This window comes from Nerophis lumbriciformis, linkage group LG12 (genome assembly GCF_033978685.3).
Source record: "Nerophis lumbriciformis linkage group LG12, RoL_Nlum_v2.1, whole genome shotgun sequence".
Lineage (NCBI taxonomy): Eukaryota > Metazoa > Chordata > Actinopteri > Syngnathiformes > Syngnathidae > Nerophis > Nerophis lumbriciformis.
In genome coordinates, this window is record NC_084559.2 from 41154302 (window position 1) to 41442659 (window position 288358).

At 40.7% G+C, this 288358-nt stretch overlaps 4 protein-coding genes and 1 non-coding gene across 14 annotated transcripts; 3 read left to right on the forward strand and 2 right to left on the reverse strand.

Moving 5' to 3' along the window:
- Window positions 1–9151: 9151 nt before the first annotated feature.
- fxn (frataxin) lies at window positions 9152–23596 on the reverse strand. 2 transcript variants are annotated; one of them, XM_061986588.1, is made up of 7 exons: window positions 23532–23596; window positions 19958–20026; window positions 19771–19854; window positions 16308–16396; window positions 16127–16247; window positions 11891–11988; window positions 9152–9459 (listed from the first exon to the last, which is right to left on the reverse strand). In XM_061986588.1, the coding sequence occupies exons 2-7, from the start codon at window positions 19994–19996 to the stop codon at window positions 9309–9311; spliced, it is 582 nt and encodes a 193-aa protein (XP_061842572.1). In that variant the 5' UTR covers window positions 19997–20026; window positions 23532–23596; the 3' UTR covers window positions 9152–9308. The 2 variants fall into 2 exon arrangements, with proteins under 2 accessions (XP_061842572.1, XP_061842571.1); XM_061986587.1 differs by lacking the exon at window positions 23532–23596 and having other exon boundaries at window positions 19958–20125.
- A 4386-nt stretch (window positions 23597–27982) lies between these two features.
- On the reverse strand, window positions 27983–67656 carry hmgcra (3-hydroxy-3-methylglutaryl-CoA reductase a). The gene is made up of 20 exons (XM_061986589.1): window positions 67490–67656; window positions 58696–58872; window positions 56211–56322; window positions 56050–56137; window positions 55889–55973; window positions 53295–53400; window positions 52292–52398; window positions 52104–52223; window positions 49749–49909; window positions 47336–47586; window positions 46749–46906; window positions 45206–45400; window positions 44966–45124; window positions 43303–43460; window positions 43113–43218; window positions 42863–43033; window positions 35925–36065; window positions 35698–35856; window positions 35360–35514; window positions 27983–29704 (listed from the first exon to the last, which is right to left on the reverse strand). Exons 2-20 carry the CDS (start codon window positions 58858–58860, stop codon window positions 29650–29652), a joined length of 2652 nt encoding a protein of 883 aa, XP_061842573.1. The 5' UTR covers window positions 58861–58872; window positions 67490–67656; the 3' UTR covers window positions 27983–29649.
- gcnt4a (glucosaminyl (N-acetyl) transferase 4a) lies at window positions 59530–132951 on the forward strand. 6 transcript variants are annotated; one of them, XM_061986590.1, is made up of 12 exons: window positions 59530–59622; window positions 95360–95423; window positions 97343–97563; window positions 97671–98031; window positions 102393–102540; window positions 102626–102783; window positions 107902–107983; window positions 108125–108221; window positions 110216–110744; window positions 113146–113286; window positions 121441–121555; window positions 129816–132951. In XM_061986590.1, the coding sequence occupies exons 7-12, from the start codon at window positions 107914–107916 to the stop codon at window positions 131006–131008; spliced, it is 2145 nt and encodes a 714-aa protein (XP_061842574.1). In that variant the 5' UTR covers window positions 59530–59622; window positions 95360–95423; window positions 97343–97563; window positions 97671–98031; window positions 102393–102540; window positions 102626–102783; window positions 107902–107913; the 3' UTR covers window positions 131009–132951. The 6 variants fall into 6 exon arrangements, with proteins under 6 accessions (XP_061842574.1, XP_072770456.1, XP_061842576.1 ...); XM_072914355.1 differs by lacking the exon at window positions 59530–59622 and adding an exon at window positions 79406–79660; XM_061986592.1 differs by lacking the exons at window positions 59530–59622; window positions 95360–95423; window positions 97343–97563; ... (3 more) ...; window positions 107902–107983; window positions 110216–110744 and adding an exon at window positions 123455–123498 and having other exon boundaries at window positions 108134–108221; window positions 129739–132951.
- Window positions 132952–168446: 35495 nt separating this feature from the next.
- On the forward strand, window positions 168447–227685 carry skic3 (SKI3 subunit of superkiller complex). Of its 4 annotated transcripts, none has more exons than XM_061986601.2 (41): window positions 168447–168511; window positions 178779–178878; window positions 180637–180780; window positions 184401–184492; window positions 184565–184640; window positions 184711–184857; window positions 185022–185120; window positions 188077–188185; window positions 188273–188413; window positions 189470–189568; window positions 189640–189764; window positions 189878–189964; window positions 192267–192370; window positions 192433–192559; window positions 192632–192811; window positions 193384–193508; window positions 193758–194008; window positions 194101–194203; window positions 202646–202828; window positions 202902–203040; window positions 203112–203190; window positions 204210–204271; window positions 204345–204401; window positions 204496–204564; window positions 207552–207626; window positions 207753–207894; window positions 207977–208070; window positions 211277–211354; window positions 211427–211551; window positions 211614–211737; window positions 211932–212156; window positions 212258–212330; window positions 213942–213995; window positions 214217–214328; window positions 214507–214635; window positions 215507–215628; window positions 215745–215909; window positions 220024–220176; window positions 220292–220425; window positions 227268–227397; window positions 227493–227685. In XM_061986601.2, the coding sequence occupies exons 2-41, from the start codon at window positions 178789–178791 to the stop codon at window positions 227568–227570; spliced, it is 4701 nt and encodes a 1566-aa protein (XP_061842585.1). In that variant the 5' UTR covers window positions 168447–168511; window positions 178779–178788; the 3' UTR covers window positions 227571–227685. The 4 variants fall into 4 exon arrangements, with proteins under 4 accessions (XP_061842585.1, XP_061842587.1, XP_061842584.1 ...); XM_061986603.1 differs by lacking the exon at window positions 168447–168511 and adding an exon at window positions 172117–172135; XM_061986600.1 differs by lacking the exon at window positions 168447–168511 and adding an exon at window positions 178355–178436.
- A 2359-nt stretch (window positions 227686–230044) lies between these two features.
- Window positions 230045–230118, forward strand: trnai-aau (transfer RNA isoleucine (anticodon AAU)). Its single transcript has one exon. It is a non-coding gene; the product is annotated as a tRNA-Ile (tRNA).
- The last annotated feature ends 58240 nt before the right edge of the window (window positions 230119–288358 follow it).

Sequence of the window (288358 nt, forward strand, 5' to 3'; positions counted from 1 at the left end):
TTAGAGCAGTGTTTCTTAACTACTGTTGGGCCGCAAGCGCCTCCTGGAGGGCTGACAAAAAATATGTTTCCCAGCTGTGGGCGTATTGGCCGCAGTGGTACTCAGTAGTAATACACTTTTCCACCACTTGTGGCAGTAATGACACTCTCAAACAAACAGAGGGAGCTAAAGTCATAGAGAAGTTTCTTAAGTGCAAAAATTATGACTTAAGTGATGAAACTGTGTATTTATTGACAGTTTAGTTATAAAACATTCCTAATTAATAGAGTTTATTTATTTAACTATTTATTATAATATTTTATATTATTATTATTATCCAGCCATCTATTTTCTACCGTTTGTCCCTTTTCAGGGTTGCGGGCGGTATTATTATACTTTTTATTAATATTTTTATTATTCATTTATTTTATATTATTGGCCCATCAACATCCAGGGCCAGGAGGTGGCAGTAGTGGGGCAGTACAAGTACCTGGGAGTCCACCTGAACAGCAGACTGGACTGGAAGGACAACAGAAAAGGTGTATACAAAAAGGGCATGAGCAGACTCTTTTACGTGAGAAAGCTTAGGTCCTTTAATGTGTGAAGCAAACTGTTGGAGATCTTTTTTCAGTCTGTTGTGGCCAGTGTCCTGTACTTTGCAGTGGTCTGTTGGGGGAGCAGCACCAGCAAAAGGGACTTAAACCGGATTTTACAAACTGATCTGGAAAGCCAGCCAAACTGTTGGCACACAGTTGGAGGCATTTGTGTCAGTGAGGGACAGGAGGACACTGGACAAACTGCTCGCCATCATGGACAATCCTGCCCACTCACTCCACCAGACAATTGAGGGACAGCAGAGCTCATATTCCAACAGGTTCCTTCAGCTTTGTTCCCACAGTGTTCCATTCAAGAACTCTTTCATTCCACACTCCATCCAGCTGTATAATCACTCGCCATACAGCAATAGATGATATTTGTCTATTACCTGACACCTTCTATGTTAGCTAATTCTCTTTGTTTATAATGTATATTTTCTGCTGGATCTACTCTTTATTTTATGCTGCCCTTTTTTTGCTGCAGCTGTTACATATACTGTAATATTGTACATGGTAATTGGGATTTGTTATATATTGTATAGATTGCATACAAATATAATATACTATAATAATATATCAGTATATATTACATACTGTATATATAATATGTAAATATTACATATGTTATATTTTATATTGCTACTGTGGTACATTTTTAGTCTACTTTATACATTTTGTTTCCGCCCTCTTTTTTGTGCCCTTGTGTGCATTATCCTTTCCATCCTTTGTAACCGAGCTACTGTGTGGAACAATTGCCCTTGTGGATCAATAAAGTTTGTCTAAGTCTAAGTCTATTTATTATAACAATTGTACAAAACCCAAAACCAGTGAAGTTGGCACGTTGTGTAAATGGTAAATAAAAAGAGAGTAAAATGATTTGCAAATCCTTTTCAACCTATATTCAATTGCATTGAATTGAATATACCAATTTTTGAAGCTTTTCAGGTGGAATTATTTCCCATTCTTGCTTGATGTACAGCTTAAGTTGTTCAACAATCCGGGGTCTCCGTTGTGGTACTTCATGCTTCATATTGCGCCACAAATTTTCAATGGGAGGCAGGCCAGTCTAGTCTTTTACTACGAAGCTATGCTGTTATAATGTCCAGAATGTGGCTTGGCATTGTCTTGCTGAAATAAGCAGGGGCGTCCATTAAAAAGACGTTGCTTGGAGGGAAACATACAGTATGTTGCTCCAAAACCTGTATGTACCTTTCAGCATCAATGGTGCCTTCACAGATGTGTAAGTTACCCATACCTTGGGCACTAATACACTCCCATACCATCACAGATACTGGCTTTTGAACTTTGTGCCTAGAACAGTCCAGATGGTTCTTTTCCTCTTTGGTCCACAGAGTCCAAATATGATTTGAAATGTGGACTCATCAGACCACAGAACACTTTTCCACTTTGCATCAGTCCGTCTTAGATGAGCTCAGGCCCAGTGAAGCCGACGGCGTTTCTGGGTGTTGTTGATATATGGCTTTTGCTTTGAATAGTAGAGTTTTAACTTGCACTTACGGATGTAGCGACCAACTGTAGTTACTGAAAGTGGTTTTCTGAAATGTTCCTGAGCCCATGTGGTGATATCCTTTACACACTGGTGTCGCTTTTTGATGCAGTACCGCCTGAGGGATCCAAGGTCACGGGCATTCAATGTTGGTTTTCGGCTTTGCTGCTTAGGTGCAGTAATTTCTCCAGATTCTCTGAACATGTTGATGATATTACGGACCGTAGATGGTGAAATCCTTAAATTCCTTGCTGGTTGAGAAATGTTGTTCTTGAACAATTTGCCCAGGTATTTGTTCACAAAGTGGTGACCCTCACCCCATCCTTGTTTGTGAATGACTGAGCATTTCATGGAAGCTGCTTTTATACCTAATCATGGCACCCACCTGTTCCCAATTAGCCTGTTCACCTGTGGAATGTTCCCAATAAGTGTTTGATGAGCATTCCTCAACTTTCTCAGTCTTTTTGCCTCTTGTGCCAGCTTTTTTTGAAACATGTAGCAGGCATCAAATTCCAAATGAGCTAATATTGGCAAAAAATAACAAAGTTTTCCAGTTCCAACATTAAGTATCTTGTCTTTGCAGTCTATTCAATTGAATATAGGTTGAAAAGGATTTGCAAATCATTGTATTCTGTTTTATTTACCATTTACACAATGTGCCAACTTCACTGGTTTTGGGTTTTGTATGTAAATGTATTTTTCATCAGTTATTTATGACTGCCTTCTTATGCAGTATATCTGGTCAGTACTTTTTTTTCTGATCAGTCCGACCTGTTTGTGTTAAATCAATAATCTTAGTGAATAACAGTTTCATATCATTTGACAAGGTTCTAAACTGTAAGTAGGTTACATATAATGATTTAATACCCCTAAAATAGTAATATTACTAATTCAATGCTAATATTTGAGTGGGACCAAAAGGTTAAGAACACCTGATATACGGTATAGATCAATAATGATAATAATTGACTGGATTGACAACATTACAGACATAAATAATTACACATTTAAGCAGTAATTTTAAAAGAAAAATAGCACTAGTCAAGTCTTTTAAAAGATAAACTACAAATGATGACACAATATGTAGTCTATGTTACACAATCCAACCCACAAAAAGGGTTTGTGTATTATTTGTTATATTCATTGAGAATTACACAGGTGAAAGTAAAAAAAATTGAATATGGTGCGAATGTTTGTTTATACCAGCCATTAGATTTGCAAGGTTAAACTAATATATGACAACATGCTACTCAAAATATTGCAAGACTTTGATATCATTTAAACCTCAAGTTGAACATTTCAGAAAGCTTTTGGTTGTTAAATACTATAAACCATCCATCCATCAATTTTCTACCGTTTGTCCCTTTCTGATCATTGAATTTATAACAAATAAAAGCTTGACATATTTCACTTTGCATGTAATGAGTTTATATCACAGTAGTTTCACATTTGAAGTTGAATTGCTGACATGATACTATAGAAATATACATGAACACATTTCAATAAATACTAATACTCTACGCAATAATGGTGTTGAATTGTTTGTCTCTGTGCGATATAGAAAATGACTATATCGTGATATTGGAGTATACGTTCTCACGCAGTTGCTTTTAGCTGCGGGCATTACACTACAGGCGTTTCTCATTCTATCTTGTCTCTCCTTCTCACAGAGACGTAAAACAAGCACACTTTGTTACATACGTCACATACTGTCACGCGTGTAACGTCATATGCTCTCGCGGAGCAGAGAGGTAGAGACATGGCTAACGTTAGCTATAGCAGGTGGTGCTAGCGGAGTGGTGCGAGTGGTAATACGATAGAAAAAGGTGCGAATCTGGTAACAAATGAAGGAAGAATTAATTCCCAAGAAAAACAGCCGGGGTCCATCGTCTGGCGGTGGTTTGGCTTCAAGCGGGAAGATGTTGAACAGACAACCGTAATATGTCAAGTATGCGGCAAAAGTGTTGCTACAAAAAGTAGCAGCACTCCTAATTTGTAGCATCATTTGAAAAGTCACCCGCTAGAGAATGAAGAGTGCTTGAAACTCTGCATGTCAACATCTCCGGCCGGTGCCACACCCGCAAAATGCCGAAGCAACCAGCACTGACCCAATTGAGTCTGGCGTCTTCCACTTCCAGATCAACACCGTATGAAAAAAATAGTCAACAACAGAAGTGTCAAGACGTGGACTGTGGGGTGTTTGTTTTCCCGAGATGCAAGTAAGTTGGAGCGGGCAAGGCGTGAAGGTAAGGACATATTTATTTAAACACTAACAAAAGGAACAAACGAAAAGTGCGCACAAGGGCGGAAGTACAAACTTGGCTAATGAAAACAAAAGATTAGCACAAAAGGCAAAAACTATGAACATGAAATATACAACACTTACTGTGGCATGTAAAACGTACATGGAACAATGGCTTGGAATAAAAGGTAGCATGGGTAGTAGAGGGTAATCTTGGCATGAAGTGAGCAGAGGTAATGTCGCCAGACAGACTGCCTGGCAACTGAAAGCTTAAATAATACCGACAGGTGTGTGAGTGCAGACGTGGAACAGGTGAAACTAATGGGTAACCATGGAAACAAAACAAGGGAGTGAAAAAGCAGGAACTAACTGACCAAAACCAAACAGGACATGACTAAAACAAAACATGATCACAGACATGACAAGAAGTAGATAACGTCCGCAGGAACCTACCACATAGCGAAAGACATACACTATTTGATTTCCTATTATGCAGCTCATTTTTATTTGACACTTATTGAAATATCTTGTGTGACATCATGCACAAAAGTGCACATTATTTGTTTTAAACTATTGTAGTGGCGTTCTGTACAAAAAGTGCACTTTAATTTAGTGTTTTGATATCAGTGACATCATGCACAAAAGTGCACTAATAGCTTGTTTTAAAATGTCTCTGACAATCTTGCACTTTCTGTTTTGAAATGACATGAATGTTTGTGCCACTGCTTAATAACTGTTTAATAAATACAGTTTTGGTAAATTGACTTTGTTGTGATTTCCCTCTCTGCATGAAAGTTTAAAATGAGCATATATTAATGCAGTATGAACAAGAATGTTTTAATGTAGACACATAGAATCATCATACTGCTGTGATTATATGCATCAAGTGTTCATTCAAGGCTAAGGCAAAATATCGAGAGATATATCGTGGCCTAAAAATATCGAGATATTAATAAAAGGCCTTATCACCCAGCCCTAATTATATATATATATATATATATATATATATATATATATATATATATATATATATATATATATATATATATATATATATATATATATATATATATATATATACACATACATATGATATGAAAATGATGATATGACCCTCAAAATAAAATAAAATAAATAAGGCACCCTTAATAGACACTTTTTCACCACAGGATCTTTTTCATTTAACCTGGTAAATAAAAATATACTCTTGATTCCACCAAACATTTATTTTTTAAAAGGTTCACAGTGCCGACAATTGCTGATTGGTTGAACACAGTTCTACTGGTCTCATACAACAGCCACCATGACAGTATGCAAGGACAACTTGTTGATTTCTTACATCCTCTTTGTTTCGATTACAAACTTCTTGAAAATGGAGAGAAAGAAGAGTGATTCTGTGGCGAATCCTGAAGAACCCCAAAAAGCGCAACACTCGTATGGGTGTCCTGGTACCACTTTTTCACTTCCAATACCATACCAATATTGGAGCGTTGAGTATTGGCGAATACCTATATTATATCAGCAGGAATCCTACACACTTTGTAATGTTTTGTAGTGTGGAATGTTACAAAAAGGTTTGATCAAGTGGAATTATTCCAACAGAGAACAATTGTAGGCATGATGAACACTGACCTATTCATTATTAACTGTCCTGAATGGACTTATGCTGTCTTTAAATTGAAATGGAGTGGTAATTCATTTTTTTGGCGACACCTAGTGGTCACAATATTTAATTACATTTAGCTCATGACAGTACGTTGAATAATGCAAACACGTTTGTTACTGTAACTATACTATATGTAACTTATCATTTGATAATTGTTTATATTGACAAATGTGTTTTTTTAGACCGCAATACTGTTCAATTATTATTGCGTATTTCTAGCGAGTGTGCTATTGTGTGCTTAGCTGTTGTGTGGCTGCTAGCGCCTAGTAGCCTATAGCCTAGCATGTGTACTTTTTGTAAATTACTTGACTAAAATAGAAGAAAAGAGCAACCATGTGTGTTTATTGGAGGACATTTAGATGTTACCTGGCTGCTTGTATCGGACATTTATATCGGAAACTTTGATATTGGACCGATGTCAATACCAAAATCGGGACACCGCAAATGTTTTTACTGAGACCAAGTGTTAACGCAGTGTGCAGCTGCAAACCTGTTTATTATTTTTTGCAAGGTCCATTTAGAGCAGGGCTGTTCAGATTGTTTCCAGCTAGGGCGGCATTCAGTAAAATTAAAGGATGCAGGGGCAGCTTTGATACATTTTTACAATAAAGATGCTAAAAGCAAACCAGTGTACGTCAATATATGCTAAGCTGGCTGAACAAAACTTCCACGTTAGCTTTGTGTCATAGGGGACACAGGAAATAAGTCAAACTCGGGCTGTTAAAAATAACTACCATATTTTCCGCACCATAAGCCGCCCTGGGTTATAAGCCGCGCCTTCAATGAACGGCATATTTCAAAACTTTGTCCACCTATAAGCCGCCCCGTGTTATAAGCCGCATCTAACTGCGCTAAAGGAATGTCAAAAAAACAGTCAGATAGGTCAGTCAAACTTTAATAATATATTAAAAACCAGCGTGATGTGGGCGCACATGGAGTCGTATATCAACATGGACGGAGCTGCGTGAAAAAAGCCACCCGGCCTCTTCGCGTAAACTTACCTTAACCACTCGCTCATCTTTTCTTCATCCATCCATCCCTTCGAGTTAGCTTTTATGATGACGCCGGCTGGAAAGGTCTCTTTTGGCAAGGTCTTCCTTTTGAATATCACCATGGGTGGAAGTTTCTGGCCATTAGCATGGCAAGCTAGAACCACAGTGAAGGATGACTTCTCATTCCCTGTGGTGCGAATATTCACCGTACGTGCTCCCGTTGTATCCACAGTGCGGTTCACAGGAATATCAAAAGTCAGTGGAACCTCGTCCATGTTGATAATGTTCTCTGGCCGGATCTTTTTTTCAGCTATCTTGTTTTTACAATATGCACGGAAAGTAGCCAGCTTTTCTTGAAAGTCTTTAGGCAGTTGCTGTGAAATAGTAGTCCGTGTGCGGATGGAGAGATTGCGTCTTTTCATGAACCGGAAACCTGTCGCTTAGTAGGAGCCATTTTGTGGTCTTTACAGATGTAAACACACAAAGGAAATGAAACGTAATATCCGCGCGCTTCTTCTTCTTCTTCTACGCGGGCGGGTGGTTGCTTACAGTAGAAGAAGAAGCTCTTCCTGTTCTAAGGGGGCGGGTGCTTACCTTGGCGGTTGCTTGCATAGAAGAAGAAGCACTTCCTCTTCTACGGGAAAAAAAGATGGCGGCTGTTTACCGTAGTTGCGAGACCGAAACTTTATGAAAATGAATCTTAATATTAATCCATATATAAAGCGCACCGGGTTATAAGCCGCACTGTCAGCTTTTGAGTAAATTTGTGGTTTTTAGGTGCGGCTAATAGTGCGGAAAATACGGTAGTTAACTCATGCGGTTAATCACTAACAAATATTGCATTAATCATGGATATATGCAGATTAACCACACAATTTAATTTGCTCCTTTACCTTCTATCTTTTCTAACAACAAAATTGCATTTGTGTCTAAATACTGGGATCTTTTTTAAAATCAATCAGTTACTTAAAATTATGTGAGCAAGTAGTACTTGTGATCAATCGTGATTAGTCCAAATTCAAAAGTGTGATTAATCTGATAAAAAAAAATATTGTTTGACAGCACTACTTATACCATACCTCAACAATAATTAATTTATATTTTACAAAATGTTAAAAGATAATAAAAAAAAAACGAGCTGCGGGCCGAAATTGGCCTCGTGCACGTGTTAGATGCAGGAAGCTACAATAAGTGGTCAGCCTCTTTTGGACATTTTTATTGAGGAAAATACTTTGAAGCAGCAAACTCAAAAAGCAAATCTGCCGACAAACCGGTAGATTCAAATACAAATCGGTGAAAGGCTGAAGAAACTTCATACGAAGAACAAAAGGAGCGTGTAAAACCCCAAACAAGCCAGATGAACAACTCTGCTCACTAAAGCTACAGAAGGAACGAGTGGAACGAAGGTAAATCACATCATATATTTCATATTTACTTGGCTACATTATGTAACAGTAGACACTGACATGAAATTCCTATAATTAGCCGAAAGCCAACTGAATCGAATGCTAATGCTACCAGGCCAATGCTAGATTGTGTGATTGTGCTAAATGTGAGCTAAACTCTGACATTGATATTTTTAATCTTTTGTATTATCTACGCCTGAAATGGACAATAAAAACTAATCTTTTAATGAGGACAACTTTCACAATGTAAATTTACAGGCTTGGGGGGTTAAAGGCTTGATTTGTAGTGTATAACACAGGTTTTTAAATAATTGTTTTATATTTACTTACCGGTATAATAATCTAATGTGTGTTTATTTACATGGCGTCAATGTAAAAATAAACGTAATCAGACTGAGTTATACAAACTTTGTCCTGGAAATCAAAGTTACTGAACTTTTGGTGGAAAACCAGTTTAAAGGGAGAAAATGCATTATAATTAAGTTTTGTCTTGAAGTATATATTATTGTCTTAATTTTTATCATTTTGCTTTTAGGCACCACCTATTGATTTTCTACAACGCTTCTTCTTCTTATTGTCGCGGATGTGCTGGAGCCTTCACACAAATTAGTCGCCAATTATACAAATGAGTTTTGGGGATGTGGGGTGAAGCGGGTCCTCACATGGAAACTACACACACAGAAAACCATCAATTCTATGCTGAATTCCCTAAATTGTCAGGTGTTTAAAAATATTTGGATCACGTTGAATACCATACAAACACTTGTCCATTTTGCAACGTTTAATAGGATCATAAATTAAATATAGTTAAAATAACAATCAAGAAGCCCCACCCTTATAAATACTCTCCACTCTAATTGTTTACCATAGTTGATGTTACATGACCTTCTTTGGCGCCTGTAGAACTCACGGGGCAGAGCTCAACCCGAGGGGTCAGGAATACGCAGGCCAGAGAGATCCATGCTCATCTTGAAGATGGCAGAAAACTCCCGAGACAGAAGCTGGTGCAGGCTGATGCCATCATGACTGTAAACCCAACCGTCACCCGTCCAATCGTAGCGCTTTGGACCACTGAAAACACAAGAGGAGCACGTTTGGTTTCCAGGTCACACCTTTGAATTGGGTTCAGTGACCTCCTTCCCTATGTGGCAGGCGTAACTATGGCAATGTGTTAAGTTTGTAACGTATTACTGGTCATTGTGGCAGTAATCACGTTACAATGTAAAGAAACATCTTATGCAGAATGGGTACCGTTCACATTTGAACTCATCTGTACCAATTTTCCGTACTTTAGAGTGTGATGAACCATTAATTGTTGTTGATAGTAAAATTATATTACAACAATTAAAAATGTGCTGATTATGATAACTACTGTCCAGCTGTTATAACTTGTTTTAGTATCTCATTTCTGAGTCTCATTTGCAGACATGACATTAAGGTGCCAGTCCGAGACGTTAGATGGCAACATTGTATGGTTTATGGGTTTTTGTTGCACCCTAAAAAGTGTTAACACTGTAAGTATTGTACTTATTATTACGCACCAGCAGTTTGATTGTAATGTGCAGCTTAGTTGTAGTTTTCATTAACAGATTTGGATGTGTTGAAATTGCCATGTAAAATTGCTAATGCTAATTAGTAGCATGTCATTATCGAAGCCAATTAGCATACAGTTACTGCATTTTGGGAAATGGAGATCCTTAATTTACTTAGGTTGGAGCGTTTTTTAAGTCAATTTCTTTGTTGACATTGAAAATTGCAACATTACATAGAGATAGTTTGGTTCAGTCCAATCTCAGTGCTGCTGGAGTGATCGCGAAGAGCTGGCTGAGTCGGCAACTGGGTGTGACGCAATCCAGGTACCAAAACAAGGCACCGTTGGGTTTTACGTGAATTGGTGCCTGCGGAGACTGGCGGGATTCGCTCGGTGCCAAAAAAATTACCTCATTCGGTGCCCATCCCTGGAAGTTGTGCTTCTTTGATGACTAACTCAACTTTTTATTTGACCTTTTAAAAATGCTGTTTGCATTTGCGTAGGACAAGAGATGCTGTCGAAAAGCAGCAGCAGTATAGGATTTCATTCAAACGTGTGCAGCACTTGTACTCGGGAGGAAAAGATAAAGGAAGTGCTGTAATTTGCTGAGAGCTTGTCACTGCACCTACATGCACATTTCCCTGGCTGAAAGTGTGACATACACAAAAGAAGACACAACGTGTGCAAGCATATACAAAAGGTAAAAATGTGGACTTTGTATTTGCAAACCTTATAACAACACTAAAAAAAAGTACTAAAAGTACTAAAAATGCGTACATATTAGCAGGTCTGAATTTTGTGGAACAGTTCTTAAGTAAGTGGATTCTTCCTTTAATCAACAAGACAACTTAAATGCTCATCAAACTCAAGTAAAAAATGCAAACTTGTGCTGCACAATGTAAAGGTCGGTCATCTGTAGGGTTGGGCATTCTTTCAATTTGGACCATTCCAGTAACCACTTCCTTGTCTCGAGCTCGTTTAGCGTTTAGCTCGCCTGCTCCCGCTTGCTGTTACTCTCTATGTATGGAACATGTTTAGCCTCATCCTCCTGAGATAATAATACATGTAAGAAATGTAGTTTACAGTATATTTTCACATCCGGTATTTAAGCCTAACCCACCAAATTTTTGAAGAAATACATATTTTCTCATATATTAGTTGCACTGGACTATAAACCGCAGATGTATCCGTTGTGAAATAAGATATTTGTAAATGTTCATATACATACCTTAATTGTTTCCAAACGGTGCCTGTAACATGGCAGTAAAACAGCCGATCAAACAAAACAAAGGTCATTGTCATGGACCCACTAGCTGTAGAAGCTTGTTCACACATCAGATAAACAGACTTAATAACTCCACGGTGACGTTTTGGTGAATTTTCAAAACTGAAACAATACAAAAAGAATGCCATTATAAGTTAATAATACTAACACAGACCCATACTCGCTAATGCTACTGACGCTAGCTTGATTACATTACGATAGCACGGACAAACATGCATGGAAACACTCCTACAGACATCACACATAAGATGGTTTAGTAAGTATGAATTGTTGGAGTTATATTGTAAAACTTACAAACGTTGCTTGGGGTGATGAATCTTTTTGAGCAGAAAGGAAGGTTACACTTCGGTTCACGACACAAAACAAAAAGTAAATTTTCACGCAGCAGCACCCGTTTTATAAGCAGCAAGCATTGAAAAAAGTAGCGGTTTAAGCCGCAATGGAGCGGCTCCGCATGATGTACTGTATGGAGATAAAGCGAGCTTCTTAGCCACCTCTGCGGCAGCCATTTTCTTCCGGCCGGCAGACTGAGCATCAAAAACAGTAATCAACATTTAAAAACGTGGCGGTTCGATAAAATTTAATTGTAAGACGCGGTTCTTATCAATGCTTGACGCCCCACTAGTCTCGGTGTCCAAGTCTTAGTGTATACTGTATGTAAGATACTTCACGGCTTCTGGTCTCACCTGGTTGGAGATGAGAGCCAAATCTGTTTGTTTGGTGTCTGCTTGTTGATCACATATGTTCCTTTGTCCCCACCTACACTGACTGTCAGCACACCACTCTGCGGGAAAAGAAACAACACGCTTTATGAAGACAATCTTCAAAGAAAGCAGCCCTTTTTTGGCACATAATTAACAACCCTTATGTGAGACAACAACACACTCTTTTTTTATGTGTTGCAGATAGTGAACAACTCTTTGTAGCAGGTGGCTAACAATGCAGGTGATAAAAGATTTGCCTTTTCCACCACCTACTGACACATTGTAGAAATGAAATAAAGCTAAAAAAAGCTACATTAAAAAAAAAAAAAAAGAACAAAAAGGCATAAGGTAATGAGAAAAGGCTAACATATTGATACCAATAACTAATAAACACAAAGATATGAATTTAAATATAAGTTTTGACTTTTTATTGGTCTAGTTAATTACAAATGGCATGATGTCACACTACCACCATTTTGAAAGTAGAGAAGGGTAACGAATTTGGTACTTTTATAAGCGCTGACCGAATTCAGACGGTACCACGAGGTATCGATTAATGTCAAAATAAATGGTGCCATATTTTGATACGTCTGTTGTATGTGACGTCCCGTCCGGTTGCAGGCTAAACACCGGCTAACGTAAGCAATCACCCAAGCAGCACTCAGTCAAACTGTTGCAATTGTCAACACTAACAAAGCAAGTGTGCTTGGTAAAAAAAAACGTGAGTAAGGCTTTACTCTTTCAAAATGCGCAAGCTTGATGCTAAGTTCATTCAATTTGCAATAGACAGGCTAATATTAGCATTAACTATTTTACATGGCGATTCCACACACACACTTTTTATAAAAAATACAACTAAGATACATTTTATAATCAAACAGCTGGTGTGTAATAAGCACAATACTTACAGTACAAACACTTTGTTGGGTGCAACATAACACAAAAAAAGCTACTTCCTAGTTACACAACATACCATTGATGGTGTTTAAACCCTAGTTACTCAGTGGTGCACGCTTCGAACGCACTTCCTGACCTGATTAGCCTGTTTAAAGGGTTCATCTCGCCACCATGAGGACAAGACTTTAATTCTACGTTTACACTGCAGGCCAAAGTGACCCAAATTGTATTTTTTTTTTAATCAGATTTTTTCCATCAAACTTTTTACACTGCAAGTAAAATTTTATCTTTTTTCAGACTCCAGAGTAAACGCGGATGTGGCTCCAATGTGGCCTCGACGTCACTTGCATGGGCACCTCAATAAAGTAAAACAAAGGAAGTTGACCGGGAGGAAGTTGCTACTACTACAAAATAAAATAAAAGTCGCAACACCTGAAAATTAGTGTTTTTTAGGTGAAAGTAAATTTAAGTAATATAATGTATGAATGGATGTATATAGTGTAAAATATTTGGGAGGGTTGTAATATTTTTATGGCTGTTAAGTAGAAGAGACACAGACATCAGTGTGGATCTACGTGAGCTTTATTTTTCAACTCACATGTAAGCAAATACGCTACATCGTTAATGCCGGTCCTTCAACAATCGCTATTTCTTTGTAATAAAATATATATTTATATATTACATAATGCCTATTATTTGCGCACTACTGACAAGTGCCATCCATCCATTTTCTACCGCTTGTCCCTCTCGGGACTAAAAAGCATAGCTGTGTCACTTGAGGGCAAAAAAAAATCTGATTTGGTATGCAGAGTAAACGTGGCCAAAGTCAGGGGCGAGGGAGACTCACCCAGATGTTCACGGCCAACTTTGTAAAGACGGCACCACTACATTCTGTCCAAGCGCAAACAAAGTAAACAATTCAGTATCGCGCAATGAGCCAAACCCTCTAATTCCCGGAAGTTGTGCGCGTCCTCGTCGTGGCAGGCGTGGAGTCAGACGACGAGTCAGGCATGGAAGCGGCAGCAGACGAGTCTGGCGTGGGTTCGGCAGGCGGCGAAGCTTGGCGTGCGTCCTGGCTTGGTGCTTGGCGTGGGTCCTGGCTTGGTGCTTGGCTGGGTGGTGCTTGGCGTGGCGGGTCTTGGCGTGGCGGGTCTTGGCGTGGCGGGTCTTGGCATGGCTGGTCTTGACATGGCGGGTCTTGGCGTGACTCCTGGCTTGAGTCCTGGCTGCGTGGAGCTGCTACGGGCGGCGCTTGGCGGCGTGGAGCTGCTGCGGGCGGCACTTGGCGGTGTGGAGCAACTACGGGCGGCGCTTGGCGGCGTGGAGCAGCTACGGGAACCTGCCGTGGTGCAGGTACAGGAATTTGTCGTGGTGCAGCGACAAGTGCTAGCCGTGGTGCAGCGACAGGTGCTAGCCGTGGTGCTGCGACAGGTGCTAGCCTTGGTGCAGCGACAGGTGCTAGCCTTGATGCTGGTGCTAGCCTTGGTGCTGGTGCTAGCCTTGGCGCTGGTGCTAGCCCTGGAGCAGCTAGCCGTGGTGCTAGCCGTGGAGCAGCTAGCTGTGGTGCTAGCCGTGATGATAGCCGTGGTGCAGCTACTGGTGCTAGCCGTGGCTTTGGCTTCGGCGGAGGTGGCTTAGTTGGGGGTTGCTGCTTGGTAGGCCAAAAGACCGGTGGCGGCGGCCGGGCTGGAGGCTGTGGCTTGGCAGGCCGGAGAACTGGTGGTGGCGGACGGGCTGGAGGCTGTGGCTTGGCATGCCGAAGAACTGGTGGTGGCGGCCGGGCTGGAGGCTGTGGCTTGGCATGGTGCAGCTGAGCCACCCCACTAGAACAGTTACCGGCCCTAGCCCCCCCCTCAAGGAGCGGATACCAGACGCGCTCCCCGTGGTCTGGAACCGTTTTTAGGGGTGGGTGGAGGGAGGTCAGGAGGAGGGCAGAATCCTCCCCTTTAAATTGTCCAAATTGTCTTTCTGTTTTACCAACCTGGGTTTTATTGGGTGAAAAAAAAGAAAAATCTTGGGGCGTGGCATGAAAACTCGGACATGGCTTGGTTTGACAAGACAAAGAATTTGGAAAAAAAATCTCCAGGTCTGTGGCGTCCTCCTTGAGCTGCCAGGCTGGCTGTTGTCCATTTCCGCCCGGAGGGGGAAGAGCCCGCGGGAGTGGCGCATCCTGTCCACCCGCGGAAGTCTTTCCTCGTCCTTGGCGACGTTTCCGGGACGGGAGCGACGCGCCGATCGGCACCAGCTTGCCTCCAGACCCCCACATCATCCCCCTGCGCTCCCTGGGGGAAAACGCCTCCATAGCGCGCAGGACTTCCCACGCTCCCTCGTCCAACTTTTTTGCGGAAAAACTTTTCTGTGCTGGCAACATTCTGTCAAGACGTGGACTATGGAATGTTTGTTTTCCCAAGATGCAAGTAAAGTTGGAGTGGACATGGCGTGAAGGTAAAGACATGATTTAATATTACTATAAAAAAGGAACAAAAAGCGCGCACATGCGGAAGTACAAACTTGGCTATGAAAACAACAAACTAGCACAAAGGCAAACTATGAACATAAAACAATCAACACTTACTGTGGCATGAGCGGAGCATGAAATTTACATCAGCATGAAAACTATGAACAAGCATGAATAATGATAATGTCGCCAGGCTGACTTCCTGGCAACTACGGGCTTAAATAATACAGACATGATTGACAACAGGTGCGCGAGTGCAAAACGTGAAATAGGTGAAACCAATGGTCGTCACAAGACAAGGCAAGGGAGTGAAAACAGGAACTAAAAAGAGTCCAAAAACCAAGCAGACCATAACTAAACAAAACATGATCACAGACATGACAACAGTATTGTTTGTTTCAATATAACTGAAGGCTCCACGCCACTCCACTGTGTCAATTAGGTTTTCATTGAGGGCAACTTCGATGTCATGGCTGCCTTGTATTATATAATCACCTCATGATATTATTACACAATTCCCTATGAATTTGATTATTAAATTTTTCTGTACAAATTAATGATGTCTTGCTTTTGAAATCCATATCTTAATGTGACGACAGCAAATACTGAAAATATTGTATTTCAACAAAAATATTTGGAGTCTATGAACATATTATGGGTTTTGCATGATGTTAAGTTTTAAATACATGCAATTTAACTTGTCAACATTGAAAGAGGGAACATGATGTGCTTTACATTTCTTCCAGTTTGACATGTGTTTTAAGAATGTCAAATAGTTGTTGTTTATGAGCATATAATATATACATAAGCACGGTACTGTTAGTGTTGATGTACTGGGAGGTTATAGAACACTGCAGACTTACAGAAAACACCACATCATAGTCTGCTCCAGTGAAAGGTTCATCCATTAAGTCTTCAAAGTAATCAGCCAGGGATTCCAGCGTCTCTTCAGCTAGCTTCTCATAGGCTGCCTCAGACAGCTCACTGGGAAACACATTTCAAATCATGGTGAACCTTGTCAAATTATCGTCTGTTATTGTATACCTTGTGTGCAAAGCATGAGGTTCTCGTCGTTCAGCGGTCAGGTGGATGTTTCTACTCCACCTTTCAGGGCCATCGGTAAATCCATACCACTATGACAAACAAAGACAATGTTTTTTTATATCATAATTCATGACAGTATTAGCAGCACTGTCTAATGCTTATTTGAAAAAAATGGAATTTGATCAAGTATGGAAAATGGATGACTGATTGGAGGATGATTGACTTACTGGGGGCTGAGTATTTTTAGACAGCACACAAATGTATTCGTAAAAGACAATTTAAATCAGTGTTTCTTAACCATAGCAAAAATATCTGTTTCTCAGCTATGGGCCGCAGCAGCACCCAGTTGCAATACACTTTTCCACCACTTGTGGCAGCAATGACAATATCAAACAAACAAAAGAAGTCTGGAGCTAAAGTCATAGAGAAGTTTATTAAAGCGCAAAAATTATGAATAAAGTGGTGAGGCTGTATTTTAATTCTATTAACAGTTTAGTTAAGAAACATATTCATTATTAATTTAGTTTATTTATTTTAACACAGCATTGTAATAATTGTATGTAAATGTATTTCTCGTCAGTAGTCCCTTCTCATGCAGAATGTTTGGTAAGTACTTTTTTTTTTAATCAGCCTGACCTAAGATGTATGTATTAAATAAATAGTAAGGTTGTAAACTGTAAGTAGGTGAGATATAATTATTGAATACAAATAAAATCAAGAGTGTCAATATTTGAGTGGGGCCCCTGCAGTGGAAAAGTTGGCCTCCAAGGTCAAAAAGGTGGAGAAACCCTGATTTAAATCATACTGTATATAATTTCTCTTACATACTAATTAAATAACATCCTAATTGATTAAATTAGAGATCAACCGATAAGTTTTTTTCAGGGCCGATACCGATTGTTAGTAGTCAAGGGGGCTGATAACCGATTTTGGAGCCTTTATTCATTTGCAGTAAAAGTGAGCTAAACATGAATAGTATACGTTTAAGGCTTCACATTGTTGTTTTGTAGGAAACGTAAGACCAGTAACAAAATGTTTTATGCGGCGCTAATGTTGTGGTTCATTTTGCAGCAAAAAACATCAGGGATTTTCACAAACACCTTTTTTAAGTGTGTCAAAGAGGAGCATCAATATTTGCATTTCAAAGTATGGGAAATCTTCTGGGAAATAGGTAATTATTTGGCACTACATCACAACAACTCACTATCTACTCAAATGTATAGCAGTTTATGGATTTAATACATTGTGAGGTTTTCTGATGAGGAACATTTAAATAAAAAACACTCTGGGCTCCTTCACGTTGATTATAGTTGAGACATTTTTCAAGCTGACTGACATTTCTTTCTGGATGTTACGGAAACTATGAGAATGTGTGAGCTGCTGCCCACTCTAATTTACTTACCGTATTTTCCGCACTATAAGGCGCACCGGATTATTAGCCGCACCTTCTATGAATTACATATTTCATAATTTTGTCCACCAATAAGCCGCCCCGGACTATAAGCCGCGCCTACGCTGCGCTAAAGTGAATGTCAAAAAAACGCTGCGCTAAAGTGAATGTCAAAAAAACAGTCAGATAGTTCAGTCAAACTTTAATAATATATTGAAAACCAGCGTTCTAACAACTCTGTCCCAAAATGTACGCAAATGTGCAATCACAAACATAGTAAAATTCAAAATGGTGTAGAGCAATAGTAACATAATGTTGCTCGAACGTTAATGTCACAACACACAAAATAAACATAGCGCTCACCTTCTGAAGTTATTCTTCATTCGTAAATCCTTCGAATTCTTCGTCTTCGGTGTCCGAATTGAAAAGTTGCGCAAGCGTGGTATCCAAAATGGCCGGTTCCGTCTCGTAGAAGTCATCGGGAGTCAGTGTCGCTGTTGTTCTGTGAATCCTGCCTTCCGGAAAGCTCGGACCACAGTTGTGACCGAAATATCTGCCCAAGCATTTACGATCCACTGGCAAATGTTGGCGTATGTCGTCCGAGGCTGTCTGCCCGTCTTAGTGAAGGTGTGTTCGCCTTCGGAGCTGTGTGAAAAAAGCCACCCGGCCTCTTCGCGTAAACTTCCCTTAACCACTCGCTCATCTTTTCTTCATCCATCCATCCCTTCGAGTTAGCTTTTATGATGACGCCGGCTGGAAAGGTCTCTTTTGGCAAGGTCTTCCTTTTGAATATCACCATGAGTGGAAGTTAGCATGGCAAGCTAGAACCACAGTGAAGGATGACTTCATTCCCTGTGGAGCGAATATTCACCGTACGTGCTCCCGTTCCACAGTGCGGTTCAGTTGCTGTGAAATACGGTAGTAATCCGTGTGCGGATGGAGAGATTGCGTCTTTTTATGAACCGGATCGTTTAGTAGGAGCCATTTTGTGGTCTTTACAGATGTAAACAGGAAATGAAACGTACGGTGATATCCGCGCGTTTTTTCTTCTTCTTCCGGGGGCGGGTGAAGCGCTTCCTGTTCTATGGGGGCGGGTGAAGCGCTTCCTGTTCTATGGGGGCGGGTGCTTTCCTTGGCGGTTGCTTGCGTAGAAGAAGAAGCGCTTCCTGTTCTACCGGGAAAAAAGATGGCGGCTGTTTACCGAAGTTGCGAGATCGAAACTTTATGAAAATTAATCGTAATAAAGCGCACCGGGTTATAAGGCGCACTGTTAGCTTTTGAGAAAATTTGTGGTTTTTAGGTGCGCCTTATAGTGCGGAAAATACGGTATATAGTAAGTCTTCTAGTTGTCAACATATTTAAACAAAGTTTGGATTTTTGGCAGAGTTATCTTGTCTGTTGTCTTCATGTCCACCCATCTCTGTCGCGTTACTTGATTGAGTTAATGTGCCCACGCTTTGAGTGTTGCGGACGGCAACTCCATCGCTGCAGGAACGAAAACAAACAAAACTGGACCAGGAATATACCGGGAAAGAAGGACAAAAACTGGATATCCTGGCAAAAAATTGGGGAGTTTGGACTACTACGCTACTGTATTTCAATGTTGGTCTTTATGGTGATACCTGGAAAGCAAAGTTTTTTTTCTGGGGTGGTTTTTCTGAGAACCACTGGTGTACACATTTTAACACTGTTTCCTTACATTACTCCTTTTTCCTATTAACAAATGATTTTATAAATATATATTAAAGCCAATAAAAATTGAGCTGAAAGTGCACTTTAGACGCCCCTGACGTGCCCATTATTATAAGAGTAGCTATTAATACATTAACTCTCAGAACCTAAAAACGAAACTAAAACTGAAAGTAGCGCGATGACGCATCAATGTTATGAAATGCCTTTATATAACCTTGTGGTTTAACTTAAATATAATTTCAAAGCAATGCTAGATAGTAAGAATGATAGGAAAAACATTTTATATTAAATGTAAACGCTTCTGCGTGGTGCTTGTTGGGTTGAATTAAACACGTTTACAAAGCGATAAGGCTCATGAGTCTAGAAGCAAAGACGACTTACCATATTTGTGGCATGTTTGATGCCTGTGGGCTGCGTGTGTTTGTTTGAAGGAGAGCCCAAAGTGACAAGACACAATCCGCGGAGCTGAAACGAAAGCAAACTGATATTCGTGAGCGGTCGCTTCCAGACAAAAGTTTGCAAACGTTGTGTAATAATATAAAAACAGGCAGCGTCATAAATCAAATACCTGTTTGGTGATAGTTGAGAGCCTCAACAAAGACGCCATGTTCCGTTGTGTGCATGTAATGTTACATATCTGGGAATAAATACATGATGTTTTACTGAGGATTAGCATGTTCAACTCTGCTTTTTCCGGTCTCAAAACTCTTCTTCGTCGCACCACTCACGCAAACCCAAAAAGATGGTACACACTGCCATCTAGTGTATCGGAATATGTTAGCATTTTTTTTTTTAACTTCGTTTCAACAGTTGCAGAGAATAGTACATAATAATAGCCCACATATAAAACAAACATTATATATAAATATTACAGTCTTACAGAACAGTAGAATTTCTTAAAATGTATATAATAATATAATGATGATAATAATACATATAATAATATGGTGAATGTGTCGTACTTGTATAGCGCTTTTCTACCTTTTTAAGGTACTCAAAGCGCTTTGACACTATTTTCCACATTCACCCATTCACACACACACATTCACACATTCACACACTGATGGCGGGAGCTGCCATGCACGGTGCTAACCAGGCCCATCAGGAGCAAGGGTGAAGTGTCTTGCTCAAGGACACAACGGACGTGACTAGGATGGTAGAAGGTGGGGATTGAACCAGTAACCCTCAGATTGCTGGCACAGCCACTCTCCCAACTTCGCCACGCCGTATATAATAATATTAAATCCATCCGTCCATTTTCTACCGTAAATATAAATGTTATGAGAGTAGCGTATGTGTGTGTGTGGCCCTTTAACAGGTGACAGCATGTTAGGTGAGTGACGTCGGTGAGTGTGTGGGTGAGAGAGGAGAGGGAGCAGTAGCGTGAGTGCGGGCGGGGACTTGTTGTTGTGGTGGATTGGCTGTGAGCAGACATGAATAAAGTTACAGTTGCAACTAATCGCCGGACTCATCATTCACCCTGGAGTCCGGAGCTGCGGAGACCCACTGCCGGGTAGAGTGAAGGGTGTTGCCCCCGAGATACATCGGCCCTGGAGGAGTGTCTCCCCTGTGCCCCTCGACTACGGTCTGGGGAGCCGGAAGCAGGAAAGGTGCAACATAAATAAGAAAATATAATATATAAATACATAACAATAATATACATACATAATTAATATATATATAATATATATATATATATATATATTTATATATTATATATATATATATATATATTTATTTATATATATATATATATATATATATACACACACATATATATATATATATATATATATATATATATATATATATATATATATATATATATATATATATATATATATATATATATATATATATATATATATATATGTATATATATGTATATATATATATATATATATATACATATATATTATTGTCTTATATTTAATTATGTATATATATTATGATGTATTTATATATTCTGTTCTGTCAGGCTGCAAAATGGCGCTGACACAGGGTCGGCTCAGATGGCGGCACAACCAAGTGCTCAGCAAGCTGGCAGAGGTGCTGGAGAAAATACATAACAATAATATACATACATAATTAATATATATATAATATATATATATATATATATATTTATATATATACATATATATATACATATATATATATATATATATATATATATATATATATATATATATATATATATATATATATATATATATATATATATATATATATTTATATATATACATATATATATATATATATATATATATATATATATGTATATATATGTATATATATATATATATATATATATATACATATATATTATTGTCTTATATTTAATTATGTATATATATTATGATGTATTTATATATTATGTTCTGTCAGGCTGCAAAATGGCGCTGACACAGGGTCGGCTCAGATGGCGGCACAACCAAGTGCTCAGCAAGCTGGCAGAGGTGCTGGAGAAAATACATAACAATAATATACATACATAATTAATATATATATAATATATATATATATATATATATTTATATATATACATATATATATACATATATATATATATATATATATATATATATATATATATATATATATATATATATATATATATATATATATATATATATATATATATATTTATATATATACATATATATATATATATATATATATATATATATATATGTATATATATGTATATATATATATATATATATATATATACATATATATTATTGTCTTATATTTAATTATGTATATATATTATGATGTATTTATATATTATGTTCTGTCAGGCTGCAAAATGGCGCTGACACAGGGTCGGCTCAGATGGCGGCACAACCAAGTGCTCAGCAAGCTGGCAGAGGTGCTGGAGAAAAGTCGGCAGGAGGCAAACAAACAGAGTCTAGCAGAAAGCCAATGCAGGATCCACTTCCTAAGGCAGGGGGAACCTGCGACACATTCCAGCAAGAGAACACCCGCCAAGCTATTTACACCAGGGGCGGCGTGGAAGATGGAAGTGGACCTGGGTAGGCAGCTCCAGTTCCCACAGGAGATATGCAGCACCACCTTAAGACCAGATGTGGTGCTGTGGTCTGCAGCTCTGAAATCAGTAGTACTGATTGAGCTGACAGTACCATGGGAGGAGGGACTGGAGGCTGCCTACGAGAGAAAGAAGGCAAAGTATGCAGACCTGGTCGCGGACTGCAGAGAAAGTGGATGGAGGGTGAGACTGTATCCGGTGGAGGTGGGAGCCAGAGGCTTTGTGGGCAGATCAACATCACGTCTGCTCAAGGACCTGGGACTACGTGGAGCCACCCTGAGCAGATCCACCAAGGAGCTCTCAGAAGTAGCAGAAAAAGCTAGCCACTGGCTCTGGATCAAACGACGCGACAAGGCTTGGGGAGCAGTATCCAAGTAGGTTTTGCTGCAGGGGGTGTCAGGGAGACGTCCCTGTTCACTGCCCCGCCACCGGGAGATGTTCTGGGCTAAGGGGCGAAACATCAATGAGAGGTGGTCCCCAGCTGAAGACCCTGCAGCAAAACCTTTTCTGGTATGCGGTCAGGTTTAGGCCTGCCTCAGGGAAGAGGACGTCCCTGCCATGCACAGTCCACCACAGGCACCGGTGGAGGTGCAACAGGCCTAAGGCCCAGCGGCAAGACCACCTTGCTGTAATTAAAATATAAATGTATTATATATATACATTATTTTGTATACATATATACATACATACACAGCAGTGACGTGCGGTGAGGTTGATGGCTGGTGAGGCACTGACTTCATCACAGTCAGATTTACAAACATATGAACCCTAAAGAGTATCTTATTCACCCTTTGATTGGCAGCAGTTAACGGGTTATGTTTAAAAGCTCATACCAGCATTCTTCCCTGCTTGGCACTCAGCATCAATGCTTGGAATTGGGGGTTAATAAATGACCAAAAATTATTCCCAGGCGCGGCGCCGCTGCTGCCCACTGCTCCCCTCACCTCCCAGGGGGTGATCAAGGGGATGGGTCAAATGCAGAGGACACATTTCATTACACCTAGTGTGTGTGTGTGTGACAATCATTGGTACTTTAACTTTACACATACAAACTGTAGCACACAAAAAAAAAACGTTATTATGGCCTTACCTTTACTTATAAAATAAATCCATGAGCCGCTACTGTACTGGATTAATGCAATCCCTGACGAGAGTCTCATTAGCGCCTTCAAAATAAGAGCTCAAGGCATATACTGTATAACAGCGCATAACAGGAACTTAGCATCACAAAGAGGAAAGCCCATGAAAATAGGTTACAAAAGTTATTTAATAAGAAGCCAAAAAGTGCAAAAACAATAATGTTCGTGTTGGAGGAGTTGTGAATTAGATACACCTGCAGTCTGCAGGACCTGCAGACTGCAGGTGTATCTAATTCACAACTGAGTGATTCCCTTGTCCTACTGGGGGACTTCAACGCTCATGTTGGCAACGACAGTGAAACTTGGAGAGGCGTGATTGGGAAGAATGGCCGCCCGGATCTGAACCCGAGTGGTGTTTTGTTATTGGACTTTTGTGCTCGTCACAGATTGTCCTTAATAAACACCATGTTCAAGCATAAGGGTGTCCATATGTGCACTTGGCACCAGGACACACTAGGCCGCAGTTCCATGATCGACTTTGTAGTTGTGTCATCGGATTTGCGGCCTCATGTTTTGGACACTCGAGTGAAGAGAGGGGCTATGCTTTCTACCGATCACCAACTGGTGGTGAGTTGGCTGCGATGGTGGGGGAGGATGCCGGACAGATCTGGCAGGCCCAAACGCATTGTGAGGGTCTGCTGGGAACCTTTGGTAGAGTCTCCTGTCAGAGAGACTTTCAATTCCCACCTCCGGAAGAACTTTGAACATGTCACGAGGGAGGTGCTGGACATTGAGTCCGAGTGGACCATGTTCCGCGCCTCTATTGTCGAGGCGGCTGACTGGAGCTGTGAATGCAAGGTAGTTGGTGCCTGTCGTGGCGGTAATCCATCATGGAAAGAAAAAAAATGTAAAAAGAAAAAAATATATATTAAATTGTTATATGTATCCAGTGATTATACTATAAAGTTATTTTCCATTTAACTTCACCAGTTTTAGATTATTTTTATTCAAAATCGCTGAATTTTCACATTTGCCGTTCAAATACTGAGAAGAGACGGTGCGGTGAACAGCAGCCAGTCGAGGCACGTCACTCAGTGCCTCAACATGGATTGCGAGCTCGGCTAACTGCTGGTCTGCTGTGCAGTGAGACCGTATTGCTATATGAACTATATTATACATTTCCATAGTTTAGTTAGCTGAGGTATATAATGTACAGTGTATTTTGTCAACAACTGTATGTGTGTAAAGTATTTCTTGTGCTGAGCGATCATAAAACGGCTGCAAAAGACGCACTGGCTGAGGCTCGCCTCCTGCACCCCCGCCGTAGAATGCACGGCAACCGACGGGAGTGTTATATCAACTAAAGCCCACACTTAAACTTTCCACGTGCAAGATTGAATCTATTTAAAAAAGTTATTTCATAAGAAGCCAAAAAGTGCAAAAACAATAATGTTCGTGTTGGAGGAGTTGTGAATGACTGCAGGGCCACAACATTAGGTACGCAGGTGTACCTAATTCACAACTCCTCCAACACGAACATTATTGTTTTTGCACTTTTTGGCTTCTTATTAAATAACTTTTGTAACCTATTTTTATGGGCTTTCCTCTTTGTGATGTTAAGTTCCTGTTATGCGCTGTTATACAGTATATGCCTTGAGCTCTTATTTTGAAGGCGCTAAGAGCGGAATTTTGACACGTTGGAGTGGAGCGGAAGTTTTTGAAAGAAGGTAAATAAAGTGGTCCTCGTGTAAACTGGAGCCTCCGTGTTTGTTATTTTGTAGTTTCATACAGTATAGGCGACATTTATAAACCCTCGGTTACACTTTTTTAAATAGATTCAATCTTGCACGTGGAAAGTTGAAGTGAGGGCTTTAGTTGATATAACACTCCCATCAGGGGGTTCATTAATCCAGCACAACAGCGGCGCATTTATAAGTAAAGGTAAGACCATAACGTTTTTTTTATTAAATGTGCTTTTTTGTGTGCTACAGTTTGTATGTGTAAAGTTAAAGTTAAGTTAAAGTACCAATGATTGTCACACACACACTAGGTGTGGTGAAATTTGTCCTCTGCATTTGACCCATCCCCTTGTTCACCCCCTGGGAGGTGAGGGGAGCAGTGGGCAGTAGCGGCGCCGCGCCCGGGAATCATTTTTGGTGATGTAACCCCCAATTCCAACCCTTGATGCTGAGTGCCAAGCAGGGAAGAATGCTGGTATGAGCTTTTAAACATAACCCGTTAACTGCTGCCAATCAAATGGTGAATAAGATACTCTTTAGAGTTCATATGTTTGTAAATCTGACTGTGATGAAGTCAGTGCCTCACCAGCCATGAACCTCACCGCACGTCACTGGTATATATATGTATATATATACACATGCATATATATATATACATATATATATATATATATATATATATATATATATACATATATATATATATATATATATATATATATATATATATATATATATATATATATATATACGTGTGTGTATATATACATATATATATATATACGTATATATACATATATATATGTGTATATATATATATATATATATATATATATGTATATATATATATATATATATATATATATATACATATATGTATAAATTGTTTAAATAAAGTACCATATAATCCAGACAGACAAAAATAAAACTTGAAACATTCAAATACATAATTATAAAAACATTATACTTAATAAAAATAAAACACACGCTTAGCTTAAACTAATTATGACTCCAATCACATCACAATAAAAATGATCTTAATATTTAATACAGGAGCAGTGCTACCGTATATAGCTTCTCCCAATAGCTCCACACTCTCGGCTGAAGACTTTATGCAATTCTTTACTAAAAAATGTTTTGCTCATTAGAAAGTAGAATTCTGTCACTAATCGACAGAATTTTACTTTAAAATGTACGATGTGTGTTTTTTTTTTTACAACATATTACTGCAATTCTAAAAACTGTACCACTGCTTTCTTTTTATTCTGGCAAAATGCCAATTTTCCATTTACAGTAATACATCGTAAAAACAACAGTCGTAGATTTTACTGTAAAAAAAAAAACAACTGGCAGTGGACAGAATTTTACTGTAAAAAACAATGGTAGAGTTTTTTTTAGTTTACAGTAATATGCTGTAAAAAAACGTTTCACTGCAAAATCTATTGTGAATTATACAGTGTACAATTTGATGGATAACTTGCTTTTAAATCATAAGTGAATTACTTATTTAAGTATTGGTTATTATTTTGAAAACAAAATTGTTTGGAAAGTATGATAAAATATTTGTTGCAATATTGGACACCATAACAGTTTAAAAGGTATGCAATTTCATGCAGTACATATATTTGTATCCCTCAAAATGGAAAAACTAATTCATTTATTAAGAACATATCAAATACTTTGACGTACATCATCTCCAGGCGTTGGCGGGCCTTATAAAATGATGTGGTGGGCCAGTATCAGCTTTTAGTGGCAATATCTAGGCCCCTTGCGTACTCTGTTTGCTGCACCGTCGTCATGTTTGTTTGGTGGCCCATCACTTGGTTTACTTCCGTTCAAAAGTCATGTGACCGAAAACAACCTGTACACAACCACACTCATACAAATACACACCCACATCGCATAAAACACGGCACATTGCGAATGCTTAACCTATTTACCATAACAATGTATAAGGTTAATATAGTCCGTGCCTCCTTCTTTCTCTCGGAATCCAATTATTCATATCATATACAGTATTGTGCATTTGAAGCAATCGTGTTGTTAACAGGGGTCATTATTATTTTTCATTCATTAATATTATTGTTTCAATAGCGCAATAATGTTCATTGTCAGTACTGTGTTATACTAAGTTATGTATTAGTGTTTGTTGTTCTCTTTGTCTTGTACCCTTCTAGTCCGCACAGTCTTCTTTACCCCCTCTTGCTCTGGTACAGTTGCGCCAAACACTAAATATATACAAAAATCAGTATAAAAAACAACAAATACATTAAAAAAAAACATTCCTTCAGTGACAGGGTTTTTGGCTTTAGATATTTATGTCTGTTTTTAGCTCTTTTAGTACAAAATGAAAATGCAAAAATATAATGGCTGACTAGATCAAATTTGGACACCCCTGACTTGAGTTGTACCTCGTGCTTAAGGACAATTGTGTTCTATGTGGGCAACTATGAACAAATTCAGTTTTTTTGCAATCACTGCCTTCTTCTCTGCATCCGAGGTCAAATCAAAAACCCAAAAGTCACACCTTTATATCAGTTCACTTCAAAAAGTACTTTCCCAGCTGGATACTGATTCACCGTGTACTGGAACCATCGACAATCAACGGATTTACTTGAGTTACGTGTAATTTATCAAGCAGATCATTTGTTCCAGATCAAAAAAAAATTGGAGAGGTTTGGGTCGGCTATAACAGCAGCAAAACATAAATGACCATCACATGCTTTACTTAAAAGTACATTTTATTACAAAGTATTATTTGGAACAAGACAATTCTTGCATTCATTCTATGGTCAGTTGAGTAACATCCACATGACGCTGCTGAGGACAGCATGAAGGTTTCCAGTCCACTTGCACTGTAAACAATGTGATTTAGTGCTGAGCAGTCATTACTTTGACAGATTTTTTGTGGCTATTTTGCAGAATAGTCTTTAACGATGGGAAGTGATCACCAAGGATAACTCGAGTCCTCTGCGATCGATGTTTAATCCAAACTCTTATTCTGGGAGTTTGACATTGAAAGTGGAGAACAGTATCTTGGCACAACATGAGGCAGGTAAAAAGGTTGGATGATTAAAAAACAACATTGATAATAGTAAAAATGACTAGAAGTGGTGTCTAAAGTCTGGCCTGCGGGTTCCGTTTGTCGCTCGCAGCTCATGTTTTATTGGTTTATGACATATTTTGAGAGAAAAAAAACCATGGCACATAATCACATAAAACATTTACTATTAAAGTTGAATGTGTCAGCCTTGCCTTTTGTTGAGTCCTCCAAAGTGTTTGTACTGTAAGTATTGTACTTATTGAGGACCACTGGTATAGGCCATCAATGGTATGTTGTCCAACAAAGAAGTAGCTTTTTCCAGGAAGCCGAGTGTGTTGTGTTGCGCCCTAAAAAGTGTTTATACCCATGTATAAAGCCTGCTGTTTGATTGCAATGTGCACCTTAGTCACAGTTTTCATTAACAAATTTGGAGGTGTCGAAATCGCCATGTGAAATTGCTAATGCTAATCAGTAGCATGTGTATGGTATATCGAGTGCAAATTAGCCGAGGGCTAGTGCATTTTAATAAAAACGGAGCCTTACTTTTGAGCGCTTTCTGTCAGACAGGCTTGCTTTGTTGGCATGGAAAATTGTAACATTACTTAGAGGCAGTCCACTACAAATACACCCGTTTGCCCATTATTTGATTCAAAATAGATTCATAATTTTCTAAAATGTATATAAAAAAATAAAGATTAAAAAAAAGGATCAGTTTTATAAAATACATTTTTAGGCCATCTCAATGCAACCAGAAAGAGCTTTTCTAAACTTCTTTTTTTTTTTTTTTAAAGTTTCATTATAACTATTATACCAAATAATACATTGCGAGAATCTGTTTGAATCGACAATCAGATTCTGAATCAAATATTCACCCCAGGCATCGGAATCGGATGAAAGGGTTAGGTGCTTGAGCCAATGCTGAGTTTGCAAGCGAACATAACGTCACATGTAACAGACGTATGGAAATATGCCTCCGTTTGGTTTGACGTGACTTGGTACCAAGTAGTATCACAGGAAATTGGTTGGTACCTATTAAAGTAGCAAATTCTGTACTCACCCCTGGTGATGATTACCACTGCAAAATGATTTAATCTAAAATAGAAAAACATGTTTTTTATGAGAGGTTTGAGTTGAAAGTGCATCAAATGGATCACAATTCTGTCCGTGTGATCCAAGCAGACCATTTATTCCGCAGATGTCATTTAACAACAACTGACTGATGAGTGAACTTTCTAAAATAACTTTTGTAGTTGCATCCAGTCCCTTTATTTTGGCCATCTTGTCCTAAGTTAGCTGATTCAGCCAATAGCGATGCTGACAGAAGGAAGTCAGGCTGCAGTCGTTCTCTCAGGAGGCGCTTTTGGTGCATGTTCCTCCAGTCTCTTGAAGGTTCACCTTGGATCTGAAAACAGGATGGGTAAAGATGATTAAAACGCATCTTTGAGATACACTTATGGTTTACTGTAGGTTATGTGGTTGATGTATGAATCCGGTTTGGTTGGTAAATACTTGCTCCTGAAGGAAATTATATTTCTGTTAATATGGTATGTTGAATTATGTCAAACAAATAAAACATGTCCAATCAGATTTCAGCTTATATGTGTTGCCATGTCAGTGAAATCTGCCTGGACTGTACTGTATGTTTAAACGGCGGACACGTAACCTAAGACACCAGGTCGATGCCAACATGCAAAAAATACATGGTTAACTGCTTTGTTCCGTATCGTCAGTACCGAATACTGAACAACTCTTTTTCCTCAACGAGCTTCATCAACGAGCACTGAGTCAGCAGCAAAGGAGAAGGTGTTTCCATACGTTTCATTATTAGTGGAAGTCTGTCACTAATTTGGTGTTTCTGGTTGGCCATAGCTCACAAACAAATGATAATGGCGTGTCGGTGTAGCATAACCTACAGTTTTGTTACCTCATAGGCGTAGACCTGAGCTGATATTCGATAAGTCAATTAACCGACGATAAATAAAAATTAAAGTCGGTAAGTTTTCCAAGGTCTATAAATCGCCATGTGCATGCTTCAAGAGCATTCACGCTTTTAGCGGCTACGCGCGTTTGTACCGTAGCGGAATGAAAAGAAGGAGGCACAGTTCAACTAGTTAGCATGTAACAGCTAACATGGACACAATGAACATAAAACCAACTGCCATCGCACCAATGTGGTAATATTTCAGTTGAAACCTATGGAACAAGATGGTTCAACACTGAGAAGCCAGTTTGCCGAATGTGCGCAACTACAACAAACCTGCACGCCCACTTGAAACACAACCACTCCACAGTCCACACTCTCTCTGCGTATGGTGAACAAGCCAGGTTAGTGTAAACAAAACCGTGCAAAATGCAAAGTGTGGTTAAATACATTGCCATAGACATGCTGCCTTTTAATACTGTTATAAAACTAGCATTTAAAAAACAAAGTGCTGTCATGTCATGCTGGTGTTCCTCACCCGGAATCTGCCAAACTTCATTTTGTTTTGCATATGACTGTTAAAATATCTGTTTAAAGTGCAGTGTTGATAATGTTACTTTGCACTTTTGTTTACGAAGGTCCTAACTTGATTGTCACTTAAGTCATGTACAACTCCACCTCTGCCTACATGTTCAATATAGAAGAGCAACTTTGATTGTCAATACTTAATTTAGCTATTGTATTTATTGTTATTGTTGTGTATATTTGAGACCCCCCCACCCCCTCCTAAATATATGTTATTGCTTTTGGTGGTAATTTGTATTCAAGTGCAAAATGTTGCTAACAGACAAAGTATATTTTATTATTATGTTTGTTTTATTCAACTCGGAGATTTCAATGTTTTCATTTCAATTACAATGTTAAAATACATGAGAAATACAAGTCTATTGCATTTGAAAGGATATACATCATTATTATACATCAATGGTTAATTTGGTCTAATGAAAATATTGGCAATATCTTTTATAATTGGTAGGTCAATATATCGTCAAGTAAAACTTGTAACGGCCCAGGCCTATATATATGCGCCTGCTTTGCCAGAGAATGAGACGTATCAGAAATGATCCACTTTGTTGCTATATTTAGCAAGTAGAGCTACATATTAAAAGTAAAAGAAGTGTATCTTGTGTCATTCATTTATTTAATAATCAAACACCAGCGGTCTTGAAAGTATTTTCCGCGCAAGTGAGAGTGGAGATCCGCCACCACAAGCCCAGGGATTGTGCAGAAAAGCTCCAAAAGCGTGCCAACTAAGGCCATGTCTACACTAAGGCGAATATTTATTTAGCCTAAGCCCCGTTTCAGCCACACTAAACCATCGTTTAAGGTCCCCCTCCTCAGAATTTTTTTTACACAAGTAAGTAAGCCTTGTATTTCTTGAATCTCCGGCTCTTAGCCTTGTATGGACTCATTGATTGTTTACAAAGTGAGTTCGGAGAGGAATTGATGCCAGAAAGAACACGCCCACACAGGAAGTGACGTCAGAAAGAACACACCACAGCCAGCTTCATAACAAAGCGGTTTTGTAGCTCGGAGCTAACCGCTGGAAATATGAAGGCGGATCATACAGACATGCCCGTGTTTCTCCTTCTTCTACATGTACAGGCGCTTGTGGAAATCACACATGAATACCTTAAGAGAAAGCGATTGCAGCTATTTCGGATACAACACTTCTCAGACGGCAAGAGAAGTTTCGAATGCACGACAAATTTTGTTCATTTGTCAAAGGAGAGTCAACGAGAATGCGGACTCCCGTGGATGTGATAAAAAAGGTAGCGTTTGCTTTGTATTACCTGGCTGTCGAGGGAAAACTAACTACGGAAAACAGCGAATGCATTTAGACGGGCAAAGCAGACTGTATCAGTTATTGTCCGCAATGTATGTCGTAGACTCAACGTCTAGGTCCAGAGTATATAAAGTTACCAAAAATGAATGGACAATGAAGGTGAAGGCAAAAGAGTTAGGAGAGTCCTGACCACATACTGTATCTAGATCCCTAGATTGATTGTTGTTAAATGTTCTTTGTCACATTGTTTACGTGTCTAATAAAGATTTGATTCATTTATGATGGCTCAGGTGTGATTCACTACAATAGGGCCCCAGAGCACACTGGATTCCAGTTAATTGAAATACCACAACACTGGATATTGTTCAGATAAGTTAAATTTAAGAAATTGCACACAAAGCAACACTAGATTTGACTATGACGTGCACATTTTCCGCGCATGCGTACTAGGTCGCGTTGCGCCGGCGGACGGAGGGGGGCGGGGGTCTTAAACGGTGGTATTGTTATGTGTGGACACGGATAAGGTTAGGTGTGATTTACCCTTATATTATTTGTGTAAACGGGGCCTAAACCTTTATCACTTCCATGAGTGCTAAGAAAAGACCATTTAGATATACTCTTCTGTTGCCTGGCAACACTTTGAACACCACTGCTTTACTTATGTCACCAGGAAAGCAAAGTGTGGCCTGGGGGCCATTTGCTGAACACACCTCTTTTTTATGACACAATAGGGAAAAATTAAACAAACAACAAAAAAACTGTACAAATGTAAAAATATAGCAAAAAGGCATAGTATGAAAAAAGGCTGAAATGTTGATAGTAATATTGAATTTGAAAAAATTGTCTTTAAATAGGTTAATAAAAAGAACAAAAACATATTTCATCCAAAATGAGATGTATAATTAAATACGTGTTTGTTTTTTTACACTTGAAGGCTCCACAACAGTGCTGTTGTCTTTAGAATGTCAAATACTTTTTATTTGTGATCATATTTATCAGCACAGCATTGTTTGTTTTGATGTACTGGGAAGTTCTAAAACACTGCCGTTCTTTTTTCAATGTATAGTTCAGAGATCGATTGATATGTTTTTTTCAGAGCCGATACCGATTATTAGTAGTCAAGGAGGCCAATAACCGATATTTGGAGCCAATATTCATTTGCATTAGAAGTTATTTAAAAATGAAAAGTATACGTCAGTAAACAGCTGGACAAGGCTTTAAGTCGTTTTTTAAACAATTTTTTTTAGGAAAAGTCAGACCAGTAGCGACAATGTTTAATGCAGCGCAAATGTTGTGGTTAATTTAGCAGCAAAAAATGAGAATGTGCGAGCTCCTGCCTGCTCCAATTTACCGGTCTCCTATTTGTCAAGATTTTTTTACAAAGTGTGGGTTTTTGGCAGAGATTTCTTCTCTGTTGTCTCTTATGTCCTTCCATCCCTGTCGCGTTATTTGATTGAATCCCGGAACATAAAAATGGCCGCACTCCTTTAATGAGCCTACGCTGCGAGTGTTGCGGACGGAGGGAGGCTTGGCGAGAGACTCCATCGAGCAATAAACAACCAAAAGTGGACCAGGAAGACGCTGGGAAAGAAGGACAAAAACAGGATTTCCGAGCAAAAAAAATGGGAGATTTTATAGGTAAGCAGAAGAAACCTACTGTACAAGCAACCAGCAGGGAGAGAAAGGTTATTACTATATACTTGAGTAAATATTTATTTTATATACCGTATTTTCCGCACCATTAGACGCACCTAAAAACCACAAATTTACTCAAAAGCTGACAGTGCGGCTTTTAACCCGGTGCGCTTTATATATGGATTAATATTAAGATTCATTTTCATAAAGTTTCGATCTCGCAACTTAGGTAAACAGCCGCCATCTTTTTCCCCGGTAGAACAGGAAGCGCTTCTTCTTCTACGCAAGCAACCGCCAAGGTAAGCACCCGCCCCCATAGAACAGGAAGCGCTTCTTCTTCTACTGTAAGCAACCACCCGCCCCCGGAAGAAGAAGAAGCGCGCGGATTTTCGTTTCATTTCCTTTGTGTGTTTACATCTGTAAAGACCAGACTACAAAATGGCTCCTACTAAGCGACACGCGTATAACGCAGAATTTAAACTTAAGGCAATAAGTCATGCAGAAGAACACGGAAATAGAGCAGCAGCAAGAGAATATAACATAAATGAATCAATGGTGCGTAGGTGGAGGAAGCAAGAAGATGACCTGCGCCAGGTAAAGAAGACAAAACAGAGTTTCCGAGGGAACAAAGCAAGATGGCAACTGTTGGAGGACAAACTCGAACAGTGGGTTGTTGAGCAGAGAGCAGCAAGCAGAAGTGTCAGCACCATCACTATTCGAATGAAGGCAACAACGCTAGCAAGCGAACTTCACCTGGATGATTTTAAAGGTGGTGCTTCTTGGTGTTTCCGGTTCATGAAAAGACGCTTATAGACTACGGTGTCGTCACAGACTACAAAGGCGGACTCGCACAATTTTTCAGGATTTATAGAGATCCCAAATACAGATCAGCAGGTACCAGAAGGTAAGAAAAGTTGTGTTTGCATAATATTGCGAAACAAAGTGCCAGATAATATGTCTTACCTTATACACACACTTTTCAATTCGGACACCGAAGACGAAGAATTCGAAGGATTTACGAATGAAGAATAACTTCAGAAAGTGAGTGCTATGTTTATTTTGTGTGTTATGTCATTAACGTTCGAGCAACATTATGTTGCTATTGCTCTGCACTATTTTGAATTTTACTATGTTTGTGATTGCACATTTGCGTACATTTTGGGACAGAGTTGTTAGAACGCTGGTTTTTAATATATTATTAAAATTTGACTGACCTATCTGACTGTTTTTTTGACATTCCCTTTAGCGCAGCGTAGGCGCGGCTTATAGTCCGGGGCGGCTTATTGGTGGACAAAGTTATGAAATATGCCATTCATTGAAGGTGCGGCTAATAATCCGGTGCGCCTTATAGTGCGGAAAATACGGTACTAAATACTGGTATATATTGTATCTGCTTATGATACAATGCTTACAATGCTTATGCTATCTGTTGTAGTTGTACAAAAAAATTAAATTAAGATAAAAAGAGACCAATACAATACCAATACAGTATCCTGATATCGGTCGAGCTCTACCTTTTGGCAGGTGTTATTGATATTTAAATTCTGTTGATGCTCGCTGATTTTAAATACTTGACACTTTCAAACACTTTCCAATAAAGTAGTCCAATTAAAAGAGTAGCTTGTTATCCTTATTAAGCATAAAAAAACAGTTACCTGTTGTGTGTCAGGTGACTCTTGACCAGGTGTCCAGCTGTCAGGGCAGCCATCAGTGAGAGTTCTCCAGCCAGCACAGTGGCACACACGATCTTCGCCAGTTGTCTGGCGTTGGCCCCCGGACAGTCCTCACTGGCGCCTTGCACACCCAACATCTGCACACATAAAGATAATCCACTTACAATAACTTGAACATGAGCTAACCCACTAAAATGGTTCATTGTTGGAGCCCATCCTTGCTAATTTTAGGTGAGAGGAGAGGTATTGAACTATAGGACATGAAATGTGGAGCGACTTTGCTCTGATAAATATTCTGTGGCGTGCATGGTGGAGCCTACCTGAAGACAAGCTTGCTGGGGAGGGAGATTGGTTCCCCCGCCGACTGTGCCCAGTTCGATGGAGGGCATGGTGCAGCTGATGTACAGGTCTTCTCCTGTAGGCCCTGACGCCTCCATCAGGGTGATGCAGTTACTGCTGCTGACTGACTGTGCAGGATCCTGCAGTACACACGTTTTGTGAAGCCAGGGATGAAACTGTGCTTAGGGAGAATTGTTGGGAAAATCACCTGTCCACATGCGATGTAGATAGCTGCCACCATGTTAGCCGCATGCGCGTTAAATCCACCGATGCTGCCTGCCATGGCAGAGCCCACAAGGTTTTTGTTGATGTTCACTTCCACCAGAGCTACTGTTGTGGTCTTCAAAACCTACAATGCATTTTAACAACATAAGACACTCAAGTTAAAGTTGTCCATCTTAAAGTGAAAACAAACAAAAAAACAAAAACAAAAACAAAAATATATATATATATACACATTTATCGATATTCCTTATTGATACCGGTATTCATCAGTACTCTTATGGGTACCATGTGTAATTGGTAGAAATAAAGATGTGAAAAAAAATAATTTTTGTTGACTATTTTATTTAGCACAAGAGGTTGTACACCACCAACATCATGTAATATGTCACAGCAAGGAAGTCCTTTATCAACAGCTGCTTTTTAATGCAGTCGTTATGTCATCATCTTGTAAAGACCGCACAGATCATCACAGTGTTTCTTTTCATTAAAATGACACTCAGCAGGAAATAATATTTATGTACGGCATTCATGTGCAGTGCAGACCTTTTACATGATATATCAAATACTGTGAAAAGCAATACAATCAATTAGCATTTTGGGTGGGTGTGCACTTAAAGGGGAACTGCACTTTTTTGGGGAATTTTGCCGATCGTTCACAATCATTGTGCAGTCTAACTTGTAAAAATCGACTCATTCTTGGTAGCTAGCAATGCAGCTAATGGCAGCAATCAATTGTACCTCTAAATCCATTTAAAAATACCCTCAAAAACCGTCAACAATACTTAATTTACCTTCAGTAACCTGTATAATAACCAAGCTGTAGGGACATTGTTATTGTAAGAGCAAACACTCTTTTTCTATTGTAGTAACACATCGGCGTGCTACGGTATTAGCCGTAAAAGCGAACTACGGCAAGAGATAAGCTAGCTTCTACATCAACACAAAACACGATTGAGTTTGTAATGCACAACACTGTGATACAAAACCAATTTGAACTGATTGAAAAACATGACCATTATATTACAGTATCTGTAAAGTATTGTTTCATGTTTTGTTTGTACACAGCTAGCCAGACAGCAATAAAGTGTGACTCACTCGATGGACAGTTGTGCATTTGGTCCAGCTGGCCAGGGACGCTTTTTACAGTTTATTTTGGTAAGCACTCCATTTATGTTGAAATAGCATGGCTTCAAATTCCACATTTTGCAGCTTCGAGTCGCTTTAACTTCACTCTGCGCCAATGTCTCACTCTTCCTTCGTGCTGGCTTCTATAACCAGTAGTTTATCTTCAGTATATTTAGTTTAAAAATAAGGTTGTGAATCCTCATTTGTCAAAAAATAGTCGTCTTTGTTGTTCTTTATGAAGGTGTCTGTTACTACATTATATACACACTTGAAGTGTGTATATTGTACATATTACAGACAGACAGACAGACACTTGCAGTGTGTATAAAAAACATTGATGGAGGGTTTTGAAGATGTTTTAGAGTCTTTGAACGCTACCATGGTGACTCCTATTAGCCGCATCTTTCAAGCGTTTATCATTCTTAAAATTAAAAAAAAATATGTGTGTTCTTGTCTCTCATAATGATTGTGAAGATTAGGCAAAATCCCAAATAAAAGGTGCAGTTCCCCTTCACGCAGTGTGTGTGTGGAGGTTTGGCATGGTCGGCGCGCCTGCTGCGGAATGGGGTGTGTAAGGACTGGCCTTGAAGCACAGCTGGCAGGTGATTGGATTACCCAGCTGGGATTGATCATCCAATCACCTGTCATGCTTATCAGTAGCGGCCGGGGCCGAGACACACGAATGGGAGTTGGAGTTGGAGCGAGACGACACACGCATGCAAGACCACGCCGAGACGAGAGAGAGAGAGAGAAAGCCAAAAGAGACTGGAAAGTCGCCGAGCAGAGGGCTGTGCTGGTGTGCTCACACAGCAGAGTCGGACTGAAAAGTTGCAGAGCAGAGTGCTTTCCTGGCGCGTGCGCAAAATAAGATATTATTCAAACCAGACTCCCGGGCTCCCGTGAAGGTCTATTGCAGGGGTCACCAACCTTTTTGAAACCAAGAGCTACTTCTTGGGTAATGATTAATGCGAAGGGCTACCAGTTTGATACACACTTAAAGGGGAGCATTATCACCAGACCTATGACGTCACATCGGGAAGCAATCCGCCATTTTCTCAAACACATTACAAACACAGAGTCAATCAGCTCTGTTATTTTCCGTTTTTTCGACTGTTTTCCGTACCTTGGAGACATCATGCCTCGTCGGTGTGTTGTCGGAGGGTGTAACAACACGAACAGGGACGGATTCAAGTTGCACCAGTGGCCCAAAGATGCGAAAGTGGCAAGAAATTGGACGTTTGTTCCGCACACTTTACCGACGAAAGCTATGCTACGACAGAGATGGCATAGAAGAATATTGACCCTAGCTTCCCTGGACTGCTGACATCAACTCCAAAACTGGACAGATCAGCTTTCAGGAAAAGAGAGCAGATGAGGGTATGTCTACAGAATATATTAATTGATGAAAACTGGGCTGTCTGCACTCTCAAAGTGCATGTTGTTGCCAAATGTATTTCAAATGCTGTAAACCTAGTTCATAGTTGTTAGTTTCCTTTAATGCCAAACAAACACATACCAATCGTTGGTTAGAAGGCGATCGCCGAATTCGTCCTAGCTTTCTCCCGTGTCGCTGGCTGTCGTGTCGTTTGTTGGTTTCGCTTGCATACGGTTCAAACCGATATGGCTCAATAGCTTCAGTTTCTTCTTCAATTTCGTTTTCGCTACCTGCCTCCACACTACAACCATCCGTTTCAATACATGCGTAATCTGTTGAATCGCTTAAGCCACTGAAATCCGAGTCTGAATCCGAGCTAATGTCGCTATACCTTGCTGTTCTTTCCGCCATGTTTGTTTGTATTGGCATCACTGTGTGACGTTACAGGAAAATGGACGGGTGTATATAACGATGGTTAAAATCAGGCACTTTGAAGCTTTTTTTAGGGATATTGCGTGATGGGTAAAATTTTGAAAAAAACTTCGAAAAATAAAATAAGCCACTGGGAACTGATTTTTAATGGTTTTAACCCTTCTGAAATTGTGATAATGTTCCCCTTTAAATAAATTGCCAGAAATAGCAAATTTGCTCAATTTACCTTTAACTCTGTTATTATTAATAATTTATATATATATTATATTTATCTTTGTGGAAACATTGATCATCTTAATTATTTCTCACAATAAATATATATAGAAACAGATAAATATCAATATGCAACACTTTATTTTTATATTTTCTCTAAGTGCACATTTTTCAAATTGAACATTTTCAAATGATCACTTCTAAGACAGTCTTGTGAAATCACAATATCCCATTTTAACTAGCTAGCCACTAACATTTTTTTTAACAAATCATGAATTACTTTGCACCATTTTGTACAAATAATAACTCATGTAAAATACAAAAGTCAACTCTCAAATGTTTTAATAAATCATGTCACACTTTGAACTGGACACCAAATCTGTTATCTGTTTCTTTGTCAGTTAGTGAAGACCAAGATCAGCTTGCTAGTAAATAAATACAATTTAAAAAATAGAGGCAGCTCACTGGTAAGTGCTGCTATTTGAGGTATTTTTAGAACAGGCCAGCGGGCTACTCATCTGGTCCTTACGGGCTACCTGGTGCCCGCGGGCACCGCGTTGGTGACCCCTGGTCTATTGTGATCAGGAGAACCCACAAGAGGGAAACCACCACAGTGTGTTTTAAAGGAAACGCCTACACACTCAAACCGTTTGCAGACATATGCAGAAAGCGGGTTATAAATGGGACTTTGGAGCAAAATTTACACTAAAACATAATACAGATCATCTCAACCAGAGGTTCTTAACTTTTCCACCTGGGGCCCACTCAAATATCAACAGTGAATTAGTAATCTTACTCTTGATTTTAAATCATATTCAATAATTATATCTAAACTACTTACAGTTTACAACCTTGTCAAATTATATGAAAACAAATGTTAATCACAAACAGGCTTAGGTCAGGCTGATTATAAGAACAAGTATTAACCAAATATACTGCATATGAAAGGTACTAGGGTTGTACGGTAAACCGGTATTAGTATAAGAACGCGATACTAATGAATCATATTCGGTACTATACCGCCTCTGAAAAGTACCGGTCCGCCAAATTTAAATTGATATTATGTTTATAAACTCAGGAAATATGTCCCTGGACACATGAGGACTTTGAATATGACCAATGTATGATCCTGTAACTACTAGCAAAAGGCTTTCGATACCATTGATCACCAGATTTTGGTAAACAAACTGGAAAACTATGGCATAAGGGGAGTGGCAGGGAAATGGCTGAAGAGCTACTTGAATGAGAGACAGCAGATTGTTCAGATCGACCAACATCAATCTACACTCATGAACATATCCTGTGGAGTCCCCCAGGGGTCGATACTGGGACCCACACTATTTATAATGTATATCAATGAAATATGTAAAGTATCAACACTGCTGAAGTTCATCCTCTTTGCTGACGACACAACCATTACATGTGCAGGTGACGACGTTAAGCAACTTCTGGCCTCTGTAACTGAGGAGATGATCAAGTTAAAAACTTGGTTTAATACCAACAAATTGTCTCTCAATTTAAAGAAGACCAAAATCATGCTCTTTAGCAATCGCAAAAGTGAAATACCCATCAGGATTGTTATTGATGATACACCAATAGAATATGTTCAACAAAATTCATTCTTAGGAGTGGTAATACCGGTAGATGAAAATATATCATGGAAGCCTCATATAAATTACCTGAGGACAAAAGTTGCTAAATGTGTTGGAATGATGAGGAGATCATGTCATTTATTGAACACCAATGCTCTGCTTTTATTGTATCATTCATTTATTATGTCATATCTAAACTATTGTGTTGAAGTCTGGGGAAATTGTTATAAATCCCATCTACAGCCTTTAGTCACTCTGCAGAAAAAGGCCATTAGGATTGTGTCCAATGTTCACTACTTACATCATTCAAATCCACTATTCATGGAGTTAAAGCAACTTAAACTGCACGATGTGATCAATTTTAAAACTGCTCAAATTATGTTTAGGGCATCCCAAAACTCTCTACCATCCAATATACAAAACCTATTCCAGGATAGAGATGCTCATCATAGTTACAGTCTAAGAGGAAACAACAAATTATATTTGCCTAAATTTAGAACAACTTTAAAATCAATGTGCATTTCAGTGTGTGGAGTCAGTCTGTGGAACAACTTAGGGGACGAGTTAAAAACCTGTTCTAACATGATTACATTTAAAAGACTGTTTAAAAAAGAAGTACTGAAGAAGTACGAGGAGGAAAGAGAGTGATGCCCTCAGCACAGAGCCATGGGAGAGAGGTGTATGGTCAGAGAGTGTTTGGGCCTGTGTGTGTGTGTATGTGTGTATGTGTGTGTGTGTGTGTGTGTTTTGTCTCGTCTCGTCTTGTTTTATAGTAACAGTGGTACTATTGTATTGTTAGTGTACAGGAGCTTTTCTTGTTTTTGTTTGTATAGTATTGTTCTTGTATTATATTGTTTATGTTAAATGTGGAATGAGTGAGAGGGGTTGGGATATTATAAGCATTTGCTTCATCCAACCCCTTTTCAAGCCTTGCATAAATGTCCCTGCCAAAATGTTTTAAAAAAAAAAGTGTGTGTTGTACTGTGCAGGTTTGAAATAAATAATTCAATCAATCAATCACTTGGTATTGGATTGATACCCAAATGTGTGGTATCATCCAAAACTAATGTAAAGTATCAAACAACAGAAGAATAAGTGATTACATTTTAACAGAAGTGTAGATAGAACATGTTAAATTATAAATTATAAATGATAAATGGGTTATACTTGTATAGCGCTTTTCTACCTTCAAGGTACTCAAAGCGCTTTGACAGTATTTCCACATTCACCCATTCACACACACATTCACACACTGATGGCGGGAGCTGCCATGCAAGGCGCTAACCAGCAGCCATCAGGAGCAAGGGGTGAAGTGTCTTGCCCAAGGACACAACAGACGTGACTAGGATGGTAGAAGGTGGGGATTGAACCCCAGTAACCAGCAACCCTCCGATTGCTGGCACGGCCACTCTACCAACTTCGCCACGCCCAAAAGAGAAAGTAAGCAGATATTAATAATTAATAATTAATTTTCTACCACTTGTCTTTAATAATTTTGACAAAATAATAGAATGATAAATGACACAATATGTTACTGCATATGTCATCAGCTAAATTAGGAGCCTTTGTTTGCTTACTTACTAAGAAAAGACAAGTTGTCTTGTATGTTCACTATTTTATTCAAGGACAATAAGAAACATATGTTTAATGTACCGTAAGATTTTTTGTTAAAATAAAGCCAATAATGCAATTTTTTTTTATTTAGAAAAGTACCGAAAAGTATCGAAATAATTTTGGTACCGGTACCAAAATATTGGTATCAGGACAACACTAGAAGGGACATTTAAACTGATGAAAAATACCTTCACTGTACATACAATTATATTGTGCAAAAATAAATTACATTAATAATGAATATGATTCTTAACTCAACTGTCAATAAAATGAACAATAGGCTCTGGCCGTATGGTTAAGAAACACATATATAGTGTTAAATGTAGATTAAAGTCATCACAGGTCCAGACGTGTTTTATGTGTTCAGAATCTCTGAAGAAATTTGAACAGGTTAGCAAAACAGCCTTAGAGGAAAAAAATATAATTCAAGCTAAATTTGAATCTAATATTACATTTATGTCTTTGCGTTAGAGAATTTGCCATCATGGATAATGGATGTGTGTGTCGGACACTAAAACCTTCGAGAGCTAATGAAGTCGACACAATGTCAAGGAAAACAGTGACTTTCACCTCTTTGACGACATGAGCAGGGATGGTGGCTTCACACACTGCAGATTTTCCCCGGCCTTCAATCCAGTTAATGGCAGCTGGTTTCTTGTCGGTACAGTAGTTCCCACTGACAGCCAGTACTTGCAACTCTGGAAAGTGCTGCTGAAGTCTGCCGAGTGCCTGCTCTGTACCCTGCAGCAAGACAAGGTTTCAGTAGGTTTTTTTCTTGACCTTTCAACTCTATTCAAAATGTCTTCACACGCACACTGACCTTTGAGATCATATTCATCCCCATGGCATCACCTGTCTTAGAATGAAAACGAATGTAGAGGTTTCTTCCAGCCTGACCAACCAGCAACTTCTGCAACCGAGCAAACCTGCCAACATGAACCGCAGGTGTGACTAAACAAGGAGCAGGCGATGCATGACATCGTGATCCAACCTGGCGGCTGTCCGTTTACCTGCTGGTGCTGTCAAATGCTTCTTTGATGACCTGGAAACCATCTGTGCTCTCCAACCAGGCTGAAACCTCAGCAGCCTGGCAGGCAGAGGGCAGCCTCACCACAGGTCCTCGGGTCATTCTGTCAGCTAGGATACGACTGCTGGCTCCGCCTGCCAGCTGCAGCATGCAGGGGACCCAAGCCAGTTACACACGATATAATGGCAGGATACAGTCGTACCTCGGTACACCGCCCTTCAAACACTGCCGCTTCACAGAAAAACTATTCTAAAGCATATTTAATAAGGGTGCTGAAAAAAATCGAAATCCTGATTTTTATTTATACCTTTTATAAATCAATTCCTAATTTCAGAATCGATAAACACAAAATCATAAAATTATAAAAATGTTTTATAATAAATTCTTGGAAATTATAGAGTAATAAAAAAAACTATTACAATTTAAAAAAATAAATTAAATCCTCAAATTATGAATCGATATACTGTAGAAAATGAACAAATAAAAATCATGTTTTAAATATATTAAATATGCTTTGGATTTTATTTTTATTTTAATCAACAATGCAGTGAAGTTGCAGTGTATGAAGCGCAGTGTGGTGAGGCTAAAAATATATATTTGATATTAAAAAAAACAAAAAAACACTATAAATTGTACGTCTGCAGCCAACAGGAGCTTTTATGACCTGTAAGCTGGTTTGAAAAGGTTTTATCATCATGTATATACTAGGTAATATATTTTGTGAATCAAGAATTGATACTGAATCAAATCATCATCCCAAAATTTTGAATTGAATTGAATTGTGAGGTGCCAAAGAGTCCCACCTGTAATATTTGCTATATTTGTAGGCCTAATTAAGTCTTATGAATAATACAGTGCAATATTTGTCTTATTTTCTATGATTATGTTGTGGTGTTCGATAAAGACATTTACCAAACTTCTGTTTCCAGGCTAAGGGTGAACATGTTCCGACATTGATGCAACCAAATTTTAGCAGAACTACTTTTTGACTAAGTCCAAATTGGTGGATCTTTGGCGTGAACGATGTGGAATGACAACGTGGGACACGCAATGCTAAAACCAGACAATATGGGTGCTATTTCATCTTTGCGGGAATCTAATTATGATAAACTTATTTAGAAGGACGTAAACAGTTTTATCATGTTCTAAATATATATTTATTATCATTTACCATGGTCAGGGACACCTGTACAGCAGGGAAGGGATTCATATGGCCCCATTCTTGGGTGGCTCTCACGTGAAGAAGAGGTGGGGGGTTGATCATTTTGCAATGCAGTCTGCTGAAAATGATGGAAAGGGCCACTCTCCATAGCAACTGACATTGTGGCCAAAGTTTGAATTGCCACAAAACACATTTTAAGAGATATTCAACACTCTACTGCCATCTAGCAGCTAAAGTGGATAGTGCATCCTCCCAATTCGTTATGTTTCATGTGTCAGGTAAACCGCAATGAATGGGGCCATATGAGGCCATATGAATCCCCTTCCTACTGCGACAGCTATTTTGTCCAAAAACATTTCGTTTTCTGTTGTTTGATTTGTTCAATTGAGTATATTTGTATGATTCACATTATTGTTTCATGATCAGTTCTGTATTTTTGTAAATATTTAAGAAAGAAAAATGTGCAAAGTCAAATGAAGCTTACAGCAATTGCTCGGCAGCCCCGATTAGTGCTCGCCACTAAACAGCCCTCAGTCGTTGCCATAGGAACTTGGAACTGCTTCCCATCTAGATGTAACGGCCCGGCCACGCCCACTGGCACAGGCATATATCCAATGACGTTCTCACAGCAGGTACCCATCACCTGGAAGTGAAGTGGACAGCTTTGTACAATACGAAGCAAAGATGTGTATTCATTGTGTTGCTTGTATGAGCGGCACCTCACCTTGGAGTAGTCGTAGTCCGTGAACGGCAAAGACGAGAGTGCGGTGGGAGAGGGAAGTTTTGCTGATATCATCTGTCTCCGTATGGCCACGCCCCTTTCAGGTATCTCCATCATGGCCTCAAGCTTGTAAGCAGGAATGTGTTTGGAGTTGATCAGCAGGATCACCTCAGCATCACTTAGGAAACGAGAGCCTTGCTGCAGAAAACATGGTCTCCCAGTTAGGTACGGTCGCCTTGGTCTACAAAGGCTTTGCTATTTTCTTTTTTACATACTTTGATTAAAGTGTTCAATAAATTCATTTGTGTGTATACACAGGTGAATATGGTGCCAACTAATTTGCTTTGCTTCTTTATTTGGACTCTAAAGACCAGAAACTAGGCCTCAAGGAACCTTGGGCCTTTGCTGCAATGTGACCCAAGACCTTCTTTGACGACCAATTTGCGCTCACTTAGATCAAGGTCTTTTCACGATGTGTTTTTGTCCCAGGTGGGGGTGATCACTCTAAGGATCCCAGGTTACCTTCACCTACTTCCTTTATTGCAGATGTGGAATCATTGCCACTGTCTTTCATGAGGTCAATGACAACTCCTTCACTCAGGTGTGGAACCACCTCTGATAATCTCTCTTTAAAGTTGTTATTATTTAAGTAGGACTGGTATCCGGTCAGTCTTTTTGACCTTTTTTCAGAGTGATTCACTGGTCTCTCTGCCAGAATTCTGCCAGGTCTTCCCTGCAGTGTCCATCGAGGACTCCCTCCACCCATCCACAAATTCTGACTTGAAATAATTATCTAGAATTTTTTAGTTCAGGCAACGATCCCAGCCACCCCCTGACAAAAAAAGTCTCAAGGAAGCTCATCTGCATGTTCTACTCAGGGTTTCGACCTAACCGACTTGAGTAGGCAAATGCTGACATTTAGCGACGTCTGGTTCTTTGAAAAATTATGTTCTCTATACAAACCAATTACAGTTTCCATTGTGGAGATGGCGTGTATGCGGTTTGGTGATGTCAACGTTGTTAATCGAGTGGACCATGGTGGCAGAGGGGTTAGGGTATGGGCAGGCGTTAGTTATGGACACGGGTGCATTTGATTGGTAGAATTCTAAAAGCATAGCAATTTTGTAACAAGGTCCTGAGGCCCATTGTGCCTTTCACCCACACCCACCACTTCAGGTTGCAGCATGATCATGTATATGAGAATTTTAAAAAGTATATCAATATCGTAACAAGGTCCTGAGGCCCATTGTGCCTTTCACCCACGGCCATCACTTCAGGTTGCAGCATGATCATGTACATGTTGGTAGTTCCTGCGAATATCCAGCAACTTCACACACCCATTGAAGAGGACCAAAATTCCAAAACCAGTTTGTGTTCTAGGTGACAGTATAATCGTAATAACACATCTTATTGCTAACAAATAAATTTTGCTATGAAAACATCAAAAGGAACGACTAAAAAAATAGCTGCGGGTCGAAAATAAACCCTGGGTCACACTTTAGCCAGTGAAAGAGCCAGGAAGTATGGGTTTGCATTTGTGTCTCACCTCAGGGTTTTTCAGGATAGTCACACATTCCTCCAGGCCTCTCGGTTCCAAGGGGCGGTACGTGTCTGTGATTTCAGGCTTGACCTCTTCCCGGTCTTCCAGGACAAAGACACTCTTTGGATCAGGGACAGGAATAAGTAGGGGTCGGATTACCTCATCTAAAAATGCAAAGTGATTAAAGGTGAAATTAATATGACGAACTAACTAACTTTGATTGAAATGTTACAACTTTATTTGGCTCCATGGCTGGTTATTTAAGTACATAAAAGTAGTGTTTAATACGACTAAAACCGAGATGGGGTATGAAAAACACCTAGTTTTGGTGAAAATCTTAGCCTAAAACCGAATCATACTAACATATAAAATGTATGTAGGTTGAGTTTTATGTTTGTATTTTAATGTGTGCTGAATTTCCTCCACACGGACACACACACAGACACACGCACAAGAGAACATTGTGCAGCCCTCAACAAAAATAGTCTGGACGCCGCAGTCTTAAAGTGTATTTGATTATGCTGTAAACATGATCACTACAGATAATGTTTATCGTCCATGTAAAGTGATCCAGCCAGGAAAAACTACAGTACCTCTATCTTCTCTGCTGGCTGCGGTGCTAAGAGGACGACTGAGGGGTGGAACGTGGTGTTGGAGGGGAGACTCCTTCCTGCAGCAGGCCTCTGTCGCTCTTTGTGACACCAGTGATGAGGTGGACATGGTGATGGGATTCTTTATTGAGAAGGTAGACTCCATCTCCACTTGCTCAAAGAAGATGTACTTGATGGCCAGCAGCAGGGCTAAGGCCAGGCAGATGAACTGCTCCACGTCCATGGTTACCATTCTGCAGGAAAACTGTTATTGTTACAGTTCAGACATGTTTAATAAAATGTACAACATGCAAACACAATTACTTGACACAACCATTAATGGCAAAGTTTTAAATGATGCTGTAAAGTTTCAGGAACACAACTTTTCATTAAAAGCTGATCCGTACAGAATACAGGTTAGATGTATGGATGCGCCTATCGACCAGCCACGAATCAGTATGTGATTGCTATTACCGAATAATAGGAATGGGTATCATTCACATTTGAACCGATTCGGTACCAATTCAGAGTACCTTGTAATCGGTACCGGTACTCAACGGTACACATTTTTGGTTGTTGTTTTCGTGCGTGTAATTAAATGTTACATTTTTGATACTAAAATGTTTTTTTTATTTTGACACTCAAAAAGGATCTGATTATGATAACTGTGCTGTCCAGGTGTTACATATTGTTTTATTATAGCATTTGCGTCTCATTAGCAATGCAGTTGCACTGCAAAGAGATTAGATGGCAGTACTGTACTATGGTATGTTGTCAAAAAAGGTAATTTTTCCCCATGAAGCTGAATGGGTTATGTTGTGCCCTACAAAATGTTTATGCCCTGAGTAGTGTGCTTATTACACACCAGCTGTTCGATTGTAACATTCATCTTAGTTGTAGTTTTTATTACCAAATTTGGAGGTGTTGAAAGTGCCGTGTAAAATCGCTAATGCTAATAGTAGCCTGTCTATGGACAATCCAATGTAAACTAGCATCAAGCTACACATTTTGGAAGAGTGGAGCCCTACTTTACGCTTCAGTGTTTTGTACCAAGCATACTTGCTTTGTTGGTGTTGAAAATTGCAACATTACTTAGAGGGAGTTGCTCGAGCAATCGTTTCCTTGAGCAACTGCACCAGGACATGATGTCACATGCAACAAAAGGTATCGAACTATGGCACGTTTGATTTTACAGGAATGGATCCTCTGAAGTAGATTTGGTCGGTGCCTATAAAAGTACCAAATTCCGTACCGGTCTCTACTGGATACTGACTTTCAATGTCGATGATTCTATTACATTTTCTTGTCATACATGGGATTTTAAGAAGAAAAAAATAAGATTTGTTCATACAAACACACACAAAAAAAATTAAAGTGTTCTTTCAGTGTCAAAGAGCAATAACTAATTCTAAAAAAAGTTAGATTCCTATTATTTTAGATATAAAAATAAATGTAAACACCTGTCAGCAGAAGTGAAAAAACTGACCAAAAACAGAGGTTTTTTGTTTTATGAGATATAAAAAATCAATATAAAAACCATATTTAAACAATATTCTTCTTCAATCACATACAATATTTGATCAAAACAAATTAGCCAATAGTACACAAAACTACTACCTACATTTAAATCCTTTGCTTTTTGCCCTCAAAGTCCTCCTGTTAATGTATTCCCTGAGTTTGTAACATTGACAAAACAACGACAAATAAGATTCTAAAAATGTTTTAAATACAATCAAATAGCTTTGGCGTTCTGATACTACCCTTGGTAGTACCACTCCTGGCTGCTACACACCAACAGTTGGTATGAAGTGAAGTGAAGTGAATTATATTTATATAGCGCTTTTCTCTAATGACTCAAAGCGCTTTACATAGTGAAACCCAATATCTAAGTTACATTTTTAAACCAGCGTCTTGCCCAAGGACAACGGCAGTGACTAGGTTGGCAGAAGCGGGGATCGAACCTGGAACCCTCAAGTTGCTGGCACGGCCACTCTACCAACCGAGCTATTCCGCCCCGTTATCCTCTCTCTTACTCTTATTAATCGACTTGTTCATTTCTTGTAAATATCTGTTTCAATCTACACTTTAAAAACATTTTTAAGCACTTGTTTCTTCTGTTGTTTCAAGCGAGCTTGGAAGCTAGCTTAGCAATTAGCAGGGCTGTTTCAGGCTTGCTCTTCTGTGTGTGTAACATGTTTAGCTTTGTCCTTCAGTGATAAAATTACATGTGGGGATCAGCTTTTGTGATTGTAATTTTCAGAATCGGCCGATACTGATCGGTGGCCTATCAATCGGCGCAGCCCTAGTTGTAAGTGCAATCGTATATAATTAATATATATTTTGGATCAAAATACATCTTGAAATCCCGACAATGTAAGTACTTCCTATTTTTGAGTTGGTGACTCTCCTTCCGTACCTGGTGAGGTAATAGTGCCACAATGGGATCACTGGCTCTATCCTCCTGGGGGAGAGGTGCTCTTTGTCCACGCCAAAATGTGGGACTCCACCTGTCGTGTTGAAGGACAGGGGCTCAGCGATCCACCGGCTGTGGGCGTGAACCATAACCAGGCCTAGGGACTGCAGACACAAGGTGAAGTTGAGAAAACAGAATCAACATACAGTACAGTATAATTCGATTTTGGACTACATTTTCACCCAAATTTCTTATGCAGCAATTCCATCTTTGAGCTGAAAAATGGTTTAAGGGCTAATCTGGAGACGGACGACATCAAAAAGAATGGCGTTCTTTTTTTTTTTTTTTTACATTATAAAAACTCCTTGCAACATGCATTTTCTTAGTTGGGAATCATTCCAGTATACCACCTTAGTTATTGTCCCTGTTGTGGCAAAAGCAAAAAAGCGTAACTTCATTGTTCATAGGTTCTGTTGTTGAGATTGGCTAGACCCGTGATTCTCAAACTCTGGTACATGTACCACCATACTTGCCAACCTTGAGACCTCCGATTTCGGGAGGTGGGGGGTGGGGTTAAGAGGGGAGGAGTATATTTACAGCTAGAATTCACCAAGTCAAGTATTTCATACATACATATATATATACATACATATATATATACATACATATATATATATATATACATACATATATATATATATATACATACACACATATATATATATATATATATATATATATATATATATATATATATATAACATACATACATACATACATACATACATACATATATATATATATATATATATATATATATGCCCACTTGATATTTGGATCAAAGATCAGGCCCTAAACCTCTGGGATTTAAAAAAAATTATGTACAGCTGCAAAATAAACCATTTTAAGTGCATGTGTATTGATTAAAAAAAAGGTGAGAAACCTTATTGAGTTTAGGGCTGCCATACTGTCCAGGTGACTTTTCAATTGTTATCCACTATTTCTTCAGTTTTACTTTCTCTTCTCACTCCATGCAGAGAATCACCCACCAGACAACAAGATGGCACCACCAAACATAATACTTAATATTGTTACCTGATTGGCTTTTAGCGTGTCACAGATCAGTGATCACTTTTTGTGTTGCTGGTTTACTAGATAGCGAGTGCCTTTGTTCCTGCAACCAACTTTGCTTTGCAACTTTCGCTTTCTTCCACCGAAGAAAAAAAGTTTTATCGAACACATTTTTTAATTATATCTATTACGTGACTATCCCAATATATTTTTATATTGTTTTATTCCCCAGCCCTAATTACACTTAAGGAAGACTTGGAGCAAAGTACCTTCTATGCTCATCATCGTCTTTGCCAACAAGAAGCTTCGATTAAAAAGTCAAATTGATGTTAAATGTTTACTTATATATTTTGCATTATCTGCATATAAAACTAAGTATTCTCTACAAAATGTGTTTATTTTAAAGGTGTCTGCAACAGATTAGTTGGGTTTACGTGATTTCTTAAGGGAACATTTGATTCAATTACTAACAAAAAGCGAAGTAGCACTGTTCTGTAGAAGAAAAGTTGGGGAAATAACTACAAAAGTACATTTCATTCACTAACAGTGTTACAAAAAAGATCAGTTAGAATAATACATAATGTTGGATATAGAGAACATATAAACCCTTTATTTATTGAATCAAAAATACTGAAATTCCACGACATAGTGAATTTGCAAACAGCTAAAATTATACATAAAGCAAACTATAAACTTCTACTCAAGAAAATACAACAATTCTTCTAAAAAAAAAAGAGAAATATCTTAGAGACAAATTTAATTTAAAACATTTGTATGCATGTACAACACTTAAGACCTTCAGTATATCTGTATGTGGAATTAAATTATGGAATGGATTAAGCAAAGCAATCAAACAATGTACTAATATAATCCACTTCAAGAAACTCTTAAAACTTAAAGTGTTTACAAAGTACAAAGAAGAAGAACTATGATAAACATTCTGAATTTATTTCATCCATCCATCCGTTCATTTTTTCAAAATAATCTTACTCATCTCACCATATGAAATGTAATTTACTTCACCGAGTATTATTTATTTATTTTTATTGTGATTACTTGTGGAGTATATTGTGAATAAATTGAGAACAGGAAGTGAACAAAAGTTTTAGCAACTGTTATGTAAAAGAAAAGGGGTAGGATTAAATAAGCTCTGCTTCGTCCTACTCCTTTTCGAAGATGTTGAAAAGAGAAACTGGAAATTGTGATGTATCATGTTGTATGCATGCATGTTCAAAATAAAGTCAAACTAAAAAAAAAAGGAAAACAATCACCAATGAGAGGTCCTACCATGATCATCTTGACTCTCTGGGTGACAGGATTGGGTTTATTGTCTTCCTCTTCCTCGAGCACTCTGGAGAAATGGCTCAGCTGCCAAATTGGGTGTCCTTCTTGACTCTCACGAGACAACTGTTGGACGGCATCACTGAGTCAACGAAACTGAAAACACTGAAAGGCGCGAGCAATTAAACTCTTACCTCCAGCACCAGAGAGACACATGCAGGGAAGAATGTCATGAAGACAAAATAGTTGGCCAAAACAGACATGCAGCCAAAGTAGCACATTACTTCCAACTGTCGAACTCCTGCAAAATTGAAAGATTCAAAAGGCCATCAATGACATTTAAAAAAACAAATCACACTTGTATAATAACTTTGTTTCTTTTACTGATGTCAACCAAAGAAGGGTTATGGCAGGGTTGTTAGTTTTGTTGGCCCATAGAAGAGTTTAAATAAAAATGTTTTAAAAAGTAACAATGCAAGAAAAAAGACAAAAAATACATATTGTTGTGAGAAAATAATTAAATTGTGATACTAATGACCAGGGGTGTCCAGATATATTATTTTGCTTGTATCGAATCACTATTCGTTAAAAGCAAAATAAGTATCAGATTAGTGCAAACTAGATATACATAAAACGTGTTCTTAATTGACAACAGCTACGCAAACAATAGCACACAAGCTATCTTAATTGAACAATATTGCAGTCTAAAACATGACATTTGTCATTAGAATCAAATATTAAATACAGATACAAAGTCTGCAAGGTAGTAGCCAGTAACAAACAATTCCGCATCACTCCACTTACTATGTCATGAGCTTAATGAATTATTGTGGTCACCAAGTGTTGCCAAAAAAGCAATTACCACTACACTTGAACTTAAAACACCATAAGTCCATTCCAGACGCTAACTAATAGATAGATTAGTGTTTTTCATTCCTACCTACCATTATTCTCTGTTTGACTCATTTCATTTGATCAAACCTATTCTAACATTCCACACTACAAAATAATACAAGTATGTATAATTATTGCTGATATCGTATTGGTCTGGGTTAATATTCCCGTATCGGCATTGTATCAGAATAACAATGGCACCTAGCTGACCCAAAGTTCTATCTTATCAGTTTTTGGCATTTTTTGACAAGGTTTGGACAGCACTGGGTTACAGCAACACATGACAAAAACAACAGACGTTACCTGACATGGTTCCCACCCCGATCACTAAGCACTCCACCAGGGCATCCAAGGTGAACGTAGGTCCCAACACAGCCATACCTCGAGCAATGTTTTCCCGAACTTCATCCTGAAAAAACATATACAGTATATATAATTAACGTATACATAGAATACAATGTTTAAATATATATCAATATATCATGAGCCTAAAATAATGCATTAGAGGGAGTGTGAGTCTTTTGTCCAGTGGGGTAGTAATAAAGGGTATCCTGATCCGATATTAATATTAGCAAAAAAACAAACAAGTATCGGGTTGTATCAAACTGCATGTAAAATGTCTGATATCAACAGCGTGTTTACTTATGCAAAGATGGATAGCCAGTTAACATCTAAATGTCCTCCAAAAGCACAGAAGGTTGTTCTTTTCTTTTCTTTCAGTCAAGTCATTTACAAAAATGGGCTACTGGGAGCTTGCAGCTACACAGCAGCTAAGCACACAAGTTAGACATACGTAATAAGTGTCCTTCAATGAACAATGTTGCAGTTTAAAACAGCACATTTGTCAATGTAATCAAGTATTAAATAATTATAGTAACATATTACTGCATGCCACTACAAGCACAGTCTCCAAGGCAGAAGTGTATTAGTAAGTATCCAGTAACAAACGTGTCTGCATCATTCAATTTACTGTCATGAATTTAAAGGGGAACTGCACTGTTTTTGGAATTTTGCCTATCGTTCCCAATCATTATGAGAGTCAAGAACGGTAGAAAATGGATGGATGGATGGATTTTAAAGATGATAAACACTTGAAAGATGCGGCTAATGGGAGTCACCGTTGTAGCCTTCAAAGTCATCTAAAACAACTTCAAAACCCTCTATCAATGTCACACACAAACAAACACACACACACACACACACACCCCCACACACACCCACACAGCCCCCCCCAAAGAGAGCGAGAGAGAATGTAGTAACAGACGCGTTCCTAACAATATATAATATATTCAATATTTACCAACACTGACTTAATTCCACGCATAGATTTCTGTTACTACTTACAGAAATCTTGAGCAAAGATCTGTTTTGAGAATTGCCACAACAAAACTGATACTAGACTTCTATGCACTGTCAAAAAATGTGATGAACAACACTGCTCCCACTAAAAGAGAATGTAAGTGTTTACCTTTTAATACCATGTTTATGTTTCTTTGATGTTCTGATATGATATTGTTGAATATGATTAAATAAGCCCATGTTTGAAAAGCCCACTCTTAGTTCCAACAGATACAATATGATTTAATGCATCATGTGCTCGCCTGTCAAATTTCAAAAGCCAATGTGGCCCCTGAGCCAAAATGTTTGCCCACCCGTTATATGCTTATCATTAATATTCAGATATTACAATAAGTGTAATAACAATAATATACAATATAATAATTATTTACAATCATCTCTTTTTGAGAACTTTTCGATTTATGAATCTTCTGATCGACCGTATACGTCTCTGTGTATGAACGCTTCATTCATTCATTTTGTGTCCCGCTGGCGAACATTTTGTGTTTGCTCTATCGAAAAGACTGAGGAAGCAACAAGTTTTAATTGTGATAAGAATGAACTTTTCAGTAAAAATATGCCAAAGCGAACTTATTTTACAGCGGAGGGGAACTACCACGCGTACAGTGAGTGGCGCCTCTTCCAAAGCAAACACACGCACACACAGCCCTTTCTCTCCCTCTGTCTGCTTGTTTCTCTTTGGCAATTATGTACTGTATCGTAAGTGGATTTTACTTTTTAAAATGTTTATTTTTGTAGCAATTTGGTTGTTAAAATTAAGGATTTTCGTGATTTCTGATCGTTTGTGAGAGCACTATAGGGCTATAGACTTCTGTGTGTGTTGGCAGAGCAGCGCATACAGAACAGTTCAGCTTGTTGTTGTTGTGGCTTGTTAATAAAGAGATAGTTGATTCATCACCTTGTTATGTTTGTATGATATTCAGTACTGTATAGCACTTTATATTGTCTTCAAAGGGGCGGTATAGCTCGGTTGGTAGAGTGGCCGTGCCATCAACCTGAGGGTTGCAGGTTCGATCCCCGCTCCCGCCATCCTAGTCACTGCCGTTGTGTCCTTGGGCAAGACACTTTACCCACCTGCTCCCAGTGCCACCCACACTGGTTTAGATGTAACTTAGATATTGGGTTTTCACTATGTAAAGCGCTTTGAGTCACTAGAGAAAAGCGCTATATAAATATAATTCACTTCACTTCACAAAGTGTACAAACCTTTAATAAATTATGGTCGAGGCTGGAACCCATTATTCATATTTACATTGTTTATTATGGCAAAATTTGCTTCACTATACAAACTTTTAGATTTCTGAACCCTGTTCAAAAACCAACTGAGTTTGTAAATGGAGGTTCCAATGTACAATCACACCATAGCCCCTGAATCACTAGGTAGATGTTAAACCCAAGAAGTAAAGAAACTATCAGTGACTGCTGAGACGTGGAAAAGGGGTAGGACTAAATAAGCTCTCCTTCCGACTCCTTTTCGGAATGTTGACTGGTGCAAGCGTAAACAAAATCAACTAAAGCTACAATATGGTCATCGTTACCTGAGAACTGGAGCTGAGGGCAAACTTGGCAAGAGCAGATGCTTTAGAGAGGTCGATGAGGAGCAGGAAGAATGGCAGTGCCTCACTGGAAGACACAGCAGCACAATAAGCATTGGAGTTTCTAATAAACATAAGAGTACAGGAAGTAAATACAAACTTACTTGAGACCAGTTAACTCTTTATCAAGGAAGTGAATGACGACTGTGCTAAATACAAAGCTGGAAAATATGGTGAAGAGACCCGCAATGCCTGCAATGGAAGAAAATGAGTTCTAGTTGGTTTGGCCATCTTCCAACCTGTGGAATATTAACAACATTTATACCTAAAATATACTTTGATCCCAACTGTCTCAAGTTCTGGAACTGGAAGTAAATGTAGACAATGGCAATGCAACGTGTGATGGTTAAGATGATGATGTCACTGCTGAGAATTTGCTGTCAAAAGGAAGTATAAAACAGGGTTTTAAAGTTACAGTGCCTGAAAAAAACATTCTCAAAATGTTTTCAATTTATTCACCTCCCACCATATTTTGCTTTACCATAGATAGCAGTGACGTGCAGTCACTAGAGGCAGGTGAGGCGGGGCCTCACCTGCCATCATGGAAAGAAAAAAAATGTAAAAAGAAAAAATAATAATTAAATTGTTATATGTATCCAGTGATTATACTATAAAGTTATTTTCCATTTAATTTCACCAGTTTTAGATTATTTTTATTCAAAATCGCTGAATTTTCACATTTGCCGTTCAAATACTGAGAAGAGACGGTGCGGTGAACAGCAGCCAGTTGAGGCACGTCACTCAGTGTCTCAACATGGATTCCGGACTCGGCTAACTGCTGGCCTGCTGTGCAGTGAGACTGTATTGCTATATGAATTATATTATACATTTCCATAGTTTAGTTAGCTGAGGTATATAATGTACAGTGTATTTTGTCAACAACTGTATGTGTGTAACGTATTTCTTGTGCTGAGCGATCATAAAACGGCTGCAAAAGAGCACTGGCTGAGGCTCCAGTAATCCCGCCTCCTGCACCCCCGCCGTAGAATTGTTATATCAACTAAAGCCCACACTTAAACTTTCCACGTGCAAGATTGAATCTATTTAAAAAAGTTATTTCATAAGAAGCCAAAAAGTGCAAAAACAATAATGTTCGTGTTGGAGGAGTTGTGAATGACTGCAGGGCCACAACATTAGGTACACCTGCAGACTGCAGGTGTATCTAATTCACAACTCCTCCAACACGAACATTATTGTTTTTGCACTTTTTGGCTTCTTATTAAATAACTTTTTAACCTATTTTCATGGGCTTTCCTCTTTGTGATGTTAAGTTCCTGTTATGCGCTGTTATACAGTATATGCCTTGAGCTCTTATTTTGAAGGCGCTAAGAGCGGAAGTGATGACACGTTGCGGAGGTTTTTGAAAGAAGGTAAATAAAGTGGTCCCCGTGTAAACTGGAGCCTCCGTGTTTGTTATTTTGTAGTTTCATACAGTATAGGCGACATTTATAAACCCTCGGTTACACTTTTTTAAATAAATTCAATCTTGCACGTGGAAAGTTTAAGTGAGGGCTTTAGTTGCGGCGCATGGACTTAATTTATAAGTAAAGGCAAGACCATAATAACGTTTTTTTTATTAAATGTGCTTTTTTGTGTGCTACAGTTTGTATGTGTAAAGTTAAGTTAAAGTACCAATGATTGTCACACACACACTAGGTGTAATGAAATTTGTCGTCTGCATTTGCCCCATCCCTTTGTTCACCGCCTGGGAGGTGAGGGGAGCAGTGGGCAGCAGCGGCGCCAGGCCCGGGAATCATTTTTGGTGATTTAACCCCCAATTCCAACCCTTGATGCTGAGTGCCAAGCACGGAAGAATGCTGGTATGAGCTTTTAAACATAACCCGTTAACTGCTGCCAATCAAATGGTGAATAAGATACTCTTTAGGGTTCATATGTTTGTAAATCTGACAGTGATGAAGTCAGTGCCTCACCAGCCATGAACCTCACCGCACGTCACTGATAGATAGATAGAGATATATAGATAGATACATACATATAACTATATAGGCGATTTTTGTATAATTATAAAAGAATAAATTATATATATATATATATATATATATATATATATATATATATATATCATTTTTAAAATTAAAATAACATAATATAATGTAAAATAAATACAAATAAATAAAAATTAATAAAAATAGCAATTTGTATGTGAATCTTTTTTTGAGCTCCAGTAATAGAAAGCTTTGTTTTTTATTTTTATTGAAGCTCAAAAACATTTGATAAATAGTTTTTATTAGGACTTTCCCTCTCACTGATTTTAATTAAGAAAATATGTAATGTTTTATTTTTTGTAAAAAAAAAAAAAGAAAAAGTTGTATTTTTGTGGCAGCGCTGTGAGCAGCACAGTTACGGTATGAATAAATATTTGAGAATTAAGTGGTCATCTTTATTGTCAGCACATTTTCAGTGAATATTAAATCTGCTGCTATAGTGCAACGTATATTCAAGTTCAGTAGCAGGGTTGGGATTTAATTTCATTTACTTCTGTATTATACTGTACCTGCCGTATGTCGTTTAAACCTTTTTTAATAAACATAGAAAATACCCTATTTGTCTATCTCCTTATATACTGCCCTGCTCTATGTCCCCTGTGAGTGTCAGAACTATGTCATTGTGACACAATCTATTCTATCTTTAACGCTCTCACACTGAATGGGCTTCAAGGCAAGTGTGCAGCGCTTGAGTAACAGTTGTTTTTTTTGTGTGTGTCGATGTAGATTGCTTATCACACTCACCTCATCTGTTTTGGGGCAGTCATAGTTCCAGCCACAGATCTGATCATTTCCAGTGAACATGTTCATGGACATCATACAGACCGTGAGGGTGACTGTGCCCACAATGACCTCCCAAGGATGCGAGGCCACCAGAAGGCCATGCATACGGAACAGACGAGTCAGCATTGTGGAAAGGACCTGTTGCAGAACAAGTACAATCTGAGAAGGGCCTTCAGTACAATTCAACATGTGCTTTTGCCAGAAAAATGGGCTTGTTTTCCTGCAATGTTAATTTGTTATTTTTCCTAGGAAAAAGGTGACAAATCTTTGAATACATCTGTTCATTTTAATAGTTCTTTTCTTTTACAGGGTTTGTAAATGGACTCTGTGCATGAAATACTGAAACATGAATTTTCCCCAACATGTCTTGGTCAACTAAGGCAAATACTGCACATGTGTATTTCTCCAACAAATTACACTGTAGTGCAGTGTAACAATGTAACAATATAAAACATTTTACATCATGATCCTTGTGCTAAAAGTTATCAGGGTTATCTATATCAACACTGTGCTGTTGCAGTGTTGGCGTTAACGCACTTTTTGTGTCGTTTTACGCATTGAAATCAGAAAGGACGCAAATTTCCGGAAGTCTGCGCGTTCCCCGGACGCGGATTTTTTTTTTTTTTTTTACAGACCGTTTTTTTTAAATTTTATTTATCGATTATCGCATTCCGCCGGTGTTTTGTTTTGTTTATATTTGCCGGGTCAAATTATTATTAAATTATTATGAATTATTGGTCGACTTCAAAGTAATGCACTTTCCGGTACAATTTCTTAAATTTTGATTCGCCGAAAGTTTTATCAATCACAAATACTGCTTCAGTTTGCACTCGGACAACTTTACCGCGAGGGGCCGTCAAAAAGAAAGACTTCATGGTAAACACTAAGGTGAGTGTAAAGTCAACCTTTAATCCTGTGCCATGTCTCCAGTAAATGAGTTGTTTTAGTCTTTGTGAGTCCATGGAAACTTCACTTTTATCTCCTGCTGGATCAACATCGTTCGAGGATGGAGACAGGCTAGCTGTTAGCTTCAAGCTAACCAGCACCAGAGCAGACTCCTCCACCCCAAAATCATACTTTGCAGGTCAACAAACAGGGCAAATACGGTATGTGCCTTTTGAAGTATTACTGTGCGAGGAGTGTTCAAAAGGAGTCTCTTGGAGAAGTGGCTGACAAGTTAGCAAGTGTCGCTCGCATCGCTGACAGTGACGTCATCACCGTCATTGTTTACTGAAGCAGAGATGCTAACTGTGCGTTATGATAAACGCGGAAGCATCGCCAAGCTCTGCTTTTTATCGATAGACTTATCAGATTTAGATTTAATTTTTCATTATCTATAGCAGGGGTGTCAATAGTGTGGCCCAGAGGCCGTTTGCGGCCCGCAGCTAATGTTTTAAAAGGCCCACGGCACATTTTAGGAATACTACCGGTAATAAAATAAACAAAAACATAAAAAAAGTGGAATAAAAAAAGCTTACAGGTGAAATGTAATTTAGAAAAAGTTGCAATGATGACTAATAAAACAAAGCTGTGTTTTATTTAAAACTGTCATTGCTCAAAAGATAATATTGAATCAAAATCAATGTTTTTATGAGTTATTTACCGTATTTTCCGCACCATTAGCCGCACCTAAAAACCACAAATTTACTCAAAAGCTGACAGTGCGGCTTTTAACCCGGTGCGCTTTATATATGGATAAATATTAAGATTCATTTTCATAAAGTTTCGATCTCGCAACTTAGGTAAACAGCCGCCATCTTTTTTCCCGGTAGAACAGGAAGCGCTTCTTCTTCTACGCAAGCAACCGCCAAGGTAAGCACCCGCCCCCATAGAACAGGAAGCGCTTCTTCTTCTACTGTAAGCAACCACCCGCCCCCGGAAGAAGAAGAAAAAACGCGCGGATATCACCGTACGTTTCATTTCCTGTTTACATCTGTAAAGACCACAAAATGGCTCCTACTAAGCGACAAGGATCCGGTTCATGAAAAGACGCAATCTCTCCATCCGCACACGGATTACTACCGTATTTCACAGCAACTGATATTCCTGTGAACCGCACTGTGGAACGGGAGCACGTACGGTGAATATTCGCACCACAGGGAATGAGAAGTCATCCTTCACTGTGGTTCTAGCTTGCCATGCTAACTTCCACCCATGGTGATATTCAAAAGGAAGACCTTGCCAAAAGAGACCTTTCCAGCCGGCGTCATCATAAAAGCTAACTCGAAGGGATGGATGAAGAAAAGATGAGCGAGTGGTTAAGGTAAGTTTAAGTTTACGCGAAGAGGCCGGGTGGATTTTTTCACGCAGCTCTGTCCATGTTGATATACGTATGTTTGTGATTGCACATTTGCGTACATTTTGGGAGTGAACAGAGTTGTTAGAACGCTGGTTTTTAATATATTATTAAAGTTTGACTGACCTATCTGACTGTTTTTTTGACATTCCTTTAGCGCAGTTAGATGCGGCTTACAACACGGGGCGGCTTATTGGTGGACAAAGTTTTGAAATATGCCGTTCATTGAAGGCGCGGCTTTTAACCCAGGGCGCCTTATGGTGCGGAAAATACGGTACCTATCCAAGACTCCTATTACTTCACATAAAATATTCCACTTTGAAAAATATTTTTGTGGAAGATTTTGCATATTTTGTGTTTTTGCCATAAAAAAAACATAGTTTTCTTTGACAAAAAGAGCAGAAAACAAACAAACAAAAAAACAACAACTTAGTTGTTTGGGTTTTTTTTGGTTTTTTTAAACAACAACTTAGTTCTCCTCTCTGAGCTGCCACCTTAATGTGGTAGAGGAGTTTGCGTGTCCCAATGATCCTAGGAGCTATGTTGTCCGGGGGCTTCTATTCCCCCTGGTAGGGTCTCCCAAGGCAAACTGGTCTTAGGTGAGGGATCAGACAAAGAGCAGCTCGAAGACCTCTATGAAGAACACAAACAAAGGACCCAGATTTCCCTCGCCCGGACGCGGGTCACTGGGGCCCCTCTCTGGAGCCAGGCCCGGAGGTGGGGCACGATGGCGAGCGCCTGGTGGCCGGGCCTGTCCCCATGGGGCCCGGCCGGGCACAGCCCGAAGAGGCAACGTGGGTCCCCCCTCCAATGGGCTCACCACCCATAGCAGGGGCCATAGAGGTCGGGTGCAGTGTGAGCTGGGCGGGAGCCGAAGGAAGGGCACTTGGCGGTCCGATCCTCGGCTACATAAGCTGGTTCTTGGGACGTGGAACGTCACCTCGCTGGGGGGGAAGGAGCCTGAGGTGGAGAAGTTCCGGCTAGATATAGTCGGACTCACTTCGACGCACAGCAAGGGCTCTGGAACCAGTTCTCTTGAGAGGGGCTGGACTCTCTTCCACTCTGGCGTTGCCGGCAGTGAGAGGCGACGGGCTGGGGTGGAAATTCTTGTTGCCCCCCGGCTCAAAGCTTGCACGTTGGAGTTCAACCCGGTGGAGGAGAGGGGAGCTTCCCTCCGCCTTCGGGTGGGGGGGACGGGTCCTAACTGTTGTTTGCGCTTACGCGCCAAACGGCAGCTCAGAGTACCCACCCTTTTTGGATTCACTCGAGGGACTACTGGAGAGTGCTCCCCCGGGTGATTCCCTCGTTCTACTGGGGGACTTCAACGCTCATGTTGGCAGAGACAGTGAAACCTGGAGAGGTGTGATTGGGAAGAATGGCCACCCGGATCTGAACCCGAGTGGTGTTTTGTTGTTGGAGTTTTGTGCTCGTCACAGATTGTCGATAACAAACACCATGTTCAAACATAAAGGTGTCCATATGTGCACTTGGCACCAGGACACCCTAGGCCGAAAAGTTCCATGATCGACTTTGTAGTTGTGTCATCGGATTTGCGGTCTCATGTTTTGGACACTCATGTTTTGGACACTCTGGTGAAGAGAGGGGCGGAGCTTTCTACCGATCACCACCTGGTGTTGAGTTGGCTGCGATGGTGGGGGAGGATGCCGGACAGACCTGGCAGGCCCAAACGCATTGTGAGGGTTTGCTGGGAACGCCTGGCAGAGTCTCCTGTCAGAGAGAGTTTTAATTCCCACCTCCGGAAGAACTTTGAACATGTCACGAGGGAGGCACTGGACATTGAGTCCGAGTGGACGATGTTCCGTACCTCTGTTGTCGAGGCGGCCGATTGGAGCTGTGGCCGCAAGGTAGTTGATGCCTGTCATGGCGGTAATCGTCAAGCTGAAGAAAGAGTCCTATTGAGCTCTTTTGGCTCATAGGACTTTGGAGGCAGCAGACAGGTACTGACAGGCCAAGCGGTGTGCGGCTTCAGCGGTCGCGGAGGCAAAAACTCGGACATAGGAGGAGTTCGGGGAGGCCATGGAAAAAGACGGCTTTGAAGCAATTCTGGACCACCATCCGCCGCCTCAGGAAGGGGAAGCAGTGCAGTGTCAACACCGTGTATGGTGGGGATGGTGCTCTGCTGACCTCGACTGCGGATGTTGTGGATTGGTGGAGAGAATACTTCGAAGACCTCCTCAATCCTACCAGCACGTCTTCCTATGAGGAAGCAGGGCCTGGGGAATCAGTGTTGGGCTCTCCTATTTCTGGGGCTGAGGTTGCCGAGGTAGTTAAAAAGCTCCTTGGTGGCAAGGCCCCGGGGGTGGATGAGATCCGCCCGGAGTTCCTTAAGGCTCTGGATGTTGTGGGGCTGTCTTGGTTGACAAGACTCAGCAACATCGCATGGACATCTGGGGCGGTACCTCTGGATTGGCAGACCGGGGTGGTGGTTCCTCTCTTTAAGAAGGGGAACCGGAGGGTGTGTTCCAACTATCGTGGGATCACACTCCTCAGCCTTCCCGGTAAGGTCTATTCAGGTGTACTGGAGAGGAGGCTACGCCGGATAGTCGAACCTCGGATTCAGGATAAACAGTGTGGTTTTCGTCCTGGTCGTGGAACTGTGGACCAGCTCTATACTCTCGGCAGGGTCCTTGAGGGTGCATGGGAGTGTGCCCAACCAGTCTACATGTGCTTAGTGGACTTGGAGAAGGCATTCGACCGTGTACCCCGGGAAGTCCTGTGGGGAGTGCTCAGAGAGTATGGGGTAACGGACTGTCTTATTGTGGCAGTTCGCTCCCTGTATAATCAGTGTCAGAGCTTGGTCTGCATTGCCGGCAGTAAGTCGGACCTGTTTCCAGTGAGGGTTGGAAACCGCCAAGGCTGCCCTTTGTCACCGATTCTGTTCATAACCTTTATGGACAGAATTTCTAGGCGCAGTCAGGGCGTTGAGGGTATCTGGTTTGGTGGCTGCAGGATTAGGTCTCTGCTTTTTGCAGATGATGTGGTCCTGATGGCTTCATCTGGCCAGGATCTTCAGCTCTCACTGGATTGGTTCGCAGCCGAGTGTGAAGCGACTGGGATGAGAATCAGCAACTCCAAGTCCGAGTCCATGGTTCTCGCCCGGAAAAGGGTGGAATGCCATCTCCGGGTTGGGGTGGAGACCCTGCCCCAAGTGGAGGAGTTCATGTACCTAGGAGTCTTGTTCACGAGTGGGGGAAGAGTGGATCATGAGATCGATAGGCGGATCGGTGCGGCGTCTTCAGTAATGCGGGCACTGTATCGATCTGCTGTATTGAAGAAGGAGCTGAGCCGGAAGGCAAAACTCTCGATTTACCGGTCGATCTACGTTCCCATTATCACCTATGGTCATGAGCTTTGGGTCATGACCGAAAGGACAAGATCACGGGTACAAGCGACCGAAATGAGTTTCCTCCGCCGGGTGGCGGGGCTCTCCCTTAGAGATAGGGTGAGAAGCTCTGTCATCCGGGGGGAGCTCAAAGTAAAGCCGCTGCTCCTCCACATCGAGAGGAGCCAGGTGAGGTGGTTCGGGCATCTGGTCAGGATGCCACCCGAACGCCTCCCTAGGAAGGTGTTTCGGGCACGTCCGACCGGTAGGAGGCCAAGGGGAAGACCCAGGACACGCTGGGAAGACTATCTCTCCCGGCTGGCCTGGGAACGCCTCGGGATCCCCCGGGAGGAGCTGGACGAAGTGGCTGGGGAGAGGGAAGTCTAGGCTTCCCTGCTTAAACTGCTGCCCCCGCGACCCGACCTCGGATAAGCGGAAGAAGATGGATGGATGGACGAACAACTTAGTTAGATCTGAAGTTGATGTAGACTCTAGAGATTTAAGCGTTTAATAAATAACGTATGTATGCCCTGGCACCCCATTATCATAATTTCAAGACCGAAGCAAATAACTTTTTACACTTTTATACTGAAATAAATACACCTACAACTTATTAAATACAAATATAGAAAAAACTACCGGCAGCGGTAAAATTTAGATTCATGAAGAAAATAAAGTGAATGAATAAATGTACATATGCATAAACATTTTCTTTCTTTTGTATTTTTTTTTTTATGAATTAAGTAACGTTTATGACAACCTTTTTCCAAAACACAGTATAGAATGTGAAATATAACAGGTTAATGTATACATTTATCATTTGCTTTCAAAACGCTTACAAAAATGTGGGACCCCAAAAATTTAATGTGGGACCCTATTTTTATGACTTGATGGGGCCTCTGGGACCCCATTTTTATGACTTGATGGGGTCCCTGGGACCCTCTTAGCGCCAACACTGTGTTGAATGTGCTCAAAAAAGTACTTCAACACACACTAAAATGTTTTAACCAAGTTTAATTTTAAAATAAAAAAATCAACACTAGGCCTGCAGCTATCGATTACTTTAGTAATGGACTAATCTACGATTATTATGTTCAATTAATCGAGCAGTCGGATAAAACACACAAGTGTATTTTAGGAAAAATAGTTGAAATACGCAACAATTTTTCTGCTTGCTAAGCCATCGTTCTTTTTTTCTTTTCTATAAATGCACATCATCAACATAGTACCATAATTGCACTTTTTCGTGTGCATGAATAAAAATAAATAAAATAAAAACTCTGCAGTTAACCACCAGACAGTACCACAACACACACATCACCGCTCTCATGTCTATCCTATTGCACCATGCAGTCCAGATGTGATATATTTTAATCGTTACACTATTGTAAAGATTAATCGAAGCAACAGAAGATAAATCAAAGGTTAGTTTTAATTAAATTATAAAAGTTTAGATAGGGGTATGATTAGAAATAAGCACCAAATCCGGTACTTTTTTTGACACCGAATGAATTTCTCTGGTCCAACCGGGCACCGGTTCACATTAAGTCCAACGGTGCCGTGCTACGGTACCTGGCTTGCGCGTGATGTCACGTCCTGTGGCAAACACTATCTCTAACTAGGGATGTAGCGATACACAATATTAATAACCACGGTAAAAGTCCAGACGGTTGGATTACTGTTTTACATTAACATTATTGAAAAAACCTGATTAATAACTGCACTTTAATAAACTCACAGACTAGCTAGTTAGCTTAAATGCTAACATGAAAACAAGAGACGTTAACGTCTTTCCCTATTAAGACCTACCTACCTACCTACTCACTCCAATTTCGCTCAAAAATGAATATTTTTATATGTATACTTTCACCGGAAAATATATCGAGATATCCATCGAATATCGAGTTTGAGTAAAAATATATCGAGATATACTTTTTCGTCCATATCACCCAGCCCTAGCTAATATAGACACTTACGGTACACCCTGTGTTGCCTTCATTATAACACTTATATAAGGCTTTTATTTTTTTGCGGCTCCAGACAGATTTTTTGTTTGTATTTTTGGTCCAATATGGCTTTCAACATTTTGGGTTGCCGACCCCTGGGTTACACTCATTAAATGATTAATTGAGGCGAGATAATAAATATATTTTTTTTTATTGATTTGATAAATGAATTCAGGGTCTCCGCAGGTTTCAACAAGCCAAATTTAAGACTTTTAAGACCATAATGAATACAATTTAAGACCCGTTACACATCGATACAGGCAAAAATGTACAAAAGACTTGAAGGACAATTGAAGGCATTATTTAAATATTGTATATTCATATATTAAAGTATGTGAATTTATCCACAGCGCTTTCACACTGGAAGACAAAACGCTTAACCTAACTAAAAAAATAACAGAAAGCTTTTTGTTGTGAACCAAGACTTGTTTGGAAGACAGAATTTAAAAAATTCCAAACGTTGTAGCAATATTTCAAAGCGAGACTGAAGTTTATGCATGTTATAAATAAAAGTAACGTCAACAGATTATTAAAACCTTTCAAAATCGTATTTAAGACCTCTTATGAGATTTTACAATAATTTTAGATATTTTAAGGCCTTAAATTCAAATTATTGGATTTAACACTTTTTTTTAGACTTTTTAAAACTCTGCGGATACCCTGTGAATTGTTGCAGCCCTAACAATTACTTTGTCACCTATAACACAAAGCTGACACAAAGTTGTGTCTTTAAATATGTGTCTGTTTTGAAATAAATAAATAAAATATGTGCTTGTTTTTAATAAATAAGTTTGGACACCTGTGCCCTAAAGTACTCTTACCTGAGTACAATTTAAGATACCCACCTGTGCAAAAATTAACCAAAATATAATATACACACACATTTGCAAAATTTGTTGACAATTTGTCAACATTTTGTAGTTTTAATTGTATTAAGCACAAGGTAAAAACCTGTGTACCTTTTAATTTGCAAATCAGATGAATTACCACAAAGCACTTAACAAGGAGAAAGATGACAATACTGTACGTAGTAGCACATTCCCTTCAAAGACGTTTACATTGTGTGTGATAGCGTCAGCTATGCTAGAAAGGCCCGTGAGAGTGACTTACCTGTGAGGATGAAGTGGGTGAAATGTGAGGGAGGTTTGATGATAAAGGCTGCTGGCGTCATGCGGGGAGCCAGTGGGTTGGCTTGAACCTTCCCAACGTCACTGGCGTCCACACAAGTTGAGCGGATTCTACAATTAAGCGAGCCCACATGGAACCATGGCACGCTACTACATCATACGAGGCTTCGGCCAATCACAGTGCTCGACCAGCGTCGGTGACGATTGTGCCACGCCCCGTTTCCTAGGAATCGGCTGTAGGGGGCGTGGCCAGTGTGTGGCCGCCTAGTCACACCACTCAGTGCAAGCTGGACGGTTTTTCCTCGGCTGCTTTGAATGAGCCCACTCTATCAGCTCCTCACGTTTCTGTTGCTGAAATTGATATATTACCAACTTGTGTTTATTCCTAATGTAATAATTAGGAACGTCCCAATCCGATATTATTCAACAACTAGAAGAGGCAATTCCAGAAGGAATTTTGTGTGAATGCTCCATTTCTGAAGTTGAAGTGAAATACTGACAGGATGTAGTATGAATGTAAGAATATTATGAATGTTGGAATGGTTTGAATGTTGAAGAGTTTGAATTTCCAGGAAAACCGGAATCTGGTTTGGAACTTGTTAGTTTGAATGTCCAGGATGAGTGGAATGTGTTAATGTTGGAATGGTTTGAATAGGTTGAAAAATGTGGGAATTGTGCAGCTTGGAAAAATGTCCCATTCATTTCAATGGGAACTTCCTGTAAATTTGGGAATTTGGGGTAAAGCGGGATTTTTGGAAAATGAGTAGGAGCATGAATGTCCTGAATGAGCTGAATTGGTTGATGTTAAAATTGTTTAAAAGAAGTAGTACATTTCGGGAAAATCTGGAATTTTTTTTAACCTGGAAAAAAAGGGTAGTTTGAATTTCCATAATGGTGGAACGTGTTAAAGGCGGAATGGGTTTAATGGGTTGAAGAATGTGGGAATTGTGGAAGTTTGAAAAATGGCCAATTCATTTTGAATGGGGAAAATGCAAAAAAAAAAGGAATCATGGGAAATCCGGCAATTTTTTTTTTAGAATTGTTGAAGTACAGCACACAATTCCTCAACAGGCTGATTTTTTTGAAGTTGAAACGGTTTGAATCAGATTAGAAATGTGGAAGTTGTGGAACTTTGAAGAATGTCCCATTGCTTTCAATGGGTATTTCAGAAAAAATTGGGAATTTCGGGAAAAGCGGGACTTTTTTTGAAAATGGTAAAGAACTGGAATGATCTGAAAATGTTTGGTGTTGACATTTTTCAAATCCTTTGAGAAATGTTAAAGTAGTAACATGTTGAATTGAGAAATGGAATGACGGAATTCCTGGAATTTTGGGAAAAGTGGGAATTTTTCCAGTCCAAAAAACAAATTAGTTTTTTGTCCTGATTAAGAGGAATGTTTTGACGGTGGAACGGTTGAAATGCGTTGCAAAATGTGGAAGGAGTAGTCGCCAGAAAAAAGGGTGGAAATAAGGCTTTGGAAAACCAGGAATTTTGGAAAATTCAGGAATTTTTTGGGACTTGGAAAAAAAAGTTGTTTAAATTTCCAGGATGAGTGTAATGGTATGAATAGGTTGAAAAATGTGGAAATGGTGAAAGTTTGAAAAATGGCCAATTCATTTTGAATGGGAAAAATGTCCCAGAAAAACCTGTAATTCTGGGAAATCTGGGGATTTTTGGAATTTGTCAAGGGAAAGCCCGCGGTTTGAATCAGGTGAAAAATGTGGAAGGTAAAGTGCGCCAAAATCTGGAGAATAAGAAGAATAAAAACCATATAAGTGAATGCTTTGGAGCATTCACACAATAAATTGAAGAATAAATATATGCATTTTGGTGTAGAAAACCATATCTGTGAATGCTTTGGAGCATTCACACAATAAAAAAAAGTATCAAATGATATGAGCTTGTATGTAAAATGTCCGATATAAGCAGTCCTGTAGGGTGTACAGTTAACAACGAAACATCCACCAATAAGCACACAAGTTTGGTATTTTCTTCTATTTTAGTCGAGTCATTTACCAGGGGTGTGAGTCTTTGGGCACCACACGATTTGATTCCATTCTTGGGGGTAACGATTCGATTCAGAATCGAATCTCGATTTTAAATACAGTATATACTATTTTAATAACATTGGGTACCACTTATATGATTAACTACATTCCTCTCTCTATAAGATAGACAAACAGCTCTGATAAATTGTTATATTACTTAAAAAACAGCTTTTTAATACAATTATACCCAAACATTTAATAAAATCAAATACAAATAAGGCAACAAGTGTAAAATCCAACACTTCTCTTTTCTAAAGTAAATCTATACATCAGATATGGGAATCTACATCAACTACATGATGAGTGGTTGGACAGGACAGATTAAAAAATACATATATATTAGATTTTTTTTAAATTATTGATTAAGAATCGTTCCAAATAAGAATTGCAGATAATTCGAATCTATTTTTTTTTTTGACACCCCAAGAGGTAAACATGGTAGACTGCTCTAGGAGCTACAGCCTCTACACAACAGCAGCACACACAATAGCACACAAACATACGTAATAATAATATAACAATATTGCAGTCTAAAGAAGCACATTTGTTGATATAAACAAGTATAAAATAATTATATTTGCATATTACTTAAACATACAAAGTCCCGTATTAGAAAGAATCCACGAACAACCGTGTCTGCATCATCTACATCATGTCATATTGTGACCACTCGGTGTCACCAAACAAATAAATTACCCAGAGTCGTGTATAAAGAGAGTAGGCCAACTAAAATGTCTTAAACATTAATAATAAATCAGGTATTCGCACATACACTTCTTTTTGTGGACTATAACGCCTTAATAACTTTTATTTATGTGAATGTATTTCACATATTTTATTTATGTATGTACTGTATATATTTATGTCACAGATATAATACAGTAAGTGAAGGAAAGTATTAGCAATAGCTGTGAAATGGAGACATTCTGATTCTGATTCTGATTCATAAGTAAAATTACAATTATATCAAATGTTTTTTTATTCATATGGTTTGATATGAGGCAGCACCATTGGCGTTGCTAGGCCTATTTTAGGGGGGCTCAAGCCCCCCTAAAATATTCTTAAGCCCCCCTAAATAATTTGGGGTTAAAAAAAAAAAAATCTTTTTTTTTTTTTACAAATACATCCTGACATATTCATTATAAAGTGGTCCGAATATGAGTTTAAATAAATAATCATATAACCTGTCATTATTCACTCAGTTTCCCCTCACTTCATAGCATAAGGTAGAGAGCCCCTTTAATGCGTCAGTATCCAATCCATTCCACTTGTTCATATAGAAAATGCCGACATCACTCAAAATCCAGTCTGCATTTTCTCTGCGATCTTGCTTGCGGTCCTTGGACTTGTTCATATAGAAAATGCCCACATCACTCAAAATCCAGTCCGCATTTTCTCTGCGACCTTGCTTGCGGTCCTGCAGGTGTACGAAGCACATTAGCACACAGCACTGCAGAACAAGAACGTGAAAGGATGCAAAATAGACATAAGAAACTTTTTCAAGAAAGTAAGTATTCATCACTGCTTGTATTAAAATGTATTAGCTCCACTTTACACCAGGTCTGTGTTTGACAAAAAGTTACATTCCCACTCTAAAACAATGCTGCTACTTAGTTAGCTAGTTAGCCTGAAATGCATCATGAAGGTCCTGGTTATTTATAAAGTTAAATGTGCACTATTTTTTACCATTTGCTATCTTTGGGGTTACTTCCTTCTGGAGCATCAGCTGTGTTTCTCACTTTACACATGGAGGAATACAGGAGCTGAGCTCATTCACGTATGACTATCATCAGTAGATAATAATAATAATCACTCCACAACCCCTATTGACCTGTAGGAGTCAGGGCAGAGGAGCACATAAAGTGAGAGGGGAGAGGCTTCTACTGGAAAGGTGAGTAGGAGAATAATGATACATATAAATAAATATTAAAACAATTTTTTTTTTTTAAATGGCTTATCAATAAGCCATTTGTTTTATTTATTTCTGGGTGGATCATGTTGACTATTGGTCCTCCTAATTGTCAATCATTCTGGTAATGTTACGTAAGGACATATATATACATATATATATATATATATATATATATATATATATATATATATATAATAGATTGTATTTGTACTCTACTTTACATTTGATTCCAAATCTCAAAGTGCTACAGAAGTACAACCATTGGCCTATTTTGGCGTTGTAATAAATAAATAAATAAAAAATGGCTTATCGAAAAGCCATTTGTTTTATTTGATATATATATATATATATATATATATATATATATATATATATATATATATATATACCAGAATGATTGCCAATTAGGAGGACCAATAGTCAACATGATCCACAACATCCATCCATTTTCTACCGCTTATTCCCTTTGGGGTCGCGGGGGGAGCTGGAGCCTATCTCGTATACCTTTAAGTCTTTCATATATATATATATATATATATATATATATGAAAGACTTAATATGTATCTATAGATATACAGGTAAAAGCCAGTAAATTAGAATATTTTGAAAAACTTGATTTATTTCAGTAATTGCATTCAAAAGGTGTAACTTGTACATTATATTTATTCATTGCACACAGACTGATGCATTCAAATGTTTATTTCATTTAATTTTGATGATTTGAAGTGGCAACAAATGAAAATCCAAAATTCCGTGTGTCACAAAATTAGAATATTACTTAAGGCTAATACAAAAAAGGGATTTTTAGAAATGTTGGCCAACTGAAAAGTATGAAAAAGAAAAATATGAGCATGTACAATACTCAATACTTGGTTGGAGCTCCTTTTGCCTCAATTACTGCGTTAATGCGGCGTGGCATGGAGTCGATGAGTTTCTGGCACTGCTCAGGTGTTATGAGAGCCCAGGTTGCTCTGATAGTGGCCTTCAACTCTTCTGCGTTTTTGGGTCTGGCATTCTGCATCTTCCTTTTCACAATACCCCACAGATTTTCTATGGGGCTAAGGTCAGGGGAGTTGGCGGGCCAATTTAGAACAGAAATACCATGGTCCGTAAACCAGGCACGGGTAGATTTTGCGCTGTGTGCAGGCGCCAAGTCCTGTTGGAACTTGAAATCTCCATCTCCATAGAGCAGGTCAGCAGCAGGAAGCATGAAGTGCTCTAAAACTTGCTGGTAGACGGCTGCGTTGACCCTGGATCTCAGGAAACAGAGTGGACCGTCACAAGCAGATGACATGGCACCCCAAACCATCACCCAGCCATGCAAATTTTGCATTTCCTTTGGAAATCGAGGTCCCAGAGTCTGGAGGAAGACAGGAGAGGCACAGGATCCACGTTGCCTGAAGTCTAGTGTAAAGTTTCCACCATCAGTGATGGTTTGGGGTGCCATGTCATCTGCTGGTGTCGGTCCACTCTGTTTCCTGAGATCCAGGGTCAACGCAGCCGTCTACCAGCAAGTTTTAGAGCACTTCATGCTTCCTGCTGCTGACCTGCTCTATGGAGATGGAGATTTCAAGTTCCAACAGGACTTGGCGCCTGCACACAGCGCAAAATCTACCCGTGCCTGGTTTACGGACCATGGTATTTCTGTTCTAAATTGGCCCGCCAACTCCCCTGACCTTAGCCCCATAGAAAATCTGTGGGGTATTGTGAAAAGGAAGATGCAGAATGCCAGACCCAAAAACGCAGAAGAGTTGAAGGCCACTATCAGAGCAACCTGGGCTCTCATAACACCTGAGCAGTGCCAGAAACTCATCGACTCCATGCCACGCCGCATTAACGCAGTAATTGAGGCAAAAGGAGCTCCAACCAAGTATTGAGTATTGTACATGCTCATATTTTTCATTTTCATACTTTTCAGTTGGCCAACATTTCTAAAAATCCCTTTTTTGTATTAGCCTTAAGTAATATTCTAATTTTGTGACACACGGAATTTTGGATTTTCATTTGTTGCCACTTCAATACATCAAAATTAAATGAAATAAACATTTGAATGCATCAGTCTGTGTGCAATGAATAAATATAATGTACAAGTTACACCTTTTGAATGCAATTACTGAAATAATTCAAGTTTTTCAAAATATTCTAATTTACTGGCTTTTACCTGTATATAAGAAAAACCCAGACACCATCTTTGTAGTCATTTTTCTCCTGCGTGGACTTCCGTCTTCCTTTACAATGAGTGAAGCTGCACAAAACCTTGTGTCTGCAATTGTAAATAATTTAGTTTTTAAGTTTTGTGTTTCTTGTAGAATCCATGTAAAGTAATATACATTAGCCTATTGTTAAAATAATGAAAAAAACATCATTAAATATATTTGTTTTATTGTATTGTTACATTAATAGCTGTTGTATTGTTATAGGGTGGCTTGTTAAACATTTCATAGGATTTTCAGAGGGAGGAAAAACCAAGACATTTAATATAAAACGTAAAATGAATAAATACATAAAAAGAAAAAACATGGTTAAAAGCCATCGTCCCGGAGAGCATTTAACTTCGTCCCGTGCATTTTTTTTACCGTCCCTGGGACGACGGGACTACGTTGATCTCAAGCCCTGGAAGTTACATTTTGTTGTTTGCATTATTTGTTTCAGCATTGAAATTTGAAAATGGTCCCTCAGCTCTTTGACAGCTTTGGCTCTTTTTCAGATCAGCAGACGGACTCTAAGTCTTTCTTATTTACAGTATATATAAACGTTTCTCTATTCAGACTTCCATATATATTTAATTTCCTTAACGACTATATATATTAACGAATATATATGTATAAATATATTATATATAAGCCAAATTATCCCGATCCAGATATTACTTTAATTCAAGTAATTAAGTAATATTTCCAGGGCTTGAATTTACAACCATTTTAGTCACATATGTGCCCAAAATGTAATCTGTGCAACTTCAAAATATTTGGGAACAAACAATTATTGTATTGTGAGCGAAAGTCGTGGCATTAGCCTCTATGTTGTGAAGTAATACCATAGAGGCTAATGCCATGACTTTCATTATGTTTCAGTGTATCTTAAAGGATCATGCAAGTAATTGTTTCTTGTTGATGCTGTACACAAAATGTCACTGTGCAAACCCATGTTTGTTGTTGTACTGAACACAGATTGAAAATAAACCGACTGAAATAATAATAACAATTAATAATTTCTAAGTCTTTGTTAGCTGTTTGTGAGGTTTTGTGCTTGTGCGCTACATTCGCTCACATCCTGTGCATCTCCTGGGGGCTAAGCCCCCCCTGTCCTTAAAAGCTAGTGACGCCCCTGGGCAGCACGGTGTTAGAGGGGTTAGTGCGTCTGCCTCACAATACGAAGGTGCTGAGTAGTCTGGGGTTCAATCCCAGGCTCGGGATCTTTCTGTGTTGAGTTTGCATGTTCTCCCTGTGACTGCGTGGGTTCCATCCGGGTACTCCGGCTTCCTCCCACCTCCAAAAACATGAACCTGGAGATAGGTTGATTGGCAACACTAAAATTGGCCCTAGTGTGTGAATGTGAGCGTGAATGTTGTTTGTCTATCTGTTGGCCCTGCGATGAGGTGGCGACTTGTCCAGGGTGTACCCCGCCTTCCACCCGATTGTAGCTGAGATTGGGGTCGCGGTGGGTGCTGGAGCCTAAGGGAAAAAGCGGTAGAAAATGGATGGATGGATGCAGGGACGTGCACATGATTATAGAGGGGCAGGGGCTCAAAGTCAGAAAAGGGCAGGAATTTTTTTTTGGTCCTTTACACAATATGGAAATGAATGTAAAATTAAATTTGCTAATAGGAAGCTAACTACTTAGCTGTGTGTCCTTTGTAGGTAAAAGTGATTGCCATTTCTTTTGTGTCAACAAATTATTGTCATAATGAGTTAATTCACATTATCATAGGCTTGGAAGACATGAAAAGCAACAAAACACTGGCTTATTATTAGGCTATTTATTGTTAAAGATAAGCACTTTAATATTGTATTGATCTGTAGGATACTTTAACAGTGCAATATTTGATAAGACCTCTTCTCCTACATCACTTGTAGCTCCTTCAACTTCCCCCTCATCTATGGCTTCCTCTGCAGTAGTATCATCTGCCTCCCTTCCTGTGGATTCTTCCTCCCCAACATTTACCGGGATTTCTATGGCTTCCTCTGTGTCAGGAGTTGCATCTAAAGCCTCTTTTCTCTCAGGTGTTGCTTCTACACTCTCCTCCTCCTCTCTCTCAGGTGTTGCTTCTAAGGTCTCTGCCTCTCTCTCAGGTGTGACACTTTCTGAGGTCTGTGGTCTTTCTTGAATTCTGGTGCTAGTACTTGGTTTTAGCCATGCATTAAGAGGTCTGCTACCCTTAGCTGCTTCCTGGCGCTCCTTCTCCTTCCTTTTCTGTATCCTTTCTTTTTTTGGCATTGTGTTGCAGGCATAATCAACATGAATCAAGTTTAAATACAGATGGTAATATTCCTAACAGATAACTTATAAATGATAAATGGGTTGTACTTGTATAGCGCTTTTCTACCTTCAAGGTACTCAAAGCGCTTTGACACTACTTCCACATTTACCCATTCACACACACATTCACACACTCATGGAGGGAGCTGCCATGCAAGGCGCTAACCAGCACCCATCAGGAGCAAGGGTGAAGTGTCTTGCTTAGGACACAACGGACATGACGAGGTTGGTACTAGGTGGGGATTGAACCAGGGACCCTCGGGTTGCGCACGGCCACTATCCCACTGCGCCACGCCGTCCCTTACATCTTATATCCCCAGAATGCTGAAATTATTATTATTATTAATAATAATAATTATTATTATCATCATTATCATTATTCTTCTTATTATTATTGTTATTATTATCATTATTATTATTTTGTTAACCCACACAGTAATAGCAAAGTCACAATAACCTTTATATCTAAACCTCTACTGTGGGACGGCGTGGCGCAGTGGGATAGTGGCCGTGCGCAACCCGAGGGTCCCTGGTTCAATCCCCACCTAGTACCAACCTCGTCATGTCCGTTGTGTCCTGAACAAGACACTTCACCTTTGCTCCTGATGGGTGCTGGTTAGCGCCTTGCATGGCAGCTCCCTCCATCAGTGTGTGAATGTGTGTGTGAATGGGTAAATGTGGAAGTAGTGTCAAAGCGCTTTGAGTACCTTGAAGGTAGAAAAGCGCTATACAAGTACAACCCATTTACTGTGAGAGAACTGTGATCCGCCGTAAACACAGTGCATTTTATTTTGAAAATTAACCCGGTGTTTTATTTTGTATTTTGTACACTACTTCTGCTCTACTCTGTGCTGAATTGATGCGCCGTGCTCCGACGTCCGGCAAAAACAGAAGCTGACACATTAAATAATATAAATAATACAGCGTTTTTCTGAAATATTACCCATATTAGATGCTGAATAAGTGGACGGCGACTAGACCATAACTCACAGGTTCAAGTTGCTCCACTGTCAAGTGTCACGTCTCCTCAAGGGGCGCAGTTGGATCTCTCTCCTCTCACTACTCACTCACTCGCCCTCTCTCTCTCTCTCTGGCGGAAGCGGCAGGCTCAAACAACCAGGTATTACAAGAAAACGTGGAGTTTTTGTACCGCTGTTTTTTTTTTTTTTTTTTTTTTTTTTTACATCCCTGACAGGAATTTATTAATGTTGTTTAAAGAAAAGAAAAAAACCAAAAAAAAACCACACACACACAGGCAGAGGGCACTTTTTAAGACGAGGCAAAAAAGGGCAGGGGCTCAAGCAGGGCCGGCCCGTGGCATAGGCCGTATAGGAAAATGCTAAGGGCGCCGTCCATCAGGGGGCGCCACGCCAGTGCCACAAATGTTGGAGAAAAAAAAAAAAAAAAAAGTTGGTACTGTTATTTCTAAATACAAAAAATAATCCCACGTTAATTAAAATGCAAAGTAAAGCCTATTTAATACAAATATTATTTGTTACAACATTACGCCCCCCCCCTCCTCCCCCCGCACGGTGCGGCCCCTCCCTTCCCGTATCATGACTCTTTTTGGACGTCACCACATCAAAAAAATCAACACAAGATGCCAAAACTGTCAGGTGCCCAGGGAAGAAAAAAGAGAAAAGAAGAGGAGGAGAAACGAGAAAAGACAGCGGTAGCAGGTAGGTAACGTTAGCCTACATGAAATTATTTGTCTGTTACAGAATGTGATAGTAGCTGGCTTTTTAGCATTAAGCTAATGTTACATGATTCGGCAATTGCTAATCAATAAATAGCTAGTTCTGTTTTAACGTCGGGTTAATATTGTGGAGGGGGCTAAATTGTTATGGAAAATAATAATGTAACGTTAGGTAATTACAGTACTCCCACCATTCCTCAGGGACATTTCTTTCTTTCTTTAGTTTATTTGGAACATGAACACACTTACATCATAATACATCACACAATTTCATATCATTTCATTTTACATCATGCCTGAAAAGGAGTAGGAAGAAGCAAAGCTTATTTAATCCTACCCCTTTCCCTCTTCAAAGCGTTTACAAATATATAGAATCATTTACTGACCTTTTTATATAATAAAATAACATCTATGAATTAGTATACAACAGTTTTGTAATATGTAATTAATTAATTAATTCAGTCATTATTAACATACTGAGATGAAGAATATCTTATTTTCAATAAGGTTGAAAGTATTTCTCATAATTCTTCTTCTTTGTACTCTGTAAGCACTATTATTTTGAACAAACTCTTAAACTGGATCATATCAGTACAATTTTTAACTTCTTTACTTAATCCATTCCATAATTTAATTCCACATACTGATATGCTAAAAGTTCTAAGTGTTGTACGTGCATATAAATGTTTGTATTAGATCTTTTAAGCAGGTGTTTTTTGTTTACATTGTTATTGCCTTCTGGTTAGCAATGTTTGCCCTGCAGGTAATCGTCACTTTTCCACCCCTTTATATATTAGGTATAGTTGTAAGTAAAAAAAAAAAGGTCAAAGACAAAACTATTCGGGTTCTTGTGAGTATATACACTTCACTGCCGATGTGGGGGGGCGCCACCTAAAATCTTGCCTAGGGCGCCAGATTGGTTAGGGCCGGGCCTGGGCTCAAGCACCCATAGGGCCCTATGTGTGCACGTGCCTGGATGGATGGATGGTTTGATATGCTCAAAATGGAACAGGTTGTCTTTCTACAAAAACAAACTGGAAATGTCCAACTTTTTGCAGTGAAACAACACAAACATTCATCCATCCATTTCTACCGCTTGTCCCTTTTGGGGTCACGGGGGGTGCTGGAGCCTACCTCAGCTGCATTCGGGCGGAAGGCGGGGTACACCCTGGACAAGTCGCCACCTCATCGCAGGGCCAACACTGATAGACAGACAACATTCACACTCACATTCACACACTAGGGCCAATACACAACAAAATGTAAATGTGCAGAACGGAATAAACACAGCATACAGGCAATAATTGCTAGGATTTTTTTTGTTTTAGCAATGAACTGGCTTTTAGAAAGCCTAGCTTTTGTTTCCCGTAGCTCACTTTCCACACCTTTCCAAAAGAAATAAAGAAGATGAATATAATTTCTTAGAAGCAGCAGGCTCGTTAAACTAAAAAGAGCCGTTCCGAAGAGCTGATTGTTCGCTAACGACCCATCACTACTGCCCATATAGACAGTGCTGTCATACGCCATACTGTCACAGAGAGAAATAGTACTCGCGTTGAATCATTCTGAACAGAAATGTCACGTTTCAAATTTTCTTTAACGCTCAACATGACACAACAGTTGATTGAAGAGATGTCCCTTCGTGTTGTATACAAAATTCCCTCCATTCTCTGTTCGCTCACTTAATACACTTGTATTTGCTCCACGAGGATACAACGCGGCTCAGATTGTGTGTACTGCGCATGCGCGTGTTAGAGACGGAAACAGGCGGTCAGCGATTAAACTTGTATTTACTTATTTATATTGATTTATTTACATTATTATTTTATTTTATTTTACTAAGGATTGCTGTGCTGTGTGTAATTTTTATTGTTGAATATAAGTAAAGTGCAGTGATTTCGCGCCACTTCGACAGGCGACGGCAGGACAAGCTCAGTCCTGTCAAAATTGCGTCGTCGCCACTGTGCCATTGACAGACTTTACTGCTTGGGAAAAGTCGACAAATACATTTGCTAAGGTAATTATAGCTCTGGTTATATTATAGAGAATACATTTTCCTTTACCCTCGGTTAAATATGAGTCGAATTTACCAACCGTAATCTATGAGTGAACATATCCACATATAATTTAGCTAGCAAGCTAGCATGTCCGAGTGACGTCACTGACTAATAAGGTATATTTTTATCTTTAAATATTGATATATTAGGTATGGGGACATTCCATGGGAGTATTTAATTGTAGAAGTAGTTATTAATTGTATAATGAAAATGTACAGTTAAGCCTGGTGAAAACCAGTGCACAAACCATGAAACTTCCCAGCAGGCACAAGACATTGAAACAACGTTGAGAACTTGTTGAATTAGGTCCTGACATTGAGCAACGCAAACCTAACGTTGGAACAACATGCTTTTTGACAATGTTTAATCAATGTTGGGTTCTGACGGGTTGTGGGTAAAACGATGTAAAAGCGGTCCACAATTCTCGCAGATCGAGAAACTAATGAGGAAATGTCGCAAACACATTGCATTATTTCAAAGTTAGTAGCAGTCAAGGCGCCCTGTAGCCACGTGAGTGACTTTTGACCAATAATTGAGGAGATCGCCATCCATCCGTTTTCTACCGCTTGTCCCCCTCTCATATTTTGCTTTATTCATTACTGACATATGCTGTATGCTTTTGACCAATCATTGAGGAGATCGCCTGGAACCGTGTTGGCCATACTTCCTTTATACACGACTATGACTAGTGGTACACGCATACTTGCCATCCCTCCCAAATTTTCCGGGAGACTCCCGAATTTCAGCCTCTCTCCCGAAAATCTCCCGGGACAACCATTCTCCCGAATTTCTCCCGATTTCCAGCCGGACTTAAGGCACGCCCCCTCCAGGTCCGTGCGGACCTGAGTGAGGACAGCCTCTCGTCACGTCCGCTTTTTACTTCATACTTCAGAACCGACTCCCACACTTGCCTTCAGGGTGCGCAATACAACGTAAACCGTTGGCCAACCAAAAAGTAACTTTTTGGTTGGCCAACGGTTTAAAAAGTAACCACAGAACACTATAGTGTTCTATTGCACACCCTGACGGCAAGTGTGGGAGTCGGTTCTGAAGTATGAAGTAAAGAGACGTAACTTCATCACCTCGCCTGGTTATTGACTCCAACCCAGAATATTACACCTACGCTCCTTCAAAGGCTGTGCTACTGGCTGCAAAGCATTGCACTTTCAAATACAACAATGAGTAGAGAGGAGTGTTATGTGTGTATATGTGTAAATAAATGAACACTGAAATTCTAGTATTTGTTTTATTTATATGTATATATATATAATAAAATACATATTTATACTGTGTATAGCTAGATTTCACTGAAAGTCAAGTATTTATATATATATATATATATATATATATATATATATATATATATATATATATATATATATATGTGTATGTATAAGAAACACTTTAATTTAAGTGAATTCTAGCTATGAATAAACTAGTGCACAAACCATGAAACTACCCAGGAGGCACAAGACATTGAAACAACGTTGACAACTTGTTGAATTAGGTCCTGACGTTGAGCAACTCAAACCTAACATTGGAACAGCATGCTTTTTGACAACGTTTAATCAATGTTGGGTTCTGACGTTGAGTTGACTATTGAATTTTGGTAATCAAACAACCAATATTCTATAACACAAATACAACGTTGAAACAAGAAGCTTTTTGACGACGTTTATTCAATGTCAGGTTGAGGTGTTGATTTGACCATCGAAACTTGGTCAGTTCCCAATCAACAACGTGCATCCAACGTTAGAGATCGACCTTGTCTGAATTTACAAATGCAACTATTTTGCAACGTTGTTTGGAAGTCAGTTTTAAAAACATGTAAGTATAATCAATGTTGTATCAATGTCTTGTGCCTGCTGGGTATACTGCAGCCTGTTAGTACTTAATTATGTAAACTTTATACAACTTTCCGTGAGCTAACTGAGGAAAATGTATATTCCTTATTCATTAACTTTTACTTTGAGGTATTAAACACCATTTTACAGTGTTGGCTACTCTACTAAAGATTGTTTCATAAATTAATAAGATATATTATTTGATGCAAAACTATTAACTATTTTCTTTGTCACCTATCGCACAAAGTTCAAAATGCTGAATTATTTCTCCAAATAGTTTAGCATATATTGAACACATTGGATTGAGTTTTTATGTAGGTATGTTTGTAAAATTTGAAAAATAATAGATAGACATGCAACCAGTATTATCAGAAATGTCTTGTAAAGACGATCCCAGTGGTTTAAGTATCATTTCCCTGTGTGATAAATATAAGAAAGTTATGGATTTTCAAAACTGGTAAGCTTCTTAATACTAAGATAAGGTCAAGATTTTAGGTTTGACCATTTTGTTAAATCTGACTTTTAAAATGTCATAACTTTAATATTTACCCCGGTTTAAAAAGGTTGATATCATGGAGAGCTTGCTTTAACAAACAAACACAGAAAATAGGTTGGATTTTGTAAAAATAATGTTAATTAGTTTTAATCAATGAATTCCAAAGTACTGCATAAAAAAATAGGTAATATAAGGATACCAAATATCATAGTTTGAAAAGTGAAGTGAATTAATTATATTTATATAGTGACTCAAAGCACTTTACATTGTAAAACCCAATATCTTAGTTACATTTTTAAACCAGTGTGGGTGGCACTGGGAGCAGGTGGGTAAAGTGTCTTGCCCAAGGACACAACGGCAGTGACTAGGTTGGCAGAAGTAGGGATTGAACCTGGAACCCTCAAGTTGCTGGCACGGCCACTCTACCAACCGAGCTATACCGCCCCACAAAACTACAATGAATGTTATCATTAAGAGGACATTTCAACACAAGATCACATGAAATCCTTATAGATAACAGTGTTTTGAAGTAATTTCTACAAATATATAAATTTGTAGTAAACTAAGTACATACTTTGTGCTATAAAACAGCTAAAAGGAATCCCGCAAACTAACATTCTTAAAATCATTAGAACAACTGAGAAAGCACATGACCAATGTTTACAAAATAATGGCGGTCACGTGATCTAATCATCCGGTTGAATCAGAACATTTGGCTCTCGAAATATGCAAATTGAAAAAGCAAAATAGCCCTGAATTAACAAATACACCTTAATGTGTTAAAGTTTACAGTAATGGAAACATAAAGCACAGTTACTAGAGATGCGCGGATAGGCAATTATTTCATCCGCAACCGCATCACAAAAGTCGTCAACCATCCGCATCCACCCGAACTAACATTTAATCAAAACCGCATCCGCCCGCACCCGCCCGTTGTTATATATCTAATATAGACGATGGAAGGCATTAGTGAGGTTATAAAGCTTTTGCCTGTTAAAGAAAGGAGACTGATCCAATTCAGCAGAGACATTCAATGCGTGCCACGCTGTCACGGCCCAGACGCACACCAGTGCGCAATCATCTGGGAGCCGCGCTGAGCGCACCTCCAAGCGCGTGGCGGTGCGATGTCCCTCGAACCCGCGGCGGCTCCACCCGGGCTCGCGCCCGAGGCTTCATCGCGCACCGCGGAGGCCATCCTACTCGTCGCGGCCTAGCCCTCGCGGCTCTCGCTGCCGGCGACGGTCGGGTATGGGCCCGGCGCTCCAGCGCCATCCATTTTCAGGGCTAGTTGATTCAGCAGGTGGGTTGTTACACACTCCTTAGCGGGTTCCGACTTCCATGGCCACCGTCCTGCTGTCTATATCAACCAACACCTTTTCTGGGGTCTGATGAGCGTCGGCATCGGGCGCCTTAACCCGCCGTTCGGTTCATCCCGCAGCGCCAGTTCTGCTTACCAAAAGTGGCCCACTCGGCTCACCAGGGTGAGCCCCACCACTTTCGTGAGCGCACTGCGCGCGGAGTGACCCCTGTTACGCGCCCCCGGCAACGGGGGTGGCGGGCAGGTAAGCTGCGCGGGTGGAGCGCGCGGAGTGACCCCTGTTACGAGCCCCCGGCCACGGGGGTGGCGGGCAGGTAAGCTGCTTACCTGCTGCGCGTGACGCCGGCCGCGGCGAAGGCGGACGAGGCGGGGTGTTGGTGCGGTGGGCGCGGTGGTGATCCTGGACGTGCGTCGGGCCCTTCTCGGGGATCACCTCAGCTACGGCTCCCGGTGGGGCCCTCTCGGGGGAAGGGGCCTCGGTCCCGGACCCCGGCGAGGCGTCCCTTCTCCGCTCCGTAAAAGTGTCCATCTCTTTTTTTTTTCTTCTTCTGTTGTGGCATATGCTGCAGGTGCCTGCTCGTTTTTCGTATGTGGGTAACAACATTTAACTATGTATATATATTTCCGAATTGGTTTAACTGCCACCCGCCTGAATCTATTTAAAATCTAATTTTTTTTAATTTCAACCGCCCGACCCGACCCGCGGATAAAATCTAATTTTTTTTTTAATTTCAACCGCCCGACCCGCGGATAATCCGCGGACTCCGCGGTTGTGTCCGCAAACCGCGCATCTCTAACAGTTACGGTCTATTTTTAATTGATTAAATTCATAAAATTTGCGATGGAAGTGACGAAAAATTTGAGTAAATATGTCTGCTCAAACTCGACTTGTGAATCTCAAGACAAGCGACCAAGCAATCAGCAGGTCCAAAAAATCATTGTGCGTTTCAATCAATTCAAAAGATATTTGGCAGACTAAAAGATACATGTATCATTTTATAAAAGGTATTCCAATGAACATTTTACTGACCGTAGATTTTTTGTTCGGGAGTTTTATCGCCAAACTTTGTCAGCTTTGTGGCGCGAGTACATGTTCAATTCTAAAGTATTGATATTTGGGATAAACTAGGATATGTGTTCTACGTCAGTGGGTCTGGCCTAGATATCCATTAAAAACAAGGCAGAGGTTTTTTTTAACAAATATTTTGGCCACTGTAACACTACACACAGTTCGAAGAGTAACACTGTGTTTGTATATAGGAAAATAAAACACTGATTCTTTGGTGTAGCACTATATCTGGGGTCGGCAACCCGCATGCGGCTCTCAGCGCTGCCTGTGGCTCCCTGGAGCTTTTTTAAAAAATGTATGAAAATGGAAAAAGAGTGTGGAAAAAATATTTTTTGTTTTAATATGGTTTCTGTAGAAGGACAAACATGACACAAACCTTCCTAATTGTTAGAAATCCCACTTTATAGTAAACATGCTTCACTGATGAGTATTTGGCAAGCACCTTTTCGTCTTACTAATTTCGACAGTCCTTGAACTCACCGTAGTTTGTTTACATGTACAAGTTTCTCCGAAGCTGCCACAGAAAGATGTGTTTTATGCCAGTCCTTCGTTGTCTGATTTTGTCCACCAAACGTTTGTGCTGTGCGTGAATGCACAAAAGTGAGCTGTGTTGATGTTATTGACTTGTTGGCGTGCTTCTCAGGCATATTTGGTCACTGCATGACTGCAGAGTAATCGATGCTAACATGCTATTTAGCCTAGTTGTATGTACATATTGCATCATTATGTCTCGTTTGTAGGTAAATTTGAGCTCATTTAATTTAATTTTGTGTGTCTCATAACACGCTATCTGTATGTAATATTGGCTACATATCTGATAGTGGTTTGTGTGCCGTTATAGACCACAGCAAACGTTACCCAGCTCGCCAAGATTGTAATAAATCCATTAAATCCTGCCGTTTCCTTTAACTTGGGCACACACATCTGTACCTTTGGCCATTCTAAGCCAATCATTTCCAGGCGTTATCTCACCCTCTGAGAAGCCTCAGTTTTACTAATGTTTTAAAAATGTGTAGAATAAATATTTCTGTCAACAAAGATTTACGTCAGCCTGCGCCACGTGGTCATTTTGATAGTAGGCTAAAATAGCTGTTATAGACACCTCATGTTGTGCTTTCATTAGAACACTTATACGAGGCTTTTAATTTTTTGCGTCTCCAGACTGATTTTTTTTATTGTTTATTTTGGTCCAATATGGCTCTTTCAACATTTTGGGTTGCTAACCCCCGCACTATCTAAACGTACCACAGTTTGAGAATCTCTGTTCTACCATTATCAGTATTGGTGTGTCAAAATGTATCAAAGTGGCCCCCCTGTGTCCTCGAATTGATATGTTTTCTCCGGAAAAACTTTGGACACCCCTGCTCTATGTAGTACTTTCATAAGAAGTCCACTCAAAAACATTAATTTAAAATTTTTGTTTCAAACTGTTGCACACAATTGCATTTTTTTTAGTTAAATACAAACATTATGGTGATTCTACATTTATTTGGGGAAGATTTGGCATAATAATACTAAGTAGAGTCACTATTCTTGATTCCTAAATATACTTACTGTCACAATGCGTTGTTGGTGACGAACCCCAAGATGCAGAGAAGGCAGGCTTGGTAAAAGAAAACATGGTTTAATGTTCAAAAGTAAAAATAAAGAAAAGACACAAACCAGGAACTAGGAACAGCCAAACTGGAAAACGGGAAACAGGATCCAGCGAACAGGAACTAGGAACAAAAAACAGCACGCTGCCAACAGCTACAGGATTCAGGTATAAACGACAAAACAGGTAGGAGCTACAACGACTAGTATTACAATGACAATAATCCAGCGCAGAGTGGAGGACAAAGCAGGTCTAAATAGCAGCTGGCTGATTGACACCAGGTGTGGCCCGGTGCCAATCAGCCACAGCTGAGGGGAAAAAGCACTCAGGGATACAAGCAGGAAATGAAGACAAAATAAAAGCGCTGACAGGAAACTAAGACAAACGCAGAGGAAAAACTAAAACACAGTCTAACTGTCAGGGACAAGCCTGACACTTAAGTCAGTTTGTCATGATCCTTCAGCATATAATAACATATCACAGACGCACTGCAATAATGGACCTAATGTGTGTATAAATAACCAGAAAATAGTCTACTACTCTCTTTCCTTCTACTACAGGGGTGTCAAACTCATTTTCATTGAGAGCCACACCGCAGTTATGGCTGCCCTCACAGGGCTGCGTGTAACAGTGAATAATATATAAATATAAATGTATTAGGATTCGCCTCATAATATTTTTACACAATTGCATATGCATTTGATTTTAATATATGTTTTTAAATACACTGTAAAAAAAATCTAAAGATTTGGGGGTAAAGAAACTGCTGCCAGAATTTTACTTTTAAATTTACGGTGGTTTTTACAGCATATTACTGTAAATGGAAAAACCGTACCACATTTTTTCACGTTAAGATTCAGGCGACTTAGGTGCCAGTTTGTTGTTTTTACAGTTTCTTACTGTAAATTGAAAAACAATACTATTGTAGTTTTTACAGTAAATTGAAAAAAGGCACCAGTGTTTTTTTGAGGTAAAATTCTAGGGACTGAACTGCCACTTTTTTACTGCGGTATACTTTGTCATTTTGACAGTGTACAGTTTGATGGATAACTTGCTTTGAAATCGTAAGTCAAGCAAATACATGTATTTGTATTTTAATTAAAAATATTTTTAATGTATGATAATTTAATATTTGTTCCATTATTAGACAATAATATAGTCTAAAAGATATGCAACTTCTTGCAGTTCGTGTATTTTTGTCTGTCAAAATGGAGACAGATAGAAGGATAAAGTACTTTATTGATGCTTTCGCGGGCCGTTTAAAATGATGTGGCGGGCCAGATATGTGTTTGACACAAGTGATCTACTATGTCTCTTTTACAACGATCAAGACAGATGGCCGCCCCACAAATCCTAGGGTCTCCTACAGCTTGTGTAGGATTCAGCTGGTTCTCTTGAATGTTAGGGACTGGGAGTGTGGTTCTAGACCTGCTCGATGTGTAAAGTGCCTTTAAATAACTTCTGTTGTGGAATGGCGTTCAATCAATAAAATTGTCTTGAATTGACAAAACTTCATTACCACAAATATCCAGCTAATTTTGAGACTTCAAACTAGATTATTTCTTGTCAATTGTTCTATATTTGCAAGACATATGGAATAATTGAGCAAGGAGTAGTAGTCCCTCAGAATGTAATTATTATTTAAATACTATTTCAAGTGTTTATTGTTTGGATTTATTTAATTTTTTTCTATAGTTACTAACCATAGGACTATTTGTCAATAACTTTATTGTATGTAACATGTCTTTAACTTTTCTCAACCCATTTTTAGTTTTGAGTTAGGTTCAGCAAATAACATTTTCCCAGGTGAAAAAAGTTACACACAACTTGGATGGTGAAACACTATCATGTGGGATTTCATGCAAGAAAACAAATATTGTGTGACTTCAGAAAACTGACATCAAAAGGATTGGTTACTTATTTGACACTTCCAGCAATACATACACAACACCACTAGGTGACAATATTGTTTTGCAAGCTCTTTTCTATTTCCTCTCCTACATGGCAGTTCCCTTTAAAAGTTGAGCAGTTTTGTTTTTATTTAAAACATTTGATAAGAAATCACAAATGATACGGCTGATCAGCATAAGACTGTGGAATGACTAGAGGTTCCACTAGAGTCATTCTAAAATCACCAAGTCCCGGTTTATCTCACACCTCAAAATGATCTCTTGATGGCTTTACTTTTGAGTTAAGGGTACATTTGGATCTGTTACAAGTTTTTGGGTTACTACTTCGATTACATGTTAAGTTTTTAGATTTACACAATTTTATTTCTACAAAGGTTCATCCACAATCCAGCAGAGTTGATGTGGGCATCTTACAAACATCACTAGGAATCATTGAAATTCCAACATTCTGCAAGGAAACATGAGGGTGAAGGCAAGGTACGTGTTTTTATTATCTTAACTGGCATGGCTTTTAATGAATTTCAAGGAAGCTATAAGGTAGGAAATTGGTTTAGGGCTGCAGCTATCGATTATTTTAGTAATGGTGATCTATCGATTAGTTTATTCGAAAAATCCAGTAATGGGATAAAACACACTTTATAGTCTCAATGCGTATTTTAGGGAAAATAGTTTAAATAAGCAACAATTTTTGTACCTGCCTCATCCTTCATTACCTTCGATTTATCTTTGACCGTCTTTTACCTTGTTTTACCTTCTATATTTCTTTTTTCACTTTTTATTTACTTTCTATTTAAACTTATTTTACCTTTTATCTACCTTCCATTTACCTTCTTTTACCGATGATTTACCTTTTTGACCTTGTTTTGTCTTTTTTTATCTTATATATTCCTAATTTTACCTTTTATTACCATATATTTACCTTCTATTAAACTTATGTTGCCTTCTATATTCCTTCTTTTACCTTTTACTTACCATTTATTCATATTTTATGTATCTTATTTTACCTTCTATATTTATTTTTATTCACCTTATTTAACCTTGTATTTAATACAGATACCTTATTTTACCTTTTTTTTATAACCTTTTTACATTTTATTCACCTTATTTTACCTTCTATTTACCTTTTGCCTTCGTTTACCATATTTTACCTTCTATTTAACTTTTTTTTTACCTTCTGTTATGCGGTAAAGATTTTATAAATTTTTATTAATCATTAAACGATTAACGGAAGTAATGGAATATAAATGGAAGCCATTTTGTAATCGGATTAATCGTTGCAGCACTAACTGGATGCATTTAATAGGCGTCTGTCACTTCCTCTCTGTAATAACATTGTAGACATTCCAAAACAAATCTATTTTGATGTTTTTATTAATTACATATTATTTACAGGAAAATACAAACCAATGTAAAGCCAATTGCCCGGGCGAGTAGATCAACCTCTAAGAGACTTCCAACAGGTACAGTATTGCGTGTATTGCACCTTTCAGTGTCTCATTAAAATGTTTTCCATGTTTTAAAACGTCCCTTAGTGGCAACTGACCTGAAATTTTTCACATCTAACATGACAGTTGACAGCTTTTTAAAAATATGTTTTCCCAAATTCAAACTTCTGAGGTACATAATTATCTGAAATTCTGAAATTTCGTTCGACCTCTTATGTTTGTGATTCCAATAGTAAATCATGGAAATAGTAATTATCAGTGGAAACTCTGCATTGGGTAAACTCATATAAAAAATGTGCATTTGAACATCGAAGCTTCATGTTTGAAATTTGAATAAAAAATAAAATTTTAATAAATATAGTGTTGCATTAACATACCAGATTAATTGGTTCTGTGACAGCTTTCATAACTCAAAATTGTTGTAGTCCCTTGGTTGTCCCTAAATGGACTTTAATATTTGCACAACGCCTGCCAACTTTTAGGGTATCTCTTTCAAACTGCTTCTCCATCAAACACACTATCAGCAGCTTCTTCAGATTTTAATGGATACATGTCTGCCATTGAAAAAAATTATCGTAACACCCTTGGTTGGGATTATAGACTTCTCCAGCTTCAGTATGGTAGATTGCAAAGTACTCCGCTAGTCGTACTACACATACACCTCGATTATGTTTTTCCATGGCTTCTTTTTTTTCTTCAATAAATATCATCCACTTCCTCTTCCAGTCCAATCTATTTATTTATACAGCACATTTTTAAAACAGTTCAAATTTCACAAAGTGCTACAAAGTAGTTAAAATACACATTAAAGAACATCCATCCATCCATTTTCTACCGCTTGTCTCTTTTGGGGTCGCAGGGGGTGCTGGAGCCTATCTCAGCTGCATTCGGGCAGTAGGCGGGGTACACCCTGGACTAGTCGCCAGCTCATCGCCGGGCCAACACAGATAGACAGACAACATTCACACTCACATTCACACACTAGGGCCAATTTAGTGTTGCCAATCAACCTATCCCCAGGTGTATGTCTTTGGAAGTGGGAGGAAGCCGGATTACCCGGAGAGACCCCACGCAGTCACGGGGAGAACTTGCAAACTCCACACAGAAAGATCCCCAGCCCAGGATCGAACCCAGGACCTTCGTATTGTGAGGCACACGCACTAACCCCTGTCCCACAGTACTGCCCACACATTAAAGAACAGTAATATTAAAATAATAAATACATAAAAGACAGGGAGAGATCACCCACTTTCATGTTGGTTTGAAAGCTAAAAAAATCACATATGTTTTTACATGCAATCTAAAAGTTACGGTATTCTAGAGGGGGACATGCTCAAGAGCAGAGGTGTCCAAAGTGCTGCGCGCAGCCAATTTTTCAATGGTATTAAGAAATAATATGAAAAAGTTGAATAAAAGAGCATACATTTTAAATTTTACGAGAAACAGTTGCAATAACACAAAGCTGATTTGCAGGCCATTTTTTCTCTAAAACTGCTAAAAAATAATAAGGAATTAAAATCAATGTTGTAATGGATTATTGACCTATTGAAGGCTCCAATTACTTCCACTTTTAATATTTTTTGGGAGAACCTATAACATGTTTTGTGTATTTGCTATAAAAACAAAGTTTTTTATGACAAAAAGAGCATAATTAAAACACACAAAAAACGTTATAAAATAAATAATTAAAATTTGTAATCTACGGATAGATCTAAAGTAGATTTAGAGATGTAGGTGTTAAAAGTAAAAATAAGAAAACAATGTATGAATTTGAACACTTTTATGATTTAGGCCCTTTTGAATCCCTAAGAATTTTAGTGGGATTTTTATTTTAAACTACCATTACTCAAAAAGTAATAATTAATTAAAAATCAATGTTGTTTAGATATATTGACCTAGTTAGGGCTTCAACTGCTTCACATAAAATATTCCTCTGTGAACATTTTTTGGGGGTAAATACATTGCATATTATGTGTTTTTTCCAAAAAAACGGGTTTATTTAACAAAAATGTTAAATTAATAAACTTTTGTGTTCTTCTTTTTAACATTTTTATGACTGAGACCTATCTGGGTACCTTTGACCAAACTTGAGAGGAGCCCTAAATTTTACTGGTTTTTGAAAATGACAAACATCAAAATGGCCCCTGCATGCTTTGATTTTTCAGTGTGCGGCCCTCACTGGAAAAAGTTTGGGCACCCCTGCTCTCGAGGGAGATGGTTCTTCTGTCCTCCACTTTTTTTCGAACCAATGTGTGCAAAAACAGTTTTGTCTTGCTAGCTAGCGATCTACGATCTGGGTGGATCTTACGGGGTACAATATGACATTTGCTACGCCAACTAGCAGAGGCAAGGTATCTAAAACTAGCTCGTAACTTGCAATTTAAAGCTATTTATTTAAAGCTATTTATTTAAAGCTAAAAAATATCCAAGAGACGACTCGTATTCCAAAAAAAATGATGGTGCACATGTAAGTGAGTGGGAAGACCATTCACAAGGACTACTCCGTACTACAGAAAACTTGGAGATGTTTGCTGCAAATGGATGACTTTAGCAATTCTATTTTTTCCTGCTCTGTCCTCCACCTCTGACAGGCACAACTCGTAAAGTTGTTGAACGTCGAAATCGCTTTGGTGAGACTTTGCTCCATGAGGCTGTGCTAAACCAAGATGTTCAGCTGCTTAAAGACATCCTTAAGCTGCGACCAAATGTCAACATGGCTGACAAAACAGGTAGGGTGCAGTGTTTTTTTTTAGTTTATTTTGAACCTGTGCATTTTATTTACAATAAAAACATTGACAATGGTCTTTATCTCTGCTATAAGGACGCACAGCCTTACATGAAGCAGCTCTCCGTAATCAGTATGAGGCTTGCTTGTGTCTACTTAATGCTGGAGCCCTGGTTAATGTTGCATCACAAGACAAAGTTACACCACTGCATGATGCCACCACATTTGGCAATGAAAAGGTTGGTAGATGTTTTAGAAGTTTTTTGTTTTTTTTGCCTGCAACTGTTTTTTTCATTTGACTGCAGATAGTGGAGCTGCTTTTGAAACATGGGTCACATCCACCCAAAGAGGAAGCATTTGGCTCGAATGAAGAACATACACTTTTAGTCCAAGTGGCAACGATGAAAGCAAGATCTGCTAAATCAACAAACATTGAACAAGAATTAGGAGGTATGATATAAACTCATCAAATATATTTATTAAAATGCTTTAAACTAAGCCTTTTTTTAGGTTTCCTATTAAAGTCAATGCACAAAGCATACTATATGATTTAACTGTTTTTTAGGTAACTGTAGAGGGAGAATATGTGTATAGTGTAAAGTTTATCATTTATTATTGGTCGACATTTAAGGCCTTGTTCACACTGCTGGTCAATTCCGATTTTGTGACCTGTGTCCGATTGTTTCATGTCAATGTGAACAATGCACTTGAGAATTTTTTAAATCCGACTCAGCCTTGTTCGCATGTGGATATAAATTGGACATGAATGGAATGCAGCTGCAGTATAAACGCTCTGGTCTCATTCATCCGACCAGAATGTCATCAAAAAGCAATAAGCATCATAATTCGTCGCCAAAATAGACGGTTGCAAAATAAATAGTTGACAAATGAGCAGAAAACAAGCGAAATAATATGTTTTAGGAACTCATATCAATGTTCCACCACTCCACTCTTTGAAGCAGACAACGTAGCAAATGTCCCACAGACTGCAAAAGGCCAAAATGGTTGCTCTCTTCCTTCTTAATCTTCTATGCGCAATAATTCGGTTCAGAAAATGTGGACTTTGATTGCACAAAATCCTCTAAATTGCCACAAATTCGCCAGGACTGAGAACTACTAGAACTGTAGCCATGTTTACATCCGTAAACACTGCATCACGTGTGACGTCATGTTTGTATGCGTGCATGCAGTTCAGCTTGCGTTCACATTAGACATCACATTTTTTGTAATGTGAACGACTATATAAGAAGATCAGATTTGGCCAAAAATTATAATTGGACATCCTACTCTGTAGTGAGAATGGAGCTTTTGACGCCTTGTTGGTTTTCATTGTAACCATTGCCACAATGAGGTCTCAGAGGTCTAAAGCTTTAAATGAATAACACTTTCATATTCCGGGATGACCCAAAGTAAATATAAAGCTGTATTTGAGCAATTGGGCATGGCTTTGGGCTCTTTTAAGACAAACAAAAGGCAAAATCATTCAACATGACTTTTATCACAGAGAAAAAAAACTCTTACTTACTTTTCTTTGAAATAAATGAACATATTACAAATATTTTGTTTATTGTCCTAAGTCAGTCAGTATATGTGGTACATTATAACTCAAAAAGTTATGGGTGGATTTTGATTACATTTTCAGGAAATGGGAAACAAATAAAGACACAAGTAATTAATTTTTAGGGGTGATTTGGATTACTGTCTGGATTCCGTAATTTTTAAAAGGAATCTTTACTCTACGTAGATACAGTAGGGCCTGGCAGAGGTCTGCCCTCTCCGACTGCTTTTTGAGCTCTTGATGTAACGGATTGTGACTTGACAATAGTTTTTAAAGCCTTTTTATGTGTACATCTTTATTTTGTCAACTACTCCTCAGCCTTTGTCAACAGTAGGAGAAGAAGACAGTTTTTAGTTCAGTTTTTTTTCTAGTTGGCATAAAACCTTCCTCTTCATTGTTGTAGCAAAGAACGCCAAAACCAAACAAGACCGAGATGTGGGCATGGAACTACATGGTGACGTACAGCTTGAAAAGGTAAAAGCATTGAGTCCGCAGTTTAAGTTTGTTGTTGATGTCAAAATTGTTGAGCAACATTTTAAATGAGAGTTTTTGTATCCTGTGCCCATAAATCATCAAGATGTGTGAACATTACCCAAGTACTGTAAAATGATTTTCATTGTCAGGGTGAAGACGTCCAAAATGGGAAATATCAGACTGTAGTTCCACAAGAGAACCACAAGAGTAAATTGTCAAATGGTAATTCTAATAGCAAGTATGGACATTTCAATATATTATTTGTCACAATCGTAGTGTCAAGGTAATGCATTTCATTTCATTCTGTTTCAGTAGAACCTTTACAAGCCAGTAACTCCTCCTGTTTTCCTGAGAACAACAAGTTTTCTTCCTCAGGAACGACCTATACCCGCTTGTTTCAGGGTTATTCAGAAGAAGAGAGCAGGGACAGTGATCAAACTGTTGACTTTTTGGGGGACAGTTCAGATGAGTCAGCGGACTGGTCCATTAAAGACACACAGAACTTTAACTGATCTCCATGTACTTATTTATTCATTTAACTTCTTCACTGGAAGGGTTTAAAACAGTTGCTTCTGTATAAGTCGTTGCTTTGTTGTTATTCTGTTGATAATGTTTCTAAAAAAGAGAGCAAAAGCTGTTCTAATACAGGTTAAGGTGACCATCCATCCATACATTTTCTACCGCTTATCCCTTTTGGGGATGCCGGGGGGTGCTGGAGCCTATCTCAGCAAGGTTGTCAAATTTTATGTCATATATTGACAGGTTAATGTTGTATAATTTCCATTTAAATACAGTTCTGCAATACTTGAAGTGAATTTAAGTATACAGTTCGTAATATATTTTGAGTAAAGTGACTTTACTGTAATATTAATAATAATACAGTATTTCGGGACATTTAATTGTGTTGTTTCAAAATGGTATTAATATATGAAAAAATATAAATTATTGTTATATTGTTATGTGTTATCTAAAAATGATGTGTTAATGTTCAAAACACTAAATGGAAGTTCATAATTAAATATAATTTGACTCTAAATTGTGCATTTGTGTTTTTTTTGGTGTTTAGAACACATCTGAATCAATTTACATATCCATTTTAAGCATTTACTATATCTTTTTTAAACTGTACAGATATTACATTCAATGAACAATTGACGGTTCATACCACAGTAGTCGCCAATATGTAATACATATAAATTAAACTAAAGAACCTGTTTGTTTTTCAGGTACGGAAGTGACGAAAGAGAATAAGGACATGTTTAACCCTATCAACAGTAGTCTACCCTCTGGGTAAGTCAATAGTGGTGGGGTCCAGGCAGAGGCGGTCCTGGCTAGTTTTACGCCCTGAGCGATCCTTTTATTGCTGCCCCTTTTCACAAACCCAATAAATTACATGTAGCTATGAGAGTCTATATTGATTTTTTTTTAAAGCAGTTTAATGATCTATCTCATGAAATAAGCTCTCAGCAGCAGGTTGACATGATATTTTTTTCATGTCCTGGGTGGTTGCCCACATTGCCCACAGCAAAATTAGTTGGTCGTTTACACCGTAGGTTGTTAATGATGCCACTTGACTGTGTGAAGGGAAGAGGGCACAAGTGAGGCCCTATGAAAACTAAGGTACGACTGTATACCATGGGGATCAAACTCTGGCCCGCAGGCCAAAGTTGGCCCGCCATGTAATTTCACTTGGCCCGTGGGGTGATATCAAATTAACACTAGAGCTGGCCCGCCGATTATATACAGTGGCGGTGCCGCAATACACCGCTATTTCTCATACTTGCCAAACCTCCCGGGAGACTCCCAAATTTCAGTGCCCCTCCCGAGAATTGTAACGTCCCCTTTTCGTCTAGTCCAATGAGTGCTGGCTCAGTTACATAATGTGTACGGCTTTGGCACGCACACAGAAGTGAATGCAACGCATACTTGATCTTCAGCGATACAGGTTACACTGAGGGTGCCAGTATAAAAACCTTTAACATTGTTAGAAATATATGCCACACTGGGAATCCACACCAGAAAAGAATGACAAACACATTTTGGGAGAACATCCGCACAGTAACACAACATAAACACAACAGAACAAATACCCAGAACCCTTTGTAGCACTAACTCTTCCGGGACGCTACAAGGTGTGTGTATGTGTGTGTGTGTAAACTGTATCGCTGTTGATGAAGTATGCTTTGCATTTACGTGTGTGTGCGTACAGGAGCAGCTCACATCTTGTGACTGGGCGGGCACGTTGTTAGAAGGGATGAAAAGCGGACGTGACGTCAGCTCGTAGAGGACGTTAAAAGCAGTGCCTGTAAGGCACGCCCCCAAGACTGTGGAATACGAGATATTATGACTGGTGAACACCTTCGTTCGAAAATGAGGGATGCCTCGGCTCAAAGCCTGAGCCCCGACATTAATGAACTAGCATCCAAGAAAATATGGCAGGTATCTGGCTTGGGCACATCAGATTAGATCAGTGTGTTGCAAACTGAGCAGTTTAAAGTCCTGAATGGTTGGTTTATTCATTATTTTATTTTCAAATGTATTAGCCTGTGGAAAAAGTTAATGTTGATATTTACCTCAGAAGGCTGCAAATGGAAAAGAGGCATTCAATTTTTATTTAAAATTTTATTTGATATGCCATTGATATTTTTTAATAATTATTATTATTATTATTATTTGAAACTCGATTTTGCATGTCACTATAAAGTTATATAAGCCTTGCTTGTTCAATATTTAATGCAAAACTTGTTTGGGTCCGTATCAAAAAGGTTAATTTGTTCAACCTTGGCCCGCGGCTTTGTTCAGTTTTAAATTTTGGCCCACTCTGTATTTGAGTTTGACACCCCTGCTGTATACTATCAATATCATGCGAGCATTTAACATGTTTAAGCATTTGGCAGCTTGGATCAAATACAGTGATAGCATTAGAGAGTGCCCAAACTAACTAATAATGTATTGACTCTGTATGTTTATTTATACAGTTATATTTGGCATAAAATGTGTTAAATAGAATTACAATCTGTAATCTAAAATGTTGTTTTCGCTGCTCCCAGGTGGCAAAATGAAAGCAAAATAAATCTTAGCATTTGACATCAATGTATCTAACCATCAATTAATATCTTAAAGTGTTAAAGAGTGTGAAACAAACAATCTAAAACTTTAACCGTTGAAGTTCTTCACAGTTTACCTAGTTATTTTGTATTATTTCGTAGGGAAACGACTGGCGGCTGCAATAATGAGCATGACAACAATTCAGATGGTTCATCAGATGAGGACTCTATAAGCCTGTTGCATGATCTTAATACCATCCAAAGCAAAGAGGGAATGCAACACTGTGGTTTAATTTTAGCAACCAATAGCAAGGAGTCTAGGAATATGATGGCAATAAGCCAACTACAAGTGCCAGAATATGCTGTGGATGATGCAGACAGTGGTGAGTGCTGCTCCTGATATTTTACTTGATGATCACTTGTGATACAAAGTCTACCAGTTTTGTTCACACTCAACTTTCACAGATTTAAAATGCATTTATTTTCACAGCAAATGACTCTCAAAACGGTAAGATGCACAAGGAGATACAGCTTTACGAGACAGATGAAAATGAAGACGCTCTTCCTCACAAAACATGCAGAGGAGATGAGGCCTGTGGTGAAGTCATCACTCACTTAGAAAATATTGCCGGTTGTTGGAACGGTTTCTTTTGTCTGTGATATTTTCAGCTTTTTCATTTCCCACTAAAGTGTCTTGAATTGTAATCTACTGGACAGCTCTCCATGAAGCCTCTGCTGAGGGTAATGTGGAAGGGGTCCAGGAGCTCCTCAATGCTAATGCCGATATCAATGCTATAAGCAATGATGATGACACTCCACTACTGGATTCTGTATCCTCTGGACATCACCAGGTGATTGAGAAACGATTATTTTCAAAAAACACTTGTCTCACAAATAAACAATCCCCATTCAGTTAACAAATTATATATAAATAACAACAAAATACAGTGGACCCTCGATTTACCAACTTAACTGTTTTTTTTTACCAAGGTTAGTTAATCGTAACGTTTGTATAGTGAATCAAATGTATCCATAAGAAGCAATTTAAAAATGAGTAATGGGTTCCAGCCTCAACAAAAGTCCAAATGTAGGTTAGTACATTTTTGAAACAATATAAAGTGTTACACAGTAATGCAGGGCATTTCAACTGGGACACAGGGGGACAAATCTGGCCCTGAAGTGACACCAGACCGGCCCCAGAGTTAAGTTCAAAACATGGGAGAGACTTTTTTTGCAGTATATTCCTAAAAACACTTGAGTGCTTCTGTTGGATAGAGAAACTTGGAACAAAGTAAGCACATTAGCAGATCTTTGCATTGACATTTTAACCTTGCCTTGCATTTTACATAAGGCCATTTTGTCCTGAAATTTGTAACTCGGATAAAAGAAATAGCCCAAAAACAAATGCTGCTGGTTCGCATAATAGTAAAGGGAGAAGTCTGGGCCCCCCGGTCTTTAACTTTCTAAAACTCTAGACCCTAGAGCAATTTAGTTGAATAGCTCTGCCGTAATATATGTCAAACAAACATAACAAAGGGATCAACTTGCTCTTTATTAACAAGCCAAAACAAGAAGAAGAAGCTGCTGTCCCCTGTATGCGCATCTCTTCCAACACATGCCCCCACACACACAGGAGTCCTTTTGGTGCCCTCACAAACGATCAGAAATCACAACAATCCTTAACTTTAACAACCCATCCATCCATCCATCTTATTAGAGGTCGGGTCGCGGGGGCAGCAGCCGAAGCAGAGAAGCCCAGACTTCCCATCCCCAGCCACTTCGTCCAGCTCCTTCCGGGATCCCGAGGCGTTCCCAGGCCAGCCGGGAGAGATAGTCTTCCCCACGTGTCCTGGGTCTTCCCCGTGGCCTCCTACCGGTCGGACGTGCCTGAAACACCTCCGTAGGGAGGCGTTTGGGTGGCACCCTGACCAGATGCCCGAACCACCTCATCTGGCTCCTCTCGATGTGGAAGAGTAGCGGCTTTACTTTGAGCTCCTCCCGGATAACAGAGCTTCTCACCCTATCTCTAAGGGAGAGAGAGCCCCGCCACCCGGCGGAGGAAACTCATTTCGGCCGCTTGTACCCGTGATCTTGTCCTTTCGGTCATAACCCAAAGCTCATGACCATAGGTGAGGATGGGAACGTAGCTCGACCGGTAAATTGAGAGCTTTGCTTTCCGGCTCAGCTCATTCTTCACCACAACGAATCGATACAGCGTCCGCATTACTGAAGACGCCGCACCGATCCGCCTGTAGATCTCACGATTCACTCTTCCCTCACTCGTGAACAAGACTCCGAGGTACTTGAACTCCTCCACTTGGGGCAAGATCTCCTCTCCATGCCGGAGATGGCACTCCACCCTTTTCCGGGCAAGAACCATGGACTCAGACTTGGAGGTGCTGATTCCCATCCCAGTCGTTTCACACTCTGCTGCGAACCGATCCAGTGAGAGCTGAAGATCTTGGCCAGATGAAGCCATCAGGACCACATCATCTGCAAAAAGCACAGACCTAATCCTGCAGCCACCAAACCAGATACCCTCAACGCCCTGACTGCGCCTAGAAATTCTGTCCATGAAAGTTAAGAACAGAATCGGTGACAAAGGACAGCCTTGGCGGAGTCCAACCCTCACTGGAAATGGGTCCGACTTACTCTGACACTGTTCATACAGGGAGCGAACCGCCACAATCAGACAGTCCGTTACCCCATACTCTCTGAGCACTCCCCACAGGTCGAATGCCTTCTCCAAGTCCACAAAGCACATGTAGACTGGTTGGGCAAGCTCCCATGCACCCTCAAGGACCCTGCCGAGAGTATAGAGCTGGTCCACAGTTCCACGACCAGGACGAAAACCACACTGTTCCTCCTGAATCCGAGGTTTGACTATCCGGCGTAGCCTCCTCTCCAGTACACCTGAATAGATCTTACCGGGAAGGCTGAGGAGTGTGATCCCACGATAGTTGGAACACACCCTCCAGTTCCCCTTCTTAAAGAGAGGAACCACCACACCGGTCTGCCATTCCAGAGGTACCGCCCCCGATGTCCACGCGATGTTGCAGAGTCTTGTCAACCAAGACATCCCCACAGCATCCAGAGCCTTAAGGAACTCCGGGCGGGTCTCATCCACCCCGGGGCCTTGCCACCGAGGAGCTTTTTAACTACCTCGGTAACCTCAGCCCCAGAAATAGAAGAGCCCACCACAGATTCCCCAGGCACTGCTTCCTCATAGGAAGACGTGTTGCGTCGAAGTGAGTCCGACTATATCTAGCCGGAACTTCTCCACCTCGCGCACTAGCTCAGAGTCTCCCCCCCCCCCCCCCCCAAGCAAGATGACGTTCCACGTCCCAAGAGCTAGTTTATGTAGCCGAGGATCGGACCGCCAAGTGCCCTGCCTTCGGCTTCCGCCCAGCTCACATTGCACCTGACTTCTATGGCCCCTGCTATGGGTGATGAGCCCATCTGAGGGGGCACCCACGTTGCCTCTTCGGGCTGTGCCCGGCCGGACCCCATGGGGACAGGCCCAGCCACCAGGCGCTCGCCATCGAACCCCACCTCCAGGCCTGGCTCCAGAGGGGGGGCCCCGGTGACCCGCGTCCGGGCGAGGGAAATCTGGGTCCTTCGTTTTGTATTTTTCATAGAGGTCTTCAAGGTGCTCTTTGTCTGATCCCTCACCTAGGACCAGTTTGTCTTTAACAACCATATTGCTAAAATAATAAACATTTAAAAAAGTAAAATTCACTTAAATTAACATTGGCAAAAGAGGAGCTGATGGGAAAGCAGCAGACAGACAGAGGGAGAGAAGGAAGGGGTCGTGGGAGAGGGACCTTGTGTGTGTGTGTTTCCTTTGGAAAAGTCACCGCTGAACGTGAAGTAGCTCTTCTCCTCCGCTGTAAAATAAGTCATTTTTTTCCAGAAAAGTTATCTCCACAGCAATTCCATTCTTCTTTCCATGCTGGTCTGTCGTCTTTTTGGGACTCATATTGAGTAAGGAAATAGGACAAAACTTGTCAAAAGGCAAACAACAACACAGAAAATGCACACATGCTGAAGCGCTGAGAAGTCGCGAGGGCGCAAAATATTTTATTCTTCCAAGGGGAGGCGTAACAGAAAATAATTGAGAAGCACTTGTTTATGTAAATGTGTGTGAGCGGATGTGATGCGGGGTGCTGTGGAAGTGGTAGAGCAGTGTTTTTGTGTTTAATTGTGGTTTGTTGTGATTTATGTTTTTTGTGTTTCTGTATTTGTGTTAGGACCCCCTTGAAAATGAGATTCTGCATCTCAAGGAGCTATCCTTAATAAATTGAAATTGTAGTGTACTGGGTAGCAAGAGATGTGGAGGGCTCCGCCTGCCCAAAAATGCCTGCAGGCGGGACACAAAATGAATGAAGCGTTCGATCACAGAGACATGGTCCGCACCTGGAGGCACATTGGGTCTGATCTAAAATATAAATCGAGGTTCCACTGTACTACAAACAACTACAATAGTTTGATTAAATAATGTAATAATAATAATGTATAGTGTTTACCTTGTCGGTTACATACACACACCTCGTCATGTTTTTCATTATTTATTTCTTTATTCAATGAATATCATTCACTTCTTATCAAGACTGTCCTTAACACAAAATGTCTTTGTTTCATTGGTTAGAAAAACAAACATATGTCTTGCTAGTTATTCGCTAACAAGCTATTGAAAGAGACATTGTAAGTTTAGGTCGGATCTTATGGTGTTCACTGTAACATTTGCTATGGCAACTAGCTGTGAGGAGGCTCGTAACCCAAATATTTACTCGCAATCTATAACATAACAATTAGCCAAGTGACTGTGCGTATCTCAAAATAATCATGAGCTGAGGAACTATTGTATTGACATTTTTAAAGATGTATAATCATTTTAAACGTAATTATACTATTCATTTGAACCTGTTCAACTCTGTCTTAACATGCATGCTTTGTTGAACTTTAAATGCATTTTATAAAAACATTGCCACACTTAAAAAATCTACAGTAATAATGAATGTTGTTCCCTATAATTTACTTTTGATTTATCTTTTAAACCCTACTAAAACAAACTTTCAGTTTAACAACTGAAATGTTAAAATTTTTGAGAACGTTTAAAATGTCCAGCTTCTAGTGTATTGTTGGTGTCGTGTTTTTTAAAATATCAACACGCTGGTGTTTTATCAGAAATGTGTTGATGTATGCACCACAGGGAATAAACATTGTTCTCCAGTATGGCTCACAGCCGAATACCAGGAATACGTTAGGATTCACTGCACTGGATGTAGCTGACCAGACGGAGAATAAAGAGCTTTTTAACAAATCTTCCACAAGTCAAGCGCAGCCTCATACATTGTCTGGTGAGCTTGCCAGTTCAGATGTAGAATATAAATTTTCGGACATGTTTGTAACTTCAATAATTGCTAACATTTTTATTTTCTCCAGGTGAGCTTTCCGCTGAGGCTCACTGCAACAAGCTTCCACCATGCCATTCGAGCTTCAGTTGCACATCAAACTTAGAACCCAGAGAATTGGATGATGGAAACGGAACTGATAAACCTGCTGGCATTCCATTGAGGAAGAATGACACTGCAACAGATAATGTGAGTGTTACTTTCAGTTCAATTTATGACTATACTGTAGACGGGGGATGTCAAAGTCAAGGCCTGCGGGGCAGATGCAGCTCGAGAATGAATATGGCCCCCGGTATGATATCTGATTAGGATAAGAACCGGCCACAGCCGCCTGCTGTGTTGCACACAACAATACTCCATCAGTGTTGGCTTTTCAAAATGGTCCCCTTTAAGTCATAAAAATGGGGTCCCAAAGTAAATTTTTGGGGTCCCACTTTTTTGTAAACGTTTTGAAAACAAATGATACATGTATGCATTAACCTGTTATATCTCCCTTTTTATATTGTGTTTTGGAAAAAGGTTGTCATAAACGGTACTTAATTCATAAAAAAAATATTACAAAAGAAAAAAGATTTTTATGCATATGTTAATGTATTCAGTTATAAACATTAATTCACTTTCTTCTTTCCTTCATGGATCTAAACTTTACCGCTGTCTGTTTTATTTTCTATATTTTTATTGTAATATTTTCAGAATGTGTTTGTTCTCTTTTTGGCCAAAGTAAGACAAAGAAAACAATCTGAAGTTGTCTTTAGTTTTAATGCCATGATTTTGATAGTCCGGCCCGCGTGTGCACAGATTTTCCTCCATGCGGCCCCTGAGCTAAGATGAGTTTGACACCCCTGCTGTAGACAGTAGTGAATGTTCTGTGCAGAACCATTGCATAATATAGTAATTGTTATTATTATTTAATTGTTCCCGTTTGTTTTTCTGTCTGTTAGTTTGTTACAGTAGTTAGAATAAAACTTTACATTACATTTACATTAAACCAAGGTGCTCAAACCTATTCCCGCGAGAAACATTGAAGGATGTGAGAGCCATTTTGATACATTTTGTACATTATAGATACTAAGACCAATACAATGTAGGTCAATACATGGTTTGAGTTTATTTCAAACATGCATACAAATTAAGCTAAGCTATCTGAACAAAACATCCACATCTTAGCTTTGTGTTATAGGTAAGAAAGCAAATTAGATTAATTCATGATTATTTTTAAGATGATGTAATTATTTCATGATTTAATTCGCTTTAACTTATGTTTATACATCCGTAAATAATTTTAGACTTAGACTTCCTTTTTATTGTCATTCAAATTTGAACTTTACAGCACAGATAAGAACGAAATTTCGTTGCATAAGCTCATGGTAGTGCAAGATAAAAAAGCAATAAGGTGCATATATAAATAAATAAATATATATAAATATAATATAAATATATATATAAAATAAATAAATATATATAAAACAAATAAATATATATAAAGAAATAAATAGATTACTGTACAGATAAATATATTGCACTTTTTCACATGCGTCCACGTTTATGGATGTATGTTATATTGTCTTTTTTATTCCAGCGAGTTAATCCATTTTGGGGGGAGTTGAGGGGATGATTTAATTATGATGCGTTCAAAAGTCTTACGGCCTGAAGGAAGAAGTTGTCACAGAACCTGGAGGTTCTGCTTCGGAGGCTGCGGAACCTCTTTCTAGAGTCCAGCAGTGAAAACAGTCCTTGGTGGGGGTGGGAGGAGTCTTGTAGATTTTCTGAGCCCTGGTCAGGCAGCAGCTTTGTGCGATCTCCTGGATAGGAGGAAGAGGAGTCCTGATGATCTTTTCCGCCGTCCTCACCACTCTCTGGAGAGACTTCCAGTCTGAGGCATTGCAGGCTCCAGTCCAGCCAGAGATGCTGTTGGTCAGCAGGCTCTCTATAGTGCCTCTGTAGAATGTGGTGAGAATGGGGGGAGGGAGCTGTGCTCTTTTCATCCGATGCAAAAAGTGCATGCGCTGCTGAGCTCTTTTTACAAGAGTTCCGGTGTGTAGGGACCAGGTCATATTGTCAGTTATCTGCACCCCCAGGAACTTGGTGCTGCTTATTATCTCCACCGCTGTGCCGTTGATGTAGAGTGGAGCGTGGCTGGACTGGTGCTTCCTGAAGTCAACGATGATCTCCTTGGTCTTGTCGACATTCAGGACCAGGTTGTTGGTTCTGCACCAGTCAACCAGATGTTTCACCTCCTCCCTGTAGTCCATGTCATTGTTGTCACGGATGAGGCCCACTACTGTCGTGTCGTCCGCATACTTCACAATGTGGTTGGTAGTGGACCTGGCGCAGCAGTCATGGGTCATCAACGTGAACAGCAGTGGACTCAGGACGCAGCCCTGGGGGGAGCCGGTGCTCAGGGAGATGGCACTGGAGGTGTTGTCGCCCACTCTCACAGACTGGGGTCTGTCTGAGGAAGTCAAGCAGCCAGTTGCAAAGGGGGGTACTGAATCCAAGGGGGGCCTGTTTGCTCATCAAGTGCTGCGGGATGATGGTGTTGAATGCTGAGCTGAAGTCCAGGAACAACATCCGCACGTGTGTGTCCTTTCCTTCCAGATGTTCTAAGCTCAGGTGGAGTGCAGAGGAGATGGCGTCCTCTGTGGAGCGGTTAAAGCGATAAGAAAACTGGTATGGGTCGAATGTGGGGGGAAGTCTGGAGACAATATATTCCTTTACCAGCCTCTCGAAGCACTTCATTATGATGGGGGTGAGTGCAACGGGGCGGTAATCATTGAGGGAGGAGATTGTGGGTTTTTTTGGCACTGGAATGATTGTGGCCGTCTTAAAACATGATGGTACCACAGCCTGGGTCAGTGAGATGTTGAAGATGTCTGTGAGAACCCCAGCCAGCTGGTCTGCACATCCCTTAAGCACCTTGCCCGGAATGTCATCAGGTCCTGGTGCTTTCTGGGGGTTCACTCTCCTCAGGGTTTTCCGGACATCCGCTATATCCAGGTTGAGCGGCTGCTCATCAGGGCGAGGGATGGATTTTCTCGCCGGAGTGGTGTTAAGTGCCTCAAACCTTGCAAAGTAGTTGTTAAGGTCATCTAGGAAGCTGATACTGTTGTCATAGGGACAGGGCACAGCTTTATAGTCCGTGATGACCTGTATGCCCTGCCACATTCGTCTAGTGTTTGTAGGGTTCTCGAAGAAGTCCTGCACTTTCTGACAGTGAGCACGCTTTGCAACCTTAATGGCACGGTTCAGGTTAGCTCTGGCTGATTTTAATGCCACCATGTCGCCAGACTTGAAAGCCTTGTTCCGAGCCTTCAGCATTGCACGTACCTCAATGTTCATCCAGGGTTTCTCGTTGGCCCGTGTGGGGATGTTCTTGATCACACTGACATCCTCCATGCACTTCTGAATGTATGCGGACACAGACTCTGCATACTCCTCCACACATGTATGGTGATTTTCGGTGGCGGCTGCTTTGAACATGTCCCAGTCTGTGGTTTCGAAGCAGTCTTGTAATGCTGACATTGCTCCCTCTGGCCAAGTCCTCACCTGCTTCACTGTAGCTTGCTTCCTGATCAGCAGGGGCTTGTATGCAGGAATTAGCATCACAGATAGATGATCTGAGGAGCCAAGGTGGGGGCGTGGTGCAGCTTTATACGCCTGTTTAATATTACTATACACCAAGTCCAATCTGCTTCCACCCCTGGTTGCAAAATTCACATATTGATGGAAATGAGGGAAAACTGTTTTCATGTTAGCTTGATTAAAATCCCCTGCCACGATGAAAACTCCCTCTGGATGTGTAGTTTGCAGTTCATTGATGGAGCAGTACAAAGCATTCAAAGCTTCTTTGGTGTTAGCGCTGGGGGGAATGTACACTACTGTGAAGATCATAGCACTGAATTCCCTGGGTAAATAAAATGGCCTGCATTTTATAGTTAATAGTTCAACATCAGGAGAGCAATGACGTGATACTATCTTCCCATTATTGCACCAGTTGTTGTTGACGTATATGCAAACACCACCGCCTCGGGATTTACCAGTGAGAGATATGCTTCTGTCCGACCAGAACATAGTTATCCCTTCGATGCTAACTGCCTCGTCTGGAACGGATGATTTCAACCACGTTTCTGTTAGAAATATGGCGCAGCAGTCTCTCATCTCGCGTCTTGCATTTAAATCCAGCTTCAGGTAGTCCAGTTTGTTCTCCAGGGAGCGGACGTTTGAAAGCAGGATGGAAGGAAGCGGTGTTCTGTGGGGATTAGCTTTTAGCTTTGTTGTTAGCCCCGCTCGGCATCCCCGCTTCTGCTTCCGATCACACCGCTTACGTGTCTTCCGTTGACGGTCCCCGCTGGTACTAGACTCCGCTGCTTTACAGGCCGCTGGATGTAGCCGGCGAAGTATTCCCATGCTAGCGAGGAGGTCCAACGTATGAATTATCTTATCTGAGAATTATGCTCTAAAATAAATTTGCCTTGCCAAATCTAACCCACCTTGAGATATAAAATTTTTTGTATTATTATTATTTACTAATATCATTATTATACTACCAACTACATTTTTTGAAGGCTTTAGCACACCCAAAAACGTAACATATCTTGCAAGAAAATTGTAGACATGATCATACTGTATGGGAATCATCAACGACTTTATACAGTCGTCGGCCACATTGGTTTTCAAGTCCCTTTTTTGGGGAGTATTTAGACAGTTTAATTTTTTCTTAGTTCTTCCGTCTAGTGTTCTAACGAGACGTGTCTATTTTGTCTTTGGAATGTGTCGCAGGCCAATAGAAAACAAGCTGTGGACCGCAAATGGCCCGTGGGCCGCACTTTGGTCACCTCTGCATTAAACTTTCAAGAAATGTCTGAAATTAGAACCACTGATTGCATTTAAGGCCTGATTCAGTCATTTATAGACTTTGGGCCCGATCCCAATCGTTTCTACTACATTACCTTGGGCTTAACGTTACAAGCTTCAACTTCTGTGGGTGTATGTTAGCGACCATGCACTGACAAGATAGTGGAGACTGACAAAAGGGTAGATAGATCTTAAAATTTTGGGAACATTTAAATAAAACTTTCAGGAAATGTCAGAAATGGGATAAGGAATAAGTCATTTCATTTTGGGGCTGATCTGGATTACTGTCTGCGTATAGGACTTTTTTTTACTACTGGGAGGTAGGGCTTAGCAAAGGTCTCTGCTCTCCGAGTGCTTTTCTAGATTTTTGTTACAATGGTTTTTGGTGAAATTCCACTGATTATATCACACTGATGTTCTTCTTACCTGTTCCTATTGTTGAAACAATTACAGACTGCAAGGCAGATGTTGGCATCGGTGGAGAAAAAGCAAAAAGAAATATCAACTTGGTCTCTGACACAACCACAGGATGGAGGTACATTCATTCGCCAGTGTTTTACTGTTCACATTAAAGCCATTGAATATATCAGTGTTTACTTTTATATATTTAAGATGTTTTAATGAATATGCAAAACATCCTTTTCTGTAGTTTTATTTGTGTGTTCTTGCTTTCCAGTCATATACCTTTCAGCTATAACAAATATTCAGAATGAACTGGCTGAGATCTTTGTCAAGCAACAGTTGGAGAAGGATAATCTTGTCCACAAATACAAGTCAGTTTTAAAAGTTGTTATACTTAATTTTGATAAGTTCCGTGACATTAGACTAGGGATGGGTCCAAATATGGCACTTTTATAGGTGCCGACCGAATTCCGTTGGTACAACCGGGAACTAATCAACAATACAACATTCAAAAAGTACCATATTTCAATACCTGTTTTGCACATACTGTCACGTCGGGTTGCAGACTCGACACCAGCTCAAGCAAACAAGCACTCGGAGCAGACTGTGCTGGGATGGTTTGGGATAATGTTGCAAATTACATCCAACAAAGCAGGCATGCCTGATAAAAGTGCTCAAAAAGACAGTAAGGCACTACAATGCTTATTAACATTATATATATGCTGTATATATGCTACCAATTAGCAATGGCGATTTTACATGGCAATTTCAACACCTCCAAATGTAGTTATCAAAACTACAACTTAGATGCATGTTGCAATCAAACAACTGGTGTGTAATAAGTACAATATATATAAATAATCAAATAATGGTATAAACACTGTAGGACTCAACAAACGACAAGAGTTTCAGCTCAATGACAAAAACTACTTAGTGACTACGGCAACACACCATAGCCTATTAGGGTTGTACGATATACCGGTACTTATAAAGTACCGCGACACTAATGGATTAAAAAAGGTGCTATAGTGCCTTTGAAAAATATCGTTTTTTTTTTTTTCATCAACATTATGCCATGCCGTGGTGACATTGCTGGTAATATGAGCCGAGGGCAGCACATGTTAACACTAGTCAACACACACACAAAGCATTTACAAGCGTAAACAGTGTGAAGACAGAAGAGGGAGAATGGACATATTTTGTCTTCAAAACTAACAATAATAGTGAAGCTTTAAACACTGAAGCTCTGCAAGTGGTGCTTTAAAATATAGCGAGGTAGCGGCTAACATCCGTCCAAAGTGTTTTAGCAACTTCTAAATCTTTAATCCTCTCCTCCATGGCAACAAATGAACTATGTCTCTTACAAATATCATCCCTGCAGGACAAGGAATAGCTAAACATGCTTCATTACATGCCACAGGAGGATACAATAGTTAACCGCTAATAGCAATCTAGCGCTCCTAAATGTAAACAAATGGGTGGATCTATACTTTAACGATGCCAAGTACAAGAGCTGTACATATCTATAAACAACATTGATATTTTTCATTATAGCAAAATGATTTATCATTTTTGTTATTGTTTTATAAACTCAGGAAATACGTCCCTGGACACAGGAGAACTTTAATTATGACCAATGTATGACCCTGTATTTACTTAGTATTGGATAGATACCCAAATTTGTATTATCAACCAAAGCTTATGTAAAGTATTTTAACAAAAGAACAATAAGTGCTTATTCCATTTTAACAGAAGTGTAGATAAAACATGTTAAAACAAAAATTAACCAGATATTAACAGTAAATTTACTGATCATTCATCCATTTATCCATTTTCTACCGCTCGTTCATCATAATTTTGACAAAATAATACAATGGGAAATGACAGACGACAGCAGCCAAATTAGGATCCTTTGTAACCCGTTTGTTTATTTACTTCTAAAAAATAAGTTGTCTAGTATGTTCACTATGTTATTTAATACCAAAATTGTTATTTGAATTTAATAAGAAACGTATTTTAAATGTATCATAAGATTTTCTGTTAAAATAAAGCCGATAATGAAATTTTTTTGTGGTGCCCTTAATTTTGAGTATCAAATTACATTTGGGTATCAGTACTTATACCTATACACCTATACACTATACACTTATGAGCTAACATCTTGGAATTGGTAATGTATCGGTTCGAATGTGAAAGGCCCCCATCTTTACACAAAGCACTTTACACTTTGCTTTCATGTCAGTCAGAAGTTTAAAGTTAATTTGCCCTTTTCAACGATGTCAGTTAGTCTTAGCTTCTGCATCATGTTTGTATTTGTCTGACAGTATACAGCGTCATACAAATAACTCATGTTTTGTTGATACAGGAGCATGACTTCACCCTTTCTTCGACATGGGGTGAAAATTCAATTTCTTTCCCTTTGTTCACGGCAAAGGAAATTAGTGAACATCCTTCAGATGCAAATGAATCGGGTACATTTTCTTGACAATGAAAACATATCCACCCAAAACAGTCAAGTAGTGCAAGAGCAGCAACGTCAGTTCAACAGTCTTTCGACTCAGCCCCTCTCTTCCAAGATGACGGAGAGGAAAAAAGGTTCCCAAGACAAACCCATTCCAAAAAGGGGAACCCAAAAGTCAACAAGACGGGCCAACCCACAGAAAAGATTGGCCCAAACCAAGGACAAGGTCCTTACAGTCCTTCCAAGTCCTTTTCCACCAGCAAACAGGCAGGATCACTCTTATGCGCTGAAAAGAATCCAAGCCGACAATGTTCAAACAAAATATATTTATCCACTGTCACAAGGAAGAGCTAAAGAACATAGCAAACATCTCTCTCAGCTTATCCAGAAGGGACTAATACCACATGGAGGTGTTTTACAGATTTTCTTAAAGGTGAAGATATATATTTACTTCAATTAAGTTGTGAAATATTCTGCTTGTGATCTTTGTTAATGGTACTTTAGTCTTGTTCATCACTGTTCAAACCCATTTGGAACTTGTTTAAATGAGGACAAAATGTGCCATACAATTCAGCATACAGTAAATCATTGTAAAATAAACTGTTATAAATCTAAATTATACCAATCAAAAGCTTATCTTGCTCTATAGGTCCAGTGAGGTGGCACTGCCTTAAACATACAGGTGATCTGCAATAGAGATGGGATTTATGACTCTTTGAAGGGAGCCAGATCTTGAGGAGCTTTCTTTCTTTCAAAGAGCAGTTTAAAAGACTGATTTGTTATTAGTTATTTTCTTTTAAACCGTTTGTTGTTGTCAAGGAAACAATCACTAGTATCTACAGTATATAGATATATAGTAGATATATGATAAAATGTAGATCAGAATATTTGAATTTACACAAATATTACCATATTAGTGAGAATGATCTAAAATATTGGCTATAATTGTATCTTTTTTCTAGTTTTTATTGTAAACATTCCATAAGGCGGTGCCATCTTTTCATGCTTTGGCAGTGACATCACTATTTGGAATTTTACCTCGCCTAAATAAGTGTAGCATTTTACCAATATAGAAAAAAAATACACAAATAATAAGTAAGAATAAAATGCATTAATGGATATAAAAAGTATAAATACAATTACAATTATAATTATAATTAAGACACAGTCAAAATTTACAAAATTATACTACCATATGTATGTACACTTGAAGTATTGTCCTTTAGAATAATGAATCAGAATAAAAATAAACAAAATAAATGCAATAAAAAAAGTTACATTTAAAAAAAAAATACATATATATTCATATGCAAAAATATTTAAAAATTAATTTAAAAAAAAGTTAGTCCAAATGCTCCTAAGTTTTCCTTAAGTCTGACTCATTTTCTAGTCCAGTTGGCAGCCGGGTGGCGCGCACGTACAGAGTGGGAAATTGCAGATGCTATATTTGCATGAGCATAAAAAACGGCTCTCAAACGAAGGGCCTCAGAACTGGGAATCGGTTCTCATCGCTCTAAAGACTTACCGTATTTTTCGGACTATAAGTCACAGTTTTTTTCATAGTTTGGCCGGGGGTGCGACTTATACTCAGGAGCGACTTGTGTGAAATTAAAACATTACCGTAAAATATCAAATAATATTATTTAGCTCATTCACGTAAGAGACTAGATGTATAAGATTTCATTGGATTTAGCGATTAGGAGTGACAGATTGTTTGGTAAACGTATAGCATGTTCTATATGTTATAGTTATTTGAATGACTCTTACCATAATATGTTACGTTAACATACCAGGCACGTTCTCAGTTGGTTATTTATGCCTCATATAACGTACACTTATTCAGCCTGTTGTTCACTATTCTTTATTTATTTTAAATTGCCTTTAAATGTCTATTCTTGGTGTTGGGTTTTATCAAATACATTTCCCCAAAAACTGCGACTTATGCTCCAGTGCGACTTATGTTTTTTTTCTTCTTTATTATGCATTTTCGGCCGGTGCGACTTATACTCTGGAGCTACTTATACTCCGAAAAATACGGTAATTAGTTTGTGAAAATCACATCTCTTACCTGCAAACTGTCAAAGGGGGGGGTTGCAGCTCACTACGGGTTGTTCTCCCGGGATGCAGAATGGACTACTCCGGACAAGGCGTGCAGGTAAAAACATGATTTAATTACCCAAAACTCAAAGAGGTACAAACAAAAAAGGAACACAAAGCGAAGGCACAACGCGCTGATCGCACTTGGAGCTAAAGCACAAAACTTAGCGCAGGAAACAAAGAAGCTAACACTTAGCATGGACTTGAGACAAGTAATACTCACAAAACTTTGGCATGAAACAAAACTTCCGTATCAGGTTGCATGAAGCAAATATTGACGCCAGGCCGACTGACAGGCAAATGCAGGCTTAAATAATGCCTCTGATTAGTGCTCGAGTAGCAGGTGAGCGGCCGAACACTAATCAGAGACAGGTGAACATAATTTGCAACCATGGCAACCAAAACAAACTCAGGGAGGTGCACACACAGGAACTAAAAGGAGTCCAAAACTAACAGAACATAACTACACGAACATGATCTAGACCACATATCATGACACAAACAGCAGCAAAAATTATGGATTGTTCCTGTATTTGCAAGCAAGTAAACTTATAAAATCAGCAAGTGATCAGTTCATTAGTTACCCCTCTGTATGTGCCTCGTGATTGATTAGCGATCAGCGCGGGATGCACCCCAAAAATAATCCTGAAAGACCATATATATATATAAGTGAGCTATATATAAGATAAGTGATACTGAATGAATCACAATTCCTTTGTGTTTTGTTATGTTTTTAGGGGAAGTTGCACTCTGCACATGTGCAGGGCAATGGTTCAATAAAGGACAGCAAAGGAAAGTCACACTTGTTTCCAGAGTGCTGGCTTCAGTCTATCCTGGCAAACAACATCCCTGTCAGTTCTACGTATGCCTGGGACAAGGTTAGGCACATGCACTGTACTAGACTACATCTTATGACTATTAGCTTGCCTTTGTTTTACTGGTACCTGGAATAACATCTTTATATCAGTACATCATCATGCTTAAAGGGTAACTGCACTTTCCTTTGGTTTTTAACCTATCATTCACAACCTTTATGTGAGACAAGCATATACCGTATATGTTTTTCTTTTTTTATGCATTCTAACTCGTAAATAAATGTTAGCAAAAGTCAGCTAACAGTGGAGTCAATTGGAGTACTCTATTCCGCCTATTCCTATTCTGTGTTATATGTGTTTTATGTTGCACAATTGCGCCAAGTAAAATTCCTAGTTTGTGAACCCGTTCTCAAACATCCATCCATCCATGCATCCATCCATCTTCTTCCGCTTATCCGAGGTCGGGTCGCGGGGGCAGCAGCCTAAGCAGGGAAGCACAGACTTCCCTCTCCCCAGCCACTTCGTCCAGGGATCCCGAGGGGTTCCCAGGCCAGCCGGGAGACATAGTCTTCCCAACGTGTCCTGGGTCTTCCCCGTGGCCTCCTACCGGTCGGACGTGTCCTAAACACCTCCCGAGGGAGGCGATCGGGTGGCATCCTGACCAGATGCCCGAACCACCTCATCTGGCTCCTCTCGATGTGGAGGAGCAGCGGCTTTACTTTGAGCTCCCCCCGGATGACAGAGCTTCTCACCCTATCTCTAAGGGAGAGCCCTGCCACCCGGCGGAGGAAACTCATTTCGGCCGCTTGTGCCCGTGATCTTGTCCTTTCGGTCATAACCCAAAGCTCATGACCATAGGTGAGGATGGGAACGTAGATCGACTGGTAAATTGAGAGCTTTGCCTTCCGGCTCAGCTCCTTCTTCACCACAACGGATCGATACAGCGTCCGCATTACTGAAGATGCCGCACCGATCCGCCTGTCAATCTCACGATCCACTCTTCCCTCACACGTGAACAAGACTCCGAGGTACTTGAACTCCTCCACTTGGGGCAGGGTCTCCTCCCCAACCCGGAGATGGCACTCCACCCTTTTCCGGGCGAGAACCATGGACTCGAACTTGGAGGTGCTGATTCTCATCCCAGTCGCTTCACACTTGGCTGCGAACCGATCCAGCGAGAGTTGAAGATCCTGGCCAGATGAAGCCATCAGGACCACATCATCTGCAAAAGGCAGAGACCTAATCCTGCAGCCACCAAACTGGATCCCCTCAACGCCTTGACAGCGCCTAGAAATTCTGTCCATAAAAGTTATGAACAGAATCGGTGACAAAGGGCAGCCTTGGCGGAGTCCAACCCTCACTGGAAACGTGTCCGACTAACTGCCGGCAATGCGGACCAAGCTCTGACACTGATCATACAGGGAGCGGACCGCCAAAATCAGACAGTCCGATACCCCATACTCTCTGAGCACTCCCCACAGGACTTCCAGAGGGACATGGTCGAATGCCTTCTCCAAGTCCACAAAGCACATGTAGACTGGTTGGGCAAACTCCCATGCACCCTCAAGGACCCTGCCGAGAGTATAGAGCTGGTCCACAGTTCCACGACCAGGACGAAAACCACACTGTTCCTCCTGAATCCGAGGTTCGAGTATCCGGCGTAGCCTCCTCTCCAGTACACCTGAATAGACCTTACCGGGAAGGCTGAGGACTGTGATCCCACGATAGTTAGAACACACCCTCCGGGTCCCCTTCTTAAAGAGAGGAACCACCACCCCGGTCTGCCAATCCAGAGGTACCGCCCCCGATGTCCACGCGATGCTGCAGAGTCTTGTCAACCAAGACAGCCCCACAGCATCCAGAGCCTTAAGGAACTCCGGGCGGATCTCATCCACCCCCGAGGCCTTGCCACCGAGGAGCTTTTTAACTACCTCGGCAACCTCAGCCCCAGAAATAGAAGAGCCCACCACAGATTCCCCAGGCACTGCTTCCTCATAGGAAGACGTGTTGGTGGGATTGAGGAGGTCTTCGAAGTATTCTCTCTACCGATCCACAACATCCGCAGTCGAGGTCAGCAGAACACCATCCTCACCATACACGGTGTTGATAGTGCACTGCTTCCCCTTCCTGAGGCGGCGGATGGTGGTCCGGAATCGCTTCGAAGCCGTCCGGAAGTCGTTTTCCATTGCTTCCCCGAACTCCTCCCATGTCCGAGTTTTTGCCTCCGAAACCGCTGAAGCCGCACACCGCTTGGCCTGTCGGTACCTGTCCGCTGCCTCAGGAGTCCTATGAGCCAAAAGAACCCGATAGGACTCCTTCTTCAGCTTGACGGCATCCCTCACCGCCGGTGTCCACCAACTCTAGGATTACCGCCACGACAGGCACCAACTAACTTGCGGCCACAGCTCCAATCAGCTGCCTCGACATTAGAGGCGCGGAACATGGTCCATGTTCAAAGTTTTTCCGGAGGTGGGAATTGAAACTCTCTCTGACAGGAGACTCTGCCAGACGTTCCCAGCAAACCCTCACAATGCGTTTGGGCCTGCCAGGTCTGTCCGGCATCCTCCCCCACCATCGCAGCCAACTCACCACCAGGTGGTGATCGGTAGAAAGCTCCGCCCCTCTCTTCACCCGAGTGTCCAAAACATGAGGCCACAAATCCGATTAAACAAATACAAAGTCGATCATGGAACTGCGGCCTAGGGTGTCCTGGTGCCAAGTGCACATATGGACACCCTTATGTTTGAACATGGTGTTCACTATGGACAATCTGTGACGGGCACAAAAGTCCAATAACAAAACACCACTCGGGTTCAGATCCGGGCGGCCATTCTTCCCAATCACGCCTCTCCAAGTTTCACTGTCGCTGCCAACATGAGCATTGAAGTCCCCCAGTAGAACGAGGGAATCACCCGGGGGAGCACTCTCAAGTACTCCCTCGAGCGAATCCAAAAAGGGTGGGTACTCTGAGCTGCCGTTTGGCGCGTAAGCACAAACCACAGTCAGGACACGTCCCCCCACCCGAAGGCGGAGGGAAGCTACCCTCTCGTCCACCGGGTTGAACTCCAACGTGCAGGCTCTGAGCCGGGGGGGCAACAAGAATTCCCACCCCAGCCCGTCGCCTCTCACTGCCGGCAACGCTAGAGTGGAAGAGAGTCCAGACCCTCTCGAGAGAACTGGTTCCAGAGCCCTTGCTGTGCGTCGAAGTGAGTCCGACTATATCTAGCCGGAACTTCTCGACTTCGCGCACTAGCTCAGGCTCCTTCCCCCCCAGCGAGGTGACGTTCCACGTCCCAAGAGCTAGCTTCTGTAGCCGAGGATCGGACCGCCAAGTGCCCTGCTTTCGGCTGCCGCCCAGCTCACACTGCCCCTGCTATGGGTGGTGAGCCCATTGGAGGGGGGACCCACGTTGCCTCTTCGGGCTGTGCCCGACCCGGGCCCCGGGCCCCATGGGGACAGGCCCGGCCACCAGGCGCTCGCCATCGTGCCCCGCCTCCGGGCTTGGCTCCAGAGGGGGGCCCCGGTGACCCACGTCCGGGGGAGGGAAATCTGGGTCCTTTATTTTTATTCTTCATGGAGGTCTTCGTTCTCAAACAATGGCAATAAAAACTCTTCTGATTCTGATAAAGGGCTCTAAAAAAACCTCCATTAACGTTTTATATACACACTGTAAGTATATATGTATTTTAGTAACAGGCACATTCATTCACAGACGCATCAGAACGTTTGCTTTTCCCTTCAACAACAACAACAACTAAAACTAATCATGGCAGACTTCATCAACAAAGACTACTTTGGAAAATGATGATTCAAAAACGTATGTTTTTGAACCTGAATATATGAAGGATGAGCTACAAGTTTTAGAAGCTTTCTGCTAAACAGATTCAGCTTTAGTGAAACACTAAGTACATGCAGAAATATTCCTCAGTGCTGAACAAGATGAACTACTACTAAAACATACACTTACCGTACAATGTCTGCTTTCACTGGGATGCCGACTGATGGGATGTTCATATCTTCCTATCTATATCCTGTTAAAAATAAGGTGCCGCAAATGAGTGACTTTTCGGGTCTTTCTCGCCAATACCGGTTATAAGTTGAATGTCAACGTTGACCAACTTCCCGGTTTATGGCTACAACCTTCTTATAATCTAGAATTAACTTTCACCAGCTCAGAGGCGATGCAGCAGCAACTTACCGGATCAATTTGTCAACACGAGCTGCATAAATTAGTTGCTCTCTTTGATCACGAAGCCACTAAAAGTAGTTAGTCTGCGTTAGCACTTATAATAGCAACAATACTAATACTTGGATAACATTCAGGTCATAAGATATAAAATGCGTATTGTTGGCGGTTTTCGGATGTTTTTAGAGGGCATTTTGGGCGCAATAGAGTACTCCCAGCTGCATTGTTAGCCTCAGAATGACTTAGAATGCATAAAAAAGTAAAACACATGTGTTCTTGTCTTACACAGGGATTGTGAATGACAGGCAAAATTCCAAAAGCAGAGTTCACCTTTAAGTCCTTTTGTTGCTCTTGTTGTTCGTATTTGTAATGTACTCTTGTATCTGCTGTGTTCTTATTATAGGGGTGTAATAATAAATTGTTTTTGGTCTACCACTTTCAATTTAGTAATTTCTCACGCAATACACATTGAGTGAGAGATAGATAAATACAATGCAGCCCAGCCTTTGGTTAGCGATAAGAAGACTTGCGTTGTTAAAGGCTCCTGTTTGGGAACACTTGGCCTTTCTATTTGGAGATGTGTGCGGATAAAGAAAGCAGTGAACAGGGATTTTATGGTAGAGATGTGGAATGACCTCAACTCCTTCCATCTTTACCATTCCACCTGCCTCCTTCCTGTTCAAGCACGTGTAGGGATGGGTGCGGAATCCGGTGACTTTTTTTGTCACTGACCGAATCCCGTAAGTCCTACATGGCACTGATTAACGCAATATCCAACGGTGACATGTTAGGGTATTTGGGTTGCGCGTGACGTCACGCCCAGTTGCCGACTCAGCCAGCTGTTTGCACTTTGCGATCACTTTTGCATAGATTATGTTTCACAGATTGTTTTCAAGTTGCTTTCTCACCGTCTCTTCAGAATATGCCGTTTTGTGGGCGGTCTTATTTACGTGGCTCCACTTCGACTGTGTCTCGTCAGCCATGTTGTAGTTTTTAGCGCTTCTACTGTATATAGTCTCTACTGACAGATATAAGTTCAAACTATACGCTACATTGTGTTAGAAATGGTAACAACAAAAGATGTATGTGCATGTTTTAGCCAGTCTGGCCCACAACCAGAGGATAGCGTAAAAGAAGGAACTTATTGACTACAGCGCGGATTACAATGGCGGACCTGCGCAAAGTACTTTGACTAAATTTATACCGTATATGAAGATATCCTCTGACGTCACAATTGGAAAAACGTCTCCATCCATTTTCTACCGCTTATCCCCTTCGTGGTCGCGGGGACGTGTTTGAGCCTATATCATCTACAATTGGGCCAACACGGATAGACAGACAACATTCACACTCACATTCACACACTAGGGCCAATTTAGTGTTGCCAATCAACCTATCCCCAGGTGCATGTCTCAAATTGGGCAAATTCCAAACGGCATGTTTGGAGAAAGTATGATGGAAGACAAGATTGTTTTATAAATATCTCCATCATACTTCCAGGGTTTGATATAACATTTTTGGGACTGATGCAGATCCTAAATACACAAAAACAGGTACCAATAGGTAAGAAACGTTCCATATTCAGGGCCTTTTAAGTCAGTGTTGACATTTGGTGCATCGTATTTTAAAGATCTGCTAGCATTGAACATTTATTTTGTTCTATTAATAAATCAGCGTATTGAAACTTGATCATAGAAGCTGTTTACACAAAACTCCTCAGTTTCATGCTCGGCATTCTGTTCCTTTACTGTACCAAAAATGAACCAAACCATGACATTAAAATCTAGGTATACGTATTAAACCATGATTATTATACCCCTGCTATATTATTTATTTACAAATTATTGGTGTTAACAGGCATTTCTCCTATTACTTTCTTTTGCTAGGTGATGTTCCAAAACAAAACCTTGTCTTATTTATTCAAAAAGGTGACTGAAGAAAGTACATCAGAGACGGATGTCCAACATAACAGTCATGGTTTTAATCAGGAAACACTAACCCCAGGTCCGTTCTCCCTATCTGCTGGCATATTTTACTGTGGCCGCTCCGCACATTTCCTGTCTGGCACTTCCTTTAGATCAACTCAATGTAGTAAGAACAGACAAGCAGCCAGTGAAGTGTTGGTTTCAGTATGTGAATTATTAATTCCATGTCTTCCAACTGGAGGTTCTCCAAACACCAAGTGTTGACAGTTACTTTCAAAGCCATTGTCTGTTTCTGTAAAATTTTGGTATGAAATATGTTTCATGTTTTTCAGTGTCAGATCTGAATCCTCTAATGGCAATCAGGACAGTTTATTTGGTGGCGGATGAAGAGCTGATACCAAATGCTATAATAGACAGCTACTGGAAGAGGCTGTTACAGAAGGACTTTCCGCAGTTCTAATAACGATCTCGCCATCATCCTCAAATTTCATTTGAGGTGTCTAAAACTAATTGAAAACTTTGTTGGAATGTTCATTTGATATCCTTTTTGGGAGTTATTTAGTTATTTTACTTCACATTTTATCTGATTATATATATCATGCACTCATTTCAAAATGTACCGTGTGAAGAAATGTGAAACCTACTATGTAATTACCAGTACACTGAAGTAGTTCAATAAAACTTATGTTCAGTTAATTACCTGTGTTAAGGTTTTGGTCGCTTTTCCTGTGGCTTGCTAATTTAGATAACACAATCTGACATCGTAAAGTTCAACACCAGAGCAGGGTATCCGCTCGGTCTTATAAAGTCTAAAAAACAACATTATGAATTACAGGCTTTAAAATGTCTAAAATGTTCTTAAGATCTCATAAAATGTATTCACTACGATTTTGAAAGTTCTTGAATACGAGCTGTCTCTCGTCTAATTGTTGCGCTTTCGGTTGCAAGCAAAACCTTGGGCTACGAGCTTCCCCACTGCTAGTTGGCGTGGCGATTTCCACAGTGAACCCTGTAAGATCCAACCAAAATGTGGTCTTACTTGCTAGCATCCGCTTATAACTGCAGCTGGACATAACTTTGTTTTCCAACACTGGGAAGGAAGAAAGTGAGTTTTAAGGACAGTGCTGAGAAGAAGAAGTGGATGAATTAAATTAATAATCAATAACATGACCGACCAAGTAGCAGTTGGAGCGTAGCGTTGCTCGTCTGCACCATACTGAAGCAGAATGGGACATTTACCCATGAAAATATTGAGAAGCTTCTGATGGTGTGTTTGACAAAGAAGCAGCTCAAAGGAGATACTGTAGAAGCCCACACTCCAAGGTAAATGTGTTATTAAATTACTTACCAAAACTAATGTAGTTATGTGCGGTGCGGTCTATTGTGTGGTTTTTGATGGGAAAAAAAATTGTTTTCTTTTTTTTGTTTCATGTTAAAATTGCGTAACATTCACACAATGGCCGTTATTATGTTTGCCAATATTTCTGAAGTCCAAACAAATATTAGTTTATAACAGAGAGGCTTCTGGTGTTTTTAGTTAAGTATTTTAGTTTAGTTTGTTTCAGTTTATTTCGAACATGCATACTTTACAATTACATCGCATATTTCCAGTTGTTTTATTACACAAAAGGAATAGGAAGAAGCAGAGCTTATTTATTCCTACCCCTTTTCATATCATTGTAGTGTTATCCCATTTCTTTGTTTTTTTGTAACAGAACAGTGAATAAAGGAGTAATAAAGTAATATACAATAAGTAAGTAAACACATATTAAATATGTAAATAAATATTAGATATATATTTTGTATTCCAATGTAAGCTTTTGGCCAAAAATGGCACTACAGCAGGATAATAAACATTAAAAACCATTTATATGAATAAATGTAGGATTTTATGCATCTAGAGTTTGCAGGTCTAGCCAGTGTTGTGTAGTCCTGCACAGTGTAGTATGTGTGGTCACTAAGATAAGTTGTATAAATAATAAATAGATAATAGGAGCCTTGCTATAGCACAGTTAATGATTGGAAGCAGGGTGCTGGTGAATGATAGTGTGTGTCGGCCAAGTGGGCGGACTGACGCCATGACTTATTCCGTCTTCCCTCCCCCAGTCTGCACCTGAACGTCACACAGCCGCCCTGTTCTGTCCAAACTTTCTTTCCACATGGAACTTTTTCCGCTGCTTCGCCTCCGACTGTGCCGTCATACCAACAGGCATCTTTAAAGGTAACACAAACGTGCGCCTCACCACTTACTGTACCTGCGTAATGTTAAACATAATGCTCGTCCTGGCACTTGAAGGCATCTCGCTGGCCTTTGAAGCAACTTAATCCATTAAATCGCTGATTGAATTATCAACCACGAAGTTCACATTTTGACTCCTAAGGTCAGTGTACGTTTTGTTTATAAACGTTTAGTGTTTTTAAAAATTAAATTCAAATGAACCAATCGTTTTTTTATTTTTCAATTTCTATTCATTATGAGAAAATTCATAACCGAAACTCACTGACCATTAAACTATATATAAAAAAAATATTTTTTGCCGATCATATCAAAATTCGTGTGTGTCCTAATACTTTTACTTCTTTTTTCTTTTTAACAAGTATATTCTAATCATTAATATTTAGCAATGCGGTATATTGGTAAATGTACAACCAGCATTTATTTATGAATTATACAACTTTTCTGTCATATATTTTACTCCAGTATCATTGATATTAAATCCTATTTGTATATGAAAATGTAATTCTGTTTATTCTTACTTATTGAAATTATAATGTTTGTAGTACTTATTTAATCGTTTTTATTGGTATTGGTATTGGTATTAGTATATATATATATATACATACACCAATAAAAACGATTAATTATTTAATCGTTTTTATTGGTATTGGTATTAGTATATATATGTATACATATATATATATATACATACACCAATAAAAACGATTAAATACATATGTATGTACATATATATGTGTGTGTGTGTGTGTGTATATATATACATATATAAATATATGTACATACATATATATATATATATTTGTTTTTTTATCACTTCAGAAACTATGTACTATCGGTTTAACAAAATTGCGTTGTACTTGTGCAGTGACAATTAAGATAATCTATTCTAATCATCTTTATTCACTTCTACTTGCTTATTATTTTCTTTCTTTCTTAAATCTTATTTAACTCCTTTGTAGTTTTTTTGTTCAATGGAAAATTATTTCTGTTTACTCTTATTTTTATTGATCTTATGATATTATTTTTTCAATCTTTTTTGTTCGTCTTACATATTTTATTTTTATATTTTTTCATTTGTGACTGCGGAAGCTGTATCTTGCAGTTTACTAACTCCTATTACTGTATTTTTTCTACTTAATCTTATTTAACAAATTTTTAGTTTTTTCAATAATAATTTGTTTGTTTTTTCTTATCATAATTAATTATCTTATAATGATTTATTTAATCGTTTTTATTTGTATTACACATTCTTGTATTCATTTATCACTGCAGAAGCTATATCCTATAAGTGTATTCACTCCTATTTCCCCTTTCTTTGTTTCCTTTCTCTTTCTTAGAAAATGATGACATGTGAACACAGGAAGTGAACAAACCTTTAATGACAAAACGTAAATAAATGTAAGTGTCAACATGTTAAACACATGTTTTGAAATATTTAGGTTTAAATAGGCTCAGTTTCTTCCTACTCCTTCTCAAACAAGTTGTATTGTGTAAAAGTAATGTGATATTTATTGAAGGGATTGTTTGCACCTTGCTCAAAGTTAAATTTTTTCAACCAAAAATTATAACACCACCGTAACTGTAACAGAACACATGTATTTATAAAGTGTCTATATTGCTCACAATTACTAATTATATTCAATAAAAAATTGCTCATCAGCCAGAGGAATTTGTAAGTTACGCACAGGCGTAAGTTATGTCATTATGTAGTAAAAGCTCTAAGAGAACGGGATATCAAGCTTAAAACACTTTGGAAAGTTAGCACCCTATAAGTATCCACGTAAAAGTTATAAACAGCTCCTTGAACTCATTAGGTATGTTCAAAACAAAAACATGACCATTATTACTTACTATTACTATTATTTCTGTTTCATTGTCCAGCGGTATTGTTGTAGGAGTCCTCCACGACAACTTTATAAAGCAAGGTAAGTTGGGCCAGCACACTATTTATATTATATGTATATATATTGTCATATTACAAGCGGAATCCGAATCGAATTGTGAGTCGTTGTAAGATTCACATTCTAAATACCAGTAAATGAGAATAAAACCTTTCCAAAACAGGTTACAGGTCAATGAAAGCTTCTTGGCTGCTGACGTATGATGTATACGCGTAGCAAGTAAGAGCAGAGATGACCTATAAATGTTCTTTTTAAAAATCAATTCTTCAAAACATTTTTGACATCTGATTTTTTCTAGCTGACTGTTTACACTGCAAATAAAATGGGATTTTAGTAGACTCCAGTGTTGAGGCCTCAATGTGGCCTCAATGTGGCATCCCTTGCATACGCACTTCCATAAAGTAAAAACAGAGGAAGTTGACCGGGAGGAAGTTGCTACGACTACAAAATAAAATAAAAGTCGCAACACCTTAAAAATGAGTGTTTTTTTTGCATGAAAGTAACTTAAAGTAATATAAAGTATGAATAGATGTATATAGTGTAATATATTTGGGAGGGTCGTAATGTTTTATGGCTGTTAAAAAGAAGAGACCCAGACATCAGCGTGGAAATATGAGAGATTTATTTTTCCACTCACATGTAAGCAAATACGCCACAGCGTAAATTCCGGTCTTTTAACAATCGCTATTTCTTTGGATTTAAAATATGCATTACACTAGGGCTGGGCGATATATCGATATACGCGATATATCGCGGGTTTGTCTCTGTGCGATATAGAAAATGACTATATCGTGATATCGAGTATACTTTCTCACACGGTTGCTTTTAGCTGCGGGCATTACACTACAGGCTCTCCTCGCTCTTTCCTTCTCACAGACAGCAAGCGCACCTTCTTACACACGTCACATACGTATACGCCCTCCCCGAGCAGAGATGTAGAGACATGGTAACGTTAGCTGTGATGCTAGTGGAGTGGTGCGAGCGCTAATACAAGAGAAAGACGTTGCGAATCTGGTGACAAATGGAGGAATAATTAATTCCCAAGAAAAACAGCAGGGGTCCATCGTCTGGCGGTGGTTTGGCTTCAAGTGGGAATATGTCCAACAGACAACCGTAATTTGTCAAGTGTGGGGCGAAAGCGTTGCTATAAAAAGTAGCATTACTGCTGTAACAAACAGTTCAAGGTGTCCCAAGTTACCGGAGTGTGTTAGGTAAGGAGGAAGAGGTTTGTCCCTCCAGAGTTGTTGCCGTAGGGCTGTGACGTAGGGCGAGTGTGGTTGTAGAAGGAGGTGTGTGATGTTGACATTAAAGAAGCGGTGGCTACCGAACCTGCTCTAATGTGTTTGATTGATTGATTGATTGAAACTTTTATTAGTAGATTGCACAGTGAAGTACATATTCCGTACAATTGACCACTAAATGGTAACACCTGAATAAGTTTTTCAACTTGTTTAAGTCGGGGTCCATGATACAGATATATACCATCCATCCATTTCTACCGCTTATTCCCTTTTGGGGTCGCGGGGGGCGTTGGAGCCTATCTCAGCTACAATCGGGCGGAAGGTGGGGTACACCCTGGACAAGTCGCCACCTCATCGCAGGGCCCAGATATATACCAACATTATAATACAGTCATCACACAAGATAATCATCAGAGTATATACATTAAATTATTTACATTATCTTCCACCCGATTGTAGCTGAGATAGGCTCCAGCGCCCCCCGCGACCCCAAAGGGAATAAGCGGTAGAAAATGGATGGATGGATGGACATTATTTACAATCCGGGGTGTGGGATATGGAGGGAGGGGGGGGTTAGGTTTGGTTGGTATCAACACTTCTGTCATCAACAATCAGCATCAACAATTGCATGATCAGAGAAATGGACATTGAAACAGTGTAGGTCTGACTTGGTAGGATATGTACAGCAAGTAGTGGACATAGAGAGAAATCAGAAAGCAAGAGAGCGATCAGAAAGCCATACAGGTCACATTGAGGGTGGCCGTATCTACAACTTTAACACTTACTAATATGCGCCACACTGTGAACCCACACCAAACAAGAATGACAAACACATTTCGGGAGGGCGTTTATTATTTTATTAGATATGTACACTGTATAGGCAAACCCAGGACACTCGGCTACACTGCTAATATGTAGCATCATTTGAAAAGTCACCCGCTAGACAATGAAGAGTGCTTACTCCGCACGTCAACATCTCCGTTCGGTGCCACACGCCCACACCATCAAAATGCCAAGGCAAACATTTCCAGATCAACACCGTATGAAAAAAATTGTGATTTTTTTTTTTAGTTGTGATTTCCTTCTCTGCATGAAAGTTTAAAAGTAGCATATATATTAATGCAGTATGAAGAAGAATGTTTTAATGTAGACACATAGAATCATCATACTGCTGTGAATATATGCATCAAGTGTTCATTCAATGCTAAGGCAAAATATCGAGATATATATCGTGTATCGCGATATGGCCTTAAAATATCGCAATATTAAAAAAAGGCAATATCGCCCAGCCCTACATTACATATTGCCTATTATCTGTGCACTATTGACAAGTGATGCACCGAAAATGTGGTCGTTTTAAACAGAAACCGAAACCGGATGTTGTGATGAAATATCCATTTCTGCTGCCGACTGCATCTCTCGCAGCGCACACGAGTGATGTAGCTCGCCCAAAACTGACAAAAAAATCTGATTTAGGTCACTTTCAGGTCACATTGCGTTTAGACCAGTGACGTGCGGTGAGGTTGATGGCTGGTGAGGCACTGACTTCATCACAGTCAGATTTACAAACATATGAACCCTAAAGAGTATCTTATTCACCATTTGATTGGCAGCAGTTAACGGGTTATGTTTAAAAGCTCATACCAGCATTCTTCCCTGCTTGGCACTCAGCATCAAGGGTTGGAATTGGTGGTTAAATCACCAAAAATTATTCCCGGGCGCGGCGCCGCTGCTGCCCACTGCTCCCCTCACCTCCCAGGGGGTGATCAAGAGATGGGTCAAATGCAGAGGACAAATTTCATTACACCTAGTGTGTGTGTGACAATCATTGGTACTTTAGCTTAACTTTAACTTTACACATACAAACTGTAGCACACAAAAAAGCACATTTAATAAAAAAAAACGTTATTATGGTCTTACCTTTACTTATAAATAAAGTCCATTCGCCGCTGTTGTGCTGGATTAACGAACCCCCTGACGGGTGTGTTATACCAACTAAAGCCCTCACTTAAACTTTCCACGTGCAAGATTGAATCTATTTAAAAAAGTGTAACCGAGGGTTTATAAATGTTGCCTATACTGTATGAAACTACAAAATAACAAACACGAAGGCTCCAATTTACACGAGGACCACTTTATTTACCTTCTTTCAAAAACCTCCGCTCCACTACAACATGTCATCACTTCCGCTCTTGGCACCTTCAAAATAAGAGCTCAAGGCATATACTGTATAACAGCGCATAACAGGTACTTAACATCACAAATAGGAAAGCCCATATAAATAGGTTACAAAATTTATTTAATAAGAACTTAAAAAGTGCAAAAACAATAATGTTCATGTTGGAGGAGTTGTGAATTAGATACACCTGCAGTCTGCAGGTGTACCTAATGTTGTGGCCCTGCAGTCATTCACAACTTCTCCAACACGAACATTATTGTTTTTGCACTTTTTGGTTTCTTATGAAATAACTTTTTTAAATAGATTCAATCTTGCACGTGGAAAGTTTAAGTGTGGGCTTTAGTAGGGCTGGGCGATATGACTAAAAAATGTATCACGATATAAGTGTTTCATATCAGTCGATATTGATAATTATTGATAAAAAACAAAAAACTATTCTAAATAAAGACCAGTAGAAAAAAGACTGAATTTAAATACTTTTATTTGAAATATAAGTAGGTAGCATGTCCTTCGCTAATTGATCCACCACTGCATCCGTTATTTCTTTATAACGTTTTGAATTTTTGTCGTATGGCACTGCTGCCGAGTACCTCTCGATGGTGGTCTGTTGTTGACGCTTCGGTGCTGTTCCACTTGCACCGGCTGATGTAGATGGTTGTGGCTGTTTGGTACTGCTGTAAACCAGCGGGTGAGAGCGGCTCAGGTGGTAAAATAAGTTTGTCGTGTTCCCAGACTTGGTCGGGACGACGACCTTGCAAAGTTTGCAGACAGTATTACTCTGATTCGTATCGGAGAATGCCGTGCAGTTCCGGCTCGCATTTCTTCCTATTTTTTTCTAACAGAACTCAGTGAAATTATCGAACGTTCTATCGACCCCATTTTCTATTGATATTGATCACATGTCTATCGCGATATATATTGTTATTGTTTTATCGCCCAGCCCTAGGCTTTAGTTGATATAACAATTCTACGGCGGGGGTGCAGGAGGCGGGGCTACTGGAGCCTCAGCCAGTGTGTCTTTTGCAGCCGTTTTATGATCGCTCAGCACAAGAAATACGTTACACACATACAGTTGTTGACAAAATACACTGTACATTATATACCTCAGCTAACTAAACTATGGAAATGTATAATATAATTCATATAGCAATACAGTCTCACTACACAGCAGGCCAGCAGTTAGCCGAGTCCGTCCATGTTGAGGCACTGAGTGACGTGCCTCGACTGGCTGCTGATCACCGCACCGTCTCTTCTCAGTATTTGAACGGCAAATGGGAAAATTCAGCGATTTTGAATACAAATAATCTAAAACTGGTGAAGTTAAATGGAAAATAACTTTATAGTATAATCACTGCATACATATAACAATTTAATTAATTTTTTTTCTTTTTACATTTTTTTTCTTTCCATGATGGCAGGTGAGGCCCCGCCTCACCTGCCTCTAGTGACTGCACGTCACTGGTTTAGACTGAAGTCACATTTGAAAAGAACATGTTCCAATCGGATTTAGGCCGCCTCTGAATCTGATGCTAAAAGATCAGATTTGAAGCACTTTGGAGCGTTTAGACTGGCGGGAAAAAAAGGGCAAAAAAAATCCTATTTGGTGTGCAGTGTAAACGTGGCCTTTGTTAGTTTCTCGGTTTTGCTTTCACACTGGAAATGAGAAAATTCTCACCCAATTTTTTTTTTCCTGAAGCAATCATGACGATTGTGGCACTAAGATGCCGCACGTTTACGCCATGTTTTGAACTTGGTAAAGAAAAGAACAAAACTATAGGACAGAGTCTTGCATTCAGTCGTGTAAATAAGTTATTCAGAAGACCCACAATGCATTGTGTTTACTACGCCACACTTTCTAGCCTCATCACTTAGAATTTTTTTGTGCATGCCTACTTTTAGTTTTCCACCAACCTTTAGATCAGAAGTGTCCTAACTTTTTCCACTGAGGGTCGCACACTGAAAAACAAAGTATGCGGGGGCCATTTTGAATTTTTTCATTATCAAAACCAATATATAGATTATTGTTTAGCCTTTAAGGCAAGTCACAATAATGTTAAATATAAGTCATATACTTATTTTATTTTTTGTATTCAACGCTTACAGTAAACTACTTGATCATCTTCAGGTCTGTCTGTCGATTTAAAGTAACATTTATTTGATGTCCTTTTTGCCAAAGACAACCCTGTTTTGAATGTCAAAAACACAAAATAAGCATTTTTATCAGGTCAATAATTCATAAAACCATTGATTTAGATCTATTGGCCAATTATAAGTTTTTTATTTTTTAAATGTTTTTTTATTTTTTTTATTTGTTTGTCTCATGCCTATTTTGTCAAAGAAAACTTTGTTTTTTTTATGGCAAACACACAAAATATGCAATATTTCAAAGTGTAATACTTGGTGTGAAGTAATTGTAGCCTTGAATGGGTCAGTAATTATTTACAACATTGATTTTGATTCACAAACCTTTTTTGGAGCAATGGCAAAAGAACAAGAAAGATAAAGCCTGTAGGCAGCTGTGTGTTATTAGAGTCAACTTTACAATTTTTTCTGGTTAATATTAACCTGTTTGCTCTTTTATGCTAATGTTTTTGTTTGTATATATATATATATATATATATATATATATATATACATATATATAAACAGTATGTATATATATATATATATATATATATATATATATATATATATGCCGCAAATGGCCCCCAGGCCGCTCTTTAGACACGCCTGCTGTAGGTGAACATATTACGACTTGTAGCAAGTCAATCTTTGTAGTTTCTTTGGAATATCCTTCTTCGTCCATTCAACCCAACTGCTTATATTTGTGTGTTTCTTTTCTAGAATGAAAATACGATATGGATGCTCCGTACATAGATTGAGACACTGGTGTTTCCTGTTTTCTGTGTCTCTGGTGGCAGTTTGCTTGCTCAAGCTGGTGTACATCAAAGTGACGGTGAGGGACAGCATCTACGGGGGCCTATCGGGAGTTCACAGCCAGGGGTTGGACGTCAACTGCACCGCTATCTACGAGCTTGACCCTAAGGAAATAGGCAAAGCTCTGGAGATGAAACACAAAGCCATCATTGACGTGGACGATGATAGCACTGTGAGTCTGACTTCGGACTGTCAAACCTTTATCACAAGGAGGCGTTATGACGACATTCCGGTCTCAGGGGTCGAGCGCAACTTTCCGCTGGCTTACTCCTTGGTGGTGCACCAAAACGCACCCATGGTGGAATGTATTCTTCACGCCATCTACGCGCCTCAAAACATCTACTGTGTCCACTATGACCAAAAGTCCTCTGCTGCGTTTATTAAGGCCATGAAGAACCTTGCTCGCTGTCTGCCTAACGTATTTATTGCCTCAAAACTGGAGTCAGTCCAATACGCTCATATTAGTCGACTCAACGCGGATCTCAACTGCCTCTCTGACCTGCTGAGGTCCCAGATCCAATGGGAGTATGTGATCAACCTCTGTGGTCAGGACTTTCCTCTCAAGTCCAACTACGAACTGGTGGTGGAGCTGAGGCGGCTGAACGGCCGTAACATGCTGGAGTCCAGTAAACCAAGCGAGCTGAAGAAGCAGCGCTTCAGTTTTAAGCATGAGCTGAAGAACGTGCCTTACGAGTACCACCGTATTCCTGTGAAAACCACGATGGCAAAAGATGTGCCTCCTCATGCGCTCGTGATGTTCACCGGAAGTGCTTATTTTGTGCTGTCGCGGAGTTTTGTCAACTACATCAGCAGCAACCAAGTAGCCAAAGACTTTCTGGCCTGGTCAGCAGACACATACTCTCCAGATGAACACTTCTGGGCCACCCTTGTCAGGCTCCCAGGGGTGCCAGGACATATTTCTAGATCCCAACCAGACGTTACGGACTTGAAGAGTAAGACGCGACTTGTCAAATGGAACTATCTGGAAGGAAACGTGTATCCACCTTGCACAGGTACGCACAAGCGAAGCGTTTGCATCTATGGGGCTGCAGAACTTCGCTGGCTCCTCAATTATGGCCACTGGTTTGCCAACAAATTTGACCCCAAAGTGGACCCCGTCTTGATCAAGTGTTTGGAGGAGAAGTTGATAGAAAAACGTTACGCCGCGCCTAAATGATATGTGCCTTTAAATTTTGGAAAAGGAGGGGGGAAAATTAATTGTTTTGCTAATTAATTTATCTCAAATAAAACTAAAGTTCCACACGTAAGTATTTATTATGTCACCCTTTCGCTCGTGACTAGGGGTGTCCCGATACAACAATCTAGTGCAGTGTTTCTTAACGTTGGGCCCACTTTTGGGCCGCAGTGTCCCCTAAAAATATAGGCAGCAGCAGTACTTAGTTGGAATACACTTTTCCACCACTTGAGGCAGTAATGACGATATCAAACAAACACAAGCAGAAAAACTAAATAATAATACATTCATATTGATCAGCGTCATTAACTCAGGTGCACAATACATTAAAAAAAAACCTTTAACCTACTAAACAAACATTAATAAAACAATTTGTGCTGTTTTTTTTCTTCTAAACAAAATGAGGGAGTCAGGGTTAATAGCCACAACGAGCACATTTAGTAGTGCACAGCCTTTCACAGTGGGGTTTGAAGCATGTTCCCCCGAGTCACACGACATTGCATCACTCTGAGCCCACCTTTGCCCCCCCCTCTCCCGCCCTTTACTCTTACACATAAAGAATATTGATAGCAATAAGTCTACATTTTAGTGTTGAAAACAAAAGTGTACATCTTTAACATCCATCCATTTTCTACCGCTTATTCCCTTCGGGGTCACGGGGGGTGCTGGAGCCTATCTCAGCTGCACTCGGGCGGAAGGCAGGGTACACCCTGACAAATCGCCACCTCATCACAGGGCCAACACAGATAGACAGACATTCACACTCACATTCACACACTAGGGCCAATTTATTGTTGTCAATCAACCTATCCCCAGGTGCATGTTTTTGGCGGTGGGAGGAAGCCGGAGTACCCGGAGGGAACCCACGCAGTCACGGGGAGAACATGCAAACTCCACACAGAAAGATCTCGAGCCCGGGATTGAACCCGGGACTACGCAGGACTTTTGTATTGTGAGGCACATGCACTAACCCCTCTGCCACCGTGCTGCCCTATTTATATTGTCATTTTTGCTCATTTATTAAAAAATATAAAATCACATGGACAAGCGGTAGAAATAGATGGATGGATGTACATAAGTATTTACAGTATTTGCTCAATACTTAGTTGATACACCTTTGGCAGCAATTACAGCCTCGAGTTGTTTTGAATACATTGCCACAAGCTTGGCACACCTATCTTTGTACCTCCCAAGCTCCATCAGGTTGGATGGGAAGTGTTACTTTTCATCCAGGATGTCTGTGTACATTCATCTTAGTCTAGTCAGGGAGGTGACCAAGAACTCTCCATCCATCCATTTTCTACCGCTTGTCCATTTCGGGGTTGCGGGGGGTGCTGGAGCATATATCAGCTGCATTCGGGCGGAAGGCGGGGTGCATCCTGGACAAGTCGCCACCTCATCACAGGGCCAACACAGATAGACAGACAACATTCACACTCACATTCACACACTAGGGCCAATTTAGTGTTGCCAATCAACTTATCCCCAGGTGCATATCTTTGGAGGTGGGAGGAAGCCGGAGTACCCGGAGAGAACCCACACAGTCACGGGGAGAACATGCAAACTCCACACAGAAAGATCCCCAGCTCAGGATCGAACCCAGGACCTTCGTATTGTGAGGCACATGTGCTAACCCCTGTTCCACCGTGCTGTCGACCAAGAACCCGATGCACCTAAAAGACTCTCAGAACATGGAAAACATAATTCTCTGGTCTGATGAGACAAAGATTGAACTGTTTGGCGTAAACGCCAGTCATCATGTTTGGAGGAAACCAGACACCACTCATCACCAGGCATATACCATCCCTACAGTGAAGAATGTTTTTTAGCACAGGGACTGGGAGACTAGTAAGGATAGAGGGAAAGACAAATGCAGCCATGTACAGAGACATCCTAAATAAAAAAAACAATGCTTCACAATCTAACCTAATGGAGCTTGAGAGTTGCTGCAAAGAGGAAAGATAGATGTGCCAAACTTGTGGTGTCGTATTCAAAAAGACTTGAGGCTGTAGTACTGAACAAATGCTGTGGATACTTATTTACAAGTGATTTTTTTCGCTTACTTTTAATACATTTGCAAAAATGTTTTAAAAACCTTTTCACATTGTCATTATGGGGCATTGTCTTCAGAATTTTGAGGACAAAAATTAATGTATTCAATTTTGGAATACGGCTGTAAAATAATACAATGTTGAATTCAAATGTCTGTGAAAACATGTACAGTGTTAAATGGATAGGGATATGATTGATTATATTGTTACATGGAGATTGAAGTGACTTGTCTATACCACTAGGGGTGCACATCTTTCATATTATCCATATTTGGATTACTAAAAGTCAGTGTGCCTTTCACCTGCTTTATTAGGCTGATCTGGTATAGCTTCTCTTGGAAGCAATTTTCTGCTTAATAGGCAATTATAGATGACTTGTAGCAATGTAATTGAACGTTTAAGGTCATACTACTACTGCCGAAATGACTGTCAGACATGATGTGGGCGAACCCTCAGGGACTTGCGGGGGGTTAACCCGAACCCCAAATCTAACCCTTTCTTGATAGGTGAATCAAGGTGTACGTGGAGTACCATGAAATTAGGCCGCTGGAACAAAATGGGACCCATTACCTCCCTGCTTGACACTCTGCATCAAGGGTTGGAGTTGGGGGTTAAATCACCAAAAATGATTCCCGGGCGCGGCCACCGCTGTTGCTCACTGCTCCCCTCACCTCCCAGGGTGTGATCAAGGGTGATGGGTCAAATGCAGAGGTTAATTTCACCACACCGAGTGTGTGTGTGACAATCATTGGTACTTACCATGGTGCCGGTACGTGGAGTACTTCGCTCTACAAGTACCATCATAATGACAATATTAATGTACAGTAGCGTAGTAGGCCCAAGTATTCATTAACAAAGCAGAGGTTTTATTTAACAATTGTACTTCATATTTTTGGCCCCTGGAACATTACACATAATTTGAACAGTAACACTGTTTTAGAATATAGGAAAATAAAACACTGTACTTCAATTAAGTGATTATTGGGCGTACCACTAGATGGAGCCTACAAACCACTGTTTGAGATTCATTGGACTAACCTATTTATTATTAAATGTCTGGAATGGATTTATGCTGTTTTTAAATTGAAGTGGATTGGTATCAGTTTTTGTGACACTTAGAGATCACTATAATGCAGTGGTTCTCAAACTTTTTTTGTCATCCCCCACTTTGGACAAGGGGGAGTTTTCAAGCCCCACCTGCCCCCATCGCCCCAACAGAATGCTAATGCCAAGCTTAACATTTTCAAATTTATTGAACATAAAATAACATCAAGTTCAATAATAAATAAAATAACTGCAGCTGTGGTATAACTTGCCCATCCATCCATCCATTTTCTACCGCTTATTCCCTTTGGGGTCGCGGGGGGCACTGGAGCCTATCTCAGCTACAATCGGGCGGAAGGCGGTGTACACCCTGGACAAGTCGCCACCTCATCACAGGGCCAACACAGATAGACAGACAACATTCACACTCACATTCACACACTAGAGACCATTTAGTGTTGCCAATCAACCTATTCCCAGGTGCATGTCTTTGGAGGTGGGAGGAAGCCGGAGTACCCGGAGGAAACCCACGCAGTCACGGGGAGAACATGCAAACTCCACACAGAAAGACCCGAGCCCGGGATTGAACCCAAGACTACTCAGGACCTTCATATTGTGAGGCAGATGCACTAACCCCTCTTACACCGTGCTGCCTGGTATAACTTGCATCAAGTTCAATAATAAATAAAATAACTTGCATCAAGTTCAATAATAAATAAAACAAGAGTGTTATAACTTGCATCAAGTTCAATAATAAATCAAAAAAAATGTTATAACTTGCATCAAGTTCAATATTAAATCAAATAAAAAATGTTATAACTTGCATCAAGTTCAATAATAAATCAAATAAAAGTGTTATAACTTGCATCGAGTTCAATAATAAATCAAATAACTTGCATCAAGTTCAAAATAAATAAAATAAAAGTGCCACTTTGCAATCTTTGCAAAAAAAAAGGAGGAGCTATGCATTTGGCAAGACAGGGCAAGTGACAGCACTTTGCCCCGGGAGAGCCACCTTGCTTCACTGTGAAACATACTTGCCAACCCTCCCGGATTTTCCGGGAGACTCCTGAAATTCAGCGCTTCTCCCGAAAACCTCTCGGGACAAATTTTGTCCCGAAAATCTCCCGAAATTCAGGCGTACCTGAGTGACGTGTCGACAGCATGTTTTCACGTCCGCTTTCCCACAATATAAACAGCGTGCCTGCCCAATCACGTTATAACTGTAGAATGATCGAGGGCGAGTTCTTGGTTTCTTATGTGGGTTTATTGTTAGGCAGTTTCATTAACGTCCTCCCAGCACGGCAACAACACACAACAACAGCAGTCACGTTTTCGTCTACCGTAAAGCAGTTCGTCTGCCGTAAACAGCAATGTTGTGACACTCTTAAACAGGGCAATACTGCCATCTAATGTACATGCATATGTGACATTAACATCTAGAGCTTTTAGAGAGTGCAGTGCACAACTGCGCACACAACAAGGAGACGAAGCAGAATGCATCATCAGAGAGGGTGTTCAGCATGGTTAGAAAAATAATGACAGAGAATAGAACAAGGATGGACAATTCAACCCTTAACTCAACAATGAGTAGATGAGTGTTATGTGTGTGTATATATGTAAATAAATGAACACTGAAATTCAAGTATTTCTCTTATATATATATATATATAGCTAGAATTCACTGAAAGTCAAGTATTTCTTATATATATATATATATGTGTGAAATACTTGACTTGGTGAATTCTAGCTGTAAATATACTCCTCCCCTCTTAACCACGCCCCACCCCCAACCACGCCCTCCACCCCCACCTCCCGAAATCGGAGGTCTCAAGGTTGGCAAGTATGGTGAAACAGCACGGCTGTATGATCAGCTCCCATTTCCTCACACAGTGCAGAGAACAGTCGCGCTTTCAGTGGTTGTGTTTTGATCAAATTTACCGCGCTCACATCTGTTAAAACCTCATTGAGTTCGGGGCTGAGCTGCCTTGACGCGAGTGCTTCCCGGTGAATGACACAGTGTGTCCAATGCGCATTTGGCGCAACCCTCTTTATTAGAGCCTGCAGCTTTTTTCTTGACCCTGCCATGGTCATTGCGCCATCAGAGCAAAAGCCCACACAGTTTTCCCATTTAAGGTCGTGTTCTTTGAGGAAACTGTCCATTATCTTGAACAGCTCATCAGCAGAGGCTCTATTTTTGATGTATTTGCAAAACAGCAAATCCTCGCACAGTGACTCGCCATTCACAAAGCGGACGTATGCGATGAACAGGAAGTCTTTATTGCTGTCAGTAGCTTCGTCCACTTGTAAAGCAAAACGACTTTCTTTTCATTTGTCTCCGAGTTGTTCCTCAAGATCACTTGCAATGTCGCATATACGTCTCGCAACTGTGTCGTTTGACAGTGGGACAGCTTTTCATTTTGCTGCGATTGTCTCGTCAAGTTTGTTCCGCTTAGCCCCGCCCCCATTAGTTACTGTTGCTATGTCTGTCAAACTTTTGCTCCTACCTAGAAATTTAAAGCCTACAGGAAAAATAAGTAATTTACATTTATTTATATAGCGGATTTCACAGACAGAATCACAAAGTGATTTACAGTGTGTATAGAAAATGAAAGCATAGTTAAAAAAAAAAACATCTAAAAAAAATAAATTAATTAAAAAAATAAAGTGAAATTCCCTCCCGTTCCTCGCGCCCCACCTGTCATGTCTCTATTCCCTACCAGTGGGGCGCGCCCCACACTTTGAGAAACGCTGCTATAATGCATTTAATTCAGCTCATGATACAGTATATGATACGGACACGTTTGTTACTAGATACTTTCTAATGCACTTCTGCTTTGGAGACTTTATATGTGTAAGTAATATACAACTATAATTTAAAAAAAAGGGACAAGCGGTAGAAAATGGATGGATGGATGTTTATATTGACAATTGTGATGCTTTACACTGCAATAGTGTTCAAATATTATTTTGCATGTCTAGCTTGTGTGCTTAGCTGTTGTGTAGCTGCTCGTAGCCTTTACCTTTTGTAATTGACTTGGCTAAAATAGAAAAAAAGTGCAACCATGTGTGTTTATTGGAGGATATTTAGATGTTAACTGTCCAGCTTTGCACATGATATCACACACAAGTAAACATGCTGCAGGACTGCTTGTATCAGACATTTTTTATGTAAGCTGATATCATTCGATACCTATTTTTTTTCTGATAATGGACCGATATCAATATCCAATTGAGAAACCCTTCTATCTATATTTAGCAGGCATTTTAAGATATTCTGGTATGACTATAACCACATACACAGCTTCACTCCTCTTGTTTTATCTCAAAAGATATTGTGTTTTTAGCTGCTATTAACAGATGTCTACATAGCAGACATTCATGTGTGCTATGTCAGACTCATGTCTCAATGTGACAAACCTGAGTAATATTTCACAACTATGTGTGCATGGTGTTCCAGTAAGTTAGTGGAGTTTTTTGTTTTGTTTTTGTTTGAAACATTAAGTACCCAAATATGACTGTAACCTGCGATGTTATTTATACATGTGGTTGTTCAAATGTCTTCTGTCTGGTATCTTTTTAGCTGAGGTAAGCACTAATGGCCTCTTTACCAACACAAAGCTTGAACCTTTTTCATAAACAAACCTTAAATGGAACCTCGGGATTTAGGGCTCCAGCAGGCCCATTAGTGCTTGTTCCTGCAGTACCTCCTTTGCTCTGTATAGGCAACGTCGGGGTGTACACTTCACAATGAAACCGCAGTAGAAGAAGACCCCTAAAATAAAAAAAGATTAGAGACTCTGGAGTTCCACAAATATATTTGGACTGGACTCTCACAATATTATGCTAGATCCACTCAACGTCCATTGCACCGGTCGCCCAGCGTGATTTAGGGCTATATAAGTAAACATTGAATGATTGAAACATTGATTTGGCACAACCTATTAGCTGGCGGTGCGCATAAAACTTAAAAAATTCCTACACCGTGTGCATCAAATGGAAAGCAGTACGTGTTTCTTGCTTAATGCATCTACAAACGTACTTGCGAGTCAGGTGTGCCCAAACTTTTGCCACTGAGGGCCAAGGACTAAAAAATCAATGATTGTCCAGGCCATTTTGGTAGTTTTCAACTTCAAAAACAGTACACTATAAAGATTTTTTTCAAAGAATTAGAAAATGCAATTTTGGTAGAAATTTCGTGTGAATGCTGAAGAGCCAAAGCCAAACTGAAATAATAATTGGCACGCTGGCCCAAAAATATGAGCAAAATGGGCCAAAAAAAAAGCTAGCGTGCTAACAGTTCTATGTTAACATGCAAACAATAGCATGCTTACAGTTAGCATTAGTGAAATATCTAAATATATGAGACTGAGGCATATGCCTGTTACAGAGCTGCCTATGAGAGACTTTAGTAACATGACACATTTGAACAATATTTGGCCTTTTTTTAACACAGATTATTCCTGTTTTAACGTCGAACCAAACCTTAAAGGAGCCATATGTAATAATGTGGCCAGAAATGGTACTGCAATCACAGTCAAAATTATGTAGTCCCCTCCCTCTCTCTCTGACTGAGGTTGCCAGATACGCAGCCAAATCCAGCTGGATGGACTGGGTTACTCCAAGTAACTTCAAACTTCCACCGCCTCTTACTAGGGCAGGGGTCGGCAACCCAAAATGTTGAAAGATATTGGACCAAAAATACAAAAACAAATCTGTCTGGAGCCGCAAAAACTTAAAAGCTATATTACATACAGATAGTGTGTCATGAGATATAAATTGAATGAACTAAAAGGAAACTAAAAGACCTCAAATATACCTACAAATGAGGCATAATTGTTATGATCCGCTGCCCGGATCATAGTTTGTTTACGTTTTCAGTCACGTGTGTTTTCAGCACCTTGATTTTGTTTGTTTCTGTTGCCATGACTGCAGATTGTGCTCAGCTGCCTCTGGTTAATGTTTGAGACGCTCACCTGTTGTCCGGGCACTAATCAGAGGGATATTTAGTCTTTGCTCTGGCCTCACTCGGTCTGGCTTCCAAATTTGCTGTATGCAACTGATGACGACTATTTTGATTCTTGCTAGCTTTTCACGCTATGCTATTTTTGCTTGCTAGCTCCCACGCTAGTCCCTTTGTTTTTTGCCTTCCGTGCTATGAGCACGTTTTTGTTTGTTCCCCGTATGATTTATATCTTAAATAAATAATTTTCCTACCTGCAAGCTGTGTCCGAAGCCGTCTGCATCCCTGGGAGAACAACATCCGCATCACCATGCGACCCCGTCGTTACAGTAGGAAGCCAGCAGATTATAATTCTCCCGCGACGGCCATTGAGGAGATGGACGAAGGTACGTGGATGGTGTTGCGAGCGATGGAGGCGGAGACTCTTCGCTATTCCCCCTCGGAGCGCCAGGACCTGATATGGGGAAAGTTGGTCCCAATCCACTCCGTTTGGCCCGAGGACATTGCCACACCCCAGCAGTACCGGACGCGTCAGCAAAGACGGAAGCCGCCCAAGAGGGCTTCACTTTGCTGCCAAGACGCGCCACTCCCTCAGACTCCTCCACCGGTACACAGCAAGCTACATGCAGCCCAAGCTTCCCCTCCTCAGATGTTTGGCAACCCAATCGACCACTTCGCCAAACATTTCTCCGATTGGGCTGTCAGTCACATGGACAGCGGCAACAATGACGTAATTTCATTGGCGCCCCCCGAAGAGGTAACTCCGCCCACTTCTGATGATGTCATTGAGCAAGAATTTTTTTTTTCATCTTCTAATTATTTCAGTCAGCCACTTACAAATGACTTTAATTCCAAGATAAAACATTATCAGGACATTTTTGTTAAATGTAAGTCTCGTCAGTCCCGGTCACTTTCTGATTTTCAAGCTCTACCTCCAGTGACTTTGGTTCCGCCCCTAGTGACTATTGCTCCGCCCACTGCACATACTTTTTTCCCCCTGTGCCCCCACCCAGTCTCAAGTGGGGGATAAGAATAGACTATTTAGAGGGGAGGATTCTGTCCTCCTCCTGACCTCCCTCCACCCACCCTTGAAGACGGTTCCAAACCGCAAAGAGCGCGTCTGGTATCCGCGTCTTGAGGGGGGGGCTAGTGCTGGGAGCTGTGCTAGTGGGGTGGCACAACTGCGCTCAGCCAAGCCGCAACCCCGGCCCGGCCACTGCCACCAGTCTTTCGGCGTGCTAAGCCGCAACCCCCTGCCCGGCCACCGCCACCAGTTTTTCGGCGTGCTAAGCCGCAACCTCCTGCCCGGCCACCGCCACCAATCCTTCGGCGTGCTAAGCCGCAACCTCCTGCCCAGCCACCGCCACCAGTCCTTCGGCATGCCAAGCCGCAACCTCCTGCCCCACCGCCACCAGTCCTTCGGCGTGCTAAGCCGCAACCTCCTGCCCGGCCGCCCCCACCGGTTTTTCGGCCTGCTAAGCCACAACCGCCAGCTAGGCCACCTCCAGCTGCACCTCGGCTAGCATCTGCACCTGTTCCTGCACCTCGGCTGACACGCCAAACTTCGCCTCCTGTACCTCCACCACGCCAAGCTCCACTACGCCAAGTTCCACGGCAGGTTCCTGTACCGGCACTTCGGCTGGTTCTCACACCAGCACCGGCTCTAAGACTGGTTCCCACACCAGCACCGGCTCCAAGACTGGTTCCCACACCAGCACCGGCTCCAAGAATGGTTCCCACACCATCACCGGCTCCAAGACTGGGTCCCACACCAGCACCGGCTCCAAGACCAGCCCCTGTCCCTGCTCCGAAGCTAGCACGAGTTGCGGCTCCAAGGCTAGCACCAGAACCTGCACCAGCTGCCGTGACGACAACGCTTCCTGCTTCCACGGCGACGACGTTTCTTCCTGCTTCCACGGCGACGACGTCTCTTCCTGCTTCAACGGCGACGACGTCTCTTCCTGCTTCAACGGCGACGACGTCTCTTCCTGCTTCAACGGCGACGACGTCTCTTCCTGCTTCAACGGCGACGACGTCTCTTCCTGCTTCAACGGCGACGACGTCTCTTCCTGCTTCAACGGCGACGACGTCTCTTCCTGCTTCAACGGCGACGACGTCTCTTCCTGCTTCAACGGCGACGACGTCTCTTCCTGCTTCAACGGCGACGACGTCTCTTCCTGCTTCAACGGCGACGACGTCTCTTCCTGCTTCAACGGCGACGACGTCTCTTCCTGCTTCCACGGCGACGACATCTCTTCCTGCTTCCACGGCGACGACGACGTCTCTTCCTGCTTCTACGGCGTCGTCGTCTCTGCGACTTCGAGCTGTCCGGCTGCGCAAGCGGAAATCAGGGGAGGTGAATGGACAGCAGTGGCGCAAACAATGGTGACACCCAAGACGTTCAAGGGACATCTGGAATCTGTCCTTTAAGTGTGTGTGTGGGGGGGGGGGCACACTGTTTATATTAAACATGCTTCACTGATTTTAGTATTTGGGGGGGGGGGGGGGGTACTGTTATGATCATAGTTTGTTTAGGTTTTCAGTCACGTGTGTTTTCAGCACCTTGATTTTGTTTGTTTCTGTTGCCATGACTGCAGATTGTGCTCAGCTGCCTCTGGTTAGTGTTCGAGACGCTCACCTGTTGTCCGGGCACTAATCAGAGGGCTATTTAGTCTTTGCCCTGGCCTCACTCGGTCTGGCTTCCAAATTTGCTGTATGCAACTGATGACGACTATTTTGATTCCTGCTAGCTTTTCACGCTATGCTATTTTTGCTTGCTAGCTCCCACGCTAGTCCCTTTGTTTTTTGCCTTCCGTGCTATGAGCACGTTTTTGTTTGTTTCCCGTATGATTTGTATCTTAAATAAATCATTTTCCTACCTGCAAGCTGTGTCCCTGGTAGAACAACATCTGCATCACCATGCGACCCCGTCGTTACAATAATGATGCAATATGTACATATAGCTAGCCTAAATAGCATGTTAGCATCGATTAGCTGGCAGTGACCAAATATGTCTGATTAGCACTCCACACAAGTCAATAACATCAACAAAACTCACCTTTGTGCATTCACGTACAACATTAAAAGTTTGGTGGACAAAATGAGACAGAAAAAGAAGTGGCATAAAACACGTCTTAGAAAGTCGGAGTTGGTTATACATGTAAACAAACTACGGTGAGTTGAAGGACCGCCAAAATTAGTAGGACAAAACGCCCCCCCCCCCCCCCCCCAAATACTAAAATCAGTGAAGCATGTTTAATATAAACAGTGTGCTTTATAACAATTAGGGAGGTTTGTTTCTTGTTTGTCCTCCTACAGAAACCATATTAAAACAAAAATATATTTTTTTCCCCTCATCTTTTTCCATTTTTCATACATTTTTGAAAAAGCTCCAGAGAGACACTCGGGTGGCGCTAAAGAGTCGCATGCGGCTCTAGAGTCGCGGGTTGCCGACCCCTGTACTAGGGGGTTGAGGTGCCGGGACCATAATAGCTAAACAGACAAGCGTTTTGTCAATAACAAATCTCTAACCAACACATTTTACACAGCAATTAGGCTATTTTCAGGAAGAAGTACGTCATCCCTGCGTACAATATCACAACAAATGGCAATTATATGGTTATTGTCAGTACTATCAGAAAACAAAGCCTAAAATCAACTACAACCAACGCTTGCATCATTATACTGGTGAAATAAGTACAGCATGCTTAGCTGCCTAATGTACGCCCAAAACTAAAGAGGAGACATTTTACCAAGGTATGTCTGTAGGCTACTGTTTCAAACGTTTCACATTGCCATATAACTTGGTGCATGTAGTCCACAATATGCAAACACCAATGAGGAATTACTTTATCATATGATCTGGCTGCATTCTTCAGCTGAGACTCCCGAAATTCAGCGCCTCTCCCGAAAACCTCCCGGGCCAAATATTCTCCCGAAAATCTCCCGATTTACAGCCACGGTTGCATGGAGATGGAGGGGGCGTGGCCTCCAACCCCCTCCATCTCCATGCAACCTGAGTGACGTGTCGACAGCCTGTTCTCAAGTCCGCTTTCCCACGATATAAACAGCGTGTCTGCCCGATCACGTTATAACATCTACGGCTTTTAGAGAGTGCAGTGCACAACTGCGCACACAACAAGGAGACGAAGCAGAAGAACGAGGAAGATACAGCCATGGCGACGCCGACGACGAGTAAAATGAAGAAATATGCTTGTAAGTTCCAAAACAAATGGAAACAACAATTTCAGTTTATCCAGGACAGTTCGAAGGGGAAGGGGTATGCTGCCTGTAAATTTTGTAGATCAGACTTCTCCATTGAACACGGTGGCCGAACGGATATACTCACTCATGAACGGTCAGCGAAACACAAAGCGGCGGCAACGCAGCACCTGTCCCAGCCCAGTATTATGGGCCACCTCGCTAAATGGAGTCCCGAGGGTGTAATTTATGCCGAGACAAAGATGGCTATGCTGATATATATATATATATATATATATATATATATATATATATATATATATATATATATATATATATATATATATATATTTATATATATATATATGAAATACTTGACTTGGTGAATTCTAGCTGTAAATATACCCCCCCTCCTGAAATCGGAGGTCTCAAGGTTGGCAAGTATGTCTGGCTGTTTCAATACGTTTCACATTGTCATGATGACTAATGTTGGAACCCATTTCCTCAGCGTATCAGCATATTGAGAAGGAAATAGGCACTGACAATACCCATATCCACATAGGTTTTATTTGTCCAAAATATATGTTGCCCTGTCAGTTGGAATACACATTGACATACAGGCTAACGGGCATATATTTCCCCCGTTAGCCTGTATGTCGATGTGTCATTGACCGGATTAGCATACTAAGCATTACACTAGAAGCTAAGCACCATCACATTAAGCATTGGTTGCAGGAACATACTAGCTTTGTTAGACAAGATCATAAACTGTATTGGACAATATAGTTTACATACCAAATGTCCATTTCCATTTGTTACAAGTCATAAGAAAATGTTAATGCCTGACTTACCTATCAAGGAGGAAAGTAGCAAGTTTGGTGTCAGATGAAAACATTTTCACTGGTCTCCATTATTCATAGGCATCCCCGATACAAATCCTGATTTTGTTCCTGGCTTTGTCATGAATAAGTTGAGAATGGTAAGGATGTATTTTAGATTGACTAAGGTCTGACATGTTTAGTAACTTTACCAGTGGCAGGAGCTAGACGAAGATGGCGGTGCGTAACTGACAACCTGGATGTGACACACTCACAGACTTTCTAATTGGTCAAACGGTAGAGGGCGGGACATCGAAATGAAAACAAAAACAAGATTTCGGGGCTGTAAATCAAATTTTTAAATTAGCAGATCCCAGCTGAACTACTGTTATCAGTTATAGAGGTATTGGAAAATAAGATGATTTATTAATGCGTTTTGACATATCAATCAATCAATCAATCTTTATTTATATAGCCCTAAATCACAAGTGTCTCAAAGGGCTGCACAAGCCACAACGACATCCTTGGTACAGAGCCCACATACGGGCAAGGAAAAACTCACCCCAGTGGGACGTCGATGTGAATGACTATGAGAAACCTTGGAGAGGACCGCATATGTGGGTAACCCCCCCCCTCTAGGGGAGACCGAAAGCAATGGATGTCGAGTGGGTCTGACATAATATTGTGAGAGTCCAGTCCATAGTGGATCCAACATAATAGTAAGAGTCCAGTCCATAGTGGGGCCAGCAGGACACCATCCCGAGCGGAGACGGGTCAGCAGCGCAGAGATGTTCCCAGCCGATGCACAGGCGAGCGGTCCACCCCGGGTCCCGACTCTGGACAGCCAGCACTTCATCCATGGCCACCGGACCTGTGCCCCCCCCCCCCCCCCCCCCCTCAAGGAAAAGGGGAGCAGAGGAGAAAAGAAAAGAAACGGCAGATCAACTGGTCTAACAGGGGGGGCTATTTAAAGGCTAGAGTATACAAATGAGTTTTAAGATGGGACTTAAATGCTTCTACTGAGGGCCATTTAATGATGACTTGACATGACTCCTTTAAGACTGATGCCTTTTAATGCTAGTCTTAATTAACCAGAAATGAGAAATCGTCTCCACTGTTTTCTCTTCTGTCTCGGTGTTCTCGAGTTGTATCTCTTCTCCATCTCCTTCCTCACTGTCCTCAATCTCTCATGATCTCTCGTCATCTCCCAGTGTTGCCAACTCCTCAGTAAGGAAAGCAGCTATTGACTGTCATAATAGTGGCTTAAAGTTGACAGATGACATCATTGGTTCATTTGCATAATTTATTACAAGGGACGCTGTTGGAGAGAATAATAACGTAGTGGGAGACATAAAAAGTGAGTTAAAAAAATGCTAATTATGATTAGAACTATCAATGAATTTTCTTCTGTTGATTCTTTAGTTGTCTTTTCTTAGTTCTACATTGTTGAATGTATTACATTTGATCAAAAGACTGAAGGTTTGTGATATTTACGAACGAACCAAACCTATTGTAAAGGATAGGTTTGTTTTTATTGGAAGCGTGACAGTGATGAAACATTGACATCTCACGTTGTAAAACAAGGGAGACATCTTTGCAAAGAGTGTGTGAGTGTCTCCTCTCTGCTCTGACTGGAATGGAATGACACTTTTTTGTCATTGCTGTCACGGCGCGGATTCGAACCCGCTTCTCTCCTGCAACTGAGTGTCACAGTTCCTCCTCTGGCTGCTCACCCGGACACGCCCCCGCTCACGCTGAGCGCAGCACGCCCACGCAGCGACAAGCCTGCACGCAATCGCAATCTGCACACCTGCGACTGATGAAGATGAGCTGTATAAAGGACCAGTGGACCCAAGGATTGAGGCGGGAACTTAGTTTACCCGTTGGATACCTTACCTCTTGGTGTACCTGCCTTCCCGAGTCTCCCCTTCGAGATCTCCCGTTGTTTCCCCCCCCTGTGTTTTGGACTGCCTTCCTCGTTTCCCGACTCCTCGCTCGCCCCCGGACTCTGACGTCTCTCTCTGCCCCACGGACCCCTCGCAGATCTTGGACCCCTTTTGCCTTTCCCTCTTTGGACTTGTCTGCTTCCTCATCCAACATCACGATAATACACAACAGCTAACTACACACATAGTCTAACACCACTCACTCTAGGGTTTTGTCACACACTCCATTTTATTAGTTTAGTTGTATTGTTTGTTATTATTATTATATATATTTATTATATATATAATAAATTATTGAACATACTGTCCTCTGGTGTCTGAGCCGTCATCTTCCCCTGCAAACCATAACAATTGCACTTAAAAGGACCGTCTGTGATGGGGCCGTGCTCTGGCTCCCACGCACTCTGGGAGTCGAATGTATTGTACATGCAAATTCACATATGCTCACATACGTACATAGGTACCTACTAGAGATGCGCGGTTTGCGGGCACAACCGCGGAGTCCGCGGATTATCCGCGGATCGGGCGGATGAAATTTAAAAAAATAAGATTTTATCCGCGTGCGGGTCGGGTCGGGTGGATCAATTAGATTTTTTTTTTTTTTTTTTTTTTTTTTGCGGGTGGCAGTTAAACCAATTCGGAAATATATACACATAGTTAAATGTTGTTACCCACATACGAAAAACGAGCAGGCACCTGCTGCATATGCCACAACAGAAGAAGAAAAAAGAAAAGAGATGGACACTTTTACGGAGCGGAGAAGGGACGCCTCACCGGTGTCCGGGACCGAGGCCCCTTCCCCCGAGAGGGCCCCACCGGGAGCCATAGCTGAGGCGATCCGCGAGAAGGGCCCGACGCATGTCCAGGGTCACTACCGCGCCCACCGCACCGACACCCCGCCTCGTCCGCCTTCGCCGCGGCCGGCGTCACGCGCAGCAGGTAAGCAGCTTACCTGCCCGCCACCCCCCGAAATTCACATTTCTATCACAATTATCATACTGTAAACATGGTAAGCTAACTTCATTAAAATTAATAGTCCTGTCAATAGCATGGAATTACAATTCAAATGTAGTTTTTTTGTAAGCCTTTCAAAAGAATTCAAAATATGAAAAATTAATGAAAATTAATTTAAGCCATCAGACACTTGAAAAGTGGCACATGACATCTCTAATGTAATCATTTTAACTTTTCAACAGAAATAGCACTGCAAAAATATTAAGGACATACTTCTGTATTTTGGTAGTTATGCTGTCAACATTTAACAAGATTTCTTCAACTTGGACTTGAAAGCATAAATAGTATAAACACTTTTAACAGTATGTCGTGCTGTGAAATACAGCCGACAGGATTGCGCACCACACAGGAAGCAAGGCCAAAGTGCATGCAGGTGCAGGAGAAGAAAGGACTTCTTTCATTTAAGGTTTGTGATAAACCATCAAACTCATTCGTTAAAAGGACTCTATAGTAATATAAAGCGAATTTTTCTGGACATTATCATGCAAGAAAAGTTTATTTTTGGGACCGCGATCACCGCGTAATGATTTTTAAAGGTTGCATTACAAACATGTAACTGTCCCATGTGATCAGCCAGTGCGATTGGAAGTCCATGCTCAATTATTGCCTCCGTAAATAAAACTTCGGCATTTATCACATCCAAAGAATCTGTTTGGGCGACGAAAAACGTTGAAAGCTTTCCACTTGTATCGCTAGCAACGGCATTAGACTTGTGTTTTTTTGTCCCAACGTGGTCTTTTACATCGCTAATTCCTCCGTGTCCGATCGAAAAATCTTGTCTGCACAAGGTGCAATTCGCGTAGTTTTCACCCTTTTTTTTTTTAATTAAAGAAAAAACGTATTTTTTATCATTGCACCCGTAACCCGGAATAGGTTGATGAAAACCGTACGAATTACGGGAAAACCGGAGTAGTTGGCAGGTGCCTCACTAATGCCTTGCATCGTCTATATTAGATATACCGGGCGGATGGCGGGCGGATGCAGTTCTGATCAAATGTTAGATCGGGTGGATTGCGGATGGTTGACGACTTTCTGATGCGGTTGCGGATGAAATATTTGCCTATCCGCGCATCTCTAATACACATACACATACTGTACATATACATTCACTGTACAAACACATATACACATTCTGTACATATACATTCATTGTACAAACACATATACACATTCTGTGCATATACAAGTACATATGCATACTTACACTCGTGCACATAATCACGTTTCATCAAACATATATTAACGTTGTTGCCCTAGGGTAAACTGGGTGTAACACATGGCACACTGACAAAGCTTAACCTATTGTGACTATAACAATCTACAAGGTTAATGTAGGTTGCTTCTCTTTCTCCCCCTCCATTTTTCTGCATTCTTTCGTATCTCAAGTTATCATTACGTATATGTATTGTTGCATTTAAACAACTGTATTGTTGATAATAAAGGTAAATTATTGGTATTGTTCATTATCAATAGCGCTATTTCTATTGGTATTTGTATTGATCCATTTGTAGTGTAATAATGCTCATTGTCATTTCTGTATTATTTTTTATTTTTCGCTAACTGCTTATTTGCTATTACTTTTACCGTCATATTTGTACATGTCATATTTGCTGATGTTGCTCTATTGTTGTTGTTGTTGTTGTTTGCTGTTGTTGTTTTTGTCTCTCTGTCTAATCCCCCTCTTGTCCCCACAATTTCCCCCTCTGTCTTCTTTTTTTTTCTCTTTCTATCCCCTCCTGCTCTGGCCCGGCTGCACTAAATGATAATATAAATACATTTAATAAAGTCAAATACAAATAAGGCAACAAGAGAAGTATCCTACACTTCTCTTTTGTAAAGTAAATCTGAACAGCCGACATGGGCATCTACATCAACTATATGATTTGCCTGAGAAGCTGGACAGGACATAAAAAAAAAAAAAAAAAAAAAAAAAAAGGACCGTCTGTGAGGAAAGGCCCTTGTACGTTGACGACATTAGAGTAATATAGATTGGATATTTCAGGCAACCGGAGTTACTTGAATTAGGGCAAGCCGCGAGGAGAAAAAGTTTATTATTCTGAGAAGAAATGTGAATGGGGATATATACAGGTAAAAGCCAGTAAATTAGAATATTTTGAAAAACTTGATTTATTTCAGTAATTGCATTCAAAAGGTGTAACTTGTACATTATATTTATTCATTGCACACAGACTGATGCATTCAAATGTTTATTTCATTTAATTTTGATGATTTGAAGTGGCAACAAATGAAAATCCAAAATTCCGTGTGTCACAAAATTAGAATATTACTTAAGGCTAATACAAAAAAGGGATTTTTAGAAATGTTGGCCAACTGAAAAGTATGAAAATGAAAAATATGAGCATGTACAATACTCAATACTTGGTTGGAGCTCCTTTTGCCTCAATTACTGCGTTAATGCGGCGTGGCATGGAGTCGATGAGTTTCTGGCACTGCTCAGGTGTTATGAGAGCCCAGGTTGCTCTGATAGTGGCCTTCAACTCTTCTGCGTTTTTGGGTCTGGCATTCTGCATCTTCCTTTTCACAATACCCCACAGATTTTCTATGGGGCTAAGGTCAGGGGAGTTGGCGGGCCAATTTAGAACAGAAATACCATGGTCCGTAAACCAGGCACGGGTAGATTTTGCGCTGTGTGCAGGCGCCAAGTCCTGTTGGAACTTGAAATCTCCATCTCCATAGAGCAGGTCAGCAGCAGGAAGCATGAAGTGCTCTAAAACTTGCTGGTAGACGGCTGCGTTGACCCTGGATCTCAGGAAACAGAGTGGACCGACACCAGCAGATGACATGGCACCCCAAACCATCACTGATGGTGGAAACTTTACACTAGACTTCAGGCAACGTGGATCCTGTGCCTCTCCTGTCTTCCTCCAGACTCTGGGACCTCGATTTCCAAAGGAAATGCAAAATTTGCATGGTTGGGTGATGGTTTGGGGTGCCATGTCATCTGCTGGTGTCGGTCCACTCTGTTTCCTGAGATCCAGGGTCAACGCAGCCGTCTACCAGCAAGTTTTAGAGCACTTCATGCTTCCTGCTGCTGACCTGCTCTATGGAGATGGAGATTTCAAGTTCCAACAGGACTTGGCGCCTGCACACAGCGCAAAATCTACCCGTGCCTGGTTTACGGACAATGGTATTTCTGTTCTAAATTGGCCCGCCAACTCCCCTGACCTTAGCCCCATAGAAAATCTGTGGGGTATTGTGAAAAGGAAGATGCAGAATGCCAGACCCAAAAACGCAGAAGAGTTGAAGGCCACTATCAGAGCAACCTGGGCTCTCATAACACCTGAGCAGTGCCAGAAACTCATCGACTCCATGCCACGCCGCATTAACGCAGTAATTGAGGCAAAAGGAGCTCCAACCAAGTGTTGAGTATTGTACATGCTCATATTTTTCATTTTCATACTTTTCAGTTGGCCAACATTTCTAAAAATCCCTTTTTTGTATTAGCCTTAAGTAATATTCTAATTTTGTGACACACGGAATTTTGGATTTTCATTTGTTGCCACTTCAAATCATCAAAATTAAATGAAATAAACATTTGAATGCATCAGTCTGTGTGCAATGAATAATATATAATGTACAAGTTACACCTTTTGAATGCAATTACTGAAATAAATCAAGTTTTTCAAAATATTCTAATTTACTGGCTTTTACCTGTAAGCATGAGAAATGGCATGAGAATGGGTTAAATTGTATGACTCTCACAGTCAAAGCGTGAGGCTTGGCAGTTCTGCCGTTAAATTAGCTAAAAAAAGCCAGCATGGTAACTTGTGTCAAGTACCAACACATTTTACTCTGAGGTGTGTATCTGAAAAAAGTGCTTAAAATGCTAGCATACTAATGTAAACATGCATCAAGTAACAAAATATGACTGAAGTGTATACCTACAAAATTAGCTAAGAAAATCTAGAATACTAATGTTAGCATGGTAACAGGTATCTTTTGTTAAGTAACAAAATATTTGACGCTGAGGCGTATACCTGTGAAATTAACAAAAAAAGCGAGCATGCTAATATTAGAATGCTAAAAATTGCCCGGCAGGCTGTTAAACAAATTAGCTATGTGCTGCAAATGGCCCCCGGGCCGCACTTTGGACACCCCTGCCATAGTGCGGGATTTTGTACTGATTCAAATGTGAAACGTACCCATTCCTGGGTGTGTCCCATCTACATATTCAAATCTGTGGCGGAGACTTTTCCACCCTTTTGGAAACACTTTGCCTCCTCTGTGACTCAGGAGTTGTGTGTGTCCTTGCATAACACACACTTGTGGCAGTTGTGTGAGTGAGTGTGTGTCCTTGCATAACACACACTTGTGGCAAAGTTAACTGTTAAATAATACACACATCACTTTTAATAGTACGTCATTCTTGCTGCACACATTGACCTCCCATTTTAAAACCTACTTCTTGCTAGATCGGGGGTGTCGTTTTCATTGAGGGCCACTTCGCAGTTATGGCTCGCTTGTAAAGGTGAGTATATATATATATATCCATCCATCCATTTTCTACCGCTCGTCCCTATATGCATATATATATATATAGATATATATGTATATATATGTATGTATATGTATATATAATATATATATATATATAAAGGATTTACCTCATGATACTACATAATTGTCTATGCCAGACTGTTTTTCACCAAGTACCACCTCAGAAAACACTTGGTTCTCCCAGTACCACCATAAGGACCAGCATTAAACCACAGTAGCGTAGTAGGCCTATGTATTCATTAAAAACAAGGCAGAGGTTGTATTTAATATTCTTGGCCACAGTTTGAACGGTAACACTGTGTTTGAATATAGGAATATAAAACACTGTACTTTGCTCAAGCGTACCACGCGATAGAGCCCGCGTACCACAGTTTGAGAATCACTGGTCTAATGAGCATTTGCTCATTATATTTTTTGTACATTCTGCGTAAAAAAAACAAATCTGGCAGCTCAGTCGCCAGAATTTTATCGTAGGATTGACAGTGTTTTTTACAGCATGTTACTGTAAATGGAAAAAGGTTTTTAATTCTGGCCAGATTTTTGCCAGGAAAATCTATGGTTGTTGTTCTGTTTGCGGTGTATTACTGTATATGGGAAAAAAGGTTAAATGTTTTTGGGGTTTTTTACGGTAAAATTCTGGGGACTGAGCAGCCCATTTTTTTGTTTTTTTTAACCATAAAATCTATTGTCATTTTAACAATGTACAATTTCATGGATAACTTGCTTTTGGGGGGGGGAGCCTGAGCTGCGAGGTGGAGAAGTTCCGGCTAGATATAGTCGGACTCACTTCGACGCACAGCAAGGGCTCTGGAACCAGTTCTCTCGAGAGGGGCTGGACTCTCTTCCAGAGGTGTGGACTCGAGTCACATGACTTGGACTCGAGTCAGACTCGAGTCATGAATTTGATGACTTTAGACTCGACTTGACAAAATGTAAAGAGACTTGCAACTCGACTTAGACTTTAACATCAATGACTTGTGACTTCACTTGGACTTGAGCCTTTTGACTTGACATGACTTGACATGACTTGCTACTTTCCCCAAAATCCAACGCTTAAAAAGTTATTTGGGAGCGCTCCGTATTTTTCATTTTCTTCGTCTTTGTCTCTCAACGTGTTGTTCCTGTCAGCTGGTGTGTTGTCAGTACAACAGCCAATCAAATTAGATCTACGTTGTTTTCATCACGCAGCATTCATCCAATCAAATTGCAGTACAACCACCGAACAAGTTGTCAAACAACGCAGCAATTATGCCAAAGTTGGTTTCGTTCGGGTATAAAAACTACGACTTGGTCAACAAAAAACGAATTGCCGTATGGAAATCACGCAGTTCGAATATTACAGACGGAGACGCAACAACGTTCAACATTTGAAGTTGCACAAAGAAGGGTAAGTTTTGAATGTAAGATAACGTTTATTGGCTAAGTAACGTGACTTTTATTTGCTGTGTAGTTAAATCAGTGAGGCTGCAAATTCACTGCTAACGTTATAACCATAGACATCTTATAAGTAGACGCAGCATGGAGCGCTACTGCCTACTGGCGCAGACGAGGCGCGGGGCCGCCATCTTGGAGTGGTGATCCGCTCCACTCAGTGCAATTCATTTGGCAGGAGCAATGAACTGTCAGCGCATTTAATTCATTTTACCTCACTGAATACCACTGATTTTCACCCCCCTTTTTTGTCATACGTGTAGCTATGATAACAGACACATGTTTTGGCGTGTTTTAGTATTCATAGTTTGCTTAACAGTAATATAATATTCTTATATGCTATAAGTGACCAGACGTCCGAGATCAAAACTGGGATTATAATCCTAGAGAAGGGGAAAAAACGGTAAACTATTTTTAAGTTGAAGAAACAATATGATTAGGTTATATATACATGCGTATATCCTACATAAACAATGTATGAATACATTAGATATCTATATATCTTAGGGACCTATAGACTGTATCTCTGTTGCTGCAGCAGCAGAGAGTTTATTCTGTCTTGACACTTTGTATTGATATTTTCTATTACATTCTTCCCTTAAATGATAATATTTGCAGTGATTGTTTTATATGTATTATTTTATGTAAGTCGCTTTGGATAAAAGCGTCTGCCAAATACTTAAACATAAACACATATAAACACCTGAAAGTCTTCATATCAGCTAAAACCACCAATCTGTTTCACTGGATTCAGAATAAAACCAAATTCTGTTTTACCCAACAATGTTAGTATTTGAATATTGTTACTTGAAGACTTATTCCTGGTTACAATTATACTGTTAAGAAAGTATTGTCTTATACTTTGCCTAAAATGAGAATGCATCATAATCAGTGGCGGCTGGTGAATTTTGTTTTAGGTGGGGCTGAAAGTTTGTAAACCAAACCCCTGTAGGGGCGTCATCCTCCCCCAGAAGATTTATTTGTGATTTTCACATACAAATATTGAAGATCTTTGATCCTTCTCAACTCTGTGGTAATATTATTTTCATAAGATACAACCAATAGTACGTTAATGTTAAATCTTACTTGTGAAAAGTAATCCCCCGATTCCTATTTTCAACAGTCCGCTCATTTGAGCAGGAAAACGCTGAACACCAGCCCGGCATTTTTGTTTTCTACCTGTCAACTGTCAGTTTAGGCTGCTCGCCGGCTCCTCATCACCACTTCAAGATGGCGGCCAAATTGCTCATGTCACAGCAACCTGCGTCTACTTATAAGATGTCTATGGTTACAACGTCATTGCAAACACGGCAATCTGTTGCGTCCACTGCAGTTTGCTACCTTATTCATACTTTTTGTCAAGTGATTTTTTTTTAAGCAGGGTTGCATGAGGTACCTACACATAACGTTACGTTAGACAATGTATCACACACAGTAACGTAACGTTAGTCAATGTATCACACACAGTAACGTAACGTTAGTCAATGTATCACACACAGTAACATTATGTTAGTCAATGTATCACACACAGTAACATTACGTTAGTCAATGTATCACACACAGTAACGTAAAGTTAGACGGTGGTCAGCAGCACCGCGTATTTTAGCCACATACAAAAAGACAAACATAGTCAAATAAAGGTCAGTTAAAATGTATACTATATTAAGAATATGTGTACATATTGCATAGGGTCCTGACATCTAAAAAGTACAACTCTGTTCATTGTTATGTTCATATATTTGTTATGTTTTTCATGTGTACGCACACATAAACACACATACAGTATGAGATGAGATCAATGAGATAAGGTAAGAACAGGATAGAAACTGCTGTGGAACTAGTTACAATGCAATATGCCATGGAAATACAATGTTAACACTTTTGTGCAAATAAGTACAGTTGCACTTGTTTTTTTCAAATGTGTTTATTCTGTAAAGGAATGAGTTACATGTTTAAAATGACTGGTAAATAGTGCTATTTTGAAGTGCAATGTCAGCACTATCTTTTTCCCTGCAATTTCAAATGCACTTGTTTTAATAAATAAATACAGCATTTTAAAAGCATACACAATCTGTGTAAATATATTAGTCTGTGGTTAAACGACTTGAAAGGACTCGAAACTCAAAATGCAGGACTTGGGACTTGACTTGAGACTTTCCAGTCTTGACTTTGGACTTGACTCGGACTTGCTCTGTCTTGACTCGGGACTTGACTCGGACTTGAGGGCAAAGACTTGAGACTTACTTGTGACTTGCAAAGCAATGACTTGGTCCCACCTCTGCTCTCTTCCACTCTGGCGTTGCCAGCAGTGAGAGGCGACGGGCTGGGGTGGAAATTCTTGTTGCCCCCCGGCTCAGAGCCTGCACGTTGGAGTTCAACCCAGTGGACGAGAGGGTATTTTCCCTCCGCCTTCGGGTGGGGGTACGGGTCCTGACTGTTGTTTGCGCTTACACGCCAAACGGCAGCTCAGAGTACCCACCCTTTTTGGATTCACTCGAGGGAGTACTTGAGAGTGCACCCCCGGGTGATTCCCTCGTTCTACTGGGGGACTTCAAAGCTCATGTTAGCAACGACAGTGAAACCTGGAGAGGCGTGATTGGGAAGAATGGCCGCCCGGATCTGAAACCGAGTGGTGTTTTGTTATTGGACTTTTGTGCCCGTCACAGATTGTCCATAACGAACACCATGTTCACACATAAGGGTGTCCGTATGTGCACTTGGCACCAGGACACCCTGGCCGCAGTTCCACGATCGACTTTGTAGTTGTGTCATCGGATTTGCGGCCTCATGTTTTGGACACTCGGGTGAAGAGAGGGGCGGAGCTTTCTACCAATCACCACCTGGTGGTGAGTTGGCTGCGATGGAGGGGGAGGATGCCGGACAGACCTGGCAGGCCCAAACGCATTGTGAGGGTCTGCTGGGAACGTCTGGCAGAGTCTCCTGTCAGAGAGAGTTTCAATTCCCACCTCCGGAAGAACTTTGAACATGTCACGAGGGAGGTGCTGGACATTTAGTCCGAGTAGACCATGTTCCGCACCTCTATTGTCGAGGCGGCTGATTGGAGCTGTGGCCGCAAGGTAGTTGGTGCCTGTCGTGGCGGTAATCCTAGAACTCGTTGGTGGACACCAGGGGCGCCGAAAAGGGGGGGTAAAGGAGACGGATTCTAGGGGCCCATGATGGAGGGGGGCCCAGAGAGGCCCCTAATGATGATGAAATTATAATACAGAAAAAATAATGACACTGTGTTGTGGGCCCTGTAAAGATTATTTTCATGGAGCCCAAAATCCCTAGCGGCGCCCCTGGTGGACACTGACGGTAGGGATGTCGTCAAGCTGAAGAAGGAGTCCTATGGGGTTCTTTTGGCTCATAGGACTCCTGAGGCAGCGGACAGGTACAGACAGGCCAAGGGGTGTGCGGCTTCTGCGGTCGCGGAGGCAAAAACTCGGACATGGGAGGAGTTCGGGGAAGCCATGGAAAACGACTTCCGGACGGCTTCGAAGCGATTCTGGACCACCATCTGCCGCCTCAGGAAGGGGAAACAGTGCACTGTCAACACCGTGTATGGTGAGGATGGTATACTGATAACCTCGACTGTGGATGTTGTGGATCGGTGGAGGGAATACTTCGAAGACCTCCTCAATCCCACCAACATGTCTTCCTATGAGGGAGCAGTGCCTGGGGAATCTGTGGTGGGCTCTCCTATTTCTGGGGATGAGGTTGCTGAGGTAGTTAAAAAGCTCCTCGGTGGCAAGGCCCCGGGGGTGGATGAGATCAGCCCGAAGTTCCCTAAGGCTCTGGATGATGTGGGGCTGTCTTGGTTGACAAGACACTGCAACATCGTGTGGACATCGGGGGCGGTACCTCTGGATTGGCAGACCGGGGTGGTGGTTCCTCTCTTTAAGAAGGGGAACCGGAGGGTGTGTTCCATCTATCGTGGGATCACACTCCTCACCCTTCCCGGTAAGGTCTATTCAGGTGTACTGGCGAGGAGGCTACACCAGATAGTCAAACCTCGGATTCAGGAGGAACAGTGTGGTTTTTGTCCTGGTCGTGGAACTGTGGACCAGCTTTATACTCTCGGCAGGGTCCTTGAGGGTGCATGGGAGTTTGCCCAACCAGTCTACATGTGCTTTGTGGACTTGGAGAAGGCATTCGACCGTGTCCCTCGGGAAGTCCTCTGGGGAGTGCTCAGAGAGTATGGGGTATCGGACTGTCTGATTGTGGCGGTCCGCTCCCTGTACGATCAGTGTCAGAGCTTGGTCCGCATTGTCTTGTCGGACACGTTTCCAGTGAGGGTTGGACTGCGCCAAGGGTGCCCTTTGTCACCGATTCTGTACATAACTTTTATGGACAGAATTTCTAGGCGCAGTCAAGGTGTTGAGGGGATCCGGTTTTGTGGCTGCAGGATTAGGTCTCTGCTTTTTGCAGATGATGTGGTCCTGATGGCTTCATCTGGCCAGGATCTTCAGCTCTCACTGGATCGGTTCGCAGCTGAGTGTGAAGCGACTAGGATGAGAATCAGCACCGGAAAAGTATGGAGTGCCATCTCCGGGATGCGGAGGAGACCCTGCTCCAAGTGCAGGAGTTCAAGTACCTCGGAGTCTTGTTCACGAGTGAGGGAAGAGTGGATCGTGAGATCGACAGGCGGATCGGTGCGGCGTCTTCAGTAATGCGGACGCTGTATCGATCCGTTGTGGGGAAGAAGGAGCTGAGCCGGAAGGCAAAGCTCTCAATTTACCGGTTGATCTACGTTTCCATCCTCACCTATGGTCATGAGCTTTGGGTTATGACCGAAAGGACAAGATCACGGGTACAAGCGGCCGAAATGAGTTTCCTCCGCCGGGTGGCGGGGCTCTCCCTTAGAGATACGGTGAGAAGCTCTGCCATCCGGGGGGAGCTCAAAGTAAAGCCGCTGCTCCTCCACATCGAGAGGAGCCAGATGAGGTGGTTCGGGCATCTGGTCAGGATGCCACCCGAACGCCTCCCTAGGGAGGTGTTTAGGGCACGTCCGACCGGTAGGAGGCCAGGGGGAAGACCCAGGACACGTTGGGAAGACTATGTCTCCCGGCTGGCCTGGGAACGCCTCGGGATCCCCCGGGAAGAGCTGGACGAAGTGGCTGGGGAGAGGAAAGTCTGGGCTTCTCTGCTTAGGCTGCTGCCCCCCGCGACCCGACCCGACTTGCTTTGAAATTATATGTCAATCAGACATTTATTTTTATTTTAACAAAAACAGAAATATATATATATATATATATATATATAGTATATAATATTTGTTACATTATTAGGAAACACGTTCATTATTACTACTTTCTAATCAAAATTCATCCAAATGTAACTAACATTATATTACTAACATGAACAACATTATCATTATATATTCATACATTATTTTAGCAAATGTTTGAGTATTTTTTTTAATTCTAAGAACTTTTTTTTTTATGATAATATAATTTTTGTTACAATATAAGATAATATTGAATACAAATATATGCAATTTCATGCAGTACATGTATTTTTCCTATCAAAACGGAAAGATCAAATACATGTAATAAGAAAAGATCAATTACTTTATTGGGGCATATTATTTCCAGGTCTTCGCGGGCCACATTAAGTTATGTTGGGCCCCAGGGCCTTGAGTTTGACACCTGTGTGCTAGATATTATCCACACTGGTCACAAAGTGTGGAGTTTTTAAATGGGAAGAAATGCAAAGAAAGGAGCAAAAAGGCAACATGTAACTGAAATGCTTATACTAATAACTAATAATAACAAAAAGTTGTCTTTACATATGCTTTCTTTTTTTTTTTTTTTATTGTACGCAAGTTCACTGCAATTTATGCAAATTAGACCAGGGGTTCTTAAACATTTTTTACTTTGGGGCCCAACTTTACCACTACAGAGGGACCCGGGGCCCACTCAAATATTAACACTGAATTAGTAATGTTACTCTTGATTTTACATGTATTTAATAATTATATTTAACATACAAGTCAAAGGATATGAAAACATGTGTTCATCAAAAATAATATTATCAAGGCTTAGGAGGTCAGACTCATTACAAAAGTAAATACTAATCAAATATACTGCAAATGAAGGGACTTACAAAAATAGTTGAAACATGTACCATATTTTCCGGACTATAAGTCACAGTTTTTTTCACAGTTTGGCCGGGCTCCAGTGCGACTTATACCTGTATATGTTTTTTTCTTTCTTTATTATGCATTTTCGGCAGGTGCGACTTATACTCCGGTGCGACTTATACTCCGAAAAATACGGTACATACAATTAAGAAGTGCTAAAATAAACAAACTCTAACTAAATTAATAAATAATATTATATGTTTCTTGAATAAACTAAACATTTTCTTATACAGTTTCACCACTTTAGTCCTAATTTTTGCACTTAAGAGACTTCTCTATGACTTTAGTTCCACACTTCTTCTGTTTGTTTGATATTGTCATTACTGCCACGAGTGGTGGAAAAGTGTATTACAACTGAGTACCGCCGCGGCCCATACGGACCACAGCTTTTTAGCGGCCTTCCAGGGGATGCTCGCGGACCATTTATTCTTAACCTATGGTTAAGAAACACTGACCCCTAAATGCCCTATGTTTACAATATATATCACTGTTATTTATTAAAGCACATCAACAAGAACTGTTTCCATTGTGTGACATTTCAGAACAGCTTTTCACCTGTGATGTGTCAGAATGAATTCTCACAATTCTTGTTCTATTGACATAAAAGTAGATAAACTAAATCAGGTTTTTGTGTCTCCTACGAAAAAGTCACTTGATGTCCTGCAGTACAGACAAATTTAGGAAGGAAAATGAAATCTGAATACAAGCCCTTCTCCTTTTCTGCAGGTAATAATGAACAATAGCCATCATTCATTCTCTGGGCTCTGGTATTTTGGACCTGATCCAAGAGGGGTTTTTTTTCACTCTTTTCCTACTGATGATTTCCAAAAACTTACATTTTTCACGGTGGCAGAGGGGTTAGTGCATCTGCCTCACAATACGAAGGTCCTGAATAGTCTTGGGATCTTTCTGTGTGGAGTTTGCATGTTCTCCCCGTGACTGCGTGGGTTCCCTCCGGGTACTCCGGCTTCCTCCCACTTCCAAAGACATGCACCTGGGGATAAGTTGATTGGCAACACTAAATTGGCCCTAGTGTGTGGATGTGAGTGTGAATGTTGTCTGTCTATCTGTGTTGGCCCTGCGATGAGGTGGCGACTTGTCCAGGGTGTACCCCGCCTTCCGCCCGATTGTAGCTGAGATAGGCTCCAGCGCCCCCGCGACCCCAAAGGGAATAAGCGGTAGAAAATGGATGGATGGATGGATACATTTATTCTCTCACCCAAATGTTTTTAACTCCATGTATTAGTCACATAGTTATTTAGTTCACTGACTTCCACAAGGTGTTGGGCCACAGAAATACATAAAACATGATAGTATTATAGAACTGCTGCATATCTTACGGTTGTTTTATGGACGACTTGATCCAGTGATTATTTTTAACATCTTATGTATTGTTTTTTCTTGTATTTTCAATGCACCTAACAGAGTAGCCACCTAGAAATGTGTGATGCTCATGTTTGATGACAATAAAGGGTTCTTTCGGCAGCCCTTTAGTTCTTGTACACTTTTGCTGAATATTGTAAAAAAATGACAATTAACCAAGTAGACGATAAAAAGCCGTGAAAAAAAGGAGAAAGGAAAAACAATTAAACATTAAACTTTTTCCACCAAAAGTTCAGTTCCATGAACTAAAAGTTACTGTGTGGTTTGTGTTTTCATCCCATTTCGCAGTTCAGGTAGGTTACACATATCAGGCGTAGTAAAAGTAGTACAGTATATTTATTTATTTTTTTGTCCTGTCCAGCCATTCAGACAAAACATATAGTTGATGTAGATGATCATATCTGGTGTACAGATTTACTTTAGAAAATAGAAGTGTGGTATACTTCTCTTGTTGCTTTATTTTTTTTTTTAAATTACATTTATTTATTAAATGGATTTTTATTATTATTTGGCGCAGCCGGACCGGAGCAGGAGGGGATGGAAAGAGAAAAAAGGAAGACAGAGGGGTACATTGCGGGGACAAGAGAGGGATAAGACAGAGAGACAACAACAACAACAGAACAATAACAACAACAGAACAGCATCAGCAAATAGGATATGTACAAATATGATAGTAAAAGTGATGTCAAGAAGCAGTTAGTGAAATAAATATTAATAACAGAAATGACAATGATCATTATTACACTACAAATGGAGTAATACAAATACCAATAGAAATAGTACTATTGATAATGAATAATAACAATAATTACTTATATTATCAACAATACAATTGATTCAAATGCAACAATGCATATGTGCAATGACAACTTGAAATACAAAAGAAAGCAGATAAATGGAGGGGAAGAAAGAGAAGTGAACTGTATTAACCTTGTAGATTGTTATAGTAAAAATAGGTTAAGCTTTGTCAGTGTGCCATGTGTTACCCAGTTTCCCCTAGGGCAACAACGTTAATATATGTTTGATGAAACGTGATTATATGCATGAGCATATGTACAGTATGTATGTGTACAGTATGTGTATATATATGTTTTTACAGTGAATGTATATGTACAGTATGTGTATATGTATGTTTGTACAGTGAACGTGTGTGTGGATGTACAGCATGTGTATATGTATGTTTGTACATGTGTGGACGTATGTATCGTGCGTGTATGTTTGTACATGTGTGGATGTATGTACCGTGCGTGTGTATGTAGGTATTGTATTTGTGTATGTACGCATGTGGGAGCGTATGTACTAGAGATGCGCGGTTTGCGGACACAACCGCGGAGTCCGCGGATTATCCGCGGATCGGGCGGATGAAATTAAAAAAACTAAGATTTTATCCGCTCGCGGGTCGGGTCGGGCGGATCAATTTTTATTTTTTTTTATTTTTTTTTGCGGGTGGCAGTTAAACCAATTCGGAAATATATATACATAGTTAAATGTTGTTACCCACATACGAAAAACGAGCAGGCACCTGCTGCATATGCCACAACAGAAGAAAAAAAAAGAAGAGATGGACACTTTTACGGAGCGGAGAAGGGACGCCTCGCCGGGGACCGGGACCCGAGGCCCCTTCCCCCGAGAGGGCCCCACCGGGAGCCGTAGCTGAGACGATCCGCGAGAAGGGCCCGACGCACGTCCAGGGTCACTACCGCGCCCACCGCACCGACACCCCGCCTCGTCCGCTTTCGCCGCGGCCGGCGTCACGCGCAGCAGGTAAGCAGCTTACCTGCCCGCCACCCCTGTGGCCGGGGGCTCGTAACATGGGTCACTCCGCGCGCTCCGCCCGCGCAGCTTACCTGCTTGCCACCCCTGTTGCCGGGGGCGCGTAACAGGGGTCACTCCGCGCGTAGTGCGCTCATGAAAGGGGTGGGGCTCACCCTGGTTGATATAGAGAGCAGGACGGTGGCCATGGAAGTTGGAACCCGCTAAGGAGTGTGTAACAACCCACCTGCCGAATCAACTAGCCCTGAAAATGGATGGCGCTGGAGCGTGGGCCCATATACCTGGCCGTCGCCGGCAGCGAGACGCGCTTGGAGGTGCGCTCAGCGCGGCTCCCATATGATTGCGCACTGGTGTGCGTCTGGGTCGTGACAGCGTGGCACGCGAATGTCTGTGCATTGGATCAGTCTCCTTTCTTTAACAGGCAAACGCTTTATAACCTCACCATACCTGCCAACTTTTAAATCAGAAAAACCTAGTAGCCAGGGTCCAAGGGCCGCAGGCCCCGGTAGGTCCAGGACAAAGTCCTGGTGGAGGGTTCAGGGCTTCGCCCCCCGACGCAAAATGACTATTAGCATTCAGACAGGTTAAAATGTTGCTAAAACCATCACTTTTCTATCAGTCACAGTGACTTTTCAAAACAAAAATATTACAGCAAAAATCATATGGGTTGATTGACATGTTTATTCTGTAAGCTAACTTCAATAGTTTGAAATTATTTTGACAGTTAATGCCAGTTATCCTGTCAACCTTTCACAAGACTTCAATTTGTTGATTGAAAGTATAAATAGTATAAACACTTTTTACAGTATGTCGTGCTGTGAAATACAGCCGACAGGATTGCGCGTGCATGGTGCAGGAGAACAAAGGACTTCTTTCATTTAAGGTTTGTGATAAACCATCAAACTCATTCGTTAAAAGGACTCTATAGTAATATAAAGCGAATTTTTCTGGACATTATCATGCAAGAAAAGTTTATTTTTGGGATCGCGATCACCGCGTAATGATTTTTAAAGGTTGCATTACATTATTAACTGTCCCATGTGATCAGCCAGTGCGATTGGAAGTCCATGCTCAATTATTGCCTCCGTAAATAAAACTTCGGCATTTATCACATCCAAAGAATCTGTTTGGGCGACGAAAAACGTTGAAAGTTTTCCACTTGTATCGCTAGCAACGGCATTAGACTTGTGTTTTTTTGTCCCAACGTGGTCTTTTACATCGCTAATTCCTCCGTGTCCGATCGAAATCTTGTCTGCACAAGGTGCAATTCGCGTAGTTTTCACCCTTTTTTTTAATTTTTTTATTAATATTAGATATATAACAACGGGCGGATGGTGGGCGGATGCAGTTCTGATCAAACGTTACATCGGGTGGATGGCGGATGGTTGACGACTTTCTGACGCGGTTGCGGATGAAATAATTGCCTATCCGCGCATCTCTAGTATGTACCTATGTATGTGGGTGAGTACCAGTGTGTGCGTGTATGTATGAATGAATGTACGTATGTATGTATATATGTATGAATAATTGCGTGTACGTGCGTATGTATGTGTTTGTATGTACAAAATATTTGTCTCCCAGTGGGTGCGGGAGCCAAAGTACGAGAGCCCAACCCAAAACCGCAGCTGTGGTGCCCAGGGAACAAGGGACCACAGGCCTGACTGCGACAGGACCCCTAGAACCGTACCCACCGTGCTGTCCAGCAGGGCCAGCAGCAGGCCGTAGACAGACGCGGTCAGCAAAGAACAAGGCACGGGAGAAGCAGGAGACAGCCAGCCGCCAAGCCAGCGAGAGACCACGCCCCACGCGGGCAGAAAGACGGGAGACCCGGAAAGCCCCGGAGACTCCCCGCAACCGGACGGGAGGACCGCCCCGCCCCACAAGCAACCGGGCCCCCATGAGCCCAACCCCACCCTGAGGAACTACCCGCATCATCTGCAGGTACCCTGCCCTGGCAGATCCTCCACCTGAGGAAAAAAAAAGAGGAGAGATCACAGACACGCTGACACACAAGGTGGTGATAGTACAGTATATTTCTACACAGATACCATGTAAATAAACAGACAATATTAGTTATTTTACTATAGTGTAAGTAAATGAAATACAAAGCAATAATATACAACACAATATGATTTAGATACAAAGTGTACCACATTTTACATAAATCTTTAGGCTTTTGTCTACCGTTTCCAACAGTTGGAAAGTCGTCTTCTCAGTAAATGATGAATTCACGAGGGTCAGGCGATTCCTTATGGTCCATTTAATCTGTAAATAACAATATATGAATCATAAATGTCATGTCAGTGTTTATCAGTAAATAACAATATATAAATCATAAATGTCAGATTATCTCACGCTGACAACATAAACGCATCAGATTCAGAGTTAGCATTAGCATTAGTAACTACACAAACGACATGTCACTGACTACTTTTACAGCATGTAACAAACTAAATAGTGAATATTTGATGTCATTTAATGTCTTTCCAGCTAGGGATGGGTACCGTTTACATTTGAACCGATGCAGTACTGATTCCCGATTCCTGAAAACTTATGCCGGTACTCAATGGTACCAATTTTCGGTACTTTTGTGTGCGGCAATTATAATAATTGTTTTTGATAATAAAATTTAAAAAAATACTTGCAACATTAAAAAATTACCTGATTGTTTTGTTTTATTATAACATTTCTGAGTCTCAATCAGAGGTGAGTAGAGTAACCAAACATTTTACTTAAAGGGATGGTGTGGCGCGGTTAGGAGAGTGGCCGTGCTAGCAACCTGAGGGTTCCTGGTTCGATCCCCACCTTCTATCAACCTAGTCACGTCCGTTGTGTTCTTGAGCAAGACACTTCACCCTTGCTCCTGATGGGTCGGGGTTAGAGCCTTGCATGGCAGCTCCCGCCATCAGTGTGTAAATGTGTGTGTGAATGGGTGAATGTGGAAATAGTGTCAAAGTGCTTTGAGTACCTTGAAGGTAGAAAAGCGCTATACAAGTATAACCCATTTACCATAAAGGGGCTGTTTCCAACTTCCTTACGGTTACATTTTTCAAAGCAAAAAATACAACAAGAACACCACCTGCTAGCTTATGTTACCATTAGTGGTTCAACAGAACACATTTGTTTGACAATTGTCTATATTTTTCACAATTACAAAGTGTGTGTATCAAAGATGTTTACTGGCCCAAATGATTGGTGTTTACGGCGGTCACTTACCCGGCCTCGTCAACACGAACACACAGGCAGCGCGGGCACACGTACAAAAGCAGTCCAGGAGAAGCAACGGACAATTTGTAGTCATGTTGTTGTTATGATAGAATATACATTCAATGACAGCTAACGCTAGATATCCAAATTGCTATTATTAACTAACAACACCTGAAGCTAATGCGCTTGCATGTGTTACGTATGAACGTAATAACGTCATTTCGTAGGAGAAGCTGTGAGAGAACGGGATATAGTACGTAAAATATATTGGAAAGTTGCCGCCCTGTGTACCGGTAAATGTTGCAAACAGACCCTTCAAGTAGTCATCCAAATATTTAAGTAAGAGTAACTATTTGGTAAAACAAACTACTCAAGCACTGAGTAACTGGTGGGTAACTTCTGATTTATTTCCTAAATACTTTTCAATGCTACTTCCAATGCAAGCATTGTTGGTGAGTGTGTGTGAGAGAGTGACAATACTACAACATGTACTACTACGATGATGTCAATACTCTACATGTAGCGATGGGAATGAAACACAATGTAACAGAGTAAAAGTAAAAACACAGTGTTACTGTTCAAACTGTATGTAATGTTACAGTGGCCCCAAAATATTGTTAAACAAAACCTCTGCCTTGTTTTTAATGAATACTTAGACCTACTGCGCTACTGTATTTTAATGTTGGTCATTATGGTGGTACTTTGTCAGGCTTGTGCCTGACAGTTTGGCCATGTTTTAGTTTTTCTTCTGCGTTTGTCTTTGTTTCCTGTCAGCGCTCTTATTTCGGTAATTTCCTGATTATCGCCCAGAGTGCTTTTCCCCCTCAGCTGTGGCTGATTGGCACCGGGCCACACCTGGTGTCAATCAACCAGCTGTTATTTAAACCGGCTTTGTCCTCCACTCTGCGCTGGATTATTGTCATTGTCGATGTGATCACTCGTTAGAGCTACTACCTGTCGTGTCTACTTCTTGTCGTTGTTTGCGGTAAGCTGTTCCTGTTTGATAGTTCCTTAGAGCTAAATACAGTTTGCTATCTCCTAGCTCTTTTGTTTCGTGTTTTCTTGTTAGCCATTAGCTGTTTCCAGTTTTTCTGTTTGCTGGTTCCTGTTTTCCGTTTTGGCTATTCCTAGTTTCTGGTTTGTGTTTTTTCCTTTATTTGATGGACATTAATTCATGTTTTCTCGCTCAATGCCTGCCGTCATCTCTGCATCTTGGGGTTCGTCACCTACAAACTCTGACAGAATAATCCAGCATAAAATGAAACCCGCGGAGATTTCTTTGGCAGAGAGACAAAACAAAGCTTTATCATTGATGGCCAAATCCAAAAAAAGCTTTGCCTCTTTTTGTGATCCATCCCACCCATCCCTGTCCTGTGTTGGCTTCTCGTGGGACGTCTTGGATCCGTCCCTTGAGGGGGGGGGGCTATGAGTAGCTGTGCAGCTGGGGAGGCACAGCTACTCCTCTCCCCAGTGGGTCTGCAACCAACGGCGCCATCATCTCCGGTGGGCCAGCAAACGCCGCCATGCACTCCGGTGGGCCAGCAGAGGGCGCCACCATTCACTCCGGTGGAACAGCAGAGGGCGCCACCACCATGCACTCCTGTGGGCCAGCAGAGGGCGCCACCATTCACTCCGGTGGAACAGCAGAGGGCGCCACCACCATCCTCTCCGGTGGGCCAGCAGCAGAGGGCGCCACCACCATCCTCTCCAGTGGGCCAGCCGCAGAGGGCGCCACCACCATCCTCTCCGGTGGGCCAGCAGCAGAGGGCGCCACCACCATCCTCTCTCCGGTGGGCCAGCAGCAGAGGGCGCCACCACCATCCTCTCTCCGGTGGGCCAGCAGCAGAGGGCGCCACCACCATCCTCTCTCCGGTGGGCCAGCAGCAGAGGGCGCCACCACCATCCTCTCTCCGGTGGGCCAGCAGCAGAGGGCGCCACCACCATCCTCTCTCCGGTGGGCCAGCAGTAGAGGGCGCCACCACCATCCTCTCTCCGGTGGGCCAGCAGCAGAGGGCGCCCACCCTCTCCAGTGGGCCAGCAACAGGCGGCGCCATCATCTCAAGTGGGTCTGCAACAAACGTCATCATCTCAAGTGGGTCTGCAACAAACGTCACCATCTCCGGTGGGCCGGCAGACGACACCATCATCTCCGGTGGGTCTGCAACCTACGGCGCCATCATCTCCCGTGGGTCTGCAACCTACGGCGCCATCATCTCCGGTGGGTCGGCAACAGACTGCGCCACCATCCTCCTCTCCGGTGGGCCAGCAGCAGACAGCGCCACCATCCTCCTCTCCGGTGGGCCAGCAGCAGACGGCGCCACCATCCTCCTCTCCGGTGGGCCAGCAGCAGACGGCGCCACCATCCTCCTCTCCGGTGGGCCAGCAGCAGACGGCGCCACCATCCTCCTCTCCGGTGGGCCAGCAGCAGACGGCGCCACCATCCTCCTCTCCGGTGGGCCAGCAGCAGACGGCGCCACCATCCTCTTGTCGGCCACGGATGTGGTCGTTTCACGGGCGACCGCCTCGCCAATTGCGGCGGCGTTCAACTCGCTGTCACCACCTGACTCTTCCCCGCTGGTTGCGGGGACACTTGGCCTGGCGGCCCACCTCCTTGTCCTCCCTCCACCCTCCCGTGACTTTGGACTGTTTTTTTGGGGGGGTCTGTTTTCTAGAACGTCTGGTATCCGTTATGGGAAGGGGGGCTACTGTCAGGCTTGTCCCTGACAGTTTGGCTATGTTTTAGTTTTTCTTCTGCGTTTTGTCTTTGTTTCCTGTCAGCGCTCTTATTTTGGTAATTTCCTGATTATCTCCCTGAGTGCTTTTTCCCCTCAGCTCTGGCTGATTGGCACCGGGCCACACCTGGTGTCAATCAGCCAGCTGCTATTTAAACCGGCTTTGTCCTCCACTCGGCGCTGGATTATTGTCATTGTCGATGTCCTCACTACCTGTCGTTAGAGCTACTACCTGTCGTGTCTACTACTTGTCGTTGTTTGCGGTAAGCTGTTCCTTATAGCTAATTATAGTTTGCTGTCTCCTAGCTCTTTTGTTTTGTGTTTTCTTGTTAGCCATTAGCTGTTTCCAGTTTTTCTGTTTGATGGTTCCTGTTTTCAGTTTTGGCTATTCCTAGTTTCTGGTTTGTGTTTTTTCCTTTATTTGATGGACATTAAATACATCTTGGGGTTTGTCACCTACTCAACCTGACAACTTAATAAATACGTAGGTCTACTACACTACTGTATTTTAATGTTGTCATTATGGTGGCACTTAATAAATACGTAGGTCTACTACACTACTGTATTTTAATGTCATTATGGTGGTACTTAATGAATACTTAGGTCTAATACACAACTGTATTTTAATGTTGTCATTATGGTGGTACTTAATGAATACTTAGGTCTACTACACTACTGTGTTTTAATGTTGTCATTATGGTGGTACTTAATGAATACTTAGGTCTACTACACTACTGTATTTAATGTTGTGATTATGGTGGTACTTAAATAATACTTAGGTCTACTACACTACTGTATTTTAATGTTGTCATTATGGTGGGACTTAATGAATACTTAGGTCTTCTACGCTACTGTATTTTAATGTCATTAAGTATGTGTTTATTTTCTGGTGTGCTGTACTGTAGTGCGCTATAATATTATTTTTGTAAACTATTGACAAACAACTATTTGGTTTTGTTGTTGTTTTTTTATGCTCCTAACTTCTACCATTTAGGAAAGAAAGCAATGCCAATAAGTACTAGAAATATGTCAGTTGTTCTATTTATTGTCATGAGTTCTTTACATAACAATAACTTTAATAATGTCCATTATGATCTCATACAAGTGTGAAGATTGTAAATGTAAGTCAAAGGAAACATCGAGGCCTCAGGAATATGAAGTGTTCACACACGCACACACACACACACACACACACACGCCTCTCACCCCAATGCAAACAACTGCTGGAGTACACAAAGTGAGCAAATACTGTACGTAACTGTGACTTATCAAAAGCCATGGTTACCATGCCGACAACCCATCTACGTGGCCCAAACAATTCTTCTTTCTAAAAAAGGGTTCACTGAGGGCAGTCCTTCTCAAATAGTGGGGCGGCTCCCCCTGGGGGCCACGTGTGCTCCTGAGGATCATGCTTTATCAGTATCATGCAGTATCACACTTCAATGTGCTCATTGTAGCCTTTAATTGTGACTTCTTCCTTTTGATTTAAACAAAATCAGTACATATTGTTGTATTCATTTTTGTTTTGTAGGCTAAAGTGTTTTGTATATTGTGTTCCTGAGAATGGTGTTAAAAAATGTAAAATGTATTATTTATTAGGCCCTATTGAAATTGCTTTGTCCAGAATTATCCTATCACTTTAGGTCTTTAACATGCATGAAAGCTCAACAATTTTTGCAGGCGTAAAGCGCTTTGAGTCACTAAAGAAAAGCGCTATATAAATATACTTCACTTCACTTCAATTCCATCAGGTCCGGCGAAAAATTGTGTGTGTGTGTGTGTGTGTGTGTATATATATATATATATATATATATATATATATATATATATATATATATATAGTCGAGGTTTCTGTGGTTTATCCGTTATACAGTGCGACGGATAGATTTTTTTTTTTTTTTTTAATTCTAAAAAAATTAAGTCGCCAGCTCATCTGCGATGAGCTGGCGACTTGTCCAGGGTGTACCCCGCCTTCCGCCCGATTGTAGCTGAGATAGGCTCCAGCGCCCCCCGCGACCCCAAAGGGAATAAGCGGTAGAAAATGGATGGATGGATAATTCTAAATATTAAATTCGATCAAAAGTCTGCTTACAATGGAGCCTATGGGAGCTGTTCAATTCTGCCTATAGAGCCCCTAAAAAACATCCAAACACCTCCATTAGGGTTTTATATACATGATGTAAGTATGTATAGTCGTGGTCAAAAGTTTACATACACTTGTAAAGAACATAATGTCATGGCTGTCTTGAGTTTCCAAAATTTTTTTTCAACTATTATTTTTTTGTGATAGAGTGATTGGAGCGCATACTTGTTAGTCACAAAAAACATTCATGAAGTTTGGTTCTTTTATGAATTTATTATCAACAATACAATACTGAAAATGTGACCAGATCTGCTGGGTCAAAAGTATACATACAGCAATGTTAATATTTGTTTACATGTCCCTTGGCAAGTTTCACTGCAATAAGGCGCTTTTGGTAGCCATCTACAAGCTTCTGGCAAGCTTCTAGTTGAATTTTTGACCACTCGTCTTGACCAAATTGGTGCAGTTCAGCTAAATTTGTTGGTTTTCTGACATGGACTTGTTTCTTCAGGATTGTCCACACGTGGCCAAACAGCTCAATTTTTGTTTCATCTGACCACAGAACTTTCCTCCAGAAGGTCTTTTCTTTATCCATGTGATGTCAGATGAAACAAAAATGTTGCTGTTTGGCCACAATACCCGGCAATATGTTTGAAGGAGAAAAGGTGAGGCCTTTAATCCCAAGAACACCATGCCTACTGTCAAGCGTGGTGGTGGTAGTGTTATGCTCTGGGCCTGTTTTGCTGCCAATGAAACTGGGGCTTTACAGAGTAGATGGGACAATGAAAAAGGAGGATTAACTCCAAATTCTTCAGGACAACCTAAAATCATCAGCCCGGAGGTTGGGTCTTGGGCGCAGTTGGGGGTTCCAACAGGACAATGACCCCAAACACATGTCAAAAGTGGTAAAGGAATGGCTAAATCAGACTAGAATTAAGGTTTTGGAATGGCCTGCCCAAAGTCCTGACTTAAACGTGTGGACAATGCTGAAGAAACAAGTCCATGTCAGAAAACCAACACATTTAGCTGAACCAGGGGCGCCGCTAGGGATTTTGGGCACCATGAAAATAATCTTTACCGGGCCCCCAACACAGTGTCATTATTTTTTCTGTATTATAATTTCATCATCATTAGGGGCCTCTCTGGGCCCCCCTCCATCATGGGCCCCTAGAATCCGTCTCCTTTACCCCCCCTTTTCGGCGCCCCTGAGCTGAACTGCACCAATTTTGTCAAGAGGAGTGGTCAAAAATTCAACCAGAAGCTTGCCAGAAGCTTGTGGATGGCTACCAAAAGCGCCTTATTACAGTGAAACTTGCCAAGGGACATGTAACCAAATATTAACATTACTGTATGTGTCATGATCCGTGGTCCGGATCATGTTTTGTTATTTTATGTTAGTTTTGGACTCCCCCAGTTCCTGTTTTGTGTACCCTTGAGTTTGTTTTGGTTGCCATTGTTACCTATTATTTTCACCTGCCTCTGATTGGTGTTCGGGACGCTCACCTGTTTCTCGAGCACTAATCAGAGGCATTATTTAAGCCTGCCTTTGGCAGTCAGTCGGCCTGGCTTCTTTGTTTGCTTCATGCCCCTGTTATGTGAGTATTAGTTGTCTTCAGTCTATGCTAAGTGGTAGCCTTAGCTTCCAGTGCGATCGGTGCATTTTTCCGTCGGCTTGTTTCCTGTTTTTTGTACCTCCTTGATTTCTCAAGAATAAATCATGCTCCTACCTGCAAGTCCTGTCCGGACTGGTCCGTTTGCATCCTGGGGAAGGAACCTTGCAGCAAGCTGCAACCCAACTGTAACAGTATGTATACTTTTGACCCAGCAGATTTGATAACATTTTCAGTAGACCCATAATAAATTCATTAAAGAACCAAATTTTATGAATGTTTTTTGTGACCAACAAGTATGAGCTCCAATCACTCTATCACAAAAGAATAAGAGTTGTAGAAATTATTGGAAACTCAAGACAGCCATGACATTATGTTCTTTACAAGTGTATGTAAACTTTTGATTGCGACTGTATGTAATGTTGTAACATTTATTATAACATAAATATGTACGTGTTTTTATCGTTTTTAAACATACGCGGCGCATTAATTTCAAAAACTAATTTTTTTCTTCTTCATCGCTGATTATTACTGAGTGCAGACTTTATGAGAGCCAATAAACATCCATCCATCCATTTTCTACCGCTTATTCCCTTCAGGGTTGCGGGGGGCGCTGGAGCCTATCTCAGCTACAATCGGCGGAAGGCGGGGTACACCCTGGACAAGTCGCCACCACATCGCAGGGCCAACACAGATAGACAGACAACATTCACACTCACATTCACACACCAGGGACCATTTAGTGTTGCCAATCAACCTAGAGCCAACAAACATAAAAAAAATATATTCCCATTTAGATGAAGAATGACTCATAATCTTCACGAAGAAATGGGGTGGGGGGCGGAGGGGAGACAAGTGCTTTTTGTGTTGTTTTCGCCAGTTCCAGGTCCTAAATGGCGGTCAAAGTGTCCCAATTTGTCAGATTATATTCTCAGCCATCTACTTTCCAGGAGAGAGGCATGCTTTATGATCTACAATAAACTTACAGGGAGCAGGGAAGCAAGGATACAGCAGACCACTCAAAAGTGATCACGTCGCCGCTATAAATAGTTGGTCTGCGTTAACACTCATAATAACAATATCACTAATACTTGTTAAGATTCAAGTCAAAAAATCTAAATGGAGTATTGTTGGCACTTTTTTAATGTTTATTTATTGGATTTTATGGGCGGAATAGTACAGATCACATTGCCTTGGCTGTAAGAACACTTTTATTGACGTTTATTGCAGCTGAAATAGGCTCCAGCAACCCCCATGACTTGAGAGGGACAAATGGTGGAAAATGAATGGATGGATAATATTTAGAATGCCTTAAAAAACAAAAAAACATCAGTTTTCATGTCTTTTATAATTATTGTGAACAATAGGCACAATTCCCAAAAAAGTGCAGTTCCCCTTTTATCACAAATGCCTCAAAGGGCTGCACAAACCACAACAACATCCGGGCAAGAAGAAAATCAACCCAATGGGAACAATGACAAAACCTTGGAAGGGGCCGCAGATGTGAGCATGGACGCCGAGTGGATACGGTTTAGTTACGGCAATCATATTTGTACTCCCACTGCCATCTGGGTATTTCAATGGTACCATGAGTCAAAGTAGCATAGCTTTAAAAAGCCAAATGTTAAAGTTAAAGTTCCAATGATTGTCACACACACACTAAGTGTGGCAAAATTATTCTCTACATTTGACCCATCACCCTTGATCACCCCCTGGGAGGTGAGGGGAGCAGTGGGCAGCAGCGGTGGCCGCGCCCGGGAATCATTTTGGTGATTTAACCCCCAATTCCAACCCTTAATGCTGAGTGCCAAGCAGGGAGGTAATGTTTTATTCTAAACTGTGTAACCATGGTACATTTAACTTGGAAGTGTACAAACCCCGTTTCCATATGAGTTGGGAAATTGTTTTGGATGTAAATATAAACGGAATACAATGATTTGCAAATCATTTTCAACCCATATTGAGTTGAATATGCTACAAAGACAACATATTTGATGTTCAAACTGATAAACTTTTTTTTTTTGCAAATAATCATTAACTTTAGAATTTGATGCCAGCAACACGTGACAAAGAAGTTGGGAAAGGTGGCAATAAATACTGATAACGTTGAGGAATGCTCATCAAACACTTATTTGGAACATCCCACAAGTGTACAGGCTAATTGGGAACAGGTGGGTGCCATGATTGGGTATAAAAACAGCTTCCCATAAAATGCGCAGTCTTTCACAAGAAAGGATGGGGCGAGGTACATCCCTTTGTCCACAACTGCGTGAGCAAATAGTCAAACAGTTTAAGAACAACGTTTCTCAAAGTGCAATTGCAAGAAATTTAGGGATTTCAACATGTACGGTCCATAATATCATCAAAAGGTTCAGAGAATCTGGAGAAATCACTCCACGTAAGCGGCATGGCCGTAAACCAACATTGAATGACAGTGACCTTCGATCCCTCAGACGGCACTGTATCAAAAACCGACATCAATTTCTAAAGGATATCACCACATGGGCTCAGGAACACTTCAGAAAACCAGTCACTAAATAGTTTGTCGCTACATCTGTAAGTGCAAGTTAAAGCTCTACTATGCAAAGCGAAAGCCATTTATCAACAACATCCAGAAACGCCGCCGGCTTCTCTGGGCCCGAGATCATCTAAGATGGACTGATGGAATGTGGAAAAGTGTTCTGTGGTCTGACGAGTCCACATTTCAAATTGTTTTTGGAAATATTCGACATCGTGTCATCCGGACCAAAGGGGAAGCGAACCATCCAGACTGTTATCGACGCAAAGTTCAAAAGCCAGCATCTGTGATGGTATGGGGGTGCATTAGTGCCCAAGGCATGGGTAACTTACACATCTGTGAAGGCACCATTAATGCTGAAAGGTACATACAGGTTTTGGAACAACATATGCTGCCATCTAAGCGCCGTCTTTTTCATGGACGCCCCTGCTTATTTCAGCAAAACAATGCTGAAATAAGCACGTGTTACAACAGCGTGGCTTCGTAAAAAAAGAGTGCGGGTACTTTCCTGGCCTGCCTGCAGTCCAGACCTGTCTCCCATCGAAAATGTGTGGCGCATTATGAAGCGTAAAATACGACAGCGGAGACCCCGGACTGTTGAACGACTGAAGCTCTACATAAAACAAGAATGGGAAAGAATTCCACTTTCAAAGCTTCAACAATTAGTTTCCTCAGTTCCCAATCGTTTATTGAGTGTTGTTAAAAGAAAAGGTGATGTAACACAGTGGTGAACATGCCCTTTCCCAACTACTTTGGCACGTGTTGCAGCCATGAAATTCTAAGTTAATTATTATTTGCAAAAAAAAAATTAAGTTTATGAGTTTGAATATCCGTTGTGGTGAAGAAGGAGCTGAGCCGGAAGGCAAAGCTCTCAATTTACCGGTCGATCTACGTTCCCATCCTCACCTATGGTCATGAGCTTTGGGTTATGACCGAAAGGACAAGATCACGGGTACAAGCGGCCAAAATGAGTTTCCTCCGCCGGGTGGCGTAGCTCTCCCTTAGAGATAGGGTGAGAAGCTCTGCCATCCGGGGGGAGCTCAAAGTAAAGCCGCTGCTCCTCCACATCGAGAGGAGCCAGATGAGGTGGTTCGGGCATCTGGTCAGGATGCCACCCGAACGCCTCCCTAGGGAGGTGTTTAGGGCACGTCCGACAGGTAGGAGGCCGCGGGGAAGACCCAGGACACGTTGGGAAGACTATGTCTCCCGGCTGGCCTGGGAATGTCTCGGGGTCCCACAGGAAGAGCTGGACGAAGTGGCTGGGGAGAGGGAAGTCTGGGCTTCCCTGCTTAGGCTGCTGCCCCCGCGACCCGACCTCGGATAAGCGGAAGAAGATGGATGGATGGATGGAGTTTGAACATCAAATATCTTGTCTTTGTAGTGCATTCAATTGAATATGGGTTGAAAATGATTTGCAAATCATTGTATTCCGTTTATATTTACATCTAACACAATATCCCAGCTCACATGGAAACGGGGTTTGTAATAGAAATAATGTACTTTACGATATTTAAGATTAGAATTATCTTTTAGATTTTTGCTTCAATGTTAACATTGTTTGGTTTGTCTTAGAAGACGTTTGGCCTCTCATCCAAGCAGACTTCATCAGTTCATGCTCATAGACTTAGATTGGTCACATTTAGTCATAGACTTAGATTGGTCACATCTAGTCATAGACTTAGATTGGTCACGTCTAGTCTTAGACTTAGATTGGTCACGTCTAGTCTTAGACTTAGGTTGGTCACGTCTAGTCTTAGACTTAGGTTGGTCACATCTAGTCTTAGACTTAGATTGGGCACATCTAGTCTTAGACTTACATTGGTCACATCTAGTCTTAGACTTACATTGGTTAGATCTAGTCTTAGATTGTTCACATCTAGTCTTAGACTTAGATTGGACAAATCCAGTCATAGATAGAACATTGGTCACATCTAGTCTTAGACTTAGATTGGTCACATCTAGTCTTAGACTTAGGTTGGTCGCATCCAGTCTTACACTTAGATATGGTCACATCTAGTATTAGGCTTAGATTTGGTCACATCTAGTCTTAGACTTAGATTTGGTCACATCTAGTCTTAGACTTAGATTGGTCACATCTAGTCTTAGACTTAGATTGATCAGATCGAGACAGTCAGTTGCCTTTTTTGGACGGTAATGTCCACATTGGAGTTAAACGGGCTGAAAACCCACACACACCGATCAATACCTACTTTTTGACTCACACCACCCACTTGAACATTAACTGGGCGTTATCAGTTATATGCATTAATTATTAATTAGTCAAATGTGCAATATTGCTGTAGCTGTTGCTGAGAGTTTTCATGCTTTAAATATGTGTCATAAATAAATAAATATTAATAAATAAGTTAATGATGCAGAGTTATAAAATATCGTGTTGGCGTGTTGGCGTGGATGGTGTGTACAGCAAGAAGGAGGAGTCAATAAACGCCCGTTTTACAAAAAAGAACTTTCCTGTGTTGCCGTGTACCGAAAGGAGCTACAATTGCTATAAAATGCATATTCTCCTAATTTAATTAAGACCAACTACTTAATTTATCAGAAATTAAAGTATTTTAAAAAAAGTTCAATTAATGTGACATCATCATCAATCAGCCACAAAGCATGTTCCATAGTACAGTAAAAATTATCAAAGAAATCAACAAACAGCAGCATAAAAATAAAAATAAAATCAAAAAACACAAAAATCAAAAAACAAACTAAAACCCATACGTTTTAGGCGATACGGTATGTTGATTGGCTTATTTTGGAAAATATAAATACATTTGAATGAAATATGTTTTGTATGGTAATGTATTCTATTCTCTTCCCACATTTTCATTGGTATTTTACCATTTTTTAATTAATCATTAATTATTAAAATGTGCAATATTGCTATAAAATTCGTATTCCCTTATTAAATTACGCTTAATGTATCAGTAATTAAAGAATGTTTAAAGAAATCCTATTAATGTGACTTCATCAATAAACTTTATATAAGCCACAAAACAAAGCCCTTTTTACAGTAAAAATTATATTATAACTCAACAAATCGCACAATAAAAATAAAAAATAGATATGAAAAAATATACTAATTAAAATACAAATAAGACACAGAAATGTGTGAGGGTACTTTCAATACCCGATCGGCACCAGAAGTCTTGATCTTGTTCACGCATGCGCGAAGCACTTTTAGTCCATTTATTTTACCGCAGTTATGATCGTGCCTGCCATCGCTGTCACCGTGGTTTTCTTTTTTCTAATCCTTATTTCCATATCAATGTTGTATTAAAGATTACACACAAAACAAAACAAATGTTATATAATAATACATTGTTTATTTAGAAAACGTACAGATCCGTAGAGACCAGAAGATGGCAAAGAGATATATATATTTTTTATTATTATGGACATCTAATACATAAATTCACAATACTGAAAATGTTAAATCTATTGTTTTTGACCGCATATAAATGAAGCCTCGTTTAAAAATGGTTTACATTTAAGTGAGTGGCGCTCCCGTGCGTCTTTCATTGCAAAGACAGAAGACTGAAAGTGGTTGAAATTGTGGCGATAATACACACTGATTTTTTAAATATACCCCTTGTTCATTGTGATATTATTATTCTTTTTTTTATTACTATTTAATATATTAATTTTATACAAAACATTAATAAAACATAAAATATCACAGCACGTGACGTCGCAGAATTAAGCTCCGTCGTAAAATATTTCAAATCCAAGAGGAGACTTATATTTCGATCGTGTCGGTTTCATGCGAAGGCAAATTATTTACTATTTTTGTTTATGATTCTTATGTATTTATTATAACAATGACTCTCTATATATCCAAAATCCCGAATGGACTGGCGAAGGCTGTACAATATGTCGCTAACTTTATTTTGAAACGGTTTCGACTGACAAGCCTTACACTTCCGGGTCAGGCAACAGCGCAGCAGTGCAAGTTGTCGACGTAAACAGTAGGTGTTTAAACTTGTTATCTATACTTTGCGTCAGCTGCACAATACATTATAATACACATTTAGATAACTTTATTAACTGACTCTTTTCTGTGTGTTTGACGCCAACTGTCAATATTTAGCAGTGACACAAACAAGCTAATAGTTACCTCAATGCTATATATTTACATTGTAGCTTCTTATCCCCGCGTCCCAATTTGACTCTGTAGTATTGGATCAACCTTACAGTGAACTAAAGGTGTCAATGACTTCTGTAGTAGGCGTAGTTACTCCAAATATAAACATTTTACCGACTCGCTGTTCTGATTATGAATTATTAAGTGTGTCCTCCTGTTTTTCAAGTAACAACACGATGTCGAGTAAAGAAGTCAAAGCCGCCCTGAAAAGTGCCAGAGACGCCATCAAAAACAAAGAGTTCAAAGAGGCACTAAAACATTGCAAGGTGTGTGGAGTGTGTGGATGTTGGAACTGTTCAAATCAGATGTAAAATGTGGGATATTCAGTCCAATGTATTTCCCATTCATTGTCAAAATTACCGGAAAACCGGGAATTTGGGCAAAGGGAAATCATGTTTTCCCGCGATATATCAGAAGAGTAGTGCATGTGGATGTTTGAAAAATCGTATTCGGGTAAAAAAAAAATGGTGCACAATTTTGAGAATTTTGGGCATTGTGGAATGGGAATTTCTGGAAAACCGAGAATTTTTGGAAATACGTGATATGAATGGGTTGGTGTTGGAATTTTTCGAAACGGTTTGGAAAATGTTGATGTAGTAACCGTTTGCATTTGAAATGGTATTTCAGAATTTCAGTAAAACCGGGAATTTGCACGACAAAAAAAGATAACTTTTGTTGTCCCAACTAAGAGGAATATTTTGAAGGCGGATTGGTCAAAAACGGTTGAAAAATGTGGACTGGGAGAACTTTCTAGGAAGAAAATTCTAGTTTGATTGTCCAAGGTGAGTGGAGTGTGTGGATGTTGGAACGGTTCGAATCGGTTGAGAAATGTGGGATATGGAGAGGTTTATATATTGCCCATTCATTATCAATGGGGGAAAATTCCTAGTAATTCCGGGTAATCAGGGAATTTTCAGAACAGGGAAACATGCTGGCTTGAATGCCCAGGGTGAGTGGAGTGTGTGGAAGTTGGAACGGTGAAATGTGGGATACTCAGTCCATTGTATATTTCCCATTCATTGTCAAAATTACCGGAAAAATGTGAATTTTGGGAAAGGGAAATCATGTTTTCCCGCGATATAGCAGAAGAGTAGTGTTTGTGGATGTTTGAAAGGTCAGAATCGTATAAAAAAAAAAAATGCGCACAATTTTGAGAATTTTGGGCATTGTACAACTATGAATATGTCGATTCATTTAGGACAAGCGGTAGAAAATGGATGGATGGATGGTTTAAAAATGTTGATGTAGTAGCCGTTTGAATTTGAAATGTTATCTCAGAATTTCGGTACAACTGGGAATTTGTACGGCAAAAAAAGATAACTTTTGTTGTCTCAATTAAGAGGAATGTTTTGAAGGTGGATTGGTCAAAAACGGTTGAAAAATGCAGACTGTGAAAACATTTGAGGAAGAGGTGAAAATAGGGCTTTGGAAAACCGAGAATTCTGGGAATTCCAGAGATTTTTTTTAACTGAGAAAATTGTAGTTTGATTGTCCAAGGTGAGTGGCTTGTGTGAATGGTGGGACGGTTCGAATCGGTTGTGAAATGTGAGCTATTGAGAGGTTTATATATTGCCCATTCATTATCAATGGGGGAAAATCCCTGGTAATTCTGGGTAATCGGGGAATTTTCAGAACTGGGAAACATGCTGGCTTGAATGTCCAGGGTGAGTAGAGTGTGTGGATGGTGGAACGTTTCGGGAATTGTGCAAGTTTGAAAAATGGTCCATTAGTTTTCAAAGGGCAATATGACCCAGAAAACCGTGAATTTCTGGGTAATCTGGGATATTTTTTAACTTTTTTGGGGGGAGCTGAAGATTCCCGGTCGAGCTGGACGTTTTGATGCTGGAAAAGTTCCGATCGTATGAAAACTGGGCTGTGGAGCGCGCCAAGGTTTTTAGGCGGAATAATAATAGATGATTTTTTGGTGTAGAATACTATATAGCTTTCACACAATGTTTTATGAAGGTGATTAATTTCAATGCATGTTTGGGATGTTTGCATGTCTGCTTTTGCTGTGTTGGCAGGCTGTGTTGAAGCTGGAGAAGAGCAACTACAATGCTTGGGTGTTCATCGGTGTGGCTGCCGGTGAGCTGGAGCAACCAGAACAGGCGCAGACAGCCTACAGAAAGGCTGTGGAACTAGAGCCTGAGCAGCTACTGGCATGGCAGGTAACATGTGGAGAATATTGTCCATCTACAAACACTTGTTCTCTAGGAATGAGTTTGGGGAGGACTCATATACTGTATTGGAAACCGGACACATCTGTTAATAATTTGAGCAGAAACCTGTCATAAATTAACAACAGCACACACAACATGCTATGTCATATGAACACCTTTCTGACATGAAGAAACACAGGAGTTCCTCAACTTACAAACTTAATTGGTTCTCTGATGGAGCTCTCAACTCAAATCAACGTCTCCCATTGAAATTAATTGAAATCAATCAAAAACAACACAATTTTAGCATGTAATATTTAAAAAAAAGAAAAACATACTTTTAGATAACAACTGTCATATGAAAATAATACAATAGAATTTGCTACAAACAACAGTAGTTTATGAAGTCATTTATTAGTATTGTGCAACATTTAGTAGAGCTGCACGATTAATCGACATTGAGGTTTTATTAGTGCGATAAATGACCGCAAGGTTTTTTTCTCCGCCGTCACCGGCATTGAGTTTAAGGAAACCGCAAGTGTGTGTGCGCTGCAGTGGAGGCAGCCAGTACGCTAATAACACACACCACTTGCTCTTTGGAAAACGTTTTAATGGTGAGTAGGGCGGGCGATATGGCCTTTTATTAATAGCTCGATATTTTTCGGCCATGTCACGATACACGATATATATCGCGATATTTTCTCTTAGCCTTGAATGAACACTCGATGCATATAATCAAACCAGTATGATGATTCTATGTGTCTACATTAAAACATTCTTGGTCATACTGCATTAATATATGCTCATTTTAAACTTTCATGCAGAGAGGGAAATCACAACTAAGTCAATTTAGCAAAACCGTATTTGTTAAACAGTTATTAAGCAGTGGCACAAACATTCATGTAATTTCCAAAACAGAAAGTGCAAGATTGTCAGAGACATTTTAAAACAGGTTATTAGTGCACTTTTGTGCATGATGTCACTAAGATGACTTATCAAAACAACACTAAATTAAAGTGCACTTTTTGTACAGAACGCCACTACAATAGTTAAAAACAAATAAAGTGCACTTTTGTGCATGATGTCACACAAGATATTTCAATAAGTGTCAAATAAAAATGAGCTGCATAATAGAAACTCAAATAGTATATGTCCTTCGTTCTGTGGTAGGTTACTGCGGACGTTATCTCCTTCTGTTGTAGACCATTTTTTGCATACGGTGTTGAACTGGAAATAGTTGCTTCGGCATTTTGTTGGTGTGGCACCGAACAGATGTTGAGATGCAGAGTTTCAAGCACTCTTCATTCTGTAGCGGGTGACTTTTCAAATGATGCTACAAATTAGCAGTAGGTGCTACTTTTTGTAATAACGCTTTTGCCGCATAATTGTTCAACATATTCCCGCTTGAAGCCAAACCACCGCCAGACGATGGTCCCCGTTCTTGGGAATTAATTCTTCCTTCATTTGTTATCAGATTGGCACCTTCTTTCTCTCGTATTACCACTCGCAACGCACCGTTAGCATCACAGCTAATGTTACCATATCGCTACTTTTCTACTCGGGGAGGGCGTGTGACGTTGCACGCGTGACGTATGTAAGAAGGTGCGCTTGTTTTTCATGTCTCTGTGAGAAGGAGAGACAAGAAAGAGTGGGAAACGCATGCAGTGTAATGCCTGCAGCTAAAAGCAACTGTGTGAGAACATATACTGGAATATCACGATATAGTCATTTTCTATATCGCACAGAGACAAACCCGTGATATATCGAGTATATCGATATATCGCCCAGCCCTAATGGTGAGTAGGTCTGGGCCGATAGTAAGTCAATCAACTGAACAATAAGTGAAAATTAAGTCTACATACTTTAGTAGGCATCGATACATTGGTGTGTCCGTTTGTTTTCTCATTCTTCCACTTCAAACAGGTATAAATAAGTCTCACTCTGCGTCGCTTTCTGCACCTGAGTGTGTTAATGTCCTGTAATAGTAGAATTAACTGAACACGGTGAGCCCTCTATTCAGTAATTCACAATCTTTGTCTCGGTGGACGTAGCGCAAGACCGCCGGCTTACACACACACACACACACACACACACACACACACACACACACACACACACACACACACACACACACACACACACACACACACACACACACACACACACCCACACACACACACACACACACACACACAGGAAGCACCTACAGAGAGCCTTGCTCCTCACGATCCGCTATTGAGAAGTTCCGCATGCATCCATCCATCCATCCATCCATTTTCTCCTGATTGTCCCTTTCGGGGTCGCGGAAATATGAGCCCATCAACTTGGATGAACAAGTGAGAATGCCGTGATGGCAACAAAAAAATGTTCAAACCGACAAGTTTTTACAACAGGGATTAAAATGTACTTTAGGATGTTCAATATTTATTTAAGTTACATTTTTGCTTACAAAAATTAGTGTATTTAATTTTTTTGTTTACTTACAATAACAGTTAATTGCCTTCTAAATACAAATACAATGGCAAACAATTCTCCAGTAACAAGAAATACAAGTTTACATATTCCTTTAAATGTTTTCTTGCATTATTATTACCGGTATGTATTATGATTACATTACATTATAAACACTATTGTTTTTATCTTTTATTTCTTCAATTTAAGAGCATAATGTAGACAAAAGGTCTTGAGTTTGTCTGCATAAAGCCAAATATTAAAATAAATTATTGCATATTGTTCTAAAGTGTGGCACCTTGAGACAAGAATATGTTGATTGACAGTCTAAAAGTAACGCGTCTTCCTTCACTTGCTATTTTCGCAGTTTTATGCATTTATATGTATGAAATAAATAAATCACAATCGCAATTTTAGAAAAAAAAACCAATTAGGTTGTTTCTCAAAATCGTGCAACCTAATTCTACAGTATTTTCTTTTCCGTCAAACACACCATCAGCTGCTTCTCCATATTTTCATGGATAAATGTCCACCATTCAGATATTGTTTCAACATTCTTGGCTGGTGTTATCAACACAGTGCTCCACCCAAATTGCTTTGCCAAGCTTGTTTTTGATGATTCCTTTCTTCAAGCCAAAGAATATCCTCTGTTTCTTCTTCCCAGCACTGTCCTTCACACGTACTTTTTTTCTTCCCATTGTTGGAAAACAAATTTATGTCCATCTTTAGGAATAAGCTAATGCTCGCCAGTAAAGCCAGATGTTTTGTGCGGATTTTACGAGGTTCACTGTGACATTTGTTATGCCATCTAATGGCGGGGATGCCTGTAACTCATATTTTTGCTAGAAAACTTAAAGCGTAACAATCAGATGGTAAACAGCTCTTACCTCAAAACACTCTTAAGTTGAGGTATCACTGTAATGCGGAAAAACAAAATGGTTGACTTTTTATTGTTAATTTAAAACACAAAGCAGTATGGCCGGTGAAGATGAAGTCTAATAAACAAGCGTTGCCTTTCTCCAACAACACTATGTGGTTCAGTGCAACAGTGAATTGAGTTAAAGATTTCCAAATTAAATATTTTTCTCTTTGGCCGCATAATGTTTGTGTGGGACAAATGCGTCTGTCTCCCTCGGTTCCTACACCTATGCTCTGTCTTTAACACTTTTGTCTTGTAGGGCTTGGCAAATTTGTACGAAAAGACAGATCAGTGGGACTTCAAAATCGAGCTACCTAACGTCTATGAGAAGCTTGTTGAGCTCTATGCAAGGTAAACCGCACCACGTGGCCTCGCCATGTATTTGAACATAGCATCACTGTGTTGAAAATCCTCTGTTCCCAGCTCGGACAAAAACAAGTGCTATGAGATGATTGGAAAGCTGAAAGAAATACACCAGTCCGACAAAGAGTATTCCAAGGTATGCCCTCTTTTATTAACAGTACACATATTGTCGACAGGATTGATCGTGCTTGTTTTTATGTGCGTAGTTGGCAAATATATGGCTGCGGCTCATCCGACTCAAAGAGGAAGATGGCGCAGACGAGAAAGAGTTATTGCAGCTATGGCAACAGCTGACCTGCCTCCTGTCAGACTGCCTGATTGACAACGAGCATGACACCGAAATTCAAAAGCATGTAAGACTTACAACAGTATTCAATTACCTCTGTGTACTTATCAAAGCATGTTTTCCTCGCATCAAATGCTTGAATTTCCAAGTATTCAATGCACTATAATGGGATACAAATGACATTATCTTAATGTTTAAGGTATTTATTTGGTTTGCGTTGTTGTGTACTAGTTAATCACAGCTTTTGAGAAGGCCATGCTCCTCGTCCATCCCAGACCGGGAGAAGAACACAGGAAACTCTCCTCCGACTATATCAAATGTCTGTCTAAGGTCAGCACATTTGTCTCTTGTTATCAGTAGGGCTGCAGCTATCGATTCACTTGCTTAATTAATCGAACAAAACACACTTTTACAGCCCTACGGGTCTTTTAGGGAAACTAGTTCAAATAAACACAGATTTGTATTACTGTTTCTAATAGATTATAAATAAAGAACCAAACTAAAAAGTATTTCTGATAATGTATGATAAATTGAGTGAAAATGCACAGGTGAAACTCAAAACATTTTAATATTGTTCAAAAGTTCATTCATTTCAGCAATTTAACTTCAAATGTGAAATTGATGCGTGATATTACACGCAAAGTTACATGCAAAATGAAATATGTCAAGCCTTTGTTCTAATTTTTGAAAACCCCACATTTTCTGCGATTTTAAATTCGAGGTTGCGGTTTTCGTAAGCTGTAAACCATAATCATCAAAATGATATCAAAACAAGGCATGAAATATCTTGACTTGCATGATATGAGTCTATATCATATATTAGTTTCACCATGTAAATCTATTTGCTGCAATAAACAAGCCTTTGCACGATATGACATTTTTGGGGGGTTTCACCTTTAAATACACATAATAGGGTAATAGATCATTAACTTAAAAATACTATCTAACAAAATATGATAATATGAGTGACAATGTATTCAACAATTTAACACATACTAATTTTGAAAGGTACTAATTGAAGGAGTGGTCTTTATTTTTGGACAACCAACTTGTTAATATTAGAATTAGAATAAAAACCTGTAGCTGCTAACATGTCCTCACATGTGTTTGAATAAAACATTTGTTATGCACGTTTTTGGTAAAATTGCACCATTGATGTAATGCTATTTTGAAATCAGCAGTGCAAACATTTCACCACATTGTTTTTTTTAAACATCAATTATTGCAAAACCTTTGACAGCTTTTCTCGTCTTCTTTGGGCCCATTGCTCTCTTCAGGCATGTGAATTTCCGTCTTTTTTATCTCTGTAAAAATAGAAAAACATTTTTTCCGTTTTTCTTTGATTTTTCCAACCTACGATGTGTGTTAAAATCTTGATCCGTCTGTTTGCCATACCTGCCAACAACTACGGTTTTCTCGTAATGAGTACGGTTTTTGATAATCCAGTGGTAAAACTACGGTTTTCCATAAAAAATTATGAACTTAAAAATTTAAATTATGTAGCGAACTAACTCTTCGGGCAGGGGACAAACGATAGGGGAAACATCAATGATGATTGGTTGGTTTACGTATAAGAAAATCCATGATTGATTGGTTGATTTACTATGATGAGTCATGATTGGTTAAGATTAGGGAAAAACATTGCGTACAGGCCAATCAGAGGCAAGATAAGGGTGGGTCATCGAACCAGGAAGGGAAATCACAACAGACATCTCAAATGACAACGAGAGAGAAGAGGGAATATTCAAGCGGGAGATTTATATATTGAAAAAACTAGTGGAAGATGGCAGAGGGATTCTCTTCCTTAGATTTTTCTTTTAGCGATGTAAACGACATCCAGGAAACCCACAATGCGTCTACTTGGCCACATTTGGACAAATGTATGCGTCTGGATAAAACATTAATTTTAGTTGTTTACCATGTAAGCCCAACTCAAAACTGCTCTGACGACATGGAAGACATGGAATACACATTTAAGAATACACATGATTGTGTCAGACATGTAATGACTTTTGCTACAGTATAGCCTGTCTAAATGCTACATTTCATATTTCATTGGTGTTTTACAACAAGACAGTAGCTGACATTTTGTTCATTATTTTTACTCTTTATATTTTGATATTGAATAGTTGAATCATTTTGAAACATGAACAACAAGATATTTGTTATTTCATGCTATAAATCACAAATGGCTATTCAGATAAAGGAAGTTAGCTAATAGAATAAACATTGTTTGTACTCTTTATGATTTTTGCATTTGGAGCAGTTAGAAGTGGAGAGGGAGTCAAAGAGACAGCAATTGGCTATAAAGTAGAAACAAAAAGGAAAATGCAAGCTGCTCAGAAATTTGCCAGGAAGACCCATGTCAGAGCCATCGAAGCAAAAATGCCAAAGTAATGTGTAAATTATGTAAATAACTAGATGAACCATCTGTGGCTGTGAGGTGAACACTACTAAGGTTGTAAATACTGGCTTGAGTAGGCTAACCCATGTGGTTCCTGTGGATGTGAACATAAGTTGTAAATACTGTAGTGACTAAATAACAGTGACTGAATTAGACAAAGTAATGTGTAAATAATGTATATAACTAAATGAACCATCTGTGGCTGTGAGGTGAACACTAGTAAGGTTGTAAATACTGTATAGAGTAGGCTAACCCATGTGGTTCCTGTGGATGTGAACACAAGTAAGGTTGTAAATACTGTATAGAGTCGACTAACCCATGTGGTTCCTGTGGATGTGAACACAAGTTGTAATTACTGTAGTGACTAAATGACGTAGTGACTGAAACAGACAGTGATTCATTTGGATGAATGGGCATGTATTTATGTCAACTCTGTTGATAATTTTTAAATTCTTTAAACACTAAAACATCTTTAAATAGTGATGGTGGTGGGGTAGGGGTTTCCCTCCTTTACCCCCCACCAGGGCACCGCCCTGGACCTGGCTGGGGACCTGCGGCCCCCACACCAATGGCTTATTTTCAGTCTTTTTCATTAAGTTCAAATCACATGCCTGTCTCTTTCGCCCCCCTCTTTGAGCCATCTCTCTCGTCACTTTGCTGTTGCGTGACCTGCATCACCCACCATAAGGCGCACCATTTGTATGTGCACTATTAGTGCAGTCTTTGGGAAACAATGTCTGCGTATTTTACTCTTTAAACAAATCAACAAAATACAAATTGAAGCTTTTTTCTAATCGATAAATTGCTGCAGCCCTAGTAATTAGACACCTTGTCAATGATGAATTTTAGATATTTAAACCACTTTGTGTGCTTTTGCTGCAGCTACCTGGAGAAGAAGAAAAACTGAAAAAGGCATGCGAAGCCATGCTGCCGCTCTACCCTGCCCAAAGTTATCCTCTTGAAGTTCTTTGTTCTTACTACCTCAAACAAGGTCTCGGAGGCACCACCTCACTAACATATAGTCTCAAATACAATTATATATTTATACCATAACAGACACAAATGTTCTGTTTTGCAGGTGTGCAAGGTGAGGATGCTGCCAGCTGTTTTTCAAGGCTTTGTGATTTGGCCCCAGACAACGGTTTGTGTGACTTCGGATTTGGCACAAAAGCACTCCAGGAGGGCAGGTTTAAAGATGCCATTCGGGACCTTGCGCGAGGTTGGTATGAAAGTGAATACACACTCTCAGGCCACTATTTCATTAGGTGCACCTGCAGGATTGAAGGAGCCAATTTAAGCATGCTATCACTGAATGCATTGGTGTAAACTACCAATGTTTCTGAACCATAGGTCCAATGTTGGGCAGCCAACAAATATCTGTTTCTCAGTTGTGATCCGTATGGGCCACAGCGGTACTAAGTTGTAATACACTTTTCCACCACTTGTTGCATTAATGACAATATCAAACAGAAGACGTCTCGAGCTAAAGTCATAGAGAAGTTTAAACGCAAAAAATAAGATTAAAGTGGTGAAGCTGTATTATCATTTGCACTTAATTTTATTGAGTTTATTTAAGAAATATATATATATATATATATATATGTGTGTGTATATATATATATATATATATATATATATATGTGTGTGTATATATATATATATATATATATAATTAATTTAGTTCGAATGCATTCATTTGAACGCTGCATAATTTTATGTACCGTATTTTTCGGAGTATAAGTTAAGTTGCACCGGAGTATAAGTCGCACCTGTCGAAAATGCATAATAAAAAAGTAAAAATCATATAAGTTGCACTGGAGCCCGGCCAAACTATGAAAAAAACTGCGACTTATAGTCTGAAAAATACAGTAAATGTTTAATGAGTCCCTTTTTTTGCACTATATTTATTTAATATTTGACCTAAGCTTTGATAAAAATGTTTGTGATTAACACATGCTTTCATATCATTTTACAACGTTTGTTCTGTTAAACTGCAAGTAGGTTAGATACAATTATTGAATAAAAAATTGAATGACAAATTTGGTGTAAGTATTTTAGTGGGCCCCGGGCCCCTCTGTATTAAAAAAGTTGGGCCCAGAGGCCAAAAAGGTCAAGAACCCTTAGTGTAGAGCTCACAGTACACAGCTCTTGTATTGAATCATATTAGATTGTACAAGTGTACCTAATGAAGTGTCTAGTGAGTTTATGTCTGAGGTAGTGCATACTGGTTTAATTGTTGTTATACTGACTGGTGACTCCTTTTGTATTTTATTAGGATTGAAGAAGATGAACTTAAGTCCAGCTTGGTACAGTCTGGCAGAGGCTCAGCTTAAAGTGCACAAATACTCAGACTGCTCTAAATCGTGTGCTCAAGGTATTATACACAATATACAGATTTATTATGAAAATAAAGCAGTTTATATGTGTGGGATTGTGGTACAACAGGTTTAACAGCGTGTGCGACCGGAGACAAGACACTAAGGATTAGGCTGCTGAAGCTGAGGCTCGAGGCTTTAGTCAGGTGTGGAGGGGAGAAGGCTGCAGACCAGGCTTTGGAGACATTTACCCTGGTAAAATATGCTGCAGGAAGTGAAGTGTTTACATGGATTGCAATACACTGAATGTTCCACTTACAGCATGCTAAATAGTTTCCTTGGTATGTTTGTATCTTCCTGTCTTTTAGATCCCTGATGCTGTCAAAGACCCGCTATTAGTAGCTCTTAAAGGCCGTGCATACCTGAACAAAGGACTCATAGATGAAGCATTAAAGGTCAGTTTAGGTTTTAATGCCGCCCCTGAAATTATATTGCTTTTAACTGTCGGAGGAATATTTTCAGAAAATAATGACTTCGAATTTGCCTTCATTTGCTAGAAGAGATACGCACATGAGGAGCTCACCCTGTTTCGTTAACTATGCACTCTCACACACATATATTATTTTCTCCACTTTAATGGTGTCATGAAGTACCGGCCTGAGGACAAAGTAGAGGAGAATATGTCAGGTTAACTTTCTGTTTAGATACCCCTCAAGGTAACCTAGGTGGACGAAAGCATGAGAGAGGGGCGACCATTTTGGAGATTTGACCTCTAGATAGCTAGGCACTTTTTTACAGCGCTGGTATTGCTATTGTTTGTACTTAGTCTGTTAGTATACATTACTGTGATGGTAATCAGTATACAGATGAATGTATGTACTAGGGTTGTTCGGTATAACGGTACTAATAAAGTACCGCACTACCAATTGATTGAAATCGGTACTATACTGCCTTTGAAATGTACCAGTACTCATCTTTAATCTGAATGCCGCTGTGCGGCGGTGACGAAAAAGCTGAGGTGCATGATGTTGAGTGTGTCAAAATGCATACACAAAGTGCATACAAGCAATAACATCTTGGAGAGGAGGAATGGCAAAAAACTACAATTCTACTGGTTAATAAAGAGGGTGCGTGAAGTACAATATGGAGGTATTTGGATTTCAAAACCAACGATAAAGGTGACGCTTTAAACAAGGAAGCAAAGCGCTTCAAGTGTTGCTTTAAAACACGCCTCGCCAAATGTAGCGATTAGTATTACCACCTTTGCTTCAAACGTAGGTAAACATTTAAATAATGAACATTCAGATTTGCACAAGGAGTTTAAATAGTGACAGGTAATAATGTAGTTGTTACACCTGTTCTGCTCTGGTGCAGACCGTAGTCGAGGAGCACAGGGCAAAAGTTCCCTTCAGAGTCGATGTTGTCGGTGGGTTAACACCCTTCACTTTACCTGGCAATGGGTCTGCTAAGCTCCACTTTCAGGTCAGAATGACTAGGCCGCCGATTTGTGACAATCTGGTTGCTTTATTGTTAGTTTTGCAGGACACAGCAGACCTGTTCATCCTTCTACTGTGCAGTGCAGCGCTACCGCTCTCTCTCTTTGCTCGCCCACTCATGCACTGACGTCACTTAGACAACACGTTGACATTCTCACAAACACACATACACTACTCTCTTGAGTTAATCAGCTCCTCTGTTGTGCACATGTAGATACATAACATGTAGATACATAACATGTAGATACATAACATGTAGATACGTAACATGTAGATACGTTACATGTAGATACGTAACATGTAGATACGTAATATGTAGATTTGTAACATGTAGATACATAACATGTAGGTAGATACATAACGTGTAGCTACGTAACATGTAGCTACGTAACATGTAGCTACGTAACATGTAGCTACGTAACATGTAGCTACATAACATTTAGATACATAAAATGTAGATACATAACATTTAGATTCGTAGATGCGCACAAAGCTGCTTGGATTGATGCCAAATATTAGCGGAGTTAATACCCATCTAATGAATTTGGTAACAAATTGCTACAATTTGTGTTTTATCTTTAACAAATGTGTGTTTTTAATTTTCTTTTTTTTTCCTGAGGGAACTCTCCTGAAGGAATCAAAGTACTATCTATCTATCTTTACCTGCTACATGGCTTATCTGTGTACATTTATCCATAGTTTTGTTTTTAGTACTTAATAATAATTGTATTTTTCTTAAAGCACAGACCAGGAGTGGCAACCATAAATCATTAAGCATTTAATATAATGTCAATAAAGCTTTTTATTTTATTCTAACCTAACCCTTGATTATGACAGACTGTGTCCATCCATCTTCTACCGCTTGTCCCGTTCGGGGTCGCAGGCTGTGCTGGAGCCTATATCCGCTGCATTCGGGTGGTAGGCGGGGTACACCCTGGACAAGTCAGACTATATGTAATATGGAAAATTTTAAATTGTTCTTTGAGTGCAGCAAGAAAAACACAACGTGTTTCATGCCTTTTAATTTATATTTTAACCTTCTAAAATTGTTTTTTGAGAGCAATAGGAAACATATGTTTATTGTATTGTAAGTCTTCTGTTAAAATAAAGCCAATATTGACATTTTTTTGTAGTTCCCTTTATTTTGAAAAGTATCGATATACATTTTGGTACCGGTACCAAATTATTGGTATTGGGACAACCCTAGTATGCACTATTTAAAACAACATGAAATAATCTACCTTCTGTAAATCTTCTGGAGGTGTCGTCACATCTGGTGGCCTCTAACCCAAACCTGGCCCAGGCGTTGGTGCTGAGGGGACTGGCCCACTTAGCTGATGACAAGCAGCAGCAAGCAGAGCAGAGGTAAAAACCAGCCCTGTGGTTGTTCTGAACCTTTGACAACGTTGATTTTTCTTGTCGTCCAGTTTCCTCAAGGCAGCAGAACTAAGCCCCAACTGTGGTGAGTGCTTTTTTTTGCTGGGAAGACTCTACTGGACCATGGGAGAGGAGACCCGGAAAGACAAAAGCAAAGCGCATTCGCATTTACTCAAGGTAAATAAAAAAAAAAAGACATATTTTATTTAAAAAGCCTATTTTTTCCTAAGCCTCATTTGTATGTGTCAGGCTGCAAAGTTGGACCCGCACCTTAGTTTTGTGTTCCGCTACCTTGGAAATTATTATCGGGAGGTGGTGAATGACTCAGGCCGGGCACGTGGCTGTTTTAAGAAGGCCTTTGACTTGGACAATGACGACGCTGAGTCTGGAGCGGCCGCAGTCGATCTCAGCATGGCGCATGAAGATATGGTAAATAGTAATACAGTGGAACCTCGATTTATTTATTTATACTTAATTAGTTCTGGAACATGGTTCGTAAATCAAAACATTTGTAGAGTTCCCCATAATAAACAAGGTAAACATGAATATTTGGATACTGGCCTTGACAAAAGTCGCCAATTTAGTAAAAGATTGCACACTTTGAAGACACTATAACGCATATCAAACAGACATAACAAGGCGGTAATGGATTAACAATGTCCTTATTATCAAAACAAGACAACAACTAGGCAAAATGAACTGTCAACGCACACACACACACACACACACACACACACACACACACACACACACACACACACACACACACACACACACACACACACACACACACAAGTCCCTTTGGTGCTCTCAAAAACGTTAACAACCATGTTTGCACACAGAGGCACAGATGGCGCAAAGTAAAGGTTCGTAAACCGAAAAGTTCGCAAATAGAGGGGTTCGTAAAACGAGGTTCCACTGTAATAGCTTAATTCTGCTCCTACTTTTCTTTTTTAAACTTTTTGTTATGTTAATTTTCCACATTGTCTTTGCCATTACAGATCACTGCCTTGGCGATACTCCAGTCAGTGACTGAGAAGGCCACTCCAGGTTCTGCTAAATGGGCGTGGATGAGACGAGGGCTTTACTACCTAAAGATCGGACAACATCAACAGGCTATCGCAGAGTAAGAAGGCTACACCAAAGGGGGGTGATTTAGATTTTGTATGAGTAGTAACGCACTTTTCATTTGTTAAAATCTCAAAATGCTACAAAGTATAACAAAAAAAAAAGGTAAAAAATAAAAATAGAAAGTTAGAATATATAATAGAAAATTAAAATAGAAATAAAAACATGAAAAACACTAGATAAACACTAGATAAAACAGAAACATAGATAAAATAGAAATGAAGTAAGTATGTGATCGTGTTTGTAGTCTGCAGGCAGCTTTGAGAGCCGATCCAGAGGACTGGGTGTGTTGGGAGTGTTTAGGAGAGGCATACCTAAACCGCCAGAGTTTCACGGCAGCTCTAAAGGCCTTTGGGAAGGCCCACAGTCTCCAGCCATCCTCCATCTACAGCGTCTACCAGGCAGCTGCGATCAAGCAGACCCTGGGCAAGTTCAAAGAGGCCATAGCGGAGTATTTGCAGATCACAGCACAGCACAACTACGTTCCCGCTCTTAAAGGTATGATTGTGTGTTTGACGGAGCTCTGCACAAGTGCCTTTTGTCGCTGCCTGAGGGAAGGTTAATAGGAATTGAAATTATGTGTTGTTGAGGTCTTGGAGAGTGTCAGCTCTCCCTGGCAAAAAGTTTAATGGAGGACTGCAGAGACGGCGGAGCCATTGACCTGATTGAGCAAGCTATACAGAATCTCTTCAAGTAAGTCATAATCACAACTGGGATGATTTTAACTGCCATGTGTTAGTCTCCCATTTCAAGTGATAGAAAAACAATCCATGTACGATTTGGAACACTGTTTTGTTCTTTTTCTTCACATTTTATTCCTAGTAGTCAATGAATTGCAGTGTGGGTTGTAGTTCCACCATTTCGGGACCATGCATTGTGCCTGTTAACCTTAGGCCAATAGAAAGGTACCAAACTGTAGTATACTGATCAGTTCATTTAGTACACTTCACATCGCTTTACAATAGAAACCTCCTCAAAAATATGTGCACTGTATTAATATCCTTGCTTCACACTTCTCATCAGTTTGGCATGGGCATTTTTGTCTGTTTCTTTTGTCCGAATATATTGTCCTACTTTACAAGTACTGTTGAGTATTAAACTCTGCGACTGTTTTTTTCGGATATTGACCACGTTGGGGTTCCGGTCAGAGAACACACAGTCATCATTTGGACTCTTCCAACTTTAATGGTGCATATTGGTTTAGGTTCATTTATTTAGTTAGTTATTATATCGTCAAAGACTAGAGCACCGATTAAACGTAGCAGAGAAACAAGTCAGCACACATTAACACACGTCAAAAGGGAAGCGGAAGTGACCCCTACAGGAAGGAAGCGGAAGTGACACTGTCAAGAAATGCTTCAAAATAAAGTAACTGAAAACATAGATAAACATGGAGAATTCTTAACAGCCGCCCCCACATTTGTACAACAAATGTGTAACTACAGGAATTCAAGTGTCCTTACTGTCATCCTCTAAACTTGGAAGTGGGATCAAGCGAGCTACCGGTCTGGTGTAGATTTTACTCTTGACCATAACCTCAGCAGCCCTGACCTGTCCATCTTGACTCGGAATGGTCTTAACCACTCTGCCGATGGGCCACTGTGCTCTTGGAAGTGAAGGGTCCACCATCAGAACTACAGTGTTGATGGTTATGTTTTCGGACGATCTCTGCCATTTTGACCTGGTCTGCAAAGTGGGTAGATAACTGCGGATGAAGTGGATCCAAAACTGATCCACAAGTGTTTGACAATGGCGCCATCTCCGCCGCCCCATGACGGCTGGGACGTAAACTACTTGCGGCAGTGCAGAATCCCGCCGCCCCATGAGAAGGATGTTTGGGGTGATTGGGTCCAGATCAGAAACATCAGATGATACGTACCCTAGTGGTTTTGAGTTCAGTATCCCCTCCACTTCCACTAGAGTTGTGTGCAAGACATCTTCTGTGACTGACTGCCCTCCTACTGCGACTTGGAGACTGGCCTTGATGGATCTAATTTCCCGTTCCCATGCCCCACCAAAATGAGGTGCATTTGGAGGGTTAAATTTGAAGTCAATCTGATATTCTGTCAGTTGCTCTCTTAGTTGAGGTTCTATCTCTGCAAACACTGTCCTGAGTTCTCTTTCGGCTCCTCGGAAGTTGGTCCCACAATCTGACAGTACCTCTCTTGGTCTTCCCCTCCTGGCAATGAACCGACGTAGAGCGAGAAGGAATGCATCGGCATCCATGGAGTTGAGGAGTTCGATGTGAACTGCTCGAGTTGTAAGACACTTAAAAATGACACCCCACCGTTTCTCTGATCTTCTGCCCACTTTGACCAGATAAGGTCCAAAACAATCCACACCTGTTGAATGGAAGGGTGGACAGAGAAGTCTGAGGCGTTGTGGTGGCAGATCTGCCATCCTTGGGACTGTCGGTTGAGCTCGCCAGCGTTGACAAGATGGGCAATTATGCTGATGGTGCCTGACTGCTTGTCGTCCTCGCAAAATCCAGTAATGTCTTCGAAGTTCTGCATACACTCGCTCTGTACCTGGGTGCAGAAGACGTTCGTCCATGTCCTTGATGAAGAGTTTAGTTATCTGATGTTTTGGGTCCAGCACAATAGGATGGATCTCTTCTAGGTCCGGGTTCTGGAGTCGTCGCAGCCTACCCCCAACTCGAATTAACCCTGTAGTTGAGTCCCACTCAGGGGAGAGGCACGCCAGACGACTCTTAGCTGACACTGCTTTCTGTGTTTTAAGAGACATGATGTCTGCGGGAAAGGTTTGAACTTGACATCTTCTCAGCAACAGAAACTCAGCTTCTTGGGAGCTGATTGTCTGACTGTGTGTCGAACCTCCTGGTCCTTCCTGTCCCGCCTGCTGAGTGACTTTTATTAATTCTTTCCAGGTATTGAATAGAGAAGCATCCGGAATATTATTGTCGCTTTGCACTACTGCAAGACCACAGAAGGTGATGTTCTTTAGTTCGGATGAAGTCAGGGTTGAATCTTTCTCCGGTCTTTTTGGCCAGTATTCCGCACTTTGCCTGAGAAATGGGGGTCCTTGCCTCCAGCGCCCGTCCTCCGCAAGTTCCAGAAGAGGTTTCCCCCTGGTGATGTCATCAGCAGGATTGTTGTGGGTGTCCACATACCGCCAGGATTGTCGATCAGTCAGCTCCTGTATCTCTGAGACACGCGTTCCAACAAAGACCTTGAAGCGACAGGAGTCTGACTGGAGCCACTCCAGAACAGTAGTGGAATCCGACCACAGGGTTGTCTTTTGAAGAGGGAGGGTCATCTCTGTCTTCAAAACCTTGGCAAGCTGAGCTCCAGCTAATGCTGCACAGAGCTCCAAGCGAGGCATGGATTGTTGCCTTTTTGGAGCTACCCTTGATCTTGCCATAACGAACGAGGTGAGAATGACATCTTTAGTCTGTAGTCTGACATAAGCAACTGCTCCATATGCTCGTTCAGAGGCATCACAAAAGATGTGCAGATCATACTGGGAACCAGTGGTTGGGATTGGTGTGTAGCAGCGTGGTATAGATAATTTATCTAGATGTTGGAGCTCACTCTCCCACCGCTTCCAGGCCTCCTGCAGGGCTCGTGGTAAGTCAGAGTCATCCCAGCTTCTCTGCTTGGACCATAGCTGCTGAATGAGAACCTTGGCGCGGGTCGTATACGGTACTATAAACCCCAGGGGGTCATACTGGCTGGCTAGCACCTGATATGCAGTCCTCATGGTCAATATGGTATGTTCGATGTTTCTACGTTGATAGCCAAGGGTGTCAGTAGCACAGTTCCATCTCAGGCCTAAAGCAGGCTCTTGTGGCTCAACTCTGTTCTGGCTTAGCCACTGCTCTGTGGTAGTCGATCTTCCTTCAGGAGGGACTTGGGCTAACACCTCTGGTTGGTTACTTGCCCATTGTCGGAGGTCAAATCCTCCTTCTGCCATCAGTTTGCGCAACTGAGTGACCTGCTGTGCAGCCTCAGATATGTCGGTGAAACTCTTTAGGCAATTATCCACATAGAAACTTTGCTCCACTGATTTAAGAAGTCCTGGATGGTTGTGTTGGTGATTCCGAGCATGTTGCTGCAGAGCAAATATTGCACAGCACGGGCTGCATGTCGTTCCGAATGGAAGCACTTGCCATTCATAAACGTCTGGTGGGTCTTCGCTGCGCAAATCTCTCCAGACAAAGCGAAGGAGTGGTCTATCTTCAGGGAGAAGACGGATCTGATGAAACATTGCTCGGATATCTCCACTCACAGCTACCTGGTGCTGTCTGAACCGAAGAAGAACACCTAGCAAGGATGGTCCCAGTGTAGGCCCAGGGAGGAGTTGGTCGTTCACAGACACTCCCTGATGTCGAAACGAGCAGTTGAAGACAAGTCTTGCCTTCTCATTGTGGAACACAAGATGATAGGGAAGATACCACGCTTCAGTGGACTGTTCCGTCTCTTCATGCGAGAGCTTCTTGACATACCCTGCTTGAATGAGCTTAGCGATCTCAGCAGAAAGGGAAGTGACTTTCTCTGGATTCTTCTTGAGCCTTTTCTCTGTGCTTCTCAAGTGAGCCATAACGGTGGATATGGAACTGTTGAGTTTAGGCATATCTTTCTTTCTTAGGAGGGGTGTTGCATAGCGCTGGACACCCTCTATGTCGACTCGCTGAGTTCTTGTCTCCAATAGGGTGATTGCTTCCTGATCTTCACGAGAGCGAACAACCATCTTTTCGTTCCTGAAAGGCAAAACATCAAGTTGCCATAACTTTTCCACATTACGAAACAAGATGTCATTGGGAGTGGCAAGTGAGGTAAAGAGACACAATTGTGTTGAGCTCTGTCCTTGTGTTCTTTCCTCCGCCCCCTGTAAAGTCCATCCAAGTGCTGTGTGGATGGCTATGGGTCCTCCATTATTTCCCTGGCGGACTGGCTTCGTGGCAGTGATCAGGTGCACATTGTCTGACCCAATTAGCACTAGGGGGCGTGCATTGGAAAATGGTTGTAACGAAATCCCACGTAGATGTGTGTACTTCCTCTGAAGTCTCTGAACTGGGTAGGTCTGCTCCATCAGATCCAAACCTTGTGCAGTAAACGCACCTTGCACTTGGTAACGTTTCCCTGGGTTCTTTATAGGGGAAATCTCAAAGTCAACTGTTAAACCCTTGAGATGGGTAAGGTCTGTGCGCACGGTGCGTAGGGCAAGAATTTCATGTTGGCCATGTAAGTGTAGATGTTGTGCTGCGTCAGGTAAAATCATAGTTCGTTGAGCCCCATCATCTAAGACAGCAAATGTCTCCATTGATTTTGAATTATGATGCAGCAGTACAGGAACTACTTTCAGGAGCACTCTACTTGAGGTGATGCTGGGAGTCAAATAGACACGACTCTCTGTGGGAGTCATCTGGGTGTCTTCAGTATACCTTTGAGCTACATTGTGGAGAACTTGGAGGTGAATACCATTCCAGTCGCTGCAGGGCTTCTTGAGAGTACATGCGTCGGGTGCATGAGCACGTGCACATTTCCAGCATCGTCCTTCTTCTACTATCCATTTATCCAGGTGCGCCGCAGAATGTTTTCTGATCTGTTGACAGCGACTAATATAGTGTTCCTTGCTATTGCAGAAGAGACAATGCATTTTGTTAGCTTTGTTGGTGTCAGCAAGAGCGTGCTTAGTGGAGGCACCCTGTCGTGTTGGCGCTGCTCCATGATATACAGCTGTAGCTTGACCTTTGACCCTGAAGGGACCTTTTTCTGTTGCGCTCCCCGATGGTTTCTCCTGTTGATAGCGTTGCACCAATCTGCTAGAAAGGCGCTGCTGTTGTGCTTTACCTTGAAGCCATCCATTTAGGTCCTGCAGGTTGTAGGGGTTCAGACTTGTGCCGTTTAATTTGCCTTGTAACTGTAGATGCTCGATGAACCCATCTCTGTGGTACTTTGGCAGCTTGCTAAGTAGGCGATCGACATGTGAGCAGCAGTTCACTTCCATGCCTTGTGGTCCCTCTAAGGAGAGCAGCATGCTTACTAGGAGATGGACACGCAGAGCAAAGCTCTGAAAGGTGCGAGCATCAGTCGGCTTGACATCTGGGTATGTCAGAATGGCAGCTATTTCGCTTTGAGCAAGCTGATGTGGCTGACCATACTGGAACTGCAAAGCTTGCATTGTGGCTGTATATGGGTATGGATGGTGGCGGCACGACTGACCTATCATTTGGGCTTCTGGAAGCTTGAGATGTTCAAGTAGCACATGATATTTATAATTCTCACTTAAGTCTGGATGGGGTTCGAGTAGGTTACAAAGAGCAAGCTTGAGGTTAGCAAACTCTCTTTCACTATCTGCAGTAAAATCTGGAATTTTAGGTTGTGGCACCCCGTAAGTTGAGCGTTGTGACACACCATATGTTGAGCGTTGTGACAAGTTAGTGGGTAATGGGGGAACATTGTGACTTGACAGCATCTGTGGCTGATAGACTGTGGGCATGCTACCCTCTAGTGGTGAAGTGTATAATGGGTACTGAGGTGTTGTTACTGCTGTGAGCCCAGGGAGGTAATGAGTTACGTTTGCACCTGATTGAGCGTCCGGTATTGCAGGTGGAAAGGGATGACTGAGCACATTCAGGGGGTTGTAAGAAGCAACTGCAGGTGTACAGGTTGCTGTAGTGCGTTGATGATCGGCTGGTTGGATGTATTCTCCAGATTTGCCACAGTGCTGGGGGGGGGCCCTTGAGTTGTAGTAATAATGTGTCTTGGCTGGAGAGTTGTTCCTGATGTACAGCAGGCAACACCATTCTATATGAAGCAACAGAGGAGGGGGAGCTTGGGCATTGTGGTGAGAATGCTTGTGTTAATGTAAGTGGGGAAGCAGCTCTCTCACGTGCAGCTGCGGGAATGATGTCCACTTTATTAGTTTCATTCCCTGACACAGATTGCGTGCTTGCTGTTATACATCCCCCAAGTGGAGGCTTTACAAAGTGCAGCTGCTTTGTTACTGGTTCAGGTGAGGGAGTATGTGGAGTGGAAATTGCAGCACAACTGTCGCTCACTGAAGGAGGTTGTGCTGGTGAAGGCTCATTGTCCGTATGAAGGTCATTTCCATCCATTTCTTCATCCATGAGGAAGGAAGATATGTGTTCCATCAGCTGTTGCCGTCGCCGTTGTCTGCTTTCATATTGGCGGAGTTTAGCAGTAAGTCGAGTAATTTCATCCGTCTCCTCCTTTTCCTTTACTGATACTGATTCCATTAGTTTCCTGAGTGAAGAAACATTCAGCATGTCGACTGACGTGGCACGATGTGAGGTTACTCTGTCATCTATTTGAAGCAATGCATCTGCTTGGCTACTGTTCACTGCGGCCGCTGCTCCTCTCTGCTCCTCCATCTCGGCAGGGGGGGAGAAAAGGGCAGGTCGGTGCACATTATAGCCAAGGATGTAGTCTTCAAGATGTTTTGGGGGTACGGCGTTTCCTCACCGATCGGTCTCGTACATCAGGATGGAATGGAGAAGCAGATTCATCCTCTGATGACATTTCCATTGTAGCCAATTATATCCGGCTCGAAGGACCTTTGTTGAGTATTAAACTCTGCGACTGTTTTTTTCGGATATTGACCACGTTGGGGTTCCGGTCAGAGAACACACAGTCATCATTTGGACTCTTCCAACTTTAATGGTGCATATTGGTTTAGGTTCATTTATTTAGTTAGTTAGTATATCGTCAAAGACTAGAGCACCGATTAAACGTAGCAGAGAAACAAGTCAGCACACATTAACACACGTCAAAAGGGAAGCGGAAGTGACCCCTACAGGAAGGAAGCGGAAGTGACACTGTCAAGAAATGCTTCAAAATAAAGTAACTGAAAACATAGATAAACATGGAGAATTCTTAACAAGTACACTTCGCTGTGTACAAATCACAATATTATAGTACAGTTCACCTGTGTAAGGTGACTCTAAACTAGGGCTGGGCGATATGGCTGAAAACTATATCATGATATAAGTGTTTTTTATCAATCGATATCGATAATTATTGATATTTTTAATGACCTATCCAAAATAAAGGCCAAGGAATAAATACATTACATGTAAGCATTTTAAATGTAACCTTTCACTGATTATAATCCCCTCAGCTGTCAAGGCAGAAAGGAGAGGAAATGTCAACCCACCATGGAAAACACTCATCCATCCATCCATTTTCTACCGCTTATTCCCCTTTGGGGTCGCGGGGGGCGCTGGAGCCTATCTCAGCTACAATCGGGCGGAAGGCGGGGTACACCCTGGACAAGTCGCCACCTCATCGCAGGGCCAACACAGATAGACAGACAACATTCACACTCACATCCACACACTAGGGCCAATTTAGTGTTGCCAATCAACTTATCCCCAGGTTTACTCAATGTAAACTAGATTCTAAAATCCCATTAAACTCTTAATAACTGCATAAAATTTTAAGAATATGTAAAAAAATGCGAAATAAAGTTTAACAAAATACTACAAAGTGTAAAAATGTAAACATAGAGAAACCTGAGAATAACTACCGGTATTTCCCGCTGGTTTTGTGCCAGGAAGTTACAGCTGTGCTCTAAACGGTGAGCGCTGCAAAGGTGGTGTGTTATTACCAGTTTTGTTGGACGAGCGCCTTGCATCATTTATAGAACACATTGGTCTGACTACGGTCCGTTTGAAAAAACATCCCCAAAATCTGCCATACTGTCGAGGTGACTTTTCCTGTTTTATTCACTATTTCTCAGCTTTCTACCAAGAATCAACCACGAGACAACAAGGAGCAACCAAACTTGATAGTTGATACTGTTACCTGATTGGCTGTTAGCGTGTCACTCTCACTGATCAGTGATTGTGTTGCGTGGTTGCCAGAGAGCGAGTGCCTTTGTTCATGCAACCAACCTTGCCTCGTAACGTCCGCTTTCTTCCAACAAGAAAGGAAAAAAATTATCAAACACATTTTTTATTGATATCGATTACGCGTGTATCGTGATATGTATTGATATCGTTTAATCTTCCAGCTCTTCGCTAAACACACTGGCGTGGATTGCTCGACGGAGAAAGAAAAACACAAACAAATCAAACCCCACCGTTGTGGACAGGACTAAACTAGCCTTTGGTGTCAAAGGTTTTTATTGTACTATGTTGTGCGCTTGCAGGGCGGTGGTGTTGCGTTCTGACCTCTCCTGCTTGTGGAAACTGCTTGGAGACGCCTGCTCCGCTGTCAGCGCAGTGTCTCCAAACAGGGCTAAAGTTCAGGTGCCTGCAACCCTGGCTGGTCTGGACGCACACGCTCAGGTTCACGTGCTAAACCAGGCTCAGACGCTCCGAGTCGCTGAGAGGTATGATTCACCGTTAAATCTGCCATCTTAAATACATCACCTACACGTGCACTATGCATGTTATTGTCCGCAGGTGTTACACTCGTGCTTTGAAGCTAAAGCCAGAAGTCACTAGTCTCTGGTCTGACCTCGGACTCAACTTCTATCATCAGTCTCGCCTGGCCTGTGATGCAGAGGAAGACGGATCATTACTTCTCCAGAAAGCACAACAAGTACTGTTTGCACTCTGTGTTTGTTCGTTCATACCGCAGGTATTCTATAAAGTGACTTTCTGTATTCTCAGTGTTTGAAGAAGGCCATCATGATGGACAGTGGCAACCACAGCTATTGGAATGCTCTGGGAGTGATCAACACAAGCAAAGGTATTGTTTATCTATCGATCAAAATGAGACATTTTTAAATTCCCCCAAAATTTACTTCGATATGCTGTTCTTTCTTACGGGTCATCTGCAACTGTGTATTTACCATTTTTCTTAACATGTTTTTACATCCATTTTGGCTTTGCATAATTGAAATAAACTAGGGATGTCCGATAATATCGGAAATTATCGGTATCAGTTTCAAAATTATCGGTATCGGTTTCAAAAAGTAAAACGGCGCTGTGTACATGGGCGTAGGGAGAAGTAGAGCGCCACTAAACCTTAAAGGCACATCCTTTGCGTGCTGGCCCAGTCACATAATCTCTACGGCTTTTCACACACACAAGTGAATGCAAGGCATACTTGGTCAACAGCCAAACAGGTCACACTGAGCGTGGCCGTATAAACAACTTTAACACTGTTACAAATATGCGCCACACTGTGGACCCACACCAAACAAGAATGACAAACACATTTTGGGAGAACATCCGCACCGTAAATCAACATAAACACAACAGAACAAATACCCAGAACCCCTTGCAGCACTAACTCTTCCGGGACGCTACAATATGCCCCCCCCCAACCCTGCCCACCTCAACCTCCTCATGCTCTCTCAGGGAGAGCATGTCCCAAATTCCAAGCTGCTGTTTTGAGGCATGTTAAAAAAAATAATGCATTTTGTGACTTCAATAATAAATATGTCAGTGCCATGTTGGCATTTTTTTCCATAACTTGAGTTGATTTATTTTGGAAAACCTTGTTACATTGTTTAATGCATCCAGCGGGCATCACAACAAAATTAGGCATAATAATGTGTTAATTCCACAATTGTATATATCGGTATCGGTTGATATCGGAATTGGTAATTAAGAGTTGGACAGTATTGGAGTATCGGATATCGGCAAAAAAAACATTATCGGACATCTCCAAAATAAACTAATATATGTGTCGGGAACACAATAAAGGAACATTTTTACCCCCCCCCCCCCCTGCCCCCCTGTTATTTTTCCCTATAACATCAGGTTTGCAGAACTTGGCTCTTGCTCAGCACTGCTTTATCAAGTCAATTCAAGTTGAACCAAATGTATGTATTATGGATATGGTGGTAAGTATTAGGTATTAAAATGTTTTTCTAAGGGTGTTTTACTCCTTTGTAGAATGTTGTTGCCTGGACCAACCTTGGTACATTGTATATGAAGAAGGACAATATAGAGGTGTGTGTTTCATGATGCATCGAAATTGTATTATTATTGTTTTTTTATCATTGCCGACTGATGTGTTAATTTTGTGTTTTTTTCCCCTTGTTAGCTTGCACATGAGGCTTTTAAGGTTGCACAGTCGTTGGAGCCGCTCTATGTCAACTGCTGGATCGGGCAGGTAATCTGTTTTTTAAATAATCAGCAAATCCTGACGATTGTGTGAATACTGAGACACTTATCATACCATTCAAGGTAACATTATTGTGCCAGTCATCCATCTCCACTTGACTGAATTTCTGCAACAAAAAGGCTTTTTTGAACAAACTCAATTAAAAAACAAAATAGGTGGTTCATTTGGAATGGATCACCTCTTGTTTTCCGTAGTCCAAAATCCTAATGCTGGCAAAAAGTACTTTTTCTGCAGGAACTTTAAAAGCAGCATCATGCAGAAAAGCAGTGATGCTGATCATTTATTTTTCTAGGTTTATAGTTACAGTTTAATATTGCCCGATTTACTTTTGTTGCTGTATGTGAAAATGGTGCCCCTAAAGCTGGTTGTATCAGCTCTGTACGCCATTATTTATTTATTGGTGTTATTTAATGTTCCCCTCTCGTTTTTATGTGTTTTAGCTTTTGATTTAATCCCACTCGGAACTGCACAAAAAGGGGTGTCACTATTGTGACTTTTGCGCGACATTTAAAACTTTTTTGTGGATATTTTGAATCTGCAACCACATGCTGTAATTTCTCCATTGTGGGATAAGTAAAACTATGTCCTATCCTATTAGCATGGTATTAGTGGACTTCTATGGTGAGCTCATCATTTCTGAGAGTCTTGCAATTTATAGACCTGTATGAAGTCGGCCCCCTTTTTAAATAACACTGCCATTCATTTTTGCCGTAAAATAATTGTTTGTGCCACTACAGTTTTTAAGTTATTCTAAATTAATGTTCTGATTAGTGATGTCATCCAGCCCCGTCCACCTTGTCAAAACTTCCCCAAACGTGTCCCATCTGTTTTTGCAACATTATTGCTGCTAACATTTTTTGTCTTGAGTGTTATGGTTTTTATGTAATTAACAAGTTTTTATTCATAACCAGCCCCCCATCACCTTGTCAAAATCTCCACAAACTTGTCCCAAATGTTTGTGCTGGTTTGTAATGCAAAAAGCTTTTGTTTAAATATTTAACTTTTTATTGTTTACATTCATAGTGATGTGCGGATGGATATTGACGTTATCAATACCTCCGATACCAGATATACCTTTATGCTGAGATGCAGATGAGTGGGGGTGAGTATAAATATTAACAAGTTAATAACATAAAAACTATTATAGACCAAGAAAATTGCAGCACAAATGTTTGCCACAAGTTTGGGGAGATTTTGACAAGGTGGTGGAGCTGGATAACGTCACTAGTCAGCAGTGTTGGGTTAGTTACTGAAAACCAGTAACTAGTTACAGTTACTAGTTACTTTATTTCAAAAGTAACTCAGTTACACACACCAAAAAGTAATGCGTTACTGTGAAAAGTAACTATTTAGTTACTTCTTTTCTTCTTCTTCTTCTTTTTTTTTAAAGCTCCCATTAATGCCCTTTTAGCCTTCATTTCAGTACTGTTATTGCACTAGAGAATAATACAATCTGTTGATCAACTTGACATGCATTTGCATCACTGAACTCTGCTAAGCAATGTGGTCTACATACAACACACAAAGACAAAGATATGTTTCAAAGGGCCAATTTATTTCAGGCCAGAACAAATTGACAAAACTATTTTAAATAGCTGCAACATAACATACATAAGTAACAAACAGCAAAATAACAACATACTGTAGCTGTAAACAAAGGAAGGCCCACACTACATACACAAAGCCTAACCAGGCGTTTTTCTCTCTCAAGGAATTCTGAAATAAAATCGTGTCTGAAGCCCAGAACACTCTACACATTTCCCCAGTTTTAGTTTAGAGAAAAGGAAAGATTGGCCTGGCCCACTAGGATCCCTCTTTATGTTTGTGAACTTTATAGTCTGTACATTTAGAGTGATGTGATAATCAAACACTCTGGAAGTCTAGAATGAAAGAGTATATAAGAGAATTGACAGAGTGTGTGTACCTTCAGAGCTGAATGACGAGCAGAGGCAGAGTTTGGAGTGTCTTCTTTAGCTTGCTTTCCATTTTTATGTATTCACTGTCCACTGTGTCCAGGAACTTGGAAAATGTTTTCGTGCCATTTGCTGTTTGACACCGGTATCATGCTAATTAGCTGCCTTAAAGCGGGTGACTCCACTGTAGAAATACCCTGCATGTCTTCTAGCACATATGCTGCAATGGCTCTATCAATGTTGTCCTGTCTAGCAGTACCGCCGTTAAAATCCAGCCGCTGTTGGAAGTGGAGGTGAAGTGTCTCTCTTTACTAGCTTTGTCGAAGCACGTTGCTTTTGTAGCTGTTTCAGCAGATTTAATTGCTGTTTTGGGCAGTAGATGGGATCTTTGATTTAACTAAAATGTTCTTTTCTTTGTGCTCGACAAAAGAAAAGTAGTGAGAATATCTCCATGTTAAGAAACTCGACTGCAGCTCCGCCATGATCAGACACGCCCCCCTCCCTCCCCACACCCACACTCAGACACACACACAAAGCGCGCCTCTTCCTTGTGACACAAGAGATTCAGAAGGACGACACTGCAGCGCTCCAATAAAACACACTCAGATCTTCTGTTTCTAGCCGATACTACATAAAAAATAATGTAAAATAACGCAGTAACGCATCATGTAGTAACGGTAACTGAGTTACTGAATATAAAAAATAACGCGTTAGACTACTAGTTACCGCCGAAACTAACGGCGTTACAGTAACGCGTTACAAAGTAACGCGTTAGTCCCAACACTGCTAGTCAGTAACTGAATTTCAGAATAACTTAAACCGCAACGGCACAAACGAAAAACTTTACAACACAAACAAATCACAAGCCAATGGTATTTTATTGTTTGCTATGATAATGAGGGGTAACTTCACACAGGTAATTTATCGGATGTATTTACATGTTTGCTTGGCTTTGTATGCAATTGAGTGTAAAGTGTGTGTGCGTGATGCAAAGGTTACTGCTCTTTTGAATCATGTCAGATGTAAATGATGAAAAATGTCGGTCTCTTGTCAACTTGCCAGGCCCTGATAGCAGAGAAAGTGGGAAGCTTTGAGGCCATGGATCTTTTTAGACACACCACTGAACTCCGCACACATGTATGTGACCACCACATTTGTTTCTGTTTAATTCATAGCCTTTTGCAACACCACTTGTAGTAAAAAAAGAGTTACATGTCTCCCTACTTTATTTGTAACTGCTTACCTCATCATCACTCTCTGCAGACGGAGGGAGTGAAAGGTTATGCCTACTGGGTGTGTTCCACCTTGCTGGACAAGAGCAATAGAGACTCTGAACTGTACCGCTACAACATTGTCCAGATGAATGCCATCTCTGCGGCCCAGGTGGCACTCAGCAAATACACAGGTGCGCCATCAAAGTCTGCTCAACACGTATGTGGGTCATGTGGGAGAGAAAGTCTTGTGTGAACCTGAAGTTTCCCTTCCAGAAAGGTTCCAGTCTGACGCTGATGCCTTCATCATGCTGGGCTTCATGACAGAACATTTACAGCTAAAGAGGCAGGCTGTACAAGCTTACCAAAGGTATGTCCAAATTGAGATTTTTACTGAAAATAGGTAAGTGTTTTAAATACAACTGTGACATCCACTAAAGCCAAGCAAGCCTTAACAGTTTGTTAGAAACAAAAAATAATGCTCAGGCAAGGCTCCACTCCGGTCTAATGATTATGATTAGTCGTCCCTCACTACATCGCGCCTCAAATAGTGCGGACACACCACATCGCAGATTAGGGTGTAATGGTTTTGTAGATACTGCTGCATTTCGGTTTCAAAGTCTTCACAATAATGCAGTGACGCGTGACGGTATCAAACAAAAATTTGACCGGGTCTAAAAATAAACTACATCTCCCAGAATACAACGCCATAAGCAGGAAGTGAAGCGTGTCCGTAGTAGTTTAGAAGAATTGTTGTTTTTGGACAATTCATCAAAATCTGTCTGGAACTGTTTGAGTTATGTTGATAACAAATGGATAAAGAAACCCTAGTGAAAACATAACCTCTTTGGCGGAGGTAAGAAAGTCTGCGTTCTGCAAAGTAAAGTAGGGCATTTTCGTCTCGAGCACTTCATAGGCGACACAGCCAGCCGGTCACGTCGCAGTGCAGGAACGGAAGTCACCCAAAAAAACTGATGACTCCTCAATCTATGTCTCCATTTTCCACCGCTTGTTTCTCTCGATGTCGCGGTGGGGCTGGAGTCTACCAAGCGGCGCTCGGGCAGAAGGCAGCGTACTCCCTGGACAAGTCGCCACCTCATAAACTGTCACCCAGAAATTATATTTGAAGCCAAACATCAGTTTGTGAGGTATTTACATTATTACAAGTTAAATTGTTGAACTTTTCTTAGAAACAGGATATTACAGAATTATATAAACATGTCCACTGTGGAGGACACTGCTTGTCCGAAAGTAAAAGTTGAAAGACACTAAAGTGGACATTATTGTTCAACACTGGATATTTACATTGTCACTCAACTGTAAGGTTTTTTTTTATTTTTTATATTTGCTTATAACTGTAGATGTTCCTGCACAATTCTTTGCATTTAAAAATACATATTTGTTGTAATAAATATGATTAGAACATTTTAGCATTATGTTTGTGTTCAATTACAGTACGTTTGTCTATCCTAAACATTCCTGCCACTTCATTTTACACACTACAAATCTGGGGGTAAAGTTCGACTAAATTCGAAAAACAAATCAGCAGCGTCGTACAAAAAAGCTTTTATCAATTACGCCAAATAGCGAAAGTGAAACCGCTTCTATCAGGACATGATCTCGAGAAATTAATCCACGCCTTTATCTCGACTCGTCTAGACTACTGCAATGCCCTGTATGTAGGCATTAGCCAGGCCTCCCTCGCCCGCCTGCAGCTCGTGCAGAACTCTGCTGCCCGTCTGCTAACACAGACCCGCAGACGTGAGCACATCACCCCTATATTAGCGTCCCTTCACTGGCTCCCTGTGCGTTACCGAATCAATTTTAAACTCCTATTTGTTTTTAAATGTCTAAACAACCTCGCTCCAACATATCTCTCCGACCTCCTTCAGCCTTACTGCCCCACCCGATCCCTAAGATCAGCCGATCAGCTGCTACTGACGGTCCCTGACACAAGGCTGAAGCTTAGAGGTGACAGAGCTTTCGCCGCTGCTGCTCCCAAGCTCTGGAACAACCTACCTCTGAGTGTTAAACAGGCATCATCTCTTCCTGTTTTTAAATCTCTTTTAAAAACATAATTTTATTCCATGGCTTTTAACACTGAGTGATATCCATCTTGCTATGGTGCCCCATAATACACCTGCTGTGAACCTGTTTTTATGTTCTATTTTAGTTATTTATTTTTTTATCGTGCTCTGTTGTGTTGTGTTTGCTCAGTTCTCGTATTATCTTTTAACCTGCCCATTGTACAGCAGTTTGGTTACCCCTGTGGTAAATTTTAAATGTGCTTTATAAATAAAGTTGATTTGATTTGATTTAACGATGGCATTTACATTTTTTTTTTTTTTTTTTTTGGATATATACCACAATAATATCGTACTGTGGCCTTTATACCGTGATAATATCGTTCCGTGAGATTTTGATACCGTTAAATCTATATATATATATATATATATATATATATATATATATATATAATTGCCATATTTATATAACATTTGTTCTTATCGTAGTCACTGATTGGTTCAGCCTCAGGCTGCATTACTATATTGGATTAAAATAGTGTAAAGGTGACTAAAGGGTGTTATTTTATGTCTAGAGGGCTCTCATAATGTTGAACAATTTATTTAGAAGGTTGTAAACAGCTTTTTTATGCCCTAGCTATGAAAGTATAATTAATGATTACTATTTTGCGGAAATTTGTTTATTACGGTCGTGTCCGGCACCAATTAACAGCGGTAAACGAGGGATTACTGTATCGTTATTTATTACTTATGACAATTCACATTAATGCACATACAAATGAATGTAAATGTGCTAGATTGTAGCCAAAGGCTAATTTCCATCTGCAGTCCCTCGTAGGTCGATGGTACATAGAACAAGTCAATTAAAAAAAAAAACATGCATAAAAGTTTGACAACATCAGTCATCATAAACAGTACAATACAATACACAGACTCAGATATACTAATAAAATGGGCACCCATATATAACAGTAGGTTGCTGCATGACCTCAGCTGAATACTGTTCAGGAATTAAGTGTGGTTATGGAAGAAAATACACATCTCCCTTGGTATCAATCAATCAAAGTTTATTTATTCATCCCTTAATCACAAATGTCTCAAAGGGCTGCACAAGCCACAACGTCATCCTCGGCTCAGATCCCACACCGTTAGCGTCGTTAGTTAAAACACGGGTATTATTGCACATAGCCCTATTACACTTAAAGTTACATGTAGATAATGTTGGCGGTTAAGCAAAAATTCTGTGCACTTTTAGCCTTTTTTCTCATGGCTCCATTGACTAGATCCAGTGCCTCACTTAGCTCCAATGCACGGGGACAATAACAACACATACGTTCCTCAATCTACACCAACATTTTATGGGCCTTTGCATGATTCATGCACTACACGGCGATAATGTTTTTTGGGAATGAAATATATAGTTATGGTGTAATAACCCTTACTATAAAACCTAACTATGCAACCAACAATCAAAACATAACATTTCCTTTGAGCTAATAGCTCATTTATTTGTCTCTTTTTTGTGTGTTTGATTGATATTGTCTCTACTCAGAGCTGTTGAGTTGCTTCGGTCCACATCCCTCACAGAGCAGCTATGTTTTGCTCTAAGCAACTACGCACGTGCTTTATGGTGAGTAAAGAGTATTTACAGATATTTCCCACTGTCGTAAGATGACTGACAACTTTATATTGGGCCTTCCAGCGCTTGTGGCCGGTGTGAGGAAGCTGTCCATGTCTATAACTCCACCCCACTGGAGGAGCTCAGTGATCTGGCAGGGTTGGCTTTGGCATACTGCAAGGCTGGACACATCCCAGAGAGCAGTAGCGGTGAGTAACAGCCCTGAAGCCCTGTGAGTGACTGCAAAGGGTTCAATACATGTGCTCTGTAGCCTACGAGCGGGCCCTGGCGATGGCTTCCACTGAAAAGGAGACCGCATACATCTTGACAGCTCTATCACTGCTGCAGCACAAGCAGGGTAATCTGGACTCTGCCAAGACCCTGCTATTCAAATGGTGGGTCCAATCAGCTTGCTGTGCGGTTTTGCATTTCCCAAGTCGAAAGCTAGGAAAGGCACCAATATAAATGTTTAAAGCATGCAGAGAGTATACAGTTGTCTCCAACTCCAGTTCTACATAATGATAATATGATATCGCCTGTATTTTGCTCGTCTGTATGCTGATTGACCGTCTAACGTCTGTCTTCGCAGCTCCATGTTGAAGGAACCAGTTCCAGAGTCCCTGCTGTGTTTATGTGCCCTTGGATTGGCCCACAATGATGTCACGCTAGCCGCGGCTGCACGCACAGAGCTGTTCAAACAAGGTTCTTCCTGTGCAACTGTTGTAGAGCAGAGATGTCTTCTCACCTGTACCTTACTGGCCCTGCAGGGCAACTACAGTGCTGTGCAAAGAGAGGCCTCCAGAGCTGTACACAGGTGGGGAAACAAGTATAATTTCTACAGATAACTGAACAAGGGACATGCATTATGTCTGAATACACATAAATAACTGCCCTTTTTCTATTTGCTGTTTTTAGCTATCCTGGTAACCCATCTCTGTGGTCATTGCTGTCCAGATTGGTACCACAATACTACCCCAGGAAAGCTAATGTAAGCTTCTTGCAAACACAACACACTCCTATGAACTAGAGATCCACCAAAATGTTTTTTCAGGGCCGATACCGATTATTAGTCGTCAAAGGGGGCCGATAATCGGTATTTGGAGCCAATATTTATTTGCAGTAAAAGGTTATTTAAACATGAATTGTATACGTCAGCTGCACAACGCTTTAAGTTGTTTGGTTTTTTTTCGATAAAATGTTTTATGCGGCACTAATGTTTAATTTAGCACCAAAAAACGTTAGGATGTTTCACAAACACCTTCATTACGTGTGTCTAAGAGGAGCATAAACCTTTACATTTCTAGACATGTGAAATCTCCTGGGGAAATTTGTAATAATATGGGAATTCTCTACACCACACTAACTCAACATTTACTAATTTTTATACAATTTTATAACAGTTAATGGATTTTAAATCATTGTAATGTTTAAAAATAAAAACATAATTCTGAGCTCCTTCACATAGCTTATACTTGAGACATTTTTCCAGCAGGCTGACATAATTTATTCCTGAATGTTACAGAAAGTATGAGAATATGTGAGCTGCTGCCTCTTCTCTACTTACCGTATTTTACGGACTATAGAGCGCACCAATACGGACTATAGAGCGCACCAGGATATTAGCCGCACCCACTAAATCTTAGAAGGAAAAAATTTATGTTTCCATATATTAGCCACACACATAAGCCGTAGATATATACTTTGTGAAATGAGTTATTGACACAGAAATATTCTGTAAATGTTTATTGACATACTTTAATTGTTTCGTTGCCTGTAAGTAACACGGCAATAAAATGGACCCGCTAGTCGCGGAAGCTAGCTCTCCAAACAGCTAAACCGACTCAATAACTCCACGGTGACGTTTTCATGAATTTACTGAGGAATTTGTGAAACTGAAACGATACAAAAAATAATGCCATTGTAAGTTAATAATATTAACACAGACACTCATAAACGTGTTAGCATACTAGCTAACGCTAATGACTCTAGCGTCATTACATTACGATAGCACGTACAAATGCATGAAAACACTCCTACAGACATCACACATGGGACGGTTTAGTACGTATAACCAGTTTCAGTTATACTGTCAAACCTACAAATGTTGCTTGGAGTGATGAATGAAGAATCCATAAGAGTAGAACGCGATGGACGGCTAGAAGACTTAGCGGCACTCTGGTTGAGAAAAAAAAAAAAGCACTTCTTTAAATGGAAGGACACTGCAGCACCTGCTGTAAGCAAACTCGTCCAAAGATGGCGCCATAGCACAAACAATAAAACACCCTCTGTGTTTTTGCTTGTTTTTTTTAAATATTTTTTTTATTATGGCCGCCAGCGAAGAAAAATTTATAAATTATCCGCTCGGTCTTATAAGCCACAAGGTTCAAAGTGTAGGAAAAATATAGCTGCTTTTAGTCTGGAATATCCGTTATTTCATAAATCTCGTATTTGTCAAGATATTTACACAAAGTTTGAAATTCTTGGCAGAGAAATCTTTTATGTCGCCCTGTCGATAATTGGTTGATCTCTTACTGTACGGTACATACATTGTCCAACTTTGCTGAAATGTAATGTCATGCTTTTGCACGCTGTCTTCCAGGGAGGAGCAATGGCCGGACATGTTGCCTGTCTCTCCAGTATGACCCAGGGAAAGGTAAAAAAATGAAAACATAAAAACGCCTAAATAATTATAGTAGGCAGCTTTAGTTTTTGTAGTGCTTTATCACATTGCATATATTATGTGGCAAAGCTATACTATAAGGGGATTAGTTCCCACGATACAAGATTTTTTTTTTTTTTTTCAGAGCAGTGTACAGTAGTTTCTGATGTGTTCGCAATTAAACATGTTTTCTTTTTAAATCTATTTGCTGACAGAGGGCGCTGCTGTACAGTGGAGTGAACCAGCTGGCCAATGGGAGACACTCTGGAGAGGATGCTCAGAGGAATGCGCTGAAGACCATGCAGCGAGCTGTGCTGCTCTGTCCTGGTACATTTACGAACACATTGCAACTTGCATAGATACACGCAACAGTCTTAGCGGAGCCGATATGTTGCATAGTTCCATGCTGTTTATGGGGCTTTTCAGAAGCATTCTTTCATTTAATGGAGGCCTTTACATTACATGTAATGATTTTGTTAAAGTCTTAAAATTCCTCTGCTTACAGATGATCCATCTGCATGGGCAGGATTAATGGCTGCCTGTCACACAGAAAACACTTCCTCTTATCTCCGTGGCTCAGCTGCTTGTAGGCAGGGTCTAGAGCAAACCTTAATGTCAGTGGTTTCTGAGAAAGGTATGCGTGTTTATTTTTAGCCATATTGTATATGCATTTGCTAGTTAAAAATAGTACTGCAGCTGTACTCAATGTTGTGTCCTGTATTGGTCACATTTGAACTGTTTCTTGGTACCTGGTCATTTATACTGGTACTCAATGGTACCAATTTCTGTATTTTTGTGTGTTAATACATGTTAATTGCTTTATAATAACATTTTATTTTATAATGAACATTTTACAGTGATCTGATTATGGTAACTGTGCTGTCCTTGTTTTCTGATTACATTTGAGTCTTATTTGCAATGCAGTTGCCAAGATATTAGATGGCAGTACTGTATAGGCTATTTATGGTATGCCTAAATAGGAAGTAGCTTTTTCCAGAAAGATTAATGTGTTATGTTGTCCCCTACAAATTGTTTATACTGTTCGTATTGTGCTTTTAACATTTGTCTTAGTTGTAGTTTTTATTACCAAATTTGAAGGTGTTGAAATCGCCATGTAAAATTGCTAATGCTAATTGTAGCCTGTCTGTGGTGAATCCAATGTAAATTAGCATCAAGCTCGCACATTTTGGAATAGTGGAGCCTTACTTTTTGTTCGAGTGTTTTCTTCCAAGTATACTTCCTTTGTTGGTGTTAAAAATGGCAACATTATTTAGAGGGAGCTTGGCTGAGTGCTGCCGAAATGATTGTTTCCTTGAGCCAATGTTTAGTCTGCACCTGGATGTGACGTCACGTGCAACAAAAGTATCAAAATATGGCACCATTTGATTTTATGTGAATCGAGACCCGGTAGTACCGAGAGATATCGGGCGGTGCTTATAAAAGTACTGAATTCGGTATCGATCCCTAATTTCAGTTTACACTGCTAAGACTTTTCTGTATTTCAGTGCGCAGCGTTGAGACAGAGCGGCCCTTAGCCCAGAGTCTAGAAAAATGGGTACTCCAACAGGCAGTGAGTGGCCTCTTGCTAAGCGGACAGCTAGATCAGGCAGAAGCACTCTGCTCACAGGTAATATTTTTTTCAGTTTAAAACAGGGTTCATTCCAATCTAGACAATGTAAACAGTGATTATGCATTGGTGTTTGTTCTGTCGGTCATTATCGGTTGTCCTTTGCTCGATTCCAGGTGCTGAACGTGTCCCCAGAGCGTCCCGCAATCATGTTGTCACTCAGACAAGTGCAGTGTCAGCGTCTCCTTGAGACTCGCGGCGGTTCTCTCCTCTCAGAGTCCATGCTGGAGCAGCTCAGCAATGCTGTGATGCTAAACCCCTCCAATATTGGGGCATTGCACGTAAGATGATCTCTCACTGTCACCATTAGGCTGTTTTGAATCACGTCTTTGTTCGCACACTTAATTTTTGCTCTACTTGTATTGTGTTTTCTGGTGGTATGTTGGGGCATTATGACTGCAGACTTAACTAATACTTACTAAATGTAAAATTGACTATATTAAGGACTACAGTGACAATATCAAAATTTTCTGGTGGTATGTTGGGGCATTATGACTGCAGACTTAACTAATACTTACTAAATGTAAAATTGACTATATTAAGGACTACAGTGACAATATCAAAATATCATTGCTGCTTATTTCTCTTTAATTAATGATAAAAAGATACTACAGTTTAAAGGTACTGCAAGAAATACATCTTGTAAGTATGCAATGGTGTACTTTTCAGTTATTAGAACCAAACGTATTACTGTTATAAACTAGGGGTGTCCCGATACAATTTAAACACTTCTGATATGATACCGACATTAGAGCCTTGAGTATTGGCCAGTACGATATCAGCACAATTCATAGTACAGTGGAACCTTGATTTGCCAACTTACTGTAATTGTTTTTTAAACAGGGTTTGTAAATCCAAAAGTTTGTATAGCGAAGCAAATTTTTTAATTAGAAACAATGTAAATATGAATAATGGGTTTCAGCCTTGACAAAAGTCCATATTTTTAATGAAGGTTTTTATACTTTGAACACACTATTAAGTGCTATACAGTACTGTATATCCAACAAACATAACAAGAAGGTGATGAATCGTGCATCCATCCATGCATTTTCTACCGCTTGTCCCTTTCGGGGTCGCAGGGGGTGCAGGAGCCTATCTCAGCTGCATTCGGGTAGACTGTCCTCTAATTAACAAGCCAAAACAACAATGATAAGCTAAACTGTGTACGCGCTGCTCTGCCAACACACACACGCACACACACAGAAATCCCTTTGGTGTCCTCACAAATGACCAGAAATCACAAAAAAACTTAACTTTAACAACCGTACTGCTACAATAATATACATTTTGACAAGTAGAATCCACTTTTAGTACATTAACATTGGCAAAGGGGACGCTCACACGGGGAGAGAAAAGAGCAGACGGGTGGAAAGGGAGGGTGGTTCGCACAAAGAGTGAAAGAGAGTGTATATTTGGCACAATCTAAAAGTTTGTAAACAGAAAAGTTTGCAAATAAAGGGGTTTGTAAGTCAATGTTCCACTTAGGGATGTCCCGATCCAGGTTTTTGCACTTCCGATCCGATATCGATATTGTTTTTGCATTTCCGATCCGATACCGATACTGACTGATACCGATACTGACCGATACTGGCCTATCCGAGCATGTATTAAAGTTTAAAGTTATTTAGCCTACTTAGTTGTCAGAATCATGTTGAAAAGGGTTTTAGTACTCTTGATAACAACTAGCCAGCTGAATTAGGGGAGTTTGAATAATACACAATGGTTGGTAACAAGAAACTGACCTGTTTATTCAAGGATAAACACAAAATAGACAAAATTATACATGACAAACAGAAATGGCATCATTGAACTTGGGCTGGGTGACATGGCCTTTTTTTAATATTGCGATATTTTAAGGCCATATTGCGATACACAATATATATCTCGATATTATTTTGCCTTAGCCTTGAATGAACACTTGATGCATATAATCACAGCAGTATGATGATTTTATGTGTTTTGATTAATTGATTGAGACTTTTATTAGTAGGTTGCACAGTGAAGTACATATTCCGTACAATTGACCACTAAATGGTAACACCCCAATAAGTTTTTCAACTTGTTTAAGACGGGGTCCACTTAAATTGATTCATGGGACGGCGTGGCGCAGTGGAAGAATGGCCGTGCGCGACCCGAGGGTCCCTGGTTCAATCCCCACCTAGTACCAACCTCGTCATGTCCGTTGTGTCCTGAGCAAGACACTTCACCCTTGCTCCTGATGGGTGCTGGTTAGCGCCTTGCATGGCAGCTCCCTCCATCAGTGTGTGTGAATGGGTAAATGTGGAAGTAGTGTCAAAGCGCTTTGAGTACCTTGAAGGTAGAAAAGCGCTATACAAGTACAACCCATTTATTTATTTATTTATGATACAGATATATACTATTTTGATGGTGTGGAGTCTGGACGTGTGGCACCGAATGGAGATAAGCGTCTCGACAGACGTCACAATATTTGAACAATGATGACGAAAACTGTTGTCTCTGTCGTGTCCGTGTGTCGAAAATTGTTATGCGCTTATTTTTTTATTTGATTTTGTGCATGGCATAGATTTGCCGTGCGCAGAGGACGCTTGAGCAGGCGCGCACCTTAGCAGCTGCGCTAGCATCACAGCTAACGTTAGCCATGCCGCTACCTCGCTCTCTGCTGGGAGAGGACGTATACGTATGTGACGTATGACGTGACAGTATGTGACGTGACAGTATGTGACGTGACAGTATGTGACGTGTGTAAGAAGGTGCGCTCGCTGTCTGTGAGAGGGAGACACAGGAAAGAGTGAGAAGAGCCTGTCGTGTAATGCCAGCAGCTAAAAGCAACTGCGTGAGAATTGTGGATGTGTTGAAGGTGTGCTGGAAAATGCGGAACGGAAATTACGGAGCAGCAGAAAAGTGGAATGTATTATTTAAATAGGTGCGTTGGAAAACACGGACCGTTTTTTTTTTTTTTTTAAACTGGATCTGGATCGGCATTTTCCCATGCCTTGCCGATACGCAATTTTTGGCAAATATCGGCAGCCGATCCGATCCAAATATCGGATCGGGACATCCCTAGTTCCACTGTACATACTCTCACCATTTTGTAGTGTAAAATGTTAGAAAAAGCTTGATAAAGTTAAATAAATTACTCAGAGAACGGATTAACCAAAGAAATCAAGCAAAGCACCAATATGATTCAGTTGAAGAGACTGTTCAAACGACAAGTGTTCACACAGTACACAAAACAACAATTATGATGAACATCTTGAACCCTTTTTTTTTCTTTTGAGATAAAGATTATTTATGTATTTGATATTTGTTTACTTACTATGGTAACCTCACTCTCGCCAGACATTGTAGTTCGTTGAGCTCCACACAAGGATTTGGGCTCGAGGTCATTGCAAACTCCTTCCAGATAGCAAAAAATAATGAATTAATCAGGAACGCCGGGCGGGATTTCATAGATGTGACGTAGCGCCGAAGGGACTGTTTGATTCAAACAACAATGGCGGCACGGAGCGAGGAGTCGTGTGCTGACATTGATTCTGCTAAAGCAAATGTTTTGCGACATTAATCGAATATTAATTATTTAAAAGATGAAGAGAGAACGGTTTTGAAGGCATTTATTGGTGGCAAGGATGTTTTGGCTCTTCTTCCGACCTGGTTTGGATTTCCCAGTGTCCCTCTCATCAGCATCACGGGTTGATTTCCATGTGAGTGGTTGAAGTAGCACGTCTTTCAAGATAACGGACAAGTGGTTTATCCAATCACATACAATTATTTTTTCACAAGGCCCCGCCTTCTGAAATACATCTCCTATTGAGAACTCCCAGATCAATGTGTGGAGCTCAGCGAACGACAAGGATCTGGCAAGAATCAGGTTATTACTATGGTATATTATTTATTTATTCACTGTTCTGTTACAGAGAACAAGGAAATGGGTTAAAATTGCTATGGTATGAAAAGGGGTAGTATTAAATAAGCTCTGCTTCTTCCTCCTCCTTTTCGGACGTGCTGTAATGAAACAACTGGAAATAAGTGATGCATTACATTGTATATCGTATGCATGTTCCAAATAAACTGGAACTGAACTGAACAATAGCAGATATGAAAAACACTTCACCTTATGACTTTTGTTTTCTTTATATTTGAAGGGGTGTAGTAATTTGTTTTTTAGCGACACCTACAATTATTCATGACATGTTAGTGCACACTAACTAATACGCTTCTACCTCGGAGACTTTGTGTCTGTAAGTAATATGTAACTATTACTTGTTTATACTTACAACTGTTGTTTTAAAACTGCAATATTGTTTTTTTGTTATTGTTGATGGCATCAGACCGATGTCTGTTATCAATATCGTATCGGGACACCCCTAATATAAACTCCTGTGTCCTCATCACAATTTCTTTACAATCTTCCAGTGGTTGGCTGCCGTGTACTGCAGCCAGGGTCTGCTGGTCCAGGCAGTCATGGCGCTCAAACACAGCTTGCAGCTTTCCTCGCAGCTCGGCCTGCACAGCAGCCAAGTAGCCAGTCTGCTGCGACTCGCCCTGGTAGCCCTGCGGCCCTGCATGGTGAGATTGGTCATGAGCTCTTTCTAAAACCATCTACAGCCAATCGGCCATCACCGCCGTGACTTGCCCTCGTTCGTCCTCGCCTCTGTGGATGTTTGTTTTCTAAACTTCACAGGCAGGAGTCCCAGGAAACGACCAGATAGATCTCGTCGGACAAGCCACTACAGAGGCCCTGAAGCTGGGATCGTCGCTCCCTGTGGCTGTGCTCTTTCAGGCCCTGCTCCAGTACATTACCCAAAAAAATAAAAGGTAGGGGCTCTGCATTATTCTATCATGGATATTTAATCAATGTTCCAGTTAAATATGAATGATCTATTTCAGGTTCAAACTATTTCCTCCATAAAACCTTTACATTTACTCTCTCTGTGTTCTAAATAGTAAAAACCTGCTAGTATGAGGCGGCTAATAATGCAGGTAATGGTAATTCATCTATTCCACCTATAAAGCCCTTTAAAAAAACGGCAGCAACGTTTTGTTACATGCCTTGACCTGCTAATTAACCAAGTTATAGCGATATTGTTATTGTAAGAGCTAATGCAGAGGAACTACTTTTCTGGCATCACCTTGCTCACACCGACCACAAGCGAGTAGCCAGTTACTAGCTACCTTGAGCTGCTAATAACATTGGTTGCAACCAGTGTTGGGACTAACGCGTTACAAAGTAACGCGTTACTGTAACGCCGTTAGTTTCGGCGGTAACTAGTAATCTAACGCGTTATTTTTTTTTTTCAGTAATTTAGTTACCGTTACTACATGATGTGTTATTGCGTTATTTTACGTTACTTTTGATGTAGTATCGGCTAGAAACAGAAGCGCTGCGGTGTCGTTCTTCTGAATCTTCCTCTGTCACAAGCCGGAGAGAAGAAAAGAGGCGCGGTCTAGGTGTGTGTGTGTGTGTGTGTGGGGAGGCACACAAGTGGAAAAAAAAAGTTGTTGGCACGTTCAGTCCACACACAGCGTGGTCATGGCGAGCGGAGTAATGGAGGAGCTTGAACGCCCCCGCCATTGAATCGGTGTGTTTATAAGTGCAGACTCGGTTGTGCAAAACGAGGGTTTTAAACACATGCTGAACGTGCTTGAACCACGTTACGACATCCCGTCGCGCACCCACTTCAGCAATAAGATTGTGCCAGATCTTTATGAGCAGGAGAAGAAAAAAGTTGTGGATGAACTATCCCGAGCATCAGCTGTTGCGCTCATGACAGACGGGTGGACGTCCAGCGGAACTATAAGCGTTCATTTCATCACAGCAGACTGGGAGATGAGAAGACACGCCCCCTCTACGAGAGTCACCTTGCGCAGGTGCTGACACAAGCAGTGGAGGAATGGAAGATAAAGATATCCCAGTCACACGTGATAATGCCAAAAATCAAATAATTACAGAGGACTGGGACCACAGATAGGTGCTTTGCACATGTAGTGAATTTGGCATCACAGAAGGGAATCTCAGTCAATAGGATGGAGCGCCTCTTTGGGAGGATCAGGAAGGTTTCTTACTTCCACCCAAGCACAACAGCTGCTCATGTGCTTAAGACAAAGCAAGAAATGCTAAAGCTGCCTGCTCATACATGATGTCCCAACGAGGTGGAACTCCATTTATGATATGTTGGAGTGTCATGTCTGTATTGTCATGTTTTGTTTTAAGTCATGTTTTGTTTAGTTTCTGTCTTTTCACTCCCTTGTCTGGTCACCATAGCAACCATTAGTTTTCACCTGTCACGTCACGCACCTGTTTCACGTTTTGAGTCACGCACCTGCTTTCACTAATCATGTCCATAGTATTTAAGTTAATTCATTTTCTGTTGTTCGGCCTGACGACAACCCCGCATTTATGCCCCCTGTCACACTCTGTCCTCCGCTGCGCACTTCATGTCCATGCCAAGTAAGTTTTGTTTCGATTCATGCCACAGTTAGTGTTTTGTTTAATTGTTCATAGTTTTTTGCCCCCGTGCAAGTCTTTTGTTTTCATTAGTCAAGTTTGTACATCCGCCTTGAGCGCGCCTTTTGTTCGTTTGAGTGTTATTATTAAATTATGTATTTACCTTCATGCCGTGACCAGTCCAATTCACTTGCACCTCGGGAGAACAAACCACACCATAGTCCAAGTTCTGACAGGAGCAGCAGGCAGCTATATACTCTGCATTGACCCACAACACCCTGAAGACAAATGTCACCCTGTCTGATGATGATGTGAGAGTGGCAGATGAGGTCCTCCAGGTGCTTAAACCCCTCAAAAGTGTTCCATCTCTACTGAGCACTGAAACTTCACCATCTGTGTCAATGATCCTGCCACTGAAAACAAGGATTCTACAATCCATGGCTCCAAGTGTGGAAGACAGCAGCATCACTCCAGATGTCAGGCTTTATTTCACTACCTATTAGAGATACGCGGTTTGCGGACACAACCGCGGAGTCCGCGGATTATCCGCGGATCGGGCGGATGAAATTAAAAAAAATACGATTTTATCCGCGCGCGGGTCGGGTCGGGTGGATTAATTATATATATATATATATATATATATATTTTTTTTTTTGTTTTTTTTTGCGGGTGGCAGTTAAACCAATTCGGAAATATATATACATAGTTAAATGTTGTTACCCACATACGAAAAACGAGCAGGCACCTGCTGCATATGCCACAACAGAAGAAAAAAAAAGAAAAGAGATGGACACTTTTACGGAGCGGAGAAGGGACGCCTCGCCGGGGTCCGGGACCGAGGCCCCTTCCCCCGAGAGGGCCCCACCGGGAGCCGTAGCTGAGGCGATCCGCGAGAAGGGCCCGACGCACGTCCAGGGTCACTACCGCGCCCACCGCACCGACACCCCGCCTCGTCCGCCTTCGCCGCGGCCGGCGTCACGCGCAGCAGGTAAGCAGCTTACCTGCCCGCCACCCCCGTGGCCGGGGGCTCGTAACAGGGGTCACTCCGCGCGCTCCGCCCGCGCAGCTTACCTGCCCGCCACCCCTGTTGCCGGGGGCGCGTAACAGGGGTCACTCCGCGCGCAGTGCGCTCACGAAAGGGGTGGGGCTCACCCTGGTTGATATAGAGAGCAGGACGGTGGCCATGGAAGTCGGAACCCGCTAAGGAGTGTGTAACAACCCACCTGCCGAATCAACTAGCCCTGAAAATGGATGGCGCTGGAGCGTCGGGCCCATATACGCGGCCGTCGCCGGCAGCGAGACGCGCTTGGAGGGGCGCTCAGCGCGGCTCCCATATGATTGCGCACTGGTGTGCGTCTGGGTCGTGACAGCGTGGCACACGAAAGTCTGTGCTGCTTTCTTTAACAGGCAAAAGCTTTATAACCTCAGTGAGGTTATAAAGCTTGCGCACCAAACACGAAGCAAGGCCATGGTGCAGGAGAACAAAGGACTTCTTTCATTTAAGGTTTGTGATAAACCATCAAACTCATTCGTTAAAAGGACTCTATAGTAATATAAAGCGAATTTTGCTGGACATTATCATGCAATTTTTTTTTGGGACCGCGATCACCGCGTAATGATTTTTAAAGGTTGCATTACAAACATGTAACTGTCCCATGTGATCAGCCAGTGCGATTGGAAATCCATGCTCAATTATTGCCTCCGTAAATAAAACTTCGGCATTTATCACATCCAAAGAATCTGTTTGGGCGACGAAAAACGTTGAAAGTTTTCCACTTGTATCGCTAGCAACGGCATTAGACTTGTGTTTTTTTGTCCCAACGTGGTCTTTTACATGGCTAATTCCTCCGTGTCCGATCGAAAAATCTTGTCTGCACAAGGTGCAATTCGCGTAGTTTTCACCCTTTTTTTTTTTTTTAATTAATGAAAAACCCGGAATAGGTTGATGAAAACCGTACGAATTACGGGAAAACCGGAGTAGTTGGCAGGCTCACTAATGCCTTGCATCATCTATATTAGATCGGGCGGATGGCGGGCGGGTGCAGTTCTGATCAAACGTTACATCGGGTGGATGGCGGATGGTTGACGACTTTCTGACACGGTTGCGGATGAAATAAATTGCCTATCCGCGCATCTCTACTACCTATGTTTCAAGGAAGATGATGTTTCTTCTTATGTTGCACTTAAACTTGTTTTTTATTAATGGTCATTGGTCCAAGTTTAAAGAAAGGAGGAATGCCTTTTTATGTTGCACTGTTTTTCATTAATTATGTTAAAAGGAAAATAAAAATGCATGTCAAGTTGATCAACAGATTGTATTATTCTCCAGTGCAATAACAGTACTGAAATGAAGGCAAAAAGGGCATTAATGGGAGCTTTAAAAAAAAAAGAAGAAAAAAAGAAGTAACTAAATAGTTACTTTTCACAGTAACGCATTACTTTTTGGTGTAAGTAACTGAGTTAGTAACTGAGTTACTTTTGAAATAAAGTAACTAGTAACTGTAACTAGTTACTGGTTTTCAGTAACTAACCCAACACTGGTTGCAACCCACCATGAAATAAAGACAAAAACATTTGATTTAGCTGCTTCTGCGGCTGCTGTATTGTCTTTAAGTTAATGCTAGGTTATAAACCATGTATCATATGTATAGTAGAAGGTTGTGGCACCAAGCCAGGACATTGGTCATCTTCTGAAAATCCACACGCTACCAACTTGATACTATATGGCTCTCAACAAATGGAATGCATCTTAAGGTCCAACAACGTCGCTCAAAAGGAGAAGTGAATTTAGTAGCTCAAGGAGAGCACAAGTGCTGAAAGATACAAGCATCCCAGTTGGAGCTGACATTGTAAGTCAATGCTTTATATTTTTATTTGAACCATTTAGCAATAGTGCCACATGATAACGCTTTATGGCTCTGAATTCCGCCATTAGTGGCAGCAAATTCAGAAAGTGCTCTCTTTGTTGTTGTTGACGAAAGTAGTGATCGTTGCGTTCTGTAAAGTCAATGTGCCCAGGAAAGATGTTACGCTAATGATTAAAATGACCAAAATATTGTAATTACTACATGTTGTTATGCATATGTCTGTTACTACATTGCACACATACTTACAGCATGTACACAAAAATGTTTTTTAAAAGGCTTTATGGTCGTAATAGATCAGGGGTGTCAAACTCAAATACATAGTGGGCCAAAATTTAAAACTGAACAAAGCCACGGGCCAAGGTTGAACAAATGAACCTTTTAATAGGGACCCAAACAAGTTTTGCATTGAATATTGAACAAGCAAGGCTTATATAACTTTATAGTGACATGCAAAATCGAGTTTCAAATAATAATAATAATAATAATAAAAAAATATCAATGGCATATCAAATACAATTTAAATACAAATGTAATGCCTCTTTTCTATTTGCAGCCTTCTCAGGTAAATATCAACATTAACTTTTTCCACAGGCTAATACATTTGAAAATAAAATAACAATGAATAAAACAACCATTCGGGACTTTAAACTGCTCAGTTTGCAACACACTGATCTAATCTGATGTGCCCAAGCCAGATACCTGCCATCTTTTCTTGGATGCTAGTTCATTAATGTCGGGGCTCAGGCTTTGAGCTGAGGCAACCTTCATTATCGAAAGAAGTTGTTCATCAGTCATTATATCTCGTCCACCCGGACCGCAGTCTTGGGGATCGTCCCTTAAATGCACTGCCTTTAACGTACTCTACGAGCTATCGTCACGTCCGCTTTTCATCCATTCTAACATCGTTCAGACTCAGTCACAAGATATGTGCGGCTTCTGTACACACACACACACACACACACACAAGTGAATGCAACGCATACTTCATCAACAGCGATACAGGTTACACTGAGGGTGCCAGTACAAAAAACTTTAACACTGTTAGAAATATACACCACACTGTGAATCCACACCAAACAACAATGACAAACACATTTCGGGAGAACATCCGCACCGTAACACAACATAAACACAACAGAACAAATACCCAGAATCCTTTGCAGCACTAACTCTTCCGGGACGCTACAAAATACACCCCCGCTACCACCAAATCCCCCCCCCCCCCCCCCCCCACACACACACACACACACCTTGGAAGAGTTAGTGCTGCAAAGGGTTCTGGGTATTTGTTCTGTTGTGTGTATGTTGTGTTACGGTGCGGTTGTTCTCCTGAAATGTGTTTGTCATTCTTGTTTAGTGTGGATTCACAGTGTGGCGTATATTTCTATCAGTGTTCAAAGTTTTTTATTCGGCTGCCCTCAGTGTAACCTGTATCGCTGTTGATGAAGTATGCGTTGCATTCAATTGTGTGTGCGTGCAGAAGCCGCACATGTTATGTGACTGGACCAGCACTCGTTGGACTGGCTGAAAAGCAGACGTGACGATTTTCGGAAGGGGCGCTGAAGTTTGGAAGACTCCCGGGAGGGTTGGCAAGTATGAGAATTAGCGGTGAATGTGGTGTTACCGCGGCACCGCCGCAATATAGCTTTAGTGTTAATTTGATATCGCCTCAAGGGCCAAGTGAAATTACACAGCGGGCCAAATTTGGCCCGCGGGCCAGAGTTTGACACCCATGTAATAGATCGTATCCTCATTACCTCGCACAGTTTTTCACTATTTAGAACGCAGAGAAAAGGGAAAGACGTGTTCTTGTCTCACATTTGAAGATGACGGGCAACATTTTTTTTAAAGTGCAGTTTTTCTTTAATAGATGATTTTTTTCCAACTTTTTAGGGGCTTACATCATCCTTTGATGCCTCTTTCAAATGATCTGCAGGACTTGAGCCTGAACATTGAGCGTCAGTGCCGAATCCTGTCACTTTCAACAATAGTTTCCTCTGCAACATGCATTGTCATCTTGCTCTTTATAAGATCCCAAGATAAAAAAGTAGGTTTTCCCTCACGGCTGAATAAGCCCTCTTTGGTGAGACCGTGTAGAGATCCAGAGGCTAATAGGATGTACACGTCTTTCTTGACCACAACTGAACTCACACGGCCAACCATCAAACGCCTTCCGAGGAGGAAACAATTGACTCCCGCAATTCCCATCGGGCCCTTTTCTTACTCTCTCTTTCTACTCTGGGCTGCCTTTCATTGGATAATAGACACAAATGCTGCATGCTATCATTGCTATGCTGCCAATTATACTGTGTGTGGGGTTTTCTTCTTCCGTCTGTCCTTTACAGAGAAACAAGGCGACTGTTAGAGAAGCTGGTTTATGGTCCCTGTCAAGAAGTCTCAGTGACTGTGGTGCAGGTGGCCAGCTGGTACCTGCTCAGACACCTGCATTGCAAAAACGACCAGGAATTCATTCATGTAAAGCACAATGCTAAGTTTTATCTTCACTCTGCACATCCAAGCATGCAAACACTTTCCACCTAATGTGCTGAAATTTTTTTTTCTTTCTGCAGGTTCTTTTGGAGCACGCCAAAAAGAACGGGGACCAAAGACTGCTGGACTTGCATTCGCAGCTTGTTTCTTCATCCTGAATGTTGCCACAGTGCAATTTTTTTTTATATCCGCTAACGCTTCATTTGGCATGGCATGACAGTCTTAAATCAATCAATTCAATATTCAATGGAGTTTTTATTAAAGATCCTGTGTGTTCACATTCAGATTGAAATACATTTTTGATAAATGTAGATTTTTTACATTTGTACATTTCATCTGGGGTTGCCTATTGTCCCTTGAAAAATGGAATCATTGTGTATTGAGCCTGAAAGGTGGCGCAAAAAAATCAGTAAGTTTGTCAAATCAAATGTAAATTAAGTTATTGAATGTCAGGATGCTTTATATCAGGAATGCCTAGAGAGGAGTCTGTGGGCCAAATAATTTTTTTATACAAATTATTTAGTGGGTTGCCACGGCGGGAGACGAAGGACTGGTGTGTTTTCTTTAATGTTAATAATAAAATGTTATGTAGAGGTGTACTTGTAACAATTTTATAGACAAATTATACTATTTATTGTCTCGGTGGAGAGTGGGGGTTGGGGGGATATGTTCTTCCTTCTAGGGCAGGGGTCGGCAACCTAAAACGTTGAAAGAGCCATATTGGACCAAAAATACAAAAAACAAATCTGTCTGGAGCTGCAAAAAATTAAAAGCCGTATATAAGTGTTATAATGAAGGCAACACATGTGTACCGTAGTTTTCGGACTATAAGTCGCAGTTTTTTTCATAGTCTTATACTCAGGAGCGACTTATGTGTGAAATTATTAACACATTACCGTAAAATATCAAATAATATTACTTAGCAAATTCACGTAAGAGACTAGACGTATAAGGTTTCATGGGATTTAGCGATTAGGAGTGACAGATTGTTTGGTAAACGTATAGCATGTTCTATATGTTATAGTTATTTGAATGACTCTTACCACAATATGTTACGTTAACATACCAGGCACGTTCTCAGTTGGTTATTTATGCATCATATAACGTACATTTATTCAGCCTGTTGTTCACTATTCTTTATTTATTTTAAATTGTCTATTCTTGGTGTTGGGTTTTATCAAATACATTTCCCCAAAAAATGCGACTTATACTCCAGTGCGACTTATATATGTTTTTTCCCTTCTTTATTATGCATTTTCGGCCAGTGCAACTTATACTCCGGAGCGACTTATACTCCTAAAAATACGGCAAGTGTCTATATTAGCTATAACAGCCTACTATCAAAATTACTATGTGTCACAGGCTGAAGCAAATCTTTGTTGACAGAAATGTTGAAATGTAATATTTATTCTACAACATTGTAAATCATTAGTAAATCAGAGGCTACTCAGAGGGTGAGATAACTCTTGGAAATTACTGTCTTTTAATGGCCAAAGGTATAGATGTGTGTGTCCAAGTTAAAGGAAACTGCAGGCTGTCTTCTAATAGATTTATTACAATCTTTGGCAAGGTAATGTTTGCTGAGGTCTGGAACAACATGGCACACAAACAACTATCTGAAATGCAGCCTTCATTACATACAGATAATGTGTCATGAGACATGCAAAACTAAATTATATACAAAGAGGATAAAAGTAAAGGATATTGAATGAGCTCAAATATAGCTACAAATGAGGCATAATGATGCAATATGTACATACAGCTAGCCTAAACAGCATGTTAGCATTAATTAGCTTGCAGTCATGCACTGACCAAATATGTCTGATAAGCACTCCAACAAGTCAATAACATCAACAAAGCGCACCTTCGTGCATTCAGGCACAGCATAAAACTTTTGGTGGACAAAATGAGACAAAGAAGGAGTGGAAGATTTTACATGTAAACAAACTGTTGCGTCACAGTCCACCCTATGGTGAGTTCAAGAACCGCCGAAACTAGTAGAACAAAACGAAGTTCATTAAATCCATACACACAAACATATTAAACAGTGGGCTTTCTAACAATTGGATAAGGTTTGTGTCATGATTGTCCTCAAACAAAAAACATACTAAAACAAAAATGTTCCCCCATTTTTTTCCCATTTTCAACCCTTTTTTAAAAATGCTCCAGGGAGCCACCAGGGCGGCGCTAAAGAACCGCGGGTTGCTGACTCCCGTTCTAAGGTGAGTATAACAGAAAATACTTCAATACTGCTTTAAGGGTTTGACCTCTGGCGTGAGTTGCATTGGGTATCGTAAACACAGCATTGCCGGATGGGCGATGACACAATATTACTAATATTATTACTATGGCTTTCAATGCAGTTTATTAGTGTTACCCACTGTTGGAAAAAAAGCTGCCACTGGTAAAACAGCGCTCTTCCTTGGCCGTAAAGAGACACGCCACACAAAGAACAACATCAGGCGCAGTCCAGCATGTTTGTCTTCTAATGGCCATCATGGCTATATCATTATGCACGATCTACTCGTGGTGACTCTTTACTGAGAAAACCTGTAAGAAAAATCTAGTTTTATTATGTTATTTCACACACAAAAAATTATAAAAAATAATAATTTGAGAGAGATACACCCACGGCCGGTTAGCTCAGTTGGTTAGAGCGTGGTGCTAATAACGCCAAGGTCGCGGGTTCGATCCCCGTACGGGCCACTACCCTTTTCATCATTGAGATCGTAGTTGTAGGACCGCACATGTTTTTCTACGTCACTGATTGCTTTTCAAAGATTGTGATTCTGACTTCAATCTGCCGCATTTTCCCCTTATTGTCTTCGGTGGGTTGGGGCAGAGCCGGCCCAAGGCATAAGCGTACTAAGCGCTTGCTTAGGGCCCCGCGGCCACCAGGGGGCCCCCAAAAGCAATTAACAAAAAATTATTGTTTTTTATTTTTTTGCATGTACGAGTCTGACTGATGATTTCTAAATGATCAAAGATATATTATTGTACAAAAACACAATTTTAGGTCAACATTTTTGCACATTGCTGTTTCAGGTTTTTGTTACCAAAAATAATAAAGTGAATCAGAATCAGCTTTATTGTCCAGTTATGTTTAACACACATGGAATTTAACTTCAGTAGACTGCGCTCTCTTTGTACAAAGTAAACATTAAATATGAACAATTAACTACAAATATAAACTAGTAATTAAAGACTAATATGTACAAGACTGATGAGACAAGATGACACTTTTACTGTAAATACAAAGCTTTATCACTTGGACTGTTCAACCCCAGGCCACTCTTGTAGCTGAATGTTTTCTACATTTTAAGATTAGGAACCATATGTGGCACTCTGGACATCATTCGTTCATTCATTGGTATTATTTATGTTCTTAACTGGGCCACCCCATATCTTTATAAATGACATGTCATTTGTAAAGACATGCCAGGCTGACAATAGGATCATGTAAACAACACTGCCAGAGCCGCAATGACTTTATATATTATTTATATATTATTGGCAGAAATAGAGGGCCCCAAAATCAAATTTTGCTTAGGGCCCCATGGAGGCTTGGGCCGGTACTGGGTTGGGGTGTTGTTGACTATTGCATCATGATGATGAACATGGTGATCTCCAGTAAAGACTGTAGTGGTTGTTTAATACTTTTCACCAATTTTCCCAAATGATCATGTTTTTGTGTGTTTTGTTAGCGAGGTGTCAGTGATCCAATACAATCCTGCACTGAGAGAGTAAGACAACACCGTGGTGAGTCCTCCCTCCCTCCCTTCCTTTTTGCACGAGATTCTTCACCTGTGTTTTTTTTAAATTGATTGATCCACTCACGTTTTAGTGTGCAGTAACAGTTTCTATGTCAACATTGTGTGTGTTTATGAGCATATATATGATCTCAACAGGGGGCCAAAAGCAGAGGTGTGGACTCGAGTCACATGACTTGGACTCGAGTCAGACTCGAGTCATGAATTTGATGACTTTAGACTCGACTTGACAAAATGTAAAAAGACTTGCAACTCGACTTAGACTTTAACATCAATGACTTGTGACTTCACTTGGACTTGAGCCTTTTGAATTGACATGACTTGACATGACTTGCTACTTTCCCCAAAACCCAAAGATGAAAAAGTTATTCGGGAGCGCTCCGTATTTTTCATTGTGTACTTGTCTATCAGCGTTGCGTGTGTCAGCTGGTGTGGTCTCAGTACAACAGCCAATCAAATTAGATCTACTTTGTTTTCATCACACAGCATTCATCCAATCAAATTGCAGGACAACCAACGAAGAAGACATGTCCAAACCACACGCCAGTGAACAAAAAATGATACCTAAAATAATTTTGTTTGGGTATAAAAATTACGAGGTGATCAACACAAAACGGTTTGCAGTATGCAACACATGCGGTTCGAAAATTACTGATGGAGAGGCAACAACTTCCAACTTCGTCCGGCATTTGAAGTTGCACAAAGAACGGTAAGTTTTGAATGTAAGATAACGTTTATTGTCTAAGTAACGTGACTTTTATTTGCTGTGTAGTTAAATCAGTGAGGCTGTAAACTCACCGCTAACGTTATAACGTTATTGCAAACACGGGAATCTGTTGCAGTTCACTACCTTATTCATACTTTTTGTTCAGTGATTTTTTTTAAGCAGGGTTACGTTAGTCAATATATCACACGTAACGTTAGACGGCGGTCAGCAGCACCGCGTATTTTAGCCACCTAAAAAAAGACAAAAATAGTAAAATAAAGGTCAGTTAAAATGTATACTATATTATGAATATGTGTACCGTTTTAGCTAGCTTTCTGACATACTGTTGGTTGTTTACCTCAGTGGTCCCCAACCACCGGGCCGTGGCCCGGTACTGGTCCGTGGATCGATTGGTATCGGGCCGCACAAGAAATAATTTTTTTTTTCTTTCTTTTTTTAATTAAATCAACATAAAAACACAAGATACACTTACAAGTAGTGCACCAAGCCAAAACAACTCTCTCCCCCCTTTTGTTCTGGGCATTGAACATGAAGACTCTTCCTTCACTGTTCCGAGTGGCCATGAGAGTCTTGGCAGTGCCTGCCTCCAGTGCTCCAGTGGAGCGAGTTTTCAGCCATGGTGGCATCATACTATGCCCCCATCGTGCACAAATGACTGACAGACTCTTGGCTAATTTGGTCTTTTGCAAATGCAATGCAGCATAGGGCCCTGACATATAAAAAGTACAACTTTTTTGTTATGTTCACGTATATGTCATGTTTTTTCAATGTTAACACTTTTGTACAAATAAGTACATTTGCACTTTATTTTTCAATGTGTTTGTTCTGTAAAGGAATGAGTTAATGTTTAAAATGACTGGTTAATAGTGCTATTATAAAGTGCAATGTCAGCACAATTTTCTTTCCTGCAATTTAAAATGCACTTGTTTTAATAAATAAATACAGCGTTTGAAAAGCATACACAATCTGTGTTAATATATTAGTCTGTGGTTAAAAGGACTTGAAAGGACTCGAAACTCAAAATGCAGGACTTAGGACTTGACTTGAGACTTTCCAGTCTTGACTTTGGACTTGACTCGGGGCTTGCCTGTCTTGACTCGGGACTTGACTCGGACTTGAGGGCAAAGACTTGAGACTTACTTGTGACTTGCAAAACAATGACTTGGTCCCACCTCTGGCCAAAAGTGTCTGATCTAAGTCCTATTCTGGGATTGAAGTTCTGCCACTTCCCCACTAGATAGAGGAGCTCCATTAATGCAATGACACTGAATATGAGACGAAAAAATTTCATTAGGACGCAATTCAATTTGCATGATCTATTTTAACATCAGTGAAATAACAACTGATAGATTGCAATTAAAAATCTATAAAGTTGGTTGACTGCTTCATTGATCATCATTCTCTCACGAGTCTTCTGTTGTTGACAACCTTTGAGACACTTGCAGCTCTCCAGGTGCTGGTGTGTGCGAGTGACAGAAAGAAAAGCTCTGACTCGCTTTTTCAGAAATATTGTTGGCACAACCTGTTTGTTTGGGGGTAGGGGGGAGTATAAATCTCTAGACCCCTAATGTAAGACTTGTCTTGTTTGCCAATATGGTACATACTGAAGTAGTACGTATATGATTGGAGAGAAGTGTCTTTTTTTTTTTACAACCAAACAAAACATGGATTATAAAAACAGAAGTATATTTGAAAACCGCTATTTGTTAACAAGAAACAAAAATAATGGTTCTTAAATTTAAAAAAATATATGTACTTTCAGACAAAATATGGTTTGATGCAGATTATTTTTTGTGGTACAATTTTTTTCCTCCAAATATTTTGGCTGCATATCTTTTTTTGGGGATTAAAAATCCCTTTTTTTGTTACAACTGAACTTCGATCAAGTGGGCGGGGCTTCCTCTGAACGATATGTTAGCAGCCTTTTGATTGGTCTGTATCACCTACCGCTCGTCTTTTGAATGTTCCTTCCACATGTGTCAGCAGTCACGCCCATGTGACACGTCATCGTTCCAGACTGACCAATCAAAAAGGCTTCTAACAAATTGTTCGGACAAGGCCCCACCCACAAGACTGAAATTCAGTCGTCACCAAAAAAAAATACGACCAAAATATTATTTGCAAACAAAGAAGATTTGTAAACAAACAAAAAAAAAAGATTTGCAAACAAAATGAAAATAATTAAAATAAAAAATCAAATTCATTGTTTTTGTTTGGAAATATTATTTTTGTTTGCAAATCTTTTTTATTTTATGGCTGCTGATAAATGTGTGTCTTTCTACGCATTGGTTGCGTAAAAAAAGGATGAGCAAACAAAAAAGATTTGCAAACAAAAACAAATATGTGCAAACAAAAAATGACAACCAAAAAAGATTTATTAACAAAAAATTATATGCGAACAAAAATATTTGCAAACAAAAATATTTGCAAACGAAAATATTTGTAAACAACAAAAATATTTGCAAAGAAAACATTTTCAAACCTATAAATATTTGTGAACAAGAAAAATTGCAAACAAAAATATTTGCACACTAAAATATTTGTAAACAACACAAATTGCAAACAAAAATATTTGCACACTAAAATATTTGTAAACAACAAACATTGCAAACAAAAAAGATTTGCAAACAAAAACAAATATGTGCAAACAAAAAATGACAACCAAAAAAGATTTATTAACAAAAAATTATATGCGAACAAAAATATTTGCAAACAAAAATATTTGCAAACGAAAATATTTGTAAACAACAAAAATATTTGCAAAGAAAACATTTTCAAACCTATAAATATTTGTGAACAAGAAAAATTGCAAACAAAAATATTTGCACACTAAAATATTTGTAAACAACACAAATTGCAAACAAAAATATTTGCACACTAAAATATTTGTAAACAACAAACATTGCAAACAAAAAATATTTTCAAATAAAGAAAATATTTGCAAACAAAAATATTTGTTAAAACAAAATGTTTTGCATCCAAAAATAAAGTTGCAAGCAAAAACATTTGCATACAAAAAACATTTGGAAAAAAAACATTTACAAAAAAAATCAAATCTATTGTAACCCAAAAAAATATGTGCAACCAAAACTTGTTTTTGCTTGCAAACTTTTATTAGATTACAATTAAATTTTATGGTAACACTTTTTTTTTACTTGGTTGCTTTAAATGTCACCAACATCTCTCCATGCATTATGTCACAGGGCTGGTTACTGTAGGGCCACAATAAATACAGTACATATGTTCCCCGATGCAAAAGTATATTTGGCAGTGTGTACTTGAGGGAGGATGATCTTGATGGATGTAAGTAAACAGTCTTGTAGAAATGATGACTTCCTACTTCCACACGGTTACTTTGGAGTATTTACAACCCTCATCAAATATGCATCTGCCTTGCAGCCCTGCTCAGATCAAATGTATTCCTCCAACAGTGATGGATGGATGCTGTACATCACCGTGGTAACTCATGTGCTCTCCTTTAACCATGAAGGATTTGGTCTTCTTCTTAGCCTCACTATTGTCTTTCTCTCTTATTTCTGGACGTCCGTCATTTCCCCCTTTCCAGTTTTTTGGGCATTGACAGGTTGTTTTCCTCTGCGTGTTGAAGCAGCTGCTTCTAATGAACCCAGCAAGGACATTTGTTGATCCAATCTGCCAGACTGCGCTTGTGCCTTCTTCACAATTGACAGCTGATTTACATTCTACCTCGTTTCTTCTCTCACTTTGGATTTCACATGTTTTCCTTGGCTGAGTCACAAGTACGCAAAGTGTGATGAACACTGCTGAACGTGCATATGTCTTCTGTACGTAGGAAAGATGAGTCATAGCAATGACTCTCTAAACTGGAGAGTCAGATATTTCATCGCCATTAATCGTGTTTCGTCCATAGTTAACTCATATATATACAGAGGTGGGTAGAGTAGCCAGAAACTGTACTCAAGTAAGAGTACTGTTACTTTAGAGTTTTATTACTCAAGTAAAAGTAAGGAGTAGTCACCCAAATATTTACTTGAGTAAAAGTAAAAAGTATGTTGTGAAAAAACTACTCAAGTCCTGAGTAACTGATGAGTAACCTGTTCGTTTAATGATGACGGCAACAAATAATGCACAAAAACATAAAAATAGCAATGAACAAATTCAGAGCCAGGAATATCTCTTAAGCAACTAAAACAATAATATATTAAATAATAATACATTAAAATAAATAAAAAAATTAAGGCAAATTGAGCCACAATAACTTAACAGCACCATAGGCTCAGTAGGCAGAGATTACAAAGGAAAATAACAAGTTAGCCTTTACGCAAACCATAAACTGATAGGTATGGGTGGTACCTGAGAACACACTGTGCACTTCTGATTGGTGTTTGTATGCATGCGTGAGTGTGTGTGCGACTGTGCGTGTGTGTGTGTGTGTCTCTGTTTGTCTGTCTATGAGGCTGTAGTGCTTTAATAAATGTCCCCACACGATGTACAAACCCCGTTTCCATATGAGTTGGGAAATTGTTACAGATGTAAATATAAACGGAATACAATGATTTCCAAATAATTTCCAATCCATACTCAGTTGAATATGCTACAAAGACAACATATTTGATGTTCAAACTGATAAACTATTTTTTTGTTGCAAATAATCATTAACTTTAGAATTTGATACCAGCAACACGTGACAAAGAAGTTGGGAAAGGTGGCAATAAATACTGATAAAGTTGAGGAATGCTCATCAAACACTTATTTGGAACATCCCACAGGTGTGCAGGCTAATTGGGAACAGGTGGGTGCCATGATTGGGTATAAAAACAGCTTCCCAAAAAATGCTCAGTCTTTCACAAGAAAGGACTGGGGCGAGGTACACCCCTTTGTCCACAACTGCGTGAGCAAATAGTCAAACAGTTTAAGAACAACGTTTCTCAAAGTGCAATTGCAAGAAATTTAGGGATATCAACATCTACGGTCCATAATATCATCAAAAGGTTCAGAGAATCTGGAGAAATCACTCCACGTAAGCGGCATGGCCGGAAACCAACATTGAATGACCGTGACCTTCGATCCCTCAGACGGCACTGTATCAAAAACCGACATCAATCTCTAAAGGATATCACCACATGGGCTCAGGAACACTTCAGAAAACCACTGTCACTAAATACAGTTTGTCGTTACATCTGTAAGTGCAAGTTAAAGCTCTACTATGCAAAGCGAAAGCCATTCATCAACAACATCCAGAAACGCCGCCGGCTTCTCTGGGCCCGAGATCATCTAAGATGGACTCATGCAAAGTGGAAAAGTGTTCTGTGGTCTGACGAGTCCACATTTCAAATTGTTTTTGGAAATATTCGACATCGTGTCATCCGGACCAAAGGGGAAACGAACCATCCAGACTGTTATCGACGCAAAGTTCAAAAGCCAGCATCTGTGATGGTATGGGGGTGCATTAGTGCCCAAGGCATGGGTAACTTACACATCTGTGAAGGCACCATTAATGCTGAAAGGTACATACAGATTTTGGAACAACATATGCTGCCATCTAAGCGCCATCTTTTTCATGGACGCCATTGCTTATTTCAGCAAGACAATGCCCAGCCACATTCAGCAAGTGTTACAACAGCGTGGCTTCGTAAAAAAAGAGTGCGGGTACATTCCTGGCCTGCCTGCAGTCCAGACCTGTCCCCCATCGAAAATGTGTGGCGCATTATGAAGCGTAAAATACGACAGCGGAGACCCCGGACTGTTGAACGACTGAAGCTCTACATAAAACAAGAATGGGAAAGAATTCCACTTTCAAAGCTTCAACAATTAGTTTCCTCAGTTCCCAATCGTTTATTGAGTGTTGTTAAAAGAAAAGGTGATGTAACACAGTGGTGAACATGCCCTTTCCCAACTACTTTGGCACGTGTTGCAGCCATGAAATTCTAAGTTAATTATTATTTGCAAAAAAAAAAAATTAAGTTTATGAGTTTGAACATCAAATATCAATCAATCAATCAATGTTTATTTATATAGCCCTAAATCACAAGTGTCTCAAAGGGCTGCACAAGCCACAACGACATCCTCGGTACAGAACCCACATAAGGGCAAGGAAAAACTCACCCCAGTGGGACGTCGATGTAAATGACTATGAGAAACCTTGGAGAGGACCGCATATGTGGGTAACCCCCCCCCCCCCCCCCCCCCCCCCCCCCTCTAGGGAGACCGAATGCAATGGATGTCGAGTGGGTCTAACATAATATTGTGAGAGTACAGTCCATAGTGGATCCTGCATAACAGTAAGAGTCCAGTCCACAGTGGGGTCAGCAGGAAACCATCCCGAGCGGAGACAGGTCAGCAGCGCAGAGATGTTCCCAACCGATATACAGGCGAGCGGTCCACCCCGGGTCCCGACGCCGGACAGCCAGCACCCCATCCATGGCCACCGGACCTGAGTGTCTCCCCTTCCACAAGGGGTAGGGGGGAGCAGAGGAGAAAAGAAAAGAAACGGCAGATCAACTGGTCTAAAAAAAGAGGGGGCTATTCAAAGGCTAGAGTATACAAATGAGATTTGAGATGGGACTTAAATGTTTCTACTGAGGTAGCATCTCTAACTGTTACCGGGAGGGCATTCCATAGTACTGGAGCCCGAATAGAAAACGCTATTAAGACACACCTCCAGCTGACTACAATCCGGCGTGTTGGTCAGCTTTAGGGGCATGTAGAGTTGGGTGTCATCAGCATAACAATGAAAGCTAACACCGTATTTGCGTATGATGTCGCCTAGCGGCAGCATGTACCAAGAACCAAACCCTGGGGGACTCCGCACGTTACCTTAACTGAGGTCACATTGTTATGGGAGACGCACTGCATCCTGTCAGTAAGATAAGAGTTAAACCACGACAAGGCTAAGTCTGACATACCAATACGTGTTTTGATACGCTCTAATAAAATGTTATGATCGACGGTTTCGAAAGCAGCGCTAAGATCAAGAAGCAGCAACATAGATGACGCATCAGAATCCATCGTTAGCAGTAGGTCATTCGTCATTTTTGCGAGGGCTGTCTCCGTAGAGTGATTTGCCCTGAAACCGGACTGAAAAGGTTCACAGAGATTGTTAGACACTAAGTGTTCATATAGCTGCTGTGCGACAATTTTTTCGAGGATTTTTGAGATAAACGGAAGGTGGGACACCGGCCGGTAGTTTACCATGAGGTCAGGATCGAGGTTAGGTCTTTTGAGCAGAGGATGAATAACCGCTTTTTTGAATGCTAGGGGAACAGTGCCAGAGGAAAGTGATAAGTTTATAATATTTAGCACTGATGGACCTAATAAAACAAAAAGCTCCTTGATAAGTTTCCCAGGAAATGGGTCAAGTAAACATGTTGTTTGTTTTGTCCCCTTAACACATCTTAACAATTCCTCTAATGTTATTTCATCAAAGAGAGAGAAACTATTTTGGAGGGCGGTATCCGTCGTAGATACAGTTGTATCTGTGTTAATAGAACCCAGTTGTAGCTGCGATGCATTGTCTTTAATCTCCTTTCTAATGAGTTCAATTTTCTTATTAAAGAAATTCATTAAATCATCTGCTAAGTGGGTGGAGCTACTGGGAGGAGTCCCTTGTTGGGTTAGCGATGCTACTGTACTAAACAAAAATTTCGGATCATTTTTGTTGAGGTGGATGAGATTTGAGTAATATTTAGCTTTAGCTAAGGTAAGCATGTGTTTATAAGTTATTAAACTATCACTCCATGCTTGATGGAAAACCTCAAGTTTAGTAGCACGCCATTTGCGTTCCAGCTTTCTACACGATAATTTATGGGCTCTAGTTTCTTCTGTAAACCATGGGGTGCGCCTTTTAGGGGCTCTTTTTAGCTTTAGCGGTGCTATACTATCAATGGTGTCGCGCAGGGCATCGTTAAAGTTGTTAGTGAGGTTATCAATACAGCCGACATAATTTGGGAATGGTGCCATTACCGAAGGCAGTAGGCCAGCAAGAGTCATCCTTGTGGCAGCATTAATGTTGCGGCTGCTATAGTAGTTATTATTATTATTGGTTTGTTGACAATGAGTCAGAACTTCGAATTTTATAAGGTAATGATCGGACATTACTTTAGTATACGGGAGTATCGTAACTTTGGAGGTGGTGACACCCCTGACCAGCACTAGATCTATCGTATTACCGTTGCCGATGCGTAGGTTCATTTATTATTTGTGTAAGACCACAGCTATCAATTATTGTCATGTCTGTGTAATCATGTTTTGTTTTAAGTCATGTTTTGTTTAGTTTCTGGATTTTCACTCCCTTGTCTTGTTTGCATGATTACCCATTAGTTTCACCTGTTCCACGTTTGGACTCATTGTGCACTCTTGTTTGTCACCATAGCAACCATTAGTTTTCACCTGTCACGTCACGCACCTGTTTCACGTCTTGAGTCACGCACCTGTTTTCGTTAATCATGTCTGTAGTATTTAAGTTCAGTGTTTTTCAGTTTGTCTTTCTGACAACCCACCCCACAATTATGCTCGACACATTTCTAACTCCTTTTCATGTCCATCGTTTACGCTGCTCCTTTTTTGTCCATGCCAAGTAAGTTTTCTTTATTCAAGCCATAGTTTGCAAGTTTTGTTTAATTGTTCATAGTTTCTGCCTTTGTGCAAGTTTTGTGTTTATAGTCAAGTTTTGTACTTCCGCCCTTGTGCGCGCTTTTCGTTTATTCCTTTTTTTTTGATAGTATTAATAAATCATGTACCTTCATTCTCGTCTCGCCCGAGCCAACTTTCCGTTGCATCCCGGAAAAGCACACACCCAAGACCAAGTCCTGACAATTATAGTCTGGAGCGCCATGCACTGAGGGTCCGATGGGGTATTCATATGGATATTAAAGTCCCCCATTATGATTATATTGTCGGCGTGCGTCACTAAATCAGCAACGAACTCTGAAAATTCACTGATGAAGTCCGAATTGGGTCCTGGGGGGCGGTAGATAACAGCCAGGTGGAGAGGCAGCGGTGTGACAAACCTCATAGTAAGCACCTCAAACGAGTCATATTTATTATTTAGGTTAAGGGTAAGGTTAAAGTTTTTGTTGTATATGAGTGCGACTCCCCCACCCCTTTTAATGGGACGGGCAATATGCGCTCCCGCATAGCCAGGAGGAGACGCCTCACCCAGCGCAAAGAAATCGTCTGGTTTGAGCCAGGTCTCGGCGAGACCAATGACGTCAAGATTATTGTCTCTAATGACCTCATTAACTAATAACGTTTTGGAAGATAATGATCTTATGTTTAAGAAGCCCATATTATAGGTAGTGCGCTGTTTTGAGGAGTTTTTGTTGAAATTATCCGTAGTAGCAATATTAATAATGTTGCGTTTATTATGTGTAGTGCACTTTAAATAATTTCGACCATATCTAGGAATTGATATGACGGGAATTTTCCGATTGTTTGCTTGATGTTGTGATAAACTGAACGCATCATAACTTGCCACCTCAGTAGAGTGCATGTCTACTTCTGACACAGAAAAAACATATTTTGAGTTGTGTATTGTTCTAAAATAGTTGCTATGTGTGCAGGTATTATCCAGCCTGGCGCTGGCTAGTTCTATTTTAACTGACTTCTCACCCGGACTAGCGCTTCTTTGAGGATTAGCCTTTCGCTTTGTTGTTAGCCCCGCTCGGCATCCCCGCTTCTGCTTCCGCTCACACCGCTTACGTGTCTTCCGTTGACGGTCCCCGCTGGCACTTAACTCCGCTGCTTCAGAGGCCGCTGGATGTAGCCGGCGAAGTATTCCTATGCTAGCGAGGAGGTCCAAAGTACACGCATCTTTCAGCCTATAACGGCCCGATCTATCCACATCCAGAATCGTCTGTCAGTTGTATGTGATCACGAAGTGTCCACGCTGTGAGCCAGCCATGAAATAGACAGAATTGACGGGTATTTTTGCCAAATCGCTCTACACTTCCAAGAGCGTCTGCAAGCCGCTGCCATCAGGGCGCCGCCATCTTGTCATCAAAATATCTTGTCTTTGTAGTGCATTCAATTGAATATGGGTTGAAAAGGATTTGCAAATCATTGTATTCCGTTTATATTTACATCTAACACAATTTCCCAACTCATATGGAAACAGGGTTTGTATATATACATATATATATACAGTGTATATATATACAGGTAAAAGCCAGTAAATTAGAATATTTTGAAAAACTTGATTTATTTCAGTAATTGCATTCAAAAGGTGTAACTTGTACATTACATTTATTCATTGCACACAGACTGATGCATTCAAATGTTTATTTCATTTAATTTTGATGATTTGAAGTGGCAACAAATGAAAATCCAAAATTCCGTGTGTCACAAAATTAGAATATTACTTAAGGCTAATACAAAAAAGGGATTTTTAGAAATGTTGGCCAACTGAAAAGTATGAAAATGAAAAATATGAGCATGTACAATACTCAATACTTGGTTGGAGCTCCTTTTGCCTCAATTACTGCGTTAATGCGGCGTGGCATGGAGTCGATGAGTTTCTGGCACTGCTCAGGTGTTATGAGAGCCCAGGTTGCTCTGATAGTGGCCTTCAACTCTTCTGCGTTTTTGGGTCTGGCATTCTGCATCTTCCTTTTCACAATACCCCACAGATTTTCTATGGGGCTAAGGTCAGGGGAGTTGGCGGGCCAATTTAGAACAGAAATACCATGGTCCGTAAACCAGGCACGGGTAGATTTTGCGCTGTGTGCAGGCGCCAAGTCCTGTTGGAACTTGAAATCTCCATCTCCATAGAGCAGGTCAGCAGCAGGAAGCATGAAGTGCTCTAAAACTTGCTGGTAGACGGCTGCGTTGACCCTGGATCTCAGGAAACAGAGTGGACCGACACCAGCAGATGACATGGCACCCCAAACCATCACTGATGGTGGAAACTTTACACTAGACTTCAGGCAACGTGGATCCTGTGCCTCTCCTGTCTTCCTCCAGACTCTGGGACCTCGATTTCCAAAGGAAATGCAAAATTTGCATGGTTGGGTGATGGTTTGGGGTGCCATGTCATCTGCTGGTGTCGGTCCACTCTGTTTCCTGAGATCCAGGGTCAACGCAGCCGTCTACCAGCAAGTTTTAGAGCACTTCATGCTTCCTGCTGCTGACCTGCTCTATGGAGATGGAGATTTCAAGTTCCAACAGGACTTGGCGCCTGCACACAGCGCAAAATCTACCCGTGCCTGGTTTACGGACCATGGTATTTCTGTTCTAAATTGGCCCGCCAACTCCCCTGACCTTAGCCCCATAGAAAATCTGTGGGGTATTGTGAAAAGGAAGATGCAGAATGCCAGACCCAAAAACGCAGAAGAGTTGAAGGCCACTATCAGAGCAACCTGGGCTCTCATAACACCTGAGCAGTGCCAGAAACTCATCGACTCCATGCCACGCCGCATTAACGCAGTAATTGAGGCAAAAGGAGCTCCAACCAAGTATTGAGTATTGTACATGCTCATATTTTTCATTTTCATACTTTTCAGTTGGCCAACATTTCTAAAAATCCCTTTTTTGTATTAGCCTTAAGTAATATTCTAATTTTGTGACACACGGAATTTTGGATTTTCATTTGTTGCCACTTCAAATCATCAAAATTAAATGAAATAAACATTTGAATGCATCAGTCTGTGTGCAATGAATAAATATAATGTACAAGTTACACCTTTTGAATGCAATTACTGAAATAAATGAAGTTTTTCAAAATATTCTAATTTACTGGCTTTTACCTGTGTGTATATATATATATATATATATATATATATATATATATCAGTGACGTGCGGTGAGGTTCATGGCTGGTGAGCAGAGGTGGGTAGTAACGCGCTACATTTACTCCGTTACATCTACTTGAGTAACTTTTGGGATAAATTGTACTTCTAAGAGTAGTTTTAATGCAACATACTTTTACTTTTACTTGAGTATATTTATAGAGAAGAAACGCTACTTTTACTCCGCTACTTTTATCTACATTCAGCTCGCTACTAATTTTTATCGATCTGTTAATGCACGCTTTGTTTGTTTAGGTCTGTCAGACAGACCTTCAAAGTGCCTGCGTTACTGGTGACGTTTCACTCCGTTCCACCAATAAAGTGCAGTCAGTAGTGACGTTTGACTCCGTTCCACCAATCAGATGCAGTCACTGGTGACGTTGGACCAATCAAACAGAGCCAGGCGGTCACATGACCTGACTTAAACAAGTTGAAAAACTTATTGGGGTGTTACCATTTAGTGGTCAATTGTACGGAATATGTACTGTACTGTGCAATCTACTAATACAAGTTTCAATCAATCAATCAAAAGTGTGTAGGAAAAAAGACACTTTTTTATTTCAAACGTACATCCCGTCACAAGCCTAAAGACTGACTGCACAGTTCCTGTCTTCACAATAAAAGTGCCGCTCCATCGCGCCTGCGCTTTCAAAATAATAGTCTCCGAAAGCCAGCGCAAACAAGCTAGCAAGCTACGGAATTTGCCGCCAATGTATTTCTTGTAAAGTGTGTGAAAACGAATATGGAAGCTGGACAAATAAGATACCAGAAACCAACCACTTTCATGTGGTATTAGACAGAAAGGAGGAACTTTTTTTCTCCTGCATTTGAAAACGTGGACGTTAAGCACTGCTGTCTGATTACAATCAATGCAAGTCATCAGAATCAGGTAATACACCAACTTATATTCTTGTCTTCATGAAAGAAAGGAATCTATATGTGTTAAACATGCATGTATATTCATTAAAACACCTTTAACATGTAAACAAAAACGGCAAAATAAATAAATATAAATGATATACTGTATATATCAATGTATGTGTATATATGTATATATATATATATATATATATATATATATATATATATATATATATATATATATATATATATATATATATATATATATATATATATATATATATGATATGTGTGTGTATGTTACTCATCAGTTACTCAGTACTTGAGTAGTTTTTTCACAACATACTTTTTACTTTTACTCAAGTAAATATTTGGGTGACTACTCATTACTTTTACTTGAGTAATAAATCTCTAAAGTAACAGTACTCTTACTTGAGTACAATTTCTGGCTACTCTACCCACCTCTGCTGGTGAGGCACTGACTTCATCACAGTCAGATTTACAAACATATGAACCCTAAAGAGTATCTTATTCACCATTTGATTGGCAGCAGTTAACGGGTTATGTTTAAAAGCTCATACCAGCATTCTTCCCTGTTTGGCACTCAGCTTCAAGGGTTGGAATTGGGGGTTAAATCACCAAAAATGATTCCCGGGCGTGGCGCCGCTGCTGCCCACTGCTCCCCTCACCTCCCAGGGGGTGATCAAGGGGATGGGTCAAATGCAGACGACAAATTTCATTACACCTAGTGTGTGTGTGACAATCGTTGGTACTTTAACTTAACTTTAACTTTACACATACAAACTGTAGCACACAAAAAAGCACATTTAATAAAAAAAACGTTATTATGGTCTTACCTTTACTTATAAATGAAGTCCATGCGCCGCAACTAAAGCCCTCACTTAAACTTTCCACGTGCAAGATTGAATCTATTTAAAAAAGTGTAACCGAGGGTTTATAAATGTCGCCTATACTGTATGAAACTACAAAATAACAAACACGGAGGCTCCAGTTTACACGAGGACCACTTTATTTACATTCTTTCAAAAACCTCCGCTCCACTGTGTCATCCCTTCCGCTCTTAGCGCCTTCAAAATAAGAGCTCAAGGCATATACTGTATAACAGCGCATAACAGGAACTTAACATCACAAAGAGGAAAGCCCATGAAAATAGGTTACAAAAGTTATTCAATAAGAAGCCAAAAAGTGCAAAAACAATAATGTTCGTGTTGGAGGAGTTGTGAATTAGATACACCTGCAGTCTGCAGGTGTACCTAATGTTGTGGCGCTGCAGTCATTCACAACTCCTCCAACACAAACATTATTGTTTTTGCACTTTTTGGCTTCTTATAAAATAACCTTTTTAAATAGATTCAATCTTGCACATGGAAAGTTTAAGTGTGGGATTTAGTTGATATAACAATTCTACGGCGGGGGTGCAGGAGGCGGGATTATTGGAGCCTCAGCCAGTGCGTCTTTTGCAGCCGTTATATGATCGCTCAGCACAAGAAATACGTTACACACATACAGTTGTTGACAAAATACACTGTACATTATATACCTCAGCTAACTAAACTATGGAAATGTATAATATAATTCATATAGCAATACGGTCTCACTGCACAGCAGGCCAGCAGTTAGCCGAGTCCGCAATCCATGGTGAGGCACAACTGAGTGACGTGCCTCAACTGGCTGCTGTTCACCGCACCGTCTCTTCTCAGTATTTGAACTGCAAATGTGAAAATTCGGCGATTTTGAATAAAAATGATCTAAAACTGGTGAAGTTAAATGGAAAATAACTTTATAGTATAATCACTGAATACATATAACAATTTAATTAAATTTTTTTTCTTTTTACATTTTTTTTCTTTCAATGATGGCCGGTGAGGCCCCGCCTCACCTGCCTCTAGTGACTGCACGCCACTGATTATATATATGTATATATATATATATATATATATATATATATATATATATATATATATATATATATATATATATATATATATACATACACACATACACATATCTGTACACATATATATATATATATATATATATATGTATATATATGTGTATATGTATATATATGTATATATATATGTGTATATATATGTATATACATATGTATGTGTATGTATATATATATATATATATATGTGTATATATACAGTATGTATATACATATGTATGTATATATACGTATGTATGTATATGTATACGTATATACACATACATATATATATATATATATATATATATATATATATACACACATATATATATATATACACATACCGTATTTTCCGCACTATAAGGCGCACCGGATTATTAGCCGCACCTTCTATGAATTACATATTTCATAATTTTGTCCACCAATAAGCCGCCCCGGACTAAAAGCCGCGCCTACGCTGCGCTAAAGTGAATGTCAAAAAAACGCTGCGCTAAAGTGAATGTCAAAAAAACAGTCAGATAGTTCAGTCAAACTTTAATAATATATTGAAAACCAGCGTTCTAACAACTCTGTCCCAAAATGTACGCAAATGTGCAATCACAAACATAGTAAAATTCAAAATGGTGTAGAGCAATAAATAGCAACATAATGTTGCTCGAACGTTAATGTCACAACACACAAAATAAACATAGCGCTCACCTTCTGAAGTTATTCTTCATTCGTAAATCCTTCGAATTCTTCGTCTTCGGTGTCCGAATTGAAAAGTTGTGCAAGCGTGGTATCCAAAATGGCCGGTTCCGTCTCGTAGAAGTCATCGGGAGTCAGTGTCGCTGTTGTTCTGTGAATCCTGCCTTCCGGAAAGCTCGGACCACAGTTGTGACCGAAATATCTGCCCAGGCATTTACGATCCACTGGCAGATGTTGGCGTATGTCGTCCGAGGCTGTCTGCCCGTCTTAGTGAAGGTGTGTTCGCCTTCGGAGCTGTGTGAAAAAAGCCACCCGGCATCTTCGCGTAAACTTCCCTTAACCACTCGCTCATCTTTTCTTCATCCATCCATCCCTTCGAGTTAGCTTTTATGATGACGCCGGCTGGAAAGGTCTCTTTTGGCAAGGTCTTCCTTTTGAATATCACCATGAGTGGAAGTTAGCATGGCAAGCTAGAACCACAGTGAAGGATGACTTCTCATTCCCTGTGGAGCGAATATTCACCGTACGTGCTCCCGTTCCACAGTGCGGTTCAGTTGCTGTGAAATACGGTAGTAATCCGTGTGCGGATGGAGAGATTGCGTCTTTTTATGAACCAGATCGTTTAGTAGGAGCCATTTTGTGGTCTTTACAGATGTAAACAGGAAATGAAACGTACGGTGATATCCGCGCGTTTTTTCTTCTTCTTCCGGGGGCGGGTGAAGCGCTTCCTGTTCTATGGGGGCGGGTGCTTTCCTTGGCGGTTGCTTGCGTAGAAGAAGAAGCGCTTCCTGTTCTACCGGGAAAAAAGATGGCGGCTGTTTACCGAAGTTGCGAGATCGAAACTTTATGAAAATTAATCGTAATAAAGCGCACCGGGTTATAAGGCGCACTGTTAGCTTTTGAGAAAATTTGTGTTTTTTAGGTGCGCCTTATGGTGCGGAAAATACGGTACATGTATATATGTGTATATATATATATATATATATATATACTTGTGTGTGCGTGCAGAAGCCGCACATATTATGTGACTGGACCAGCACTCGTTGGACTGGATGAAAAGCGGACATGACGATTTTCGGGAGGGGCACTGAAATTTGGGAGTCTCCCGGGAGGGTTGGCAAGTATGAGAATTAGTGGTGAATGCGGTGTTATTGCGGCACCGCCGCTGTATATAACCGGAAGGCCAGCTCTAGTGTTAATTTGATATCGCCTCAAGGGCCAAGTTAAATTACACGGCGGGCCAATTTTGGCCCGCGGGCCAGAGTTTGACACCCATACTGTACATCAAGCAAGAATGGGAAATAATTCCCAAACTAATTGGGAACAGGTGGGTGCCATGATTGGGTATAAAAGCAGCTTCCATGAAATGCTCAGTCATTCACAAACAAGGATGTGGCGAGGGTCACCACTTTGTGAACAAATGCGTGAGCAAATTGTTGAACAGTTTAAGAACAACATTTCTCAACCAGCTATTGCAAGGAATTTAGGGATTTCATCATCGACGGTCCGTAATATCATCAAAAGGTTCAGAGAATCTGCTGAAAGGTACATACAGGTTTTGGAGCAACATATGTTGCCATCCAAGCAAGGTCATTTTATGCTTATTTCAGCAAGACAATGCCAAGCAACGTGTTACAACAGCGTGGCTTCATAGTAAAAGAGTGCGGGTACTAGACTGGCCTGCCTGTAGTCCAGACTTGTCTTCTATTGAAAATGTGTGTTGCCTAAAATACCACAACGGAGACCCTGGACTGTTGAACAATTTAATCTTTACATCAAACAAGAATGGTAAAGAATTTCACCTGAAAAGCTTCAAAAATTGGTCTCCTCAGTTCCCAAACGTTTACTGAATGTTGTTAAAAGGAAAGGCCATGTAACACAGTGGTAAAAATTCCCCCATGCCAACTTTTGTGCGATGTGTTGCCGCCATTAAATTCTAAGTTAATGATTATTTGCAAAAAACAAAAAAAAGGATTTTTATCTTGTCTTTGCAGTCTATTCAATTGAGTATAAGTTGAAAAGGACTTGCAAATCATTGTTTTCTGTTTTTATTTACCATTTACACAACCTGCCAACTTCACTGGTTTTGGGCTATGTAACACAGAACACATTATTACATTTTCCCAGTGTAGATTTCCCAATTTGGTTTCCATTAAATTTAGGTCAAATCAACATTGATAGAATCCAATATTTTGTTGTTTTTCTTTTTTGTTAGGTTAACATTTTGGATGTGGAACATACGTTTCATCGAGATCTAATCTTGATTATGCATTAGCAGCTAATATTTACTCAAATGTATGTCAAATGTAATCATATTCACTATATCTGTAATGGATATTATTGTAGAGAGAAGGTCAGTTGGACGTAACAGTACGGATATCTGAAGTTGAATTGGACTTCTTTGTCATGAACGATCAATAGATCCTCGTCACGATTACGTCTCGTCTCTACAGACTTCCCGAAAGACTGAATGATGTTCCAAGAAGTGATAATATTTCAATATGTCATCTGTGAATTTAGCTGACATTTCTGGTTGTGATGTCTGACCTTTATCTGCAAGCAGAGATGTTGAGTAATTATGTGTAATGTCCGTCTACTTGTCATTTTCATGCATCTCTGATGACATCCAATATAATCTGCTGTCACCAAGATAATACTTTTAATGACCCTGTCAGTAACAATACTATTGTGCTCACTGCATCACACTGACAGCTAATATTATGAAGTTGGAATTGTTGTATTTTCTTCACTGCTGGATTACAATTAGGGCTGTCAAATATTGAATCGTGATTAATCGCATTTAACTCATAATTAGTTAGACATTTTATATATTTGATCGTTTTCAAGTTTGTATTACTATTAACATGTTTGCTTCATGCAAATGTTTATTAACCATCTGAGGATTTATCTTTAAAAGCATAAAAGTCCTTAAGTTTTCGAAGGACTTAAAAACATTTTGGATTCTTTTTTTTCTCTCAAAATTCTCAATGTACTTCAGTCCTCAGGAAAAATATCAAACATGTTGTGTTTTTTTAATTTATTTAATTTTGACTCTTTTGAAGGCCTTTTCATCAGATAATGTCACAGGTTTAAATGAGTAAAATAACTAATTGTATGCAAATATATACTAAATTAAAGTGTGACATCTTTTGATAATACAAAAATACAAATAGTGGTGTCCAACGCTAGCGGTGACTGTAAAGTGAAACCACTGCTTGTCTGCCACTCCCAAACTCCCAGAGTGTTGAAAAATGCCGTAAATATTCGCCGACACAAGGTAAAAAACGATTTTCCTTTGTTTTTATTGTAGCAACGTGGTTGCTAGCGTTTTGGAGATCACCTAAGGCAAAAGGACTTTAGTGTTCTTTTGCCTTTGGTGTGCGCACATTGACAGTTACTGTTGTTGTATTGTTTGGATAAAAAATAGAGTGTTAAGCCATTACCCACTTGTTATGTTGGTTTGATATATATATATGTATATATATACCAGTGACGTGCAGTCACTGGAGGCAGGTGAGGCGGGGCCTCACCTGCCATCATGGAAAGAAAAAAAATGTAAAAAGAAAAAAAATTAATTAAAATGTTATATGTATTCAGTGATTATACTATAAAGTTATTTTCCATTTAACTTCACCAGTTTTAGATTATTTTTATTCAAAATCGCTGAATTTTCACATTTGCCGTTCAAATACTAAGAAGAGACGGTGCGGTGATCAGCAGCCAGTTGAGGCACGTCACTCAGTTGTGCCTCAACATGTATTGCGCAATGACTCGGCTAACTGCTGGCCTGCTGTGCAGTGAGACCGTATTGCTATATGAACTATATTATACATTTCCATAGTTTAGTTAGCTGAGGTATATAATGTACAGTGTATTTTGTCAACAACTGTATGTGCGTAAAGTATTTCTTGTGCTGAGCAATCATAAAACTGCTGCGAAGATGCACTGTGTGAGGCTCGCAGTAATCCCGCCTCCTGGTGCCGGTTAATGCACCCCCGCCGCAGAATGCACCCCCCGACGAAACCGCCACACCAACCAAAGCCCACACCCAAACCCTCCACGTGCAAGACCGAATCCACCCAAAAAAGTCACTTAACAAAAAGCCAAAAAGTGCAAAAACAACAACGACTGCAGGGACACAACATTAGGTACACCTGCAGACTGCAGCACGGATTTCATATTTCATTCATTCACAACTCCTCCAACACGAACACCACTGTTCCCGCACTTATAAGTAAAGGTAAGACCATAATAACATTTTTTTAATTAAATGTGCTTTTTTGTGTGCTACAGTTTGTATGTGTAAAGTTAAAGTTTAGTTAAAGTACCAATGATTGTCACACACACACTAGGTGTGGTGAAATTTGTCCTCTGCATTTGACCCATCCCTTGATCACCCCCTGAGAGGTGAGGGGAGCAGTGGGCAGCAGCGGCGCCGCGCCCGGGAATAATTTTTGGTGATTTAACCCCCAATTCCAACCCTTGATGCTGAGTGCCAAGCAGGGACGAATGCTGGTATGAGCTTTTAAACATAACCCGTTAACTGCTGCCAATCAAATGGTGAATAAGATACTCTTTAGGGTTCATTTGTTTGTAAATCTGACTGTGATGAAGTCAGTGCCTCACCAGCCATGAACCTCACCGCACGTCACTGATGTATACGTATGTATGTGTATGTTTATATGTATATATATTTATATGTATATATGTTTAAATACAAAACCCAAAACCAGTGAAGTTGGCACGTTGTGTAATTAGTAAATAAAAACAGAATACAATGATTTGCGAATCCTTTTCAACCTACAGTCGTGGTCAAAAGTTTACATACACTTTTAAAGAGCATAATGTCATGGCTGACTTGAATTTCCAACAATTTCACCTACTCATACTTGTTTGTAATAGAGTGATTGGAGCACATACTTGTTGGTCACAAAAAAATTCTTGAAGTTTGGTTCTTTTATGAATTTATTATGGGTCTACTGAAAATGTGACTAAATCTGCTGTGTCTTTATTTATTTATTTTTTGTTAGAAAATAACATTTTCTTTATATAAAACTGTATCCTCATAAATCAATGACTCCATTCTTGTTGTTTTTTCCTTTTTTTGTATGAACTAACATAACGTCCTTGCGGTAAAACTGTCAACTGACTACATACAGTACGCAGTATATGCTGCGGTAGTAGTACATCAGCGATAATGCAGTTTAAACTTTGACAAAGCTAAGTGGCGTTTGCATCTATTTGTGCACAAAGTCATAGCTTGAATAAAGACGACAAGTGGAAACAACCATGAATGCGTCTAAATAAACACGTGCTTATTGAACTAATCTCACCTTGTTCCTAATAAGTCAACTCGCATATGTTCTAGAACCAGTTTGTGATGGCATCAGCTGCGCCTGACCTATAACCCTTCCCCTTTTCTGCTGAGGCGAGCTCTTCAAGCACCTCCCCCTGCAGCAATCATGGCGTAGACTAATAGCAGCGACCTGCTTTCTCCGCTTTTTCAATCATCTTTACGACCCGTGACGGGGAGTTTGGCTCCGGCCAAAGCTGCCGGGCTTCCATCACCGTGATTTACCTGCACGACCCCGGCACGCAGTGCAAAAGGAAACAAGAATCGATGCAAGCGTGTGTTGTCCGAGTGCTTTCCCGTTATCTAAATGTGACGGACACGGCCTGCGTGACGTGCAGTAAACAGAGTTCTGATCCTGTGTGAAGAAAACAATGAAGAGTTGTTTATGAGCAGACCTTCAAGTCACCACGTGGTTTCATTTCACATCTCATTTGCTGCTGCTGAGCCTGACACGCTGGATGTGGTTAATATGCCGTAAATCACCTGGACTCTAAGGTGTGTTCTGCCTAATACAAGACAGGCTTTAATTTCACGCTTCGTTCAGAAAGGATGATCATCAACCAATACGACCAAAAACTCCAAGGGGGATCGAAATTCTTCATCAATTCTGCTACTTTTTAGTCTGCAAAGGTTGAGGAAAAAGGTAACTGTTTTTGGCGTTTGTTCACCAAATATCTGTTTCGGTACTCAGCTGTAATTCACTTTCCCACCACTTGTGGCAGTAATGACAATCTCAAACAAACAGAAGAAGTCTGGAGCTAATGTCATTGACAAATTTCTCAAGCGCAAGAATTATGACTAAAGTGGTGAAGCTGTATTTTCATTTTCAATTACATTTATTTAAGAAACATATAAATTAGGGTATTAGTATAGTACCGCGACTGAAAAGTACCAGTCCGCTACCGCCTCTGAAAAGTACCAATCCAAGACAAGTTGTCTTGTATGTTCACTATTTCATTTAAGGACAAACTTGCAATAAGAAACATATGTTTAATGTACCGTAAGATTTTTTTTTTTTTTAATAAAGCCAAAATAGCAATTTTTTGTGGTCCCCTTTATTTAGAAAAGTACCAAAAAATACAGAAAAGTATCGGAATAATTTTGGTACCGGTACCAAAATATTGGTATCGGGACAACAGTAATATAAATATATTATTATTAATGATCAATTTAGTTCAAATGTATTTATTTATAATTATTCATCCATCCATCCATCCATTTTCTACCGCTTGTCCCTTTCGGGGTCGCGAGGGTGCTGGAACCTATCTCAGCTGCATTCGGGTGGAAGGCGGAGTAATTATTCATATATATAATTATTATTTACATTGATATTTTTTTAACGAGTCCTTCTTTTGCAGTATAATTGATTTAGTATTTATTTTGTAGCCAGCCTGACCTAAGCCTTAATTGATAATATTTGTGATTAACATATACCCTCATATCATTTGACAAGCTTGTGAACTGTAAGTAGGTTAGATATAATATTTGAGTGAAAAAGTCAGGCCCCAAAGTTCAAAATGTGAAGAACCCCTGAGCTACACAATCGTTATCAAATTAACTGATCATATCCTGCACGTGCCACGAAATTAGTAGCACTTTAGAAAGCACGATTGTCAATTTTTTTTTTTTTTTTAACAATTAATTGTAGAAAAAATATCCATAATAACCCTAACACACTGAAAGACATCTCAAATTTTGTAACTCGATACAGCAATTTTTGGCGATCACTCCAGCAGCACTGAGAGCGGACTCAGGCAAACTACCTCTAATTTTTCAATTTTCAATGTCGACAATAATTTGACTAAAAAAAAAAACGCTTCAACGTAAGTAAAGTAAGGCTCCACTTTTCAAAAAATGCGCTAGCTTCACGCTAGTATACATTGGATTTTCTAATGACATGCTACTAATTAGAATAGAATAGAATATAAAGTACTTTATTGATCCCTGGGGGAAATTCAGCACCACAGTTAGCTCACAATAGACAATAAATACTACACAGCATTATTCACATGTGAATAATATAAATATATTATACATATATTCTACATTTGAGTGCAGTCAAGAAGGAACATATGCATTATACAGTCTGATGACTGTCGGTATGAAGGACCTCCTGTGTCGTTCCGTGTTGCATTTGGGAGTCTGAGCCTTCCACTGAACGTGCTCATTCTCTCCACCAGGTCTGAGTGTAGTGGGTGGGAGGTGTTGTCCATAATGGCTAGGAGCTTTGCTAGACTTCTCCTCTCTGACACCACCGCCAGAGAGTCTAGCTCCACTCCCATCACGTTACTGGCCTTCTCTACCAACTTGTCCAGTCTGTTTGCGTCCCTCGCTCTCAGCCCGCTGCCCCAGCAGGCCACGGCGTACAAGGAGGCGCCCGCCACCACCGACTCGTAGAACATCTTCATCATCTTTGTACAGACCTTGAAGGATCCTAGCCTCCTGAGGAAGTAGAGGCGGCTCTGTCCCTTCTTGTATAGTGCCTCCGCGTGCTTTGACTCATTCAGCTTGTTGTCGATGTGTACTCCGGGGTATTTATAATCCTCAACCATGTCCACATCGACCCCCCTGATGGAAACAGGGGTCGCTGGAGTACTCCTCCTCCTTCCCAGGTCCACAACCAGCTCCTTGGTCTTCGTCACATTGAGCTGGAGGTGGTTCTTTCCACACCATGTAACAAAGTCCTCCACCAGTGCCCTGTATTCCTCATCATCACCATCCTCAATACACCCCAATATTGCAGAGTCATCAGCAAACTTCTGAAGGTGGCAGGACTCTGAGTGATAGTGGAAATTGGTGGTGTAGAAGGAAGGGGGAGAGGACTGTGTTCTGCGGCGCCCCGGTGTTGCTGACCAGCCTGTCAGACACACAGTCCTGCAGTCGCACGTACTGTGGTCCGTCAGTCAGGTAATCAACAACCCAGGACACCAAGGGGGTCTCCCCCTGCATCGTCTCTAACTTCACACCCAGTAGCCCAGGCCGTATGGTATCAAACGCACTGGAGAAGTAAAAAAAATATGACCCTCACACTGCTTGCAGGCTTGTCTAGGTGGGTGTGGGCTCGGTTCAGCAGGTAGATGACTGCATCCTCCACTCCCAGTCGGGGCTGGTAGGTGAACTGGAGTGGGTCCAGGTGGGGCTTGATCGTCGGGCGGAGTTGTTCCAGGACCAACCTCTCCATGGTCTTCATGATATGGGAGGTTAGAGCCACCGGTCTGTAGTTCTTCGACGTGCTGGGTCGCGTGCACTGGGGATGCGGACCACGCATGAGGTTTTCCACAGTGTGGGGACTTTCTGCAGCCTAAGGCTCATGTTGAAGATGTGCTGAAGCACACCACACAGCTGTGGGGCGCAGGCTTTGAGCACTCTGGGGCTCACACCGTCAGGACCCGCGGCCTTGCCTGTGTGTAACTTCTTCAGCTGTGCTTCACCTGCTGTTCTGCAGACAGACACACTGGGGGGGTCTCAGGTGGTTGGGTGGTTGGAGGGGGTGGGGGGGTGTCATCAAGCTGAGGGGGAGGTGTTAAGTGGGGGGAGGTAGTCATTGGAGTTGGGGGGCTGTGAGGAGGGAGGGGGGGTGGATTGGTTCGTTGAAGTTGTCAGGGGGCCGGCTGGCATGTCTCGAGGGGGGGGGGCAGGAGCTTGTCCGAGCCACTGTGACAAATCTGTTGAAGAACTGGTTTAGCTCATGGGCCCTCTCTTTGTCTCCGTCCACCCCCCTACCCCCCGACGGTTTGAGGCCGGTGATGGTCTGCATACCTCTCCAAACCGCCTTCATGTTGTTGTCCTTCAGCTTCCCTTTCAGATTCCTCCTGTGGTTCTCCTTGGCCTCCCTGAGTTTGGTCTTCAGCAGCCCCTGAACTCTTTTCACCTACTCCCTGTTACCCTCTTCTTCTCATTCAGTAGGGCTTTGATGTCCTTGGTCACCCACGGCTTGTTGTTTGGGTGGCAGGTGACCGTCCTTGATCGGACATTTGAGTCAACACAGAAGTTGATATAGTCTGTGATGCACTCTGTGAGCCCGTCAATGTCCTCTCCATGAGGCTCCATGAGCACCTGCCAGTCAGTTACCTCAAAACAGCCCTGTAGTGTCTCTTGGATCCCCTCTGACCACCTTCTCACTGCTTTTTTGGTCACAGGCTGTCTTTTGACCATAACGGTTGAGGTAAACAAGGTTGTGGTCTGACTGGCCCAGCTCTGGTAGTGGTATGGGGCTATACGCATCCTTGATGTTCGTGTACAGCAGGTCCAGGATCTTATTTCCTCTGGTGTGGCAGCTGACATACTGGGTGAAGTTGGGTAGTGATTTGTCCATAGTAACATGGCGATTTTACATGGCGATTCCAACACCTCCAAATTTGTAATGAAAACTACAATTAAGATGCACATTACAATCTGGTGCGTAATAAGTACAATACTTGCAGTATAAACACTTTTAGGGCGCAACAACAACAAAAAACCCACCATAAACTATACACTACTACAATCTAATGTCTTTGACTTGCAAATGAAATTGCAATGTAATGTCACTACTACACCTCAATACTTGAAAATGATCATATGATGACAATAAAATAAGCTACAACAACTGCACAGCAGTAATCACAGTCAGCTAATTTTTAAATGTTGCAATAAAAAGGGCAGCACGGTGGCAGAAGGGTTAGTGCGTCTGCCTCACAATACGAAGGTCCTGAGCAGTCGTGAGTTCAATCCCGGCCTCGGGATCTTTCTGTGTGGAGTTTGCATGTCCTCCCCGTGACTGCGTGGGTTCCTTCCGGGTACTCCGGCTTCCTCCCACCTCCAAAGACATGCACCTGGGGATAGGTTGATTGGCAACACTAAATTGGCCCTAGTGTGTGAATGTGAGTGTGAATGTTGTCTGTCTATCTGTGTTGGCCCTGTGATGAGGTGGCGACTTGTCCAGGGTGTACCCCGCCTTCTGCCCGATTGTAGCTGAGATAGGCTCCAGTGCCCCCCGCGACCCTGAAGGGAATAAGCGGTAGAAAATGGATGGATGGATGGAATAAAAATGTTTATTTAATTCTCCAAAACAGTTAATATTTATCAACACACACAAAAGTACCCAAAATTGTTGGAGTCCTAGGTAGTGGGAAATAGTAGCGTACGAGTTCCCATCTCCTAATGCAGGGGTCACCAACCTTTTTGAAACCAAGAGCTACTTCTTGGGTACTGATTAATGCGAAGGGCTACCAGTTTCCATCCATCCATTTTCTACCGCTTATTCCCTTTGGGGTGGCGGGGGGCGCTGGAGCCTATCTCAGCTACAATCGGGCGGAAGGCGGAGTACACCCTGGACAAGTCGCCACCTCATCGCAGGGGCTATCAGTTTGATACACACTTAAATAAATTGCCAGAAATAGCCAATTTGCTCAATTTACCTTTAACTCTATGTTATTATTAATAATTAATGATATTTATCTTTGTAGAAAGACTGATCATCTTAATGATTTCTCACAATAAATATATATAGAAACAGATAAATATCAATATGCAACACTTTATTTTTATATTTTCTCTAAGTGCACATTTTTCAAATTGAACATTTTCAAATGATCACTTCTAAGACAGTCTTGTGAAATCACAATATCCCATTTTAACTAGCTAGCCAGTAACATTTTTTTTTAACAAATCATGAATTACTTTGCACCATGTGTGTACAAATCAATCAATCAATCAATCTTTATTTATATAGCCCTAAATCACAAGTGTCTCAAAGGGCTGCACAAGCCACAACGACATCCTCGGTACAAAGCCCACATACGGGCAAGGAAAAACTCACCCCAGTGGGACGTCGATGTGAATGACTATGAGAAACCTTGGAGAGGACCGCATATGTGGGTAACCCCCCCCCTCTAGGGGAGACCAAAAGCAATGGATGTCGAGTGGGTCTGACATAATATTGTGAGAGTCCAGTCCATAGTGGATCCAACATAATAGTAAGGGTCCAGTCCATAGTGGGGCCAGCAGGACACCATCCCGAGCGGAGACGGGTCAGCAGCGCAGAGATGTTCCCAGCCGATGCACAGGCGAGCGGTCCACCCCGGGTCCCGACTCTGGACAGCCTGCACTTCATCCATGGCCACCGGACCTGTGCCCCCCCCCCCCCCCCCCTCAAGAAAAAGGGGAGCAGAGGAGAAAAGAAAAGAAACGGCAGATCAACTGGTCTAACAGGGCATATTTAAAGGCTAGAGTATACAAATGAGTTTTAAGATGGGACTTAAATGCTTCTACTGAGGTAGCATCTCTAATTGTTACCGGGAGGGCATTCCATAGTACTGGAGCCCGAATAGAAAACGCTCTATAGCCCGCAGACTTTTTTTGGGCTCTGGGAATCACTAATAAGCCGGAGTTCTTTGAACGCAGATTTCTTGCCGGGACATATGGTACAATGCAATCGACAAGATAGGACGGAGCTAGACCGTGTAGTATTTTATACGTAAGTAGTAAAACCTTAAAGTCACATCTTAAGTGCACAGGAAGCCAGTGCAGGTGAGCCAGTATAGGCGTAATATGATCAAACTTTCTTGTTCTTGTCAAAAGTCTAGCAGCCGCATTTTGTACCAACTGTAATTTTTTAATGCTAGACATAGGGAGACCCGAAAATAATACGTTACAGTAGTCGAGACGAGACGTAACGAACGCATGAATAATGATCTCAGCGAACAAATAATAACTCATGTAAAATACAAAAGTCAACTCTCAAATTTTTAAATAAATCATGTCACACTTTGAACTGGACACCAAATCTGTTATCTGTTTCTTTGTCAGTTAGTGAAGACCAAGTCTTTAAAATATTTTCTTGGATTTTCAAATTCTATTTGAGTTTTGTCTCTCTTAGAATTAAAAATGTCGAGCAAAGCGAGACCAGCTTGCTAGTAAATAAATAAAATTAAAATAAATAGAGGCAGCTCACTGGTAAGTGCTGCTATTTGAGCTATTTTTAGAACAGGCCAGCGGGCTACTCATCTGGTCCTTACGGGCTACTTGGTGCCCGTGGGCACCGCGTCGGTGACCCCTGTCCTAATGATTAGTGTAGCGTCGTGGTTCACATTTTGTGTCAGTGCTGTGTGTTTACTCAATATGTTCCTGAGAAGGCACAGATCCATGGTATGGCCTGGTGTCACATATCCATGTTAAACTGTTCCTTCGAGGGCACTCAGACCCGTACTTATAAAAAAGGAAAACATACACGATTTGTCCAAAACAATATATTTTTATTTATTTATCACACAACTGGGTGGCATGCAAGATGAACAGCATATCAATTTAAATGACTAATAAATAATAACATAAATAACATAAGATTAAATGTGCTGTCAAACGGTTACTTTTTTAAATCAGATTTATCACAATTTAGCATTTTGATTAATCACGATTTATTACTAAATTACTTGCAGGCATAATTTAAATGAAGCAATATTTTGACAAAAATGTATTTTATTGTCAGAATGCCATACAGTATATTTAAAAAATAAATAAAACAATTATTCAATTGACAGCACTACTATAAGAAATATACGAATGTGTATGTGTACATGTGTGTATATATTAATATATACATATATATATGTATATATTAAAATGTATATATTTTTATCTTACTGTCAGGCTTGTCACTGACAGTTTGGTTACATTTTAGTTTCCCTCTGTTTGTGTTTTATTTCCTGTCAGCGCTCTCATTTTGGTTCAGTTTCCTGCTTGTCTCCATGTGCACTGTTTTCCTTCACCTGTCCCCGATTGGCAGTCTGGCACACCTGGTGGCAATTGCCAATCAGGCTCTTATTTATACCTGCCTCTCCCTCCAGTCAGTGCTGGAGTATTACTACCTGTATGCTGTATGCTGTGTGCTGTTTGCGGTCTCCAGTTTTCTCCTTTCCTGTTCACTGTTTCCAGTTCACCTGTTTTCCTAGTATCCTGTCTCCTGTCTCCTGGTTCCTGGTTTGTGTTTTTCCTGCAGTTTTTGGACATTAAAAATCATGTCTTCCTGTATCAAGCCTGCCATCTCTGCATCTTGGGGTTCATCACCACCAATACCTGACACTTACTACTAAAAGACAAGTTGTCTTGTATGTTTGCTATTTTATTTAAGGACAAACATGCAATAATAAACATATGTTTAATGTACCCTAAGATTTTTTTGTTAAAATAAAGCCAATAATGCAATTTTTTGTGGTCCCTTTTATATATTTATTTACAAAAGTAACGAAAAGTATCGAAATATTTTGGTACCGGTACCAATATATTGGTATTGGTACAAAACTACTACTTATATACAGAACCCAAAACCAGTAAAGTTGGCACGTTGTGTGAATCGTGAATAAAAACAGAATACAATGATTAGCTAATCCTTTTCAACTTACCTGTATATTCAATTGAACAGACTGCAAAGACAGGATATTTAATGTTCGAATTGAGAAACATTTTTTTTGTGCAAATAATCATAAACTCAGAATTTAATGGCGGAAACACATTGCAAAAAAGTTGTCAAAGGGGAATTTTTACCACTGTGTTACTTGGCCTTTCCTTTGAACAACACTCAGTAAATGTTTGGGAACTGAGGAGACCAATTTTTGAAGCTTTTCAGGTGGAATTCTTTCCCGTTGTTGCTTGATGTACAGCTTAAGTTGTTAAACAGTCCGGGGTCTCCGTTGTGGTATTTTCTGCTTCTTATTGCGCCACACATTTTCAATGAGAGACAGGTCTGGACAACAGGCGGGCCAATCTAGTACCCACACTCTTTTACTACAAAGCCATGCTGTTGTAACACGTGGCTTGGCATTGTCTTGCTGAAATAAGCAAGGGCGTCCGTGATAATGTTGCTTGGATGGCAACATATGTTGCTCCAAAACCTGTATGTACCTTTCAGCATTAATGGCGCCTTCACAGATGTGTAAGTTACCCATGCATTGGGCACTAACACACCCCCATACCATCACAGATGCTGGCTTTTCAACTTTGCGCCTTTAACAATGGTTCTTCTCCTCGTTGGTCCGGAGGACACAACGTCCACAGTTTCCAAAAACAATTTGAAATGTGAACTCGTCAGACCACAGAACACTTTTCCACTTTGCATCAGTCCATCTTAGATGAGCCGGGCCCAGCGAAGTCGGCAGTGTTTCTGGGTGTTGTTGATAAATGGCTTTCGCTTTGCATAATAGAGTTTTAACTTGCACTTATGATGTAGCGACCAACTGTAGTTACTGACAGTGGTTTTCTAAAGTGTTCCTGAGCCCATGTGGGGATATCCTTTACACACTGATGTCGCTTTTTGATGCAGTACCACCTGAGGGATCCAAGGTCTGTAATATCATCGCTTACATGCAGTGATTTCTCCAGATTCTCTGAACCTTTTGATGATATTACGGACCGTAGACGGTGAAATCCCTAAATTCCTTGCAATAGCTGGTTGAGAAATGTTGTTCTTAAACTGTTGGACAATTTGCTCAGGCATTTGTTGACAAAGTGGTGACCCTCGCCCCATCCTTGTTTGTGAATGACTGAGCATTTCATGGAAGCTGCTCTTATACCCAATCATGGTACCCACCTGTTCCAAATTAGCCTGTTCACCTGTGGGATGTTCCAAATAAGTGTTTGATGAGCATTCCTCAGCTTTCTCAGTCTTTTTTGCCACTTGTGCCAGCTTTTTTGAAACATGTTGCAGGCATCAAATTCCAAATAAGCTAATATTCGTAAAAAAATAAAGTTTACCAGTTCGAATGTTAAATATCTTGTCTTTGCAGTCTATTCAATTGAATATAAGTTGAAAAGGATTTGCAAATCATTGTATTAATTTTTTATTTACCATTTCCACAACGTGCCAACTTCACTGGTTTTGGGTTTTGTATGTTTGTAAATATATATACATATGTATGTATGTATGTATGTGAATATATTATTAATATATAATATAAAATGTCCTCTCTCACACGGGCTCATTCAGCCTCACATTTCCAGCTGACCAAAGCTTCCATCAGCTTCTGCTGCTTCACACCTGAGATGAGGTTTGTGGGGTGGGAAGCAGCAAGTGATGGTGAAAGACGACTGAATGAAAAGCTTCCAGTGGGAGGAAGTTTGACGAGAGGTGTGACGACAGGGAGATGAGCAAATAAGGGGTCGTGAGAACTGGGAGGATCAATACTGAGAAGGTTTTAAAACCACACAGTCTCAGGGGAAATATGTGGATTGTAATGTGAGGAGAACTAGTGAAATATTATAGTGTTCATTTTCACGTGTAAATGTCGTTTAAAAAACTAGTAGGTACAAATCTTCACTTATCAACAGTGTTACTTTGAACTAAATGAATATATCTTATATTCCCTGGCTATTTGTCTACTTTTTTAATCAAACCTGAATTTGATTTGATGCATGTTTAGTAGGAAAATAAACTCATGGGAAATACATTGTTCAATAATTTAGTATTTTAGTATTCAGGGGAAAAAAAACTACTCAGGTACTTTGTAACTGTTGAGTAACTTCTGACTTATTGCCCAGCTACAGTATTATTGAATGGTACTGACACCAGTTAGTGTGTGTACATGTGAGACACACTACTACATTATGTACTACAAAAGATGCACTTTTTACAGTCACTTATGTCATAACAGGGCTAATGTTAGCATAAGTGCAGATAAAACATCTACAAAATGTTCTCTCTAGTTGGAAGTAGAATTCTTGTAGGTGGAAATGTGAACATTTCTACTGACACGCGAGGATATAAATCTTCTTTGTCATGCTTTCTCAGTAAACATTGACGATCATGTCACTTTTTACAGTGTGTAGTTTAACTGCGAACATGTGACTACCAGGCTCCGTATGATTGGTGAAATGGAGTCATGTGACAGGGCCCCTGGAAGAAGTCCATCTAACGGGTCAAATGAATACATCTTTGCAAGCAGTAATAAATAAATTATAAATAAATATAACGATCATGTAAATAGATGTAGTTTCAAATACGGTGCATACCTACATACTCAAAATTCATACATACACACGCACATTCACTGTACAAACATACATATACACATACTGTACATATACATTCACTGTACAAACATACATATACACATACTGTACATATACAAGTACATATACATACATACATACACTCATGCACATAATCACGTTTCATCAAACATAAATTAACATTGTTACCCTAGGGTAAACTGGGTAACACATGGCACTCTGACAAAGCTTAACCTATTGTTACTATAACAATCTACAAGGTTAATATAGCTTGCTTCTCTTTCTTCCTCTCCATTTTTCTGCTTTCTTTTGTATCTCTAGTTATCATTACGTATATGTATTGTTGCATTTGAACAGCTGTATTGTTGATAATAGAGGTAAATTATTGGTATTATTCATGATCAATAATGCTATTTCTATTGGTTTTTGTATTGCTCCATTTGAAGTATAATAATGTTCATTGTCATTTCTGTATTATTATTTATTTCACTAACTGCTTCTTTGCTATCACTTTTACTATCATATTTGTACATATCCTATTTGCTGATGTTGCTCTATTGTTGTTGTTGTTGTTGTTGTTGCTGTTGTTGTTTTTGTCTCTCTGTCTTATCCCCCTCTTGTCCCCACAATTTCCCCCTCTGTCTTCCTTTTTTTCTCTTTCTATCCCCTCCTGCTCCGGCCAGGCTGCACCAAATGATAATATAAATACATTTAATAAAGTCAAATACAAATAAGGCAACAAGAGAAGTATACCACACAAGTCAATCTAAACAGCTGATATGGGCATCTACATCAACAATATAATTTTCCTGAGAAGCTGGACAGGACAAAAAGAAAAAAAAAAGAAAAGAAGATTTTTTTTTTTTCTCCACAAAAATACAAAACCCAAAACCAGTGAAGTTGGCACGTTATGTAAATCGTAAATAAAAACAGAATACAATGATTTGCTAATCCTTTTCAACTTATATTCAATTGAATAGACTGCAAAGACAAGATACTTAACGTTGGAACTGGAAAACTTTGTTGTTTTTTGCAAATATTAGCTCATTTGGAATTTGATCCCTGCAACATGTTTCGAAAAAGCTGACACAAGTGGCAAAAAAGACTGAGAAAGTGGAGGAATGCTCATCACACACTTATTTGGAACATCCCACAGGTGAACAGGCTAATTGGGAACAGGTGGGTGCCATGATTGAGTATAAAAGCAGCTTCCAGCTTCGGCTCAAATGTGCCGAGTTCCAGGGTCAAACTACCACCAGCCTAATAACAATGTGAAATGTTAACATGTAAATGTTGTTTACTTATAAATTAATCTGTTAATATTAAAACATCAAATATTAATTCAACTATCCTAACATTCTTGGTGCACAAGTGTTCAAAATATGAAAACAATAAAACACTTTCAAGGGGTTGTTTGTGACCCTCATGCACATATAGAGAGCGCTAACTTTCCAAATGTGTTGTAAGCATTACAGCCTGCCCTCTTCCGACTTTTTTTGCGCGCGCATATTTTGTGCTAAAACTAATTTGTGGGAAATACATTTTTCAACCATTTGTTTTTTTAAAGTGCAAAACAACACATCTAACATACTCAAAAGATACATTTGCGCCGTTATATTCCTATCAGTGACGGAGCAGGAAGGGGCTAGGAATGCGGTTTCAGCAAAATGTCATATGCCGTTCATTAATTGACATTTTACTTGCGCTTTTTCACGCAAAAACGGGGCCCTACGCAACCGCACGTGGTCTGTGTAAAGCAGGGGTGTCAAAGTCAAGGCCCGCGGGCCAGATCCGGCCCGCAAATGAATTATCTATGGCCTCTGGGATGATCATTGATTAGCATTAGAGGCGGCCCGCAGGCCACAGCCGCCTGCTGCTGTTTTGCACGCACCAATACTCAATTCCCCACAATGCAACGGTAGCCTGCGAACTCAATGCAGCGCCGCAAGTGGGCCTCGGCTTCATTATTCATCAGCATTCAGGGCAGATGTCAACTTTCAGCAACCCCTTCCCCAATAATGGCTAAACGGAAGGTGGATGGTGAGTATAGTGGGCTTCAAGCCAGGTGGGAGGCAGAGTTCATGTTCACAGAGGTAAAAGGCAAACCTGGGTGTCTTCTGTGTGGAGAAAGTGTTCAGTTCAGTTTCAGTTTATTTGGAACATGCATACGATACAATGTAAAGCATCACATATTTCCAGTTGTTTCATTACAGCACGTCCGAAAAGGAGTAGGAAGAAGCTGGGCTTATTTAATCCTACCCCTTTTCATACCATAGCAATTGTATCCTATTTCCTTGTTCTCTGTAACAGAACAGTGAACAAATAAATAATAAATAAATAATATACCATAGTAAGCAAACAAATACTTTGTCTCAATAAAAAAATAAATTAAAAAAAGGGTTCAAGATTGTGTACTTTGTGAACACTTGTAGTTTGAACAGTCTCTTAAACTGAATCATATTGGTGCTTTGTTTGATTTCTTTGGTTAATCCATTCCATCATTTAATTGCACATACAGATACGCTAAAGGTTTTAAGTGTTGTACGTGTGTACAAATGTTTTAAATGAGATTTTCCTCGAAGGTTATATTTCTCCTCTTTTACTGAGAAGAATTGTTGTACAATCTTGGTTAGCAGGTTATAGTTTGCTTTGTACATCATTTTAGCAGTTTGCAAATGCACCAAAATCATTGAATTTCAATATTTTTGATTTAACAAATAAAGGTTTTGTATGTTCTCTATATCCAACATTATGTATTATTCTAACTGATGTTTTTTGTAACACATTTAATGAATGAAGTGCACATTTGTAGTTTTTTCCCCATATTTCTACACAATAACTCAGGTTTGGTAACACTAGCGAGCAGTAAAGAATATGAAGTGATTTGTTGTCTAGAACATGTTTTTCTTTATTCATTATTGACGTGTTTCTTGCTACTTTATGTTGTATATTTTTTACATGAGATTTCCAGTTCATTTTATCATCTATTATTACACCCAAAAATGTGTTTTCTTATACCCTTTCAATGTCTACTCCGTCTATTTGTAATTGTGTTTGACTTTCCCTTCTACTGTTACCAAATAGCATTATTTTAGTTTTACTGAGATTCAAAAGATAGTCCGTTGTTGTCAAACCATTGTTTTAATTAGTTAATTTATTCTGTTATTATTTGTATTAGCTTCTGTGTGTTCTCTCTTGAACAAAATGCAGTTGTATCATCTGCAGATAATACTAATTTTAAGTCCTGTGTAACTTCACAAATGTGCAGTGCGGCTGTAATGAGAGAATGTAATCTAAGAAGGCACTATGAAACATCTAAGAAATGCAACGACAAGAATATGGACACGGAACAAAGGCTACAGAAGGTGGAAGAATTAAAATGAGGCAGGCTGTGTTCACAAAAGCCACATCACAAAGATAATTATATTTGTAATATTTTAATGATGATAAATGAATGTGTTGTGGCAGTGTGCGGATGTCACCAATGCGGCTGTTTGTGGAAACAATCGGTTGCTTTTCCAAACATTTTTAATAAACTGCCAACGTTAGAATGCTAAACAGGAAGTGCTTAAAGTTTAATGGCTTTGTAAAAACACTGAGACAAAGTCTAAGTTCATTGTGTCCTTCATGGTGTTTTTGAAGCTGCACCAATTTTTTTCCTCAGAGTTTTCAATTTACGTCAAGTGTCTTGCCAAGAGGATTATTTGTAGTATGTACACTTTCAGAATGTACTTGTTCTATTTTGGGCCAAAGTAAAACAAAGAAAATAATCTGAAGTTGTCTTTATTTTTAAGTTATTATGCCATGATTTTCAGAGGTGGGACCAAGTCATTGTTTTGCAAGTCACAAGTAAGTCTCAAGTCTTTGCCCTCAAGTCCGAGTCAAGTCCCGAGTCAAGACAGGCAAGCCCCGAGTCAAGTCCAAAGTCAAGAATGGAAAGTCTCAAGTCAAGTCCTAAGTCCTGCATTTTGAGTTTCGAGTCCTTTCAAGTCCTTTTAACCACAGACTAATATATTAACACAGATTGTGTATGCTTTTCAAACGCTGTATTCATTTATTAAAACAAGTGCATTTTAAATTGCAGGAAAGAAAATTGTGCTGACATTGTACTTTATAATAGCACTATTAACCAGTCATTTTAAACATTAACTCATTCCTTTACAGAACAAACACATTGAAAAATAAAGTGCAAATGTACTTATTTGTACAAAAGTGTTAACATTGAAAAAACATGACATATACGTGAACATAACAAAAAAGTTGTACTTTTTATATGTCAGGGCCCTATGCTGCATTGCATTTGCAAAAGACCAAATTAGCCAAGAGTCTGTCAGTCATTTGTGCACGATGGGGGCGTAGTATGATGCCACCATGGCTGAAAACTCGCTCCACTGGAGCACTGGAGGCAGGCACTGCCAAGACTCTCATGGCCACTCGGAACAGTGAAGGAAGAGTCTTCATGTTCAATGCCCAGAACAAAAGGGGGGAGAGAGTTGTTTTGGGTTGGTGCACTACTTGTAAGTGTATCTTGTGTTTTTTATGTTGATTTAATTAAAAAAAGAAAAGAAAAAAAAAATTATTTCTTGTGCGGCCCGATACCAATCGATCCACGGACCAGTATCGGGCCGCGGCCCGGTGGTTGGGGACCACTGAGGTAAACAACCAACAGTATGTCAGAAAGCTAGCTAAAACGGTACACATATTCATAATATAGTATACATTTTAACTGACCTTTATTTTACTATTTTTGTCTTTTTTTTAGGTGGCTAAAATACGCGGTGCTGCTGACCGCCGTCTAACGTTACGTGTGATATATTGACTAACGTAACCCTGCTTAAAAAAAATCACTGAACAAAAAGTATGAATAAGGTAGTGAACTGCAACAGATTCCCGTGTTTGCAATAACGTTATAACGTTAGCAGTGAGTTTACAGCCTCACTGATTTAACTACACAGCAAATAAAAGTCACGTTACTTAGCCAATAAACGTTATCTTACATTCAAAACTTACCGTTCTTTGTGCAACTTCAAATGCCGGACGAAGTTGGAAGTTGTTGCCTCTCCATCAGTAATTTTGGAACCGCATGTGTTGCATACTGCAAACCGTTTTGTGTTGACCACCTCGTAATTTTTATACCCAAACAAAATTATTTTAGGTATCATTTTTTGTTCACTGGCGTGTGGTTTGGACATGTCTTCTTCGTTGGTTGTCCTGCAATTTGATTGGATGAATGCTGTGTGATGAAAACAAAGTAGATCTAATTTGATTGGCTGTTGTACTGAGAGCACACCAGCTGACACACGCAACGCTGATGGACAAGTACACAATGAAAAATACGGAGCGCTCCCGAATAACTTTTTCATCTTTGGGTTTTGGGGAAAGTAGCAAGTCATGTCAAGTCATGTCAATTCAAAAGGCTCAAGTCCAAGTGAAGTCACAAGTCATTGATGTTAAAGTCTAAGTCGAGTTGCAAGTCTTTTTACATTTTGTCAAGTCGAGTCTAAAGTCATCAAATTCATGACTCGAGTCTGACTCGAGTCCAAGTCATGTGACTCGAGTCCACACCTCTGATGATTTTACCAGTCCGGCCCACGTGGGAATAGATTTTCCTTCTTGTGGCCCCTGAGCTAAAATGAGTTTGACACCCCTGGTGTAAAGGAAGACAGCCTGTTTCAAAACAGTTCTCACAAAAACATGTTGCTTCATTCAAAAATGCTGTGATCCCTTTTTTCATGCGTACTCCTTTGTTTTTGTACGTTATTTTACACAACACATCACTAGTGTGTTATCTTATATTAGAGAATGAACAATGCGTCAGAGAGGCCTCGCCCCAACATCGTTCTGCCGGGCGTAATCTAATCAATTCAAAGTGTGTGTGTGCGTGTGTGTGTGTGTGTGTGTCATGTTGAGTGAGAATGCAGATTAAAGTAAAAGTAAAGTAAAGGCAAACACAGAAGGGATTAATTTGAACTGCAAAGCATGTCTGCATGTAATCTGATGGATGGATGGAGCACAGTCTGATAGTGGACCTTGTGTGTGTGACAACCTTGATGTGACCTTCTCACACATACACTATCTCACTAAAGGAGTACACCCCTCTCATTTCAGCAAACTTTTTAGTGTAACTTCCAAAGGGACAACTCTATATATTCACATCAGATATTAGTCCGATACCAGTACACACACACAAAAACTAGTATCAGATGATATCAGCTTGCATATAAAATCTCGATATAAGCTCCGATACAAGCAGTCCTGCAGCGTGCTTGAAGTTGGACAGCCAGTTAACATCAAAATGTCCTCCAATAAGAACACAAGGTAGCCTCTTTTCTTGTGTTTTTAGGTCACTTAAAAAAGTTAAACACGGTAGGCAATAGGCTACTAGGAGCTAGCAGCTACACAGCAGCTAAGCACACAATAGCACACAGGCCAGACATTAGTGGTGTCCAAAAATAATGTATGTTCGCATTAATAGCGATTGTTGTTGTTTGTGGTTACCAGTAGGAAGAACCATGTCGAGCTGCATGAATAACTTGGCTTTAATAAAGACTTCAGGAGGACAGCAATTTTACATACGCACTGCATGAGAGAGTGGTAATAACTGATTCCCTGATGTGCACACCCTGGTGGTGTGTTCGAAAATTACAACAACAAAACAGTCATTTTACCAAATGATCTACATCCTTCCCTTTTAGTTAAGAGTCTTTCATAAAAAAACAAAAGCAGATAAGTGAAATGAATATCTATATGTAACAGAGATTAAATCTCTTAACTGTGTAGGGTAAGTACAAACAATTCATTATCTGTATGAAATATCTAAACACATCACAGAACAGGTAGAAAAAATACTATCTCTCAAAATAAATCACATGTACATTTGTTTTTTGTTTTTTCTTACTGCACATACTTTGGATTGGGTCTACACACTCGACCTGCACGTGTTGTATAAGCTGTGTCAGTCTGCGTCATGAATCTGGGTCGAATTGGTGATGCACTTTCCGTTTGCCTAATCACTGTCTCTTCTCTCAGTGGTGTGGGAGGGACTAAGTCCACCACGGTATGTCTACCATCCTGAGAGTCTGCTTCGTCGTTCTGGAGAGGTGTTGGTGGTCGTTCTTGAACCGGGAGGATGTGGCGACGATTCCTTCTGTATCTTCTCCCATCGGATTGGATGATGTAGGAACGTGGCTCTTCGCACAACTTTTCCACTATTCCAAGTCGGTCATGTCCAGCAGGAGTTTGCATACGGATCACTTGCCCTTCTGCCAAGGGACTCAGTGGGCGACTTGACTTGTCGTAGTGACGTTTCACCGTAGTTCTCTTGTCGACTAGTCGAGCGTGTACTTGTCTTGAGTCTTTTGCTGTTGGCTGTAGTAGTCTGGTACACACTGGGATAGCTGCACGCGTTTGTCTTGACATTAACCGTTCGGCAGGAGAACCAATGTCCGCATCTCGGGGAATGTTTCTGAGGTTAAGGAGGTTTAGGAAGACATCAGTTTTGTCCCGGTGGGATTTCTCCATCAGTTGCTTGGCACTCCTGACAGCTCTTTCCGCAAGTCCATTCGACTGGGGAAACTCTGGGCTGCTAGTGGTGTGGATGAAGTCCCACTACTCAGTGGCCTAGTGGTTAGAGTGTCCGCCCTGAGATCGGTAGGTTGTGGGTTCAAACCCCGGCCGAGTCATACCAAAGACTATAAAAATGGGACCCATTACCTCCCTGCTTGGCACTCAGTATCAAGGGTTGGAATTGGGGGTTAAATCACCAAAAATGATTCCCGGGCGCGGCCACCGCTGCTGCCCACTGCTCCCCTCACCTCCCAGGGGGTGATCAAGGGTGATGGGTTAAATGCAGAGAATAATTTCGCCACACCTAGTGTGTGTGTGACAATCATTGGTACTTTAACTTTTAACTTTAACTCAGCAAACTTCCTGAATTGTTCACACTTGTACTGTCTTGCATTGTCAGATAGCAGTGTGTGTGGTGTACCATGCACTGAAAAATGTCTTTTCAATTTGGAAATTACAGCTGTCGCTGTGATGTTTTGTAGAAGGTCAATTTCAAACCATCCAGAATAGGAATCCACTAGCACCTGGTAGTGTTGTCCACGCCATTCAAAAATGTCTGTAGCAACTGTGGACCAGGGAAGGTCTGGAACTGGATGGAGATGGAGCGGTTCTTTCTGTTGATGTGGTTTTGTGCTGTTGCACACTGTGCAAGAAAGTAGTTCTTCAGTGATGTCTCGTGACATTGATGGCCAAAAGATGATACCTCTTGCTCTGCGTTTGGTTGCTTCGATGCCTGGGTGACCTTTATGTACAATCTTAATGTACTCTTTTTGTAGTGACCGGGGAATAACTGCTTTCTGCCCTTTTATGACGATTCCATCTTCAACAGTGAGTTCGTCTCTGTAGGGGAAGAAAACTTCAATTGCAGGCTGCAGCTGAGTCTGTCTGGCAGGCCATCCACGCTGGATAACTGTATTGAGAGTCTGCAGTACTTCATCCTCCTCCGTGTGTTTCTTGAGCTCTTCCAGGCGGGCCGTAGAAATGTAGCTCACCGACATGACGTCAAAAGAACCACTATCAGATGGGCTCTCACTGTCTGTCGCATTAGGGGCTCTTGAAAGAGTGTCAGCTATGTACATGTGCTTTCCTTTTTTGTAGACTAAGCTTATGTCATAGCTTTGCAGGTGTAGCAGCATCCGCTGAAGACGGGCAGGGGCATTGTGAATTGGTTTCTTCAAGATAGTCACCAACGGTTGGTGGTCAGTTTCTACTATGGTGGGCTTGCCATACACATACTCTCTGAACTTGGTGCACGCAAACACAACAGCTAGAAGCTCCTTCTCAATTTGAGCGTATCGAGTTTCTGTTTCTGCAAAGGCTACTGGCCTTCCATTTTGCATGCAAGCAGCTCCTAGTCCAAAACATGACGCGTCACAGGTCAGCGTGACTGGCTCTTTGACATCGTAGTAGGCCAATACTGGTGGAAAGGAGAGACATGCTTTCAGGCGGTCGAAAGCATCTTGATGTTGCTGGAACCAGCACCATGCAGTCTCTTTGTGAGTCAGCTTCCTCAGTGGCGTTGCGATGTCACTGAGGTTTGGAATGTACTTGCCAAGATAGTTGACCATTCCCAGGAAACGTTGAAGTGAAGTGACATCTGTGGGGACTGGCATCTCCGTGATAGCAGCAGTTTTGGAGGGGTCAGCTTTCAATCCTTTACTTGTGAAGATATGACCAACGTAGCATACTTGGTCAAGTCGAAACTTGCATTTCTGCGGGTTGAGTTTGAGGTTTATTTCCTTCACACGTTCAAGCACTTTTTTTAGGTTGGCGTCGTGCTCCGCCACATCACGACCTCCGATGATGATGTCATCGACAATGACTGAGCATGGATATCCAGCAAAGAGTTGATCCATTGTGCGCTGGAATACCTCGCTTGCAGAGTTAATACCGAAAGGCATGCGAAGGAATCTGTAACGTCCAAAAGGAGTACTGAATGTTGTCTTCATTGAGGACTTCTTGTCCAGGCGGATCTGCCAGAATGAATTTTTTGCGTCTAGCACCGAAAACACTGTTGCACCTGACATTTGTGCTGCTACCTCCTCCACACTTCTCATGGGGTGGTGGGGCCGTTTTAGTGCTTCATTTAAATCTTTGGGGTTGATGCATAATCTGATTTCTGATTTGCCTTTCTTGTGCGCAGCGACCATGAATGACACCCAATCTGTTGGTTCGGTGACTGAAGTAATAACGCCTATGCGTTCCATGCGTTCAAGTTCAGCTTTCACACAATCTTGCATCGCTACGGGGATGCGGTGGGCCGGCCTTACAACAGGCGGCACATTGGGGTCCACTGTCATTGTGTAAACAACTGGTAGTTCTCCGAGCTCTTCACTGAAGATATCTTGGTATTGTGTGAGGATCCGTGCGCTGAACTCTCCAGTGTTCTCTGTGGTGACATGGTGCACATTGGGACTCAACTCGACTAGCCCCATACGCAGGCATGCACGGAAGCCCAACAGCGATGTCACATTTTTATCCACTATGAAAAATGTCAGTAAGTGGCGCTGTGCCTTTAAAAAGCATGTCAGTGTAGCTTCACCTTGTGTCTCGATTTTGGCTCCTCCGTAAGCAACCAAATTTGTGCTTTTGTTTTGTTTGGCAAGTTTCACGCCGCTGTTTACTCTATTGAAAGTATTTAATGACATTACATTGCATTTAGCACCTGTATCCACTTTCATTTCAGTTGGCATGTCATTTATGCACACTGTGACAAATCCTTCATCTTGGTCTCTTTGTTGTGGATTTACAGTGTCAACGCAATTTTCAATTTCCAAGCCATCCACATAGAATGTGTCATTTTCACTTTGGCTGTGTTGATCCATTGTCACATCATGCACAGACTGTCCATAGCGCTTGTTTGTGGTAAACTTGGACTGGCTCTGTGGCTTTGACTTGCAGCATTTTTTGTAGTGATTTTGTTTCATGCAGTTGTGACATTGTTGTCCAAACGCTGGACACATTTCCTTTTTTGCTGTGTGACTCCCTCCACAATTGTTACACTTTGTGATAGTCTGGGCAATTTTCTGGAATTTGCCTTTAAATTGCATGTATTGTGTGGGTTTAATCTCATCAATATTGGTAGCTTGTGTAGCCAATGTTTTGATATTTTCCTCTGTCATTTCGTGAATATGGCAGATTGAGATTGCCTTGGCAAGAGTCAATTCACTGTCCCTCAGTAATGTCTTTCTCAGAGAGTCGTTTGTGATGCCACACACAATTTTGTCACATATGAGTTCATCAGTTAGATCTCCAAATTGACATGTTTTGGCTTTAATCTTCAAATCACTGATGAATGATTCCATGCTCTCCCCATGCTTTTGAATTCTCGAATGGAACTTGTGCCTTTCCAATGTTTTGTTCGTTCGCGGATTGCACATTTCTCTGAACTTCCTCTTCAGGCACTCGGGATCTTCCCGCGACTCCGCAGGAGCGAGAATAGCACCGCCCGCGCCGGCAGCACGCACCTCTGGCACGTACGCAAACGAGCGCTCCCTCTCGATCGCTTCTGGACCAGCGAGGTTTAATAGGATGTATGCGCGGGTCTTCGCGGGCTTGTCCGAGTGAGCAGCAGCCATGAAAATGTCATATTCTTGCTCAAAAATTCGCCAGTTCTCCGCGACATTGTCGTTGAAGACGACTGGGTCTGGACGACGAAACCCGTCCGCCATTATGGATCGGCGTGTCCACCGCACGGCAGGAAAAAAATCTCCGGTGTGGCAAATTTTAGTACAAAAAGTACTCACAGGCGAGAAGTTTGTCCACTACTCTGACACCATGTTGTTGTTTGTGGTTACCAGTAGGAAGAACCATGTCGAGCTGCATGAATAACTTGGCTTTAATAAAGACTTCAGGAGGACAGCAATTTTACATACGCACTGCATGAGAGAGTGGTAATAACTGATTCCCTGATGTGCACACCCTGGTGGTGTGTTCGAAAATTACAACAACAAAACAGTCATTTTACCAAATGATCTACAGCGATTCTTATTTTGAACAATTCAAAAAATAAAACATTGCTTCAAATTTTTTTTTATTAATCTATCCTTTCCAGACACTCAGACAAATCATATTGTTGATGTAGATGATCTACAAAATTATATTGCCAAAAGTATTTGGCCACCCATCCAAATGATGAGAATCAGGTGTCCTAATCACTTGGCCCGGCCACAGGTGTATAAAATCAAGCACTTAGGCATGGAGAGTGTTTCTACAAACATTTGTGAAAGAATGGGCCTCTCTCAGGAGCTCAGTGATTTCCAGCGTGGAACTGTCATTGGATGCCACCTGTGCAACAAATCCAGTCGTGAAATTTTCTCTCTCCTAAATATTCCAAAGTCAACTGTTGGCTTTATTATAAGAAAATTGAAGAGTTTGGGAACAACAGCAACTCAGCCATGAAGCGGTAGGCCACGTAAACTGACAGAGAGGGGTCAGTGGATGCTGAAGTGCATAGTGCAAAGAGGTCGCCCACTTTCTGCACAGTCAGTTGCTACAGAGCTCCAAACTTCATTTGACCTTCCAATTAGCCCACGTTCAGTACGCAGAGAGCTTCATGGAATAGGTTTCCATGACCGAGCAGCTGTTTCTAAGCCATACATCACCAAGTCCAATGCAAAGCGTGGCATGCAGTGGTGTAAAGCACGTCGCCACTGTACTCTAGAGCTGTGGAGACATGTTCTCTGGAGTGATGAATCACGCTTTTTAATCTGGCAATGTGATGGAAGAGTCTGGGTTTGGAGGTTGCCAGGAGAACAGTACATTTTGGACTGCATTATGCTGAGTGTGAAATTTGGTGGAGGAGGAATTATGGTGTGGGGTTGTTTTTTAGGAGTTGGGCTTGGCCTCTTAGTTCCAGTGAAAGGAACTTTGAATGCTCCAGGATACCAAAACATTTTGGACAATTCCATGCTCCCAACCTTGTGGTAACCGTTTGGAGCGGGCCCCTTCCTCTTCCAACATGACTGTGCAGCAGTGCACAAAGCAAAGTCCATTAAGACATGAATGACAGAGTCTAGTGTGGATGAACTTGACTGAACCCAATAGAACACCTTTGGGATGAATTAGAACGGAGACTGAGAGCCAGGCCTTCTCGACCAACATCAGACCTCACCAATGCGCTTTTGGAAAAAATGGTCGGAAATTCCTATAAACACACTCCGCAACCTTGTGGACAGCCTTCCCAGAAGAGTTGAAGCTGTAATAGCTGCAAAAGGTGGACCGACATCATATTGAACCCTATGGGTTAGGAATGGGATGGCACTTCAAGTTCATATGTGAGTCAAGGCAGGTGGCCAAAAACTTTTGGCAGTATAGGATGTAGATGATCTATATCTGCTGTACGGATTTACTTTAGAAAATAAAAATAAATGGTAAATCAGAATCAGAATCAGAATCAGAATCAGAATCAGCTTTATTGTCATTACGCAAGGTAACGAGATTGAGGCCATTCCATACAGTGCGATGTGTGCATGCTAGAAAAACAATGTGCAAATATATAAAAATATAAAAAATGTAGAAGTGCAATGAATATGGTGTGAAATGAATATATACATGAAAAAAAATGGTAAATGGGTTGTACTTGTATAGCGCTTTTCTACCCTTTTTAAGGAACTCAAAGCGCTTTGACACTATTTGTGGGATACTTCTCTTGTTGACTTACCGGCATTTGTATTTGACTTTATTAAATGTTTGGGTAGAATTTTATTAAAACCAGTTTTCTTTTAAGTAATCGAGAAATCAGTCTGAGCTGTTTATCTATTTGTACATATAATACATCATATATATATATATATATATATATATATATGTAAAATATATACATTATATATAATACTACATATTATTTATATATATATATATATATACGTATATATACAGTATATATATAATATATACATTATATATAATTATGTAATAATTATATATAATGTATATATTATATATATATACTGTATATGTATAATTAATGTATAATAATTATATATAATACATATATTATATATAATGTATTATATGTACAAATATATATATATATATATATATATATTATACATTATGTATATATTATATATATATATTATACAGTATGTACATATTATATATATATAAAATGTATTATATGTACAAATATATATATATATATATATATATATATATATATATATATATATATATATATATATATATATAATGTAGTATATGTACAAATATATATATACATATATTATACATAATGTATTTATTATATATATAATGTATTATATGCCATCCATCCATCCATTTTCTGCCGCTTATTCCCTTCGGGGTCGCGGGGTGTGCTGGAGCCTATCTCAGCTACAATCGGGCGGAAGGCGGGCTACACCCTGGACAAGTCGCCACCTTATCACAGGGCCAACACAGATTTATATGTACAAATATATATATATATATATATATATATATATATATATATATGTATGTGTATATATATATATATATATATATATATATATATATATATATATATATATATATATATATATATATATATATATATATGTGTATATATATATATATATACATATATATATACATATATATATATATATATATATATATATATATATATATATATTATACATAAGATATAATATATAATATATTTTATATATATATATTTATATAATGTAGTTAATCACAAAACTGGCACCCAATGTTTTTAAAAAGTATGGATTTTGAATGGAGAATCAATTTGAATTGAGAATCCGTTCTGAATTGAATTGTTATCCCCAGGAATCAAATTGAATCGTGCGATGCCCAAAGATTCATAGTTCCAGTAGACACTTGTAATAAGTGTCAATAATATTGCAGTGTAAAACAGCACATTTATCAATATAAACAAGTTTCAAATAATTATAGTTACATATTACTCACATGTACAAAGTGTTTTTAGAAAGTACCAAGCATCATTGAACTTGTACTGTGTGGTGAACACTTCACTTTAAAATGATAAATCTGTGTTTTTCATAGCTAGTGTCGTTCTCTGAGTAATCTCACTTGATCAAACCTTTTCTAGCATTCCACTTTACAAAATAATACAAGTATGTATGATTCCTTCTGATGTTGTGTGAGATTGATATTTTATTGGCCAATACTCAAGGCTCCAATATCGGCGTCATATCGGAAGAGAAAAACACTCCTAACACTTTACAGATGAAACTTGTGAAGATGTAATGTTCTCAAAGTGAGAAGATCATGCTCTGCTTCAGAGTGTGAAAACACCAAACTCGGAATTTATGTTTCCACTCAACGAACCGCAGTTCCCTTGCAGCACTCATGCAGCCCTACTCATGACTGAATCCTGCCAGTCCTATCGGGCACCGATTCATGTAAAATCCAACAGTTCCATATTAGGATACCTGGTTGTGCGTGACGTCACGCCCGGTTGCCGACTCTTCGTACCTCGGCACTTGCCGATCACTCCAGCAGCACTGAGAGCGGACTCAGCCAAACTACTTCGAGGTAACGTTGTAATTTTCAAAACCAACAAAGCAATTGACTCAAAAAACGCTCCAACATAAGTTAAGTAAGGCTCCACTTTTCCAAAAATGCGCTAGCTTGGGGGTAATAGAGCGTCTTCTATTCGGGCTCCAGTACTATGTAATGCCCTTCCGGTAACAGTTAGAGATGCTACCTCAGTAGAAGCATTTAAGTCCCATCTTAAAACTCATTTGTATACTCTAGCCTTTAAGTAGTCCCCCTTTTTAGACCAGTAAATCTGCCGTTTCTTTTCTTTTCTCCTCTGCGGGACACAAGTCCGATGGCCATGGATGAAGTGCTGGCTGTCCAGAGTCGGGACCCGGGGTGGACCGCTTGCCTGTGCATCGGTTGGGGACATCTCTGCACTGCTGACCCGTCTCCGCTCGGGATGGTCTCCTGCTGGCCCCACTATGGACTGGACTCTCACTATTATGTTAGATCCACTATGGACTGGAGTTTCACAATATTATGTCAGACCCACTCGACATCCATTGCATCCGGTCTCCCCTAGAGGGGGGGGGTTACCCACATTTGCGGTCCTCTCCAAGGTTTCTCATAGTCATTCTCATCAACGTCCCACTGGGTTGTGAGTTTTTCCTTGCCCTTATGTGGGCGCTGAACCGTGGATGTCGTTGCGGCTTGTGCAGCCCTTTGAGACACATTGATTGATTGATTAATATACGTTTGTTTTGCTATTGAGATGCTACTGATTAGAGATTGGATGGCGATTTTGAAATTTGTCAATGAAAACTACAGCTCAATATAATAAATCAGCTGGTGTGTATTAAGTACAATACTTAAAGTATTAACACTTCTAAGGGCGCAACAAAAAAAACATACCATAAACTATACACTGCTGCCATAACGTCTTGGACTTGCAACTGTAATTGCAACTTAATGTAATACTCGCAAATTATACTACAATGATAATACAACAAGATATAACGACTGGACAGCAGTTATCATCATCAGCACATTTTTAAATGTTGTAATAAAAAAAATAGATTTTATTACCCAAAACAATATTTACTAACACACAAAAGTACTAATATTGGTATTGTTGAGTAACGGTATCGATCCCTAGGTGCTATGAATTGGCACTGTATCGGTTCAAATTGACGACACATAGGTATGACCAAGTTGACCTTCGATCTGACTTATGTGGGAAACTGTTTGTTGTTGATCAGGGTTCAGGAAGTAACATAAGGCGTTCACACGAATACAACATTATGCTTCTAGGTGGCCGTTTCGATTAGCAGAAGCCACATTCAGTCACTTTGAGTTGCTCTTAAAAGGACAACACACGATCATTTGTATATGTCACGGTTGGTAAAACTGGTGGACCCAAATGCAGAAAAGACACGCAGATTTAAAGTTCAAGGGCTATTATTAATAAAACCAGAGGGAAAGGAGGGAGCTCGTAGTCCTTGGCTTGGCAGTCCAGGAGAGCACACTGAGGCTAGCAGGCTGTGGCGAGCAGGCTGTGGCGAGCAGGCTGAGGCTAGCAGGCTGAGGCTAGCAGGCTGAGCAGGCACACACGGCAGGTAGGGAACTGAAGGCAGAGGGAAAAAACATGGGTAGAATGAGGAGCCAAAAACACAAAAATGGCAGATTCGCAAGATATCCAAAAGTGCTAGAATTCAAGAACAAAGGGGCGAGAAGCGTTACCACATGTAGAAAGGTGAAACGATCTGGCGATCGCGCCGATTGAAGTCCAAACATTTGTAGGCTGCAGGTGATGAGTTGATGGCAGGCAGGTGAGTGATTAGGGTGCTGGGATGAGCTGTGCCAGGCTGAGAGCTGGAGCCACGCCTACGCCCAAAACACACCCACTCTCCCAAATACACACACAGAGACAAACAGACACAGACAGAGACCCCCCCCTCAAGGAATGCCTCCAGGCGATCCCCCAGGCTTGCCTGGGTGACTGCGGTGAAAGTCACCAGGTACTGCAGACCTCTACCCCGACGACGCACATCCAGCAGCCGCCGGACTGTGTAGGCTGGGTGGTCGTCGATGACACGGGGTGGTGGTGTGGGGGGGGGCGTATCAGGGGGAGACAGTGGGCTGGTCGAAACAGGCTTCAGTTGGGAGACATGGAAGGTGGGATGGACCCTCCAGCGTGCAGGTACTTTGAGCTTAACTACTGTTGGATTGATGATGGAAATGATTTCATAAGGACCAAGTTTCTTTGAGTCCACCTTCAGGGGAAGGTCTCTAGAGGAAAGCCACACCTGCTGACCTGGCTGGTATATATAGGTGCCGGACTTCGGTGTCGGTCAGCATACCGACGATTTCGGTCCACAGAGCTGAGGAGGGCAGCACGAGCATCTTTCCACACCTTGCAATAACGCCGCATCTGAGCCTGGACTGAAGGTACAGAGATGTCATCCTCCTCAGCAGGAAACCTAACCTAAGGTAACCTAAGGACACCTCAAATGGTGACACTCCCGTGGCTGCACAGGGTAATGAGTTGTGGGCATACTCAACCCATACCAGGTGGGTGCTCCAGGAGGAGGGGTTCTTGATTTGCCCGTTCCGTTTGCCCATTTGACTGAGGGTGATAACCCGAAGTCAGACTCACAGTGGCTCCAATGGCCCGACAGAAAGCCTTCCAAACCTCCGAAATAAACTGAGGCCCTCTATCCGAGACCACATCTGAAGGAATTCCATGAAGATGGAACACATGCTGGACCATGAGGTTGGCTGTTTCCAGGGACGTGGGGAGTTTGGGTAGAGCCACGAAATGCACTGATTTGGAAAATCTGTCCACTATAGTGAGGATAACAGAATTTCCCTGAGAAGGCGGGAGGCCAGTGACAAAGTCCAGTGAAATATGAGACCAGGGGCGGCTTGGGACTGGCAAGGGATGGAGTAGGCCAGCAGGTGGTCGATTGGAGGATTTTCCACGGGCACACACAGTACAGGCAGACACAAAGGCACGGGTATCAGCATCCATGGTAGGCCACCAAAAGTGTCGCTTGAGGAGAGTCATGGTGCGGCCAACTCCTGGGTGGCAGGCAAACAGGGAAGTGTGTGCCCACAGAAGAACCTGTGAACGTACAGCGTCAGGCACAAAGAGGCCGGAGGACCATTACCCGGGTCTGGTTGGTCTTGCTGAGCCCTTCGGACCACCGACTCAATCTCCCAAGTCACTGCGGCCACCACACAAGACGCCGGAAGGATAGGCTCAGGACTGGTGGGACCCTCCGAAGTGAACTGAGGTGACAGGGCATCCGGCTTGACGTTGCGGGATCCTGGATGGTAGGTCAGTGTGAAGCGGAATCGACCAAAAAACAAAGCCCACCGGGCCTGACGGGAATTGAGACGCTTGGCAGACTGAATGTAGGTCAGGTTTTTATGGTCTGTCCAGATGATGAATGGGTGTTCTGCTCCCTCAAGCCAGTGCCTCCATTCTTCCAGAGCGAGTTTGACAGCCAGCAGCTCCCTGTTACCTACATCATAATTGCGCTCAGCAGGTTCTAGCCGATATGAGAAGAACGCGCAAGGATGGAGCTTCCGGTCCTTGGAAGAACGCTGGGATAGTACAGCCCCCACTCCAGACTCTGAGGCATCAACTTCCAAGATAAACTGGCGTGAGGAGTCAGGATGAATCAGGACAGGGGCTGTGGTAAAATGTCTCTGAAGCTCCTTGAAAGCAGCGTCAGCCTCTGCTGTCCAAGTGAATGGGACAGACGGAGATGTGAGTCTTGTAAGGGGTGCGACCACTTGACTGTAGTTCCGGATGAACCGGCGATACAAGTTTGCAAAGCCAAGAAAGCCCTGGAGACGTTTAACTGAGGTTGGTTGAGGCCAGTCCACCACAGCTCGCACCTTTTCGGGGTCTGCCTTCACTTGACCACTCTCAACGATGAACCCGAGGAACTTTGTGGACTGAACATGGAACTCACATTTTTCTGCTTTAATGTAGAGCTTGTTTTCAAGAAGGCGCTGGAGCACTTGTCTGACATGAACCACATGTTCCTCCGAGTTGCGAGAGAAAATCAGGATATCATCCAGGTACACAAAGACGGAGCGGTTAATCAGGTCTCGGAGGACATCGTTCACCAAAGCTTGAAAAACTGATGGGGCATTAGTCAAGCCAAAGGGCATAACCAAGTATTCGAAATGACCAAGGGGAGTCTTAAAGGCTGTTTTCCATTCATCACCAGCTCGGATTCGAATCAAATGGTAGGCATTGCGAAGGTCTAACTTGGAAAACACAGTTGCTCCTTGGAGGGGTTCAAAGGCAGATGCCAGCAAAGGCAGTGGGTATTTGTTTTTAATGGTGATATTATTCAACCCTCGAAAATCTATACAGGGACGTAGAGTGCCATCTTTCTTTCCCACGAAGAAAAAACCTGCACCGAGTGGGGAAAATGGGGGTCGAATAATGCCTGCAGCCAATGAGTCATGGATGTACTTTTCCATCGCCTCTCTCTCAGGGCGGGACAGGTTGTATAACCGACTGGAAGGCAGGGGAGCTCCTGAAAGCAGGTCAATGGCACAGTCATAAGGGCGGTGCGGAAGGAAGGACAGTGCGTGTTGCTTGCTGAAGGCCTCTTCTAAGTCATGGTAGACAGAGGGAACCTTGGACAGATCAGGGGGCTCTGCGACAACTGGAGGGACTGTGTCCTCAGCAGGGGAGCGGGCAGACCGCAGGCAGGTGGAGAGACAGTAGGAGCTCCAGCTCACCACTTTGGCTGCAGTCCAGTCAATGTGAGGATTGTGAAGTCTTAACCAGGGCTGACCAAGGACTACAGGAGCATGAGGAGAAGAGATTATGTGGAATTGGATTTGTTCAAGATGATTACCGGAGACAAGGAGGTGCACAGGTTCGGATCGGTGAGTGACACGGGCAAGGAGTCGACCAGTCAGGGAATTGGCTTGCAAGGGTGAGGGAAGTGGCTCGATGGAAATGCCCACTTGGGAAGCAACGTCGGCGTCCAAAAAGTTCTCATTCGCCCCCGAGTCCACCAGAGCAAAGAGAGACAAGGACTGGGATTGCCAACGGAGAGTAGCAGAAAACTGCATTCGGCATAGGGACTTAGGGGAGGAGACAGCTTGGCTCACCAGAACCCCCACTGTTACTGGTGAGCCTACTCTTTTGGCCGCATAGAACAGGTGGCAAGGAAATGGCCAGGTTGACCACAATAGAGACACACCCCTGCCCTCCTTCTGCGGAGGCGCTCTTCAGGTGTAAGGTGAGCCCGGCCGACCTGCATGGGCTCCTCAACAGGGGAACTGGAGATTGAGGCTGTGCACATTGGCAAGTTGGGCTCGGCCGGCCTGGGTCTAAAACAGGGGGGTTCCGATGACCTGCAAGGAACGGGGTCAGCTTGCCACTGGGCCATCTGGTCAGAGATGTTGATAGCTGCAGTAATAGCTTTGTCTAGGGACAGCTGCTCATTCCTCAGAGCAATCTCCCTTCCAATGACCCGACTAAGCCCATTCTGGAAAGCAGTGAGAAGGGCCTTGTCATTCCAGCCAGACTCCACCGCTAGGGATCCGAATTCACAGGCAAATTCTCTTACTGAGCTTTTTCCTTGACGAAGTCGCAACAACTGCTGACCTGCTTGCTGCCCTCGTATGGGGTGGTCGTAGACCCGCTTCAGTGCTGCAGATAGTGCAGCAAAGGACTGGACTGCAGGGGATCCTTGCTCACGAAGGGCATTGAAATAACTCAAAGGGGGACCCTGTAGCAGGTTGGCTACGTAAGCGATTTTGGCTGCCTCACGGCCAAAGCGAGAGGGCTGAGCATCAAAAGCAAGCTGGATCTGAGTTAAAAATTCACGACAAGTGCTAGGATTGCCAGAGTACTTATCAGGCGGGGGGATGTGTGGCTCTGCAGCAGGGACAGCAGGGGGTGCAGATGGTGCAGGTGGTTCGGGTTGTGGTTGAGCTTGTTGATTGATGAGAGTGGTGAGCTGGGTGGAAACGCGTGACATCTGGTCAATAAGTTTCTGTAGTAGTTGGTCATGGTTTCCCAAACGCTGTCCTTGATTGGCAAGGGCCTCTCTCACACGGTCAAAATCTGCTGGGTCCGTTGAAAAGCGCCAGATCGTTCTGTCACGGTTGGTAAAACTGGTGGACCCAAATGCAGAAAAGACACGCAGATTTAAAGTTCAAGGGTTATTATTAATAAAACCAGAGGGAAAGGAGGGAGCTCGTAGTCCTTGGCTTGGCAGTCCAGGAGAGCACACTGAGGCTAGCAGGCTGTGGCGAGCAGGCTGTGGCAAGCAGGCTGAGGCTAGCAGGCTGAGGCTAGCAGGCTGAGCAGGCACACACGGCAGGTAGGGAACTGAAAGCAGAGGGAAAAAACATGGGTAGAATGAGGAGCCAAAAACACAAAAATGGCAGATTCGCAAGATATCCAAAAGTGCTAGAATTCAAGAACAAAGGGGCGAGAAGCGTTACCACATGTAGAAAGGTGAAACGATCTGGCGATCGCGCCGAGTGAAGTCCAAACATTTGTAGGCTGCAGGTGATGAGTTGATGGCAGGCAGGTGAGTGATTAGGGTGCTGGGATCAGCTGTGCCAGGCTGAGAGCTGGAGCCACGCCTACGCCCAAAACACACCCACTCTCCCAAACACACACAGAGACAAACAGACACAGACAGAGACTGTGACAGTATAGAATCCAAAGGTTTACAGTATCAATAACACAATATGAGTATCAATAGTCACTGGGAAGGATTCATGCCGACCTTCTTTTATTATACCGTGTGCGTCAAGTTGTCCTCACTGTGAAATTGAATGAAAAGCTATTGCACTCAATAGTGCGCGCGCGTCTCTGTGTGTATGTGTGTGTGTGTGTGTGTGATCATCACGTAGTGTCAGCTATCAGCAGGAGCAGCGACATAAAAAGTAACAACATTCTTCAGCTGCCCTTCTCCAATAGAAAAGTAAATGTTTGGCTCACGTGTTCAAATCTGCATCCACTTAACTCAAGATTGAATTGCCTCTGGCTGCTTTTCAAATAGAGACTTTCATTCGCTAAAGTAAAGAACAACAACAACAACAAAAAAAGCAACGCTGAGCCGATTAATCAACTTGTTAAAGTGGATCATTGACTCTGAGTTGCTGACACATCCAAAACTTGCATAAAACACTGCACAATGAACTTGTTTGCAGTGGCACGTTTAGGCAAGGCGTGTGACTTTAATCAAATCAAACTTTATTTATGTAGCACTTTTCATACACAGGCAAGTGGCAAAGTACAAACAAAATAATAAAAGAAGAGAAGAGAACATAAACATAAACCTGTCGACAATAACAAAGCAACAACAAAACATGGCACTGAGGATTTGAGGAAAAACACCACTTTTGAGGCGTTCACACTGGAGAATAACTCAAATTAACGCCCTCTAAAATATAGTATAAAACATATGATATAATATATGTAAAAATAAAATATAAATGTTACATTAATAAGTTAATAAAAACATAACATTGAGAGAATAAAATTAGTAATATTAATAATTAAGATAGAAAACAGCACAATAAAAATACTTTTTACACTGCGTACCTGTTAATGATATACATTACCTTACATAACTATAACAATATCGATATTTTGATTCGCGAATCGATATTGTAGCTGCAATCGACGATATCGATATTTCAGTATCGATCCGCACATCACTATAGTAGGGCTAAAACAAAGGAACACAACAGAAAACAGTCCAAACTACCCCTCCTTAAGGAACCAATCACAACGTTCAAAAGTATACAACCAACACCTGATGGGTGGAGGGAGTTTAAACCATAACAGGAAACTGATGACAAAATAAGAGCGCAACAGGAAATAGGGGTAAAACAAAGGAACACAACAGAAAACAGTCCAAACAACCCCCCTTATTGAACCAATCACAAACGTTCAAAAGTATACAACTAACACGGTATGGGTGGAAGGAGTTCAAACCATAACAGGAAACACTGATATACAAAATAAGAACACAATAGGAAATATGGCTAAAACAAAGGAACACAACAAAAAACAGTCCAAACAACCCCTCCTTAAGGAACCAATCAAAAATGTTCAAAAGTATACAACCAACACTTGATGGGTGGCGAGAGTTCAAACTATAACAGGAAACTGATAGACAAAATAAGAGCACAAAGCAGGAAATAGGGCTAAAACAAAGGAACACAACAGAAAACAGTCCAAACAACCTCCATTATGGAACTAATCACAAACATTCAAAAATATACAACCAACATGTGATGGTTGGAGGGAGTTCACACCATAACAGGAAATTGATATACAAAATAAGAGCACAACAGAAAATAGGGCTAAAACAAAAGAACACCACAGAAAACAGGCCAAACAACCCCCGTTATGGAACCAATCACCAACGTTCAAAAATATACAACCAACATTTGATGGGAGGTGGGAGTTCAAACCATAACAGGAAACAGATATACAAAATAAGAGCACAACAAGAAATAGGGCTAAAACACAGCACAAAAGAGTCCAAGGATTTCAAGAGTTTTAAGAAAAAAACAACTGAAATGATGGGTTTGGTTGCAGCATTTTGTCAAAATGACAATGTTAACAAGGAGGAGAGGACGTGTGCGGGCACATTTGAGCGGTCGGACAGTTTGATATGAGGGGCCGTTAGGGACATTATTCAGAATTACCCCTTACATACACTACTGAAATGCTCTCACATAAACAACTGAAATCTTTTTCTCACACACACACTACTGTCACATAAACAACTGCAATCTTTTTCTCACACACACACTACTTAAACACTCTTATACACACTACTGAAACACTCTTATACACACTACCGAAATGCTCTCACATAAACAACTGAAATCTTTTTCTCTCACACATACTACTGAAAAAGATTTCAGTTGTTTATGTGAGAGCATTTCAGTAGTGTATGTAAAAGGTAATTCTGAATAATGTCCCTAACGGCCCCTCATAGTTTGAGCTCTGCTCAGGGGACAAACTTGATTAGAAAAATGATTTGATTGAGCAAAATGTGCGAGGATTGGTTAAATTTGCATGAATTGGCACGATCGCAACATTGTCCAAACCTGCAGAGTCTGATATTCCTCAACAAGTACCTGACTGGTTGCACCAATCCAAGCTGAGCCTTATCTTTTACACCGCTCTTGTTTAGGATCTCATTGTGTGTACTTCATGTGCCATCATAACTCAGTTGTGTTGACGTGTGCGTTACACAAACAACATGAAACAAGTCCTTGAACTTGGCTGCTCTCTCGAGATGTGAGTCATATTTTTTCAGCGACATGTCTGCTGAGTGGAAAGAAATGTTCACTCTTTATGAACATTTCTGAATATGTCTCTGTGGGCTATGAGAGTTAATCAGGAGAAGCAGCAGCACTGGCACTTTCAGGGAAGATGAAGTGAGTTATTGTGCACACTGAAGCAGTGCTGGCCCTGTAAGTGGGTGTAGGGTGTGGGTGTGTGTGTGTGGGTGAGAGCGTTCACTCAAACGTGACCTATTTGAAGAGAGAAACATATCCAGACCAAGAACAGCGCAGGAGTATCGATGGAAAACAAAGTCGGCTGCAGCTCAAGAGTGTTGGTAGGCTTAAATATTTCTCACGTACACTTTTTAAAAATTCTGTTGCCTTCAATCTGGATGATCTAACCCTGCATCAGCTCAACAACCTGATCTGAAAAGGTTTTAGGCAAATTTAGGGGTATGGAATTGTATTTTCAAATGGTTTCAAATCATCAATCAATCAATCAATCTTTATTTATATAGCCCTAAATCACAA

Coding starts and splice junctions, on each gene's coding strand:
- fxn (XM_061986587.1), bottom strand. CDS start 20,065: ATGCTAATCCTCAGTAAAACATCATGTATTTATTCCCAGATATGTAAC. Junction 16,397..19,770: donor TCAAACATGCCACAAATATG/GTAAGTCGTCTT, acceptor TGTTTGTCATAG/TGGTATGGATTTACCGATGG. Junction 11,989..16,126: donor ACTATGATGTGGTGTTTTCT/GTAAGTCTGCAG, acceptor CTTTTCCCGCAG/AGTGGTGTGCTGACAGTCAG.
- hmgcra (XM_061986589.1), bottom strand. CDS start 58,860: ATGCTGACTCGTCTGTTCCGTATGCATGGCCTTCTGGTGGCCTCGCAT. Junction 52,224..52,291: donor GTGTCTCTCTGGTGCTGGAG/GTAAGAGTTTAA, acceptor GCCGTCCAACAG/TTGTCTCGTGAGAGTCAAGA. Junction 36,066..42,862: donor CTGCTCATGTCGTCAAAGAG/GTGAAAGTCACT, acceptor AATGCATTGTAG/GTTTTGAAGACCACAACAGT.
- gcnt4a (XM_061986590.1), top strand. CDS start 107,914: ATGTTGGCATCGGTGGAGAAAAAGCAAAAAGAAATATCAACTTGGTCT. Junction 108,222..110,215: donor AATCTTGTCCACAAATACAA/GTCAGTTTTAAA, acceptor TTGTTGATACAG/GAGCATGACTTCACCCTTTC. Junction 113,287..121,440: donor CTACGTATGCCTGGGACAAG/GTTAGGCACATG, acceptor TCCCTCCCCCAG/TCTGCACCTGAACGTCACAC.
- skic3 (XM_061986601.2), top strand. CDS start 178,789: ATGTCGAGTAAAGAAGTCAAAGCCGCCCTGAAAAGTGCCAGAGACGCC. Junction 185,121..188,076: donor ATATCAAATGTCTGTCTAAG/GTCAGCACATTT, acceptor CTTTTGCTGCAG/CTACCTGGAGAAGAAGAAAA. Junction 213,996..214,216: donor CCAGTATGACCCAGGGAAAG/GTAAAAAAATGA, acceptor ATTTGCTGACAG/AGGGCGCTGCTGTACAGTGG.